This window comes from Martes martes (genome assembly GCF_963455335.1).
Source record: "Martes martes genome assembly, chromosome: 11".
NCBI lineage: Eukaryota > Metazoa > Chordata > Mammalia > Carnivora > Mustelidae > Martes > Martes martes.
Window position 1 is genome coordinate 85,596,653 of NC_137899.1, and position 288,358 is coordinate 85,885,010.

General features: G+C 41.7%; 4 protein-coding genes and 1 pseudogene across 6 annotated transcripts; 4 read left to right on the forward strand and 1 right to left on the reverse strand.

Annotated features, from left to right (window-relative positions):
* Positions 1–474: 474 nt before the first annotated feature.
* On the forward strand, positions 475–22,147 carry SMO (smoothened, frizzled class receptor). Its single transcript, XM_080818226.1, has 12 exons — positions 475–871; positions 13,574–13,779; positions 14,519–14,728; positions 15,018–15,190; positions 15,542–15,761; positions 15,864–15,987; positions 17,214–17,306; positions 17,735–17,843; positions 18,862–19,047; positions 19,493–19,641; positions 20,124–20,258; positions 20,504–22,147. Exons 1-12 carry the CDS (start codon positions 538–540, stop codon positions 20,935–20,937), a joined length of 2,373 nt encoding a protein of 790 aa, XP_080674352.1. The 5' UTR covers positions 475–537; the 3' UTR covers positions 20,938–22,147.
* A 7,814-nt stretch (positions 22,148–29,961) lies between these two features.
* On the forward strand, positions 29,962–191,157 carry AHCYL2 (adenosylhomocysteinase like 2). Of its 2 annotated transcripts, XM_080818003.1 has the most exons (18): positions 29,983–30,386; positions 149,854–149,962; positions 158,548–158,691; positions 159,132–159,232; positions 165,073–165,175; positions 166,602–166,696; positions 169,297–169,403; positions 170,498–170,614; positions 174,273–174,336; positions 174,807–174,895; positions 177,224–177,294; positions 179,388–179,482; positions 185,601–185,669; positions 186,182–186,280; positions 187,975–188,043; positions 188,150–188,228; positions 189,507–189,627; positions 190,031–191,157. In XM_080818003.1, exons 1-18 carry the CDS (start codon positions 30,024–30,026, stop codon positions 190,035–190,037), a joined length of 1,902 nt encoding a protein of 633 aa, XP_080674129.1. In that variant the 5' UTR covers positions 29,983–30,023; the 3' UTR covers positions 190,038–191,157. The 2 variants fall into 2 exon arrangements, with proteins under 2 accessions (XP_080674130.1, XP_080674129.1); XM_080818004.1 differs by lacking the exon at positions 185,601–185,669 and having other exon boundaries at positions 29,962–30,386.
* Positions 103,983–104,467, reverse strand: LOC308352685 (transcription factor BTF3-like; annotated as a pseudogene). The gene has a single exon. The product of its transcript is annotated as a transcription factor BTF3-like (transcript).
* A 6,503-nt stretch (positions 191,158–197,660) lies between the features above and the next one.
* Positions 197,661–245,503, forward strand: STRIP2 (striatin interacting protein 2). Its single transcript, XM_080818558.1, has 22 exons — positions 197,661–197,823; positions 205,588–205,657; positions 208,454–208,528; positions 209,544–209,678; positions 211,041–211,161; positions 211,916–211,984; positions 212,183–212,289; positions 212,992–213,119; positions 214,230–214,433; positions 215,667–215,902; positions 216,163–216,228; positions 216,995–217,058; positions 217,998–218,069; positions 220,786–220,860; positions 221,532–221,629; positions 222,049–222,175; positions 224,781–224,881; positions 229,071–229,137; positions 239,930–240,034; positions 240,900–241,104; positions 242,475–243,937; positions 244,661–245,503. The coding sequence occupies exons 1-21, from the start codon at positions 197,695–197,697 to the stop codon at positions 242,723–242,725; spliced, it is 2,505 nt and encodes an 834-aa protein (XP_080674684.1). The 5' UTR covers positions 197,661–197,694; the 3' UTR covers positions 242,726–243,937; positions 244,661–245,503.
* A 7,488-nt stretch (positions 245,504–252,991) lies between these two features.
* Positions 252,992–260,435, forward strand: SMKR1 (small lysine rich protein 1). The gene is made up of 2 exons (XM_080818681.1): positions 252,992–253,379; positions 259,947–260,435. The coding sequence occupies exons 1-2, from the start codon at positions 253,377–253,379 to the stop codon at positions 260,142–260,144; spliced, it is 201 nt and encodes a 66-aa protein (XP_080674807.1). The 5' UTR covers positions 252,992–253,376; the 3' UTR covers positions 260,145–260,435.
* The last annotated feature ends 27,923 nt before the right edge of the window (positions 260,436–288,358 follow it).

Consider the following 288,358-nt stretch of genomic DNA (forward strand, 5'->3'; position numbering starts at 1 on the left):
GCTTGGCTCAGCGAGGCCCGTGCATTCCAGAGAGCCGAGCGAGCTAGAGCAACAAAGGAGCCGGGAGTCGGTGGGAGAAGTCAGGGGGCTGCGGCGCGCTCGGGCGAAGGTGGCGGCTGGGCTGGCCCAGAGGGGAAGCCAGGGAGCTAGTCCCCCCCACCGCGGGCCCGCTCCTGGCCTCCATCGCAGGGCCGGGAGGTAGTTTTAATGGTGGAAGAGGGAATGGGGCTGGAGATTGGGGGCCCAGGGGGCTCCCGGGGCTGAAGACAGTTTGGATTGCCCGGAGAAAGAATAGAGAGTTGTGCATCCCGGCCGGAGCCTCAGCCGCCCAACATGGGCCCCGGGGTCCAAAGTTTGCGAAGTTGGGCGCCGAGGGCCCGCGGCGCGCGGAGCGTCCGAGGGGGCCCGGCACCGGACCTGCGGGGCGCACAGGTCGCCTGAGCCACATCCGCGGCCCCAGGGGTTGCGTGTGTGGCCGGGGGGCTCCGGGGAGCGGGCGGGGGCGCCGGGGCTTCTGCTGAGTTGGCGGGTTTGGCCATGGCCGCTGCCCGCCTCGCACGGGGGCCGGAGATCCTGCTCCCGGGGCTGCTGCTGCTGCTGCAGCTGCTGGGGGGCCCGGGCCGGGGGGCGGCCTTGAGCGGGAACGCGACTGGGCCTGGGCCGCGGAGCGCGGGCGGGAGCGCGAGAAGGAGCGCGGCCGTGACCGGCCCTCCGCCGCTGCTGAGCCACTGCGGCCGCGCAGCCCCCTGCGAGCCGCTGCGCTACAACGTGTGCCTGGGCTCGGCGCTGCCCTACGGGGCCACCTCCACGCTGCTGGCCGGAGACTCGGACTCCCAGGAAGAAGCGCACGGCAAGCTCGTGCTCTGGTCCGGTAAGCGCGCGGGAGCCGGAGCCGGGGCTGCCGTGGTGGGATGCGGGACTCTTGCTAAGAATAGGTTCGGGCCTGAGCCTCGGCGAGGGCGGGAGCTGCACCCGGGAGAGTTGGAGGAACACAGTCTGAAACTTTGGGTGTCGGCTGTAAGCAGGATGGGACCCTCGGTGAGGAGGAGGGAGGGCGAGGCAGTTTAGGCAGCCGGTCACAAAAGGCCGGAGCAGGGTGGGTGCGCCAAGGCTGGAGGGGGGGGGGGCATGAGGAGGGGGCTCAGAGCCACGGGAAAGGACGTTTTTAAAGAAATGGAGCTGCTCCCCACCTAAGTGCCGCCCTGGAAGCGGGGTCCTTGGGGATTCGAGGCGGTGTTTAGATCTTGGAAAAGAAACCGACCGGGAAATCGAGTTGGAGAGGAAAAAGGAAAGATGAAGTAGAAGATTTAGGCACTGAGGGACAGGGCGGGGGGGAAAGAACTGAGTGAAATTTGTGACGGAATCGAGACCCCCTGGTGTTGAGTAATTAAAAGTTAACCAGAAATTTCTAGAAATTTTGTTTTGGGAGACAGAAAGTCCAGAGAACTGTGATCTTGTCCTGTTTTTACAGGAGATTTCACCGTTTCCTCATCTGAAAAATGGGGACTCTGATCTTTTTCTGAGGTTGTGAAGGAATGAGACTATTCTAAGGATAATATTTGTGTATACTTTGGAAATTTGGATCCTCAGGCGGGTCAGGGCTGCGGAAGGACACTTAAGTCTGGGATATTGAGAGCCTGTGGAAACTTTCAAAGTGGTCTGAAGTCCCAGAGCGCTCACCTCAGGGTGGGATTATGGCCAACCCACAGAACTGCAGAGCGAACCCAAACAAATCCTTCCTTAGCAGTGCGGAGTGGATTCTCTCCCCACTTGTCACTCTTGTGGGCTGGGGGCCTGACGGGCCTGGGGAAGAGAACTGGTCTTGTCATCCCTTGCTTCTAGTCAGTGTGATTCCAAAACTGTCCTTGAAACAGAAAATCAAAAGTCAGGAGCCAGTTTGGCAACCTCCTTCTTTGGGCAGGCTTTGGGTGCCCTACATCTCAGTTCTGCCCTGGGGGCTGATGATGATCCTGAAGGAGGGAACATATGTAGGCTGCCTGTCATTGTCAGCTTGGCCATTAGAGTTCTCAGAGTCATTGCTGGATGTTGGACAAAGTCATGTCATTCCTGGCCTGGCATCATTCTCTGGCAGATGCCAGATGAGGAACTTGGAAGATGGTACTCACTGTGGAGCTACATCCTTATTGGGTATCAGGTTCTAAAGTCGGCATGTAGGCAGAAGCCATGTATAATCAATGGTAGCTTTGAAAAATTCGTAAGTTACCATAAGTTCCATAAGTTCTGCACTCCTTTTATGGTAATATGTTTGTAGAAATGTGTAACGTATAGGAATGTATAGTCTATGAGAAGGGGCATACCTAGAAAATATAATTTTAGTCTTTCAAGTTACATACATGCAAAAGAGCAGAAGACTGAAGGAATAAAAAAGGAACACAAAAGAAAGGTAGAAGCAGGGGCGCCTGGGTGGCTCAGTGGGTTAAGCCTCTGCCTTCAGCTCAGGTCATGATCTCAGGGTATTGGGATCGAGCCCCGCATCAGGCTCTCTGCTCAGCAGGGAAACTGCTTCCCCCCTCTCTCTCTGCCTGCTTGTGATGTCTCTCTCTCTGTCAAATAAATAAATAAAATTAAGGGAAAAAAAGTAGAAGCAGGCTTCTTTGAGCATTACCTGAAAGAAGGCCTGCATTTAGGAGCCAGTTGAATGGAAAGTCAGGTCTCTCAGTACAAGGAGCTCACCCAGTTCTGAGTTGGTCACACTGAGAGGATATTCACGCCCCATCCCCCCACCTCTCTGTCCTTATTTATTTTGCAGGGGCCCGTGCTTGAGTTCTCCTAAGTTAAATGCATGTGTGATGCCGCCCGTCTTTGTTACCATCAAATCAAGGAGATAGGTCTGGACCTCTTTCCAGTCCATACTCCTGAGAGCAGCTGCTGAACAGGTAGAAGTAGGTTTGGCAGGAAACATTCCGGAGTTAGAACCATCTGCTGGCTGTGCAATTTCGATCCTTACTAGCTGGGCCTCTGGTGGGGCAGGGTCTGCCTGTTAGGTGTTGCCGGCAGTGGGGTCAGAAGCAGATGGTGGTGCAAGCTGGGTCAGTGGTGGGTAGAAGAAATCAGAGCCAGGTGTAAGAATCACAGGCCTTTGGCCAGGAGCCTCTAGTGAGAGATTGGTCCTGTCCTGAGTCAGAGGTCTTCATTTGACTGTGTCTGAATGGTCAGTGTCGCCTGGCTCTTGGAGGTGTTTTTGTGGGTGAAGGATGAAGATGATCTAAGTTGTCTTTTCATCTGTAAACTTTTGAAGGTAGATCCTTGTCCTTCACCTTTTTTTTTTTTTTTTTTTTTTTTAAGCCTCAGAGTTCTGAGTACACAGCCATCCACTCATTCATTAAATGAGGCATTGGGTGCTTGCTGCATGTCAGCGTGGATCAGGTTCTGGGGTGTATAAAGACAAGGAGTACAGACATGATCCCCACCATCAAGGAGAAAACAGACAAACAGCTTTAGCAGTTCCTGTGAGAGGTATTGTGACAGGGTAGGTAGGGTGCTGAAGGAACACAAAGAATTTGGGGGAACAAGGAAAGACCTCCAGAGGAACTGACCTTAAGCCTATTCCAGGTGGGAATTACCTGAGCCAAGGCAAGATTGGATTGGGAAGGAATAGGAAGAGGAGACAGTGTGCAAAGGTGAGGAGGTGAGAATTTTAGCAGAGCTGGATCAAAGCATGTGAGGGATAGAATTATAAGAGATCAGACCTAGAGAGTTAGAAAGCAAAGGGATTCATACCCTGTATTGAGAAGTTTGGGTGTTATCCAGGAGATAACAAGGAGCCACTGAAAGCTCTTGATCGAGGGAGACATGTAATCATATTTGCATTTTAGAAAGATCTCTCTGAGTATCGTGTGAAGAAGCCACGGGAGGAGGGAGGGCCTGGAGTCTGGTTGCTTGTCTAGGAGATGGTTGAAGTAGTCCAGGTGAGAGTTGATGGTGGTCATGATGGAGGTGGGGGTCCATCATCCAGAGATGATGGGCACGGCTGAAGGAAGTAGACTGATCCCAGCCTTTCAGAGCTAGAACCAATGGGACTTGCCGAAGAGTTGGACGAAGGGATGAGTGAGCAAGAGGACCTAGGTTTCAGGCTTGCGAGGAAGGTGGTATCATTTCTTTTCACTAAGCTGGGGATCCTGGAGGAGAAGTAGGTTTAGGAAAAAAGTGTCATTTGGGCCATGTGAATTAGAGGTGCTCTATGGACATCTCTGTGGAGATTACTGGCAGATTTGGAATAGGTGTTGCCGAAGAGAGCAGACACTGTGTGCTTCCTCAGCCTGGAGCCTTTGGAAGTTCGCCATTGAGTGAGGCAGTTTATAGCTCAGGCTGGACTACTTTCTAGATCTGTAGAGAACTCAGGTCCCTCCTATATCTTTCGACTGTCTGGACTTGGGCTTCTTCAGGCACTCAGCATCTTTCCCCATTATAGCTTGAAATGTCTCTTCACAGGCATTCCAAGCTGACCAGACAAACATAATATACAGGCCACGGTCCACCTTGGGCCAAATCTGGTTTGTTAAATGAGGCAAGGAAGCAGAGACCTGCGGCTGGTGAGGGAAATAGGTCCCTGACAGCCAGCACGTAGCCTCTTCGACCACTGCTGTGCTGTGTGTGCACAGTAATGTGTGGCCTTGCTGCCCAGCCGGGGAAGCCAGGAGGAGAGAGCCAGAAGAGAGAAGAGAAGCTGGGAGGAATTTCTCTTTTCCTCTCAGACATCTGGTTGAGGTGATGTGAGGAGAGATGTTGGTGATGGTGGGTTGTTTGCAGGGGTGGAGCAGAAAGAATTTCCCTAGAGCTATTCCCAAACCTGGCTGACAAGGAGAATCAGTTAAGATATATATAAATATATTTATAGATCTATATATAGAAGGTATGAAAATACAGAAAAGCATCTACTGGCCCAAGTTTTCATTTTTGCTTTAGATTTTTCACTTTTTAATTGATTTATTTTTAAAGATTTTATTTTTAAGTAATCTCTACACCCAACATGGGGCTTGAACCTACAATCTCGAGATCAAGAGTTGCACGCTCCTCTCACTGAGCCAGCCAGGTGCTATAAGAATGTTAACTTTTTAATTGTGAGATGCTGTATGTATACAGAAAGTGTATAAAACGCAGAGGTACTAAATAACAAATAATTATAAAGGGACACCTGAGTCAAGAACTAGACCATCGTGGGCTGCCAGAAGCTCCCCTTTCTTTTTCAATCCCATCTTTTCTAGAAGCAACCACTACCCTAATGTTTTTGATTATCAATTCCTTTTTCCTCTATAGTTTTATCATCTAGTTTTGGAATCCCTAAACAGTTTATTTCAGTTTTGAACGTTTTAGAGTTTTAAGCAAATCATGATACGTGTTTTCTTTTGTCTTTTATGTCTGGCTAGTTTTTTTTTTTTTTTAAGATTTTATTTATTTATGTATTTGTCAGGGAGACAGAGAGAGAGAGGAACACAAGCAGGTAGAGCGGCAGGCAGAGGCAGAGAAAGAAGCAGGCTCCCCGCTGAGCAAGGAGCCCGATGTGGGACTCGATCCCAGGACCCTAGGATCATGACCTGAGCTTAAGGCAGCAGCTTAACCAACTGAGCCACCCAGGCGTCCCCTGGCTAGTTTTATTACACATTCTTTTGTAAGTTTCATCTGTGTTATTGCAACTTAATTTTTTTATTGTCAAACAGTATTCCACGGTAGAATATATCACAATCTATAAATCCATCTTGTTGTTAAACATTTAAGTTGCCTCTTAAACTTTTGGCCATTGTAAATACCATTGCCAAAAGTATTCTTCTATGTATATCCTGGTGCACGTGGGTCAAATTTCCCTGGGTACCTACTTAGAGGAATGGGATTACCAGACAATAAGGCATGCATAACCTTCACCGTTAGTGGGGAATACAAAAAAGTTCTCCAAAGTGGTTGTACCAACTTAGGTTTCCCACTAATCCCACAGAAGAGTCAGTCACCATTGCTCCACATGATTCCTGACCCTTGGTGTTGTCTAGTCAGACTTTTACATTCTTGACAATCTGGCGAGTATATTGTGGCATGTTTTTTGGTTTTAGTTTGCATTTCCCTGATAACCAGTAAGGTGAAGCACCATTTCAAATGTTTACTGGCCATTTGGATTTTTTCTGTTATGAAATTCTGTTCACATCTTTGGCCCATTTTTCTATAGGGCTGTCATTTTCATAAGATTTGTAAGGGTTTTTGTTGTTGTTGTTGTTGTTGTTTTAAGATTTTATTTATTTATTTGACAGAGATCACAAGTAGGCAGAGAGGCAAGCAGAGAGAAAGAGAGGGGAGGAAGCAGGCTCCCTGCCGAGCAGAGAGCCCGATGCGGGACTCGATCCCAGGACCCTGAGATCCTGACCTGAGCCGAAGGCAGAGGCTTAACCCAGTGAGCCACCCAGGCACCCCTGTAAGGGTTCTTTATTTATGCTGGGTATGAGTCCTTTATTGGTTGTATGCATTGAAAATATTTTCTGTGGCTTGCCTTTTCATTCTCTTTGTGTCTTCTGTTAAACAGAAGTTCTGAGCTTTTAGGTAGTCATTTATGAAACTTTTTATGATTACTGCTTATTGTCTTATTTTAAAAAGTCTTTTCATGGGGTGCCTGGGTGGCTCATTTGGTTAAGCATCCTACTCATGGTTTTGGCTCAGGTCATGGTCTCAGGATCCTGAAGTTGCCCCGCATGGGGTTCCCTGCTTAGCAGAGAGTCTGCTTCCCTTCTCTCTCTCCCTCTGCCCCTCCCCACCCCTGCTTATGTACACACACACTCTCTCAAATAATTAAATGAACCTTTAAAAAAGTCCTTTCATAACACAAAGTCATAAACTTATTATCTTATGTTTTCTTCTCAAAACTTTTTAGATTCTCCTTTCAATTTAGACACGTAATTCACTAGTTTCATACATGTCTCAACATAATTTGTTAAAAGAATATCCTTTCTCCACTGCTCTGCCATAAATTAGGTGTCCAAATATCTGTTTGTTTCTGGGATCTTTATTCTGTTCCATGGCTCTATTTTGTCTATCCGTTGCCAATATGTATCATCTTAATTGTCATATCTTTTTTTTTTAATTATCATATCTTTATAGCAACATCTTTTACCTTCTTTGGGCTATGAACCTCTTTGGCAGTCTGGTACAACCTATGGGCCCCTTCTCAGTATAATATTTTTACATTTATAAGGTAAAACACATAGGATTAAAAAGGAGCATATAAGATTACAAAGGAAATTAATTGGGCACCTGGGTGGCTCAGTTGGTTTAAGCAGCTGCCTTTGGCTCAGGTCACGATCCCAGGGTCCTGGGATCGAGCCCCACATCGGGCTCTCTGCTCAGCAGAGAGCCTGTTTCTCTCTCCCTCTGCCTGCCACTCTGCTTACTTGTGCTCTCTCTCTATCTCTCTGTCAAATAAATAAATAAAATCTTAAAAAAAAAAAAGATTACAAAGGAAATGAATTACATTGAAATATAAATATCAACTATATTAAAACAATTTTGTGATCTAACATACATGTGCTTCTTTTTTTTTTTTTTAAGTTTTATTTATTTATTTATTTGACAGAGAAAGAGAGATCACAAGTAGGCAGAGAGGCAGACAAAGAGAGAGGGGGAAGCAGGCTCCCTGCTGAGAAGAAAGCCTGATGGGGAGGCTTGATCCCAGGACCCTGGGACCATGACCTGAGCCGAAGGCAGAGGCTTAACCCACTGAGCCACCCAGGAGCCCCTATGTGCTTCTTTATTAATACACTAAGTAAGATGAACTGTGAGTTTAATATATTCATCATAATGTCAAAGTGGAGATGAACAGTTACAATATTTTGAGGTCTGTAACAAAAACACAAGTACTGATAACATCACTATAGTATGTGGCTTCTATCCATAATTGAAGGCAAGGCTAAATTTCTGTTATATCTAATTTTTTTCCCATCCAAGTTCATGAGCCCCTTAATTCTCTGTAAGAATTCTGAGTTCCAAACCAAGGACCTCCACTGTTCTTTATATATATATATATTTTTTAAGATTTATTTATTTGAGAGAGAGAGAAAGAGCACAAGTGGGAGGATAGAGGAAGACAGAAAGCGGGAGTCTCAAGGACTCTGTGGTGAGTGCAGAGGCCCCTTGCGGGGCTTAATCTCACCACCACAAAATCATGACCTAAGTCAAAACCAAGAGTTGGACGCTTAACTGACTGCGTCACCCCAGCACCCACCACTGTTCTTATAACACTTACAGTATTTATGGTACAGCAGTATCTAATAGAGTTTGGCCTATTCTTGATCCTTTGTGTTTTAATGTAAAAATAGTTGGTGGTGGTTTTGGTGGGGATTGTATTGAATATACAGACTAATTTGAAAAAAAAAAGACATCTTTAGAATATTGAGCTTTCCAATCATTTCATTATATATTTCTATCTAGATCTTTGATTTTTGCAATTTTTAAAATTTTTGTGCAGTGTTCCAATGTAATTTGTTAGATATAGTCCTAAATATTTCATTTAAAAAATACTATTATAGTCCCCTTCACATTTCATTTTCTGTTTGTTGCTGACATTTAGAAATACAATTGATTTTGAATCCAGTAAACTAACTAAATTTATTCTACACACAGAGCCATCTCATTTGTGAATGAGTTTTGTGTCTCCCTTTTCAAGGTGTATATCTTTTAATCTTTTTTGCCTTAATGTACTACTTAAGAAACCCACTACATAGTTAAATACAAGTGGTAAAAGTAGCAACGTCCCTTATCTCTGACTGTGTTTCTGTATTCTGAAGCTTTTCCATCCTTCACTATTACGTATGATGTTTACTGTAGGTGCCTGTAGTTACATTTTATCAGATTAAGGAAGTATTCTTTTATTCCTAATTTGCCTATTCTTCTTTTTATCTTGGTTGCCTGTTGGACTCTATCAACTACTACATCTACTGATACGATCATATGATTTTTTTTCTTCTTTAATCTGTTAATGTGGTAATTGCATTGATTGATTTTCCTAATGTTAAGCCAATCACAGAACAATGGTTTTCAACTTGGCTGATCATCAGAACCTCACAAAAAGTTATTTTTAAAGTTTCAACTGTGGGGGCGCCTGGGTGGCTCAGTGGGTTGGGCCGCTGCCTTCGGCTCGGGTCGTGATCTCAGGGTCCTGGGATCAAGCCTAGCATTGGGCTCCCTGCTTAGTGGGGAGTCTGCTTCTCCCTCTTTCTCTGCCCTCCCCCCATGCATGCTCTCTCTTTCTCAAATAAATAAAATCTTTTTTAAAAAGTTGAAATCAGGGTGCCTGAGTGGCTCAGTGGGTTAAGCCTCTGCCTTCGGCTCAGGTCATGATCTCAGGGTCTTGGGATCGAGTCCCGCATTGGGCTCTCTGCTTGGCAGGGAGCCTGCTTTCTCCTCTCTCTCTCTGTCTGCCTATCTGCCTACTTGTGATCTCTCTCTGTCAAACAAATAAATAAAATCTTAAAAAAAAAAAAGTTGAAATCGTGGGGCACCTGGGTGGCTCAGTTGGGTTAAGCCTCTGCCTTCAGCTAGGGTCCTGGTCTCAGGGTCCTGGGATCGAGCCCTGTGTCGGGCTCCCTGCTCAGTGGAGAGTCTGTTTCTCCCTCAGCCTCTTCCCCTGGCTTGTGTGCTAGCTTGCGCTCTCTCTCTCATTCACTCGCTCCCTCTCAAATAAATAAATAAATAAAATCTTTTAAAAAAAAGTTGAAATTGTGACAAATATTTAAGAAGTCTATGAATATAGAAAAATGCCAAGACTAATAGAACACTTGTCTTTATTTTTTTCTTTTTGTTTCATATTTTAATAAAATCAAAGAAATAAAACAATACAGATAAAGTTGATGTCCCCTTCATGTCTACAATTTTATTCCCTTCTCTAGGGAGATTCCCCCATCTCAGTCATTTGCATATTTTTAAAAAACTAATTACTTCTAAAAATTGGTAGTAAGCACACCTATAAAAATCAAAAGTAACACAAGTTAAATCCCTCCACTTCTGCTTCCAGCTACCGGTTTCCCCTTCCTAGAGGCAATCACCAGTACTGGTTTTTGTGTGTCCTTTTAGAGATATCCAACATATGTATAAATGTATTTGTGTCCTGAGTCTTTTTCCTCCTACAACCAGTAGTAGCCTGCTCTTCAGGCTGTTCTCACTCAACCATATCCATTTAACTAGATGCATTGGAGATAGTTAGATTTCAATGCATAGAGTTCAATGCATAGTGTCCTATTATATTAATTTATGATATTTTATGTAGTTGGTCTCCTATTGATGGCTATGCATTCATGCCGTTTCTACTCTGCTGTTACAAACAATGCTGCAATGAATAATCTTATGTATTATCTTTGTAAACATGTTAAGTGGGATCGCAAGTATAAAATTTTGATAGATAATGCCAAATAGTCTCGACAAGTATTTATTAATTTCTGTTCGTGAGTGCCAGTTCCACCCACATTCTTGTCAATACAACGTTTTCAAATGTTTTCATCTTTATCACTCTGTAAGTTAAAAAATTATATCTCATTGTAGCTTTATTTCACACTTAGTTTATTAAGAGTGAGATGGGGGCACTTGGGTGGCTCAGTTGGTTGGGCATCTGCCTTTGGCTCAGGTCATGATCTCAGGGTCCTGGGATCGAGTCTCGCATTGGGCTCCCTGCTCAATGGGCAGCCTGTTTCTCTCACTCCACTGCTTGTGCTCTTTCTCTCTCATGTTTTTTCTCTCAAATAACTAAAATCTTTAAAAAAAATGAGATTGAATGTCTCTTTATGTGTTTAAAGGCCATTTGTGTTTGATCTTTGTCTTTGCCCATTTTTCTATAGGATTATGAATTTCTTTCTGATGTGGAAGAGCTTCATGCACATAAGGAAATTAGCTCCTTACCTGTGATATGGATCCAAAATACATTTTCTCAGTGTGTTGCTTTTCTTATGATTTTATTTTTTACTTTACTGAATTTATCTATTCTTCTGAAGTCTTTTAAAACCTTCTATTTTATGGTTTCTGAGTTTTGTGTCAGACGTCAGAAAGCCTTCTCTACTTCAAGATTTTAAAAACCATTTCCCATCTTTTCCTCTGGTACTTTAATATTTAAAACTCATGTAGTCATTTTGATTCATCTGGAATTTATTTTTATGTAAGAAATGGGGTAAGGATCCAAATTATTTTTTCCCTAGATAGTTCTTTTAATATTTTTTTAATTATTTTTCCTTGGGGAGTTTATTTTTAAGGTACAAAACAATATTTAAAATAAGAAAAAAAAGAAAAACAACAAAATTCCACAGTTTTAGAAGTTGATTACTGCAGATATTACAAAATGCTGAAAAATAACACAATGCTTTTATTAATCTACTGCTTGCTGATCCTCAAGAATACATTTTGGGGCGCCTAGGTGGCTCAGTTGCTAAGCATCTGCCTTCGGCTCAGGTCATGATCCCGGTGTCCTGGGATCGAGTCCCGCATCAGGCTCCTGGCTCGGTGGAAGCCTGCTACTCCCTCTCTGTCTCTCATTCCCCCTGCTTGTGTTCCCTCTCTCACTGTCTCTCTCTGTGTCAAATGAATAAATAAAATCTTATTTAAAAAAAAAAAAATACATTTCACTCCAGTGAGCCCCCCCATTTTAAATATATTGTTCAGTAAACATGCAGTAACATTCACTTTTTCTTTGTTGTACAGTTCTATGAATTTAGACAAACACATAGTTACGTAACCAGCCACTACACTCAAAAAAGTGACAATCCCATCAGACCCAAATATTCCCTCGTGCTGCCCCTTTGTAGGCAAATTCTCCTCCTACCCAACTCCTGGCAACCATGGCTGTGTTCTCCATCCATACCCACTTGGTCAGAATTTCTGAGAGTGGGTTTCTCCATCTAGAACGATAAGGGTCCACAGTTGATTTTGATTTGAGTCAGGTCTGGGAACAATTAACTGAGGACATTGTTGCTGCTGCTGCTGCTGCTTTCTTTTTTAGAGGTCTTTTTTTTTTTTTTTTTTTTTTAAGATTTTGTCTATTTATTTGTCAGAGAGAGAGAGAGCACAAGCAGGGGGAGCAGCAGGCAGAGGGAGAAACAGGCTCTCCACTGAGCAGGGAGCTCTGGGATCATGACCTGAGCTGAAGGGAGACGCCTAACCTACTGACCCACCCAGGCATCCCAGGACATTGCTTTTTGCCAGGAACTTGCTGTGTGCCCTGGGAATAGTCTTTGGGGTAGTGCGAGCTGTGAATGGTCAGAGATTGCCAATGAGTAATAATAGCTGGTATTTCCTGAGTGCCTCCTGTCTGACGAGTACCATGCTAAACACATTCAGTACATTATCTAACTCTTCACATTACCATGAGGTAACTCTGTTATCCCCATTTCACAGATGAGGAAATTGAGGTTAGAGATAAAGTAATTTGCCCAAGATCACACAGCTGGGAAGTGGTAGAGCCAAAGCTTGGACCCAGGGAGGTTCATTGTAGTTTCCGTGCCCTGTATCCCTCTACTGTATTGCTTTCCTCTCAAAAAGGGCAGACACCTGCCGCATCACCTCCAGCCTGATAGTGTGGCAGTCACCCACTTTGGTCTAACATCCTTAGAAGCTTCTCCTAACACAACTTCCTGTGTGGGCAGCAGGTGTTCCTGAAGCAGGGAATGACTCGGGAGGGGCAGGGGGGGCAGAATGCTGAGTGGGCCTAGCCACTGGGGAGCAGGGGAGAGGCCTGGGTTGGGACAGGGGTGCCGGGAGACCTCCACCTGTTTCTGTCTTGCTGACAACACGTTTCCTCCCTCTGCACTGGACAGAGCCTCCTCTGTTTTTCTCCATCTGATTTCCTGTTTCCTCCTCTGGCTTTGGAGGACTCCCTGACTACCTCTTCTTAAGCTCCCACCTGTTCTCTGTTTCACCTCAGCTTGGTAAGAGGAACAAGGATCCTGGGATCTGGGCAAGGGGCCACGTCTGGTTCTGGTGCATGAGCCCCTCGTGGGGTGGGTCCCACCACCTCCCTTTCCCCTGGAAGAGACCTGTAGAACGTTTTAAGAATGCCCCTGAGAAGGTAAAAGGCAAGTCGACTTGGGGTTCTCAGCCAGAGGCACTAATACTCCCTGGCAGGGCATTTGGAAACGGAGGCTGCTTTTTAAAAACTTAAATTGAATTACCAGATACATATAGAGGAGTGCATGGATCACAGGCTTGCTTTTCACAAGGCGAGACACACACGTAGCCGATGCCAGATCGAGAAATGGAACGTTACCAGTATCCCAGAAGCTTCCCTTCAGGCCTTCTTCCAGTCACCGACCCTGGAGGAAGGGCAAGAAAGAGGGGCATTTTGGGGTTGTCATCATGACTTCGGGGTTCTGCTGGCATTTAGTGGCAGGAGCATAGGGAGGCTAAAGTTCCTGCACTCTGTCGGACAGTCCTGCAGCACCAAGAATCGTGCTGCCCAAATGCCCTGTTGGGAGACACCGTGCCTGGCAGCTGCTAGCCTTGTGGCCCAGAGACTTGCCTTCGGCCCGGGAGCAGCTGTGGCTGGGGGTCGCCATGCGGAGGGCTTTCACTGCAACGTATTCATACTGTTGCCTCCCTGCAGGCCTCCGGAATGCCCCCCGCTGCTGGGCAGTAATCCAGCCCCTGCTGTGTGCTGTGTACATGCCCAAATGCGAGAATGACCGGGTGGAGCTGCCCAGCCGTACCCTTTGCCAGGCCACCCGAGGGCCCTGTGCCATTGTGGAGCGGGAGCGCGGCTGGCCTGACTTCCTGCGCTGCACCCCTGACCGCTTCCCCGAGGGCTGCCCGGTGAGTGCTTTGAGGGGCAAGCCCCAGGCTTAGGGCAGGGCCCCCCCAGGAGGCAGGGACAGGGGAGCCCCCCAGCCTTCTCTGCTGCGAGACCCCAAATCTGCAGCCATGGGGTCCAGGAGCCATGTACCCAAACACTCTCACTGGCTGGGCCCGTCTGCTAGGGATTATCTGCTTATTTATAAAAGATAACTGTGTTCAACAAATATTTTTGGAGCACCCACTCTACGAGGTGTTGGGGGGTTTTGGGCATCATGGATGACAGGAACGCCTTCTCCAAGATGGTTATCATGTATTTAGGGAACGATGGTAAGTACACATACAACAACTAGAGACATGGAGACAGGAGGGTGACCTTCTGGCAATAAAGGAGAGCTCATAAGTAATGATAGCAGCAGTGATTCTGGTAATAATACTGGTTATTATACTCACTACCTGCCAAATACCCTATGAGCCGTTTACATCTATTTCTTCATTTAACCCTTACCTCACACCGTGAAGTAGCAACAACTCTCTTATAGCTGGGGAAACTGAGGTAACGGGTCAAATAATTTGCTCCAGACTATTGACATCATTTGTCACTGAGTGGCTGGACTGGGATTCAGAAGCTGGAAGGCTGTCTCCAGCTTGTGCTCTCTGGCAGTCCGCCGTGCTACCCCTAGGCCTCGTGTTCAACCAGAGGGCGCCTCTGGGCCCCCTGCTCCCTTTTGCACTGCCTTCTCCCCTTCCCTTGTGCCAGAATGAGATGCAGAACATCAAGTTCAACAGTTCGGGCCAGTGCGAGGCTCCGTTGGTTCGGACTGACAACCCCAAGAGCTGGTATGAGGACGTGGAGGGCTGTGGGATCCAGTGCCAGAACCCGCTGTTCACTGAGGCCGAGCACCACGACATGCACAGCTACATTGCCACCTTCGGGGCAGTCACAGGCCTCTGCACGCTCTTCACCCTGGTCAGTGGGGGTGGGGTGGGGGGGTGGGGGTGGGGTTGCAGGCCTGGAGGGGGATGGCGGGGAGAATGGTCAGGGGAAAGGGGGCCTAGAATGCGCAGCCCATAAAGTGGGAAGGAAGTGTATTGTCGATTGGCTGGGCTGCGGGGGCAGAGGGAAGTGGGGAGGCAGTGACCTGGTTGGGCCCCCAGGGAAGGGTCTGGAAAAGAGGGGCCCGGTGTTCAGACCAGGGCGTGTGTGGCAGCAGAATCACCCTGACCTCATAGAGCGGCCCCTCACTTCTCTCTTCCAGGCCACATTTGTGGCTGACTGGCGGAATTCGAATCGCTACCCCGCTGTCATTCTCTTCTATGTCAATGCGTGTTTCTTTGTGGGGAGCATTGGCTGGCTGGCCCAGTTCATGGACGGCGCCCGCCGAGAGATCGTCTGCCGGGCAGATGGCACCATGAGGCTTGGGGAGCCCACGTAGGTGTCTTGGGGACCCAGAAGGGAGGGAGAGGGGCAGAAGGCTGAAATGTGTGTTTCCCCCAAAAGGGACAGGTTGGGCTTAAAAGTGAGATTTTAGTGTCGGATTCAGCTCTGCCCAGGGTGCCCAGAGATTCCAGCAGGTTCTGGAGTGGGCTGTGATGGTTCGCATCTGCTCCAAGGGGCATCTTCCCCACCCTCTTCGAATCTACCCTGGGTCCTGTCTCCAAGCCCTGACTCGTAGGGAACCTCCAGACCTGAGAAGCCAAGGGTCGGGGGGATAGGGTGCAGAGAACTGATGAAGGGAGTACAGAATGACCTCCCCAAGAGACATGTCACATGTCTGCACAGCTCCAACGAGACCCTGTCCTGCGTCATCATCTTTGTCATCGTGTACTACGCCCTGATGGCTGGTGTTGTCTGGTTTGTGGTCCTCACCTATGCCTGGCACACCTCCTTCAAAGCCCTGGGCACCACCTACCAGCCTCTCTCCGGCAAGACCTCCTACTTCCATCTGCTCACGTGGTCACTCCCCTTTGTCCTCACTGTGGCAATCCTTGCCGTGGCCCAGGTACAGTGACTGGTAGGGGGCTGGGGACGTGAGTGGAGTGGGTTTGAGTAAGGGGGCCTGGTGAGCCACTCTGTCCCATCCCCCCACCCCTTCCTGCCTCAGGTGGATGGGGACTCTGTGAGCGGCATCTGTTTCGTTGGCTACAAGAACTACCGATACCGGGCCGGCTTCGTTCTGGCCCCGATTGGCCTGGTGCTCATTGTGGGAGGTTACTTCCTCATCCGAGGTGAGTGAGCGTCCGGGGCCAGTGCCAGCTGGGTGACAAAATCCTCTGGGCACCTGCTCTGTGGAAGTAGGAGCGAGGACCTGCCAGTTCTGCTGCCTTTGCAGTGGCACCTCTGTCAGCTCACCCAGGGCCTCGGTGCTACGTAGAAGGTGCCCACTCGAGCCACACACAGTGTCATGGCCCTTGGTGTCTGGCCAGGGAAATGCAGCCCCTTACTCCAGGCCCAGGGGCCAGGGCTCACAGCCTGTGGTGGAACAGATCCTGAGCTGGGTCCCTGGGGCAGCTACTCTCATGTGCTAAAGAGCCCGCCCTGTCCCCATTCACCAGCTCAGGGCCTTCAGTCATGTGTGTGCACCCCGAATTTCTATCTGCTCTCCACCTCTTGGAGCCTGGCTCTTCATCCATTCCCTACCCACGAAGTTTCCACAACACACACAGATTCACTGTTACCTCATTTCCCATCTGAATCCGCCACCTCCGCAGTGAGCCTCCCTCTCTCTTAGCTCACTCGCGTTGCATTTTCTTGGTAATCTTCAGCTTCCTCCCCCTGTGCCGTCAGTCTTCTTCTGTTCAGCCCACCTCTTGCTGGCCGTCTCTGGGCCTCTGATGCATGTTTTGTATCTGCTGTCCTCTGTGGTCGCCACCAGCCACATATGCTGAAACTCGTCCAGCCTGAGCTGTGTCCTGAGTATGAAATCCGCGCTGTATTGCAAATACCTCGCACAGAGAAAGCAAACCATCTCACTAATAGTTTGTTCTATGGGTTCCATGTTGAGATGTTAATTAAATAAACAATGACATACTGCTTATGAAACGTATGGAAATCAGCGCTACTTGCATCTGTTTACTTCTTTCCTGTGGCTGCTGGACGGATTGAGATTCTGTATGTGGCTGACGTTGTGTTTCTGTTGGCTAGCACTGTTCTCGCGTCTCTTTCTCTGCCTTTTCCATCAGCACAGCTTTGACCTGGCTGCCTTGCTTAGGGATGGCTAGAGCAGGACCCAGGCCCTTCCTCTCCCTTGTTGTCTGTCTATCCTGGACTCTGCCCCGGTCTTTCCAGTACACAGCACATCTCCCACCAACTGTGCTTCCTTTCTCCAGGGTCTCCAGTTCCCCAAGCTTTAAATCATAGCAGCAATCAGACTGGGGACTCCCTGCTGTACCCAAACCTCCCGGGAGAGAGTGGCCTTGCCCCCACTCATGCCTGGGGTCTCTCTTATGTTCAGGAGTCATGACTCTGTTTTCCATCAAGAGCAACCATCCCGGGTTGCTGAGTGAGAAGGCTGCCAGCAAGATCAACGAAACCATGCTGCGTCTGGGTGAGTGGACCCCCAGGGCCGTTGGCCTGAGATGCTGGCCAGTCCAACACTGTACCCTCCTGGGGCTGTGGGACCTGCAGGACAGGGTCTGGGGGGATGCAGTGTCAGTGGTGCAAGTTAGCAGCCAGGGGGACAAGACAAGGCTTTGGGGCACACACACGTGTGTGGGGGGGTGATGGTGGTAGCAACTCAAAGGGACCTTCTTGGACAGAAGAATTCAAGTTCACGCCAGGACTGCTTCCTCGTGTCCCCTGCTCCACACTTGGCTCAAGTGCCCTTTGGGCCTTATTTTGAAGAACACAGCAAACTGAGCCTGCCGTGGATTCACCCCAGACTCAGCTATCTTTCAGGCCCAAGTGGGGCTGGTCCCCACTGCGGCCCCTGCACCTGGGATTGGTAATGCTCTGTCCCACCCTGGCCCTCCCCAGGCATTTTTGGCTTCCTGGCCTTCGGCTTTGTGCTCATCACCTTCAGCTGCCATTTCTACGACTTCTTCAACCAGGCTGAGTGGGAGCGGAGCTTCCGGGACTACGTGCTGTGAGTGTGGGGCTGGGGGCTGGGGCGGGGGTGGTCAGCTGCCATAGGAGCTGCAGCCAGGACTGCGGACCCTGCCGTTCTTGCCCCTCAGCCCCGGGTTCCTGCCTCCCACGGCAGGTGAATCTGCCTGTCTCGCTCTGGGCGCCCAAGATGTCATTTGCTCTGTAATCTGCGAACACGGCAGATGGCATTCCTTCCCTGGCTCAGCTCTGCCCTCTTCTCTGCACGAGCCACGGTCTGGCTAGTGTGTGTAACGGCGACAACTCTGTGTTGGCCGTTCTAATTCTCACATACTTTCACGGAGCCTATTATAGAGCCCTGCACAGAAGTAGTTACCTCTCCACGATAGGTTAACCTGTTAATGCTTGGCGGCTTTGTCTGTGCTTTTTTTGTGTCCCCATGAGAGGAATCTGAGAGTAAGGCAGCTCACCCGTGGAAACACTTGCTGATGGCGGGAAGGACAGTTATGGGGCTCATTAAAATGGACACCAGTCCCTGTCCTGGCTGCCTCCGGCTCTTCCGTAAAGGCTCCAGCTTCCAGTCTTTTTTTTTTTTTTTTTTTTTTTAATTTTTTTAATTTATTTATTTGTTAGAGAGAGAGAGAGAGCGAGCACAGGCAGACAGAGTGGCAGGCAGAGGCAGAGGGAGAAGCAGGCTCCCTGCCGAGCAAGGAGCCCGATGTGGGACTCGATCCCAGGACGCTGGGATCATGACCCGAGCCGAAGGCAGCCGCTTAACCAACTGAGCCACCCAGGCGTCCCCAGCTTCCAGTCTTTAAACCACACTGATGCCTGGTCCTCCCCCAGAGATTTGACTTAATTGTCTGGGGTGTGACCCAGACACTAACAGTTATTAAAAGTAACTCGAATGTCCCAAGTGACTAACGGGCACCCAGGGTGGTGAATCATGGCTGTGGGGCTTAGCTCCTTCTGAAGTCTTTGGATCGATTGTGTGGGTACCACTCAGGAGACCCAGAAAGCCTCGCTGTCTGCTGCCCGCCCCCTCCTCCCCGCCATAGGTGCCAGGCCAACGTGACCATCGGACTGCCAACCAAGAAGCCCATCCCCGACTGTGAAATCAAGAATCGCCCTAGCCTCCTGGTGGAGAAGATCAACCTGTTTGCCATGTTTGGAACCGGCATTGCCATGAGCACCTGGGTCTGGACCAAGGCCACGCTGCTCATCTGGAGGCGCACCTGGTGCAGGTGGGGTCAGGAGGCAGCTGGTTCTGACCTTGCAGCTTTACTCTCTCAGGCTTGGTGTCCCCACCGATAGATGATGTGGGCTCCCTGGTGTCCTGGCAGTCTGGGGCCGGCTGGTTTTCTAAGGGTCTGCACCGGACTGCCTGAAGCTGCCTTCTCTTTGGCTCAGCACTGCCCCCTGGTGACACCTCCTGTCCTTGGGAGAACGGATTGTGTGCTGAGCCAGCGGTCAGCATCTTCTAAGAGTGGAATGATCGGAGTGGTTTGAGTCCTGGGCAGCTTACAGGAGCCCTGAATTCTGTCCCCACTTCCTGGCAGAGTCCTCGAGGCACTTGGGGCCCTCTGGAGGCTGCTTCCCTGGAGGGAATGGCTTCACTGGTCTTTCACAAGATTTGGTGGAAAGTGGCTGCTCCTCCATTTTCCCTCCCCCCACCCCTTCTGCTCTCAGGTTGACTGGGCAGAGTGATGATGAGCCCAAACGCATCAAGAAGAGCAAAATGATTGCCAAGGCCTTCTCCAAGCGGCGTGAGCTGCTCCAGAACCCAGGCCAGGAGCTCTCCTTCAGCATGCACACTGTCTCCCACGATGGGCCTGTGGGTGAGCTTCGGGCCACTTTCCTCCACTCGAGCCCCTCAACGCCCATAGTACCTGGGCCCCGTCCCCCTGTGCTGGTGTGGACACGTGGGCTGTCTGGAAAGCTGGGAGGAATAAAGCACCCCAGTCTCTTCTTACACACTCAACTCTCTCCAGTCCCCCTTCCCTCCCTGGCTATGCTGCCCTCTGCTTCAGCCCTTGGGTCTGCTTGCTGGTACTTTGGTTTCGAAAGGACTCATCTCCTCTCCCTTCTTCTGTCTTCTCCAGTTGCTCTCCCTGGGCTAGAGTAAGTGAGGGTTCCAGGAACTGGGCTCCTGGGCTCTAGTGAAGCCCTACTCTTCAGACTAGGACTGGGTAGATCACTATGATCACCTGTGTGGGCTTTCTGGGCTTGGTGGACGGGGAGGGAGCTGCTGGGAGAAGGTAGGGGAGGAACTGTCATCCAAGGCAGTCATGATGCTTAGCCTTTCCTTCCATCCCCACAGCGGGTTTGGCCTTTGACCTCAATGAGCCCTCCGCCGATGTGTCCTCTGCCTGGGCCCAGCATGTCACGAAGATGGTGGCTCGGAGAGGAGCCATACTGCCCCAGGATGTGTCTGTCACCCCTGTGGCAACTCCAGGTACAAGGAGTCAGGCTTCTGTAGGAAGGTGGGGGGCATGGAGGTTGGGGGTTCTTGGGACTAGAGCACCAGCAGCTGCCAGAGGGGAGGAGAAAGGAAGGCCCTGGTGGGTCTAGAGTGTGGGGCTGAGGCACTAGAGACCTAGAGTTGTGGGTCTCAGAGCTCAAAAATAGGGGTCTGAGGAGAGAGCGGGTGATGTGGACGGAGCCAGCATCCCAAGCTCCCGTACTCTCTCCTGCTGTCAGTGCCCCCAGAGGAGAAAGCCAACCTGTGGCTGGTTGAGGCGGAGATCTCCCCAGAGCTAGAGAAGCGCCTGGGCCGGAAGAAGAAGCGGAGGAAGAGGAAGAAGGAGGTGTGCCCACTGGCACCACCCCCTGAACTTCACCCCCCCGCCCCTGCCCCCTCCGCCAGCGCTGTTCCTCGCCTGCCTCAGCTGCCCCGGCAGAAGTGCTTGGTGGCTGCAGGGGCCTGGGGAGCTGGGGAATCCTGCCGACAGAGAGCCTGGACCCTGGTCTCCAACCCTTTCTGCCCAGAGCCCGGTCCCCTGCAGGATCCATTTCTGCCCAGTGCCCCAGTTACCACGGCCTGGGCTCAGGGCTGCCGGCAGGGGCTGGGGCCCATTCACTCCCGCACCAACCTGATGGAGGCTGAGCTCATGGATGCAGATTCAGACTTCTGAGCCCGGAGAGCGGGACCTGGGCTAGCGAAGAGGAGCAGAGGACATTCTGAGGTTCTTCATCCTCCCTGAGAGTGCTTCCCCAGGGTCTTGTCTTCTGGAGAACCTGAGGGTGCAGTGCCCTCCCAGGAGGTTTCTCTCTGTCTGGCTCATGGCAATGGGACTGTGGGAAAGGGCCCTGACATCTCCAGGGGAAGGCCTCATCCAGGGAAGGGCCCCGGAGCTTGGGGTCCTTGTTTCTACCCTGCCAGCTGGAGTCTGGGTGGCAATATCCATCTGCTGGAGGGGGGGTGGACAGTAACGGTAGACGGGTGACACCACCCAGAGTGGGCTGTGGTTACCAATGAGGCAGCCAAGCCCATGCCTGACAGACAAGTGCTGGCTGCCCTTTTCTGGCCCTCTCAGACCAGTTGTGTTTCTTGGGTCACGAGCCCTTGGTCTAAGTGGGGACAGGGCTCCCTTCTCCTTCCAGGTGATTGTGGAGCTGGAAGTGCCCATTCTCCGGCGGGCTATAATGTCTCTTCACAGGTGTCCAGTTGGCCCGACCCCAGGCCAGTAACCCATCCCGTGGGCTCCCGCAGCCTCCTTCCCCCTTTCCCTTTTCAGTTCAACCAGGCCAACCTCTTCTGTTTCCCGTTTGTTGATTAGGACCCAGAACTTCTGCATGCTCCACCCCTCCCCCAGACCCCTTCCCTTTGATGCTGGGCTCCATCTCCAGGTGAGAGATTGGTTCAGCTCTGGAGCCTGGGCGTGCTGTAGGAACAGTGAGTGACAGGGAGCCTCTGGGCCCCTGAGAGACACGTGTTATCTCTTCCTCCCATCCGTCCGGTGGGGGATCGGTCCTCTGACTTGAGGGGCTCCCCTGGGAGGCTGCTGGAGCTTCAGCCGGGCAGGAAAGCTTCCTTCAACTTCCACTACTGGTGGGTGAGGAGATTCCCTCCTCTCATAACCCCTAACTCTGTCCCCGAGGCCCCAGTGTCAAGAACCAGACAGCAGGAAGCTGTAGGAGCTGGCTGGGTTCCAGATCGGGGATAGGGATGAGGAGAAGGTATACAAACAGTAAATAAAAGGTTTTTGTATAAACTCTCGGCATGCTTTTTTTTCACAGGCCCTGGTCTTGGGCAGGGCACTTGACTGGCTCAGTCATTAGAACATGCGACTCTTCACGTCAGGGTTGAGAGTTTGAGCCCCACATTGGGCATAGAGATTCCTTAATAAAATAAAGTAAAATTAAAAAAAACAATCCATCAGCCCTGGTCTTGACTGTTTACCTTGTCCTGATGGCATACGTTCCCCACTTCCTCCTCAGGCTACTCTGACAGGCCGGCAGCTTGGCGCTCTTCAGGTCACAACTGACAGATGTCAGGCTGATGCTCACTTAGTGTGCTGGCTGTCCTTCCCGGCCAGTCAGCTCCCTATGGACAAAAGCTCTTCTGTGGCCACAGCTGCCTCACTAGGGACTGCCCAGAAGGTGATTGAGCAAGAACATGCCGCTTGCCTCAACAGTGACGTTCGGAAGCAAGGGGCCCCCTGCTTGTGTCAGTGAGCATGGCTCCAGTGGCAATCCTGGGCCCCCATGTCAGGGGCCCTCTTCCTTCCTAAAGGGGTGTCAGTAGGACCAATGCTTTCTGATCCACAACTAGGCAGTCAAAGGAATTCAGACTTCCCCGAGGAAAGCCTGTTAGCTCCACTTCCTCCAAAATATGTCAGTAGAAGATTGGGAAGTAGGTTGCAAGGACTCAAGATCATGTGGAAAGGATCTGTGGAGGAAAGAGCGTGATATCCACAGACTGGGAAGGTACTGTGGAGTACTGACCAGGTTTGTTTATGTGATGGGAATGTAAGCATTGTGCCCAGAGCCAGATTCCAGGGGAAGGGAGCCAACATACTGACCTGATCCTATTCTAGGTATGTTACACACGAATGTTTATAATCACAGCTAACTCTTAGTGCTTGGTAGGCTCCTTTCTATGCACTTCACATGCATTAATCCACTGACTCTCACACAGATTTGTGAGGCATAGAGAGGTTTGACAGTTCACCCGAGGCCACACAGGAAGAGGTCATGCTGGGATTCTCCCAGGGTATCGGGCTCCAGAGTGGGCTTTTGGCCACTGCGTTGACTGCCTCTTGTTTAATTCAGGGGATCAGAGGAGCTAATTATTAGAAGAAATAAGTTCACTGAAGCAAAATAACTTATGCACAACTTCACAGTTTGTACGTGACAGACACGGGGCCCAGGGTTTTCCTAACCACCAAGTCCAGACTCTCCAGGCTCAGCTCTGACTCTGGATTTTTCCTCCCCTCCAGGTTTCCCGGGCTGGGTTCCTTCTGGCCTCCCTGTACCCCTTGGTGCTTGCTTACCTCACTCATTTGTGCCTCTCAGCAAGGGATATAGCAATTTTTTTTTTTACCATTATCCACCAGAATATTCAAAACAGAAAAATGTATCAGTGTCGTCTAATGATCTTTTCTGAAATAAGGGAAAATGTTAATAATTTTCTTTCCTTTCACCTCCGTGGACATTCCCTCCATCCCTTCTTTCTTTAATGGGAATACTTAATGTAAAGGATGAGGAACGGGATATAGGGAAAGTTGACTGTGGGCTTTAAAATCTCAGAACTCTGGTCGCAGAGGCTGACATAGACCCTGTAACCACGAGAGGGCACTGTGAGCCCACTTTTTGCGAATGTTTCTGTTAGGCAGTAGACAGAGGTCCAGGACCATGACCTTCTGGCAACCAAGAAATCTTGTAGCATTTTTATACGAGCACCTGCTCTTGTGACTCAGTCGCAGTGATCACTTTTCTACCAGAGCTCCTGAACTAGATCCCTGAAAGAGATACCTTGGGGTCAAAAAGGAGCTTGGTTTGCGGGGGTGTGGGGGGCACTCCCTGTGGCCTGGCTGCTGCCTGGAGAACAGGTCTCCAGGCTTTCAGCGCTGGGCACTTCCTCCCCCATCTGCTCCACTGGATCCATTGCCACTGTCAGCTTAGTTGTCCATCTTCCTAGGTCAGAAGGTCTGCCTCTAGTGATCCCGACCTCTTTTAAGCAGTCTGGCCACTGCCCCACCCTTCTGCCTGCTGCAGTCTCTCTCTCTCTCTCTTAACCTGAGAAATTGAAAAGATACAGAAAAGCACAAAGAACAACCTAATAAACACCCATTATCCTTACTACTCAGAATTAACTCTTTTTTAAAAAAATCATTTTACCATATTTGCCTCCAGTGTTTTTTTGTTGTTGTTTGTATATTTTTGTTTTTTGTTTTAGAAATAAAGCGTGGGGTGCCTGGTGGCTCAGTGGGTTAAGCCTCTGCCTTTGGCTCAGGTCATGATCTCAGGGTCCTGGGATCAAGTCCCGCATCAGGCTCTCTGCTCAGCAGGGGACCTGCTTCGCTCTCTCTGCCTGCCTCTCCGCCTACTTGTGATCTCTCTCTCTCTCTCTCTGTGTCAAATAAATAAATAAATAAATCTTTTTTAAAAAAGAAATCTTTAAGAACTAAAGTGTAACAGATTTAGCTGAAGGCCCCTCTGACCAACATCCCTGGTCCATTTTTCCTCCCAATTTCCCTCTCTTTGACAGAAAAACATGTCTTTGAGTTTAGTGGGTTACCTTCCAGTCCATTATTACATTTTTATATATACATATGCAGCTATGTATCTGTAAACTCTTTGTGTATTGCTTTTGCCTGCTTTTAAACTTTTTCCTTTCATCTAAGTTGCACATGATATAGTGTGAAAAGTCAAATTGTTCTACATGTCTTGTTTCTTAACACAGCTGTCTTGGGACCTGACTCCTACCAGATATCCCATCATTTCCTGTGCTTGGGAGTCAGCCAATTTATTTCAGATGATTTTTATACTTACTACCATATGTCTTAACAAAATGATCATACTACCTCTTGAATGTTCATTTGAGGTGTTATCATATGTCTTTTCCTTACATATGATCAGGATTTAGCTGTTTTTCAATCTTTGCCTACAAGAAAAACAGAGAGGTAGGGGGAGGAGCCAATAGTAACAGCTTCCAAAGCTGGAAAGCAAATGATAAGTGGTAATTTAGCAGATTTGAAAAAGCAAAGCCTTAGCCAGCAATAGGGAAAACTTCTACTGCAGCACCCCCTGAGGACTCTGAATTGGAAGCAGCAGCTACTTCAGGAGGTAGAAAAGAGAACAGGAAGACTAACTCTGAGTAGTCAAATGACTGCCCTTCTCACACCTGGCTGACTGTCCATTCATTCTCTAGGGAAGGCAAACAGAGGGTATTCAAAGAAATTATCTGCTAGCATCCAGAACTAATTTTAACAAGTTCAATGCCTTTCTGACTCTTGAGCTTTTGTAAAATTTTTTTATTCCTTGACCCACTCCAGATATTTAATTTTTTTTAAGCAAAGCTCCTTTATTTATTTATTTTATTTTTTTGATTTTATTTATTTATTTGACAGAGAGATCACAAGTAGGCAGAGAGGCAGGCAGAGAGAGAGGGGGAAGCAGGCTCCCTGCCGAGCAGAGAGCCCGATGCGGGGCTCGATCCCAGGACCCTGAGACCATGACCCGAGCTGAAGGCAGAGGCTTTAACCCACTGAGCCACCCAGGTGCCCCCACTCCAGATATTTAAAGGATTGTCTCTTTGTCCTCAGGATTTTGAAATTTTACAATGATGTATATTAATGTGGGCCTATTTTCATCTGTCAGGCTGGGTACCTAATGACCCCTTTCATTGTGGAAATTCTCATCTTTCAGGTTCGGGAAATTAAAAAATTAGTCTTTGATTCACACCCCCCTCCACACACACACCCCATTTTCTTTATTACCTCATTTTAGCACTCTTATTATTCAGATGTTGGACTTCTTGGACTGGTTCTCTAATTCATTTTATTTGTTTATTTTTGAGTAATCTGTATACTCAACGTGAGGCTCGAACTCATGGCCCTGAGATCAAGAGTTACATGCTCTTCTGACTGAGCCAGCCAGAAGCCTCTTCTTCTTCCTTTTTTGCAATTTAAAGGAAAAAACTTACTGAAGATCTGAAAAACAATTCCTAAAAGACCGACTTTTCCAGAAAACTATAGCTACACAATGCATTCCATCTATCATGTTAAAACATGCAGTAGACAGAAATTTAAAAAGCATGAAACAAGCCACCATTCTCCAACAATCTGAGCAAAGAGAAAATGCATCTTCCCTGGTTTTGATTTTTTTCTCTTTTTATTTATTGAGTTTTTAAAAATGTCTGCTACATGCTTTCATTTTAAAAGTCTGATGTTTGTTTTCTGACTGTTCACTTCTTAAAATTACATATTCTTTCACAAACACAATATCTTAAGTCTCCGAGGATATTAATTTTTTTTGTCTTGATTTCTTCTTGATGCATAGTCTCTGTTTCCTCTAAGTTTTTAAATTTTTTTGTCCTTGCTTATGTTGGTCTCTGTCTTTTGTATTAAAGGTTTTCTTCGTATATCTGAGGACTGCCTATCTGCTCATACTTAAGAGTGTGACACTAATTGGTTCTCCAGAAACACTGTGAACATGGCTGTGGTCTTCACCAGGGTGATCTGGCTGGCCCAATTCCTTGGGAGAACTCTCAATGTTGATTACACTCAAGTTTTTGCTCTTGGGTTGGTCAGATACCTCAGAAGTTAGTCCAATTTCCCACGTGGAACATACATTCCTGCTTGCCAATGTGTGGCAGCTGAATAAGCCAAGTAGGGAAGTACTATAATCTAAATATTTCATCAAGTGCCGGCAGTGGCTACTCCAGCCACGAAGGCCAGATGAGAGCTCAGTTGGCAGTGAGTGGCCTATACCATTTGCTTGTAGTTGCAATGAGTTGGTCCCTTAATACCAAACCTTTCCTGAATGGATTACCAGGAAAGGCAGAGGTGCCTGGGAGGCTCAGTCAGTTAAGTGACTGCCGGTGGCTCAGGTCATGATCTTGGGGTCCTGGGAACGAGCCCCACATCAGACTCCTTGCTCACCAGGGAGCCTGCTTCTCCCTCTTCCATTTCCCCTGCTGGTACTCTCTTTCTCAAATAAATAAAACCTTTACAACAACAACAACGGGAAAGGCAGTATGATGAAACCTATATCAGGAATGGAGTACAAAGGCTACCTGGGATCTGTGGATGGCTATCTGAACAAGCAGCTTGCAAACACAGGAGAAATTTTGGTGGAGCATTGGCTGGACATCTGGGTGAAGCTTTAAGATCCAGAGGAAGGAGAGTAACATATAAAAACACAAGACCCTCCATACCCAGTGCGAAGTCATGGACCACATGTACTCAGTGACTGACCAATCCCATACTTCTTATCGGTCAGGTGATCTTGCAGTATAAAGAGCTTTGACTTCTGCTCCTGAATCTGCTTTTGAATTTGAAAGGACTCTAAGTAAATCATTTTAACTTCAGTTATTCAGCTCATTATTTTTACAATGTGAGGATTAGAGGACCCTTCCAATTATACATAATGCCCTGGGTTTGCGATCTCCATTGTTGAGTGAAAGCAGCAAGGCTCCTGGCTACTATTTGTGAGAAGGAGAATACATACATAAACATATAGAATATTTCCAGAAAGATGTAGATGAAACTTAACTGGTTGCCTGCAGGAGAGGAACTGAAGATGATTTACTTTTCATAAAATACTCTTGTATCTTTTGAACTTGGAAAAACAAACTAACAAATACATCTTTGATGAACTTGTGCTTAAGCATCCTGTATCTGGCATGGCATTTCCATCTTCAACTGTGCCTGGTGTCCCTCAGTAACAAAGACGGCAGGAGCAGCAGGTGTGTAGGGTAGAGTTGGGAATGGCTGAGGAGTGTGCCCTCATGTTTGGTCCTGACCATTGGAGGGTGCCTGGATAAATAAAGGATGAATATGAGTTTCTCTCCAGCGTTCCAACTCCTTAGGTTTTGTAACCACATCCCACTGAGGAATTAATTCCTCCCTTCAGTAATCAATTCTAGTCCAGGTAGGCAGCTGCTGTCTATGAGCTCCAACACATGCCAGGTGGTTGTACCACAGGTCCCTTGTGTATTAGGGGGAAGAAAGAAATCAGTTATAGAGCTGCTAATCTCTGCTCCGACAGCTGGAGGATGAAGCTCTGGGCTGTTTCTTTATAACAGGAAGGAAATTCTGAAAGCCACAGTGTGAAAAGAAACCTTAAGAAGCCCTTGGGTCTGGTGGACTTGTGGGCTTTGTGGAAATGGCAATGCTCACATGTCTTCCAACGCATAGTGTTAGGCATAAATTTGAAGGCCAGGATACAAAAGACTCCATTCAGGGTAAAACAACTCCACAAATGAACAGATTTCCCAAGACAGCTGAAGCAGAGGGAAGTAGGAGATCAAGGCAGATGATTTCTGCCTCTCTGCCAGGGAAAATTTAAGTTACTCTAAGGGCTAGATGCGCAGAGGTCTTTTGGGATTGTCAGAGCTACTGCCTACTCTCTGAACAACCATACACTGTAAGATTCCCCTTTGCCTCAGTTTCCCCGAGAATAGAGAATAACCTAACCCGTAATCTGTCAGTCAATTGCATTTTAGTATTTCTTTTTTCTTTTTATCAGGACTTATTTATTTGAAAGAGAGTGAGAGAGAGCAAGCACCAGAGAGGGTGTAGTGTCAGAGGGAGAAAGAGAAGCAGACTCCTTGCTGAGCAGGGAGTGAGACCCCAGGACCCTGGGATCATGACTTAAGTAGAAGACAGATACTTAACTGAGATGGAGCCATCCAGGCCCCAGTGTATTTTTTTTTCAGATATTATTTACAGAGTAAAATCTTATGGAATGTGAAATTTTGCATCGTGCTTTTTAGCATATTATCTAATCACAAGCATTTATTTCTCTCGATCACTAAAAAAAGTTCTTGGCAGACTTAATTTTAAAGGCTGTAACTATCCCTATTGCTGGACATTAAAGTAGTTTCAAAACCTTTTTGTTACTGAAAATAAAACCGCTACACGTCTTTGTGCTTATAGCTTTTAAAATAAAACAAAAGTTTTATCTGCCAAACCTACTTGGACATCAATAAATAATCTAAAACCTCGAAAAAAACCGTAAAACTACAAAGTAAAAAGTCATCTCAAATCTCATCACTTAAGGAACTCACTGTTCATTTCGTAGTTAATGCCTCTCTGCTTATGTATTTATCCGAATTTTATATTATTTCCCCAGCAGAATTAATAGATCAGATTTGGCCTTGCTTAAGGCTATGTATTATTCCTCAGTTTTGAAATTTGGACCTGGCAATACCTAACTTCTTTTTCAGGCTGATTTGAAACTTCCAAACTCAAAACGCGCCAGGATTTGCCACAGCATGTAAGGTCCTATTTTTATTCCTTATACAAACACAGCCATTAAAATTCGGAAAGGTGTGTTGGGGTCCCGACTTCAAAGAAATGGAAAAATCAAGCCTCTTTAAGCCTTGGGCCCCGCACTCTCTCCACGTGACGCCTCCGCTTTTCCTTTAAATGCCGGGTCACGTGATCACAGACGCTCACCGACGGAGGAAATTCTTGGCTGTCAGGGTAGGGAGTCATTCCTCCCCCCCCACCACCTTTCCAAGCCTAGGGTTCCTGGCTTTCCTTTCCCGGAAGCCGCAACTCCTGAGGAGACTTTCTTCCTCATCCTCTACGTCGTGTCATCTAATCTCACTCCTTTCCATCCCGTTAGTCGCGGGTGCTAGAGCTCCATCTCTCTTACAGAATCCCACTAGCGAGAAGCAGGGCCACTGGGACTACGGCTCCCAGGAGACATCGCGGGCCCCGCCCCCGGCGGCTCGCAGTGTAGGTCGGGGGCTGAGGTCCCACGGTCTTCTGGACGCGTGCTGCCCGGAGCAAGCGCACTACAGGTTCCGTGGCGCGTCGCGCGCGAGCCGGGCCTGGCCAGGCCGGGGCGGGGCGGGGCCGGGCGGGGTGGGGCGGGAGAGGCCGGGGCTGGCTGGCCGGCGGGCGGGCGGAGGAAGGGGGTGGGAGCGGAGGCGATGGAGGGGAGGAGTGGGGGAATGGGGGAGGGAAGGGGAAGGGAGGCGGGAGGCGGGGCCGAGCGGGAGCCGGAGCTGGAGTCTGAGCCGGCGGTTGCAGTGGAGGCGGTGATGTCGGTGCAGGTCGTGTCAGCAGCGGCTGCCGCGAAGGTGCCTGAGGTGGAGCTGAAGGACCTGAGCCCCTCCGAGGCGGAGCCGCAACTGGGACTGAGCACCGCGGCTGTGAGCGCCATGGCCCCCCCGGCAGGCGGCGGGGACCCTGAGGCTCCAGCTCCCGCCGCGGAGCGGCCCCCGGCCCCCGGCCCCGGCTCGGGGCCCGCCGCCGCTCTCAGCCCTGCCGCCGGGAAAGTGCCTCAGGCGTCGGCCATGAAGCGGAGCGACCCTCATCACCAGCACCAGCGGCACCGCGACGGCGGCGAGGCCCTGGTTAGCCCCGACGGCACCGTCACCGAGGCGCCGCGCACAGTCAAGAAGGTATTGGGGCCGGGCTGCCTCTCGCGGAGAGAGGGAGGAGGGAGGGGAACCGCAGATCCTCGCGGCATGGCAGCACCACCCTCCACGCCCTCTCTTCCGATCGTACTAGCCGGGAGAGCCCCTTTCCCCTCAGATCCGCGCTCTCACAGATCCCCTCACCTGCCGCCGGTGCTGGGGAACGAAGACTCCCGGTGGCACGGCCGTACTTCGCGATGAGTAACATGGAGGTAGCGCTCTCCGCTACTACTTGGAATAGGCAGGGGAGGAGAGGCACCTAATACTATCCTTCGCCCCCGCACCCAGCACACTCCCATGTGTTCTATTCCAGACTATTCAGGGAGAAGACCCTGATGGTATAGACAAACCTTACGGCTTCTGAGAGTTCACCCAGCAATAAGGGTGGACACATCTTTTCTATTTAGAGAACGAGTAAGCAGTAGTTAACCTCGCACTGAAATCCTGTCGCCTGGTTTCTGTACAGATGATGACTTTCTGCCTTTCTGTGGCCAACCGCTTCCATAGAGCAGTACTGATGCTGTGCCCTTCGTTCCAGATGCTGCAGTATCCTTGCATCTTCTCTGAATGGAGAGAGTCTCTTTCACTCTTTTCTCTTCCGAGATTCGTCCCCTCTGCTTAGTAGTTGGCCATCAGGATTATTAGACTGTGTGCAGAGAGAATGATTGTTTCATTCGTTCCTTTATTATGATCTGGAATTGTTAGGAAGAAACGCTTCTACTTTGGGGAAAGGCAGTCATTGTGAGGCTGTCTCATTCTTCAGCTTCTTCCAGACACAGCTCTGAAGAGGCAGTATAGTCTGAGAACACCAAGAAGTGCGTCTAGATGTGTGATACTCCAGTATTACCCTTACAGTTGCCATCCGTGGTGTGTCTCTCCTCTCGACAGCTAAATCAGCACAGGAAAAAGGGGGCAAATGTTGGAGAAGACAAAGATGGATTGTAAAAAGAGGGATTTATGGCTCTTAATTTCCAAGACATAATATGAACACAGTGATTTATGTTTTTTTTTAATTGTTGTGTATGGTTTTTAATTGCTTTGTCAGAACAGCAGTAAAGTGATGTGAAGTCTCTGATGGTTTCACTGTGTAAGACCCAGCTGAATTGGAACTCTGGATTCAGCCTAACTTTTATTGTAATAGTCTCATGATTAAGGTGTAAAGGACATAACCCTTTCATTCTAATTCTCTAGATGTAGGAGATAGATGATGTCAGACGCAAGACTAAAGGAATTTGTTTAATTATGCTTTAGGACAGTGTCCATGTCATTTGCAGTATGAAACTCTTCTGGGGTTGTGGGGGGAGTTGTAGGAGGCAGCACAGGTCCTAGAGGCTGGTAGTACCTAGATATGTGTCCTAAAATCTGAAACATTTTTGACTGGTTGAGTTGCTTTATAACTTTGGCCTAATCTTTTTCCTGTGATTAGGGATCTTTTCGTGTAAAATCTGTAATTTGATTAGATCTCTTGAGGATAATAGAGTTTAACAAATTACTTTCAGGGCATGGGATTTACAGTCAGGCATACCTGGGTTTCAATACTAGTATCCTCACTAACTAGCAATTTCTAAATTCTTTGAATCTTAATTTCCGCTTGTATAAAATGAGGATATTAATAATGATTGAGGATTAGAAATATTTGTAAAGGGCTTTAGCATTGAACTTGGCACATATGCTAGGGGCTTAAGGGATGGTAGCTATTATTATTAAGGATGATTTTCTTTTATTTGTCCTCCCATCATGATTTAAGTGCATGCCCTTGTGACCTCCCCTGAAAAAGGTATGCCCTATTCAATAGATTCTATACAAAGAAGCTAAAAAAATCACAGGCCAGCATATCAGTCTGTTTTTTCTTAAATCTAGATGTGCTTCTAGACCATTTTCCTTGTCAAGAACCACCTTCTTCCTGTTTATTCAACATCAGAATGTAGGTTCCATGATTCTAGATTTACTCAGCAGCCTCAAGGCTATGGAAGACAGGGCTGAGCTTGCCTTACAATGTTAATTGCAACCAGAAAACAACTTTTGCTGAAGTTAAACAGTTGAAGCTCTGGGCAAAGATACAGCCATATGACACAACTAAAGGCATTGCTGAGCTCCATTTTGGGGACAGAATCTTTAACTTTCTTGATATTGAATTGACTCAATTAAAATAAGTGCAAGAGACTGCCCTTCTTTCCCCCGGTTGAAAGTCACCTCACTAAGGGACTGCAGTGTGACATTTTGATTTGTTGAGTCTTTCTTGATTCTTAGATTGTTTATTTAAATAATCATTATGACCTCAGCACCCTTCTGCTTTTACTGTAGGGAGGGACTGGGAGAACTGGGGCTTGAAACAGCTGCCTTTGGCTGTGTAATTGGTAACTACTGCTTTTACTTTGTAACTGTCACATACAAGCTTATTTATCTTAAGTCACATTTTTTGTTGATGGTTTCCCTTGCACTATTCATGTATTTGTCATCAGTTTTCTTCTGTTACTCTGCTTAGCCACACAAGGGAAATAAACTTTTTATAAGAGCCAGAATTCCCAAGTGCAGTAGTTAATAAGAATGAACATATGGTATGCAGGTTACTTAGTCACATCTTATCTTTGGCTCCTGCCTCCATCTTGTAACTTGTGGTGCTATGGGGACCACATCTTGTCATGGTGGCTATCATAAATTTGTATTAATGTCTATCTTCATAAGCTCTTATCAAGTGAACCCAACCAAAAATCTCTGTAAGCAGTGATTTGTGAAATAGAAAGATAAATTCCAAGTGAATGTAGTAGTAATAGTTGAGAGGATTTCTTTCCTGTGTTCTTAAAAATGGGTTAGTAAGAGTGTCGTAGCACAGCAAGGAAAACAAGGCATGCGAGGATTTATTTCAGGAGAGTTCAAACTTTCTGATAGTAAGGCTGCAGGCCCAAGAACTGCAGGTTCGTGCTTACATCAGTATTGGTAATGATCATGTTCAAGCAGACTTTTTTTTTTTTTTTTTTTTTTTTGGCAACATATCCACTTTACACTGGATTTGTTTCTGTCAGCAAAGAATGAGTTGAGCCATGTTAGTTCTTTCTTGCCCTGAATTCTTTAAGCTCTTGATTTGGTTAATTATAGATTACTAAAATGGAACCTTTTGGTTATAGGCATGGGAATGTGGGAACAGTATGACTCCTTTTGCCAGTTAGGAAAGTACAGCCTTACAAAATGTTCAGTAAGACAGTTGGCAGATTGATCTGAATATGATTTACCATTCATTGGCCTTTTCTATTCCAGGAATTATTACATGCATTTTTCTAATTTTGACAACAACACATTGAGATATAGGTGGCATTATCTCCATGTTACAGATAAAGATACGAGGTCCTGAGAGATAAAGTGCCTTGCCCAAGGTTGTGTATCTAGTAAGTTGCAGAGGTAGGACTCAAATCTGTTTTAAACCTTTACCTATTTCCAAAGCCCATGTCCTTTTTATTATACCACACTGATTCTTTCTAAATTTTTAGATGCAGGATTCTGGTCTTTGCCCAGAAGTCTTTCAGAATACTTACTGAACTCCAAGGTATGCTTGTCTGGCCTAAGGTTTAGGTTGTTCCACAACCAAAGTGAAGAGAGTCTGAGTCAGAGTTCTAGGAATAGGACAGGGAAAAAAAAATTGTAAAATTATAAAGAAGAAGAGTATCTTATATATAAAAAAGTGTTCCAAGATCAATGATGCATTTCCACATCAATAATTTACTGACAATCTCATAAATTTATCCTTATTTTTTAAAAATGTATTCTTATTTTTAAAGTTATAAATAAATCTGAAGGACCTAAGAATATGCTCTTCTGCTCTGTCCAGCTAACAATTTTTTTCCTGTTAAGTCCTGCTTTCTTTATGAATGAGTCTCTGATTAAGCCTTTTGAAAATTAGGAGTAGTATATTATTATGTATTCTGGCTATATACCAGGCACTGTATTAGAGCCTTGCATGCACTATTTTACTTAATCCTTATAAGAGCTCTCAGAGATAGGTAGTGTTCTCTTTGTTTTATTGAGGAAACAAGAGTTTCAGAATTAAGGAATTTGTCTTAAGGTTACACATTCAGTAATGTGATGGAGCTAACAGAACTCTAATCTGTTTGACTCCAAAGCCCAGACTCTCTTGCTTTTCATTTGAAGTTTCATTTCCCTGTTCCAAAGCTCAGATTGAACTTTTAAAATCTTAGCTAATTTGTATACTTTTTGTGGATGTTTTTGTTATTTCACTAACCGGCAGTTTCTTTTTATTTATTGAGCTTGTTTAATGGTCTTACCATATATTTGAACATTTATGACTTTTCTGGGAAAGTAGCCCATATTTTGGATTAGTATAATTTGTGACTTCTATTCTCCTCAGACCTGGGAAAGATTGAACATTAGGAGGTGTTTTGGGACGTTGGTCAGAGCTGAAGTTGCAGTTGTGTATTTGATGTCTTGTCCAGTTAATTGAAGAAATGGATAATTTGTGAAGAAGGGAGAATGAGTTTTTTTTTTATTACAGAAAATGTTTCTCTATCCCGCAATGAAAGGGGAAAAAAAGATTTATTGAAAAATTTATTTAGACTCCTTGTCGAGTTGAGTTTATAAAGAATAAGCAGTTTCTCTCATGGTAGCCTTTGTTAAAATAATTGAGAGAGAAGTACAACTGAGACGGGTGGGAGAACAGTCCTGACAGTTGCTCTGATCCATCACTCTGCCATCATGTTCAGGTGGTATGCACAGTTAGAGGAGCTGAAATTCCATTTACCCAATAAAAGGTTAAGTAAGCTTGATCAGGTTTCTATGGAATTTGTAGGAGCTTTTTATAGTCTGAATGACCTGTGGCCTGAGAGTTCAAGCAAAGCAGAGGAAAAAGTGGTAGACTGAAATTTCTTCTGTTACACTTCTGAGCCTAAAAGTATTATGATTAAATTAAATAACTTAAGACATGATATCTATGATTTTTAGTCCCCTGTTCCCCAACTATATCCTGCAACAATTCAGTTAGCCATTTTCTTCTTGGACACTGGACACTCGTACAGCATTAATAAGCTAGTGATTTCCTATTCTTAAAGGTTCTATCAGTAGAAATATATTGGTTTGGGGCACCTGGTTTTTCTAAGCTCAGAACCTGTATGAAGGTAGAGTATAGAGGTTCTAGAGCTGGTTGACCATAAATTAGGCTTTTCCTTAGAGCCTTTCTGAATACTGCAGGGCTGTCATTGAGAGTTGAGTAACCTGAGGCTAAAACCGACTTCATCTTCCCTACAAGCTTATCTCCTGCAGAGCTCCATGTGTGCCCTGTGGATCACTCTTAACAGCTTTGGTACTGTTAACTACCTTTTCTTGGACACTCTTCTCTTGGCTTCAGTTATGACTCTTCACTTATGGCTGCCATTTACTGAATGCTTACTCTCTGCCAGACAGCTAGCTATCTTTTCTCATTTAATCCTCATAACAACTTTATCAGATAAATATTATTCTCTTTATTTTACAGATGAGAAAATATAGGCTCAAAGAGAATAATTAACTTGCTTGAGGCTTTGCCAGTCTGTGATGCCTTTGGGGTTAGTGAGATGAAACATTGCCCATAGCGACGATGGGAGGCTTTGCCACACTGCCAGCCCCTCCTTCTCTGACCACATTCCCATGTGAAATCTGCTTAAGCTCCTGTACCTAGGCTGCGGCAAAGACCACTCTGCAACTTTTTGGATTTCAGAATCCACAGTCCTCAAGGAGAAGGCCCAAACCACCATGCCTCACATCTCTGTTTACCTTATTTACTATCTGATGTCCAGTTATCCATTATCTTCTAATACTCAGTCCCTTACCTCTCTCCTCTTCCTCTCAGCTGATGGAGTTCCCCCAGATCTTTTCACCATGTCCTCTCCAACTTCCCCCTCCATTATCAGTAAACCCCCAAGTAGCATCAGCCTCTAGCAGCAAGATCAAGTTACGGGGGCAACAGTGGAGGAGTCGTTAGTGTGACACCTGGTATTCAGAACTATAATGGTGTAACCCAAGCCACAGCATCTCCTGTTTAACATTAGTGATCATGTCTTTGCTAACCCCATTCTTTTTTTTTTTTTTTTAAGATTTATTTATTTATTTATTTGACAGAGAGAGATCACAGTAGACAGAGGCAGGCAGAGAGAGAAAGAGGGAAGCAGGCTCCCCGCTGAGCAGAGAGCCCGACGCGGGACTCGATCCCAGGACCCCGAGACCATGACCCGAGCCGAAGGCAGCGGCTTAACCCACTGAGCCACCCAGGCACCCCTGCTAAACCCATTCTGTGTATGATTTTGGGTACTGTTTTTTAGCTCTGTGGCCCTGAAGCATGTTCTCCACCCTGAGAGCTGAACGATGGAGCTGAGAGTTGCTAGAGAAAATCAGAAAACGAGGCAGAATGATGTCACTGAATTAATAATTGTCAACCTCATGTGCATAGTCAGCATCTCCTAACAATATTATCCATTTCTCTAGTAAGTTCAGTTTCCTACCCGCTGCAAATGACTGTTTCATACTGTCTCGATTTCTCATCTCTCACGTGTTCTTTTTAAACCAGTGGTGTACCTTATACTTCAGTATAAAAACAGGAGCCACCAAAAGGGAATTCTTCATCTCTATACCTCCCAAATCGACAAACCTACCTGCATCTAGGGCTCGTATTTTTCTCCTTCACACCTGTCAGAGATCTCTCTCTCTACAGGTGCTCTAATCACATTCTTCTGTCTTAAAGAACTTCTTCCTTTGATTATTTCCTCTTTCTACTAAAGCTGTTCCTACAGTATTCCAACTTGATTTAATCTCTCCCATTTTGAAAACCCCATTCTCTAACCCTCATATCTCCCTTCTGCTTCTATCCTAACTTTCTACTCCCTTTCATAGCTAAGCTTATTAAAGGAGTTTTCAGCACACACTATGTACATTTTTTGCTTTCCACAAGCTCTTTAACTCACTCCCACCTTAATGCTCTGGCCAGAACAAAATCCTCTTACTAACATTGCTAATGTCCCATCAGTTTGGGAAACATGGCAGTCTGTTTTTTCAGACCTCATCAAGACCTTGGTAGCATTTGATACCAACTTCTCATCCAGACATTTTCCTCTCTTGCTTCCATGACACACCTCTTTATTAGTTTTCCTATTTTTCTGGCCACTCCTTCTCAGTCTCCTTTGTTGGCTCTTTCTTCTTGATCCTGAGCTGTCTGCTCTTCCATTGTGTTTTCTCCCTAAGTGATCTACACCATTCCTATGCCTTTAAGTGTCATCTACATCCCAACTACTCCCCAGATTATTTGTTTAGCTAAGGATCCCTCTTCTAAATGCCAATCTTATGTGTGCCCAACTGCCTGCTTGCAGTTGGACTTCAAAATTAATGTGTCCAAAATCATATTTTTGTCTTTTTTGTCTAATCCCTAAAATACGTTCTTGTTTTCTTTGTACCAGTTAAATGGTGTTTACATTATAATTTTCTTTCCTTTAAAAAATTGTTTTTAATTGCACAAGTCATGCCTGAATATTTTCTTGTAAAATAATATCGTTTAATGAAGCAGAAGTCCTTCCTTGGTCCTCAGCCAGTCTCATTGCCCTCTCCATAGGTGACTTCTGCTATCCATCAATTAATCTTTCTTGATTTTTTTTTTTTTACTTTACATTTGTATTTGCACATAGAGAAATTTGTAGTTTTATAATAACCTGCCTATAAATAAAAGCATACTATATATTTGCAGGGTTTTTTTTTTTTTTCTTCACTTGGAGCTCTTTCCATATCAATATATATAGATCTTAGTCTTTTTTTTTTTTTTTAAAGATTTTATTTATTTATTTGACAGAGAGAGATCACTAGTAGGCAGAGAAGCAGGCAGAGAGAGAGAGGGAAGCAGGCTCCCTGCTGATCAGAGAGCCAGATGTGGGGCTCAATCCTAGGACCCGGAGATCATGACCTGAGCTGAAGGCAGAGGCTTAACCCACTGAGCCACCCAAGCACCCCTATCTTAGTCTTTTTGACACTGAATTAATTTCCAAAGTCCATACCATTGTTGTTTATTAAATCACTCTTCTGTTGATGCATATTTAACTTGATTTTTTTTCCTTTATAGACAGTGCTGTCGTAACTACCTATATTCATGTGTCTGTGTGTGTGTGTGTGTGTGTGTGTGTGTGTACACCTGTATAGTAAGTGTTTTTCTAGGGTAGATACCTAAAAGCAGAATTCTGGAGTTGAAAGATAATCCATATTTTACTCTATTTTATTATTATTATTTTTATATTTTATTTTTTCAGTATTCCAAGATTCGTTGTTTATGCACCACACCCAGTGCTCCATGCAATACGTACCCTCCTTAATACTGCCACCAGGCTCACCCATCCCACCACCCCTTCTTCCCAATAATCCATATTTTAAACTTAATGCGTGTCATGTTGCCTTCAAAAATGTAGTACCATTTTACACATTAACTAACTATAAATAAGACAACCCTTTCACCACACCTTTACCAACCACAGGATATTTTTATATCTTTTATGAGGAAAATTGTTACTGTTTTTTTATTAGTGTTTTTCTTACTTAACAATATTTATTGAGTGACTTCTGTGTTCCAAATGCTAGGGATACAGCAGTGAACAAAATAGATGATCTCTGCCTTCCTACTGACTTCTGTTTTCAATGTCAGCTTGTAGGAATTCTTTACTCTTTTTTTTTTTTAAAGATTTTTATTTATTTATTTATAGACAGAGATCACAAGTAGGCAGAGAGGCAGGCAGAGAGAGAGAAGGGGAAGCAGGCTCCCCGCCGAGCAGAGAGCCCCATATGGGGCTTGATCCCAGGACCCTGGGATCATGACCTGAGCCGAAGGCAGAGGCTTTAACCCACTGAGCCACCCAGGCGCCCCGGAATTCTTTACTCTTCTGTAGATTTTTTTCTATTTTATTTCTTACTGACTTGTCACTTTGTTTATAATTTTAAAAGTTTTTATGTAGTCAGATTGGGAAATGTTTTTCTTCATGGCTTAAACATTTTGTGTCTTAGAATGGCCTTTTCTACCCCAGGTTTATAAACAAATTATTTTATATTTTCTTCAACTGTTTTTATGGCTGTGTTTATTACATCTTGGTCCTCAGTCCATCTGGAATAGACTGGAGTTCATTTTTGTTCATAATGTAAGATAGGGACTATTTTGTGATATAAGATAGCTCTATTTGTCCACAAATAAAATTTAATATTTTACTTTTTCAGGTTTGTTTTCTATTTCTTTTTCTTTAACTTCTCCACTGTTTTTATTTCGTTGCTTTTAGGTGGACATATAGATATAACTTTTGATTAAAGACTATTTAACTCAAGAATGACACTAAAAATTGTCATCCTGGCTGTACTAAGTGCTTATAATGAGTTATTCGTAGAAGTACTTGCTATTGTAGCAAATTTTATTTATTGTTTATAAGCAAACATAATTATAAATGTTTATTATTGTTCAGTGGATCTACATTTATGTTTTGATAGAAATTGGAGCCTCAGTGATATCTTAAATATACATTCTATTCTGCAGTGGTCTACAGAGGAACTTACCTTCTGCAATTATACTAAGTTGAAGAAGTGTGTGGTTCTTTTTCAAAATGACACCTTATTTTTTATAAGGCATTGCCAGGAATTGAGTACATATAATGAGACTGTAGGAAGAAAAAATTTTGCCCTGATTCCACAATTGTGTGCATCTACATTTCATTTTTTTTCTTTCTTTTTTTGCTTCTACCTTTCAAAGTTAATATTACCTCCTTTAGGTTGAAGAAAGACTTCTTTTCCTAGCAGGTAAATAAGGTGTCTTCTTCAGTAAAATTATTGGATAAAGCTTGACATGGAGTCTAGTCTTGGGTGACTCTGCTTTGGGAGACAGAAATGGAATAGGATTTTTTGCTACATTCATATCTATTGTTTCTGTAAGGGAGAAAAGATGATGGGTCTAATGCTATTTCCTTTTTAAGGCCTTTGCTGGACTATATTATAGAAATAGGGAACAAATGGGGTGCCTGGGTGGCTCGATCAGTTAAGCAGCTGCCTTCGGCTCAGGTCTTGATCCTAGGATCTGTCCTGGGATTGAGTCCCCCATTGGGCTCCCTGCTCAGTGGAGAGTCTACTTCTCCCTCTCCCTCTGCCTGCTGCTTTGCCGGCTTGTTCTCTCTCTCTCTGTGTCGAATAAATAAATAAATAAAATCTTAAAAAAAAAAAAAAGAAATAGGGAAGCAACTTTACTATTTCTGGATACTTCTCTAATAATCTCGCTAATGTGTTGTGAACTTTCGTGCAAAGACCTTTTATGTACTGTGTGCTAAACACTGCTGAGTGTTTTCACTGTTAAATCAGTGAAATATCATTCTTGTTCTCACGGAGAGGGTAGGGAATGCAGATATGAAAATAAAGATATGAAAAGATATAAAGATATGAAAATAAAGAAATACTATCTGGTTTGATACGAGCAATACTAGAAGCAATAATTGTTGCAGTTTGGAGAGGTCAGTACTGACATTGAGGTATATCACCTTAGGAGAAGTTGTTGGTTGCCTACTCAAGAGGTTTCACAGTGTAGCAGAACCTTTATGAAATTTCCATGTTCCAACTTTACATGTTCTAAAATTCACACTTTTAGTACACTTAGAGGTCGTTCACCTCTTAGGGCTGGGTCATTCAAACCAAACTCACAGATTTGTATACAAAACAAAATGGTAACTTCTAACTTGTGGTCATATGTAGAACACTCAAGCTGATCTGATACACATGTCAGTCAGAGGATACTGTGGAAGATGTACATGGAAAGTATAGTTAGGGACAGTTTATTAAGTTTGGAATCCTTTAGATCCTTGCTACTCAAACTGGTCCGTGACCAGAAAAATTGGCATCTCGTGGGAACTTGTTAGGAATGCACAATCTCGGGCAACTCTGGGTCTGTACTGATGTAAACCCACCAGAACCTTAGTTTTTTTAACCCATTGTTGAGTAATACTGGCTTAGCAGTTGATCTTATTCATGCTTCTCATATGAAACCTCACTGTAGAGAGGCAAGAAAATCCTTTCAGGGTTTTTTTGGAAGGATAGAAATGTATACTAAAGCTTATTAAAATACTTGTAATAGGGTACCTGGGTCTCAGTCGTTAAGTGTCTGTCTTCTGCTCAGGTCATGATCCCAGAGTCCTGGGATCCAGCACCACATCGGGTTCCCTGCTTGATGGAAAGCCTGCTTCTCCCTCTCCCACTCCCCCTGCTTGTATTCCCTGTCTTGCTGTGTGTGTCTCTCTCTCTTCAAATAAATAAATAAAATCTTTAAAAAATAAAATACTTGTAATAAAATACTTGCTAGAGGGGCACCTGGGTGGCTCAGTGGGTTAAAGCCTCTGCCTCTGGCTCAGGTCATGATCCCAGAGTCCTGGGATCGAGCCCCACATCGGGCTCTCTGCCCAGCAGGGAGCCTGCTTCTTCCTCTCTCCCTGCCTGCCTCTCTGCCTACTTGTGATCTCTGTCTGTCAAATAAATAAATAAAATCTTTAAAAAAAAAATTCTTGCTAGAGACATAGAACCACAGACAGGCACAGATACACAAAGATAGACATACACAGATCCTTCACATAAAACCGAAGCCTCCAAAACCCCTCTACCGAAACCCTTTGCACACATAGACCCATACCCACACCCACAGAGAGACCTCATACATAGAGTTCCCTACAGATACCCACAGAGATATCCCACACAGATCACATAAACCCTGGAGGCCACCCTCCAACAGACACACACACACACACACACACACACACACACACAGACACCCAACAAGTAATGCTGACAGCTCAGATTTTCATAACACTTGAGTAGTTTTTTCCATATTTTTGAGAAGGGACAAGTATACTCTTTAAGGTACTTTTAACTGAGCCAGAAAGTGAAGGAAAAACAGACTGACTGCCACTGGGTCTACAGAACAGTGAATTAAAAAAAAAAACAAAAACAGTGAATATCACAAAGCCAGTTTTATTTGAATTCCTGTTTCTGGAACTGCTTGTTCCTGGACATCATTTTCAGTTTGATATACTCATCATGCTTGGATGGAAAAGTCATTCTTCTCTTATTTTCTCTCAGGAGCTTGCATTCTAGATTGCTGGTTAAGCAGAGTTCCATGTTCAGTTCCCCTTGGTACTAATGAACACACTTCTCGTCGCTGAGTCACACAAATCTTCCCAGGATTGGAAGATCCAGAAATACTGCACCTATGTGGAGGGCTCATACTGAGTCCTCTGTGGGTGTGTGGGACTGAAGAATGTAGGGCAGAGAGGGAAAATTATGTTAAAACTAGAAAGAGGTGTAATTTTAGTCTTTTTACCTTTTGGGTCATTCATAGTATAGGTTTACATAAGACATGTGATGAAACTTAAGGATGACTCAGGGGAGTAATTTAGTTGTAAGCTAAAAGATTTTTAAGGTATTCTGATTTGGCTGAGGATGGCACATTGATTGTTGGTTGATAAAGAGATCACTGGTATCAACAAAGCCAGATTTTTTAGTTCCTTGAGCAGCATTTTGTGAGAAGTATCTTGTTAGGGAAAAGGAGACTCTGACACGTGTAGCATGTTTATGTCTAAAAAGTGGAAAGTTTTTATCACACTAAGGGTGTTAGGCACCAGAGAGACGTTGCTAGAAGAGTTTTACAAATGTAGGTTCCAAAAAGATAAATATTTTTCTCTTGCTGTCTGGTACATGTATATGTTTTCATTTGACCAAAAGCCTGTTAAAATTTTTTTCAAGCATATGGAAGAGTACTGAGAAAATTGTACACGCTGCCCAATTTAACAAATGCTGGCATTTTGCAAAATTTTCTGTAGATGCTTTTAAGGACCTAAAACATTGTAGATAAAATTGAGGAGCCTTTTGTATGCCTTCTCTATTTATTCCCTATCTTCTTTTCTCTCCCTCCATCACAGACGTAACTGCTGTCCAAACTTTTGTGGTTTGTTATTCCCCTTCATGTTTTAACACCTTTGCTATATATTACCAATATCAACTATATATTGATAAACAATATATAGCATTGTTTTGTGTGTTTATAAACTTAACATAAATGGTACTACAGAGCAGATACTATTATGCAACCTACTTTTCTCACTCAACTTTATTTTGAGTTTTAAGGTCTGATAAACGTAGATTTTCTAGTTGAGTCATGTTAACTACTATGTAGTGCTTCATTGTGTGACTCTACCACAGTTTACCCATTCCCTATTAATGTTTCCTCCTTTTTTTTTTGAGCTGGAGTGAACATCTTTAAATCATGTTTCCTTATCATGTATATGATAGTTTTTCTAGTGTATATCCCATGAGCAAAATTGCTTAAGGTATACCAACTTTACCAGATATTCCCAAATTGCTTTCTAGAGTGGTTTTATTAACACTTGTTTTCTGAATCCTTAAAATGTATGGTATTATTAGATATTTAATTTTTGTCAGTCTGGTGGTATGTGAAATGGTATCTCTGTTTTAATTTGCATTTCCTTGGATATTAGTGAGACCCAGCATCTTTTAATATGTTTGTAGTCCTTTTAGATTTCCTTATCTGTAAAATGTCTAAGGGGATTCCTGGGTGGCTCAGTCGGTTAAGCGTCTGCCTTTGGCTTATGTCATGATCCTGGGGTCCTGAGATAGAGCTCTGCGTCCCCTGGGTCAGGCTTCCTGCTCAGCAGGGAGCTTGCTTCTCCCTCACCCACCCCTTCCCAGCCTACTGGTGCTCTCTCTTGCTGTCTCTCAAATAAATAAATAAAATCTTAAATAAAATGTCTATATTAGTGTTTTTCCCATTTTTTTCTTTGTGATCTCACTGGTTTTCTTCTTGACTTTTAAGAGTTCTTTATTAATATATTTGTTCTGATCCTTTTTTTTTTTTTTTAAGATTTTATTTATTTATTTGACAGAGAGAGACAGAGATCACACGTAGGCAGAGAGGCAGGCAGAGAGGGGGAAGCAGGCTCCCCGCTGAGCAGAGAGCCCGATGCGGGGCTCGATCCCAGGACCCTGAGATCATGACCTGAGCTGAAGGCAGAGGCTTTAACCCACTAAGCCACCCAGGCACCCCTATTTGTTCTAATCCTTTATCAGATATTTGCGTTGCAGATATCCTTTGGTCTGTAGCTTGGCTTTTTTACTTACTATGACTTATACAGAAGTTAAAATATGTAATATAAAATTGATCTATTTTTTCCTCCATATAGTTTGTCCTTTTTGATTCTTATTTTAGAAACTTTTCCCTATCCTGATACATAATGCCCCTTCCTGTCACGTCTTCTCTATCATCCATTCTCTTTCTGGGTTCTGTATTATGTTTCATTGTACTCTTTGTTGATTTCTTTACCAATACCACACCTTTTTTTTTTTCTTTAATTCTAGACCTCTATAATAAATAATTGCTTGAGTAAGTTCTTCTGAATGTATTTTTAAATTTTTAACAGCTTTATTGGGTAAAATTTACATAGGATAAAATATACCCATTGTAAATTACAGTTCAATGACTGTTAATACATTTGCAGAGTGTTTTTCACTATAGTAAAAAAAACATATAAAACATAAAATTTACGGGGTGCCTGAGTGGCTCAGAGGGTTAAGCCTCTGCCTTGAGGTCAGGTCATGATTCCAGGGTCCTGGGAACAAGCCCCTCATCGGGTTCTCTGCTCAGCAGGGAGCCTGCTTCCCCACCTCTCTCTGCCTGCCTCTGCCTACTTGTGATCTCTTCCTCTATGTCAAATAAATAAATAAAATCTTTAAAAAAAATTTACCATTTGAAAGTATATAATTTAACAGCATTAAGTATATTCACATTGTTGTGGAACTATCACCAGTACCATTTCTAGAATTTTTTTATCTTCCTAAATTGAAACTTCATACCTTTTAAACAATAACTCTTTATTCCCCTCTACCCCCCAGCCCCTTGCAACTACCATTCTACTTTTTTTCTATGAATTTGACTACTCTAGGTACTTCATACAATTGGAATTAGTATTTGTCCTTTTGCATCTGGCTAATTTCATCTAGCCTGATATCTTCAAAGTCCATCCAGGTTGTAGCATGTGTCAGGATTTTTTTTTAAGTTGAATAATATTTCAGTGTATGTATTTACTGCATTTTTTTTCTCCACGCATCTGTTGATGAATACTTGGGTTGTTTACTGCTTTTGTCTGTCGTATATAATGCTGTTAAAAACATGAGTATACAAATATCTGTTTGAGTCTGCTGCTTTCAATTCTATTTCTCATTTTTTGAGGAACTGCTATACTGTTTTCCATAGCAGCTATATCATATATATAAAGTTTATTTATTTAAGTAATCTCTACACCCAACATAGGGCTTGAACTCAAAACCCCAAGATCAAGATCTGCATGTTCTTCTGACTGAGCCAGCCAGGCACCCCCATCATTTTGTATATATACATATTTTTAAAAAAAGATTTATTTATTCTAGAGAAAGCATGTGAATGGGGGATAGAGGCAGAGAGAGGGAGAGAGAGAGAGAGAATCCTCAAACAGACTCCCTGCTGAGCATAGAGCTTGATGCAGGGCTTGATTCCAGGACCCTGAGATCATGACCTGAGCCAAAATCAAGAGCTTGCCACTCAACTGACTGAGCCACCCAGGCAGGTGCCCCTCATTTTATATTATTACTAGCAATGTACAAGCATTCTAATTTTTCTATATTCTCAACAACACTTGCTTGTTTCTTTATCATAATAACCATCCTAATGAATATGAAATGGGTAGAGTTTTAAAATCACACTACAATCTACTTTGGGAACAGTTCTGTTTCTCCCAGAAACCCGTATTGCCCATTTGCAGTAAATCACTGCTCCCACTTTCTGCCCCACGTATTTACTGATTTGTTTTCTTTATACATTTGCCTTTTCTGGAAGTTTCATATAAGTGAGTCATACAATATACAGTCTCTTGTGTCTCTGGCTTTTTCACATAAGGTAATATTTTTGAAGTTCATTCACATACTGGTAGTTTTTCCTTTTTACTGCCAAATGGCATTCCATTGTATAGATATACAACATTTTATTTATCACTTTACTAGTTGATAGATTTTTTTAAGATTATTTCCAGCTTTTGGCTATTTTGAATGATGCTGCCCTGAACAGTCATGGATAAGTCTTTGTGTGGACATAAGTTTTAATTTCTCTTGGACAGATATCTAGAAGTGGAATTGATGGGTCATGTATTAAGTTTATGTTTAACTTTTTAAGAAAATGGTGAACTTTTCCGAAGTGATCATATAACGTTACATTATACATTGTTTAAGGTGAGTGCCCTCTAAAAATTCTTTTCTTTTTAAAATTTTTTTATGGGCTTGAACTCATGACTCTGAGCCATGTGTTCTACCAACTGAGCCAGACAGGTGCCCCTAAAAATCCCTTTAGATGTAAAAGTCCAACTCTTCAAAGGTGTACCTATTTCAACATGACTCCAAACCAGCAAGCCTTTTTTTTTTTTTTTTTTTTAAAGATTTTTATTTATTTATTTGACAGAGAGAGAGAGATCACAAGTAGGGAGAGAGGCAGGCAGAGAGAGAGGGGGAAGCATGCTCCCTGCTGAGCAGAGAGCCTGACATGGGACTTGATCTCAGGACCCTGAGATCATGACCTGAGCCGAAGGCAGAGGCTTAACCCTCTGAGCTACCCAGGTGCCCCCAGCAAGCCTTTTTTATGGCTTAACTATGGATGCAAGAAGTATCCCCAAAGAGGATGCAAAAGATGCAGACCCCTTTAAGAGCCAGAGTTACTCCCAAAGATAGCCTATGCAAGTTAAGACTTTTTGTTGTCCTCACAGGTGGTATAAAGAAACTCCTTATGACAAAGGACACTGAAGACAAAGAGACAGGAAAACAGTGACTTTTTCTGGGAGGCTTAAGGATCAATGACCCAGTGGGTATCCAAACCAAATTCATGAAAGTCGAAGTCCAAAGAACTAATTCTTACAAATGTTTTTCTCCTGCTAATCTGAATTTGGAAAAGAAGGCATAAGGAGAAGTTCCCCTTCCTTTCTTGACCAGACAAGAGACAAAAATCCAGGAGACTGACTTTGGTAAGAATTCTTACCTTTTGCTGGCCTTTGTCAGTTGCCCCAGGACTTTTAGCTATAGTCTGTAGGGATTGTGAGGTCTCTCAGCTGTTCCTTCATGGTCATTAAAACTATAGAGGAAGAAAAAAATCTTTTTTCTACTACCCTCTTTGGCTTTCTGTCTGGGGCCCTGTAAATTTGACTGACAAAGATTAACAAGAGAAAATCACACAGAGTTATTTAATAAAAGTTTTACATGAGATGAGAGCCTTCATAAGAAAATGAAAACCCAAAGAAATTGTTTAATGTGAATTTTTTTTTTTAAAGATTTATTTGAGAGAGAAAGAGAGAGCATGAGCAGGAGGGCCAGAGGGAGAGGGAGAGAGACTCTTAAGCAGACTCCATGCTGAGTGTGGAGCCCGACACAGGGCTTAATCTCATAACATGGATATCAGGACCTGAGCCAAAACCAAGAGTCAGGTGCTTAACCAACGGCATGCCCAGGTGCCCTAAACCTGAATGTTTTTATGCTAGTTTTGATGAAGAGTAGAAAGTTGTGGCAAAATGTGATAGAACAGAAGGGTCTGAGCTAAGGGTAGTAAACTGGGGAAACTTAGCAAGGTCTTAATATTCATTATGCCAGAGTGCCATATTTTGGGAGTATGTTCTGAACCCCATCAGTAATGATGATAAATCACATAGCTTGATAATGATGATATCTAAAAGTAATTATTTCCAATATGAATATACCCATTAATCTACATAGCTAATTCTAGATTCTTTTCCTTTTATACTGCCTTCTGAGTTATTATAGTGGCTTATCAATTTTATGGTCTTTTAAAAAAGATTTTATTTATTTATTTATTTGTCAGAGAGAGAGAGAGAGAGCATAAGCAGGCAGAGTGGCAGGCAGAGGCAGAGAGAGAAGCAGGCTCCCTGCTGAGCAAGGAGCCCAATGTGGGTCCCGATCCCAGGACCCGGGATCATGACCTGAGCCAAAGGCAGCGGCTTAACCAGCTGAGCCACCCAGGTGTCCCTAATTTTATGATCTTTATAAAGGATCTTTTGGGCATTCCAGAAATCTTTGATTTTATTTATTTATTTATTTACTCCTTCCCTTGGGTAATGTCTTTAAATCTCTTTTGTTGGTTAGTGGACCCACTTTTTGTTCATTAGGTATTTGGCTTGCTTTTGGTGGATTTTCACAATTTAATGCTAGCACATAATAGGTGCTGAATGTTTGTGATAATAGAGCTGAGCCCAATCATGAACCATTGATTTGTAACATACTACTCTCCCCATACCAGCTCAAATACCTCTGTCCCTTGAATGAATGTAACTCCTGATACAGTCACATAACATGAAAACTTTAGCATTTTCAGCTCTTGTGTATAACATTTTTGGTTAGATTCTCTGTCAGATGTCACTGGTAATTAAACCTTTGGAAAGATCCTGAGAGTTTTCAGACTCTGGCTAGATAGTAGCAATAAGAACAATATCTAGTATATACTAACATGATGATACTTGGTGATTCTAAAGCAATACTAGTTTTATTCAAGAGCATCAGGTTAAATCAGTTAAGACTCCTTTGGCTAGAAACCTACTTTGTAGATTTTATAGTTTTATTACACTTTCTTTTCTTTTTTCTTTTTTTTTTTTCTTTTTTCTTTCTTTTTAAGTATGTAGCAGAGATCATGGTAGATACTTATCGGTACTTGAAGACTGGGATACTCAGCAAGAGGGCTGTTGGCTTAAAGGGAGCAGGGATGGTGGGTATTTTGGGTTTGCAGTCACACTCTTGAAGCCTCTGTCCTGATCTTGGGAAAAATAAAGGAATGGCACCCTAGGAAGGTTGGGACCTTGCCAAGATGTAGCACAGTATCAAAGAATACTCTCTTTAGAGCATTTATAAATATGAATTAGTGCTTATAATAGCACTGTGGTACGCAATTATAGTTTACTAATGGAAAGGCCAAATAAAATGAAATTAAATTAATGTTTGTTAAATGCCATTAAGCACTCTACTTAGTGGTTGTCCAAGGCTCCAGAGCAGACAGCTGTAAATACAAAATCCAAATGCTGTATTTTTGCCACAAGAGCATCTTAGTCTCTATACCTGTAAGTATAAATAAATGCTGCATTTTTGCCACAAGAGCATCTTAGTCTCTATACCTGTAAGTATAAATAATTCCCAAATTATAAGATTGTAATACAATTATAAGATTATAATACAGAAATATATATATATATAAAATCTAATATATATATATATTATTTATTTTAGAGAGAGAGTACATGTGCGTGCAAGCGAGGGGAGAGGCAGAGGGCAAAGGAGAGACTCTCAGGCTACACACTGAGCACAGAGTCTGACCCTGAGATCACGACCTGAGCCAAAACCAAGAGTCTGACACTTAACCGACTGAGCCACCCTGGGCACCCAGAAATACATTCTTCAGCAGAGATAAGAATGCAGATGTTTCAAAATATACTTATTTAGGTCTTTATGTTTCATGAATTTTCAAAGGGTAAAAAGAATTAGAAAAATAAACAACAAACCTAGTTTGTAGTTGTATCTTTTTAGCTAAAGTATTATGATTTAGTCAAATCAAACACAGGGTAAAAAAACTGAACTTATTCTTGTTCTATAAATATTTCAAATGCTTATTTGACTGAATCATAATATAAACACTTAGTTAAAGTATTACAGAATAACTCAAGTTTAGCTTTTTTACCTTGTGCTTGAAATGTTAATATAACATCTAAATGAAGATGTTTTACAGATAGTCACTGGAGTCTAAGTAGAAATTGAAGGAAGGCATCAAGAAACAGCTTTGGGAAGTTGTTATGAAGGTCCTAATCATAATGATAGCTATACTTAGAATCATTGTAGGGAGTCTAACAAGATAAGCTTGGGCACAAAGCACCATAAATAGGAAGAAGAAAAAAATGTTGGCAAGACTACATGATTATCCTATAATATATTTTTACCTTTGTATAGCTCCTTATATCTTTTAATTCAGTTAAATCCATCATTTTATTTGATACAGAAATAGAGTTTGAAATATACTAAGTGACTTCTTAATGAAACAGTTTCAGGGAAGCTATTACTGTTTTTTTTAAACTATGATTTAAAAAACTACATACTTTACATTTAATTATTTTGTACACGATTGGTACATTGTTAATATTTTTCAAAGAAATAGCAGTTTTGTTGAAACTAGAGCCAGAGTCTTTTAATTTTCTGTCTGAGTCTCTTTGTTGTACCATACTACTGCAAAACCATCAGGGTTCATTAAGCCAAAACAGTGTTATCTACTGGCTTTATTTCAAAGATCTAATTTTGTAAAAAGTGTTGAAAGCAATATTATGGCTACCCTTTATTTTCTCTGATCTAGGTCATCAGCTAATGAGGGGAAGAAAAAGGCTTCAGAAGTTTGAGTAAAATGGTAAAAATTTGAAGTAGTTTTTTGTGGATTATAAGCAAGTGAATTAATCAAAAATATAGTAGGGTTTCAGAATTAATCAGAAAGTGTATAATTAATTTTTTTTAAGATTTTATTTATTTATCTGACAGAGCGAGAGATCACAAGTAGGCAGAGAGGCAGGCAGGGAGAGGGGGGAAGCAGTCTCCCCGCCGAGCAGAGAGACCGATGCGGGGTTCGATCCCAGGACCCTGAGATCATGACCTGAGCTGAAGGCAGAGGCTTAACCCACTGAGGCATCCAGGTTCCCCTAAATTTTTTAAAAAGATTTTATTTATTTATTTGACAGACAGAGATCACAAGTAGGCAGAGAGGCAGGCAGAGAGTGAGGAAGGGAAGCAGGCTCCCTGCTGAGCAGAGAGCCTGATGTGAGGCTCGATCCCAGGACCCTGAGATCATAACCTGAGCTGAAGGCAGCGGTCCAACCCACTGAGCCACCCAGGCGCCCCTAGAATTAAATTTTCTAAGTCACATTTTAACAATTTAAATATAATTTAAAATTAATTTTTAAGTAGCCTCCACACCCAGTATGGGGCTTGAACTCATGACCCTGAGATCAAGAGTCACATGCTCTACTGACTGAGCCAGCTGGGGAATCCTCTAGTAGTCAACATTTTAAAAAATTAATTAATTTGTGTGTTTTTAAGTAAGCTCTGAGCCTAATGTGGGACTTGAACTCATGACCCCGAGGTTAAGAGCCTAATGCTCTACCAACTGAGCCAGCCAGGTGCCCTGTAGTAGTTAGTATGTTTTAAAAAGTAAAAAGCAACAAGTAAAATTAATTTTAACGATTTATTGTATTTAACCAAACAAATCCAAAATGTTATTTCAATATGTAATCAGTATAAAAATTCCGATATTTTGTGCTTTTAAATTTTTTGATTTTTATTTTTAAAATTAAAAAATATGTATTTATTTTAGAGAGAGGGCAGAGGGTAAGAAGGAGAGAGAGAGAGAATCCCAAGCAGACTCTCTGCTGAGCACAGAGCCCTATGCAGGTTTCAGTCTTCAGACCCTGAGGCAAAATCAAGAGTCAAAAGCTTAACCAACTGAGCCACGCAGGGGCCCCTTGCCCTTTATTAGACTTCATCTTCAAAATCTAGTGTGTTATGTTTTGGCAGCATATTTGAATTTGTACTAGCCACATTTCAAGTGCCCATCAGCTGCATGTGGCTGTTGGCTATCTTTTGAACAGTGCTGTTCAAAAGTAAGTAAAAATTAATAAATTTTGAGCTGCATAGATACTGTCAGCTGTTATTTACATGAATATACTATTTTTTTCTAACAGTTCTTAGGGGTAAGGCAACTCATTTGATAGACCTGGCTTGATGAACTCAAGGAAAGTTAATCCATTTTAAAAGAAGATGAGGGATGCCTGGGTGACTCAGTCAGTTAAGTATCTGCTCAAGTCATGGTCCCAGGATCCTGGGATCGAGTTCTGCATGGGACTCCTTGCTCAGCCAGCAGCCTGCTTCTCCCTGTGCCCTTCCCCCTGCTTTTGCTCTCTCTGAGAAATAAATAAAGTCTTAAAAAAAAAAAAAAGGGTGAGATCCAGTTAGAAGGATGTTCATTCTACAGGAGGAGGCAATGCTAATACTAAATTTAATACCATCATCCAGTGTAGACAGGTCCACCTTGCCAGATTAAAGCTGGCTATGTCCAAGTGTATATATTCTTTAAAAATATAGAAAAGGTAGTATACAACAGAACAACATTCTACATCTTGCTTTTTTCCTACTTAATGTATCTTATTCCTACTTAATATATCTTATTCCTACTTAATATGTCTTGCAGCTGCTTTGTTGTTTTTAAAGTCTATATTTCACTGAATGGAGGTACCATAGTTTATATAACCAGTTTGCTATTTATGGTTTTCAATATTTTGCCCTTACAACAATGCCATAATGAATATCTTTGTATATATGTGTTGATGAATGTCTGTAGAATAAATTCTTACAAGTGGAATTTCTGATTCAGAAGGTAGGTACATTTTTTAATTTTATAAATATTGCCAAATGCAATAGAGCTTATACCAGTTAACACTCTCAACTAATAGTGTGAATAAACTTTTTCTTAAATAGAACTGATTCTCAGAATTTATAGATTTAAAAATTTTTATTGTCTGTTCTAACAGAAGAGGCATAGATAGGGGCACCTGGGTAGCTCAGTTGTTCAAGTGTCTGACTCTTGGTTTCAGCTCAGGTTGTGATCTCAGGGTCATGAGGTCTGAGCCCCATGTCAGGCTCAATGCGCAGCATGAAGTCTGCTTGAGATTCTCTCCCCCCACCCCCGTGACCCTCCCACTTGTGCTTGCTCTCTCTATAAAATAAATAAATAAATCTTAAAAACAGAAAAAGAAGCAGCAGCAGCATATAGGTAGCCCTGTTTTGTCCTGAGATGATCCTCTTGAGCCACCTCAGAGTTGGAATGCTTGGGTTCCAGAGTATAGAATGAAAACACTGGTTGTAATCCAGCTCCCCTTATTTTATGTATGAAGAAAAGGGTTCCAGAGAGATGGAGCTATTCCTCCAAGATCTCCCCAAAGCAGAAAAATAGGAATGGCTCTGAAATGTATGAAAGGAATTTCAGAAAAGAATTTCTTAGTGTTGTCTGTAACAGATCGATTTCAATTAATGACTTTTTGAGAATCAGACCTTTTGAAAATAGCATTAGCAGTTTGATTTTGTTTTCATAGCTTCGTGGTTAGCAGAGACATTGACAGTTCATGACATTGGAATGGAGTAGGGAACTTGATGGTCTGGGAAAAAGTAAGGGAGGAAGCATTTGCCTTCATACTTCTGATGTGATGATAGCTGATCTGAAAAGCAAAAGGGGCAAAGGCTAGCTGAGGAGGATGAAGTGGTGAAGGAGAAAAAAGATCTAGAGTGCCTAGTCTAGTGCTTGGTCCATAGTAGCTGCTAGTTATGCTAGTTCTGTGTTAATGGTGGTATAGATTGGTCTAACCATTTTGGAAGGAAGTACTCAGTCAGATTATACATTACGTATATCCCATGATCCATAAGTTCTTTTTCTGGGTGTATATCTGAAAGGAATACTCACACAGTACATAACTGTTGTTCATTGTGGTGTTATTTGTTTACAGAAAACAAACTTGTCTTTCTCTTTCCCTAATGATGGATAAATTATGACAGATTTATACTATTTTTTTTTTTAAGATTTTTACTTATTTATTTGACAGAGAGAGAGAGAGAGAGAGAGAGATATCACGAGCAGGCAGAGAGGCAGGCAGAGGAGACAGGGGAAAGCAGCCTCCCCGCTGAGCAGAGAGCCCGAGGTGGGGCTCGATCCCAGGACCCTGAGATCATGACCTGAGCCAAAGGCAGAGGCTCAACCCACCGAGCCACCCAGGCGCCCCTACAGATAATTTATACTATTAAGAACTGTCTATCAGTTTGAAGCAGTGGACTAGATGTGCACATGGCAACATAATGTATCTTAAAAACATGGTACTGAATAAAAACAGAAAGGAACAGACTGGGATATGTAATATAAAATAGCATTTATATAAATTTTAAAATGTATGTAAGTAAAACACATTGCACAGTTTATAAGAAAATATGTAAGCACATTAATTATATTACAACGATTGCCTAGATTGAGTGCTAATGGGAGTGGGATAAAAGAGAATAAATTGAATAAAAATATGTAAATGTAAAACTTCATTTCATCTGAGGTGATGTTTGGAACATCTGTTGGTTGACTAGGAGATATCTGCAAACCACTACCCTGTGTCTCTCTCTCATTGTTACTACCTTTGGGAGTAATATTTCTGATAACAAATTATTGGAACATATTTTGTTGTTAATCTAACTATACTTAAACTGAAATTTGGGGTTCATGTTTCTGAAATCTTCCTCTTTTTTTTTTTTTTTTTTGCCTTTATTTTCTCTTCACTTTTTCTGTTACTGTATGTTCTGTTTGGTTGGTACTTTCATATAGAATATACTAGCCTAATCATTTAGATCTCATTTAGATACTATTTGTATAGCCAGCACTGTATGTTGTCATTCTTAGAAGATGATACTGACACTTAGTGATGAGTCATGAGACATTCTTCAGTGTCCTCTTAGATAATGGCCTTTTTTGAATAAAGGAAGGGAAAAAATACTGGGAATAAGCTCTCACTAGTTTGATCCATTACCCTGTGTAATATTTGTTATTTATCTTGCTTTTCCTTAGAATTGCTGCCTAGGGTACATAAAAGTAGTGACCCCTAGAGAGTTCTGGGAGGTAGCAGTGAGATCTTGGGTAGAATACGGTATAGGAAACAAATGGGCCCTATCTTTCTGCAATTTCTGTTGCTAGAGCTACTCTTCCTTTTGTAGGTCATGAACTTTTGAGTAGCCTGAGTTTTGAGTTAGCCTTAATTGAGGTTTTGGTTGTGAGTGTGTACCACCCAGTCGGGTGCTCCAGATTAGCAACTGGAGAAAGGAGCGGTGATAGAATTAAAGTAACCTTGGCAACCATTATAATGTAAATTAGCCTCCTTGGGAAGGAAGTTGTGAGCGTGGGCACTTGTTAGGACATTCCTTTATAGCTTTTCAACTAAAGCTGGCTAGCATTTTGCTATTTTAAAATTCTGGTGTAGCTGCTCCTCAGACACCATCAAGTACTGTGTTGCTCTGGCCCTTTTTCAATTTTCTCATTTTCTAATGTACGTGTATTTTCTAACACACGTACAAAACAAAATGAATCCCTAAACTGTGCTTATTGTCTTCATATACATGGAGACCTTTTTTTCCTTTACTAACATCACCTTTTTCTCATTGCCTTCTGGCTAACATTGCTGCAGCTCTGCACCAAATCTCTGATGCACAGAGGAAGCCACTTAGGTTTCCGGAGAAACCGGGTGCTGTGTATCTAATAGACCCTGATGGCCAAGATTTGGCTGATGACAGAACTGATAGTGCCAAGGTTACAACTTAAGTAGCATGAGAGAGATAAATCCTCTGTTTCAAATCTTAATTTTCTGTTTTTGCCTTTAGGCTTTAAGAAATAAAATTTCTTAATGTGTTTTGGAGTTTTAATGTGGACTTCCTCTTTGTGGACTTAGAGATTGGATGAGGAAGGGAGTAACAAAAGTGAAACCAAAGTTATTATCAAACTGGGTTGAGTTGCTAAATTAAGTACTGTTTTCGTTTACTGCCTCCGTTATGAGTCCAGTGGTTTTAACAGAGAGTTTATGAGTGAAAAACTTGGGGTTCTTATTCAGGGTTAACCATTGTTACACTATTGGTGCTAAGCAAATACTTCCATCAGCCTCAGCTTTCACTTTGTAAAGTAAAAGTGAAAACAAGGACTCTTTTCATTGTGGGAAATATTACAAAAGGGGCTAAAATATAACTAGTAGTGTGGTCAAGAATGTCATCTGATGTAAGACAAATTCTAAATTATAGGATAATAAGCCTCACATATCCTCTGTAGTTTCCTTCAGTTAAGCCTTTTAAATAATGTTACTTTGATTTTGAAGCCTTCTTTCTCCAACCATACCCTTTTGTTGAGTTGTCATTCAGATAACCTCAGGTACTGCTTTATAACAACTGTCTTTGTTGGCTTAGCCATCAACAGGTAAGTTGATCTTGAACTTCAAATATTTGAACATTTATTATATGAAAAGCTTTAAAACTGTGTACATGGAGAATAAGTTCAAAATATGTAAAAGCATAATTCCTGCCCTTTAATCTAACAGTCATTCAAATACTTGGAAATACCTCTCATCCTTTTCCTGCCTCACATCTTTTTTTGGAAATTGTTCCTGATTCTTAGTTGTTCTTCATATGATTTAGTTTGCCAGCCCCATTACCACTTTCCTGGTTATCCTTCTCTGGATTTATTATATGTGGTCAGTGTCCACCTGTAAGAGTTCATATACCAAATTATGGTTTTAGGTTGGTGCTTGACCTGTAGTAGTTTTCTTTGTTCAGGTCACTGTGATATAGGAGAGAACATTAGGGTTCAAAGCCGAAGGCCAAGAAAGAATTCTTGCAAAAAGATGTTTTTTATTGAAGCACGGGGACAGGACTGGTGGGCAGAAATAGCTGCACCAGGGTCATGAGGAGTGGCCCATTATATACTTTCAAGTTGGGAAGGGGTACAGGTTAGCGTAAGTCTCTAAGGAATTTGGAAGCAAGGTTTCTAGGACCTTGAGGAGGATAGCTATTGTTGGGAAAAGGTCATATATTACCCTCTAATAAAACCTTAGTCATGAGACCCTTCAGATGTATATCGGTGGGCCGTAAAAGAAATTTCTAAAGGAATTTTTAAATGTTAAAGTAGACTTACAGGATCCTGGGGGTGGGGGTTGGGCTAGGGTTATCTTTTGCCTTTAGCAAAGTATTAACAGGTAGGCAGTTGAGTCCTTAGAGGAATGTCCCTCTGCCTGTTTCAAGGACTTGTCATTGGGCTGTAGGTAGTAAGGAAATTTAATAATTTTTCTTCTTTGTTTCCCACGTCAGCTGTACTGTTAAGCTGACTATGCTGACTCTTAAGCTGACTATAACACCTCATAATGAAGGCTCATTTTGAACATAATACTCAATTGTTAGGAACAACAGGTCAGAAATGGAGTCCCTTGTACTAACGCCCGTCACCAAACTGAGATTTAATACTTAACCTAGTTGTAGTTTTGACCTTCCTCAGGAATGTAATCTTAACTGGTCAGTCTGGAATTTCCTAGTAAGCAGCAGTGTGGTTATCCTGCCTGATAGACCCTGATTTTCTCCCAAAAGAAGGTGACTTTGTCAGAATTATTTTTTTCATTAATGACACTTTTCCCATCCTCTCTCTGACTTTAAAAACATTCCTTTTTCAAAAGATTTTATTTATTTATTTATTTATTTGAGAGAGTTTGTGTGTATGCAGGGAAGGTGGGACAGGAGCAGAGAAAGAGGGACAGGCATACTCTGCCTGTGCTGAGTGTGGAGCCCAACCCGGGGCTGGATCCATCACCCTGAGATCATGACCCAAGCTGAAACCAAGAGTCTGATGCTTTAACTGACTGAGCCACCCCGGTGCTCCAAAACCCAACCTAACCTTTCCTTCCCTCTTTCCTTCCTTCCTTCCTGCCTACCTACCTTCCTACCTCCCTTTCTTCCTTAGATTTTATTTATTTATTTGGCATATATATAGAGAGAGAGCACATAAGCAGGGGGAATGGGAGAGAGTGAAGCAGGCTCCCTGCTGAGTGGAAAGCCTAATGCAGGGGTGGGGAGGGGATGGGGGCCCATCCCAGAACTCTGGGATCTCAAGCTGAGCGGAAGGCAAATGCTTAACCAACTGCGCCACCCTAGCGACCCAACCTTTGCTTTTCTGTAGCTCTTTGGAGCTTCTTTCTGTTTGCTAGATGGGATCCTGTTCAATTCATGAATTTTTAAAGCCAATTTGATCTTTGAATTTACTTAGTTGAATTTTTGTTATTTAACACAACTAAATTCTCAACTAATCATCAGGTAATGTTAAAACTGATTTCTTACCAGTAGAATACTTCTTTAGATAACTACATTTACAGTCATCATTGATAAATTTCATTTTGTATTTTCAGTTTTTTGTGTTACCTGTTAAGATATTTTTTATTTTTTTGATTATATCTTTCATGGCCTTATCTAATCATCCCAGATTTATATCACTAGCAAAATTTATAAGGTACCTTTTACATCTCCAGAGTGTTGATAAACACCTACCAAAGTAAGGCCAAATACCGAGCCCTGTGATAACATTAGAGCCTTCCATCTGATTGATACTAAGTCATTGATTAATAATCTGAGGATGGTTGTCTAACCAATTTTATTTTATTTTTTAATTTTTAAAAAAGAGTTTATTTATTTATTTGTCAGAGGGGGTGAGAGTGCACTAGAAGGGGAGCAGCAGAGGGAGAGGGAGAAGCAGACTCCCCACTGAGCAAGGAGCCTGATGGGGCTCCATCCCAGGACCCTGGGATCATGACCTGAGCCAAAGGCAGACACCTAACCATCTGAGCCACACAGGTGCCCCTGTTTAGCCAATTTTAAATCTATTACCTGATTAATATAAGAAATCTTTTTTTTGGTAAGATTTTATTTATTTATTTGACAGAGAGAGATCACAAGTAGGCGGAGAGGCAGGCAGAGAGAGAGAGAGAGAGAGGGAAGCAGGCTCCCCGCTGAGCAGAGAGCCCGATGCGGGACTTGATCCCAGGACCCTGAGATCATGACCTGAGCCAAAGGCAGCATCCCAACCCACTGGGCCACCCAGGCGCGCCCCCGACCTTTTTTTTTTTTTTTTTTTAAATATAAGAAATCTTACCTTGATTTCAGTAGGATGTATTCGACCTGCTCTGTTATTTGTCTGATCTCTCAGTCTACTAATTTTGCCAAAGGAAACTTAGGTCAGCATGACTTTTTTCTTATTGAACCCATTCTGGCTTCTGGTGCTCTCTATATCCCTTCCCTACCCTACCATAGGCTGACATAGAATTTTGCTGGGAATCCTTGTTAAACTCTTAATCTGTAGTTTCAAGAATTTAGTCTGTCTCTCTTTTTTTCCTTTGAAATTGAGAGAATTGAAATAAAATTTTATTTTCTAGTCTTCTATCTTCTGTTTTCCATGAAATATCATAGAGACCTCAATGTCTTACGCTATAATTTATCTGATTCTAGAGATTTGAATGTACTAAAAAGCTACTGGAAGCTCTTTTGTGATCTTTTCTTCTGTCTCAGGCTTCAGTTTTTTCTTAACTGTATGTGTTCTGCTTTTTCTAATCTGGAAGATTTATTTTTTTTTTTTTTTTTTTTTTTAAATTTTTTATTTATTTGTTAGAGAGAGAGCGAGCGAGCACAGGCAGACAGAGTGGTAGGCAGAGGCAGAGGGAGAAGCAGGCTCCCCGCGGAGCAAGGAGCCTGATGTGGGACTCGATCCCAGGACGCTGGGATCATGACCCGAGCCGAAGGCAGCCGCTTAACCAACTGAGCCACCCAGGCGTCCCTGGAAGATTTATTTTTAACCAGGAAATAGATAAGCAAAATAAGAGTGGAATAGATTAGATTTTTTAATATTATCTTTTAACTTGATGCTAGGGCCTGTCTCATCTTTTTGTATCCAACTTTGCTGGAAGAAGACTTTTAGCACGGTATAAGCTTATATTGATTCTCTGTTATGTGCCAAGCACTGCATTAGATTCTTGGACTCCAAAGATGTGTAAGACATAGTCTTTTCTCCTAAGGAAGCCACAGCGTAGTTGAGGAGATACATATTTACATAAATAGCAAGATAATGGCTAATAGAGGATATTTAAAATCCTGTGGTGGAGCAACCAGTTGTGTTTAGGAGGCAGGTTTACATGAACCTTCATAGGAGAAGCTGTGTTTAAGTGGATCCTTAAAGAAAGTATAGACATTTTGGGTGGATTGGGATGGGGCTGGAGGAATAACATTCCTTTTATGAAAAACAGTATGTGTAAATAAATGGACAGAAGAGCCAACATGATTGAGAAATCTTAAAATAATCCAGTATGGTTGCAATATGGATTATAAAAGGGAGTCCCAGGAAATGAGGCCGGAGAGACAAGCAGGACTGTATCAGAAAGAGCCTTTATATTATGATAGTGACGCATGAGTATCACTGAAAGGTTTTAAGCAAGAGAAGTGATCAAAACCAGGGTAGTCAGAGTCCTTTTTTATGATATATAAGTCCATTTAGGCTAGGTTATGTTGTGGTAACAAACAATCCCTCAGCTTTAGTGCTTTATAATAAACAGGGTTTATTCTTTGCTAATGCTGCATATTTATCATGTGGCCCATTTCCAGGACCCATGCAAGAGATGCAGCTCTTGTCTGAGACATTAGCCTTGTGGTAGAGGGAAATGAGACATTACTCTGAAAGCTTCTGTTCAGAAGTAAAATGTGTAATTTCCTCTTATTTCTTTGGCAATAGCAAGTCATATGGCCAAGCCTGACATCAACTGAGTGGGAATGTCTAATCCTCTACCAGGGAAGGGAAATGAATATTTTGAATAATAATGGTATCCATTTATATACATCAAATTCTATGTCTTTATTTTTGGGGATTACCCTGGAGTTGCTAAAATCCCAGTGATTTTAAAGTAACCTGAGGGAATGAAGCTAGTAGTGTGCAAAGAAATGGATGACCTGAAAATGTCCTGGCAGCTTTAGTCTCTGGACTCCCTGGGGCTGCTCAGGTTGAAACTTTCTTGGTATTTGTGAGCTAATAGGAGAGTGCCATGATTGGAATTTTAGTTTAGATTACTTTGGATGCAGCATGGAGAATGGGGAGAATACATTAGAGTAGAAGCCATTAGTACCATATACAGAAAGAATGGTTAGTAATCTGTTTCAGGTAAGGAAGCACAAACTGAGCCCTAACGGTAGGATTGGAAAGATGAAGATGAATTTTTTTAGGGTCACCCCAGAGGTAGAATCAGTTTCTGATTATTGTAGGGAGGAGCGAAAGAGAGGGAAGACAGTTATGGCCAATTAGGACATTTGGGTGGATGGTGGTGCCATTCACCAACATAGGAGGTAAAATAGCAGTGGGAGAAGATACTTTAATTTTAGACACGATAAATTTAGGATGTCTGTGGAACATCTAAATGCGAATGACTAGGGGCGCCTGGGTGGCTCAGTGGGTTAAGCCTCTGCCTTCGGCTCAGGTCATTATCTCAGGGTCCTGGGATCGAGCCCCGCGTCATGCTCTCTGCTCAACAGGGAGCCTGCTTCCCCCCCTCTCTGCCTGCCTCTCTGCCTACTTGTGCACTCTCTCGCTCTCTCTCTCTGTCAAATAAATAAATAAAGTCTTTAAATGTGAATTGGATAGACTGTTATGGGGCTCAGAGGACATAAAGAGTTAACAATGGTGATTCATGGGATGTAAGGGTAAAAAATCATGTATAAAAAGGAAAAGGAATTGAAAGAGATGGCCAAGAAATTGAAAGTAAAAGGATCAGTGAGCTAAAGTCAATGTGAGATCATTGTAGGAATAACTGAACAAGCAAGCTAAAAGGAGAGGTCAGAAAGCAAATTACCCAAATAAGCTCTTCTGGAGATGGAATGGTTTCTGGTGATGATAAAATCTGGGGTGTGGCCTTGGTAGTGGTTAGCTGAGATAGAATGAAGGAGAACATCATTAGAGGTAAAATGAAGAATCTTGAAGGCCAGATCTTCATGGGCCACCCACTTGCATTGTTGAATTCACTCAGTGTGGCAGAACTTCTAGTTGTCTACTCAATATCCAGTTTTTTTTTTTTTTTTTTTAAAGATTTTATTTAATTTGACAGACAGAGATCACAGGTAGGCAGAGACGCAGGCAGAGAGAGAGGAAGGGAAGCAGGCTCGTTGCTGAGCAGAGAGCCCGATGTGGGACTCGATCCCAGGACCCTGGGATCATGACCTGAGCTGAAGGCAGAGGCTTTAACCCACTGAGCCACCCAGGCACCCTCAATATCCAGTTTTTATTACTTCCTTATTAATGGAACCCAGGGCAACGTGCTTGGAATTAGTTAAGCTGCATTTGATAGCAACCATCAATAACAATGGTTTATATGCACGTGGATTTGTTTTCTCATAAAATACACTATCTTTGTTCATGTAAAATCATTGTTTTATATCTTTTATAGTATTTATGATATGTATTACATTCTGAGTAAGTTACATGCATAATATATTATTTCTACTCACCTGTAATCCTCAGAATATATGTATTGTGTTTACAAAGAAATACAGAGACAGTAAATATTACAAGGTTGGTATGGTTACTCTACAAAGATTAGGGACCCAGATTCCTGTCATTTTGCTCCATCATTCTTAGTATGTTGCTTCCATCCTTTCATGGTTCAAGATGACTGCTGGAGATCAAAGCATTATTCCTGTATTATAACCATCAAGAAGGAGGAAGGGCAAATGGCAAAAAGGGGGGTAGGGGACTTCCCAGAAGCCCCACCCAACAATTTCCACTTACCTTTCCTTTGCTAAGCCCAGGTTAATGATGGAATTTAGGATGACTGGAATCTGAGAGAGACGAATTTAATAGATGGCAGTAGCTAGGAGAGGAAGAAATGACATAATTGAATGGCATGACCTTAATGGAGTTGCTTTATATAAGAGTGAGGAAATAGTGTTCTGGCTGAGAGTACAGCAAGTGCAGAGGTTCTGAGGGGCCGGTATACCAGGTGATGTTAAGGAATAGCAAGGAAGCCAGTGTAGCTGGAGTAGAATAGAGACAGAGACTTGTATGGATGAGGTCAGAAAGTAACAGGGAGACATACCATACATGGTCTTAATTGATCATATTAAGGATTTTAGGCTTTGGATTTTGTTCTAAATGAGATAGTAAGTGATTGGAAAGTTTCAAACAGTGACATGATCTAAGTTTTAACAAGATCATTCTGGCTGCAGTCTTGAGAAAATACTGCAGGGGCTCGAGGTGGTAGTAAGAAGACCAGTTAGGAAGTTACTATAATGACTAGATGAGAGATGATGATAGTTTGGGTCAGATAATATCAGTGAAGATGGGAGAAGTGGTTAGATTCTACATATATTTTGAAAGTAGAACAAATTGGATATGCTACTAAATTCAACCAGTATTTGAAAGAAAGGGTTAAGGATGACTTCAAAGCCTTTGGTGAAAGCAGCTTTTGGGATGAGAGTTAGTAGGGGAAAAGTTGTCCAAAATGAAGACAGTTGTTTTGATATAGCAACCAATTGTCAGTGTAGTTAGTATCTTCCAGTTTTAATATATTCCTGTTTCTTGTCTGTCTCCATTTCTTCCTTCTCAGTATACATTTAACTGACTTTCAGTACATTCATTCACTGTTTTGCTCAACATATGTCTGTTGAGCAATCACAAAGTGTTCCAACCTTTATCAGTTAGCTTTTCTTGGGCTGCAAGTTGGTTTAAGCAAAAAATTTAAAAAATAATAATAAATAGATAAGTAAGTGGGTAGGGGAAGGAGAATATTATAAGGATAATAAGAGTAACCTACAGAATCTAAGGAAATGCTGAAGAATCATACCTGGGAAGAGCCCTGAACTGAAGTGTCATTTCATGTTTAGGTAGCATAAAGGACGTATTTTTACCGGGGTAACATTATCTGGATAAATCACTCGTATCATTGAGTATCTAATTTAATAATGATACTGTGCTAGATGCTGAGGTAGGAGTGGTGGTGGAGGAGACATCCAAAGCTTGAATAAAATAGAATAAATAGAATTTTTAAATAGAGTTTAATAGAGTAGAATTTAAATAGAATAGAATTAATAAATCATATAGTAACTTATTCAAATTAGAATGTAATAAATACCTTAAAAGATGAAACAAAGTTGATTTTATATTAACAAAGATAACATAGTTTTAATTTAATTTTTTAAAGATTTATTTATTTGAGAGAGAGAGAGAACATGTGGGGGGGAGGACCAAGAAGTTGGGGGGAAGTCTTTTTTTTTCCCAGATACAATTACTGTTGTTGTTTTTTTTTTTAACATATAATGTATTATTTGCTTTGGGGGTACAGGTCTGTGATTCATCAGTCTTACGCAATTCACAGAGCTCACCATAGCACATACCCTCCCCAGTGTCCATGTCCATCACCCAGCCACCCATCCTTCCCATCCCCCTTACCTCCAGCAACCCTCAGTTTGTTTCATGAGATGAAGAGTCTCTTATGGTTTGTCTCCCTCTCTGGTTTCATCTTGTTTCATTTTTTCTCCCTTCCCCTATGATCTTCTGTCTTGTTTCTCAAATTCCTCATATCAGTGAGATCATATGATAGTTGTCTTTCTCTGATTGACTTATTTTGCTTATCATAATACCCTCTAGTTCCATCCACATCGTTGCAAATGGCAAGATACTGTTTTTTTGATGACTGCATAATATTCCATTGTATATAGATACCACATCTTCTTTATCCATTCACCTGTTATGGACATCTAGGCTCTTTCCATAGTTTGGCTATTGTAGACATCGCTGCTATGAACATTGGGGTGCACGTGCCCCTTCGGATCACTACATTTGTATCTTTTGGGTAAATACCCAGTAGTGCAATTGCTGGGTTGTAGGGCAGCTCTATTTTCAACTTTTTGAGGAAGCTCCATACTGTTTTCTAGAGTGGCTGCACCAGCTTGCATTCCCACCAACAGTGTAAGGGGGTTCCCCTTTGAGAGAGAGAGTCTTAAGCAGACTCCATGCTGAGTATGGAGCCCAACACAGAGCTTGATCCCACGACCCTGAGATCATGACCTTAGCTGAAACCAAGAGTCAGATGATTAACCAACTGCATCACCCAGGTGCCCCTGTAGTTATAATTTTAGATATAAATAGGTTTTCAAGGAAAGATAAAATATTGAAGAGAAACTTTATGTTTACTAATACAGCATGAGTATATCATATTATGAAGAAATAATAAAATATGGTATGTCCATAGAATGTAATAATATGCAGCCATCAGAAATTGTGTTGTGTAAGTATACTTAATGAGAAGGGTAATTGATCATTCTGGCTGTTTTAAATGATCATTATGTTTTAAGTGAAAGCAAAAAATGGATTATAAAATAACATGAGCAAAAAATATCAATTAAAAGTAAGAGGATCGTGTGTGTGTGCATGCTCTCTTTAGTTCACCTTAGCCTTATTAGATTTGGATATTAGTGTGGATAATATATTGGAGGTGGGGTGAGGGTAGTATTTTTTTTACTTAAGATTTTATTTATTTGACAGAGAGCACAAGCAGAGTGGGGGTCTTCACAGAGAGAGGGAGAAGTAGGCTCCCCACTGAGCAGGGAGCCTGACATGGGGCTCTATCCCAGAACCCTAGTATCATGACCTGAGCTGTAGGCAGATGCTTAACCAACTGAGCCACCCAGGTGCTCCAGGGGTGAGGCTAGTATTGAAGGCAAAGAAAACAGGCTGTTGTAGTTACCTAAGTAAGAGAGAATAAAGGCCTTTCTCATGACAGGAAATGGAGGAAATCTGATAAGAGAGATAGTAAAATGATAGAATTGATGGAATTCGGTGACATTTTTGTGTTGGGGTGGATGCTCTGTGTGGTAAGAAAGGAGAATGAGTTTCTAGTCTTGTATGGTTGGATGAATGGTAGTACTAATTCCTGTTTATTTCATAGTCCCTGCAACGTGAGAGTAAGAGCATTGAAAATGTCAAATTATCTACTTTAAGAAAAAAATCAGTGACAGGCGGTATCTAGAGAGAGATGAAAGTGAGAAATAATTTCTTTTGAAGAGTTTTAGACAAACTTGCCATTTTGATCTACTCCCCTTTTACTCTTGGTTCTTGTTTATTTATTTAAGATTTTATTTATCTGTTTATCAGAGAGAGAGCGCACAAGCAAGGAGAGGGGCAGAGGCAAAGAGAAAAGCAGGCTCCCTGCTGAGCAAGGAGCCCAATGCAGGACTCAGTCCCAGGACTCTAGGATTATGACCTGAGCTGAAGGCAGACACTTAACTAACTGAGCCGCCCAGGCGTCCCCTCTGAGTTCTAATTTAACTAGTAATTTCCAAGCCTGAATTTTAGCATTTATGGGGTAACATAAATCCCTGTGCTATCTTTAGGATCTTGTTTTTTGTCATTCACTTTTATCATAGACCCTAAACTCCTTTTTATTGTAGACCCTAAAGAAGTTCATTTCGACAATATTGTGATATAATCAGGTAGAAAGATACAAGTTTTAAAAAGTTATAACTTTTTAGGAGGAGGCATTAGGGAGTTTTAGCAGAGTTTATGCTTTTTTGGAGATAGCATCAGTGCTGGGCTGAATCTTTCCTTTGTTGAAACAAACAAACAATCAAAAATACCTTGAAGATTGCTTGGTGGGCTGAGTTTCTCTTTTGGTAGAATGTTTTGGCTTTTTGAAAATAAATCTCTAGACTTTAAAAAATAGCTTTATTGAGATATAATTTCATACTGTAAAATTCACTCATTTAAGGTATACAATTCAGTGTTTCTTTTATGTTTATGGACTGTGTGACCATCACCATAATCTAATTTTACTTTAGAACATTTTTAACATCCTGAAAAGAAGCCTGTAGTAATCATTCCCCTCCCTACTCCTCCCACTCCATGCCCCTCACCACCTCTAGGCAACCACTAATCTGTTTTCTGTCTCTATAGATTTGCCTGTACTGGACATTTCATATAAATGGGATCATATAATACTTATATACCTCTTGACTTTTAAAGTGTTTCCCTTCCTAAATTTATTATTTTTGTGTCTCATATTTTTAAAGGTCACTTGAAAGTGTATAGTATTTATAGCTCTATCTTGCTTGAGTCTTCATATTTGTGTCCTGTGGTTTAATACAATACTTTGTATACAATATAAATCAAATAAATAATTTGTAGTATTTCATGGTTTTTTATGGACATTAAAACATATGCTTTGTTGATATTGTCCCAGTGTCTGAATTTCATTTACTGTTTCTTATTTCCATTTTCTCGCCTATTTACTTTTTTTTTTTACTTTTTAGCTGAATAGTGTTTCTACTTACACTACTAATGGAAAGTTTTTTATACCCGCAGATTTATGTAGTTACATAGTACTTGGTAGGAGAGAGGACAGAAGTTTACTGAAAAGAAAATGAAGCCCTTTAGGAAATTGTTAGGTTTATCATTTTTTAAAAATCTTTTTTATATTTAAGTAATCCCTATATCCAACATGGGGCTCAAACTCAACCCTGAGATCAGGAGTTGCATGCTGTACCAACTGAACCAGTCAGGTGTCCCGAAACTGTTAGGTTTATCTTAATACTTCATTTCTCAGTTCCTTTATATCTTTCCACATTGTATAATCTGGGTCACCCTGATTGAAGGATTCTGCCTAATGTAACATCAGTTGTGTTTAGAACTGCCTTGGTATACTTGCTTGATTGGTGTCCTCTCCCTTGTGTTCTTCCTCCCCAGTGCACAAAGAAATTCAGAAAGGATGATAGAGTATGTACATTCCTGTAGTTAGCATTTATTTGTTTATTTATAAAGATTTTATTTATTTATTTGACAGAGAGAGACATGGCGAGAGAGGGAACACAAGCAGGGGAAGTGGGAGAGGGAGAAGCAGGCTTCCCGCTGAGCCGGGAGCCCAATGTGGGGCTCCATCTCAGGACTCTGGAATCATGACCTGAGCGAAGGCAGATGCTTCAGGACTGAGCCACCCAGATGCCCCTGTAGTTAGAATTTAATTAGTGCAAATAACCATGGATCTATGAGTGCTATCTCCTATGTGTGATAAAAGGCAGAAGATTTTTCTTTTCTTTTCTTTTCTTTTCTTTTCTTCCCCTTTTTGAGTTTTGCTGCCTATGGCTTTTTTGGAGTTTTTTTTCCCTGTCATATGTTTACATTTAACAAAAGGTGAAAAGCGCACTTGGGATTTCTATAAATTGCCAGATGAAATATAACAGACATTATTTTAAATTCCATAACTGAGCTTGTAAAAAAAAAAGTAAAGAAAATCCTCAAGGGCAAAAATGAGGGGGGAATTAAAAATTAAAGTGGTGGGGTGCCTGGGTGGCTCAGTGGGTTAGGCCTCTGCCTTCGGCTCAGGTCATGATCTCAGGGTACTGGGATGGAGCCCCGCATTGGGCTCTCTGCTCAGCGGGGAGCCTGCTTCCCCCCTCTCTCTCTGCCTGCCTCTCTGCCTACTTGTTATCTCTCTCTCTCTCTCTCTCTCTCTCTCTCTGTTAAATAAATAAATAAATAATCTAAAAAAAAAAATTAAGTGATGAGCACAAAGTTAAAACTATGGCTGGCCCTGGGTAATGAAGAGGCTTCAGTCTTAAGAGCCAACAGCCATACAGGAAAGGGAGACTTTCCTGGTTCCCTCCATAAAGCTAGGTTCCTCAAAAGGTAGTCACACCATTGAAGAGATGATCTAGAAAAACATTTGTCTAGTGATGTTATGTCACACACTGTATAAGTTCTAAGTGAAAGAGTTTTTTCTGAGAATTTGTTACCATAAGCTTATTCTCCTATAATTTTGGTTTAGAATGTTCCTCTTTCTCTGCAGTTTAGGAAATGCAAAGCTGAGAAATTAATTTATAAAGTAGTCCTGAATCAGTGATAGTTATGTGGCATCAGGCTGAAGAAAATGCAAAACTTCTCTATGGGAATATCTTCAATATAGGCCATACGGGATTTCCACAACCAAAAGTGCTCTGAAGTTTTTGTTTTTTTTTAAATATAGAACTTTAAAAAATATAATCACCAAAATTTAAAACTCAGAGGACAACATCAATGATAAGAATGGATAAATTGTGGCATATTCATACAGTGGAATACTATAAAGTAATGGAAATGAATAAACAGTTGTGTGTACAAGATCGTGGTCTAATAAAGATAATGCTGAACGAAGGAGGCCAGACACAAAAGCATATGTACTATATGATTTCATTTATATAAAGCTATAAACCCTAACATGCCATGTTAAAAATCATGATAGTGAGGGGAAAGACAGTGATTGGGAGGGAGGGTGAAGGAGGTTTCTAAAGTGCTGGATTTCTTGACCTGGGTGGTAGTTACATGACTTTCACTTGGTGATAATTCATTGAGTTTATGATTTGTGCATTTGCTTAATCTAGTAGAAAGCAGGAAAGGAAAATGTAATATAGAAAAGAAAGGATAAATAGAAGGCATAGTAAAAGATGGTAGAAATTAATTCAAATGCATCAGTAATCATACTAAAGTAAGTGAATTACACTTAGCACTTAAAAGACAGATGGCCTTTTATAGCGTGTTTCCAAGGTGGCTGATGTTAGTTCATTTCTTTTACATGTATGCTATTCTCCCTTCTGAAGGTCAGGTTTATTACCCCACTCATCTTGAATCTGGACTGGCTTTAGTGACTTGTTTGACCAATAGAAGATACCAGAAGTGACATTTGGGGACTTTTAAGGCTAGGTCATGACATGCTTTTGCAGCTTCCATCTATCTTTCAACATTGCTTTTTTGGAATGCTCTCCCATGGAACACAGTCTGGGAACCCAGCTGCTCTGCTGTGAGAAGCCCAAGCCAGATGGAGAGGCCAGTTGAGCTCTCAGCCAGCAACTAGCATCAACTGCCAGCCATGTGAGTGAGTGAAGAAGTCATCTTGGACATTCCAATCCCAGCAGACATCATATGGAGAAAAACTCAGGCCCCAGGCATGGAACCAGGCTAGCCATCTTCAGTCATTAGAGCCACTCTGCCTGAAGCCCTAGATGTCATGGAGCAGACACAAACTATCCCCTATCCCTTGTCTGAATTCTTGACCGTCAAAATTATGAGCATAATAAGATGATTGTAGTTTTATGACATTAAGTGTTGGAGTATTTTGTTGGTAGCAATAGATAATCGAAAAGAATTTGGTACCTGCAAGTGAGGTGCATCTATAACCTAAAATTTAGATTGGCTTTGGAACTTGGTCGTGAGTAGAAGCTGAAGGGACTTTGAGGAGACTGTTAATCAAGTCTTGAAACACAGTGAGAAAAGTATTATTGGAGGCTGGATAACAGGGAGTCATTGTTACATAATGGCACAAGTTTTGTTAGCATTGTCAAATGTGGGAACATGGAAGATAGAAAATGTATCCAATGAATTGGATTAATCCAAAGAGATTTCCAGGAAGAATGTTGACAGGCTACTTCTCTCTGCCTGTCTAGAGATGAATGAGGTAGAAAATGAACTATATTCAGTTTTTAAGCAGAACTTATAGGGGAAATGTTTCTAACCCAGGATCTGTTGTGTTTTAAAATAAAAGTTTTTCTTATTTCCAGTTGTTCTAGATGGCTAATGGCCTAAAAAAAATAGCTTCAGAGCAAAGGTAAAATTCAAGATTCTACCAATAAAACATGGCCTCAGAGTAAAGATCTCAAGGGTGCAAATATAAATCCCTTTGTTAAGACTTCAGAAAGATATAAGGCAGTGCCTCATAGAATGTTTTAGATAGATAAAAAGATGTCCAAAGATCTTAAAAGAATACCTCTCACACCCTCTCTTTTAAATAACAGGGCTTCTAAGGAACCTAAAGATGTTTTCATGCCATAGCCTCAGAACACAGAACATAAGATAGAGAAGGTTGGTATGGCTATGTCTCCTGGAATGAACTCTTGTAAGAGTCGTAGGAGATCTGCAAGGTTTTAAACAAATTGTACTAAAAGAAGCAGCTTCAGCTTGGATTAAAAAGGAACAGAGACAGTAAAAACTGAAAATAAACCTTTGGACTTCTAATCATCTACAAGCAGGAAGCAGGCTGAGAAGGCTACTCCATTGCAAACATTAACCATCTCTTATGTGAAAGGAAGGACGACTCAGGTGGAGCCGAGAGTTTTGAAGAATCATTCTCAGGGAATAGGATTGGGCTGTAATAAGGAACTGGTGATTTATGTCTGATTAAATTTCAGAATTGCTATGGACCAGTAACTGCTATGGGTTTCTTTTTCCTTCCCCTTCTTCCTCATATTTTGAATGAGAGTGTAATTGTGGTTATCCTGAGTCAGTCTCACTGTTGTACATTTGTGTGTTGGGTGTGTGGGAGCAGATAATTTGTTTCTTTATTCAGATCAAGAGGAGCTATACTCCAGTAGCTGTGCCTGAGGAACTGCATCCGAGGAGCCTCAATCTCACCTGGACCTGAATTAGATAATCAAGATTCTGGACATCAAGCTGATGCCATTAAGAGATGAGACTTTTGAAGGTCTTAGAAGAGGGTGAGTGTGTTTTGCATGTGGGAGGGACTTGTTGGGGCCAGAGGGTGGTTATGTGGTAGCTTTTCTCCAAAGTGGCCATTGTTAATTTCTTCTTTGCCATTCAAGGTGGAGTCTATTGTTCTCCTCCCTTTGAATCTAGGCTGGCTTTAGTGACTTGCTTGACCAGTTGAATGCCACTTTCTAAGACTTCTGAGGCTAGGTTATAAGAAGCCTTGAAGCTTCTGCCTATGCCTTTTGGAATACTCACACTTAGAACCCAGCTACGATGTTCTAAGAAGCCCAAGCCTGATGGAGAGGACACATGTAGGCACTGGTTGATAGCCCCAGTGAGCTACCAACAAATAGCATCAACTGTCAGCAATGTGAGTGAGTGAAGGAAGAGTGTTGGACGGTCCAGCCCTAGCAAACAGCAGCTGGAGAAGAACTGGGGTCTCAGACAAATAGCTCCTTTTGAGACATCCTAGCCATCTTCATCTATTCAAGTCATCCACTCTGAGGTCCCAGACATTGTGGATCAGAGACCTGCTATCTCTGCTATGCCCTAATAGAATTTGTGGCCCACAAACTCATAAGAAAAATAAAATGATTATTGTTCACCACTAAGTTTTGGGGTAGTTTTTTATGTAGTAATAGATGACTTGAACATCATCAGATTGAATATAAAAGAATTCAGCTCTATGCGGTTTATAAGAGGCATACCTAATAAAACATAAAGAAACAAATTGAAAGTAAGGTATGGAAAAACATGTTCTAAAAGAAAGCTGGTATAGCTGGGCATTAGTAAGCAAAATTAACTTGAAGGTAAAAATCATCATTAGAATTTTAAAAATCCATCATAAAAAATTATAAAAGGAATAATTAACCAGGAAGATGTAATAATTCCAAATCCTATGCATCCAATACTCTGGTCTCAAAATATGTAGATAGAATATAGGAGGAATGAATACATATACAATTTTAGGAAGATTGATGAATCTACAAAGCAGGACACTTTAACACACTTTTCTCAGTGATTACAGGCCAGACAAAAAATTTGAGAAGATTTGAACAAATGACCAACAAGCTTGATTTGGTGGGCCTCTACAGAGTCCCACACATAATAGATGAGAATATCCTTTCTTTTTAAGTAGTTTTTAGAAAATTGTACAAATACTGAATTCATGAAGCAAGTGTCAACAAAACCAATGAATGGGTATTTAAGTCTGAGTGTGTTCTTATACTTAATTTAATAAAGATTGAAATTAAATTAAAAGATGATAAAAATAACTATATATTTGGAAATTTAGAGGCTTGGCATACTTCTAAGTAACTCATAGATCAAAGAAAAAATAATACAAATCAGAAATAAAGCTAACTTACTAAAACTGACTCAAGAAGAAATAAAAACCTGACTAGGCCTATAATCATCACATATATTAAATTAATAAGTAAAAATATATTGAAGGTATACAATTTAAAAAGTTTTGGCATAGATATACAACTATGAAACTGTCATCACAGTTAAGATAAAAAATGTATCTATCACCTCTAAAGTCTTCTGCCTCTGCCAACCTACCCTCATCCCTAGGCAATTACTGAACTACATTATGTAACAATAGATGAGTTGGCATTTTTTTGCACTTTTATATAAATGGAATCATGCAATGCATAGTCTTTTGGGGGTGGGGGTTTATAGTTGTTTCACTTAGCATCATTATTTTGAGATTCATCCATGTTGCTGAGTGGTCAAAGGTTCATTCCTTTTGCTTCTTAGTAGTATTACATTGTATGGCTAGACACACTCTTTTTTCACCTACTGACAGATATTTGGGTTACTTCCAGATTGGGGCTTTTAGCCACTGTGAACATTTGTGTATAAGTATTTGTAGACATATGCTTTCATTCTTTTGTTAAATATCTAGGAGTATAATATTTAGATCATATAAATATGTGTAACTTATAAGAAACTGCCAAACTGTTTCCCAAAATGGTTTTGCTATTTTACATTCCCACCAGAAGTATAGGAGATTTTGAGTTCCTCCACATCCTTGTCAACACCTGGTATGGGCAGTCTTTATTTTTAGCCATTCTAATAAGTGTGTAGTACTATATAGCATATAATTGAGTTTTGCTTGAGTTTTGCTTTATTAATGCAAATGACAATCTCTGTCATTCAGTTGACTATATTTAAAGTGATATGGTTAGGTTTAAATCTACTGCCTTTGCTATTTGTTTTCTGTTTATTCCATTCTAGTTTTATGTTTCCTTTCTTTCTGTCTTATTTTGGGTTAATTAGATATCATTCACTCATATTTCTTTGTTGGCATATTTGTTTTATTTTGTTTTAATGGTTGCTTTAGTATTTGTAGTACCCATCTTCAGCTTATCATAGTTTGCCTTTATTTTTTTTAAAGATTTTATTTATTTATTTGACAGAGAGAAAGATCACAAGTAGGCAGAGAGGCAGGCAGAGGGAGAGGGGGAAGCAGGCTCCCTGCTGAGCAGAGAGCCGATGCAGGGCTTGATCCCAGGACCCTGACTGAGATCATGACCTGAGCCAAAGGCAGAGGCTTAACCCACTGAGCCACCCAGGCGCCCCTCAAAAGGTTTATTTCAACATTTCTTCTAGTACAGACCTGCTGGTAATGAGTTCTTTCGTATATCTCAAAGTGTCTTTATTTCACCTTTGTTTTTGAAACATTTTTTTCTTGAGTGTAGAGTTGTAGGTTGACCATTTTCGCTTTTGCATTCCCTTAAAGCTGTTGCTTCTCTGTTGACTTGCATTGTTCCTGATGAGAAATCTGCTGTCATCCTTATCTTTATTCCTCTATATATAGTGTGTCTTTTTTTCTGGCTGCTTTTAATATTATCTTTTTATCAATGGTTTGAACAATTTGATTGTGTTATTGATGTAGTTTTTCTTGTGTTATTCTTCTTGGGGGTTCATTAAATGTCTTAAACCTATGGGTTTCTTTTTTTTAATCAAATTTGGAAAAAAATATTTTTTCCAATTTTTAAAAAAATATTTTATTTATTTTATTTGACAGAGACACAGCAAGAATGAGAACACAAGCAGGGGGAGTGGGAGAGGGAGAAGCAGGCTTCCCGTGGAACAGGAAGCCTGATGCAAGTCTCAATCCCAGAACCCTGGGATCATGACCTGAGCCAAAGGCAGAGGCTTAGCCAACTGAACCACCCAGGCGCCCCTCCAATTGTTTTTTAAAATATTTTTCTGTCCCTATTCCCTCTCCTTTAAGAAACTCAAATTACAGGGACGCCTGGATGGCTCAGTTGGTTAAGCGGCTGCCTTCGGCTCAGGTCATGATTCCAGCGTCCTGGGATCGAGTCCCACATCCGGCTCCCTGCTTGGTGGGGAGCCTGCTTCTCCCTCTGTTTCTGCCTGCCACTCTGTCTGCCTGTGTGTGCTCGCTCTCTCTCTCTCTCTCTAACCAATAAATAAATAAAATCTTAAAAAAAAAAAAAAAAGAAACTCAAATTACAAATATATTAGGCAGCTTAAAGTGTTCCCACAGCTCACTGATGGTCTTTTTCCCTCCTTTTTCCTCTGGTTCATTTTAGATAGTATCTTTTGTTCTTATACTTAATATAATAAAGATTGAAAGATTCCAAGTTCACTCATCTCTTACTTGGTTTTGTCTTGTTTGCTGTTAATCCTTTGCAGTGTATTTTTCATCTAAAGACATTGTAATCTCTAGAAGTTCAATTTAGATTTTCTCTTATATCTCCCATGTTTCCATTTATTTTTTTAAAAGATTTTATTTATTTATTTGAGAGAGAAAGAGAGAGCACAAGAGGGGCAGGGTCAGAGGGAGAAGCAGACTCCCCACTGAGAAGGGAGCCCAAGGTGGGACTCGATCCCAGGACTCCAGGATCATGACCTGAACCAAAGGCAGTTCCTTAACTGACTGAGCCACCCAGGTGCCCTCTCATTTGTTTTTTTGTTTGTTTGTTTGTTTGTTTTTTTGAAAATGGAATACAGGTCAGGATGCCTGGGTGGCTCTGTTGGGCATCTGCTTTCGGCTCAGGTCATGATCCCGGGGTCCTGGGATCGAGACCCATGTCGGGCTCCTTGCTCAGCACGGAGCCTGCTTCTCCCTCTGCCTGCTCTGCCTGTTCTGCCTGTAGTTAGTTCTCCATGTGTCTGCTCTCTTGCTGACAAATAAATAAATAGAATCTTTAAAAGAAAAAAAAAGAAAGAAAATGAAATACAGGTATAGTAACTATTTTAATGTCCATGTCTACTAATTCTGACATCTGTGTCAATTTTGTATAAGTTGCAGCGGATTCTCCTCTTTATGAGTCATATTTTCCTGTTTCTTTGCATGTCTGTTAAATTTGTTTGGATTCTAAACATTGTGAATTTTACCTTGTGGGTACTGGATCTTTTTCTCTTTCTTCTATTACAGCTACGTTATCATTACACTTTTACCCTTCTTGGTCTCCCATTTAGGATTTGCTAGGTTGGACCAGAGCAGTTTTCCATCTAAGGTAGTTTTATCCCACACCCTTCTTTTTTTTATTATTATTATTTTTATTAACATGTAATGTATTATTTGCCCCAGGGGTGCAGGTCTGTGAATCATCAGACTTAAACATTTCACAGCATTCACCATAGCACATGCCCTCACCAATGTCCATAACCCAACCACCGTATCCCTACCCCCCTACCCCCTAGCAATCCTCAGTTTGTTTTGTGTGATTAAGAGTCTCTTATGATTTGTTTCCCTCCAGATCCCATCTTCTTTCATTTTTCCCTTCCCTACCCCTCACAACCCCCCGCCCTGCCTCTCAAATTCCTCATATCAGAGAGATCATATGATAATTTTCTTTCTCTGGTTGACTTATTTCGCTCAGCACAATACCATCTAGTTCTATCCACATCATTGCCAATGGCAAGATTTCATTTATTTTGATGGCTGCACAGTATTCCATTGTATATATATACCACATCTTCTTTATCCATTCATCTGTTGATGGACATCTAGGTTCTTTCCATAGTTTGGCTATTATCCCACACCCTTCTGAATACTCGATCCAGTGCTCTGTAAATTGGGGGCTTTTCCATTCTAATTGGTATTCCTGAATGCCATTCAAGAATAGGCATTATTCCTGTTTTATTTGAGTGACAGTGTTCACTCAATACTTTGAATGGTCCTCTAATAGTTTGAATGGTCCCTTACATGCAATCACTGATCAATACACTTAAGGGGTACCCAGTACATATTACCAGAATGCTCTCTGTGCAGCCTTCTCTTCTGCAACACTCTTTCCTGCAAACTGTATCTGCCTTGGTCTCTCCCAGACTCTCAGCTCCATCTCCTCAACTAAGAGAGACTGCTGAGCTCTACCTGAGTTCCTTCTCCCTGAGCTGTGCCTGGAAATGGTTTCAATGTAGCAAGCTAAAGCATTCATAGAACTCATTTCACTTGTTTCCTATCTCTCAGGGATCACTGTCCTTTTATTCACTGCCTGAGCAGTGTCTTCAAAACCATTGTTTCATATATTTTGTCAGTTTTTGTTTGTTTGATTTAAGCAGGTAGGTTAATATTGTACCTTTTACTCCTTATTGGCTGGAAATGGAAGTCCCCTATTTATTTTTTTAAACATTTTTTATTTAAAATCAGTTAATTAATATAAACGTATTATTGGTTTCAGAGGTATAGGCCTGTGCTTCGTCAGCCTTATGTAATACCCAGTGCTCATTACGTCACACGCCCTCCTTAATGTCCATCATCCAGTTACCCCATCCCTCCACCCTTCTCCCCTCCAGCAACTCTCCGTTTGTTTCCTATATTAAGAGTCTCATTCTCTCTCTCTCTCTTTTTAAAAGATTTTATTTATTTACTTGAGAGAGAAAGAGAATGAGAGAGCATGAGAGGGGAGAAGTCAGAGTGAGAAGCAGACTCCCTGCTAAGCAGAGACCCTGATGTGGGACTGGGTCCTGGGACTCCAGGATCATGACCTGAGCTGAAGGCAGTTGCTTAACCAGCTGAGCCACCCAGGCGCCCCTGATTAAGAGTCTCTAATGGTTTGTCTCCTTCTCTGGTTTTGTCTTGTTTTATTTTCTATGATCCTCTGTTTTATTTCTTAAATTCCACATATCAGTGAGATCATTTGATAATTGCCTTTTTCTGATTGGGAAGTCCCCTATTTTTTATACTTTTTATGTACTTAAAATGTCTTGTGATAAATACATAAACCAAACAAGTATATTTGTCAAAGATAAAGTAGTGATTAGGATTTTCCAGACTTCAGTTAAACTTGACCTTTTTCTCCTCAAGCATTTTGAGAGTCTAAAGTTTTATATTTTAGGTAGTTCCTTTTTCTTTCTCCTTTCTTTCTTAGATTTTATTTACTTGAGAGAGAGCATGAAAGAGAGAGAGCACACAAGCAGGGAGAGGGAGAAGCAGGCTCCCTGCTCACTGGGGAGCCTAGCGGGGAGCCTGAAGCACGGCTTGATTCCAGGACCCTTGAGATCATGACCTGAGCTGAAGGCGGACACTTAACCGACTGAGCCACCCAGGCATCCCATTCCTTTTGCTTTGATTCTAGTAGAGTTCAGTGAATTATCTTTTTATTTATTTTTTATTTTTATTTTTTTAAGTTTATTTTTTTTTTAGTAATCTCTACTCCCGACATGGGGCTCGAACTCATGACCAGGAGATCAAGAGTTTCATGTTCTTCCAAATGAGCAAATGAGCCGACCAGGCGCCTCCAGTGATTATCTTTAAAACAAAGAGATTTATTATGTTCTCTTATTGTATGAATAGACCAATATTCTTGTACTACAGGCCCTGAGGCCTGAATTTAGTATCGCTATCTTGTTTCATATTACCTTCCAAAAAGCATCAGGTGGTCATTTTTTACTTTAAAACCTGTCTACTAATCTGTTCTGATTTGATCTTGTGATCTCAGGGAAGAACCCTCCCAGGAATAGAATAAAGAAACACATTACATCTGAGGCTTAAAAAAAACAATTTGAAGATCCAAATATTAAAATCATTTTAATATCTTTAAACCCTTCTACAATGGAGTCCTTTAAAAGAGAAAAGGAAGCACTGTCCTCTAGCCTAGTTAATGAATTATTTAATTTGAATACTATTTTATTATAAATAATTGATTTCCAAGATTTCCTGAAGTAGGAAGACTTATGTTCTAGCTTAATAGTTTAAGGGAAGTGATAAGGATGTGAATTCTGCTGCGTGGCAGTAATAAAGGAATGAAAGATATGGCGTTGGGCTTGATTTTGAATAGAGAGTGATTCTGAAGTTGAGAGAGTTTGTCAATCTTCTCAGAGAAGAAGTAGGGATCTGATAAGAGTGGAATAGGAGGGGCAGAAAAAGCTTGGAGTAGCTGTTTGGGGGCCGTCTTGAGTCAATATGATTTTTCACCTTTCTGGGGATGGGGATGAGGAATTTTCTTGGAGGATTCTCACTTGTTACTTTCACTCTTGCTTTCTCTTTTCTACATTCAGTATGTAATTGTTGATTAATTGAAAAGAAATGGGAATGAAATTTTTTGAAAATACTTTTTTTCAAAGCAGGAAAGTATACTGAGAAATAAAAAATCTTCAAATCATTAGTTTCTGTAGCTTTATTTTTGGCCAGCTAGAATAGTACAGTTTTTATTGTATCAATTTATAGCTCTAGGAAGGTAGACAAATTTCAGATTTTTTCTTTTTCTTTTTTTTTTTTAAGATTTTATTTATTTATTTGACAGGCAGAGATCACAAGTAGGCAGAGAGGCAGGCGCAGAGAGAGAGGGAGAGAGAGGGAAGCGGGCTCCCCACTGAGCAGAGAACCTGATGCAGGACTCGATCCCAGGACCCCGAGATCATGACCCGAGCCGAAGGCAGCGGCTTAACCCACTGAGCCACCCAGGTGCCCCAGATTTTTTCTATAATATTTTTATAAAAGTGAAATCTAGTTAAAATTCGCCTTGAAGTATAAAAGATTAGAAGACATGATACAGAAGGGTTCAGGGCTGCTCAGGAGTTCGTGAGGACAGGATAGCCAACTCTAGGTGTTTACATGTATATGTATGTTTGTAAGTATGTATTTGTAGCTAGCATCAACTGTTTAGAGCTGCAGTCTTCTCTTTCTGTCCCATCTGTTGCTTCCCTGATGTGTGTTTTATATTTATTTACAGCATCCGCTATGTTCTTTTCTTTTTCTCCTATATGTAGCTTCCAAGAGCACCCAAATTTGTTGAACTGACTTAAACTTCCAAGTTTTTGTTGGAGTATTGGACGGAGATTAGTGTATAGAGGTTCCTAATGGAGAATCCGTAAAGCGAGGAAGTGATGAGCTCTGTGTGTTCTGAGATGACCAGCTTTCTTACCCTGACCAGGAAGGATTATTTTGCCAAAGTCTTTGCATGGTGTCAGTGAGCTGGAATTGAGGACTCTAACTTCCAGCCTTGGCAAATCTTAATGGAAAGGAAAAAAGATCACACGCACAAAAAAAGAACTTGGTCGTTAGACTTAGTGCCAACTTCCCTCTAAAGAGAAATGTTCTTAACCTTGTAGAGTCCATGTGATTAAAATTCTTCAAGTCCTTCTACAATTGTGAGCAGTGATTTCTCTCTTTAAACCAGGACATCCAGGCATCTGGATAGGCTCTGTCGGTTAGGCATCTGCCTTCCACTCAAGTCATGATCCCAGGGTCCTGGGATCAAGTCCTGAGTCAGGCTCCCTGATCATCAGGGAGTCTGCTTCTCCCTCTATGCCTTCCCCCTGCTCATGATCTCTCTCTCTCTCTCTCAGATAAATAAATAAAATCTTAAAAACAAAAACAGGACATGCCCCCAATAAATTTTAGACATATCGAACCAACTAGTTTTAGAGATTTTTTTTTAAAAAGATTTGTATTTATTTATTTGTCGTAGAGCACACAAGCAGGGAAATTAACAGGCAGAGGGAAAAGCAGGCTCCCTGCTGAGCCAGGAGCAGGATGCAGGACTTGATCCTTGGACCCTGGAATCATGACTTGAGCTAAAGGCAAATGCTTAACCAACTGAGCCACCCAGGTGTCCCTCAAACCAACTAGTTTTATTGTTTTTTTAAGATTTTATTTATTTATTTGACACAGAGAAAGATAACAACTAGGCAGAGAGGCAGGCAGAGAGAGAGGCAGAAGAGGCCTCCCTCCAAGCAGAGAGCCCCATGCGGGGCTCAATCCCAGGACCCTGAGACCGTAACCTGAGCTGAAGGCAGAGCCTTAACCCTCTGAGCCACCCAGGCGCCCCAACCAACTAGTTTTAGAGCAAATATCCAAAGGGTGAAATGAAAGAATTGAGTCTCCATAATATAAAACGCAGTAGTAATGTGAGGTGATTTAGTGATAGACATAATTAGATGGTTTTGTGTGTGTTCTAGAGCAGTAGTTCTTAAACTTTTTGGTCTCAGGACCCTTTTACATTCTTAACAACTTGAGGATCCCAGAATTTTGTATATGTGGGTTATAGCTATCAATATTTACTGTATTAGGAATTAAAATAGAGAACTTAAATTTATAATAACAATAATAAACACATATGTTACTATTTCTTTTAAAGTGAGAAATTTTTAAAATATTTATGTATTTTATTTGAAAATAATAAGCCCATTACATGTCAACATAAATAACCATATGAAAGATAACTATATATTTTTTGAAACAAAACATTGAGTGGAAAGAACAGCATTGTTTTGTATTTTTGTAAATCTCTTTGATATCTGGCTCTATTAAAAACAACTTGAATTTCATATCTGCTTTTGCATCCAATCTGGTGCATTGCCACACTTCATGTATCTTGTGGACACCTCTACTGTACACTTATGAGATAATGAGAGTAAAAAAGGCAAATATTGTCTTAGTATTATAACTAGAATAATTGGCCCTCAAGCACCCCTGAAAGTATCTCATTGTATTTAGGGGTTTTGGAAACACTGTTCACAAACTATTTATCTGTGGGGAAAAAGAAACACAAGAGTTTTCTCCATTGAGGGGCACCTGGGTGGCTTAATCAGTTAAACATCTGCTTTGGCTCAAGTCATGATTTCAGGGTCCTGGGATTTGAGCCAGGCTCCTTGCTCAGTGGGAAGCTTGCTCTTCCTTCCTCTACCCCCAGCTTGTGCTCTCTTCTCTCAAATAAATAAATAAATAAATAAATAAAATCTTTAAAAAGAAAACAAATTTTTCTCCATTGGGTAAAGCGAAATTTTCCATGTGTTTAATCAGTACTGACTGTTTAACCTACTAATTAAGCAGTATAACATTCAGACTCCAGAATTGAAGTGGGTGTTTTAGTGGAAACCTCCAGGCACTGAACTGGGAGTCAATCCCAGTTCATGTGCTTTTTAAAAGTAGTTGTTTAGTGTTTTTGCAGGCTATTGTTAACAGCTGGGAGAAGAAAATTGAGCTAAATCCCTGGGGAAGAACTAAAGAATTTTAGAGATTAAAAATGACCTTTAAAGATAATTTAGTCATAAAGTTTTAGACTTCAGAATTGAAAAACTGCCAGAGTTCATCTAGTCCAATCCTTAGGCTTTTGAATAATTACAACTAGTACTTGTGATATACAGGCTAAGTACTTTACAGTCTCTTTCTTTCTCATCATTTTGAACTTTACTGTTTCTTTTTAAAGTTTTTTGTAATAGAAAATATCAAAACATATGTCCCATTACCTACCTTCAGCGATTGTAAATAATGGCCAAATGTTTCATATATACCTCTACCCACTCCACCCACTCCCCTAAATTATTGGATGCAAGTTTTAGACATTTTACAGTTTTACCTGTATACATTTTTATTTCTATCTCTCAAAAGTAAGGGTTTTAAATAAATAACCACAGTTCTATTATCACACTAAAAAAATTAACAATAATTCTTTAAGAGCATCAAAATCCCATGGTTAGCATTTCTGACTGTGTCATTTATACATATATATTTTTTCAGTGTGTTTGGGATGCAAACAAATTTTGTTTAGTGCAGTTGGTTGATTTGTCACTTAAAACTCTTCTCTTGTCTTTCTCTTCTCGTTTTTTGTTACAGAAACTGGGCCATTTGTCTTGTCAGATTTTCTTGAGTCTGATTTTTGCTGATTATATCTCTATGATATCTTCTAATGTGTTATTCCTCAGCATTTCCTGTAAATTGGTATTTAGATTTAGAAGTTTGCGCAGACTTCTTCAGAGTGGTGATACTTTCATCAGGAAGTGCATAATGTCTTTCTTTTTGTGATGTCAGTAGCTATTGATGATTTTTTACTTAGATCCATTAAATCATTAAGAGCTCCAAATGATGATATTCCAACCTATCATTATTTATTTATTACATGTAGTACTTCTATAAAAAGAAATTTCCCCTTATCTACTCTTTGGTTACCCTGTAGTTCATTTGGGAAAGTCAGGATGAATGCTTGATTCTTTCCTTTTATTTATCAGTTTTCAAAATAATGAATTGGTTCACTAGCGTTATCCAGTGGTGACTGACTGTGGTCTTCTTTGGTTTGTTTTTGATATCATCATGAATGATTTTAAATATAAGTATAAATATAAATATATATAAACACACACACACACACACATATGTAAATTTTTTTTATTTTAAGTAAACTGTTCCACACATGGGGCTAGAATTCATGACCCCTGAGATCAAGAATCCACATGCTCTACTGACTGGGCCAGCCAGGCACCCCTAATATTCTTTAATATATTTCAGTCCATTGCTGCTATCACACATTATTCCTCTTCTGGTGATTTTACATACTTGTTTCTTGTAAAAGACTAAGATTGAAGATTAGGACATGTCTTAGTCATCTTTATGTCCCTAGTGCTTAGTGTATGGCTTTCAATAAATATTTGTCAAATGAATGAATGTTCTGAGCAGCATTTAAAAATATGAGTTTGGGGCACCTGGGTGGCTCAGTTGTTAAGTGTCTGCCTTCAGCTTGGGTCATGATCCGGGCTCCTGGGATTGAGCCGTGTATTGGGCTCCCTGCACAGTGGGAAGACTGCTTCTCCCTCTCCCACTTCCCCACTTGTGTTCCTCTCTTGCTGTCTCTCTCTGTCTGTCAAATCAATCAATCAATCAATCTTAAAAAAAAAAAGTGAGTTCATTTTAGCGGCATGACAGAGAAACAGTGTTCAAGTATGCCATCCCTGCTTGATCTGAAGTGAGTTGATAGAACAGTGAAAAATATTTTGGGTGACTGTGAAGGAAAAAGGTGTTTTTAAAAAGTGAATGCTATTTAATTGCTACTTGTTAGCAGATATGGAGTGGTTTAATCTGTTGTTTTCAGTGAATTTTTTCATTGTTTTTTTGTTGTTGTTGTTCAAAGGAATAAATAAGAGTTTTGTTTTTACTTCTTTAAGTAACAATTAACTGACTGAGCCACCCAGGCGTCCCTTCTATAAGTAACATTTAAAAGCATTCTCTTTCCTCCCCATTCTTTTTTCCCTTAGTATAAGTGGCAAAGAACATTCACATCATCACAAACATGTTCCCCATGAGTTTATCCATTTGTTTTACAACCTCCCCAAATTATGAGAAAGTAAAGCAGAACTAACTTTAAGTACTCACAATATTCTATTTATATCATTTATTCTTACCACAACCTTATTATGTAGGTAAGATTATTATCATCCTCCCCATATTATGGGTGAAGTAATTGAGGCACAGACATTAAGTAACTTGCCCAAGGTCACACAACTAGTGAATGTTAGAGCCAGGATTCAAATTATGCGTTCTTTGTCCAGAGCCTTTGCTGTTAAATTGGCTTTAGTGACTTTACCACAGACTCTTTATAGGACGGGATGGTGTTCATAAAAGGATATTATGGTCGTGTAATAAAATAGGGTCACAAAATCTTTCATTTTATAACAATAAGTAATTATGGCCAAACCAGGGTTTTTTTAGATGAAACTTTATTCCCAGAAACATGAATTCTATTTTTTTCCCTAGGTCATCATTTTGTAGGTTATATTAAGGCAAATAAATCTGAACTGTTAAAGAGTAAGTTCTTATTATCCTCTGTGAAAAAATTAGAATTCACAGAATTTGCAAATCTTAAACATTTTTAGGAACTTGTAAAACAGTTTGTTTGCCATCACTTTCCCTGTGATTAGGTGATTATAACTTGCTTTGTGTGGGTACTAAGCATTCATAGCATTCTCATACATGAGCCTGGAAGAGGCACTTGTTCTAGTTTCTTAACTCTCCTTGCTTCCTTCATTATCATGAATTTATGCATGATAAAGAGAAAATATCCCATAAGCACTATAATAATCTGTAATTGTCACAGCTGAGACTGTAGCATATATAATAGAGTTTACTAGTTGTGCAAAATTTCCTGCTGACTGCTGTATGTCACTTTCTCTCTCACTCAATAAGATTGAATGTAATATGAGAATGAAAGTGACATTAGTAGGGAAAACTTCACATCTAATTTAGTTTCTTCATAAGAAGGTGCTTAAGTATTTTTAGAAATAAGTGTATTTGGGACACTGTTACAGCTTGGCTTCTAGATTGAGAAACATTACTCTGAAAGCATATTACTTAGCCAATTTTCTTCAAATTAATAGAGCAAAGGCATCTAGTATCATTATTTTTTTTCTATCTTTGAAACTAGTTTTGGGAAGCTCAGTTTTAATGGTTGAGGAAAAGGAATTTTTAAAAAAGGAAACAAGAAATAACAATACTACACTTATTATAAGTAATATTCTGCTGATTTCCCAGGACCAAGTGATAAAAAATATTCTTACAATATATAAATATTACATGCAAATATATATATGTCCCTTCAACTAATATTACTGTCCGGATATGGCTTTGGAAGCGTTCTAGTAGAAGCCATGAATTGATTATAACTACAGAATAAAACTTACCTGAGGGAATCTAACACACAAAAATTTTTTCAAACAGATGGGGCGCCTGGGTGGCTCAGTGGGTTAAAGCCTCTGCCTTCAGCTCGGGTCATGATCCCGGGGTCCTGGGATCGAGTCCCGCATCGGGCTCTCTGCTCAGCAGGGAGCCTGCTTCCTCCTCTCTCTCTGCCTGCCTCTCTGCCTACTTGTGATCTCTGTCTATCGAATAAATAAATAAAAATCTTTAAAAAAAATTAAAAAAAATTTTTTTCAAACAGAAAAACAATAAAAGCTGCAACAACATATATTCTTATAGATCAGGGCTTAATATGTCAAAGTCATTCAAATATTTATAGGAATTGCCCCTTAACTATTGAAATGTAGTATAATCCCACACATAAATAGTATAATTCACTCATAAATGAATTTATGTGTGGTATTGAGAATAAGACTCATTTGTTCTTTTATTTTTTGTTATTAAGTAGTCTCCACACTCAATGTGGGGGGTCAAACTCACAGCCCCAAGATCAAGAGTCATGTTCACTGACTGAGCCAGCCAGGTGCCCCGGATATGATTTGTTCTAAACTAAGAAATTCATTTTAGAGACTGTAAATTCACTTTTAGGAACTTATTTCATAGTCAATGTGATTATTCATTTATTTGTTATGAAAAGCGCTTTATCCCATTTGGCTTATTCAGTAGTAGTGGAGAACGATTGTTTGGATTAATGTTCATATTATTTCTCTTTGTATGGATCTAACCAATTATTCTGCAGGACAAGTAACATTAATTCAGCTCTTCTTTATTCTGACTGGTATATTCTAGCTGGCATTCCAATATATGTTTAGTTGATAGGATAATTAATTACTTTGTGTGCCCATCATAAATGTTATTTATTTGGGTACATTTGCCTTTTCCTATTTTTTTTTCTTAATTGGTTTGACTGCATTTCTAAAATCTGCTCATTAGACTGACAGCCAAAAAAACCCCACATGTCTGAGGGAGGTGCCAGGAAAGTGTTAACACTCCAATTTCCCTAATCCTCATCCCTTAGTTTTTAGTAGTCACTGAAATCAGATGAGTTAGTCTCTCAAGAGACTGGTAATCTGTTTAGGACTACTCTAGGGGAGGGAATTAACATTTGAATATCTTTTATGTATCAGGTACTTAACAATATGTTAACTCATTTAATTCTTAGAATTCTGTGAAGTAGATGGTACACCAGTTTTATGGGTAAAAATGTTGAGACTAGTTATCAATTTAAGTCATACACCTTAAGTAAAAAAACTGTCATTTGAACCCATCTCAGTCTCCAAATATCTCTACTACACCGTACAAATCTCATGTCCACTACACCACTGTATCATCTGAGCATGCTGTCTTCTGTTAGTAAATATTTTAATAAATTGGGGCAGATAATGGGATTAGTAGACATACCAAGGAGATTGCAAAGATAAATCATGTGTAGGAAATCACAAGACTATAAGATAACATAGAGTTTTAGATCTACCACCTAACATGTGCATCTTGGGCAAGTGATATATTGCAGCTTCCCTGTGTGTAAAATAAGGATAATATCTGTTCTACCTTCCCAATGAGGTGTTGAGAGAAAGAGAGAGGGAGAGAGGAATGTGTGTGTGTGTGTGTGTGTGTGTGTAAGCTTCAAAAATATGAAACTTGACAAATGTAAAGTATTCTGTATTATGATTATAGAGAGTCCTGTGGCTTGGTGGATTGGTATCATTCTTCTAACTAAGGAACAATTAGTTGATCTTGGCCATTGGAACTCAAAGAAATAGCATCTGTCAATCACAGTCATTTCTTGGAAGGAAGAATTGAAAAATGCACAGCAGTTATTCTCCTTGACCTCTTTCTCTGAAAGGGAATTTGATTAGGCAAAAGCTGGTTTCATAATAGAGTAGAGCTTCTCTCTTCTCTCCAGGGAATTGAAGCTGAGCAGCCAGACTTGTTCTGTGAAGCTAGAGCAATCCGGTTTTAAAGGATTTAACTAAATTTATTGTGATTAAGGTTTTATGAGGGATGTACATTGCAGAGCAGCAGCTTTAAAAATATTACATATGAGGCAGTCTGTATCCCTAGATTGGGAACAGAAAACTACAACTCGTTGAAGCTTGGGGAATATTCCTCAGCAATTCTACAACATTTTGAGGAGAAACTTAGATTCTGAAAGCAGAAAAAGAGGCAGTATGGGACCAGTTGTACGGACTGTAGAATTGAGTCCTCATCCAGGCATTATTTGGTATTTCTTCAGACCTTTCTTAGTGGGCAGACTTGTGGACTTTTTCCATTATATAAAGAAAGAAAATTAAAACAACTCTCAACACATAATAAACACACTATAAATATATGAATGTTTAATAAAAATAACTATAGAATTATGCCAATTATGTCTTTAAGATGAAGGCAGTGAATAGCCAGGGAAATGAGTTTCTGTAACTACAGGCATTCCTGCAGGATTACCACATGCCCTGGTAGAACTCAAATTGTCTCTAACTAGGAATATCTTGCTCTCTCATTTTTCCCAACAGTTGCTGGCCTGGCTGAGGTTTTGTATGTATATATGCAGAGTTAGAGCCGCTGGTTGAAGTAATTAGGCCAAAGTCAGGATGAAAATAGATCAGTCAGTTTTTTCTAAGAAAAGACTTTCTACATTCCTACTGTTCCCTTTGTCTGTTAAATTGATTTTGAACAAATATATAGCTGTTTCAAGTCCCTGAAATCTTAGTACCTCAAGCCAGTCTCTTGGTTCTGCTGCTTTAGTCTTACCTCTTCCAGTACGTGTTATTTAAAGAATCTGATTAGAGACCTGGAAATGTGGTTACAAGAGTCTTCTTTTGGGGGAATCGTTTAGTATTACTCAAATCATATTTGCTGAAAGTAGAAAGTCAAGGAAGTAATAGGAAGAGGAGAAGAGAGGCTACATATAGGGAGCCAGTGAGGAACTATCGAGCCATAAACTGTAAACATCTTTTCCTTTTTTTTTTTTTTTTTTTTAAGACTTCCTATCCAAGTAAGTACTTTCTCAAAAGATCAGAAGCATCTAGGGAAGAAAGATAAAATTATTTTTGGTGCTATGTTGGCCTTCACTAGGTTTAAATATTTTGGCTTTCTAGAGAAGCATGCAATTGATAGAGTAAATTTCTGGGGTTTATTAATAAGGGAAGCTTGGGATGCTTATACCTACACTTTATATGATATGAAAGGTAGAATAAAAATTTTAGGACCTTCTGATACTAGGTGGTTTAGAACAATAATTAGAAGAAATGGTTTCTGGAAATAGTCTTGTAAAGACAAGAAATACATGAAAATGTATATTTTCATATTAAATTAAACTTGCTAAGTTAAGAGTCTTTACTCTTGCCTGGTGAGTTAGAGTTTTTAGAGGCTTTAGTTTATGTTTTTCTTTCTAAGATTTAGTGTAAGATATGTCAACTTTGCTGAAGTAGGTAGCCAGCTTGCCAAATTGTATATGTATTGTATATGCCTACCACAATGTGTGACTGTAAGTAAGGTAGCTGGGGACATGACAGGAAAGGATTGTAGAGCGGTGTTTGTTTCAAAGAAAGGGAGCTTTTAGAAGACATCCCTGTTTATTTCTTACATTTAGAAATTCTTTGTACTGAATATATCCTCTGGGTAGTGAAAGTGGCGGGAGTTGTCTGTGAGTCCTTTGCACTTAGTATGCTTTATTTTGAAAATGAGATTCATCTGGGACACCTGAGTAGCTCAGTCAGTTAAGTGTCTGACTCTTGATTTTGGCTTAAGTCATGATCTCAAGGTTATGGGATTGAGCCCTGCATTGGTCTCTGTGCTCAGTGCAGTCTGCTTCAGATTCTTTCTCCCTCTACCCCTCCCCGCTTACTCTCTCTCTCTCTCTCTCTGTCTAAAATGGGTAAGTAAAATCTTTTATTTATTTTTTTAAAAGATTTTATTTATTTAGTTGACAGACAGAGATCACAAGTAAGCAGAGAGGCAGGCAGAGAGAGGGGGAGGAGGAAGCAGGCTTCCCGCCGAGCAGAGAGCCCGACGCGGGGCTCCATCCCAGGACCCCGAGATCATGACCCGAGCTGAAGGCAGAGGCTTTAACCAACTGAACCACCCAGGCGCCCCAAGTAAAATCTTTTAAAAAAAAATAAGTTGCATCTTAAAACCTGGCAGAGTTGTGTATATTACTGATATTAGAGGTGCTGAAAAAGTGTAGGACAGAGCAACCCCAAAGAGAAACTCCTAGGGGGAGCTTTGGAAAGCTAGTGAGTACTGGGCACTGATTGGGTGGCAGAAGCATCAGGAGTTGAGATAGGAAGTGTAGAATGCCTTTGCCTAAGGCCTAATACAAATAGCCTTCTTTGTCCTGCATACTCCTAGAAATTGCCTTGTAGCTCTAGACTAGTAGCCCAGAAATTACAACCAGTGTTACATTTCTACAATTTGCAGTACATAAAAGAAATTCTTTCTTGTTTATAAAATGAGAAAAATCTTTGCGGAGGATATTTTTTGTGAATGAAGGTAAATAGTATTTGATAAGGTGATTTGGAGCTGTCTGCAAAACCATTACGTGCTGAATAAATTATTCCCAATTTATATAATCAAGTAGCTAGGAAGTAGTAGAGAAGGCCAGAGTTTTAATTTGAGAGGAAAGATGTTAACTTTGTTGAGATTAAATGATCAGAAAATATTCCTGTTCTGTTGGTAAGAGAAGAGAAATTTTTATTTATTCTAGTCGATAAAGTAGGTTCATATTCTATAGGGAATGGAGTATCCAACAACCAGCATTTCTATTTTCTGATCCCTTAGTGAAACCTGATTTAGGAAATAGGAGGTAGCCTGATTATTACTGTTGCACTAGGGGGAAAAAATCACTTTGTCCTATCGGAGTTAACTAAATATTTCAAAGTAAAGTCATGAATATAGTTTAAATTTCCATTGCAACTCAATCAAATTTTGCTACTCTAGTTTTGGTTAGAAACTGTCTCCACCTACTGGCCACAATTCGCTTGACATTTCATGAAGACGCTTTTTGTTTTTTCCTGAAACATGGAAATAAGATAGTTATGGAAGGTACCTAGGTAGGGTTGTAGTGCCTAAATGCTATATCTTTAGGTAGATTTTCCTACAACTCCTAGATGAGTTCTGGAGAATTTTTACTAAAGGTTGCTTTAGAGAACAAGCTAAAGACTTAGAAGAACCAAATTAAAGAGACGAACTCTTATAAGTGGCATATTTGCAATAGTGTGTTTGATATCTGCCACTTTGCCAATTTAAGACTAATTTACTTGTAAAACTGATTAAGCTTTGTTAATTCTAATTGACTAAGGTCATCATTTTCCAAATTGCTGTTGGTTCAAACTCTTGTGCCCATTTGGAAATAATTGTCAATGTCATCACTGAGTTACACAATAAAATAAGACTTTGGGGGGGGGGTCAGGGGTCAGCGAACTTTTTTGGTAAAGGCCACACAGTCTTTTTTTTTAAGATTTTATTTATTTATTTGACAGACAAGTAGGCAGAGAGGCAGGCAGAGAGAGGAGGAAGCAGGCTCCCCGCTGAGCAGAGAGCCCAATGCGGGACTCGATCCCAGGACCCCGGGATCATGACCTGAGCCAAAGGCAGAGGCTTTAACCCACTGAGCCACCCAGGCGCCCCAAGGCCATACAGTCTTCTTGTAACTACTTAGCTCTGCTGTTGTAGCAAAAAAAGTAACCACAGACAGTACATAAACAAATGAGTGTTTGGGCTTTTTTGTTTGTTCTACTAATAAAACTTCATTTATAGAAACTGAAATTTGATTTCAGTTTATGTAATTTCATTTTATATAGTTTCTCTCCCATTATAAATATATATATATAAAATATATGTGTGTGAGTGTGTGTGTTCATATATATATATATTTTTGAATTTTTTTAAAGTAGGTTCCCTGTCCAAAGTGGAGCCCAACACAGGGCTTAAACTCACGACCCTGACATCAAGACCTGAGCCAAATCAAGAGTCAGACACTTAACTGACTGAGCCACCCAGGTGTTCCCATGTGCCATGATATATTATTATTAAGTTTTTTTTTTTAACTTTTTTTTAAGGTTTTATTTATTTGTTTGACAGAGAGAATGAGAGAGAATGAGAGCACACAAGCAGGGGGAGTGGCAGAGGGAGAGGGAGAAGTAGACTCCCCTCTGAGCAGAGAACCCGATGCAGAGCTTCATCCCAGGACCCTAGGATCATGACTTGAGCCAAAGGCAGATGCTTAACCAACTGAGCCACCCAGGCATCCCTAAAAACTGCTTTAAATATTTTATTTATTTTAGAGAGAGAGGGAGCACTAGTAGGGGGGCAGAAGGAGAGGGAGAGAATCTTAGGCAGACTCCACCAAGTGTGGAGCTGGTCCTGGAGCTCAGTCTCATGACTGTGAGATCACAACCTGAGCTGAAACCGAGTTGTACATCCAACCAGCTGTGCTCACCAGGCACCCCTTAAAAAAACATTTTAAAATGTAGAAACTGGGGCGTCTGGGTGGCTCAGTTGGTTAAGTGTCTGCCTTCTGCTCAGGTCATAATCCCAGGGTCCTTGGGCCCTGGGCTGGAGGTGATGGGCGGTGGGGGAAAAAAAAAATCTATGCTCAGCAGGGGTCTGGTTCCCCCTCTCCTCCCCCTCCCCCTGCTCCTCTCTCCTGCCTCCCTCTCTCTGTTTCTCAAATAAATAAATAAAACCTTAAAAAAAAATGTAGAAGCCATTCTTACTTCGTAAGCTCTACCAAAACAGGCAATGTACCAAATTGGTCTGTGGGCCATAATTTGCTGACCCATGCTTTATATTCAGAAACATTTTAAAAATCCACTGATAAGTTCTCATATCCCATGGAGGTAATAGTCTAGAAGAGAATTTCCCAACTTTTAGGGGTAATTTTATGCTTTTATGACTTGTCAGGAGAGTGTTGGACGTGTTCACCATTGTCACCAACCACATAGTATAAAAGTACACAACTTCATGATTCTTTATCCACACATATGAATCTGATCTGTTCTGGTTTTGTTATATTTCTACAGTTTAGATCACTTAAATCCGGAACATTGGAATGCTTTTTTAAAGGATGTTTTAGGGCACCTGGGTGGCTCAGTGGGTTAAGCCTCTGCCTTCAGCTCAGGTCATGATCTCAGGGTCCTGGGATCGAGTCCCGCATCGGGCTCTCTGCTCCGTGGGGAGCCTGCTTCCTCCTCTCTCTCTCTCTCTCTCTCTCTCTCTCTCTCTGCGCCTGCCTCTCTGCCTACTTGTGATCTCTCTCTGTCAAATAAATAAAAATCTTAAAAAAAAAATAAAGGATGTTTTAACACATAACTGTATATATAGGAGAAGATTCTTTATGTGAGCTTAAATGCCAGAAACATTCAGATTAATGGAATTATTCTAAAGTTATTTCAAAAAAGAAACCAATATTATTATAATTTTACTGTAGTGAGAGGCATGTGGCATATGGGTTATGCAATATGGGCAGGCTGGTGTGGATCATTACAGACAGTTTCAATGATGTTCTGTTGTCATGTAATGGTTCTCATTTTGGGAAATAAGTATTTTAAAGCATTGAGTTACAAATACTAATTGTTCAAAGTGGCTGATCATTTCAGTTAGTTACCTGTAAATACCTGCAACCCTTTGGCTCTTATCCTCTACCAGTTCCCAGATTCCTGGATTACGCCTACAGTCTGCCATTTGTCTCTCTGCCTATGTGAGTGCTATGAAGTTATAGAATTGTTGCCTCTCTAAATTCAAGTCTCTAAACTCTAACCTCATTTTTTTGCTAACAGGCAAGAGATAACAGATTAGGATAGTACAGAGAGGTCAAGTTTCCAGAAGTGTATAGTTGAGGTCAAAGATAACACAAGGTAAAACGAAGTAAATATAATGGAAAAAAAAATACAATGAGAGACTTATAAAAGATTAGCAGTTGTCATCAGAGTTAAGATACTGTAGTTCATTAATTTTAGGAGTTGTTGGGTTTTTTCCATTTCGACATCTCTAAAGTTGAGATGTCAGTTTAATTGGTAACAGTTTTTCCTTAATGGTATGTGAAATAATGGTGCATCTTCTAATTGATGACATCTTAGATTTGATAAAATACAATATTTAAATTGTAGATTCTGGAAATATAGCAGTTACAGGTACTGACAAGGTTACTAGGATTTGACCATTGGAGAAAGTATAAAAGGAATTCAGGTCAAGCATCAGATTAGATATTTGCTCAAGAACTTTGAAGATGGAGTCACAAGCTAGTTGTGAGAGTTTTCAGCCAACGAGATGCCTGGAGATAACTAACAGGTGACAGCACAAAGAGGTAGATAAGAATAGCTTTACCTTTAGGTCATTCTTCTTATTCATCCTACCGTCAGGTTTCAAATGCCAGTTTCTCAAGAGATTGTCTATTATATCCCCTTCCCTCAATACTAAATTAAGTTCTCCTCTTATACTGTGTACTGTCTCATAATACCATGTACTTTTTCTCTTACGATTCTTTATTCTAATCATAGATTTTATTGTGGGATTATGTTGTGCCTCTTTTCCACTTGATTGTAAACTCATTGACTGTAATTTTTTAAAAAAGATTTTATTTATTTGTCAGAGAGAAAGCAAGAGAGAGAGAGAGAGTGAGCACAAGCAGGGGAAGCAGCAGCAGAGGGAGAAGCAGGCTCCCCACTGAGCAAGGAGCCTGATGCAGGACTGGATCCCAGGACCCTGGGATCATGATCTGAACCCAAGGCAGATGCTTAACTGACTGAAGCACCCAGGCGTCCATGTAATTATTTTTTTAAAGTTTATTTTTTTTTTTGTAATTGCAACACCCAATATGGGCCTCGAACTCACGACTCCGAGATCAAGAGTCACTTGCTCTTCTGACTGAGCCAGCCAGGTGCCCCTCATTAACTGTAGTTATTATGTATAGTGCTAGCACATTCTAGGTATTGATTTGTATTTGCTGAATAAATGACAGTGAAGCTGCTTGTGACTAAGAGTATACTCTGCATTAGTGTTCTAGAAGCCACAGTGACAGTATTGAGAACATTTTACTAAATTTGACTCTTTTTGGTAATTTATTTGTTGCATTTTTAAGCTTTATTTGTTTTCTCTGAAACTTAGGTTCCTCATTTGTTAGATTAAGATACTAGTATCTACCTGAAAAGGTTGTGGTAATCATTAAACGAGGTAAAATATGGAAAGCACAAAATACAGCATCTTCCACGTAGTCGATACTCAGGAAGTGACAGGCTGAAAATAGCCATCTTGATTTTTTTCCTTCTGAAAATTTTCAAACCTAAACCTCTTATATCTCACCTGGCCTATTGCAGCTGACACCTGACTGATTTCCTTCCTTTCCTCCCTCTTTCCCTCCCGTCTGTCTTTCCTAATGTCTTTCAGTCGTAGATTTTAAGTAATCTCTATCCCCCAAATGGGACTCAAACTTAAAACCCTGAGATCAGGAGTCACATACTCTACCCACTGCGCCAGCCAGGTACCCCACCTGACTGATTTTCTTGCTTCTGGCTTGGCCTCCTTCCATTTTCTTTTTTCTTGTCTCAACTAACCTTGATTTTTCTACACACACTGTACACACTGGTCATGTATCTTTTTTTTTTTTTTAAGAGATTTTATTTATTTGAGAGAGAGTGGGGCGGGGAGAAGCAGAGAAAAAGGGGGCAAGCAGACTCCACACTGAGCACAGAGCGCAACGCGGGGCTCCGTCCCACGACCCCAAGATCATGACCTGAGGTGAAATCAGGAGTCAGATGCTCAACTGACTGAGCTAGCCAGATGGCCTGTATCTTTCTTTTTTATATTTCTTTGACCTTGGGGCGCCTGGGTGGCTAAGTGGGTTAAAAAAATAAAATATTATATTTCTTTGACCTTTGCTCATTGGTTTTATGATTAGGTTTAAACTCCTTAGCCTCGGATTTAGGGTACTTCAGGGTATAGTTCTTTATTTTTATTTATTTTTTAAAAAGATTTTAATTATTTATTTGACAGAGATCACAAGTAGGCAGAGAGGCAGGCAGAGAGAGAGAGGAGGAAGCAGGCTCCCGCAGAGCAGAGAGCCCGATGTGGGGCTCGATCCCAGGACCCTGGAATCATGACCTGAGCTGAAGACAGAGGCTTTAACCCACTGAGTCACCCAGGCGCCCCCAGGATATAGTACTTCAGTTCTTTTCTAATTCCCTATTTTTATTTCCTGCCACTTCTCCCTTGCCAGCCCTTTATGCTCCAGCAACATTGTGCCACTTGTTTCCCAAGCATTCCATACTGTTCAACATTCTTTGCCCTTGTTCTGGAATTTCTCTCTGACTGGAATGTCTTCCTCCTCCTTCTGGATCTGATAGATTCTTATTCATTCTTAGAGTTATCACCTTTCTTGACCTTTGTAGATTGTATGATTTTTCATTATTGCATTGTTACACTATATTATAAGTATATATTTACATGTTTTTCTTTCAGCCAAGATTATGATCTGCCTGGAGGCAAAAGCAGTATATTCATTTTTATCATGACACTTTCATATAATAGGTGCTTAGTGAAAGTTTACTAAACTGAAGGAACTATGGAAAGTATACAACCTATTTTTTTTTTAAACTAAAATTTACTAGAAGGAGGATGTGAGTTTGAGTGAAATTTTAACAGGGGAAGATTACAGGGATCAGAGGGAAAAAAGCTTAGTTATGAGAATTATCAATGAGCAATTTCTAGTATTAATATCGGGCCAAAATATGAACAACATTCATTCATTTGGGAAATTAGCATTAGGGCACAATTCTACTCTTGTTTCTGAGGCTGGAGAGATACAAGAGATCTAACAGGGAAAAAGAAAAAAAACAGCAACTCAAGGGCAAGAGAGACTTGACAGTAATGGCAGATAACAAACTTGGTTTGGGCTTGAAATATGATCTGGCAGTCAAAGGAAAGCCAGTGCTATTCTAGGCAGTGAACAAAGAAGAATTGTGCCACAGCATAGGGAGTTGGCAAGAGCCCACTGGGAGTATTACATTTAGCACAGTGTCAGCATGATCAGAACAGAGGGTGGTGAGCTCTGAGTGCTGAAAAGAATAAATAGATAAATTTGTGAAGATTTTAAGCATAGAGGGTTAACTGAATTCTGGCAACTACAAGATTCAGGAGAGAGAGACACTCCTGAATATCTGAAGGGTGTTAACTTTAGAGCAAGAAAGGAATTATTTAGCCTGGACTAGAGAACTTTGTAAGAAGGTGAAACTAAGGGCAGACAAATTTATACCTAAGAAGAATGTCCTGAGGTAGTCATTGGATAATGTTGTACCTTTATCCCTCGGCACTTTTATAGTAGAAAGCTGTAAGGCCAAAATGTAAGATTTAAGAAGCTCTCCTTTGAAAAATTTCTGAGGAATATTTTGGTCTTATGAATAGAGGAAGTTTTTGCCCGAGAAGGTAGGTGATGGAGGATTGGTTTAATATTTATTCACCATCCACAGTATACAGGGCACCATACACAATAAGGCTTCATGATTCTTGAGGTTCTAATGTAAAACCATTGATTATTATAAGCTCTATGCATTCTCAGTTTGTTTCAATAATTTAAAAACTTTAGCAAATTTCTTAAGACTATCCCCTTGGAACAGAATGATGGCTAAAGTAAGCCAAATGTAAACTTCAAAAGAAAAACAAGTGAAATCTTATTTAAATGAATGTTGCCTATCACAAATGGCATTATCGTCTATCCTTAGGTTGAGATTTTCCTTTGTGATAGGGATGAAGACAACTTGGGCTGATAACATGTTTATCCTTCAGGATATTTTAAATGCCAGAGAGTGGTGCTTTTGCCTTCACTGTTGACCAGATCTCTCAGTTCAAGACAGGACAAGGAAAAATACGGTGATTCACTTAGAGACTGCTCTGTTTCCTGGGGCAAAGTAATTGAGTGTTCAAGTGAAACAGCTAAAAGAGCCCACAGTATACTGAACTAAAAGAAAACACAATCTGTATCTCTTCCCTCATGTCTTGCTCCATGGCTTCCAACTGCTTGTCTAGAGAAGCCAACCATTATATAGCTTAAACATACTGCTGGGCATGAAGAATGTGGAGTCGAGTCCCATTAAATCGGTAGCAATTCTTTTTCTTAAAAAGATTTTATTTATTTATTTATGTGACAAAGAGAGAGAGATCACAAGCAGGAAGAGAGGCAGGCAGAGAGAGAGGGGGAAGCAGGCTTCCCGCAGAGCAGAGAGCCTGATGTGGGGCTCCATCCCAGGACCTTGAGACCATGACCTAAGTCAAAGGCAGAGGCTTAACCCACTGAGCTACCCAGGTGCCCCAGTAGCTAATTCTTTCCACAATTAACTAAATTATCTTATGCTCCCTGTGTGAGTGTGGTTCCTCCCAAGAGGCAGATGTCAAGACAAGCTTAGAGTACAAGCTCTACTGGGGGAAAGCACCTGTGAGCTATAAACGGAAAGGAGACAGGAGTAGGCAAGGGAGAGCTTTCAGAATGTGACGCAGGTATAACACCTGTGAAGGAAGACAAGGAAGGCAAGTTTGGGTATGTAGCGTTTCAGACCATGATGCAGTTGCAAAAATCTCAGCCAGGAAAAGTTGGAGTCCCCAAGCAAAAGTTGCCTGTTAGGGTAATCCTATATGGGACAGATTTACCCTCCTAGAAATCTACTCGAGAAAAATGAAAAAAAAAAAAAAGATAGATATAGATATAGATATATATCTTTTTTTATCTTTATATATATATCTATATATATCTTTTTTATCTTTATATATCTATATCTATATATATATCTTTTTTATCTATATCTATATATATATATATAAAGCCTTGTATGAATATGCTTTTTTTGCAGCCATTGAGATGATCATATAATTTTTCTTTTTCAGTTTATTAATATGGTAAATTGCATTGATTTTCGTATGCTACACCAAGCTTCTATTATGGGATGAACCCCACTGGTTGTGATTCATTATTCTTTTTTTATTGATTGTTGGAATTGATTTTCTAAAAATGTGCTAAGAATTTTTGGATCTGTGTCAGTGAGAAACATTTGTAGTTTTCTTCTCTAGCTGTGCCTTTGTAGAGTTTGTGTAGAATTTATATTATTTCTTCTTAAATATTTGGTGGAATTTATCAGTTAAGCCATCTGGGCATGGTATCTTTTGTGTGGGAAGGTTTTTAACCACAAATCCAATTTCTGTAATTCAGATTTATTTGTTTCTTCTTGAGTGAACTTTGTGTCTTTCAAGGAATTTGTTGAGTTTATTAGAAAAAATTATTAATAATATTTTCTTATTTTCCTTTTAGTATCTATAAAATTGAAATGATGTCACCTCTCTCATTCCTGATGTTAATTTGGATCTATCTTTTTTATTCCTTATTAGTCTGACTAAAAGTTTATCTATTTTTTTTTTTTTAAGATTTTATTTGTTTATTTGACAGAGAGAGACACAGAGAGAGGGAACACAAGCAGGGGAAGCGGGAGAAGGAGAAGCAGGCTTCCCACCTAGCAGGTAGCCCGATGTGGGCCTGGATCCCAGGACCCTGGGATCATGACCTGAGCCGAAGGCAGCCACTTAACAATTGAGCCACCCAGGCGCCCGGTTTATCTATTTCATTTGTCTTCTCAAACTACCAGTTTTTGGTTTCACTGAAACCACTTTTCTCGTTTTTATTTTATTGATTTCTGCTCTGATTTTTATTATTCCTTTCTTCTGTTTACTTTGGGTTTTATTAGCTCCCCTTTTTCTAGTTTCTTAAGGAAGAATCTGAGGTGGGTTTTTTTTTTTCCTTTTTTTTAAAGATTTATTTATTTATTTTAGAGAGAGAGAGAGCATGAGCAGGAGGGGGAGAGGAAGAGAGACTCTCAAGCAGACACCACACTGAGGGCTGAGCTTAGGATCCTGAGATCACCATGAGAAACCAAGTCAGTTGCTCAACCAGCTGTGCCACCCAGGGGCCCCAAGAAGCTGAGATTTTTTACTTGAGAACTTTCTTTTTTGTAATAGAAGTATTTAGTGTTACAAATTTCTAAGTGCTGCTTTAGCTGCATCTTGCAAATTTTGATATGTTGTGTTTTCAGTCTGTTTAAAATGTGTTCTAACTTCCTTTTTTTTTTCCCTTCTACTAATGGATTATTTAGAAGTGTTGTATATAATTTTTATATGTTCAGGGAATTTTCCAGACATCTTTCTGTTACTATTTTCTAGTTTAATTTCACTGTGTTAGAAAATGTACTTTGTAGGACTTCAATTCTTTTAAGTTTATTTAGACTTGTTTTATGGCCCAAGATATGTTTTATCTTGTTAAATGTTCTGTGTGCACTTGAAAAGAGTATATTTTTTGCTTTTATTGGATTGAGTGTTCGATAAATATTAGTTAGGTCAAAATGGTTGAGAGTGTTATTCAAGTCTTCTATAATCCTCTCTGATCTTCTCTTTGTTCTATCAGTTAATAAGAGGGGTTTTGAAATCTTGGCTAGAATTGTGGATTTGTCTGTTTCTCTTGGCAGTTCTATCAGTGTTCATTTCATGTATTTTAAAGCTTTGTTATCAGATGCAGAACCATTCAAGATTATGTCCTCTTGATGAATTGACCCCTTTATGATTAAGAAATGATCCCTTTATTTCTGATAATGTACTTTGCTCTGAAATATACTTTCCTTTGTATTAATATAGCCATTTTAACTTTTCTTTCGAATTTATTTATTTATTTTAGAGATTGAGAGAAAGAGGGGGAGAGAGAAAGAATGTGGGGAGGGGCAGAGGGAGAGAAAGAATCTCAGGCAGACTCCCCACTGAGCACAGAGCCCAACATGGGGTGGGATCTCACAACTCTGAGATCATAACCTGAGCTGAAAACATGAGTCTGACACTTAACCAGCTAAGCCATCCAGGCACCCCTCAACTTTTTAAATTTTTAAAAAAAATTTTTAAGATTTTTATTTCTTTATTTGACACAGAGAGATAGTATAAGTAGGCAGAAGCAGCAGGCAGAGGGAGAAGCAGGCTCCCTACTGAGCAAGGAGCTCAGTGTGGGGTTTGATCCCACGACCCTGGAATCATGACCTGAGCCAAAGGCAGCCACTTAATGACCGAACCACCCAAGCGCCCCATCCCTCAACTTTTTTAAAAAAGAAATTAAATAGGCACACTTAAAAAAAAAAATAAAGCAAAATAGTATTTTGAAATAATCATTTGGTTAAATTTAGTAAGGGAGGGGTTTTCTGGTTTCTGTATTTCCTGAAAGTAGGTTAAAATACACAAGCTCACAAAAGGAGTTTACAACTCTGGGATTTTTTTCCCCCAAGAATAATTGCCTGAGGATGGGGTGGGTGGGATTGTGCAGGGATGCCTTTACCACTTAAGTTTGCTGGTTTGGGGAATTATGTACTAGTAGGGTGTGAAGCTGAGAGGCATTTAGTTATATGCTAGGTTTGAATGTTGATAAGTTATAAAAAATGATAACATATAGGGGGAAATCCATTTAACATTTTCCCCTAAGTATGGAGAAAACCTTCTTAAATGGGGCATATAATTCTTAATGACTTAGGTCTTTCATCTTCAGAAATGAACAAAGTATCATAAATAAGATAGAAGCTGGTAAATATTAAGTGTTTCATCATCACAGCATCAGATTTGAAATTTCCTGAGAATATGTAAGTTAGTCATTTCAGCTTTCTTTTGATTAGTATTAGCATAGGGTATTTTTTCCCTCCATTTTCTTTTTATCTCTATATTTATATAAGTGTATTTCTTGTAGGCAGCACATGGATGGATCTTGCCTTTATGCAATCTGACAATATCTGCCTTTTAATTGGGGTGTTTTGACCATCAACATTTGATGTGACTATTCATATGGATAGTTATAAATCTGCCATGTTGCAATTTGTTTTCTGTTTTTTTATTCTATCCTTTGTTCCCCCTTTCCTGTTTTGTATTAGTTTTATATATATGTGTGTGTGTGTGTGTGTGTGTGTGTGTGTGTGTGTGTATGTATACATATATATCTTAAAGATTTTTATTTGTTTATTTGAGAGAGAGAGAGAGAGAGCATGAGAAGGGGAAGGTCAGAGAGAGCAGCAGACCCCCGGCTGAGCAGAGATCCCAATGCGGGGCTCGATCCGATCCCAGCACTCCAGGATCATGACCTGAGCTAAAGGCAGTCGCTCAACCAGCTGAGCCACCCAGGCACCCTTGGTTAAATATATATATATTTTTTTACTTTTTTTTTAAGTTTTAGATTTATTTGATAGTGAGAGAGGGAATACAAGCAGGGGGAGTGGGAGAGGGAGAAACGGGCTTCCTGCCAAGCAGGGAGCCAGATGCAGGGCTCGATCCCAGGACCCTGGGATCATGCCATGACCTGAGCCAAAGGCAGACGCTTAACCACTAAGCCATCCAGGTGCCCCTAGTTAAAAATATTTTAAATCATTCAGTTTTATCTCCCAATTGGCTTATTAGCTATAACACTTCTTTTTTAAGTGATTGTTTTAAGGTTTATAACGTACATCTTTAATTTATCAGAGACTATGTTTATGTCATATGGTACTTTATATATATGGTACATATAGTATGTCAGTCTTGTGATAGTATACTTCTACTTCTCCTCTCCCATTTATATTATTATTTCTGAATATAACTCCACGATATCTTTTTACTTATATATTTCTTTTAAGAAGCAGACTCCCCGATGAGCTAGGAGCCCTATACAGGGCTCCATCACAGGACCTGGAGATCATGACCTGAGCCTAAGGCAGATGCTAACCATCTGAGTCACCCAGGCACCTCTAAACCTTTTCATTATAAACATCTTTATTTCATGGGCGCCTGGGTGGCTCAGTTGGTTGAGTGGCTGCCTTTGGCTCAGGTTATGATCCCAGAGTCCTGGGATCGAGCCCTGCTCGGTGGAGAGCCTGTTTCTCCCTCTCCCTCTGCCTGCCACTCTGCCTACTTGTGCTCTCTCTCTCTATATCTCTGTCCAATAAATAAATAAAATCTTAAAAAAAAACTTTATTACATGTGTTTGATTTTCTATTGAAATATATTTGACATACGGCATTAATAAGTTGAAGGTATATAATGTTGATTTAATACATTTAGGTATTGCAGTATGATTGCCATTGTAGCTTAGCTAGGACCTCTGCCCTGTCACAAAATTATTATTTCTTTTTTGTGTTGGGAATAATTAAGATCTAGTCTCTTAGCAAATATGATATTGATAATGCAATAATGTTGTCTATAATTACTGTACTATACATTAGATCACCAGGGCTTAGTTATCTACTGGTTGCAAGCTTGTATCTTTAAACAACCTTTCTCATGATATCCCACCATCCTACCCCCAGCCCCTGCTAATCACCATTTACTCTGTTTCTAAGAATTTTTAATAAACTTGGATACATTTTTCCAGTAGAATATAGCCACTTAATAAAATGTTGGAGAAGTACAAAATTTAAGCTATGTATGTTATGCTGTTGAATACTTACAATGTGCTAGATTTGTTCTATCATCATTATTTAATCCTTAGAATAAGCCTGTGAGTTTGGAACTTTCTGTTTCATTTATACACAAGGAAACTCAGGTACTAAGAGACATTAAATAACTTGCCTAAAACACTGAGACAGTTATGTCTGTCTGACTTCACAATCCATGCTCAGCTATAGTAGATTTTATAGGAATGAAATATGTAAATGTTACATGAAAAGAAGTTTACAACATCTCACTTTTTTACCAGGAGGATACATACTAAAATGTCCACAATGATAATAGTTGAGGGTTGGGGTTATGGTTGATTTTTGTCTCCTCTTTTGTCTGTTCACAGTGAACAGGAATGGCTTTTATAATTAAAGTTTTAAAAAAGATACTCATTTCATAGTAGAGGGTGGGGTGGATTAAAAAAATAATCATTTGCTCTTTTCCTCTTGCTAAAGAAAGATATTTCTGAGTTTGATTGTATCCACTGGTCATATTGCCTATAATTTCTTCTTGGTACTAGTTTATAAAAGCTGGAAGGCTGAAAGAACAGTGTTATTCTGAGATCCAAGATGTGAACAGATGAAAGATTCTTTTTTTAAAGATTGTATTTATTTATTTGACAGGGGAGCAGCAGGCAGAAGGAAGATTGAGAAGCGGGGCTCCATCCCAGGGTACCCAGATCATGACCTGAGCAGAAGGGAGATGCTTATCCAACTGAGTCACCCAGGCTCCCCGAAAGATCTTTTTTTTTTTCCCTAGGCAAAGAACTTTATTAATCTTGTTTCAAACTTTATTCCCAGGCTTCTTCAGCTTAATTAGCTGCAAAGAATGAATTGTGTATAAGCAAAAACTGAAAAGAGCTGCAGTGTCCAAGGGGCTTGGGCTTAAAAATATTAGAGATCTAGATTTTATCAGATCCATGAACAAAATTTTAAAAAGCAGTCATAATATAAAATAGCAGCTCCTAGTAACTTCTTCAAGTTTTATCTTCTTCAGAAGTTGACTCAGTTCAGTTTGCTTCATTCTTGGAAGCTTCATCAAAATTCTCCACAAGATCTGGAACTTCATCATCATCATCCTTTCCGGTAGCAAGTGGTGCTTTTCCATCCACAGATTGTTTGGGCAGAGCTTCAGCCAGTCTTCTTAAACTAGTCAGACTGTCTGCACCAAGTTGGTTTAAGATACTGGGTAGCATTTCTGTCGGCTGCTTTGTCTCAGCATGGCCTGTAATGGTAAAGTGTTCGCTGCCAGCGATGCCTGAACTTTGGGGTTGTTGAAGTGGATCACCGTTCCTTGGTTTGTGAACATATTCACTTCTTCAATACCAGAAATATTGTTTACCCCTAACTTCTTTAAGGAGAACTGAAGTTTTTTATCATCTGCTGTAGCTGTTCTATGAACCACCTTCTTTCGGCGAGCAGTTCCTTTCCCACCAATGCGCACTTGTGCTTGCAGTTTGGCGAGTTTCTCCTGGTTCATGATAGTTTCTTTCATCTTGTTGGAGCGGAAATGGGACGCGCGGGGGACTAGGGTTGGCGCTCAGGGGGTCTTGGGCGGACCAGCTGAGATTAGGTGCACACACGCGGGGAGGCAAGATGGCAGCCAGAGCCGAAAGATCTTTAAATAATAACATTATAACCATTATTCAGCTTCTTCCCTAGATCCTGGGGCCATGGCCACCAGTAACAGGATTCAGAAACCAGAAGCATGGTATCTAGAAATTTACAGTTAGCAATTCCCCCGGCTCATCTCTTTTCACTCTAAAGTCCTCGATCACCTCTCCTTTCTCCCAATTCTTTTGTTAGTTTAAGGGTCTTTTTACCTGGGGGAAAAGAATTTGAACCAATCATAAACTAATAGCTCTTTTTTGTGCCTGACTTTTTGTGCATTTCTGTTGCCATGTAAACCAAATAAAGCTAGCTGTGAGTAAACCAGCTGCTGCCTTGCAGCCTCCTTCCCTAGAGGAAGGGAAAGGGTGGTGAAAGTAATTGGAGAGGACTAGAAGAAAAAGTAGAAGTTGAGGAAAGAGTATTGGGTTTACATTCCTGGTCTTGAATCTCACTCTGTATCTTTAAGTGTGAGATTTGGGTATGTTACCTATAACGATTTGTCCTGGTCCTTAGTTATTTTTCCCAGCAGCCAAGAGATATAGCTAATACTTTTTCTCCATTTGTTTGCATGTTGAAAACTGCCAGTATTTGTGAGTGAAATTAATAGATTCTAAGCTGTCTTTCAGAACTAGAAAACCTAGGAAAATGAAAGGTTGTAGGGCAGGGTGTGGGATATGACTTTTGGTTGTAAAGAATTATACTTTGGGAACTGGCATAAAAAAAGTAGTTCCGGGGGCGTCTGGGTGGCTCAGTGGGTTAAGCCTCTGCCTTCCACTCAGGTCATGATCCCAGGCTCCTGGGATCGAGCCCCGCATTGGGCTCTCTGCTCGGCGGAAAGCCTGCTTCCCCCTCTCTCTTTCTGCCTGCCTCTCTGCCTACTTGTGATCTCTCTGTCAAATAAATAAATAAAATCTTAAAAAAAAACCTTAAAAAAAATGTAGTTCCAGGGTGTCTACTTAAATGCATTTGAGGCACTATGCAAAGATCACATAACTAGCTGGTCAGTAACTTAGAAGCATTTACAGTTATAACTGGATGGGTATTAAGGAGGACTTGTTGTGATGAGCACTGGGTGTTGTATGTAAGTGATGAATCACTGAATTCTACACCTGAAACTAGTTAGCTAACTGGAATTTAAATAAAAAATTAAAAAAAATACTGGAGGGACAATAACAGCTAAAGCCTAGAATGCATGGCACAGAAACTGGGTAAGTACTTGGAATCAGATAGTGAGGTATTTATTTAAATTGTAAATACTGATTAAGGGTTAGTGGAGGTAAGCATTGGGTGATATATTATTGTGGAAAGAGTAAGAGTGAGGGGGACTCCTTGGTGGCTCAGTTGGTTAAGCAGCTGCCTTCAGCTCAGGTCATGATCCCAGCGTCGTGGGATCGAGTCCCACATTGGGCTCCTTGCTGGGCAGGGAGCCTGCTTCTCCCTCTGCCTCTGCCTGCCACTCTGCCTGTGCTCGCTCGCTTGCTCTCCCTCTCTCTGACAAATAAATAAAATCTTTGAAAAAAAAAAAAAGTAAGAGTGAGAGTGGCACTTAACCTTGTGCAAGCATGGAGAAAAAATCATTTCTGATCTGGGGGAGACTGGAAATCAATCAACATCATACATTCAATGCTAGACCCTATTGTGCCTTCCAGTGCTAGATTAAACATTCTCATCCAGATGGTCCAATTCATCCTTAAGCTAGGAAAGAGCAAAAGTTAAATAAGAAGTACCATTGTAGTGGCGCCTGGGTGGCTCAATGGGTTAAAGCCTCTGCCTTCGGCTCGGGTCATGATCCCAGGGTCCTGAGATCGAGCCCCGCGTCGGGCTCTCTGCTCGGCAGGGAGCCTGCTTCCCTTCCTCTCTCTCTGCCTGCCTCTCTGCCTACTTGTGATCTGTCAAATGAATAAATAAAATCTTAAAAAAAAAAAAAAAGAAGAAGTACCATTGTAACAACCTTAAGTTGTTACTGGGTAGTAAAGTTGGTAATGAACTTATATATAAATAGCCCAAAGCTTTTTTTTCATAGCCTGTTCTTCTGATTGCTTCTTTATGCAAATTTAAATAATACATATATTTTATCTTATATTTCTTACACAAAAGGGTCACATAATATATGAACCTTCTGTATGAATAAAAAAACTTCTCTTTATAGATGTATGATATTCCATTGTCCTAATGTACTTCAGTTTATGTAATCAAATTCCTGTTGATGGACATTTGAGTAGTTTCAAATTGTTTTAAGCTGCAATTTTAGTGACTTTAAGTCTCTTTTATTAGCAGTCTCACTTTGAGGCCAGGCTACGGAAGTTAATACGCAGAAGCAAGCTGAATATAAATGAAAAACTATGACTCCAGCCATAGTTATTTGAGTTATGGGAAAGGTGACTACATGACATCATAGCTATGCTACACTCCTGTAACCTCCCTCTATTTTGTTTTTCTTTCTTTATTAACATCTTTATTAGTTTCCCTGATGCCCTTTGGTTTATTTGTTGTCTTTTCTTGTTTCCTCCTGGCCCCATCTAATATACCAGCAGCCTAACTACTAGTTAGAACTTTGTTAAAAGGAAGTTGTTAGACTTGCAAATGACCTTTGCATTTTATAGTTGTCAGAGGAGGGCATTTTTTAGTCCAGGTGAGGATGAGATTCCTGCTGCCTTCCTTGCTGGAAGCTTTGTAAGTCTTATTACTCAGATAAAGCCCTTCTACTGTCATTGTTCCCCTGTTACCAAGGTAAATTTCCATTTTATTGCTGATAATCCGAACACAATTTATCAACTGCCTCAGGAGGGTGGCACCTTACATTGCTAGAGGCTCAGCAGGAGTAGAGACAAACAAGACTGGGAAATGCTCTTTAAATCCTTAAATTATAAATAAGTATGGGCTTTTCAGGGGGAAAGAATAAAAGGGTAATTGACATATTATTTTGGCTGCCCTTCTGCCACAAGGAAAAAGAGTGGAATAAAGAAATGAGAGACGCTTGGCTGGCTCATTTGGTTAAGTGTCTGCCTTTGGTTCAGGACATAAGTCCTGCATTGGGCTCCTTGCTCAATGGGGAGCCTGCTTCTCCTTCCTCCTGCTGCTTCCCCTGCTTGTGTGCACTCTCTCTCTCTCCCTCTCTCTGTCTCTTTCTGACAAATAAATAAATACAATTTTAAAGAAAGAAAGAAAGAAAAGGAAGGGGAAAGGACACCTGGCTTGCTCAGTCAGAGCATGCAACTCCTGATCTCAGGGTTTTAAGTTCGAGCCAAATGTTGGGTGTAGAGATTAATTAAAAATAAAATCTTTTTTAGGGCACCTGGGCGGCTCAGTTGGTTAAGCGACTGCTTTCGGCTCAGGTTATGATCCTGGAGTCCTGGGATGGAGTCCCACATTGGGTTGCTACTTGACAGGGAGTCTGCTTCTCCCAATGACCTCTCTCCTCTCATGCTCTCTCTCTCTCAAATAATAGATAAATAAAATCTTAAAAAAAAAAAAAATCTTTTTTAAAAAGTCTGTGGCAGGTGAGAAGATATAGGGAAGTTTTGGTTTGGAATAAAAAAGCACTACATTGAGAATCAGGAAACATGGGTTCTGATCTATTTTCTATTACTAATTTGGTCTGTGATTTGCTCTCTGATTTCATTTCTCTGGGCCTAAGTTTCTACACCTATGAAATGAGTGGTTTGGGATTTAAAAAAAGTCTCTGAAATTCTAAGGCAAGAAGAAAAATATTGACTTCAAATAGTATAAAGTGGAGAGCTTGTCCACTACTGTGAAATAACTACAACAGTTGGTAAATTTAAGTAGGTGTTTATACTCCATATTGAGTTTGCAGTGGGAGGAGAATTTAGTGTATTTAGTACTTCTTACTCCTGAAGTACTAAAGTATGTGACAAATACAAGTCACATTCCCTTACAGGTGCTATCATCCTATCAGCTGGTAGCATATAGGGCAGAACCTGGGAGTCTTTTTAAACTCCTCCCTTTGTTGGGGCACCAGGGTGGCTCAACTGGTTAAGCTGCCGGCTCTTGATTTAGACTCCGGTCATGATCTCAGAGTCCTAGGATCAAGCCCCCATCTGGCTCCGGGCTCCGCACTCAGAGAGTCTACTTCAGGATTGTCTCTCTCCCTCTGCTCCTCTCCCCTGCTCATCCTCTCTCTAAAATAAATAAATAAATAAATAAATAAATCTTTAAAAGAATAAAAGATGAAGGAACTTTGAATAATTTCTTCTAGGTAGAGGGCTCATTGGCTTAGTGAGGTTAGGATTTCTCAGAGGCTGAGGTCTATGTAGAATTAGCAAAAGACTTTGAGACTCAGCAGGAAGGTCTTCAAGAATTACTAGAAAAGTATGATACACCATTTGGAAAAATGACTTTACAGCTAAGAGCAGCATAAGAACCTACTCAATAATGGTTTATGCAGAGAGACATTTTGAATTTTCTCCTTCAGACTGTGGAGGCTTTGTGGGGATATGGAAATGTTTAAAGGATTAAATTATTGAGCAAAATTGATATTGAAAAGTACTTTTATTTTTTCTCTCCTTCTGCAGTGTTTGAGAATGCTAGAGGTTAATGTAGCTATGTACCCTGTGGGACATAATAAGAGTTAATTATAATCAACTGTTGGAACAGACTGTTCTGAACAGAGTATTATTCATTTGCCACCTATTTGGGGGTTCATGTGTAAGCATATAAAATTCAATTTTGCTGTTTCAAAATAATCGACCTACATTTTAAAAGAGCATTTTTTATAGATGTTTTAAATATGTAGAGGTATAAATCCTCCCGTTCTCCCTACTCACCCTTGGTCCCCACTGGTAATTGTTGTTTATAGCTTCTTGTGCTCCATCCCAGAAAAATTTGTTCTGTATGTCTAAATATTATTTATTTATATTTCATAAATATTATGTATTGCATTATATAAAATAGATATTAATGTATATATCTTGACAGTGTATTTAAAATACCTACCTTGAAACCATTTCATTTACATCCTTTCTCTTTTCCTCTGACCTGTGGTCTCCATTTCCTTTGAATATGGAAATCTATTATGGGAATATGAATTCCAAATATATGTTTTGTTTTTCCTTTTTTTAAAGATTTACTTATTTATCTTATAGAGAGGGAGAGGCAGAGGGAGTGAGGGGAGAGAATCTTCAGCAGACTCCCTACTGAGTGTGGAGCCAGAAGCGGGGCTTGAACTCTCAACCCTGAGATCACGACCTGAGCCTGGACCAACAGTTGGATGGATGTTTAACTGACTGTGCCACTCAGGTGTCCCTCAAATACCTGTTTCATTTTTCTTTTTTTCTTTTTCTTTTTTTTTTTTAAAGATTTTATTTATTTATTTGACAGAGATCACAAGTGGGCAGAGAGGCAGGCAGAGAGGGAGAGGGGAAAGCAGACCCCCCACCGAGCAGAGAGCCCGATGCGGGGCTCGATCCCAGGACTCCGGGATCATGACCTGAGCTGAAGGCAGAGGCTTAACCCACTGAGCCACCCAGGTGCCCCTCCTGTTTCATTTTTCTAACCAATTTTCTATTTCACTGCATTCACATTGGATTAAAATAGCATAAAATAGCAAAATATTTTCCTTTTTATTAAAGCATTTTTGTTTTAAAAAGAGTGAGGAGAGGGACGCCTGGGTGGCTCAGTTGGTTAAGCAGCTGCCTTCGGCTCAGGTCATGATCCCAGCGTCCTGGGATGGAGTCCCACATCGGGCTCCTTGCTCGGCAGGGAGCCTGCTTCTCACTCTGTCTGCCTGTGCTCGCTCTCGCTCTCTCACTCTCTCTGACAAATAAATAAATAAATAAATCTTTAAAAGAAAAAAAAGAGTGAGGAGAATAGATGAAAATATTAATCACATTTTTAAAAAAGATTTTTATTTATTTATCAGAAAGAGAGCACAAGCAGGGGGAGAAGTTGGCAGAGAGAGAAGCAGGCTCCCTGCTGAGTAAGGAGTCCAATTCAGGACTTGATTCCAGGGCCCTGGGATCATGACCTGAGGCAAAGGCAGACACTTAACCTACCAAGCCACCCAGGCATCCCAATCACATTTGTTGGTATTCAGAATTCCTCTGAATAGTGTTTTGTTAGCCTCTCACTTGTTTGGCATATCCCTAAAGTTTGTCCCCACTAGAGGGCACTAAGATATTGTTTGTTTTTAGTGGACTGTATAGTGAATTTATTTCTTTTTAAACATAGGGGTTTCTCTTTTTTAAAGATTTTATTTATTAGAGAGAGAGGGAGAGAGTGTGTGTATGTATGAGAGAGAAAGGGGGAGAGAGAGAGAGAGAGATCACAAGCTGGGGGTGGTGGGGGGAGTAGTAGAGGGAGAAGCAGATTACTCACTGAGCAGGGAACCTTTTGTGGGGCTCGATCCTGGGATCATGACCAGAGCTAAAGGCAGACGTTTAACCGACTGAGCCACCCAGGTGCCTTTACAGTGAATTTAGGAATAAAACTTCCATAGTTTTCTTATTTGTTCTGCATTGTAGTATGAATAAAATCCATCCTGAGATCACACTATGGTTGGCATATATGGACAATTATAGTGCCTTCTGTGCTAGCAGTTTTGATTTTTAGGACTATTTTGTGCTAAATGCTTTGAAGAAGAAAAGGAGAAAGAGGGTTTAGAGAAAGAAAATTTTTGAAAAATTTTTGGACCCCAATTATCACCTGCTCACTCCACAGGAGATACTGACCCTAAAAGGAAAAGGGTAGGCATATATAGGTCACTGGAACAAAATAGAGTCCAGGAATAGACCTACATGTATACAATGAATTGAGTTTTGACAAAGGGGCCAAAGTAATTCAGCGGGAAAAGGATATTCTTATTAACAAATGGTGCTGGAACAATTAGTATTTATTTTGGGGCAAAGTGCTATTTTTACCTTTATCTTATCCCATACATAACAGCTCAAAATGGATCATGGACAATAGGAGAAAACAGGAGAAAATCTTCATGACCTTGGAGTAGGCAAAAGTTTCTTGGCACACAACAAAACAAAAATCCTAAAAGAAAAATATCTTGATAGAGTTCTCCAAAATCAAGCTCTTCTCAAAAGACATAGTTATAGATAAATAAAAAGGCAAGCCACAGAATGGGAAAAAAGTATTCACAATACATATATCAGACAAAGGCCTGATATCTAGAATATATGGAGAACCCTTACAACTTTATAAGATACATAATCCGATTTTTAATTTTTTAAATTTATTTTTAATTTTTTATTATTATGTTCAATTAGCCAGCATATAGTATATCATTAGTTTTTTTTTTTTATAGATTTTATTTATTTATTTGACAGACAGAGATCACAAGTAGGCAGAGAAGCAGGCAGAGAGAGAGGAGGAAGCAGGCTTCCCGCTGAGCAGAGAGCCCGTTGTGGGGCTCAATCCCAGGACCCTGGGATTTTGACCTGAGCCAAAGGCAGAGGCTTTAACCCACTGAGCCACCCAGGTGCCCTCATCATTAGTTTTTGATATAGTGTTCAATGACAGTTTTTTTTTTTTAAGATTTTATTTATTTATTTGACAGACAGAGATCACAAGTAGGCAGAGAAGCAGGCAGAGAGAGAGGAGGAAGCAGGCTCCCTGCTGAGCAGACCAGCCGCTGTGGGGCTCGATCCCAGGACCCTGAGATCATGACCTGAGCTGAAGGCAGAGGCTTTAACCCACTGAGCCACCCGGGCGCCCCTCAATGACAGTTTTTAAAATGGACAAATGATTTGAACAGACATGCCTCAATAAATGCTATATGAATGCCAGTAATCACATAAGTTACTCAACATCATGAGTCATTAGAGAAACGCAAATTAAAACCACAATGAGATAGTGCACACCTACTAGAACAGCTAAAATGTAAAAGATCAACAGTACATAGTATTTATGTGGATATGGATTAATTAGAATGCTGATACATTATTAGTGGGTAACAGTTTTCCAGTTTGTTATGAATTTAATAAATACTTACCAAATGACCCAGCAGTTTCCAGTCCTACCCTGTGCTTTTACCCAAGAAAATGATATCTTGTGTTCACACTTGTATACTGGTGTTCATGGCAGTTTAATTCATAATGGCCCCAAGCTGGAAAAGGTACCAAATGTGCATCAACAAGTAAATGGATAAGTAAATTATGGTACATTCATGTAAAGGAATACTACTTAGCAATAAAAAAGAATGCACTACATGTGGAACAATATAGATGAATCTCAGAAATATTATGCTTAAGTGAAAGAAGCGAGACAGAAAAAAATATGAAATTCTATAAAAGGCAAATTTATCTACATTGCCAGCAGATCAGTGGTTATCTAGGGCCAGTGTAATGGTGGGGAGTCAACTACATAGAGAAATAGACAAACAACTGAGTTAACCAAAAGTTGCAAATTATCAAAGAGAGAAGAAGGCATAGACAGTACATACAAAGACCCTAAACTGGAAAAGATTGGTTTTTAGTGGAGTATTGTGAGCAAAAGGATAAATGGTGGGATATAGGGTTAGAGAGATAAGTAAGGGCCAGATCATGTTGGAGTTGAGTCCTTAAGAACTTGAGAGAGAATGGGCTGTAGAGCACAATGTGAGACTCTTACTTTAGGAGAAGGAGAAGCTCAGGCAAATGAAGTTGGTCTGGTGGTTGGAATGAGAGAATTTGTATTAGAGATATTCCTGTTCTCTTAAAATTACACCACCCCCTTTTTAAAAATCTATAAGGTAAGTCTCTTACTCAAAAGTGAAGGTAGAAGTTTGAGGGGACAAAGATGAAATATTCTTCAAGGGAGGGGACGGGGGGGGAATATATACCACTAAAGAAACTTCATAAGGTAATTGAGGCACCTTTGATGCTCATTTGAGTTTTAGAGGCATGAATTTATAGTGAAACCATTTAGCTTGGTAATATGTTTTTTTGTTGTTTTGGGGGGGTTTCTGCAAAATTTAGCTGGAATAGATAGATGATGGGCATCATCAGGATTGAAGTTTTGCCTGGCAAAATGATGAAGGGAGAGAGGGAGTGAAGATATTTCTAAGTCATTTTCAAAGTGGACTAGGAAATCTAGGCTAGAAAAGGAGGGAAGTGAAACTAGGAAATTGTTGATGAATTATGAGAAAATGAAGAGGTCAGTGGACAGAGAACACAGAATTTTTTGAATTGGGGCTACTTTTGCTAATAAAATGGCAGGCGAGGGGGCACCTGGGTGGCTCAGTTGGCTAAGCATCTGACTCTTGATTTCAGCTCAGGTCATGTTGGGCTCCACACTCAGCAGGGAGTCTGCTTCTCTCCCTCTCTTTCCCTCTGCCCTTCCCCCAATTCTCTCTCTCTCTCAAATAAATAAATAAGTCTTCTAAAAAAATGGTAGGATAGGAAGAAGTGTGGTCTTAGGGTAATTTCAAGGTTTCCGAAATGGAGGTCCATTTATTGAGACAGAATTCAGGGAGCAGGTTCGAGGATAATATGAGGAGTTCAATTTTGGACAGGCTCTGTTTGAGGAACCCATGGGATGTAAAACTAGAGATATCCAACAGCATTTGAATATACAGATCTGAGAGGTCTAAACTATAAATAGAGATATAGGAGTTAATAGCAGAGAAATGAAAATTGAAACATGGCAGTCAGTAAGAGATTATCAGAGGGAATTTGTGGGATAAGAGAATGGAAGGCTGTGTGATATACTTTGTTGAGAATCAGAGTGGTTGTGGTGGTTGGTGGTTTTTTTTTTTTCCCTTCAGTATTCTATCTGCTTTTCCAAATAAATCCTAGTAAATATGGCATGGAATAGGGGTACGAAGAGAGGGTAAGTCCTGGCTTTGCCCTTCCTACTGTATGCCTTGAGCAGGTAAATTTCTGAACCTCAATTTTCTCATCCGTTAAAAATAACTATCAAGAGAATGAGAAGACAAGCCACAGGCTGGGAGAAAATATTTGCAAAGGACATACCTGATAGAGGACTCTTATTCAAAATATACAAAGAACTCTTAAAACTCAGCAATAAAAAAATGAACAGTGTGATTGAAAAATAGGCAAAGACCTTAACAGACATCTCACCAAAGAAGATATACAAATGGCAAATAAGCATATAAAAAGATGTTCCACTTTTTAATGTCATCATGGAAATGCAAATTGAAACAACCAGATACCACTACACACCTCCCAGGATGGCCAAAATCCAAAACACTGACAACACCAAATGCTGTTGAGAATGTGGAGCAGCAGGAACTCTCATTCATTGCTGGTGGGAATGCAAAATGGTATAGTCATTTTGAAAGACTGTTTTTCGGTTTATTACAAACCTAACCATACTTTTTCCATACAATCCAGCAATTGTACTTCTTGGTATTTACCCAAATCGGTTGAAACTTCCACACATGGATGTTTATAGCACCTTTACTCATAATTGTCAAAAGTTGGAATCAGCCAAAATGTCCTTCAGTAAATGAATGGATAAATAACTATGGTACATCTAGTCAATGGAATATTATGCCACCTCAAGAAGAAATGAGCTATCAAGGCATGGGAAAACCTTAAATGCATATTATTAAGTAAAAGGAGCCAACTGAAAAGGCTGCATACTATGTGATTCCAAATATATGACATTCTATAAAAGGTATAACTATGGAGACAGTAAAAAGATCAGTAGTTGCAGGGGTAGAAGAGTAGGAGAGGTGCATAGACATCACACAGAGGATTTTTAGGGCAGTGAAACTATTCTGTATACTAGTATAATAGTGGTGGATACATGTTATTAAATTATACACTTGTCAAATCCATAGACTGCATAACCGCATAACCCCTAATGCAGACTCTGGTTGTTGAGTGATAATGATGTAGGTCCAACCATTTTAAGACATGTATCACTCTGGTACAGGATGTTGATAGCGGGGGAGGCTGGAGTGGGTTCCATCTCAAGAAACCATTTTATCATGAGAGACTGCAGCAATTCAGTCACGACTTTAAGCTCCACTCCTAATTCTGGTTCTCTTGCTCTTTCCATCACATCTGCAGTTACTTCCTCCACTGAAGTTTTAAACCTCTCAGAGTCATCGGTGAGGGTTGGAATCAGCTTCTTCCAAATTCCTGTTCATGTTGGTGTTTTTACCTCTTCTCACAAATCTGAATGCTCTTCACGGAATCTAGAATGGTGAATCCTTTTCAGAAGGTTTTAAAATTTACTTTGTCCAGCACCATCAGAAAAATCATTATCTATGGCAGCTTTAGGATTATGAAATGTATTTCTTAAATAATAATAATTGGGAGCACCTGGGGGGCTCAGTCTGTTAAGTGTCCAGCTCTTGATTTCAGCTTAGGTCATGATCTCGGGGTTGTGGGATTGGGCCCCATGTCAGACCCAGCACAGAGTTTGCTTGTCCCTCTCCCTCTGCTCTCCCCCCACCCGCTGCCGCCGCCACCCTGCTCTCGCTCTCTCTCTCAAATAAATAAAATCTTAAAAAAAAAATACCAGCAGTCAAAATTACTCTTTAATCCATGGGCTACAGAATGGACATTGTGTTAGCAGACATGAAAATAACTTTAATCTTATTGAACATCTCCGTCAGAGCTCTTGGGTGACCAGGTACATTGTCAATGAGCAGTGATATTTTGAAATGAATCTTTTTCTCCTAAGCAGTAGATCTCAACAGTGGCCTTAAAATGTTCAGTAAGCCACGTTATAAACATATGTGTTGTCATCCAGGCTTTGTTGTTCCGTATACAGAGCTCAGGCAGAGTAGACTTAGCATCACTATTAAGGGCCCAAGGATTTTTCAGGATAGTAAATGAGCATTAGCTTCAACTCAAAGTCACCAGCTGCATTACTCCCTAATGAAAGAGTCAGCCTGCCTTTTGAACCTTTGAAGCCAGGCATTGACTTCTCCCTAGCTATGAAAGTCCTTGATGGCATCTTTTCCCAGTGTAAGGGTGGCTTCTACATTGAAAATCCATTGTTTAGTGCAGCCACCTTCATTATTTTAGCTAGATCTTTCGGATAACTTGCTGTAGCTTCTGTGTCAACACTTAGATGTTACCAAGACAGCTTCTTTCCCTAAACCTCAGGAACCGACCTCTGCTAGCTTCAGACTTTTCTTCTGCAGCTTCGTCACCTCTCCCAGTCTTCACAGAATTGAAGAGTCAGGGTCTTGCTCTGGATTAGGCTTTGGTTTAAGGAAATGTGTCTGATATGATCTTCTATCCAGAAAGATAGAAACCAGTTATCAGAGCAGTCTGAACACACACGTTTATCAATTCAGTTCACCATCTCATATGGGTGTAGTTCTTGGCACCCCAAAACAATTAACATTGGTAACGTCAAAGATCACTGGTCGCAGATCACCATAACAAATATAACAATAATAATCTTTTTTTTTTTTTTTTTTTTTTTATTTTTATTTTTTTTTTTTTTTTTAAAGATTTTATTTATTTATTTGTGAGAGAGAGAGAGAGAGCGCGAGCGAGCGAGCACAGGCAGAGTGGCAGAGGGAGAAGCAGGCTCCCTGCGGAGCAAGGAGCCCGATGTGGGACTCGATCCCAGGACGCTGGGATCATGACCTGAGCCGAAGGCAGCCGCTTAACCAACTGAGCCACCCAGGCGTCCCTAACAATAATAATCTTAAGTCAGTTATTTAGCCCATTCGTACTTCAGTTTTCTCAGTTGTAAAGTGGTGGTGGTAATAAAAGTGCCTACCTCATAAGTTATTGTATGGATTAAATGAGTTCATACATGCCAAAACTACATAGGATTGGGAATATAGAAAGCATTCAGTAGATGTAGTCCCTTTTTTCTCATTGTTGTTATTAAAGGCTTGGAGATGCGAAGCACCATGACAGTTTGGGAGGCTTAAAGAGTTCGGTATAATTTACTATTTCTTCAAGACCCAAATCTAGTATCCTTACCCCAGTGAAGCCTTATTCCACACGTGTTGAGCTGTGTTCTTGCAGCTCTTGGGTTGTTATTGTGATCTCTCTTGCTACTGAAGTTATTAAGCCTTCCATGGTAGGAGCTGTATAGTTTCAACAAATACATATTGAGTAGCTTGTATGTATCAGACATTTTGGTAGGTGAATAATACCATGAAGGTCCCTGCCTTCTTGAAGTTTAAATTCTAGAAGGTGGAAACAAAGAAAATAAGTAATTGCAGATAGTGTAACTGATTGGGGAAAATAAAATAAAATAAGTTAGTGGGGCAAGGCCAGATAGGACAATCTGGGAATGCCTTGAAGACGTGACATTGGAGCTGAGATGAAAAATGAACTCCTGGGCGCTTGGGTGGCTCAGTGGGTTAAGCTTCTGCCTTCGGCTTAGGTCATGATCTCAGGGTCCTGGGATCGAGTTCCGCATCGGGATCTCTGCTCAGCCGAGAGCCTGCTTCCCCCTCTCTCTCTGCCTGCCTCTCTGCCTACTTGTGATTTCTCTCTCTGTGTGTCAAATAAATAAATAAAATCTTTTAAAAAGAAAAATGAACTCCTTGCACTATAACACTTTTTATTTTTATTATTTTTTAAAGATTTTATTTATTCATTTGACAGACAGAGATCACAAGTAGGCAGAGAGGCAGGCAGAGAGAGAGCTAGGGAAGCAGGCTCTCTGCTGAGCAGAGAGCCCAGCACAGGGCTCCATCCCAGGACCCTGAGATCATGACCTGAGCCGAAGGCAGAGGCTTTAACCCACTGAGCCGCCCAGGCGCCCCACTATAACACTTTTTAGACCTCAACCCCATCCACTTACAATTTTGATTGTGTTCTTGGTCATTTCCTTCAGGTAGCCTTAGAATGGTAATCGCTAAATTTAGTTTGTATACACATTCCGTATTTATTTGTGTCCACCTGTGGCTCTTCTGTTTTTCCTCTCTCTCTCCACAAGAGTGAGCTCTTGGGCTGACTGTTTTTAATCTAGCTAGACAGTTACTCTTTCTTTAGTTTTTGAGACAGTTATTTATCTGCCCATGTTTTAATTCAATACATAAGGTTCTATAAAGAGTTCTACACCCCTAGACATTCCTCTTGGGTATATGAGCTGTTCAATTCTTTATTATATTGTCTCTGTGAGCAAAAATTTGAAGCAAGCTTCACTGTAAGCACTGGGGATTTACTGGGTTGCTGTAATAAATGATCTGTAAATTCTAGTTATTTCAGAGATTTCCTAAATATTAATGGCAATAAAAACTTTTTTGCTGGAGAGAATAGTGCTTCCAAAGTTAGGTTGACCTGGCGACTGACATGCTATCTTTTTGCCATATGCTTGGTAGCACAATGATGACTTTCAAATCATTGTTTTGAGAGTTAATCTCTTCTGCTATCCCACAACCAGAATATACTTGATAGTTCGGGGAATCGTTTTAAGGAAATGGTCCTCTGTTGCACTTAGAGAGGTAGAATTCAGTTTCTTAAATTGAGGGACCTCATTGGAGGGGTGTGTCAAATTGTACTTTTCTATAAAGAGACTAGGTTTCTTGGATTCCACATTGAGGTATGAAATAAGTAGATAAGGAATTGAATAGACTTGTTGATAATCAGAATTAAGAGCCAGTTTTCACTCAAGATTACTTTGTTGCATAAATCCCACAGCAATGAACTTTTTCTGAATACCCGTGCCCTCTATTGTTTTCTTGATAGTAAAGGAAGGGGGGGGGGAGAAAAGCAAAGCAGAAGATTTCAGAATCAGGTCTCAACCTCTGGATCTCTGGGCTATCAGATTACAGTGGCTGCATTGTTTCTCTGCAGATTTGGAATCCACACGAAGGGTTAACAAGGAGTTTTTCTTCTCTCCTTGTCAGTTACCTATCTGAATCAGAATCAAAGGAGATTCTTACTATTTTTACTTTACTGTCTACTAATTATTTCAACAACACATAACTCCTAAGAAGACTGTACCTTTAGTCCTAACGGTTTATCTATCTGTTCTATTCAGTTCTCACGAAAAGTTCAGGATAACTGTCATTTAAGTGGTGTTCTGGGGCCATTTCATGTTTGTGGTGAGTCAGTATTCATGTCATGTAGCATTTTAAAGCACTCATCTTGTGTCTGTTGAAAATATTTAATTCTTTTTTCTTTAAATTATAAATGATTAGTCTCAAAGTTATGTTGTAAGTTAACTGGCACCATATCTCTATTGAAAAACATTCTGTTGCATATACTTACCACAATGTGCACTGAGTAATGTATAGAATTGTTGAATCACTATAATGTACACACAAAACTAACATAACCCTGTATGTTAACTATACTGGAATTAAAATTTTAAAAAATTATATTTCCCAATATCCTCTAGGGCATAGTAAAAGAAAAAATTCTGTTGCATAAGATAAGATACATTATTTTATATTATACTATAGATGGTATAGTATAGATGGTGGGTTGAAAAAATGAGTCTTCTAATCTCCTTTTTAAAACCAAACAATTCATCCTTAAATATAAAAAATATAAATAAATTTTCATTTATTTTACAATATCATTAAGTTATAAAATGATAACAGCTTTAAATAAAGATTTTAAATTTAGAAAAGTTGAAAAGAGTTTTTTGAATATTATTTTGAAATAAGTCAGTAATGTTTTCTTATTATTTGTGTTTCCATATAGGCACAAGGAAATCTTTGGGACTTAAAAATAACAATTTATTGGATGATAATTCATATTTATATGAATTGAATGTCATATGAATGTCAAATTTATAACAAGTATAACTGAAGAAAGATAGGAGTATAGTAGAAGTAATGAGCTGCAAATTGTCTTTACATTGCTTAAACATGCCAAGGTCTTTCTTACATCGGAGTCTTTGCAATTACAGTTTACTTATTTGCAGATGGCAAGCCTTCTCTCATCCTTCTGGGCCTAGCTCAAGTGTTATCATCTTAAAAATATGTTCCTTGACTGTTCTATCAAAGGTAGTTTCTTCCTTTATACTTTACTTTGGCCTCTTGGTCATTTCCTTTATAGTATTTACCATAAATTTAACTACTTCATCTATTTGTTTACTTATTTTTTTGTGTAGCTCCCTAATTAGAAAAAGTCAGTAAAGTGTAGATATGTTGTGCCTATGGGAACATCATAGAGTAGAGCCATTTGGTAGGTCATTGTCCATTTTGAGCTAAAGGTCAGAGAGATGTTAGATACAGAGTTTTGGAAGTTGTCTGCATATGAATTGTAAATGAAGCCATGGATATGAGTAAGAGAATTTTTTTTGTGAAGAGGAAACAGGTAAGTTTAAGAATTTCTACATTTTAAGGACCCAAAGTGGCAGGGGAGGGGAGCTACAGAGGAAACTGAGGAGTAAGATATCTTGGAGATGAAAGAAAAGATGGGTATAATGTCATGAAAGCCAAGGGAAGAGTGTCTTTCAAGGAAGAGATATTAGCAGTGTCAAGAGAGAAAGTAAGCTGAGAAATCTCCATTAGATTTAGCAACAAGGACAGGGTGACCTCGGTACAAATAGTTTCAATGGGCTGGAAGGAGCCAGACTATAGTACCTAGAGGAGTGAATAGAAAGTAAAGCATTGGAGATATAGCAAGCTTAGAAAGCCAGGGAGTTTTGCAGTTTGAAGGTAAGTTAGAGGGCCATAGCTGAAAGGTGGAAGGTGAGATGATTTATTTATTTTGGGGATGGGAGAAATTTGAACATATTTTATGCTTATGGGAAGAAGTCATAGAGGGTGAGAAGCTGAAGAAGTATGAGTGAAAGGGGATAATTGATAGAGAACAGCTCCTGAGAAGGTGAGAGATAACTTGATCCAGAGCTCTCATTGGAAGAACTGAATTTAGATGGTTTCTCAGTCTACTCGGGCTGCCATAACAAAATACCACAGACTTGGTGGCTTAAACAACACAAATTTATTTTCTCATGGTTCTGGGGCCTAGAAGCCCCAGAGGTTAGTTTGCGGTCAGGCCTCTCTTTCTGGGTTACAGACAGCTGCCTTCTCTCTTTGTCCTCACACTGCCTTTCCTCTGTGTGCTGCTAAGAGAGAGTGCAGTCTGGTGTCTTTTCCTCTTACTATAAGGACAATAGTTCCATGAGATTCAGATCCCACACTTAATGACTTCATTTAACTTTAATTGCTTCCCTAAAGGACCTATTTCCATAGAGTCACATTGGGAATTAGGGCTTCAACATGTAAATTTGGAGGATACAATTCAGTCCCTAACAGATGGGAAGAGAGAATCCTTTTCCATTAAGATAGAAAGGAGGTAAGAAAAGATAGATGTGGGTGAGGTTGTAGGCTTTGGTGTCAAGAAGTTGAAAAAAAATTTTTTTCCATCTAATGGTTTTAGTTTTCCCTATGAAATAGGACTGTAAATAATACTCTGAGAGTAAGGGATAGATGTTATAGGTGGACATTTGAGAAGAGTAGAGAATATTTGATAGCTGATATAGAGATGGGAAGAAGAGGCTGAGTCGGGGAACATGGCAGAATACTAGGTTTTATTGACCTGTCTGCTGGAGTGGTTTTTAGCAGAAGATCAGCCTAAACATAGGCATATCTATTTGGTAGCAGGAGTCTTACATGTCTGAATATGGGCCCTTGTAAGTCTTCCTTGTGTAAGAGCTTCTCTTGCAATCAGATGTAGACTTAACCTGTTAACACTGCAGTGTCAACATTGCTTTAAAAAGATTGAATTCTGGGGTGTCTGGGTGTCTCAGTTGGTTAAACATCTGCCTTCAGCTCAGGTCATGATCCCAGGGTCCTGGGATTGAGTCCCACATTGGGCTCCCTGCCCATTGTGGAGCCTGCTTCTCCCTCTCCCACTCCTTCCGCTTGTGCATGCTCTCTCTCTCTCTCTGTCAAATAAATAAATAAAATCTTTTTAAAAAAGAAGAAGAAAAAGATTGATTTCTCTTCTACTTTCTTGGGCACTGCCAGACTTGGCAGATTTTGACTAGGACATCTTTATCTTATAGAGAATTTCAGTTAGAACAGTTAGAAGCAAAATTGAGGTTAAAAAAGTAAAAGAAGAAGTAGAATTGACGTGATTTATGGACGTCAGGAGGTACTTATAGCATCTGCAGGCAAAAACTGGCTCATAACTTGTAAAATCAGGGCAAATTTGCCTTGGACTTATTTGGAGCAAGTGAATACAACAGCACAGTTGATCCCCATTATTCTCAGATTCCATATTTGCAAATTTGCTTCCTTGCTAAAATTTATTTGTACCCCAAATCAATACTGCCTGCTCTTTCAGTGGCCATTCATGGACATGTGTAGAGTCACCTGACATGTATGTTCCTAGTTGAAGTCAAACAAAGCTGCGTTGTTCTGCCTTCTTGTTTAAGCTCTCATCTAAGCGTCCTTTTCATGGTCTATTTAGTGCTGTGTTTTTTGCATTTCTGCACTCTTTCTTGGAATTTCACTGTTTAAAATGTCCACCAAATGTAGTGCTGAAGTGCTATCTAGTGTTCTAAGCCCAAAAAAAGCTGTGATGTGCTTTATAGAGGAAAATAGTGTGTCAGATAAGTTTCATTCAGCCATGAGTTGTAGTACTGTTGGGTGTGAGTTCAGTGTTAGTGAATCAAGAATATATATTAAATAAGGTTTTTTATTATTTTTTTTAATTTATTTATTTGACAGACAGAGATCACAAGTAGGCAGAGAGGCAGGCAGAGAGAGAAAGAGAGGAGGAAGCAGGCTCCCCGCTGAGCAGAGAGCCCGATGCGGGGCTCGATCCAAGAACCCTGCGACCATGACCTGAGCGGAAGGCAGAGGCTTTAACCCACTGAGCCACGCAGGTGCCCCTAAATAAGGTTTTTTAAAATAAAAACCCACATAAAGCAGGGTTATCGATTAATCTTTTGATAAAAATGTTATGACCATAGGCTCACAGGAGTCTGACCCTGTATTTCCCTTAGGAGCAATGCTTCAGTATTGCTGGTTCAGTGTTTGCAATGACTTCTTAAAACAGAAGTACTGCAAATAGTGAGAATCTACCATACTTTACATATTCTGTTCTCTGAACTTTAAAGTACCTTATAGACATTAACTCATTCATCAATACAACTTCCAAAATTTGGCAGCTGGATAGTGGGTTGTTATATGTAGGATGGCAGTGGGCAATCCACTTAGTAGGTTTTCTTTAATGTTCAAAAGAGTCTAGGACAATTTTTGCTTCTTATTAGGAATCTCTTGAATATATAATACCCTGCCCTTGGATCTAAAAAGATCTGCTTCCTAATCATGGTTATGTTTGATTGATTTGCTTTGGAACTCATTCGAATATTCCTTATTTGACTTTCATGAGGAAAGGTTAAAAAAAAAAAGGCAAAAAATTTTGTAAAGCAAAAAATTAGAATTTCTTGAAAAAAAAATTAGAACTTTTTGGCAGAAAAGTGCCAGGTAGGAAGAATAATCATAGTGGTTATTTTCACAGACATAAAGCACTAATGATGTAAGTTGTTGATGCATGGAATTTGAATATACTATGTTGGTGATGACTGTGTGTGTGTGTGTGTGTGTGTGTGTAAAATAGGAACTTTCGCCCCTTCAGTTCTGTGTCCACATCTTTTACTAGATCTTGTTAGTTCTTCCTTTATATAATTTCTCAAATTTGTTCTTTTTTTTTTTCCATATAATTGTAATCTGGAAATCTAGACTTTAACATCTTCAGGGTTGACCCTAAAGTTGTCCTCATTTCTTTCAGCCACGTTCTCTCTTGAATGCATCTTCTCTAAGCATATTTTTATCATATTATTCTGCAGAAATATTACTGCCCTACTTAGAAACTTTCTGTGGCTGCTAGTTGTCTATTTTTAAGTTACTATAAACCAGTTATCTCTTAATGCTTCACAATTCTCCTATAGCTCTTCTTCCCCCCCTTAATTGATGTTATTATGTCATAATTCATTGTCAGAGGGGGCTCTTAGATGTGAATTCCCTCATCTTATTACTATGATCTATAAAGCTGCATCTATTTCTTCCTTTTTCTTTCAATAAAAAAGAAAGTATTCCTAATCCTAACTAAGAACAGTTTCTCCACTTATGCTCTGGATCCCATTCTCATCTTCTCAGAAACTTTTCTACTTGATTTATCCCTAAGGTTGTCAGACTTGGCAACAGCAAGAATACAAAACACATAATTAAAATTTAAATTCAGATAACAACAAGTAATTTTAGTATAGTATGTCCTATGCAATATTTGGGACATATTTATGTTAAGAAAATTATTTGTTGTTTATCTGAAATTCAAATATAACTGGCATACTGAATTTTATCTGGCAACCTTATTTAGCTCTCTTTCCTTTTTTATACTTCCAAACACACACATACGCACACATTCTCATACTCCCTCTCTGTTGGATCATTTCTTCAGAGTTCACTCAAGCTCTAGTAACCATCTTGTTAAACAAAAGCACACATATACACACACATACACACACAAATCAATCACTTCCTTTGACTTATAATCCTTTAGTTATTTCCACATCTCTCTGTTCTACTTCACAGCTCAGTTTTTCAAAAGACTTGTCTGTTCAAACTGCCTCTCCTACTTAACCTCCTGGTCATTCTTCAGTTTTCCCTAATCCTGCTTTCATCCCCCCACCCCCCTCAAGTCACCAGAAACCTCCATGCTGCCTAATCCTAAAAACTATTTTCAGCTATCATCTTAACAAAGTCCCAGCAGTATTTGAAATAGCTGATCACTCTTTCCTTTTTGAAATAATCTCTTTAACTTAATTTCAGTGACACCATTTTCTTTGGATTTTCCTCTTGCTTTTCTGGTGGCTGCTTTTCAAATTTCATCTGCTGGCTTTTCTTATTCTACTCTATATGGTGGATCCTGTTTGTTCATTTGCTTGTTCCCCTTCTCTAGGCAAATTTATCCACTCCCATGGTTTTACATATTTGTGCATACATGGATTTAAATTCTGGAAATGGAAGAAATCAGTAACTCCCAATTTTATGTTTCCAGCCCAGACCTTTCTCTGAGCTCCAGACTCTATTCAGTTGCTATTTCAATTCCACTTGCTTCTCATAGACATTTCAAACTCAACATGACCAAAATTAAGACCTGGTATTCTTCTCATACCTACTTTCTCCCTATTCTACCCCGTTTTAGTCAGTAGCATCCCTGTTTAATGAGTTGCTTAAGGCAGAGACCTGACTGTCATTCTTAATATCTTTCTCATTCTTTAGATGCAGTCTGTTATCAAGTCCTATTGAGTCAACCACCAACATGTATCTTAAATTCATTCACTACCGTCATTGCAATTCAAGCTACCATCATCTCTCATATATTCTAATGACCTTCTAACTAGTCTCATTTCCATTCCTATTCATTCAGTTTCTTCTCCTTATAGTAGCCATGGTGATCTTTTGAAAACAAAAATCCCTATTAGCTTCCTTTTCTCTCTTGTTTTTTTTTGTTTAAGATTTTATTTTTGAGGGTGTCTGGGTGGCTCAGTGGGTTAAGCCTCTGCCTTTGGCTCAGGTCATGGTCTCAGGGTCCTGGGATTGAGCCCCGCATCAGGCTCTCTGCTCAGCGGGGAGCCTGCTTCCCCCTCTCGCTCTGCCTGCCTCTCTGACTACTTGTGATCTCTCTCTCTCTGTCAAATAAATAAATAAAATCTTAAAAAAAAAAAAAGATTTTATTTTTGAGCAATCTCCATACCCAGCGTAGGACTCAGACTCACAACCCCGAGATCAAGGGCTGAATGCTCCACCAACTGAACCAGCCAGGCACCCCATTTCCTGTTATTCTTACAATGAAATTAAAACTTTTCTGGGGCCTGCAAAAACCCTGCATAATCAGCCCCTGCCTACCTCTTCAATCACGTCTCCCACCACTCTGACTGACAATGTTCTAATCATACAAAATAGGAATTTGTACACACAAAATGGAATCTTATTCCCAAGCAGTTTAAAGAATATTAGTTCCTGTAATATATAGAATTTGAAACTTTATGCAAATATTGCCAGCTAAGCCTGAGTATGCATGAGTAGTTGTTTTTTTTGTTTGTTTGTTTTAAAGATTTTATTTATTTGACAGACAGAGATCACAAGTAGGCAGAGAGGCAGGCAGAGAGAGGAGGAAGCAGGCTCCCCACTGAGCAGAGAACACGATGTGGGGCTCGATCCCAGGACCCCGGGATCATGACCTGAGCCGAAGGCAGAGGCTTTAACCCACTGAGCCACCCAGGCGCCCCCATGAGTAGTTGTTTGAAAATAATTGAGATATGTCAAATCAAATGCCTAATCTCCCCTGCTCCTTAAAATCTCAGAGGCTTCTTATTTAATTTTCTATGCCTTAAAACAATGTGATTGTATTAACTTACAGTTCTAGAGATCAGAAGTCCAGAATGGGACTCAGTGGACCAAAATCAATGTTAGGAATTTTACTCAGCTATAAAAATGAATGAAATCCTGCTATTTGTGACAACATGGATGAACCTAGGCTATTATGCTAAGTGAAATAGAGAAAGACAAATACTGTATGATTTCACTTATATGTGGAATCTAAAAAATAAAACAAATGAACAAAGAAAACAGAAACAAACTCTCAGGTCCAGGAAATGAAGTGTTGGTTACCAGAGGGGGAAAGGATTTGAACAGATGAAATAGGTGAAAGGATTAAGAGGTACAGACTTCCAGTTGTAAAATAAACAAGGCATGGAGATATAATTATTTACAGCATAGGGAATATAGTTAATAGTATTGTAATAACTTTGCGTGGTGACAGATGATAACTAAACTTATCGTGGGATCATTTAGTAATGTATAAAAATATTGAATCATTATGATACACATGTGAAACTAATAGGATATTGTATGTCAGTCATACTTCAGTAGTTTTTAAAAAGGTGTCAGTAGGGCTTTCTAGAGCAGGATCCATTTCCTTGCCTTTTCCAGCATCTGAAGCACCCAGCATTCCTTGGCCTGTGGCCCCTTCCCCCATCCTCACAGCCAGCAGTGTAGCATCTTCAAATCTGTCTCTGGGTCTCTTTCATTCTTCTGCTTCTCTCTTCTAGTTGTAAGGAACCTTTTGATTATATTGGGTCCACTTGGATAATTCAGGATAAGCTCTCCATCTCAAGGTCAGGCAACTAGCAACCTTAATTCCCTCTGCAGCCTTACCTATGCTGTTATTCACAGGATCTGGAAATTAGAACATGGACATCTTTGGAGGGACCATTATTCTGTCTGTGACTCATTAAAAAATGTTTTTTTTCTCTTTATAAGAGCAGTTCATTCTCATTCCCCCCAAATTAAGAAGACAGACCAGGAATTCAGGAACTGTTTAGGCCCTATTGATTTCTTTTTTTTTCTCTTTAATTGAAGTGTAGTTGACATATAATGCTATGTTAGTTTTGTGTGTACAACATAGTGATTGGACAATTTTATGCATTATGCAGTGTTTGCCATGGTAAGTGTAGCTAGCATCTGACACCATACAAAGTTATTACAGTATTATTGACTGTATTTCCTAGGCTGTACTTTTTATGCCTGTGATTTATTTTATAAATGAAAATTTAGGCTCTTTTGATCTCCTAGTGGAAATAGATACTTAGTTCATGTTGACTAAGAAGAGATAATCTCTGAACACATAGGGTATTTAAAGCACTAGAAAAGTTTATTAGAAGTCACATACAGGGGCACCTGGGTGGCTCAGCCAGTTAAGCATCTGCCTTCAGCTTGGGTAATAATCCGAGAGTCCTGGGATTGAGGCTCACATCAGGAGTCCCTGCTCAGTGGGGAGCCTACTTCTCCCTCTCCCTCTGCTCCTCCCTGCCCTACTTGTGCTTGCTCTCTCAAATAAATAAATAAGTCACAAACAATAACCAAACTATGGAAAGAGCCCAGATGTCCATCAACTGATGAATAAAGAAGATGTGGTATGTATCTACAATGGAATATTACTCAGATATCAAAAAAAAAAGAGAAATCTTGCTATTTCCAAGGATCTGGATAGAACTAGAGGGTATTGGGATGCCTGGGTGGCTCAGTCATTAAGTGTCTGCCTTCAGTTCAGGTCATGGTCCTGGGATTGAGCCCCACATCAGGCTCCTTGCTCAGTGGGAAGCCTGCTTCTCCCTCTCCAGCCTCTCCGTGGTTGTGTTCCCTCTCTCGATATCTCTCTTGGTCATAAATTAATAAATTAATAATTTAAAAAAAAAAGAACTAGAGGGTACTATGCTAAATGAAATAAGTCAGTCAGAGAAAGACAATTATACGATTTCATTCTTATGTGGAAACAAAACAGAGGAGCATAGGGGAAGGGAGGGAAAAATAAAACAAGATGAAATCAGAGAGGGAGACAAACCATAAGAGACTCTTAATCATAGGAAGTAAACTGAGGATTGCTAGAGGGGAGGAGGGTGGGAGGATGGGGTAACTGGGTGTTGGACTTGAGGAGAGCACGTGATGTAATTAGCACTGGGATGTTATATAAGCTGATGAATCACTGAACTCTACCTCTGAAACTAATAATATACTGTGTTAATTAATTGGATTTAAATTAATTTTTAAAAATTAAAAAAAGAAATGAAGGTCACAAATAAGAAAACTGTCTGCCAAATAAAATCAGTGTGTAAAAGGAGTACTATAGGACTTTGGTTAAGCAATTTCTCTAGCTCTTTGCTTCTTTATCTCTAAAATAAAGAAATCAAATTAGCTGATCTTTGACATTATTATCTTTACTAATATATAAGTTGGTATCTATATCCTACTAAAATTTTGTCAAAAAAGATGACTAGATGGGGTACCTGGGTGGCTCAGTGGGTTAAGCCTCTGCCTTTCAGCTCAGGTCATGGTCTCAGGGTTTTGGGATCAAGCCCCCAAGACAGGGCGCCTGCTTCTCCCTCTCTTTTTGCCTGCCTCTCTGCCTACTTGTGATCTCCTCTCTGTCAAATAAATTTTAAAAAGATGAATAGATAACATCACAAGAAAAAATATTTATAACTACATGAGGTGATAGATGTTAACTAAACTTACTGTGACAATCATTTTGCAATATATACATGTCAAATCATGTTGTACCCTTTATACTAATATGATATTATATAACAATTATATCTCAATAAAACTGGGGGGACTAAAAATATTAATCAAAAGAGATGGGCAGGTAATAGATAGGGATTTTGTGTTTTTTTAAAAATCTGGTCAATGCATAGCTGCTTTTTTTTTTTTTTTAAGTTTTATTTATTTGACGGAGAGACACAGTGAGAGAGGGAACACAAGTAGGCTGAGTGGGAGAGGGAGAAGCAAGCTCTCCACTAAGCAGAGAGCCCGATGTGGGACTCAATCCCAGGACCCTGGGATCATGACCTGAGCTGAAGGCAGACGCTTAACGACTGAGCCACCCAGGCACTCCAATGATAGCCTTATACAAGAATTCACTCAGCTACCTTTGTCAGGGTCATGAAAGACAAGGAAGAACTGAGGAATTTTCATAGATTGGAGGAGACCAAGGAGGCATGATAACTAAACACAGTGGGGGATCCTGGATTGGATCTTACAACTAAAAAAGGACATTCATGGAAGAACTTGTAAAATCCAAATAAAGTCTGTGGTTTGGTTAATAGTATTGTTCCAATGTTAATTTCTTAATTTTTGTAATTGCCCTGGTTTTACAAGATATTACATTAGAGGAACTTGGGCGAAGTGTATATGAGAACTCTGTACTGTTTTTGTGAATTGTTCTAAGTCTAAAATTATCTCAAAAAGTTAAAAAAAAATACAACAGTAAGAGAGGAAAAGCAAGCCACAGAGTGGGAAATGTTTGCCAAAGACTCATAACTAGAAAACATAAATAGCTCATACAAATCAATAAGGGAAAGACTTACAATCCAATAGAAATACAGGCAAAAGGGGTGCCTGGGTGGCTCTGTGGGTTAAGGCCTCTGCCTTCAGCTCAGGTCATGAACCCAGGGTCATGGGATCAAGACCCGCATTAGGCTCTCTGCCCAGTGGGGAGCCTGCTTCCCCCCCACCCCCGCCTCTCTGCCTACTTGTGATCTCTGTCTGTCAAATAAATAAATAAAACCTTAAAAAAAAAAAAAGAAATACAGGCAAAAGATTTGAAAAGTCACTCCACATAAAAGAATATCCACATGGCCAATAAGCAGATAAAAATGTGCTTGACAATACACAGTTCCCAGTTCCTTCAAGTTGGAACCCTTGCACCTTGCTGATGGGAATGTAAAATGATACAACTTCTATAGAAAGCACAGTATGGTTTTTGGTTCCTCAAAAAAATAAACAAATTACAATATGATCCAGAAATTCCACTTCTGGGTATATACTCCAAAGAATTGAAAGTAGGGCCTTGAACAAGTACTTGCACACCTGTGTTCATAACAGCACTATTTATAATAGGCAAAAGGTGGAAACAGCTCAAATGTCCACCAGTGGATGGAAAATGGATAAACAAACTGTGGTGTATACATACAATGGAATATTATTACTTGGCCCTAAAAAGGAGTGAAATTCTGGCACATGCTACAATATGGGTGAACCTTAAAAACATCATACCAAGTGAAATAAGCCAAACAGAAAAGGAAAAATATTGTATGATTCTATTTGTATGAGATAGCTAGAGTAGTGAAATTCAAAGATACAGAAAGGAGAAGAGTGGTTACCAGAGGCTGGGAGAAGGGGATGATGGGGAATTACTGTTTAACGGGTATAGAGTTTCAGTTTGGGATAATGAAAAAGTTCTGGAGATGGATATGGTGGCTATGGTTGCACAACAGTGTGAATATTTTCAATGTCACTGAAATATACACTTTAAAATGGTTGGGGCACCTGGCTGGCTCAGTTGGTAAAGCATGCAATTCTTGATCTCAGGGTTGTAAGTTCCAGCCCCACACTGGGCATGGAGCCTACTTAAAAAAATTGTAAAATGGTTAAATTGGCAAATTTTATTAATATTTTACCACACATACAAAAGAAAATGTTATAGGCCAATATTCATAATGAACATAGATTCAAAATTCCTCAAAAATATTAGCAAATCAAATTCAATAATATATTAAAATGATCATACTTCATCATCAAGGATGCAAGGATGGTACAACATCCACAACCCAATCACTGTGATACACCATATTAACAACAGGAAAGATAAAAACCATATGATCATCTCAATAGATACAGAAAAAGCATTTGACAAAATTAAACATCCATTCATGATAAAAGCTCTCAACAAAATGGATATAGAGGAATTGTACCTCAACATAATAAAGGCCATTAAAAAAATGTGCTCAGTGGTGATGACAATGGCGGCTATGAGATGCAGATAAAAATCACGATGTGACACCATTACCTAGAATGTGGACCAACAGAAGTAAGCACTGGCAAGGATATGAAGCAACTAGAACACTGATACTCTGCTGATAGAAGTAGAAATTAGTATAAGTACTTTGGAAAATTGCTTGACATGACCTACTTAGCTTGAACATATGCATACCCTATAACCGGCAATTATACACCTAGATAGATACCCAACCAGAAGTAACTTAATACAGGCACCATAAAACATACACAAGCATGTTCATAGCCATATCACCTTTTTTATGGCCCTCAAACTAAAAACAGTCTTCAACAGGAGAATGGATTAAAGAAATTATGAATATTCATGTGATGGGATACCTTCTGGTAATAAAAACAAATGAAGTACTGCTAAATGTGAGTGACTTGGGTAACTCTTAGAAATGTACTGAGCAGAAAATGATAATATTTGATGATATTTATATCAGGTTCAAAGATAGGCAAAACTGGGGCACCTGGGTGGCTCAGTTGTTGAGTGTCTGCCTTTGGCTCAGGTCATGATCCCGGGGTCTTGGGATTAAGCCCCACATCAGGGTTCCTACTCCATGGGAAGTCGGCTTTTCCCTCTCCTACTCCCCCTGCTTGTATTCCCTCTCTCTCTCTCTCTGTCTCTGTCAAATAAATAAATAAATTCTTAAAAAGAAAATAAGCAAAACTGATCAGTGGTGATAGGAATTACCTATTAGGAGGAGTGAGGGAAATGCCTGAGAGGGGACATGAGGGAAGATCTCGGGCGCTAGTCTCGTTCTCTTTCCTTATCTGAGTAGTGTTACATAGATGTGTTGACTTCGAAAATTTTATCAAACTATAACTTTTCTTTTTTTTTTAAGATTTTTATTTATTTATTTGACAGAGAGTGAGAGAGCACAAGCAGGCTGGGCAGCGGAGGGAGAGGGAGAACACTGAGTAGGGAGCCTGATGTGGCGCTCAATCCCAGGACCCTGGGATCATGACCTGAGCCGAAGGCAGAGGCCTTAACCCACTGAGCCACCCAGGCGCCCCTCAAATTCTAACTTTTCGGTTTGTGTATTTATTGTAGGTTAATACACTTCCAGAAAAGTTTCATTTAAAAATTGAAAGAATAGGGGTGCCTGGGTGGCTCAGTGGGTTAAGCCTCTGCCTTCGGCTCAGGTCATGATCCCAGGGTCCTGGAATCGAGCCCCACATCGGGCTCTCTGCTCAGTGGGGAACCTGTTTCCCTCTCCCCCTCTGCCTGCTTCTCTGCCTACTTGTGATCTCTCTCTCCGTCAAATAAATAAATAAAATCTTTTTAAAAAAATAATAAATAAAAATAAAAATTGAAAGAATATAGTAAGAAGTCTGCATTCTACATTTATTTAATGGCAATATATGTCAGTATTTTACCCTACACCCTTCCCATCCTCCTGTACCCCACCCCTCTCCAGTCTGATAAATTCCTTCCCACTCTTACCCTGGTTGTTTTCAAGTTTAAGACGTTTTCAAGTTTTAGCTTGACCTCTCTTTAAGGACACTTAGCTAGAGGTGCTAACTGCAGCAAACTGAACTTTGACCTGAGTGGAGCTCTATTCGCTGTGTCAGGGAAATTGAGGATTTACATTCCACACTCCACTCCCAGAATCTAGAGGACTTAACAGGGAGTGGAAAAGGTGGCGTGGTGCCTGCTTTAGTGTACTGTAGTCTGCATATTGCTTAATTATTTATTGGAGAAACAGTGACTGGATTAGTTAGTGGCAGGGAGGTACAGAATTTTGTTACAGTGATGTTTCTAATTATGGTTTTGTCAGTTCTTAGTCATACCAGTCCCTTTACTTTCTTTTTACCCTTAGGTGTCTATCCTGTATTTTATTCAATTGAAGCTTTATTCTGATCTAGCTATTCTTTAAGTCATTTTCCCATCCAGCACATATTCATTGCTTGTTTACTATATGCTAGGCGCTTGGAATATAGGAATAAAACGCATAATCTCTGCCCTCAAATTGCTTGCATTTCTAGTTGGAAACAGACAGATGATCGGTCTGGGGGATTAGTCAGTAACTCAACCTAGGCCAGGAGCTGGAAATGTGTCCTGAAAGAAGTTACAGATAAGTTAAATTTTGAAAGGGGTGTATATGTTCACAGTGGGGTTTGGGGGAATTCAGAGAGCTGAAGCTTGGGAGGTATGCACAAGCTAAGTCATGCAGGGTCTTGTGTGTCATGTTAAGGAGTTTGGATTTTATTTTGAGGACAAGTGGGGAGCTATTGAGGTGTTATGAACAAGGAAGTGATGTGATCAGATTTTTAAATGATTGGACTGATGATAATCACATATAAATAAGTTGATTTAACAAATTGAGGTGGGCTGTAAGGGACGGAATTATCTAGGCCCTTGTCAAAGCATAGTCCCAGCATTACTGGCATCATGTGAGAGCTGTTAAAAAATGTAGAGTCTTGGAGGGCACCTGGATGACTCAGTTGGTTAAGCGGCCGACTCTTGGTTTTGGCTCAGGTCATGATCTCAGGGTGCTGTGATCAAGCCCACGTTGGACTCTGCACTTGGCAAGGAGACTGCTTCAGGATTCTCTCCCTCCCTCTCCCCTCCCTCCTCTCTCTCTCAAATAAATAAATCTTAAAAAAAAATGTAGAATCTTGGGACCTAAATTGGCATTTTATTTTATTTTTTTTTAAGATGTTATTTATTTATTTGACAGACAGAGATCACAAGTAGGCAGAGAGGCAGGCGGGGGTGGGGGGGAGCAGGCTCCCTGCTGAGCAGAGAGCCCGACGCGGGGCTCGATCCCAAGACCCTGAGATCATGACCTGAGCTGAAGGCAGAGGCTTAACCCACTGAGCCACCCAGGCGCCCCTAAATCGGCATTTTAATAAGACCTGCAAGTAATTTGTAGGCACATGCAAGCTTTTGAAGCACTGATTTAGATGGATGTGATGATGGTCAGGCTTTAGACAGCTGGTATGAAGAAAGGACAGAGTGCAAGAGACATTATGGAGTACATATTCTTCTTTCTATTGAAATACTCTTCTCGATACTCCTCCTGGCCAAATACACACCAGGTATCCTCTAATCATCTTTTACCTTTCAGCTTAAATGGAGCTTCTCACTCCCAGTATGCATGATTGGCACCCTTGCCATATACTCACATAGCAACCTGTACTTACCTTCTCATTTTTCATATTTTTATTGTAATTGCTTATTTAATGGCCTGACAGGAAACACCATGAAAGCAGGGACTGTCTTTCTATGCTGGCTGATACATAATAGACACTCAATAAATATCTGTGGTTTGATTGAATGAATTCATCATGTGGAAGATGGATTTCAGTGTGTTTGGGAAGGAACATGTTGTATTGGTAATAATAGTGAATTTTTTTTTTTGTAATAATAGTGAATTTTAAAGTACTAGACATGGTTCTAAGTGATGTGTGTGTGTATAAATATGTGTATACATTTTTATGTATATATATGTAAATTTATTTGATCCTCTCAGCAGTCCCCTAAGGTAGATACTTTCAATATCCTCATTTTACAGATGAGAACGAGGCACGGGGAGAATACGTAATTTGCCTAAGGTTACACAGTTTGTAAGTGTGAGACAAGTAAACCAGACAGTCTGGTACTACTCTGCTATGTCTGGTTTTGGACAAAATAAATTTCTGGCACTTTTTATGTATTTCTATGTATTATTTAATTTTTATAAGAGCCATGTGAGGAAGGCATTATTATCCTGTTTTATAGATGAGGAAGCAAGGGCTCAAAAAGTTATACAGCTTATATAGTTGTATCTTTATATAAAGATACACACAGAGAGAACGAGACAGAGCTAGCTTTTAAACCCAAGCCTGTCTAGCTCCAAAGCCTGCAGTTTTACCAGCAATGATGATGCCTCCGTGTGGAGTCTAAAATTCCTCTGGGATATGAGTCTTTTTTTTTTTTTAAGATTTTTTTTTTTTTAATTTATTTGACAGAGATGACAAATAGGCAGAGAGGCAGGCAGAGAGAGGAGGAAGCAGGCTCCCTGCTGAGGAGAGAGCCCAATGCGGGGCTCGATCCAATGCGGGGCTCGATCCCAGGACCCTGGGATCATGACCTGAGCCGAAGGCAGAGGCTTTAACCCACTGAGCCACCCAGGTGCCCCTGGGATATGGGTCTTAAGGCACAGAGAGAATACCTAACATTTAGGTTGTCGGTAGGGGGAGAATTCAACAATCCCATTTGCTATGGTAACATTAGCACTTCCGGGTTGCAGGGGCAGCGGAGATCTGAGGCCTACCAATTCCAGCCAGCCTCATAACTGACCAGATGGAACTTTGAACTCAGGAGATTAAGAATCTTAGCCTGTACAATAAGCTGTAACTTAGGTTACCTTATAAGGAGTAGTTACCACTTTTTCTTAGAGCTTCAGAGAAAGCAGACAGCTTAGAGATACTGTGTGTCAGAACTGGAAGGAACCAGTTCTAACCTACCACAGTCACACTATTCCCCACTTCCCCCTTGTTTTATAATAAGGAAACTGAAGAAGAGAGTAATTAGGTGACTCGCCAACATCTAATAAAACCATTAGAGACAAGCCAGGAATAGAGGACAGGGTCACATTTGTGTATTCTTTGTCCTGTGCCTTATGACTTTCTAGGTTCCAGATTTATCACCTCTTATTTAAAACTGTTCTGCTGTTGTAGTTACTTCTTCACCACTGTGTGGTTCTTTTTTGACTTTGACCCCCTGGAAATACTGACTTGTTTTTTCCTCCTCTATCCAAGCATATACTCACTCTGGCAAGTCACCTGGCTTGCCTTCATTAGCCATACTGCCATCACATCACCACTGGTAGGAGCACAACGGGCACATACAACTTCAAGTTGTTCTTCTTAGAGCACAGATGAGATTCTTTTGAGCTATTCACACACTTGGTCAATTTTTGTTAAGCCTGAAGGCCATAGGTGCACATGTACTTTGTGTAACTTATTTTTTCTGAAGTTGCAAACTTAAATGTTGAGAGTGATTATAGATAACCATGTGCAGTCTTACTCATGCTCCTTCTATACGGTAAAATGAAATTTGATCATAAACAACTTTATAAATAATACCTTACACCCATGCCTCATGCCATATGCACCCCCACTCAGTTCCTAGACCTTCGGTCCCCAAATGTGATTAACAGCTCCTGTTGTGTTTTTATTTCACAGTCATTGCAGAACGAAGTAGTAAGGCCGCAGTTTACAAAGGAAGTCTACTTTAGTTAAAACCTACACTAAAGGGGCGCCTGGGTGGCTCAGTGGGTTAAAGCCTCTGCCTTCTGCTCAGGTTGTGGTCTCAGGATCCTGGGATAGAGCCCCACATCAGGCTCTCCGCTCTGCTTCCCCCTCCTCTCCCCCCGCCCCTGCCTGCCTCTCTGCCTACTCGTGATCTCTGTCTGTCAAATCTGCCAAATAAATAAATGAAATATTAAAAAAAAAAAACAACCCTACACTAAAAAAACGAAACAGGGTACCTCCATGGCCCAGTCAGTCGAGCTTCAGACTCTTGGTTTCAGCTCAGGTCCTGATCTCAGGGTGGTTGAGATGAGCCCAGCATTGCCTCCTGCTCAGCTTGGAATCCATTTGAGACTTCTTTCCCTCCCCTTCCTCCCCTGTCCACTCCCTCCACTCCAAGCTCTTGTGTTCTGGCTCTCTCTAAAATAAATAAATAAAATTTAAATAACAAACAAAAAGTTACAACTAAAATGACAGTTTAGGTTGCAAAAGTGATGTATTTTGTGCTTATTCTTTTATTCTCACCCCTATCTTCTTTAAAAGTCATTTTCTTGCATGTTTTAACATTACCATGAGGGCAGTCATCTTCCATTTATTTAATAACTGATTATGTAGGAAACATCTACAGGGGCACCGATAATCTAGTAATTTGCTGATCACTGAAATATTTTCAGGGTTGGACTCCACTCTTTTGGCCTTGATTTGTTCGCAAGAGTTTTATTATGATGCAGTTCATAATGGAATACAATTGATGCAGATCAAGCAATGGAAAATGGATTATATATTCCTGCAGAGATAATATAATTAAGGATTAAAACCCCATTAAGGACTCACCACAAATAAGTCCTAGCTGTGGGCAGTAGTATAACTAAGCCCCTGTATAATAAAATAATGTTCCAAATTCAGTAAAATGGACATAAATATACTGAACACACTGATTATACAAATTACCTCCAGAGTACTGTAAGGTGTACATACAGCATACAAAATTTGAAAATTTCTTAAGCCCTTACTGTGTGCCAGACACTGTGGACAATTCAAACTGACTAAGCCCTTGAAAAGCCTGGAATTTAATGAGGGACAACGTATGTACATGGTATCCTTAATTTGAGAAAGGGTGAAAATAGTGATGTGACCAAAGACTAATAGTAGAGGAAAGGGGGTTCTTTTTCTAGGTGAAATTCCACGGCAGTACTATCATTTGAGCCAGACCTTGAGGAATTTGCATATGTGAAGATGAGGGAAGTGAAGGCAGAATTAATGCATTTCAATTTGGGAAAATGGCATGAGCAAAGGCATGAGGTGGAAAAGGACACAGCATAATGACATAAGTAAGAGCCACTGTTTAGTAAGCCCTTAGTGTATACACTGTTTTTAAATCCCTGCATCAATCCTACAAGGGGGCTATTATTATTATTCCACTGTATGGATTGGAAAATGGGAGGGAGAGGGAGGTTAACTAAGCAGAGTCAGAGGACAATGACTGGAGGTGGCTGGCAACTAAGGCTTTATCAGAATTAACGCGCTGACCTCAGAGGGCATATCACTGCTGCATTTCTTTGGCCTTCTATATCTTGGCATCACTCATTGTTTCACTCCATAGCCTCTCTGTGACCATAGCTTCCTTTACTTCCACCTCTGCTATTTGCTCTTCTTTTTTTTTTTTTTAGATTTTATTTTAGCAGGAGGAGCAGCAGGAGACAGAGAGAGAGAATCTTAAACAGACTCCATGCCCATCACTGGGCTGAAACTCATGACCTGAGATCATGCCCTGAGCCACCAAGGCAGCCCTGTTGTTCTCTCTTCTTATTACATCTCATCTCTACCTACCCTGAGGTCTCTCATCCTTTGACCCTTCTGTATTCACCAGGTCAACAGTCCCCTTCTACTTTCATCTGCCTTTCTTTCTAGTCTAGACATCCAGGTCAGGCATTTGAATTTTGCCTTCTCTGGCATCTTATAATACCTCTTCCCCTAGACATTACTTTCCTGTCCATTCCACATCCAAAGGATTATTCTCTTAACCAGTGAAGGCCCTAAGGGGCAATGAACCAGTAATCTTGAGTTTAATATTATAACCATCAGCTCTAGAAAAATTATCCTCTGTGATGGGACTTAACACTGAAAGAGTCTCTAGTCCTTCAAAGGGTCTGAAGCAGGCATATCTCACTGGGCTTACTTTACGCCTAAAATCAATCTGTGGTACTCTTATGGATAATACACTCTAGGAATGAGCAGAGCAGGTAGGCCACCTTTAGTCTTGTCTTATTTCCAAACTTCTGAAGTATGTGGAGGGAGCTGGCCTACAAACCTAAGAGGGAACAGCTTCTGAGGTCCCTTAAGGTAGTAAGTGTATAGGGCTACTGTGTTGGTATTCTGCCTCTTTCCAAAACCAAACTGATGAGTAAAAACCTGCTCTGGATAGGAACTTGGAGGCAACCCTAATCTTTTTTTTTTTTTTTTTTTTTTTTTTTAAGATTTTATTTATTTATTTGACAGTCAGAAATCACAAGTAGGCAGAGAAGCAGGCAGAGAGAGAGAGAGGAGGAAGCAGGCTCCCTGCTGAGCAGAGAGCCCGACATGGGGCTCGATCCCAAGACCCTGGGATCATGACCTGAGCCGAAGGCAGAGGCTTTAACCCGCTGAGCCACCCAGGCGCCCCCAATCAGACCTTTTTAAGCTGTCTCATCATATCCGAGTCTACGCATGTGTCTCTGAAAGATGATATTCCAGGGACACCTGGCTGGCTCAGTCAGTAGAGGAGGCAACCCTAATCTTGATTGGAAACCTTGGCTCCCTCTAAACTTACAGTGTAGTAGCTCCTGACTGGCTTCAGGGATGCAGCGGGTTTACAATAGGCATCTATGTTTCTGCAGCTGAAGGCTCTTGGACCTTCATGGATATAGCACAGGGAGCCAGCAGAGGGAGTTGTGGTCCTAGAACTTTTCTTAAGAGATTCTAATTTCTGATTTTGCAAGAGATCTTCCCTGGCACCATCCAAATCAAATCGCCCTTACAATAAGAATTTAACTTGAGATATGCCCGAGTTTGGTGCCAGACCCCTGGTGTGAGCAGATGGGGAAGTTCTGCCTAGCTGTTTAAATTTGAAGCCATAAAGAACTCTCGATTTCAAGGAAACGCCTGTTTACTGTGCTGATCCAAGTCAAGCAACTCTTGAGAAATGGGAGTGCCTTCTTGACCTCGATCCTTATTGATCTTGGTATCAGCGCCTCCAGTGACGTGTCCTGAGGGGCGGGGGAAATTAACAAGTGTCTTACACACCAGGAAAGAGAGGAAGCCTGACTGTTGCTGCAGAGAGTCCCCACTGGGGAGGCAGGGGTTGCGTGCTTGGGTAGCATTAAACAGTGAGTGTCCTGTGGGAAGTTCAGTGCCTGGGTAAAGAACCTTGCATCAGGTCTGATTTTGAATCCAAAGCAGAAGGTTTGAAGCAGGCCAGTAAGGGACTTGTCAGGCAGTTGACTAATGATCTTAATTTGAATAGAAAGCCTCTGCGAAAGGGATGCAGCTTCTGCTAGATATTGTAAATTTCTGAATCACTAGGTTTGATTCTGCTTTGGGGCTCTCAAAAAGCCCTGGTATTTCCAAATCAGCCTTCCCTTTTGCTTCTGGACGTATATTACCCAAGCCTGCACTATGGAGAACTGGGACGGTAATGAGGGCACCTCAGCTTTTCACGTGCCTGAGTGGATGGTGAGTTCTTTGGTCTCTTTGCTTTTCCTTCTGTTTCTTGGTATTGAGGCAACCATTTCTGACAGGTGACAGGGGTCAACACAAGTCCTTACCAAGATCTGTGGTTGGGAGAACAGTTACTCCTCTAATTTCTGATGAGTTCCTGTGTCCTGGATCACCCCTGTTTCTTAATTGCGAGTGAAGCTGAGGAAGGTCTGAGAGGTGCCTGGCCAGAGTCACCTTATTATCTGGTTGTCTGTGCTGGCCTGGTCTTCCCCCAACTGCCGCCGGTATACTGCGTGGATTGTATTCTCCTGTGATTGCTTCGCACTCTCTTTGCAAGCTGATGCTTACTTTATTTCTCACGGGAGTAAAGAAAATGAATAGTGGGGGAGGGGGGAACAGAATTTGTGGAAATGGTGGTCTCTCAAGTCTATGAGAAGATGTAAGATATTTCTTGCCTACCTGCCCATTTTTTCTCTCCAGTCAAAACATTTCCCCAAATATTCTTTATGTGTTTTATTTCTAAAGGGCAGGAACTATAGCTTTCTTGGTACTGTTCTTCAAAATGTCACATTTGCCTGATAGATATTTCTGATATAATTTAAATGTAAGGACTTATTCGTTGATAAGAACTACATAAAACCTAGTACTTTAGATCTAGTTTCAACTTCTGATTTAAAAACAGCAACTATCCTCATGTTCCTGTCTGGTCTCTTCTAGGTTTAGCCCGAGTTCTTATAGTCTATATCAGCTCTGTGTGTGTGTGTGTGTGTGTATGTATTTCCCTATGGAAAACTGGCTAGACTATTTATATACAACATATTCCAAGTTCTTTTCAGTGTTTATGGAATTATGGACTTAAATAAACATCTATAACGAGATTGAGTATAGTAGGCCTGACAAAGGCCCAACTGAAGAGCCCACATTTCAACTCTCACTGTCATAACTATTGTTTATTATTTCTTTTGGGGTTATTGTTTTTTTTTTTTATCTTGTTTAGGAACCTTGTGCTCAGTTTTAAAATGTTTGATGGAAAGAAATCCTATCCATTCACAGGCTTATTTCAAATAATGTAGTGTTTTAAAATTGATAGAAAGGATTCACATAATAATTCTATTTGGATTGTAAGTTTGTTTTTGAATCTCTAGCCACTCACTAATAAACAAGAAGGGGGAGCAACAGTTTTTGTTCTCTTAAGGGAGGGACCACGTTAAGATAGTAAACTTTGGTGTTTTTTTTGTTTGTTTGTTTGTTTGTTTTTACTTTGGTACATTGATAAAGGAGTATTACAGAAGAATTCCACAGAACATTAGTGTGTCAACTCAGAATCAATAAAAGTTTTATGGTAACTCTTACTCTCTTGCTAGTCCTCCCTGTTTTATCTGCTCAGCAGTACTCTCCAGAGGAGCTCCTACTGAACCTTTACTACTTCTTTTTATTTACGGGAACAAGAAAATTGTCTTACAAGTTAGTGACCATTGCTTAAGGGATATCATCTAGGACTTCCCAACTTCTAGAAAACATTCTTTAATGAAGTGCAACTCTGCTTTGTTTTCAATATAGCATTCTTACTTAGAGATTTCTTTGCCCTTCTTGCTCAAAAACCAGGAAGATACTTTTGATCAGCAAAAATTTTTTAACAACAGCAAGAAAGAGTAGGGCGGAGCTTGTCTTCATTAACTCAGTTTTTTATCTATCTTTTCCTTGCCAAAGATTAACCTCTTGAGGCTTTCTTTCAGATACCACATAAGTCATTAATTTCTGATCTGATCTAGAAGTGCTTCATTAGGCTGCCACTGATACCCACTTACCCAGCAAACTGAGTCATCAAGGACCCTCTATGGTATATTGCCTACAGACTTTACCTATGAAGTATTAGAGTGCTTTTTAATATCCGAGAGAAAACCCTGGAGCCATCTCCCACAGTGGGGCCAAAATTTCAATTGAAGAAGATTTTAGCCAAATATCTGACTTATGTTCCAGTTTATACAGTAATGTAATTAAGTTTCCACCAAGACTATCCTTGCCTCCAAAGGAAACATTACAAGACTCTCAAACCTTCTTTCAAGAGGAAAATTTAGCAGGAGAGCTGCATTATAAGATGTCCTTCTTTGTTAATGATCAACAGCAATAAGGGACTTGCATACTCCTTAGAGAATAGGACTCAGACCACACACAGCAGCTGACAGTACTCACATCTCTGATTCCCAGCAGGGAAATAAGCCAGGACAAGGTTTGAAGACTCCCCATCTTGAGAATTGATGAGGTAGACCTTCAAGTTAATATTCCATCAGTCACTGGAAAACTTCTGGAGCTTCTGCTCCTTAGCTGTTTTCATGTGAAGGATTTTTTAGCCTTGTTCAGGGATTTTATAGCTAAAAGGTTGAGGAACATATCCTTTTAAAGACTGTCCTTATTAATGTTTTTACTTCCCTTGAGAAATCTTTAGTCTCTACTGGTAGGTGAATTACCTCCTCTTACGTGCATGGAGAGCAGCAGTAACTTTTTTTTTTTTTCTTAAGTTTTTACATTTTGATATTTCCTCCTCCCATCCAAGCTGTCTGTAGTACTCAGTACTTTTCCATAGGAAATCTGATTGACTTTCCTTAATACCCAGCCAGCTGGTTACCCAATTTTCTTTTGGCTAGAAATAATCTCTTTTATAGGTGAAGAATCTGTTCAGGCAACTCATTTAGCTTGGGAGAAAGAGATGTGTGTAAGAATGCTTGAACCATGTCTGCTTGGAAGTAAAAGTAAAATCTTTAACGGATCTGGTAAATGGTGGTAGAGGTAACCTGACTGTAACTCTGGGTCTGGATTGACACTTCAAAGCAGAGACCCATTTAGGAAACTGAGGAAAACTATGGGCCCTCTGCCCAGGAAAATATATACATATGCAGAATTTTGCATTCTATGTTGGGGGTAGGTCTAGACATCCATGGACTCTGGTGAAGAACTTTTGACCTAAAAGAACAGAAATGCTAATATTTTTTACTTATGTATCATCACATAGTCTCCAAAGCCTTCTTATACACATCATTTTAAAAATTTCCTCAGTGCACATTTGAGATAGGCAAAGGAGCTTTTACTATTCCCATTTTACAAATGAGAATTACCAGTGTTAAGTTCTGAAATGTTAAGAAATGGAGAGAGAGAAAACCACTTGTGATCATCCTTTGTAGTATGACTTTATGTACTTGAAAAGGAATTGTTTTCTCTTGGCCTGATCCTCTGTAGGATAAATAGATCTTCTGTCCTCCCCATGAGTCCTATTTTTCTTAATATATTAACCATCTGCTCTTAACAGCCTTCAATTGTGAAAATCAGATTTAGGCCCAGTTCTCTTTATATCCTATGTTGCATATAAAGGATCACTTCATTCTACTCTCAGACCTTCCAAATAAACTTTTCTGCCTATGAATATGCCTCCATGGTTGTAGTCACAGATAGGATAAAATGGTTGGCTAAGGAGAGAGAGTGGAGAGCATTAAGGCTGCTTTATTCATGCTTGGAGTAAGTGATAGACCAGAGGTTCTCTGAAGCGTAGTCTTCAGACTAGCAGCATCAAATCACCTGGGAGCTTGTTGGAAATGCAAAATCTTTAGCCACATCCAGATTTGCTAAACCAGAAACTCTGGGGATAGGGGTTAGCAATGCCTTTTAATAAGCTCTGTGGATGATTTCGATGCATCTGAAGTTTGAGAACTACTTTGTTAGATAAACTTGTTAAGTAGTAAGTCTTTTCTGTTTTAATAGTGTCCTTAAATGTCTTCTAGTTGGATTTGGTATAGATCTGTTGTTCCCTCTGGCCCAGGTCTGTCTTGTCAGTGAAGCCTTGGACCAACAAGTTCCTTTTCATCTGAGTGAGGAAAATCCAGAACCAGCTGAGAGTGTAGTAGGAAGGGCAGAAATTTAGTGATTCACTCTGCAAGCAGAAAAAGACTGATATGTCTTATTTTGTGAAATTATGAGTAGGAGATCAGGATTGTTATGGGTGATGGTGAATCATATTTGAGTTCAGTTAATTTCTGTTTTAATTTTTGGTAGTGGCATTGGGCAAAGTTGCCAGTTAGAGAGCTGTTAGAGGGGTGCCTGGGTGGCTCAGATGGTTGAGCATCTGCCTTCAGCTCGGGTCATGATCCCAGGGTCCAGGGATAGAGCTCTGCGTCAGGCTTCTTGCTCAACAGAGAGCCTACTTCTCTCTCTCTCTCTGCCTGCTGTTCTCCTGCTTGTGTCCTCTCTCTCTTTCTGTGTCAAATAAATAAATAAAAATCTAAAAAAAAAAAAAAGCTGTTAGATTTCAGTCTATGAGTAGTCATTTTAGAATTGTTTGATTAGAGCCCCAAGACCATCTGGGCTGATATCATTTCTGAGACCCAATGTGATAAAAAAAGTAAATTTAGGGACGCCTGGGTGGCTCAGTTGGTTAAGCTGCTGCCTTCTGCTCAGGTCATGATCCCAGGGTCCTGGGATCCAGCCCCACATCGGGCTCCTTGCTCAGCAGGGAGTCTGCTTCTCTCTCTGCCTCTGCCTGCCACTCTGCCTGCTTGGTCTCTCTCTCTCTCTCTCTCTCTCTCTGACAAATAAATAACTAAATAAAATCTTTAAAAAAAATAAATTTAAAGCATAATTTTATTTATTTATTTATTTAAGTGTAATTTAAAATCAAATAATTTTAAAGATAAATTAAGAGGAATAGGGTGGGGCTAGTGTACCTAGGATTAGGACCAGGGGACTTTTTTCATCTTCTGATTAATATCATAAGGTGTGGTGTGGTAGAAAGAACTTTGGCTCTGTCATAAACACAGGCTCCTGTTCCAGTCCCATCACTGATTTGCTGTGAGACATCCAGCAAATCATTTGTTTTCTAATCTAATTCTATGATTAAGATAAATTCTTCCCTAATTTGTCAGTTGGGAATAATGATGCCTACTTTGTAAGATTCTTATACTGATTAATAGAAGCAACATATATGCAGGGCTATGCGTACATAGTAGGAACTTAATAAATATCAGCTCTCTTCCCTTTATTCCATTCTTCCGAGATCTTTTCTCTCAAGGTAAAGATTATCCTAAAAAAAAAAAAAAAATCTACCATTTACGTTCTTTCTTGTGCTCAACAACCAGTCTTTTTTTTTTCTTAAAGGAAGAATTCAAATCACATTCCCACTCCTGTCTCTGTAACATACAGCCGAATGTAGCTTTCCTATTTACTGGGCCCCTTCCAGAAGTCAGCAAATAAATAATGTGATTCTTTGCCCTTTCATTTGACTCTTTATTTGATATGTAACAAGGCCATTGTGATTCTGGGGACTCTGAGGAAATAGGAAATTCTCCTTTGTAGTCAAACTTCCCACAAAACACACAGTTTTTGAAAAACTTTGGAAACAACAGAGTTACTCACCATCTAATCAGCAACAATCTTGAGATGGGACTGTGGAACCATATGTCAAAACCTGTGTAAAAGAGGCACAATTAAAAGTAAAGAAATGGGCTGAGAGAGTTGATTTCCTTGGTGACAGAGCTAAAACCAGTGTCCGCAGCCTGACAAACCCAAGGACACGGTGTAGCGTAGAGAGGCTGCCTCAGCATTTGACACCGTTTTTTTCTTACCTTCTTAATAAATTCCCTCATTGTTTTAGTGACTCTGTAGTTAATTTACTTCTAATGAGACTAGGTTAACTAAAATCATCTGACATGGAAAAGGAGGAGGTAAGGTTAAAAAGGAACCTAATTAGCAAGTTAATTATAGCAGGCAAAAAAGTGAACGGGTTATATAAATAAGCTATTGTTATGCGCCTGCAAGTTGGGCCTTGTCAAGGGACTTGTTAAGGTTTAGAGGTCAGAGGATCCGTGTAATTAGGTGTTTAGGAAAAAAAAAAAAAATAAAAGCAAAACAGCTACCAGAATTAGGAATGGTTGATGAGCCACTAACAGAAATGCCTTATTAAGTTGGGCTCTACTGCTGAAGGGGTTGTTGGAGCTGCTTCAGGGATTCCAGGGAAGGGCAGCACCCCCCCCCCAAAAAAACCTAGCTGGAACCATAGCCAACAGAATTGCTGATGAGGAAAGTTTAAAGGCCTAGCCACGAGGGTCCCTGGACCAGAGAAGTGGCAGTAGGGCTGGTAATGTCACTATGCTGGGCAACAGGAAGAAATACATTGTCAATGGCAACTCTGGGATTAAAGCCCAGGTGAGGCTAAGCTCTTATTTAACCAGGCTTGCTGCCGCGATAACCATTATTGTAATAGGCCAGCTGCTTTTCCCTCCTTTGCTGCTTTCATCCCTGCTTCTGGCATAAGGTGAGCTGCCCCTCTCCTAACACTCTTTCCCTCCCTTGCCTGTTGGAATTAGGCAGTTCTCTCTAAAATGGTAAAAGAGGGTTAACTTAAAGGACTCTGATTTCACACAAGGTGGAAAAGATAGGGGTGGAATGGACCAGAGTAGTTTGCCTGGGCGGGAGGGGTGGGGGGAATGATTGTATTATGAGTTGAAGAATGTAATGACATTTAGGAGAATTGAGAATTGGGCAACAGAGATGACCTACTTAAGCCATGTGTTCTGGTCGTCAGTAAAACATTAACATTTATTTCTTGGGAAAAGTATATATAAAAGTATATATAACTAATTCTAGTTATATAACTAGACTGAATTCTAATTCAGTCTCCTAATAGTCTTCTCTTTTAAATTTGAGGTCAGCATCTAATGCGTAAATAAGACTTAGAACCCTATGTTTTCAAGTGGAGAAAGCTAGCGTAGCATAGTCGTCTTTAGTGCCAAAAGACCTGGTGGGAGGAATTACTGTAATGGAGAAGACTGGAGAAAAGAGAGCTTAGTTTAGGGAAACTGGATTAAGATGAGCAGCCAGATAGCTCCACGGGTTAGCGTGATTGGGGTAAAATGGTGTGCACCCACCCACTCCTGATCCTACATATCTAGAGAGGCATTGTGGCTGGCCCCCTCTAGTGGTGTATGGGTTGGGGGGAAGCATATCTGAGGCAGGGTTGATCTGTTACTTTTTTTTTTCAAAGTAAGTACTACTGAAGTTAGTGACTCATCCTGGCCTTTGGAAGTCAATTACTACTCCTTTTCCTAGACGGGCCTCTTAAAAAAATAATAATAATTGTCTTGAACAGGGGTGGTGAAATGAAAGCCAGAGTTTTCAGCTTGACTGCTGTCCCTCCTCCCCGTCTTCTCACCCACCTTCCCCTGCCTACCTTTTTTTTTTTTTGCCCCCAGAATGCTTTTAACTTTAGATTTGGGTTCTGCTTACCATATTTCCTTAATATTCAACCAAGTACAGACAGTGAAGCTAGAATAGGCTACTTCAGATTCATTGTTTGAGTGTGTGATTGCCTACCGTGTGTCAGGCATTTGTGCCTGAGGATAGAAGGGTGAATAAGATGCATGGCTCCTGTCTTTATGGAGGATACAGGTAGATACTCATATTCAGTGTGAGAATGCTGTGCTAGGAGAAGTACCTGGAAGTTCATGTATATCCCGTGGGAATGCATAGAAAGAGCACTGTATCTTTTTTGAAATAAATTGCTACTTTAGCAAAATAGTCAATTTTGCCAATTTTTCACTTTGCAAAGAGCTTTTGGCCAATGAATTTTCCTATTACTGAAAACAATTTGCAAACTCTAAAGTACTAACACAGGCTTCATTTGTTGTTACAGCTATGAAAATGCTATGAATTCCCCTAAAAGGCGTGCTAAGCTAATGCAGTTTGGTATGAGTCTCCTCTTCTCAATATTCAAATGACTCACTAGTTTCCTCTAACTGCAGGAATCAGAGCCGTCAGTTGCTTTCATTCTGCTAGGCTGTGTCTGTGTTCTGCCCACCAAGGAACCATCTTTTTGACATGAAAGGTAGTTGTCAGATCTTTGATCCTTCCTGCCTCCATGCTCCCTTGGATCCAGAATAACTGAAGCAATTATACAGACATTCAATTAGGGAGAAAGAAAAACGTCATTTGTTGAATAAATTATATGAGCTTTGCTTCGTAAAGTGGTGGAAACTCCAACAGTAGGAGAGATAAAATTAATAAGAAAATTATCAGATATTGGTCCAAAATGCAACCTCCAGGGGCACCTGGGTGGCTCAGTGGGTTAAAGCCTCTGCCTTCGGCTCAGGTCATGATCCCAGGGTCCTGGGATCGAGCCTCGCATCGGCAGGGAGCCTGCTTCCTCCTCTCTCTCTGCCTGCCTCTCTGCCTACTTGTGATCTCTGTCTGTCAAATAAATAAATAAAATCTTAAAAAAAAAAAATGCAACCTCCAGAGTATTGCTGTCTATACATAGTCAGTCCAGTCCTCTATCTACTCATTCTACATCTGTTATGTTATAGTTAACAGATAATCAGTCTTGTGATTTTTTTGGTATTTTATGATACCAAACATTTAAAATAATAAGTAAATGTTTACTATAAGAACACTGAATTGTAGGAGTGGGAGTCAGGGATAGATTTACTCAATCTATTGCAATGTTTTACAGTTTACATGTTTCACTTAAACCTCTCTAAAACTTGTGAGGTAAATACTTTTGTCTTTGCTGTATTTATGAGAAAGAATCACAAAAGCCCCTTGACTAACATTACATAGCTAATGAGTGGCATTGTCAGGATTTGAATGCAGTTTCAGAAAGTTCTGAGTGGAAAGCCTATCTTTTTTTTCATTATACCATCCCATTTCCTGAGATTTTTAAAATCTGTAGACAAGTCACTTTACCTTTCTGTACCTTGCAGTTTTCTCGTCTAGATATGTGAATATTAGGATAAATAGGCTCAAAGATTCTTTCCAGCTTTAATTTTCAGCAAAAGTATAGAAAGGAATATGACTCAGCTTTCTAAAAATTGATTTTTACCGGAACAACCCATTCTCCTTTTTTGTTGCAATTCTATTGTAAAAGTTATATAGCCAGAGTTGATTAAAGATTTAAATTTGATAGAAATATAATGGGTAAAGAATTTTTAAAAATCATTCTCTCCAAAAAGTCTTAACATTCCCAATATGGGCTGGTACAATCAGATCAACTGCAAAGGAAGGTAAGATCCTATAATGTAAGCCTTCAACGGCTTTCTCAAAATGAAGGTTATTTTCCTTTATATAACTAGAGTTCTTTTTCTTAGCAGATCCAATTTGCTGACCAGAAGCAAGAATTCAACAAACGTCCCACCAAAATTGGACGTCGCTCTCTGTCTCGTTCCATTTCTCAGTCATCTACCGACAGCTACAGCTCAGGTGGGTACTGAGCTGCTGTGGACCCACCTGTGGAGGCTAATTAAGTGTGATCAGTGGACCCTCCTGTCCGTTTAAGCACCATCCAACCTGTGCTGTGAAATAGACACTTTGATTCTCAATCAAAATTTAGACCAAAATTCTAGATGGAATCTTTAGATTCCTTGAGGATTCAAAGTGGAACTGAATAGAGATCTCTTCTTCCAGTAAAGGCAGAAGAAGATGATCAACAAACCTGATTTCTAATTTATTCAGAGGGTGGGCATATGTAACTTATTGATGACCTTCATTGAACAGCATGTATAAAGACCTGTGTTGTTTTCCATTCTTTGAAAATAAAAGAGGAATTTCCCATCCCTCCATTCAGAACTTGCAAATTAATGGGGAAAGCTTAATTGCACCAAGAAACAATGGAAACATTCAAGTGGGTCCTAGTTCAAGGGATCCCTTTGCTTTCTCTTCCAAGCTGTGATGTTATAATGCTTGTCACTCCTTCCTTCCTTTGCAGTGGCATTAATTCAAATATATGGGCTCTGAAGCTATCATTTAATGCCAGATGAGCTGTCACCACACAGCACCCTTAAAGACATTGACCATTTGTGCAGCAATGCCTGCTATGTAGCTGATCTCATATGGGGCTATTTTATTTTGCTCTTACGTTGGAATATCATAGGAAGCTGAATGTTTGCCCTAGTTATCTCTTCACATTATAAATAGTAATCATCTTCAGAAATTTTTCATCGTGACAAAAAATTTTGTTTGTTCTTCACACAAATAGGAAAGTAGTATCTGTTATATAAAGTTGTAGAAAGCTTGTTTGGGAAGCTGTAACTTTTAGGTTGGGTGAATTATTATTTACACTTGTTATATTTCTCTTTTTACTCCTCCTTTCCCCCAAAACAGAATGATGTAAATCCCTATGGATTTCTGTGTAAAGATAAGTGTAAAAATTGTGTACCTATCTTACTCCGCTAAAATAACCAGAGTTGAGCATTCATGAAGCAGTTGATATAACTCTGGAAGCCATAATAATTGTGAAAATGGGCATTGTAAAATGATGTGTAACATTTTAGACTGTGAGTTTATACATATTATATAAAGATTGATACAAACAGTAACTGTACTAAGTTTTAAGGCCAGCTCAGTCTTCTCCCTGCACACTAGATTTGTATTTCTAGTTGCATTCCTGCACAGAAAACCAATGCCTGCCTTCCTAATGAACCCTTACATGTAGGGAGGGCACTTATAAAATATTTATTTAATAAGAAAGTATGACTTATGCCCTTGGTTTCTAACTGAACACATATTTGCCTGCTATAGTTCATTGGTAAGTGGTATTGACTGATGTCACTCACCCTGGAAAACTTGGACCTTTTAGGTTGAACTACATGAAGTTGCCATTTTTATAGTAAAAAATTGTCAACCTTCTATATCCATTTAAGAATATTAAGTTCAGGGGCGCCTGGGTGGCTCAGTGGGTTAAGCCGCTGCCTTCGGCTCAGGTCATGATCTCAGGGTCCTGGGATCGAGTCCCGCATCGGACTCTCTGCTCAGCAGAGAGCCTGCTCCCCTCTCCCTCTCTCTGCCTGCCTCTCTGCCTACTTGTGATCTCTCTCTGTCAAATAAATAAATAAAATCTTTAAAAAAAAAAAAAAAAAAGAATATTAAGTTCAGGGGCGCCTGGGTGGCTCAGTGGGTTAAAGCCTCTGCCTTTGGCTCAGGTCATGATCCCAGGGTCCTGGGATCGAGCCCCACATCGGGCTCTCTGCTCCATGGAGAGCCTGCTTCCTCCTCTCTCTCCCTGCCTGCCTCTCTTGCCTACTTGTAATCTGTCTGTCAAATAAATAAATAAAATCTTTAAAAAAAATAAAAATTAAAACAAAAAAAAAAGAATATTAAGTTCAGGGCACCTGGATGGCTCAGTGGGTTAAGCCTCTGCCTTCTGCTCAGGTCATGATCTCAGGGACCTGGGATCGAGTCCCGCATTGGGCTCTCTGCTTGGCAGGGAACCTGCTTCCTCCTCTCTCTCTGCCTGCCTTTCTGCCTACTTGTGTTCTCTCTCTGTCAAATAAATAAAATCCTTAAAAAAAAAAAAAGAATATTAAGTTCAAGAGCATGGAGTCAAACCATTCTGGAAATAGAAAATAACTTAAGATCAATTACTCAGCTTCCCACTGCATGCTGGAATTACCTTGTTGGTGTCCCTGACAAATGGCCATCTGGTTTCTTTGGGAGCATTCTAGATGATAGGGCGATTCTTGCTTTATCTAGTTATGAGAGCTCTATCAGCTCTCATATAATCCCTGGAATTTAATGATTTTACATAGAAATTTTAAAAATCACCATTTTCAGGGCATCCCACTGTCCTGGTTATCCTCATCTGGATAAATTAAAGGTTAAGTGTCCTTTAAAAAATATGTCTATGGCTCTAATATTCCATTTACAGTCTGAAATAATTTATAGGAAGTGTTAGTTCCATAAACTCAATGCTTTTAAAATGAAATGTAAGATGATGTTTGCTCCTTTTTTTTTTTTATTTTTTTTTTTATTTTAGAGAGAGAGAAAGAGAGTGGGGGTGAGTGAGGGGCAGAGGGAGAGGAAGAGGATTTCAGGCAGACTCCCCGCTGAGCACAGAACCCAATCCCTCAGACCCCAAGATCATAACCTGAGGCGAAATCAAGAGCCAGATGCTTAACCGACTGAGCCACCCAGGCGCCCGGATGTTTGCTTCTTTTGCAGCTATTTCATAAACTCCGTTACCTCACTTTGTTTTTGGTTTTTGTTTTTTTTTTCATATGAACAATGGGCAGGGCCTGGTGTGGGAGTTAGGAGAGACCTACTTTCTAGGCTTTGATCCGTGTGTGATGTGTTTATGTGGTCTTGAAAACCTCTTTCTGCCTGTGGTGTTCATAAGCAAGAGTTAAAATGAGAAGTTAACATGAGGTGAGACAGAAAATGCCCTATATCGATCAAATGAAAAGCCAGGAATATGGAATTGACTTACAGCTTTCTAAATACAGGAAGATATGCAAATGCATGTCAATAAAAACTTGGAACCCATTTTCAGCATACATTATCATTTAAGTGACTACAGAAAGTAGTAGCATTGGAGAGCCTCAAGACTGATTCTTGGATCTCCTCTCTGTTTATATTCCCCCTACATGAGTTCATGCAGCCTCGTAGTTTTAATTACTATGTATTGACGTCTGAGCCTCAGCTTTTGTCTCTGCCTCAGATCTCTCCCCTACACACTAGATCCATATATCCAATTACCTGCTCAGTCCTTTCACTTGGATGTTTTATAGGCATCTCCAATGTCTTAAAAACTGAGCTCCTGAGTTCCAAGCTTGCCCCGCTTTAGTTTATTCACAGCACTACAGCCAGATTCATTCTCTTGAAATAAGTCAGGTCACATCAGTTCTTCCCTCCAAACCTTCTCTGATGCTTCCCAGTTTCACTCAGAGTAAAGGCTAAAGTTCTTACAGTGGCCTACACAGCCCTATATCATCCCATTACGTTTCTAATCGCGTTTCTACCTTCCCAGACTTCCCTCCTCTTCCAGCTAGATGTTTCACTCCAGCCATACTAGGCTCCTTACTGCTGTTTTGTTATTTCAAAACATGCCAGGCACTCTCCTGCATTAAGGTCCTTGCATTTGCTATTTCCTTTGCCTGGGATGCTCTGAGATAGCCTAGCTGGGTATCCTACCTGCTTCAGTTCTTAACTAAAGATTACATTCTCATTGAGGCCTATCCTGGTTCTCAAAATTGTACAAATACCCCACCCAACATTCCCTATCAAAGTTTCCTCCTTTATTTTTCTCCATAGCACTTATTATCATACAACATACTATGTATTTTACTAATTTATTATTGTTTCTCCCCTTACTTGAATAAGAGATCCATGAGAACAGAGATTTGTCTGTTTTGTACTTTTCTATTACCAACCTTTAGAAATGCTTGACACATAAGAGGTGCTTGATAACTAAATATTGGCAAAAGGTGTCCAGGCCTTTACTTCATATTTTGTTGAGGTCTCTGATATACTCTGTATGTGAACAGCTAGAAGAAGGTTTATGACCTTTCAAAAAAAGGTACCTCCCTATCCAGAATGTTTGTTTTGCTGAAGTTACTTGGAGGTTTGGATAGTCTGTGGCCTGTTCTCTCTGCCTAAAGATCCTGGTGCTAAGTTTTGCTATGCTTTCATTTAGAAGCCTGTATCAATCTTTCTCATCAGAATCACAGAACACAGAAAAGAACTGGAGACGTTGTTTTCTCAGTTCTCTGAAGGATGATTCATCACTAGCACCCTTTCAGATGGATAGGAGAGAATTTAATTTAATTTAATTTTAATAATTTAATTAATAATTTAATTTAATAATTTAATAATCTGTATTCTATGGATGCTTCAAGGCATTAAGGCTTAATTCTAGTGGAACCCAGGTTGAAAAGAGCTACATTAATTCCTAAAATTTCTGCATTGTTCCTGAAATTGTTTATAAGAAACAAACTTCTGAAAACTCTTTCCTAAAGCACAGAACCTCATAAAAACAAATGAGCAGAAGAGACTTCTTCAAAGTCAAATCATTCTCAGTGTTATATTTCTAAAAAAGCTGCCTATGCAGTGAGTTAATTGGTTAAAGGTAAGAAAGGAAGACTGAAGTCCCTTCGTTCATAATTGGTTCTTATAAAACTTTAAAAATTACTTTCAGATTTTTCCAAATACCAAAGTTTTGTTTGTGTTTTGGTTGCTAGCTTTTCACATATTTCTAGAGCGTTATTCATCAGTGAAATCTGCTGTACATTGACACACACGTCCCTACTGTTATTTCCATTGCCAAATGAATAGATTGGGCCTAAGAGGAATTGTCTGACTTAAAGTAGTGTAATAGGACTAATTCATCTGGGAGTCTGACTACTTCTCCTAGCAGTAACCCATAATATCACAGCTGCTAGGAGGTAAGGCTTCATCAGGCTTGAGCCATAGAACATATGTTTGCATGTTCTATGGGATAGATTACGGATTAGTGATTCAAGAGTTATATTTTGATTCTGGGTTATCATGAAACAAGAGAACACCACATGTGAAGTTATATTTTACTTTATATTACTTTTCTGCCTAGAAATTGAACCCTTTTTGTACTCTCATTTATTCATGAGATTTTTGTGGTGGAGATAGTTAGGAGAAAGAAAGAGCATGGGAGAGAGATCCGTCACACTCCCAATTTTACAATTGGATAAACTGAAAATTGGTCACAACCAATTAGAGGTAAAGCTAGAGCTCATGCTGTACTTCAGTTGGTTATTGCCTTGATTATCAGTTGTTCATTTTTAATTGAATTATGGCTCTGGGCTTCAGAGTGTGACAGCTGTAAACATTTTGGAAACTATGCAAGCATGTGTATATATTATATATGTGTTGGGTTTCTCTAAATTTTCTTAGGAAAAAACCTTTGATGCTATCTCAGATAGTTTCATGAATGTGCTACTTTAAATATAGTGACAGAAATAAATATGGATTAAAAAAGCAAATGTCATGCTAGTTCAGGAATAATCTTTCCATTGTGTTTGCAGAAATACCCTCTCTTGGGTTGGGTCTATCAGCCATTTTGCATTCACATATTAGTACAATCTAGACAACTGATACTTTTATTTCCCACCTGATAACATGTCTGCACAAAGGACTCTTTGAAAACAAATCTCTTGTGGCTCAAATAAAAACATTGAGCTAACTATAATCAGTTGACTACTATGAAAAAAATAAAATACTGTATTTGGGGAGGTTTTTTTTAGAGTAGGGAGGTGGTATAATAATTTCTTCTTGAGAGAGAAAAAAAACAACTCAAGCCAAAAATTGGAGTGCTTTTTCAAAGAGGAAATTTGGGTGGTTATTTTTGTTGTTGTTGTTTGTGTGTGTGTGGTTGTTTTTTTTTTTTTTACCTTGACTCATCCTTAGAAGCTGGAGAGGCATAGGAGAGGAATGCTATTCTGGGTAGATTTAGGACTCCAGTCTCAACCTTTTTCCTCCCTGCCAGCCAGCCACCTGCTGCTTGGTTTGGTTAGTAGATGATGGAGGTAGAAAAAAAAGAAACTGCTAAATAATATTGTATGCATGTCATTCCTTTCCCATTCAAAATCCTGACGCTGAGTAAGAACCTTTAAAAATGTTGTATCTGGTATTAAATTAAAAATATTCGCAAAAGCCAACAATAATATCAGGTGTCATTTATTGAGTGCTTAATTACTTTATACCAAGCATTGCACTAAGCTCTATACTTACATTATCTTATTTAATCTTCTCAACAACTTGACTCTGAAAGTTACGTCTTCTTATTTTACAGTCAGCTTCGTAGCACATATTACAACCATAGGAAAAGAAAATCTCCAATTAATTTTGTAATTATTTCATGTCTGACTTACCTATTAGACTGAAAACTCCATGAAGATAAAAGCAATCCGTATTTGCTCTCTATACTCAGTACTTAGACTCTGCCTGGTATACAGTAGACACAAAATAAAAATTTGTTGAATGAACAACTGAATGTGTGAATGACTGGATTCATGAAGGAATTAATACTTCTATTAATCAGGTTCTGGAACACCTTTTCTATACCCAGAAACAGAGACTGAGACTTCAAAGTCTGTCTGACTCCAGGACACATATCCACTATATTTAAATGGCCTTTGGAGAACATAGAAATCATTATGCCTCTAGAAAAGGATTTGAAATTTCAGGATATTCTGAATGTAAACACTTTCTTCAAAAGCAATTATGCTATAAATTATGGTCAAGATTAGGGATGGCCATTATCTTTCTTCCCTCAGGTGGTAGAAGCATGGTTCCCCTAAGCCTCCAGCATATAAGCTATTTCTGAGTATTGATTAGTGAAACAGATGACTGCCCAGGAAGCTGTTTCTGGGCTCTGTTGCCAAAGGTACTTTGAACTCTTGCTCACCCTAGGAGGGAGAACCACAGACTCTTTATACAGATTAATTCCTTTCAAGAACAAAAGTCCTTTTGGGGATTTACTAATTCCTTCACCTCCCTTGGTGCCCGTGTTCATTCTTGCTGCCTCGTGTTAGGACTTTGCTCTAGGGCAGTTTTCCAGCTCCAGGAGAGACACTCAGCCCCTGCTGCCCAAACATTTTGTAGTGCCATGCCCGATTAACTGGGCAAGGTCAGACTTGCCTTTTACAGCTCTCCCAGATATAGATCCTTTGCTAAGAAATCCCAGAAATGCCTTAATTCTCCGGATGTAAGTAGATCAGAGCACCATAGACCTTAGGAGATCTGAGTGTTTACAGCTTTTCCCCCCTAAATGTGATGGAAGTACTTCTTATCCCATTGAGAGATATGTAGTGCCTTTATATCCCCCAACCTCCCCGGCCCCTCAAAAAATTAAAAAAAATTTTTTTTAAACAATTTAAAAAACAAAACAAAAAACCCTACAACAAACTTTGAGGACTACTTAGGAAGAAACTATCCTCCAAAATTTAAATATAAACCATGGAAGGAAATTAAAACATCCAGCAAATGATTAACATCTACAGAATTGTATGAAGACTGAAAAGATCTCAGCTAAACATGTGAGTAGCAGCAGTTGCCCGTTAGCCACCATCACAAGTCTGAGACCTTCCACCTTCTAGCGTATATTGCTAAATGGATTAATCATGAGGACATTTTAGTATACCAAAGGAGGATTTATGCACTTCTTTGGGAACCTAAAATGCCTATTGCTGGGCCTACTGAGGCCAGCAAGAAGGGAGAGCACACTGAATACCTCATTGTCAATATCTAATTGGGTCTGCAGGCATAGTTCAGCCTCATCAGAGCCAGTCTTCAAAAGAAGGCTCTGTTATGTCAGACAAACACTTTTTGTGCAGTTCTTAATTACTTTCCCATGGGTTCTCTAGGTCTTATCTGTTCAGTTATTGTGCTAAAACACAAATTACAAGAGGCACCTAAGCAGCAGACAGAGAAGGGTAGCTTGGATCCGAGAATCCCATAGGTTAATGACCATGATCTTGCACTAAGAACTTTAATCTATTGCTATTGTGGTGTAACCTCTTTCTTTTTGCATATTCAGGGAGCTCTCACGTTCTGAAGATTGCTAGCCCCAGATTCCAAGTTAATGCTAGGGGGAATGTCTTTGGCAACCTCTCTGGCTTCCTCTTTCTTTCTTTTTTTTTTTTTTAAAGATTTTATTTATTTATTTGAGAGAGAATGAGTGAGAGAGAGCATGAGAGAAGAGAAGGCCGGAGGGAGAAGCAGACTCCCCAAGGAGCTGGGAGCCCGATGCTGGACTCGATCCTGGAAGTCCGGGATCATGACTTGAGCAGAAGGCAGTCACTCAACCAGCTGAGCCACCCAGGCGCCCTCTGGCTGCCTCTTTCTGACCTGTGGCTAGCACTTTCCACAGGAGGTGTTTGAGGCAGCTCCAGACTGCCATGTTACGTGTTAGGTGTCTGCCATCAAGGTGTACACCTGTGTGGTGGTGGATGAGCCAAGAGGCCTCAGTTCACTCCATGGTTTGGTATTTTAGAGGAAGCTGTTCTTCTCCCTGAGGGTTTTTTATTCTGTCATTTCAGCGGCTTCCTATACAGATAGCTCTGATGATGAGACTTCTCCCAGGGATAAGCAGCAAAAGAACTCTAAGGGAAGCAGTGACTTCTGTGTCAAGAACATCAAACAGGCAGAGTTTGGACGAAGAGAAATTGAAATTGCCGAACAAGGTAAAGAAAGCCAGCACTTTTTCCTTCTCAAGTTGCCTAGGTCTTTTTGTCCATGTTAATCCCTTTTTATGTCCTGGGGTCTGGTCGCTTGTGAAATTTAAGTGTGGTTTTACTACAAAAGAAATCTGAACTTAGGAAACACTGTGGAGAGGGAGTGAACTCTGGTGGGTCTACAAGGAGATCCTCCTATACCAGGAAAAGGGAAAGAGTAGATGAGGAGGACTGGGATATAGGGCATCCGAACTCTGGAGCATTTGCCTCTGCAAGCCTCTTAGAATGAAAAATCAGGTTCAATGTCTTGATCCCTTGAGAAGCCCAATCTAACAAAGAACCTGATTAGGGGAAGAATCTTCTCTTAAGAGAGTAAGTTCTTCTGTTTATTCTTTCTGTCTCATTCCCTCCTCTCTAATAGTGCTGTGTTATGTTTTGTGCCTTTTCAGAAATGCCTGCACTGATGGCTTTGAGGAAGAGAGCTCAAGGAGAAAAACCTTTGGCTGGAGCCAAAATTGTGGGTTGCACACACATCACTGCTCAGACTGCTGTGAGTCCTTTTTCCTTCTCCACATAATAATAGTTAATAATAGCCACCAGCTGTTGAGTGCTTGCAGCATGCCAAGCAGCGGGTTAAGAACTTACTAAGTATTAGTTTATTAATCCTCAAAATGGCCAGGTAAAGCAGGTATTCCTGTTGCTACTTTACAAATGAGGAAGCTAGGGCTCAGAGTGTTTTAAGTAATTTGTCCAAGGTTATACAGCTAGTAAATCATAGAGTTAGGATTTGAACTTCAATATATGAGTCCCAAGTTTATGCTTTCTCTGTGCTGCACTGCTTTCCCCTTATCTTCCCTTCCAGTGTCATTTCTTTCTTTATTTCTTTTTTTTAAAGATTTTATTTATTTATTTAACAGAGAGATCATAAGTAGGCAGAGAGGCAGGTGGCGGGGGTGGGGGGGGAGCTGCTGAGCAGTGAGCCTGATGCAGCACTCGATCCCAGGACCCTGGGATCATGACCTGAGCCAAAGGCATAGGCTTAACCCACTGAGCCACCCAGGTGCCCCGCCGGTGTCATTTCTATGAGGCAGCTCTCTTTGGTTGCTTTCAGCTGTGAGAGAAAACCTGATTCAACCTGGCTCAGACATAAAGGAATTTATTATATTCCATAGCTAGAAGTCCAGAGGTAAGGTGGACTTTAGATGTGGGATCTCAGGGCTCCAGTTTCATCTGTCTGATTCTCTTAGAGCTGCCTTGTCACTGCTTATTTCATCCTCAGGTTCATAGCAAGATGATTACAGCTCTTTGAGCTATCACAAATTAACATGAAGAATAAGGATCATTTCTTCCTCTTCCCCAAGAGCAAGATATTCCATCATGTGTCATTGAACTGGGTCACATGCCTATGGCCCACCAGTCCTGCTGAGAGGACCAGGGTTATCATGATTCATTTAGACCAGTGATTCTCACCCCTATCAGATTCAGTGTCTCCTTTTTATAAAAATATTAAAAATATTTTTGCAATGCCCCGTATTATCTTAGAATAAAATTCAAATAAAACATACCTCGGTACATATTTTTTAAAATTAATATAAAATCTTAACTGGAATTTGAAGGAGGAATAAAAGAAAAGTAATTTATAATGAAAAAAAATGTGTTTTTTGATATGTAAATGCTTGGGCACAAGCATAGTGAAATACTTGGATATTTGTACTTCCTCATAACATTATTTAGATGAGAATGCCACAGATGTGGATGGGGATACTGGTTACTGCTTACTGCTTACTGGTTCTAGAGTGTCAGATTGGCATTGCCAAATTATATGATTTTCTGAATCATAATAAACTGTAAACAACTTTTTAAATTTCTAAACAACAACAAAAAGTGTGTGTTTTCTCTTAATTTACACACTTGTTGCATTCCTGGAAAAGTTATTATTATTTTGTATTAAAACTACAAAAACATTTTTCGTTAACATGTGAAGTGGAATAAGGTTCTAAACTTAGATAATTATAAATAGGTTTCTCACGCATGTGAGAACATTTGAAAACTACTTAATGTGTTGTGGTTTTTGTTGGTTTTGTTGTAAGAGACTGTCTCTGTACTTTCAAAATATCAAAACCTTTGGTCCTGATCACTAAATGCCAGGGGCATTCCCCTCCCCTTGTAACAATCAGAAATGCCCCCACAGTTTTCCAGCGCTCCTCTGTTGAGAACCACTGACTCAGAGCCCTCATCAAAGATGTAAGAGATATTGAATTGCCAACCATAATGAGACCAGTACAGGAAATTGATGTATCGAGAATTCATCTGAAATCTTTTGTATGATTTATAAGACTCAGGTCAACTGTATGGTTAGATCAACTTTCAAAAGATTATCTCCTGAAGCATAACACTTATTTATATAGCCACATTCCTGATTAAGTACAGCAGAGAGTCCTTAAGACCCAGACAGCTACTGTGAACATCTTTACCATGAGACTTTCTGGATTACGTGTTCTCTAAGGGAAAAAAATACCTTGACTGCCCAAAATTAATATAATAAATTGAAAAGCTGTCTCTTTTTGGAGCCACAGACTAATGAATCAAGGCAGAAACTCTCTTGGAATCTTTTTTGGGCTTCCCCAGTCAGGGACATGAGACTTAAGTGTGGCAGCTTAAAATAGTAAGTGCTCTGTACTGTCTCATGTTGCTAAATTATATCTAGTTTCTTTTTTACCCCCTGGCTCACCAAACATTACCACCTTTCAAGGTTCCCTTTTATTTTCTCTTGAATGGAGTAATGAAAATTAGTTTACCAATTTTCAATATTATTTTGTTCTTTCCTCCCCACATTTTTTCTTTTTCCTTTAAAAAATAATTACAGAGGAATTTTGCTTTGTTTTTAATCTCGACTTTCTTTTTCTGATTACAAAAGTAGTTCATATTCATTTTATAATACTCAGTCATTACCACAGTCATTAGCATAAAAGGCAATCTCCTATAATCCCATGTTCCAGAAGTAACTATCATAGTTAATGGTTTCCCATCCATGTTTCTAATGGACTTGGATCTATTTATATTTTTAGGCGTGTTTCCATAGTTCCTTCTAATAACCAGATTTCTTTGCTATTCCCTCTAAATAGTGATGATTGAAAGTTGGGTTAAACCAGCTTCTAAGCTCTTTCCTCCTTCCACTTCTACCTGCATTCACTTCTGCTTGAGCCCTAACAGCCAGCAGTCTTGACTTAGAATTCTTTGAACCGTTCTTATATTCTTGGCCCCAGTCATTTTTCTTTTCTAGTTAATTTATATTGCTAGTTAAATTATATTGCTGTAGGTGAGTCTCAGTATCCTTCTTTTGTTTGACAAATTTGAGAATCCTAGCTATATGAATTCAGAAATTCTTTAAGGTGAAAAATAAAATGAGAGGGGAAAAATATGGTATCAAGTGTTGAAAGGTAGTAAGGAGGGGTGCCTGCGTGGCTCAGTGGGTTAAAGCCTCTGCCTTCGGCTCAGGTCATGATCCCAGGGCATTGGACTGTCTGCTCAGCGGGGAGCCTGCTTCCCTGAGTCCCACACCCGCCCCCGCCGCCCCCCCCCCCCCGCCGCCTGCCTCTCTGCCTACTTGTGATCTCTCTCTGTCAAATAAATAAATAAAATCTTAAAGAAATTAAAAAAAAGAAAGGTAGTATGGACTAGAAATTAAGACATATGGGTATTTCTGCTATTAACTTACTATGTGGCCTTGGACAAATTACTTTAGGGGGTTAGCCTAAATTAGTGGAGTTGTTTGCAAGTTTTTTTTTAATTAGAACATAATTAGAATTTTTATTTAGCATAGAAATATTAGAAAATACAAGTTTGACAACATGAAAAGTACCAGTACTCAGAGTTAACTACTGTCAGGAAATTTTAAAACAAGTTTTTTAACCAAAGCTTTATTCTTGTTAAAATAGTTTATAATCAAAGCAGTAGGTGGAGGGGGGCACCTGGGTGGCTCAGTCAGTTAAGCTTCTGACTTGGGCTCAAGGTCATGATCTCAGAGTCCTGGGATCAAGCCCTGTGTTGGGCTCCCTGCTCAGTGGGGAGTCTTCTTGTCCCTCTGCCCCTTCCCCTGTTCATGTTCTGTCTCTCACTTGGTCTCTCTCACCCTTTCTCTCTCTCTCTCTTTTAAATAAATTAAATAAATAAATAAATAACTTCTTAAAAAAAGAAAAGCAGTAGATGGTATACTACCTTCTTTAAAAGAATCCTACCTCTATCTTATATAATGAAGTAAAAGTAAGTCAGGTTCTAGGGGTGCCTGGGGGTCTCAGTCAGTTAAGCATCTGCCTTTGGCTCAGGTCATTAGGACTGAGCCCTGTGTTGGGCTCCCTGCTCAGCAGGGAGTCTGCTTCTCCCTCTCCCTCTGCTGCTCCCCCTGCTTATGCTTTCTCTCACTCTCTTTCCTGCTCTCTGCCAAATAAATAAAAATGTTAAAAAAAAACAATCAACCAACCAACTAAGGATCAGATCAGTGGAGTATTTTTTTTTATAATTTTTTTCTTTTTTTTTAAATTTTATTTATTTATTTGACAGAGATTACAAGTAGGCAGAGAGACAGGCAGAGAGAGGTGGGAGGGAAGCAGGCTCCTGCTGAACAGGGAACCCGATGTGGGGCTCAATCCCAGGACCCTGAGATCATGACCTGAGCCGAAAGCAGAGGCTTGACCCACTGAGCCACCCAGGCGCCCCATTTTTTAAAATAATTTTTAAAAATAATTAAAAAAATATTTTTGGGGGGTGCCTGGGTGGCTTGGCAGGTCAAGCCTCTGCTTTCGGCTCAGGTCATGATCTCAGGGTCCTGGGATCGAGGCCCACATCAGGCTCTCTGCAGCGGGGAGCTTGCTTCCCCCTTTCTCTCTGCCTGCTGCTCTGCCTACTTGTGATTTCTCTCTCTCTCTCTCTCTGTCAAATAAATAAATAAGTACAATCTTTAAAAAAAATTTTTTTTCTTATGGGGAGCCTGGGTGGCTCAGCCGGTTAAGCATCTGTCTTTGGGTCAGGTCATGATCCCAAGTTGGGCTCCCTGCTCAGCGGGGAGCCTCCTTCTCTCTCCTTACCTCCCCACCCCCACCCCTGGACTCTCTGTCTCTTCAAGTAAATAAAATTTTTAAAAACAAAAAGTGGTTAAAATTAAAGTAATAAAATATTTTTAAATTTGAAATTAACATGGATTTATAGATAAGTTGCAAGTATAGTGTGGATCACTTTTTTCTCAGACATTTGGGAGTAAGTTGCCAATCTGATGCTCCGTCACCCACAAATACTTCAGTGCATACTTTCTACAAACAAGGACATTCTCTCATTCAACCAGTACAGCTATTCAAAATCAGGAAATTAACATTGACTTATATTACCATCTAATCCTCAGACCTCATGTATCTCATTAATTGTCATCCCTTTTAGTCTCCTTTAGTCTGGAATAGGTCATCAGTCTTTCTTTGACTTTCATGGCCTTGATACTTTTGAAAATTGCAAATGAATTATTCTGTAGAATGTGCTCAGTTCTGCTTTTCCTGATGCTCCCTTATTATTAAATTCAGGCCATGAGTTTTTGTTAGGAAGTGATACTGCATTTTTTTCATTGAATCTTATCAGGTGACACATTGATCTAGACTTGATATATCATTTGTCAAAATGATGTTCATTTGGATCCTTTGCTTGAGGTAGTGTCTGCTAGATTTTTCACTGTAGAAGTTATTTTCCCCCTTTGTGATTAAAAGGTATTTCGTGAGGTAGTAATATGAAACTATGTAAATATCCCGTTCTTCATCGAACTTTGAATTTTTTCATTTATTTACTTACTTTTATTTGTATGAATCATTGTTTCCTATTTTATTTAATGGATTATAACCCATTACTATCACTATTTATCGTGATGCTCAAATTGTTCCAAACTTGTCCCAGAGGAACCTTTTTCATCTTGCTTCTGTGACTTCTTTGTCTTTTGACACATCCTCTCATTCTTTAAGTACTTACTTGCTTCTGGTATATGATTATCTAAGCTTATCTTGTACATTCTTTGCCCTAACTCTGGAATCAGACATTTCTCCAAGGAGCCTGGTTCCTTTTTTTTTTTTTTTAAAGATTTTATTTATTTATTTATTTGTCAGAGAGAGAGAGAGAGAACACAAGCAGGGACAGCAGCAGGCAGAGAGAGGGGGAAGCAGGCTTCCCGCTGAGCAGGGAGCCTGATAGGGGGCTCGATCCCAGGACCCTGAGACCATGACCTGAGCCAAAGGCAGACACTTCACCAACTGAACCACCCAGCTGTCCCCCAATACACTTTCTTATTGTCAGAAACTTAATTTCCTTGACCAAATGTTTGGCTAGCTTTGTTTATCTCCTGCTTTCTGTTTAATACAGGTGCTTATGGAAACTCTGGGTGCGCTGGGGGCACAGTGCCGATGGGCAGCCTGCAACATCTATTCCACTCTCAATGAAGTGGCTGCTGCTCTAGCAGAAAGTGGTAAGATCTTTTGCTTGTCTTCTGTCTTCGGCTAAAGTAAGTCTCCGAAAAGTTCCATGGATTCAGTATAAATCTTTAAGAGAGTGACATTTAAGGATCTGTCTTGGGGGAATGGATCCCTATTCTTGTGAGTTTGCTCTCCTTTTGTGCTTCTCTTATTAAGTATGATGTAGGTAACTCTGTTTTACAGTTGGCAAACACCTTCTTATGTCTAATATTATTTTCTTAGTTAATGCTTTGCCCTGACTTGCTAATATTAGACCACCAGTGAACACTACATGTTGTCTAAGGTAATACAGATTAGAAAATAAAGTGCTTCAGGCGTAGTTTTGTGGTCCTGCTGGTTTTTCAGCAGTTTGCCCCGATTTAATGTTTGGTGTTTCTGCTTCAGCAGTAAAAAGGACTTGACTTGGCAGATTAATATTTGATCACAATGGCTACTGACACAGGAAGGACAAAATAAAGAGAGATTTGGACTTTGCCAGTTTCTTGTCTTTCCTCTGTGGCAACACAGCACAGATCCGGGTACCAAATGCTTATTGCTTCAGAGCTCTTACAAAATGCTGGGAAAGCTCTGTGGTATATGTATGTCTCTCCTTTTGCTAGCACTTTAGTATTTCATTTGTTTTTCGTTTATATTTATTATAAAATTTTTATTAATATATAAAATATGTATATAAAAGGGCACAAGTATTAAATATATAGCCCAATGAATTGTACATATACATTCTTTTTTTTTCCCAACAAATGTTTAATGGCCTAATCTTAAGAGATATAAGAACAAATGAGACCATGTCTTTGCCCTAAGAATCTTATATTGTGATTGAGGAGAAAAGACATAATATATAAATAATGATAATATAAGGACATATATGATAAATGCCACGACAGATCACAAATCTGCATTTAGTGCACAAGCAAGCAGCTTATAAAAGTTCAGATTCCATGAAAAATCACTTGCAGTTAATCAGGCTCCGTTAGGAACACAAAACTTAACTGGGCTATGACAACATTTTAACCGACGGAGAAGAGCATAGGGGTTCTCCTGATGAAGAAGGTGGGATGACCAAAGTGTAGACACAAGAAAGATCAGAGTGTAGTTGAGAAATGGTGAGACTTCCAGTTTGACTGGATCAAGATGTACTCATTTTTGATTTCTTCTTTTTTTCCCTTTAATCTTACTTGTAGCATCCATCATACTCTTGTCCCTTTTCTTTGTCTTTTTTGTTGTCTCAAGAGCAAAATGACCACCAAAGACAAAGAAGTGCACGAAGAGGCTGAAGACAGGGTTAATCAGTGAGGAAAGTCAGTTCAAGGAGTAGAGCAGAATGAGAGAATGGGAATTGGGGAAAGCCAGTATCTTGTCAAAATTTAGGGGCAGCCCTTCTTTCAGGCTTTAACAATTTCTCTTTGTTCCCCTTTTCAGGATTCCCTGTCTTTGCCTGGAAAGGAGAGTCAGAAGATGACTTTTGGTGGTGCATTGATAGATGTGTGAATGTGGAGGGCTGGCAGCCAAACATGGTGGGTTAGATTTCTGCTAGCACAATTCGAGAGGAATTTGGTGGGGACAGAGTGGGGGCCTGTGGCCTGGGAGAGGGTGTCCCAACAGGAAGGAAGGAAAATGCTTCCTTTTCTATTTTATCTGGGCTTCCAGCAGAACTGGATGCTTATGTTTAGGGTACCCTAAGAACTTTGAACTTAGCCTCAAAGTGCTAAAATTACTGGTGCTGATCTTAAGAAACATTTATATTCATCAGCAGCATTAAATACTGCTCAGGGTTCACACATGGCTGGTTCAAGGTTAATGAGTTACCATCCCCTACCCACCTCCCCCCTCTAACAACAATAATGAAAATGCACACACAAACACACATCCATATACAGCTCCTGTGGTACTTAGCTTTTCTCTAGAATCATGGGCTAAATTTATAGTAAATATGAGGAGATCCAGGTTCAAATTTCTTCTCTTTATTTTCCACTTTAAGAAAGATGCCTAAGCAAAAAGTTTTGGGTTTTTTATTTTGCTTCATTTAATTTTGGTTCATTTTTGAAAAGACCAAGTTCTCGAAGGCTGATAGCAGCTTAGAGTCACAGAGAAGCAAAAAGCTGCACAAAGTATGAAGCACTCCTTTTTCACAAACATTTTGCATATGAAGGAGACGAGAAACTAGGGAATCAACTGAAAAAAGGGTCCTTGAAGCTCCAGTCCAGCTATTGCTTGCGGCTAAAAATTGCAGAGTAGGCCTCACTTGGTACACAAAGAGGGAAGCAACCTCTTTCTGGATTCTGTGATGCAGGTTACATTGCACCACATGCTGGCTTCAGGAAGCTGGGTTAATACCCTGAAAGGGAGGGAGGAGTCAACTGTGAGATGAGTCAGCTCATTCCCACAGAGTTTAACAGTGACTGAAGAAGTATGACTGACAAGACCTAAAGGAGATGGGCCAGGGGGTTTCTGTGGGGAATAAAACATCAATTTTAGAGTCAAGAACATGGGAAGGACATGGGATTGCAACCGGAGAGCATTTACAGACTATAGGGCCAGCACAAACTGCTGGAACAGCTGATGAAGAAAATAAGACAAGGATAAAAACCATTGTCACCCCAGAAAATAGAGCCCATTCCACTTGGGATCCTGTCAAGATCTAATACTTTTACTTGCTTTCCAGCCTCAGGAAGATTCCCTGGTGGCAAGAATTTCTGTAATAGAATAACATGGTGGTGAGAATTATGGGTTACATTCATTAAATTAATATTAGGGATAGCAATTACCTGCCTGTGTTAGATACCTCTGTTAAAAGAGAAAAGCAAACAAGAATAGTGGGACTTAAGACCAGAGTTTCCAGTTGCTCAGTATTTTTTATCTCTGACTTTTTTATGTGACTAGGGATCAGAGGCTGCAAAGGAGAACTCTAGGAAGGATTCCATACATGCAGAAAGGGAGAGAGAAACTCTGAGAAGCCTTTTCATTTCTCAGGGCATCTGTTCTGAGGGTTCCTACTGGGAGAAAAGGGAGCATTAACTTATAGAATGGAGCCAATGTGTTTTAATGAGTCTTGGATCCCTGCTCTCAAATAAACTTCAGTTGAGTCAGAGAAAAGAGGTCATGAGCAAGAGTAGGAGCAAAAAAGAGATGAAGTGGCAGACACGAGGTAGGGGATTTTGTGTACGTAGGGGTCCAGGATGGCATTTTGGCAACTTGTAGTAGAGTTGGTATTTGATGAGAGGGTGCATGCCAGTAGGGAGCAACTCAGTTCTGTGGGGACTTCCCAGGGATCATCATTTGGAAAGTCCTGCTGAGCATTTCTGACAGCTAGGTGAAGGGCTGAAGTGCCACAGCCTAGTGCCCAAGAGCATTCCAAGCTGGTCTTTCTTTAGCTTATTTATAATTCAAAAACTTTCCTCTGCTGATGAAAGCTCCAGTGGGCACAGCATTGTGTTTATCTTTAATCCCAACCTGAAATAGTGATGAGCTGTTCAGAGGCAAGCTTGCACACCTACATGCTGCACAGTTCCCTAGTTATTTTTAATTTGGTTTATAGAGAGTGTGAGGTTTCGCTAGGCAAAACCCTTCAGTGCTGCCTGATATTTTGGGTGGGAGAGTGCCTATGCTTTAGGAGAAGTGAAGGATTAACGAATACAGTTTTATAACCCATTGTTCTGGGAGGGAGACTAATTATCTGGCTTCATTTAAACTAAGCCTTGACTGAATATATTTGAAGTCCTGAATATAACTGGTTAGAAATATGCTAATTTCAAGGTCAGGCTTTCTGATTATCCACAGTGCATTCAAGAACTAGTTGTCTAGATAGCCACTTAAGCTATTAGTTCAGAAGAAAAATCCTCATTTGTTGCTGTGTGTTTTGATATAGTAGATGGGCTATGTGGGAAGGTGATTTGGCTGTGAGAATTACAATTTGGCTTTTCACCTCTTGTTGTATTTTACTTCAGTGTAATGATTGGTCATTATATATTGGCTTTAAGTAACTTCCCATAACCATATGGGAAATTTGAAATATCTATAAATTGGCAGTTAGAAATTGGGATAAAAGACCCAGAGCAACCTGGAAACCCTGAGCCTTTGGTAAAATAAATGGTATTATTGATGCTTATTTTTGCAGATATTGGATGATGGAGGGGATCTTACTCACTGGATTTATAAGAAGTATCCTAATATGTTCAAGAAAATCAAGGGCATAGTAGAGGAGAGTGTTACTGGAGTCCATAGGTAAGATTGGACATAGACGTACCTGGTTTTATGCAGCCTAGATATATATTCTGATAATCACATACCTATAGAATACAATATGTTAAAAATCGGAACCTTCTCTGAGGTATTGAGATCTGAGTCTGCACACTTGTGGTTTTTGTTTTTTTTTAACAATGCAAATAACAAACCTAAAATTGGGAGTTGGGGACAGGTAAGGGAACAAGTGTGGTCCTCGTATTTTCTAGTCATTGTAATGAATTGACTGCTTGTCCTTTTTAGATGAATTTATTCATTCCATAGATACTTATTTAACTTCTACAATGAGCCAGGAACTTCTAGCAGCTGTGCTAGGGATCTAGCTGTGGGCAAAACGGACAAAAACTTGGGTCCTCATAGAGCTTACATTTTTACTTAGAGAACAAGGATTTGGGGTTCTGTTTCTCAAATGAGCAGTAATTCCCTCGGTAAAATTGAAATAATTTCTGTTTACTGTTATTCACTCATCAAGAACTGAAAGTATGAAATGGAAGTTTTAGAGAAGTAAATTCTGAATAAGCCACCATCACTGCTTCAAGATAGTGTGATCTTTTTGAATATACCATACCTTTAGACTCTTAGAAGGGGATGAATTTTGAATAAAATACCTGGTTCTAAGCTTTAGTTGATTCAACTTAAAATGAAACTCCTGTATGTAGATACATGTATTTATATGATGTATATGTATTGAGATTATAAAATTGAGACTATTTGAAAGTTAAAATTGTTGCATTAGAGTGGTAGGATTCAAATAGTACTTAAAGTTACTCTTTGTATAATGTAAAAGGGGAATAAAATTAATAAGCAATTTAAAATTTTACATTTTAATTCTTCAAATTTGGAAGTGGGTCAGAGATTTTTTCCCCACATGCCTTGTAATTAAGATCTTCATTTCTCAGCTGTATACAAACTTTAGAAAGGTAACCTTTATTTCTCTAGATACACCTAATGGGATGAAACTAGCATGTCTCATGCTCTCATGCCCATACAACATATTTCTGTAATTTGTTATGAAACTGACAGTAGGTTGTAGTATCTCACTGTTTTGCGTTCTTCGTGATTTCCCTCATCCTCAGGCTGTACCAGCTATCCAAGGCTGGGAAGCTGTGTGTTCCGGCCATGAACGTCAATGACTCGGTCACCAAACAGAAATTTGATAACCTCTACTGCTGCCGTGAATCAATTCTAGATGGGTAATATTTTGTTGTCTTTGGAATGAACTTAGTTGTTGAATTGAGGTTCTGAGTTTTTTGGTTTTGGTTATTTCTAGAAGTCATTCATGTAGCACCTCTGGATCTATCACTACATCATACTCAGTATTTTATAACCCAGATCTACCATTGCTATCCCTATGACAAAGCACATCTATTTCACTTAAAAAATCAGACTAGCCTCTATCTATTGATGGCAAAATTTTTACTTTGTGACCCTATCAGGCCTGCAAGTCAGTAATTAAAGTCATAAACAGCTAAGAATCTTTGATGATTTGGGAAGAGGTTCCTGGTGTTCCTGTTCTAAGTAATGTTACTAGTTTTTAAATTCCAACCAGCATATAATTCTCTGGCCATCTGGAAAGTTGTGGTGAGCAAAAAGTCAATCCCAGAGGCATTTCTAGTCTTTTAAATCTGTAAGGACTTAAGGCTGACAAAAGCTACTTAGGTGTATACCAAATACTATGTTCTTCTAATGCCCACTTTCTGTTTCTACACTTGTATCCAGATAATCCTTCATCCTTGTTCAGAAGTCAGTAATTCCCTCCATGAAACCATGAAGTCGATTTAGAATATTGCTAAGCCAAATGGTTTCCATCATGTTTAGGTTAATGGAAAAGCTAAGAGTGGGCCTGTGGGGCACATTACTAATGAGTCTGGACCGTAGGCAGTTTGCAACACCACAGGTATTAGAGCCAGAAGGCCTGGTTTGACTGTTGGCTCTATCATTTAGGTCTTGGAATAGTTATTTAGCCTCTCTGCACCTATTCCCTCATCTGTAAAATGGTGACAATAAGTCCTACATCATAGAATTATTGTGAGGATTAAGTAAGATAAGGTAAGAACCTGGTGTTCAACATTAGTTCCCTTGTCCTTCTTTCTAGAATGAAATAAGTTCTGGATTGAATTAGATTTTAAGGGAAGCTTTTTACTTTAAAATCTTTTTGGAGGGAGGCAGATATTCTTTTTTTTTTTTTTTAAAGATTTTATTTATTTATTTGACAGACAGAGATCACAAGTAGGCAGAGAGGCAGGCAGAGAGAGAGGGAGAGGGGGAGAAGCAGGCTCCCTGCTGAGCAGAGAGCCCGACGTGGGACTCGATCCCAGAACTCTGGGATCATGACCCGAGCCGAAGGCAGCGGCTTAACCCACTGAGCCACCCAGGCGCCCGGGAGGCAGATATTCAATGTAAATTCAGTTTATTGCTAATTATTATTTCTATAGAGTCAATAGTATTATCAGACAGATTGTACATATAAATGAATTCTCAATCCATCAGTCTGTTTATAGACTGTGCCTTGTTTTGGTTACATAAAAGTGTTATAGCTTACGTGAATAGCTTTGATGAATAGCTTTGCACCTGATATCCCTTGAGGAAGAGAGGCAGAAAAGCTCAAGAGTAAAGCAACGGAAGCTCATAAATAAAATCTGTTGATTTTCTTTGCTGTGATAACCATTCCAGGACCATTCTCTTACACCATGACTTTCGAGTATGATAGTAACCCAGCTAGACTTATTCTCTTCACTCAACAAGAAAAGCCTCTGCACTTAATTGATATATTTTTAAAATTTAATTAATTAATTTATTTATTTATTTATGTTAACATACACTGTTACATTACTTTCAGGTGTACAATATAGTGATTCAGCAATTCCATACATCACTTGGTGTTCATCCCAAGTGCTCTCCTTAATTCTTATGACTTGTTTCACCCATCTTTCCACCCTCCTTCCCTCTGGTAACTTATCAATTTGTTCTCTATAGTTATGAGTCTTTATCTTTTCTTTTCTTTTTTTTATTTTTACTTTTATTTTTTATTTTATTTTTTTTCAATCTTCTAAAATTCATTTTTTATGCAGCACACCCAGTGCTCCATGCAATACGTGCCCTCCATAATACCCACCACCAGGCTCACCCAACCCCTCACCTCCCACCCTCCAAAACCCTCAGTTTGTTTCTCAGAGTCTACAGTCTCTCATGGTTTGTCTCCCCCTCTAATCTCCCCCAACTCACTTCTCCTCTCCATCTCCCAATGTCCTCCGTGTTATTCCTTATGCTCCACAAGTAAGTGAAACCATATGGTAATTGACTCTCTCTGCTTGACTTCTTTCACTCAGCATAATCTCTTCCAGTTCCGTCCATGTTGATACCAAAGTTGGGTATTCATCCTTTCTGATGGAGACATAATACTCCATTGTATATATGGACCATATCTTCTTTATCCATTCGTCCGTTGGAGGGCATCTTGGTTCTTTCCACAGTTTGGTGACTGTGGCCATTGCTGCCAAGAACATTGGGGTACAGATGGCCCTTCTTTTCACTACATCTGTACCTTTGGGTAAATACCCAGTAGTGCAATTGCAGGGTCATAGGGAAGCTCTATTTGTAATTTCTTAAGGAATCTCCAAACTGTTTTCCAAAGTGACTGCACTAACTTGCATTCTGTTTCTTTAAAAAAAAAGAAGAAGAAGAAGAAGAAGGAGAAGTTCTGTTTCTAGACATCTCATTCACTTTCTCTCTCTCTCTCTCTTTTTTTCCTGTGCTCATTTGTTTTGTTTCTTAAATTCCACATATGAGTGAGACTGTATAGTATTTGTTTTTTCCCGACTGGCTTATGTCACTTAGCATTATGCTCTTTAGCTCCATCCATGTCGTTGAAAATGGCAAGATTTCATTCTTTTTGGTGGCTGAATAGTATTTGCTATTTACTGAGTTTCACTGAGGCTCATGGAGTTCTACTTGTTCCTACTGAGGAGTTGTCAAATCATTAAAAAGACAGGATTCCTACTCTTATAGACTGTTTTCAACAGGAGAGGTAAACAGATAAGTGAACAGAAAGAGTCACAAATATTTGTAGGAACTGTCTATCTCAGAATAGGCTGGTTTGAGTTGAGAACTTTCTTCTGCCTAATGAGGGATTCCTAGAGAAGGGACACTAGCTCAACCCAAAGAGAAGCCAGAACCTACTGCTACAGGTTCTTCCAAGAGACTCTAAAAACAATAAGGACATTTATTCTAGCTTCATAGAGAATCAGAGACAAAAAAGTAGAGCAGGTCTGAGAAAGAATCAGCCCCAGAAAGCGCACTCTCTCATGCAGTCAGTATTGTGCATGTCCAAGCTCTTCTCCCTCTTGCCACCCATTACCCTCTGTGTGGAATTAATGAGGGACCCGTTGTCCCTTCTGACGCTGCTAAATGTAGCACTCATTTATCAGGGTTATCTTCTACGTTTCTGTCTCATTAAATAAGACAGAATAATGTTTCCATTAAGCTAGAGCTTTGTCTCCTAAATAAAAAATGTTACTTTTATTCTATTTCCAAAAATTATATGATAAATATATACTGCTTTTTGTTTAAAAGTTACTTTGCAGTCTACAGCTTCTTGCCTTCTGCACCACTCCCAAGACAAGAGGAAAAAAGAAAAAAAACCCTCGCCTGTAGCTGGAATTGATCGGATAGCATGGAGTGAGAAAATACATATTTTATTCAACCTTTCTTTCTAGTCATTGGTTAGCACAGAAACCAGGCTTTCTTTCAGAATGGAACAAACAAACAAACATGAAATCAAAGGTACCCATTCTAGTCTTAAAGGAGAAATGAGAGAAGATTTTTCTGATTTAATGGTTTTTCTTCCCCTAGACTTAAAAGGACAACAGACATGATGTTTGGTGGAAAGCAGGTGGTGGTGTGTGGCTATGGAGAGGTAAAGCATAACTTTTCACTTACTAGGTGTATAAAATATGATTTTGGTGAAACATACCAGATTCTTTTATTTTAGGGATGTGAGAATACATTCACTCACCACTCTAGATAGGAAAAAAAGTAACTTCAGAGGCCCTCTGGTTTCTTTTTTCCTTTGCATTTTTGCCATTTTTTTCTCAAGTTGATTTTCTGACTTGTTCCAGCACCCTGTTTATGATGTTCTCGTAGCTTGTGTTTTGATTATAAATCGTGAGTGTGGGTGTTCTTATGTACATGCACGTGCTGAACGGGAGTTAGGAGTTTGTTTATGAACCGCATTCATTTATTTGTTTTTTCTTGTTTTTCCCCAAGCATGAGTCTATTCAGTGAAATTGCTTTTGGGGGCGGAAAATGGGATACAGTTCACCAGAAGCTTTGAGATGTTGTTTTCTCACTGACTTTCCTTATTATTGTACTCTCTCCCCTCTTCAGGTGGGGAAGGGGTGCTGTGCTGCCCTAAAAGCCATGGGCTCTATTGTGTATGTAACTGAGATTGACCCCATCTGTGCTCTTCAAGCCTGGTAAGCATGCAAAATGAAACTTGCTTTTTCCTTTGTGCCACCATCTATTGGGATCTTGTAACTGTCACCAAAGAATGGTGATAAAATGCCACATTTTATCTTAGAGGGGCCCAGATCCTGAGAGATGCTGCTGTTAACCATAAGCTTCCCTCTTCCAAAGATCAAGTAGCTCTCTCCAAGAAAGCAGAGATTATCAGAGAAACTAAAATTTTGAATTCCTGTGGAAATCATTAGAGGGAATGACTTGAGCCAAAGAACAAGTAACTCCTTACCTTCTCCATATATAATCCTCCCCCTTTTTTTTTTTTTAAGTAAGCTCTATGCCCAATGTGAGGCTTGAGCTCATGACCCCAAGATCAAGAGTTGCATGTTCCACCAGCTGAGCTATCCAGGCACCACAACCCTCTCCCTTTGAAAACAGTGATCAAAAAAGAAATAAGTTGGCATCAGATCCTTTCTGATGTGATGTACCGAGAACACTTCTGTGATACTCTTTTCCTAAATGTATGACCTGAATCTCCTCAGGAGGAAACATCAGGCAAATCCAAATAAAATCTGCTGTCTCTGAGTGAAGGGTATAGGGGGGTTTGTACTATTTTTATAATTCTTAAGTTTGAAACTATTTCTAAATTAAAGGTTAAAAAATAGTTCCTGTCTCATCCATAATTTCCCCAGTAGATTTGTTGGCTTTCTCTGAATCAGGGTTCATTAACATGTTTTAATACTGATTGAGACATTGATTCAGATTCTCTTATAGACATGAACTGATCACTTACTATATAATAGGTATTGTGCTCTGTGCTTAGGATGAATAAGATGAATATATGAATGAGGCAAGGTCCTGCTTTTAGAAGTACACAAAAAAACACTGTGAGTGGAATAAGTGCTCTGATGGGGGTAAACAGTACATAGTCCTATAGGAGCCAAAGGAGAAGCACCTAACTAAAGAACAAAGAGGCAGGGTAGGAAGAGATGTCAATAGAGCTGAGTCTTGAAACTTGTATAAGTCATGTCTTAGTTTGGACGTAAGTTCCAGGTATAAGGAACATGTCACAAGGAGCATAGCCACTGAGGAAGGAGAGAACGTGGCACATTTAAGAAGATCGAAATACTTTAATGTAGCAGGCAGAGAGGATAAATTTGGGAGAGTGGTAATATCTAAGGTAGGAATCCTATGTGAAAATGATCATGTATCTGATAAACATTAGGTCTTATCCTGAGAACAGGCAATCTCACTGAAATATTTCAAGCAAGGAAGTGTCTTGATCTAAATTGCATGTAGGGAAATTACTCTGCAAAGTAAATTAGAGAGACATAAACCTAGAGATGATGACATCGGGCCAGGGGCCACTGTAGGAATCCAGGCAAGAGGTAATAAGACCCGAGCATACACAAGACCAGCATGTATGGAGAGCAGGGTACCGATTCAGATTTTAAAGAGTTAAGGAAAAACAACCAGATTTGGTGACAACTTCAATTGGGGAGAAGAGGACATTCTAGTTTATCTGGCTCATACACTTGGGTGAACAGTAATGCTGTTGATCAAGAAGAAAATACAAAAGAGGAAATAGGGTTTAGGAGTACAGAAAAGATAATGAGGTTTTGTTCAAACCCAATAAATTTGATATTCTTATGGGACATCCAGGAGAAGCTATCCAATACATAATTTGATCCAAGGCTCTGAAGCTTCAGAGAGCACTAACCTAAAGATAGATTTGTGCAAATCAGCCATCAAGAAGAGTCATTTGCAGCCAAGGGAAGGGTATGGATAAATACTGAAAGAATAAAGAAGAGTCAGGGCAGAAATGTACAGAGTACCAGCTTTTAAAGACCAAGTAAGACTGAAAAGGAATAATCAGAAAAGTGGGAGGAAAACCAGGAGAGAACAGTATCATGGACTCTAAGGAGTATAGTTTTAAGAAGGTAAATAATGTTTAATGCAGGAAATTAAGTGATGTAAGAGTCTAAGATTTGTTTATTTATTTATTTGTTATCCAGAAGATTGTTGATGATCTTGGGGAGAGTAGTTTCAATGGGGTAGGATTCAGTGGCTAAATTGCACTTTCTACGAACTCAGTTTAGGAATCTCATGGTAACCCCTGGGTCTCTGTTTTCAGGAAGAATTAAGTTGCAGTGATGCAAAGAAACCTTTACTTCTGTCCTGTATGAACTTAAGGAGATGGTTTGAATTTTTCCCTGCTAAGAATAATCTAGCTATATCAAGAAATGACATTGTAGGTACTGAAGGAACTTAGTGATAGCTTTTGAGGTTCTGTGGCAAAAGCCTCCCAATTGCCTTTGTTAATTGATCGTGCTTTATTTTTACAGTATGGATGGATTTCGACTGGTGAAATTAAATGAGGTCATCCGGCAAGTGGATATTGTTATTACCTGTACAGGTATGATTTTGACACGTACAGTGGAATGGCACTTGGGAATGCTTTCATGGAACAAGTGAAAAATGACCAGAAATGTTCTGAATAAACCAAAACTCGAAAAGCCAGATACAGAGGTCTACAAAACCAGTCAGTCTTTCACATTCTTTCCACCTCTTTAGAACTCTGACCAAAAGTATATACCATCTAGGTCATCCCTAGAGGAAAGTTTCTCTTTAACTGTTCTGTAATTACCACGAAGATGGCTAGAGATAAGTTTTATTTGGGAAACCAGATCTTATATTTGTAAATTTGATTTTTTATTTTACTTCCAAAAGTAAAGTATATTTCTCTCTAGTCTCTGTAATTAAAGCAGGCCTACAGCAAAATTCATAGTTAGAGAAAGTGGGAAAGGTAGTTGTATTAATTCCCAAGGAGGTAAATTGGAGTTTTAGAGAGAAATATGCAGAAATGGCTAGTTTCCTTGGGCTGAGATACTTTGTCTTTATGGTGGGACCATAAATGCTAGAACACTGGTTTTTATTTGTAATTATATTTTAGAGGAGGAAAATGAGAATATTTAAGAATAAAAATATATTTGTAGCCTCAGGGTGAGATGGGGGCAGAGAAGAGGGACCATAAGAAACTGTTCTGGCTTCACATCAACCCACTTATGTCTTTTTTTATAGCTTTATTGAGATATGATTCAGAAACCATACATTTCACTTATTTTAAGTGTACCTTTCAGTATTTTCTAGCAAATTCACAGGGTAATACAACCATCACCACAATCTAATTTTTTTATTGAGATAATTCACATACCATAAAATTTACCCTTTAAAGTATATAGTTCAGTGGTTTTTTAGTGAAGTTGTAGAATGTCTGATTCCAGAAACTACACCACCCCCCAAAAGAAATCTCATACCATTAGTAGTCAGTCCGCATTCTTTCACTCTACCTTTCTTGAGCCCTATGCAACCATTAATTTCTCTGTTTTTATAGATTTGTCTATTTCATATCAATGGAATCATACAGTATGTGATCTCTTATGACTAGCTTTTTTTTAACTTAGCATAGTGTTTTCGAGTTTCATCCATATGATAGTATGTGTTGATATTTCGTTCCTTTTTATTGGTGAATTATATTCCATTTTAAGGATATACAACATTTTGTTTATCAGTTCATTGGTTGGTGGGCATTTGGGTTGTTTTCACTTTTTGGCTATTTTGAATAATGTTACTATGAACATTGTGTACTATGTTTTCCTGCAGACATTTTTTCCATCCTCGTGAATATTTACCTGCCTGTATATACCTAGGAATTGCTGGATCATATGATGATAACTCTACTTTTAATATTTTGAGGAATTGCCAAGCTTTTCCAAATAGGTGGCACCATTACACTCCCACTGAGAATGCATGGGGGTTACAATTTCTCCACATCCTTGCCAACACTTGTTATTATCTGTTGTTTTTACTATAGCCATCCTAGTAGGTGTGAAATGGTGTTTTATTGTGGTTTTGTTTTTTAAGTATTTTTATCCAAGTAATCTCTACACCCAGTATGGGGCTCAAACTCACAACCTCAAGATCCAGAGTCACACACTCCACAGACTGAGCCACAACACCCCTCATTGTGGTTTTTTACTTGCACTCCTATAATGAGTAATAATGTTGAACATCTTTTCATGTGCATATTGACACATTTTCTTTTGTACTTCTTTTGAGAAATGTCTGTTCAGATCCTTTGCTCATTTTTTATTTGGGTTGGTTGCCTTTTTATTATTGAGTTGTAAGAGTTCTTAATAAATTTTAGATACAAGTCCCTTACCAGTTATATGCTTTATAAATATTTTGTCCCATTTGTGTGTTGTCTTTTCAGTTTCTTAATGATATCATTTGCAGCACAAGTTTATTTTTTCTTTGGTGGCTTGTACTTTAGGTGTTATATCTAAGAAACTGTTGCCTAACCCAAGACCACAAAGATTTATTCCTTTGTTCTACTGAGAGTTTTATAGTTTTAGTTCTTACATATAGGTCAAGTAAAATTTCATATATGGTGTGAGGTAGGGGTCCAACTTCATTTCTTTTCGTGTGGATATCTCTTCTATTTTTAAGGTAACAAGAATGTGGTAACCAGAGAGCACTTGGACCGTATGAAGAATAGCTGTATCGTTTGTAACATGGGACATTCCAACACAGAGATTGATGTGGTAAGATTAAGAAACTCGTTACTGGGGGCTTTTTTTTCTCTCATTCCCAAGAAATATAAACTGGAAGAGGAAAGAGAAGAGTCACCAGCCATCCTAAACATGACTGTCCTAGCAGAGCTGTCCTCAGTCTGTTCACTTACTAGCCCTATGACCTGTGCTTGTGGATACCATAAAGCTTCTTCATCTCAGTCATTTCAAAAGATTATTTTCTTCCACCCAGCTTGATACCTGCTTAAACTCTAAGCCATTTTATCTCTCACTTTGGTTCTCTGATTTGATTATATTCACCCTAAAATTATCCAATCCAACATAACATTCGGTCCTACTACATCACCCAAGTAATAGTTAAGAGAAGCGTTATTTCTTTCTTTTCAGACTTACCAAAGTATCTTGCAGTGTGACTTTCACTCTGGTTTTAAATTTTCATGGCATTTTTCTGGCTCAGCTGTATTTCTCTCTGGGTAAATGGCTCAAGCAAAGCATGCTTTCATCTGCCCTGAGGGCTGCTCTGATTGAGCTTCAGCACTGCCAGGTAAGGATCAGTTGATATATTGAGAGTCTGTTGGATAATATCTATTTTAAATGGTTTCTCTTTTTAACTCTGCTCTATTCCTCTGTTATTAAAAATAGCTGGAAAAACAACCTAGCAAAGCCTGTTCCTACCCTTGAGGTTTCTGAGTGGCATGGCTCCATTACTCTTGTCTTATCAGGTTATTTTGCTTACAATGAATAATTTTGAGTAATTTCTTTTTTCAATATTGAAATTTAAATACTGAATGGTTCTTTTGTTGTTGTTAAGTTTCATTTATGTGACATACTGCCCTTTTACTAAATAGTCAAAGATATTAGTATTTCTAAAACTATCTAGCACATGATTATCCTTTTCTCAATTAATCTGCTTAGAGAGCCCCAAAACAGGAAAAACTTAAGGAAACTAGTCATGCTCTGATATCTAAAGAGAAATCTTCTGAGTAAGAGAAGGGGGAAGGAGTTTTCTTTCCTAAACCCTCCAGCTCTTAAATAAAAACAATTCCAAATATAATCATGTAATTTTTATATTTTTACCTTATCTCATTTCGTCCTCTTGACTGTCCCACAGGCATTATTCTTTTCCCTGATTTTCAATCAGAAAACTAGAACTTAAGTCCATTGTTCAGTCAGTGATTCAAAAATTAAATGGGAGCACAAAATTCAGGCTTTTTTTTACTTCTTGTCCAGTTTTTGTTTTGTTTTGGTTTCCTGTACATTGTACTATTGCCTCCTCATGATTTCTAGGTAAGCTTCGATTTGTGATGGCTCTCTCTCCTCTAAAGCCATCCAGACATAAGTAATCCCAGGATAAAGGCCAGGACATTATACCTTCAGTCATAAATATTTATTGTGTGATTGCTGTATGCCAAGTGCTGTTCTAGATTCGTGGAGTCAATGAACAGAACAGGCAAAAATTCCTGCCCTCAAAGAGCGTGCATTTTGGAGGAACTTGAGTAGCCATGTGGATTTTTAGGTGAAGAACATTTTGTGAACAGCCAAAGCAAATGCCCTGAGGCAAGAGTGTGCCTAGTCTGTTTGAGGATCAACAACGAGACCAGTGTGGTTGGAGCAGAATGAGTATGGGGCAGATTAAGAGTGGAAGGTGAGGTCAAAGAAGGAATGGACCAGATCTTATGGGGTCTCAGAGGCCATTATAAGAACTCCTGATTATATTCTGAGAGAAATAGGGTACCATTGTCAGATTTATAATAGTATGACTTCCATTTTAAAAGGATGACTTTTATTTTAAAAGCAAAAGGATCACCCTGGCTGCTATGTTGGTACTAGATAGACCTAGTTTTGCAGGTATTCTAGGTAGCTCCTGGTATCTAGCACCGACACTAGCCAAGGGACATGTCTTAATTCTCTTTGTGCTCTTTTTTTTTTTTTTAAGATTTTATTTATTTATTTGACAGACAGAGATCACAAGTAGGCAGAAAGGCAGGCAGAGAGGGAGGGGGGAAGCAGGCTCCCCGCTGAGCAGAGAGCCGGATGCGGGGCTCGATCCCAGGACCCTGAGATCGTGACCTGAGCCGAAGGCAGAGGCTTCAACCCACTGAGCCACCCAGGTGCCCCTCTTTGTGCTCTTCTTAGCAGAAGGTATATGACTAAACTAAATGGTCCAGAAAGGGAGAGGCTCAGAAGGCTTCAGAAAAGTTAAGTTACTCAACCTTTGATGGTAGTGTCACAGGACATAGAAAATGAAATTTAAGGAAATAGCAAACTCAACTAATAAGTGAAACCACAATGTTCATTCACTGTTTAATTTGTATTGAATAATTGCTCTGTTCTGTGCTGAGTATTTATTGGCTGAAGAAATAGTGAAGAACGTCCCTGCTCTTGTGGCACTTAGATTCTAGTGCAGGACACAGACAATAAACAGATAGTTTCATCAGTTAGTGCCTAGGATTGAAGAAAAACAGCAAGGTGGGGACATTGAGAATGATATTTTAGCTAAGGTGATCAAAGAAGGTCTCTTTGAGACCTTCTCAAAGGTCTCAAATGAGATAACATTTGAACAAAAACCTGAATGAATTGAAGGAATAAGCCATCCAAGCATTTTACTCAGGGAGAATGGTGTGTAAAAGATGCTGAGGTAGAAAATGCTTGATGTTTGAGGAATAGAAAAGAGGACATTGTGGCAGGAACAGAATGGGCACAGGGATGAGAACAGCGGCAGCTGAAGGAGGGTAGTGGGTTATGTAGTTCTTTGTAGGTCACAAAAGGACTTCAGATTTTTTTCTGGTTACCGGGGAAGCTGTTGGAAGCCATTCCACGGGTGCCCGGCTGGCTCAGTCAGTAGAGCATGCGACTCTTGATTTCAGTCATGAGTTTGAGCCCCACGTTGGGTATAGAGATTACTTAAAAAAAAAAAAAAAAAAAAAAAAAGGAAGCCATTCCAATGGGAAAGTTTTGACCAGGTGACTGACAAAATCTGGTTTGTTTTAACAGATTACTCTGGCTGTGATATAAAGAAAACACTTCTGGACTTGAGTAGTGATAGGGACAATAATAGGAGGCCCTTTCCATATTTCCAGTGATAGAGAGTGGTAGCTCAGATGACATGGATAAGCCGTGGAGATGATGTGTTGTGAAGGTAGGACAGTTGGGATTTGCTAAATGGCTTGGATGTAGAGAGTGAAAAGAGAAGAAAGTCTCTATAAGTTATCTCAGTGAAACAGTAAAGGAGAGTGATTCAGTATATTTTTCCATATATTTTTAGCAATCAAAAATGTAAGGGTTTTTATTTTGGGGGGTTGGGTGTGTGTGTGTGTGTGTGTGTGTGAATTTATAGTTTTATCTAACCTTGAGATGTTGACTGCTGCATTTCTAGGAAGGAACCGCTCATCAAAACAGTTGGTCATTTAGAAAACTGCATTTTTTCTGAGAGATATTAATGCTGTAACACTAGCAAACCTGTGATAGGGTTTGTGCTCTGAGCTGCCTTTTGGCGATGTCTTTCTTTCACATGTTTCCTTTTCTCTTGAAAACAGACTTGCTTACCCATATTGCATCACCTAGATGGCCGGTGTGATTGTAAGCTTCACAATTCAAGTGGCTAAACCATTATGTACACATACTTTAAAAGTTTTTACCAGAAAGAATTAGAACCTGAGACTTGCTATTGATTCTGCACTTTGCAGGACTAGAACCACGGTTGTTCTCCCTGAAAAAAAAACTGATATGCACTGTCCACAATCATATACTAAGAGTTTGTGCAAGCTAATAATTTACTGTGAGATGTATACCTTGTTTGGGAACATAGTCTCCATAAGGAACCTTTTTCCTGGTAGATTGCTTAGTGATTATAAATCAACAGAAAAGACATTGGGATGTTTTTAGAGAAATTTTTTTTTAAGATTCATTTATTTTGTTGAGAGAGAGAGAGGATATGTGTACCGTGGGGGGGGGGGGCAGAGGGAGAAAGAATCTCAAGCAGACTCCGTGTGGAGCTGGATTTGGGGCTCAATCTTATGACCCTGAGATCATGACCTGAGCCAAAATCAAGGATCAGGCGCTTAACTGACTGAGCCACCGAGGCACCCCCTTTAAGAGAAATTCTTTTTTTTTTTTTTAAAGATTTTATTTATTTATTTGACAGACAGAGATCACAGGTAGGCAGAGAGAGAAGAAGGGAAGCAGGCTCCCTGCTGAGCAGAGAGCCCGAAGCGGGGCTCGATCCTAGGACCCTGGGATCATGACCTGAGCGGAAGGCAGAGGTTTTAACCCACTGAGTCACCCAGTTTCCCTCTAGGTGGAAACTCTTATAACACTCTGCTGGTCATAGGAAGTCCTTCTTTCAAGGAGTGTAACTGTCCAATAAACTTACTAGGTTATAGAAGCTGCCTGGACAGTGCTAGAGATAATGTAACTTAGTTTCTCTTCAAACCCTGTTTTAATTGACCTCATGTCTTTTGCTAGCACCGCAGCCATTCCAGTGCTCCAACAAAGCATAGGTCATTTTATGATGCTCACAAAGTGTCCCTTCTTTGATTCCACAGTATCTTTTTCTCCCAGGGAAGACTTCCTAAAACAGGAGACTCCATGATAAAAGTATCATGATGTCACCTCTTTACTCCCAATCACCAAGATTGCATGTCCTCTGGAAGATTAAGAGTATGATACACTGGGACGCCTGGGTGGCTCAGTTGGTTAAGCGGCTGCCTTCGGCTCAGGTCATGATCCCAGCGTCCTGGGATCAAGTCCCGCATCGGGCTCCTTGCTCCTCGGGGAGCCTGCTTCTCCCTCTGCCACTCTGTCTGCCTGTGCTCTCTCTCTCTCTCTCTGACAAGTAAATAAATAAAATCTTTAAAAAAAAAAAAAAAGAGTATGATACACTAAGAACTTGAACTACTTTAAAGTCCATCATCTCCATAAAAAAAAATACCAGTGTCACCAAACACTATCTTTTGGCTCTACATGGTTATTGCCCTCCATGTTGTTATTTCTAAAGGCTAAGGGATTTACCTTGTATATCCTTAACTTCCCAAAGTGGTCTGTTCGCTCAAATTCTTTTTAACCTCTATTTACAGTGTTTATTTATAAAAAAAAAAAGTTGAATTCTAACTTTAATATTTACTTAGTATAAAAATTTGAGCAAGATAAATATGTTTAAGGAAAGAAGTAAAACATTTACAGAATTGGGGTACTAGTATACTGTTCTGCAACTTTATTTTTTCATGTAACAATGATGAATGGTTTTCATGTTAACACACATAGATCTACTTTTTTATATAAGAATTTCCTAATATTCCATTGTATGAGATTATCTGGATTTACTTAGCCATTCCCTTATTAAATTACATTTTTTGCTATTATAAATAACACTGGATTGAACATTCTTGGGCACTTATATTTCTGAACTTGAGCAAGTATTTCTATAGGATGGAGCTCTAAAGATGAAGCTAATTGTCAGAGATTAGGTACATACAAAATTTCATTAGCTACTACAAAATTGCTCTTTAGATAAAGATTGTACTAAATTATGAAACTTGACATCTCAAGACATTTTATATTTCTCATTGCCTAATAAAGAAATGGTCTAAAAAATGGTCTAGATCATTAATGTAGTCCTAAATATACTGAAATATAATTATATCTGTCTTTCCCACTGATTGGTAAGGAAAAGTTGATACAGTCCTTGTCCATAAAGAGCTCACAGTCTAGTCGAGGAGTCCACATTCTCATCTGTAATAGTGTCCTTTACTGCATTGCCTGGAATATAGGATGTACTCAGCAAATGATCATTATATAACTAAAGTGTTTCTCTGTTTGTCTGAAAACTACTGTTTGACAGAACCTCTCAATTTTAACCAACTGAGCCAATGGATGGTTTCAGAATATGGACTCCTTTTCTATTTTAGGCATGGCCTATTGGAAGAAGGAAGTTGTTATCTTAAGTCTAAACCCTGTGACTGTTACTTGATTGCTGCTGTTAATAAACTTAACATTTCTTCTCTTGTTCTCGGAATATATACAGAAATGGAAGGAGGGTGAGCTGTTGGAAGCTTTACTCTGCCCTTAAACATTTCTCTAAAGCCTACCTCCTCACATTTGCACTTAGGTCACAAAGCTTCTGTAACTTTAGGGTGAACCACGGTCATTGAGAAGGTGGAACCTGGGACACGAGGACATGAAGGCAGAACCTTGGGCCCCAGTATGCTATATTTAGGACAACCAGCCTTCTCTAACAAATCCCACTTAGCTCTGATCCTCCTTTTTTCTGTTTCTCTTCAGCACTTACGTATTCTGTTTGTTCTGTATTAATTTGCACTTGTTTGCATGTTGCTTTATAAGTATTTTTGAAGGCTTTTCCCCCTCACATATGCATTGTTTTGTGTCCCCAGCTAAAGTAGGAGCTTTTTGAAGGCAGAAACCATGTGTGTGGTTTCTTTTGTATTTCCCATAGCACCTTTTACTGTGCTCAGCAGAGAGTGGGCAAACACTTTATGTTTTGGAATGACATCCTGAGTGATCCCTCCCCGGCTGGGCCTTAAGATTAAATTCCCTGACATGGAACAGTCCTAACCAACCTGGGACAGGTATTCTCCATCTGGCATGTTGGTTGCTCCTTTCAACTTGCTATTTGAAATGGCTCCCTTCAACATCTTTCCGTCCATGAAGTGGGACAAGTCATGGCTGATGATATGTTTGCTGTATGTGTTCCAGGCGAGTCTGCGGACCCCAGAACTGACCTGGGAGCGAGTGAGATCCCAAGTTGACCATGTAATATGGCCTGATGGCAAGAGGATAGTATTGCTGGCAGAGGTAAGACCTGAGACTGGTAAGAGAAATTCACCCCTGACAGGAGAGACTGTAATATCCAGGTTCCCTCCTCCACATGTTCTCTTACATTTTCAACTCTTCTTTGGTACAAGCTCAACTACTTTACCATTGGATTTTATATCTAATTGTGAAATGTCTTTTCATTCAGCAATTAAGAAACTATTTTGGTTCCTTACTTTTTACCAATTATCCTGTCTCTCTCTGTCACTCTACAGATTGAGTCAGATAGTGACTATTACTGTGGAAGAATTAACAGATAGAACCAGTGCCACTTTGAGTGATGCTTACAAAGAGATAATGTCATTTGTGGGATGGGTTAATCAGTAAGCACAAAGCAGATGTTCCTGATGGTTACTAAACCACCTTCGGCAAGCTCTGGGAAGGTCATGTCTTTGGTGATAGATTCCAGGTTTTTGAGTGACCCTTCCTCTGAATTGAGCCAGATGTGTAGTAGGTACCCAGCTATATATTGGTTGTGTGATTAATACTTCCCTGTCTGGGCTTCTTCTGGCTCACACTTATTCTTCACTTTCATTCCGCTTAGCCTTCCATGTCAATGTTTGGCCACTTTTCCTCTCTTGAAAACTTCTCTTCCCTAGTCTTAGATTCCTGACAGCAATATTGATGTGCCCTCCTGTTCTGACCTTGACAGTTTCTCTTCTTCAGAGAAAGATACCAAAATAACAAGGAGGATAATAATACTTTTCTTGAGTTTTGATATTCTGTCAGTTTTCTTTCCTTTTTTTAAATTAAAGAAACTGAATATGAAAATATGAAAGATAATACTGTCTTCACCTAGGGACCCTTAAATTTATGTTTGAATATCCTCCCTGTTCTCTTTACCTTTTTCCACCTTATCCCACCTTCTCAAATACTTTAGGGCATCTGTAAAGGGACTGGATTATTTCTTCACAAGAAAGGAGTGTGTGCCAGGGAAGGGATGGACAGGTTGTTAAATATTCATTAATTGCTTTGATATCAGCCAGCTATCTGGTGACTTAGTTCCAGTTGCCCTGGGAGGTCCCATCTAGTAATTTTAGTGACAAAAGCAAGCACCACAGTTGGTTTTGGCTACTGTGTTTGAGCAAAAAATGTGGTCAGTCTTCCTGGGAAACAAAATAGGATAGGATAGCATTCTCCAGTAGTCTCTACCTCTTGTATTCTCTGAGTCACCCAGTAGAAATACGAGGCTACTCTTGAATTCAGGAGAACCAGACTAAGGAAGAAGCACAGAAATCATCACTGCTTCCTAAATCCAAAAGTATCTCCTCTGACAACATGGAGAGGTTGCCCTTGGATTTGACTACATCCTTGTTTACAACAATCTTTCAAAGGAATGCCAGTATCTCAGGAGGAGGATATTCTGTTGCAGAAAGTAGAAAATTCAAGAGAAATATGCCCTTCCTTGGCATAAGCCTCAGTATCATGTGACTATCTCTATCCTTTTTGACATAATCCCAGAGATCTTTTATCTATTACTTTCCATCATATTTTCCAGAATTTTTAAATTTCACTTAAATGTCAGTCAGTTCATTTCTATTTATTGAACACCTGCTTTTTAATCTAGCAATGGTAGTTGGGAGGTATTTGGAAAATGGCAGTTATGCTCGTCCCTCACTCCTGAAAGGCTAGAGACTTTGTCCTAACCCATCTGTGTCTTAACCCTTGCTCTCTAGGGCCGTCTGCTGAACCTAAGCTGCTCCACAGTGCCTACATTTGTGCTCTCAATCACCGCTACTACTCAGGTAGGGCCACCAGATGGGAAAGCAGTGGGCTGGAGAGGGTCATTCATTAGACCATCAGTGTTTCACTTGATATGGCACGTCAGCATCCATCTCTCTGCTTTTCTAGGCTCTTGCCTTGATAGAGCTTTACAATGCTCCTGAGGGTCGTTATAAGCAGGATGTCTACCTGTTGCCCAAGAAAATGGGTAAGCATGTGCTCTTCCATCCCCATCCTTACCAAGGTAGTTCAGAGTCAGAGCTAAATGAACTTCATGGCACTAAATTTCTTATGGATGGGGGGAAAAATGATGTCTGTATCTTGCAGAGTAGGAGCTAGGATTCCTAGGTTCCCTTCCTAATTGATTTATCACATTTTCCATGTGAGTTGCCCTATTGAAGTCATTACATTTTGCTATGATTTGGTGTACCTGTCTGTGAATTTTAAGGATTTTCTGTCTTAAAGTATCTTATATGCAAGTCTCAAAGGAGAAAAAAAATCTTCCCCTAACAAAGAGGACTCATCTTCTACCTTGTGACATCTGACTTACTCCATTTCTAGGCTACATAGCCCCTTTTAGATTCTCCTCAGACCAAGAAGACTTCTCATACTACATCTTCTCACATGGACCTCATTGTCCCAGGCCAAAGGAAGGACTGAATAGCTTCTGTTAAGACTAGTTATGTGGGTGTTTCATATAAGAGAAACATTAAACTGTCTTGAATTTTTAAAGAACCTGCCTCAAGCACCTGAACTGCTAGAGTGTGTTTATAAACTCCTGAGGCAAAGATCAGGGAATAAATCAGCTTCTAGTTTGCTTTGCTTTAGCCTGAGATGCATAGCGACTGTTAGAAGTTGACATATTTTCCCTTTAATATATCCTTTGGGAGGATATAAAAAAAATAGGACAGTCAATGTTTTGACTGAATGTATAATGAAGTTAGGAAGACCAAACAAGTACTTGGAAAATTACATAAAATTCTGAATAATATGTATTCAAGTAATAGAATGTAAATAGAAACCCATAAAAACTAAGGATCCTAAAAGCAAAGCAAACAGTGTAATATCATTATTAGATATTCCTTTCCAACATCCTCAGGTGTTCATTTTTCTGAGTAACCCAAAGTACAGAGTTTAAGGTAGAAGTAAAGTTTGAGTTTCCCATTTTTTAGTCCCCTTCTATCCTATCCTTTCTTTTAGACACTAAGGACTATTGCTTCTTTCACATTTCCCTTACCCTTCTGGGGAGAGGGAAGCTTCAAGGACGAGACAGCTAGCAAGAAAGAAATGTTTGGACTTTAAAAAATACTTGGCTGGAAACCGAAGCAGCTACTCCGTAGAATTCTGGGCCCATGAACCAGTTGAGCATTTTTCTTTCAGTTCTGGGAATTAGAAGGTGTCTTCCAACTTTTTAAGGCCTAGCCTGGAGAGAACAGCAAGACAAGAGGTATGAATGTTTATACCAGGGCTTCTGTGTCTCTTCCAGATGAGTATGTGGCGAGCCTACACCTGCCCACCTTTGATGCCCACCTGACAGAGCTGACGGATGAACAGGCCAAGTATCTGGGACTCAACAAGAATGGGCCCTTCAAGCCTAATTATTACAGGTGCCTTGCCTGCCCCCCCCCCGCCCCCGCCAGAAGACAGGGAAGCCCGGGTAGAAAAGAGCTTTCTACACTGGAATTGGTCTTTGCATCTTTCACATTTACGTGAACTCAGAAAAAGAAACCTACTCCCCTTCATTGCCACCCCCAAGGGATTCTTTGAGGCCTTCTTCAGACATTAAATAGTGTTCCCTTTTCTGAATTTGCCTTTCTCCATTTCATCTTCTTGATACAATTTTTACCTCTTTATGGAGAAATACTGGGCATCACCAAGTATCTGCCCTCATCATACACTCCAGAGAAGTCCCTGCCTCCTTGCTGCTCTATCCCTTTAGGTGGGCTCTTCATGTCCCAGCATTCTCCCAAACTGATAACATCACAGTCTCATCTTTCTTTCTCCCTCTAGGTATTAAGTTCCTGTAATTCAAGCCAGAAGAAATTTTAAGGAATAGAACTCCAAGTCTTTTCTCCACTCCTATACAGGAAAGAACCCAGCAAACTGCTTCTCCAATCAGCTGCCCGCCGTGCTCACCCTATATGTTAGGTTATTTATTTATTAAAATCTAGAATCCTGTGCCTGTTGCCTTGGCCCAGAGTGTGGTTACTGCCCCGAGGGCTGTGAAAGCCACAAAGGACAGGCTGAGGAAGGAAAGCTGTGGGGTAATCCTTCCCAGTGCATCTTCTGCATCTTTCCCCATTGACTTGGAATCCTCAGCAATGGCCATTTGTCTCTTGTCCAAGTTCAGGAGTTAGTCCAGGGATTCCAGACTCCTTGTTCCCTGGGGTTTTCTGGAATAAATTTCAGCAGCTGCCTTTCTCAGCTTTGGCCCTTCCCCAGGTGAGGCCTTTTGGAAGCCACTGAATTAACATGGCCTGGGTTCCCAGCCTTGACCATCACTATCACTGCCTTCTTTATAAAATGACTAGGAAGGAAGGAATGTTATGGCTTTGGCAAGCTACACCAAGAACTTAGCTATGCCTGTGCTTACTGGGAGTCTCCTTCCTTACTGAAGACCCCTTTCTTCCTTGAATATTCACGTGTGTTTTAACACTTTCTGGTTCCAAGAGGAATGTGCCTCCATTATTTCCTCAGCAGCTCTGGTGTTTGTCAGACATTGTTTTTGCCATCTTTGTAACCCAAGTAACCTTTGCCCAGGAAGTGAGGGCCAGCCCCACTGGGATCCATAGTTTTACTTGTTCTTTAACTGAACAGTTTCCTGGGAGGTTCCCTCTAGACTGGCACTGTCTCAGAAAAGGAGAGCTTGTTGTGAAACTCTGCTTCCTGAAATTTTCTCTTATTGTCTAAAACTGCTTTTGAAATGGAACAGGGAAAGATGTACTTTCCAATGGATTTGGGGGTGGGAGGTGTAGGGCTTTGGAAGTGGAACCAACCATTCAGGCCCGCAGCCTGACACTCTAAAGAAGTAGAATGTGTTTGTCTCCTGGGAAGGGCTTTGCAGCTTACCTGGCTAAGCTATACAGAGATGACGCTACAAACTGTGTCCAGATGATTAAAGCTAGTTTGACTAGTTTGAACCTCCTCAGACATTCATTTCTTTGGCTGTTGCCATTGATGAAACTGAGATCTGGTATCTCTATGACTTAGTTTGTGGTTTTTCTTCTCTACTGGGGTATATTTTTATGTTCCTGCCTCTTCCATCTTAGGATTCTATATTTCAGAGGTGGTTTCTTGAGTAACTCCAGCATTACAAAAAACTAGTAATGTGAGCAGCGTGAAAATTTATGTCTCACATGAGAGTTGGATACCTTTTGGAGACTGACCTGTTGGTCTTAAGGGTTTCATTGGCACCAGACTGAAACTGTTTCTAAGAGTCAGTTTGGGGTGCCCCTAGAAATCTTGAATGAAGTGAGTCCCTTTCCCACCTGACCACCTTCTTTAACACTCTCAGGTCTGTTTGCTTGCTTGTATGTTTTCCCATTTTTTTTTTCCTTCCCTGGTCTGCCTCATAGTCTCAAGACCAAGGTGACTCAAGGAAACACCACCAGGCCACCCAGCATCATCCCACCCTGATTCTCCTCTCCTGCCTCCACCTTCTTCAGCTTCTCCTGGTCTTCACATATACTTTCAGAGCTAGTGACCTTCCTTTTGTAGGTAGAGAGGTGGGCTTTGGGTAAATGGCTATTTGCCTCATTAAGTAGTATATAGCCTCAGCCCATAATGCCTGGTCCCTCAGAGGCTGTATGTTTTAGCACATAGTGGAAAGGTGCCACATACATGGCTTTATTCTTTCATGAGGAAGATTGTAAATGCTGAAAATTCCACGAGGCCACTCAATTCTTCTTTCGCCTACCCAGTTCTGAGTTTTGTATTAATTAATTGGATCTCTTTCATATTAATTAATTGGATACAGATCTTCATAACTCATCTTATATCAAGGGCAGATTCCATTAGGCAGATATCTGGACTCTAGCCTGTTATGTTCTTGAACCAAAAAATCATAACCTGCTGTTTCTCAGTAAAACCTGGCTCTCTGGAGCAGTATTACTACGTACTGATCATGACAGAGCCTACCTGCCTTGCTATAGTAAAGAGACCCATGGCAAATAAAAAAGGAGACACCTAAGTTGCCAGTATTGTTGCCCATGATGAGATATTGAGATATTTGCCTCTGAGTTTCGGATGACCTCTTTTCCTTTCTCTCTGGGGACCCTATGTTAGCAACCGTTAAGAAGTAGGAGGCCCAGGCCTCTTGAGTATTTGGGTTCTATCTTAATGTTGGAATTTGGTCATTCCCTCTACCCTTGGAACCAGAACAAATCTATCTTCTTCCCTCAAGCTCTCACCTGAGATGCATCTTAGGGAAAGAAGACTAATTTGTTTGTTTATGGCCCTGGCAGGTGGGGATACTTACCATTTTCTCTACGATGAACTTGTACTAGTTTTCAAGGTCTTTTTTGCCTTCTTAATGGAAAATCAGGGTTTGGGGTCTTTTTTTTTTTTTTCTCATTAAAAAAGAAAAAAGGTATCTGGTCTACCTTCTCTGTCTGCCCTCCTACCTCCTCATCCTACCCTCCTGTATGAGCACGGCTCCCCATGGCCACATACTCCTGCAGAGCTTTTTTGCTGCTTGGCTTTTCTCTGAACAGATCTGAAACTGCTGCTCCTGTGGTTTTCTCAAAATTAACTTTGTCATGGTTTTAAAAAAAAGAAATCAAAATGCATTGTTGCATTATGCTTTTTTAATAAAGGAAAATTATGGAAAGAAAATAGGCAACACCAGCAAATTATACGTAGACGATAAACTAAACTATATATATAATATATATATATTATATATATAATCATCTAGTTCTCATTGTCATCTTACTGAAAGGAAATAAAACCTCTAAGGATCGCCATTTCTGAGAGGCTCTTGGAAATCTATGTCTAAGTGATTGTATTAGATCAGCAATAATGACTATGTAATCTCAAAAGATAAATAAAATATTCTTAAAATGGATTCTTGTCTTGAGAGTGTTCCTTGCTTCTGCGAACTATGAATTCAGAGTGAGAGATGTTTCTAGGCAATGGGCTGGAGAGCCTGCTGCAGGACAAGGATGTAAAAAAGCATCTTACCAATAGGCTACCAATAATGTTTAAATGTTTAAACATTTAAATGTTTAAATGGCCTTAGCCTTGGGTCCTTATTCCATGAGGGGCCTTTGCACTAATATCTCCCCCTCAACCTGCCCCCTGGTTATGTGTGTAAAGAACCTGCTTTCTGGGGCACCTAGGTGGCTCAGTCATTAAGCGTCTGCCTTTGGCTTAGGTCATGATCCCAGGGTCCTGGGATCTAGCCCCAGATAGGGCTCCCTGCTCAGCGGGAAGCCTGCTTCTCTCTCTCCCTCTGCCCCTCTCTGACCCCCTGTTCATGCTCTCTTTCTCTCTGTCCACACCCCACCACATGCACACAACACTCTCTCAAATAAATAAATAAAATCTTTAAAAAAAGAAATAAAAGAACCATCACCCTGGGGAGTTGAGAAGTGTAGGCCTAAGGCAGAGAAATATCTGGTTCTAGGTTCCCCCAAATCCTCTGTGTGCTGCCCTTAACTGGAGAGCACAGGAAGCCAGCCAGCATCCATGGTTTGGGATTAAAAGGCCCTGACACCCAGAACCTGACTACATCCAACCTAAGGGAAGAAATAATCCGGCGGGGATTTGTCTCCAAGTCAGCTTTTGCCTGACTAAATCAGTAACTAGAAGATTAAATCCAACTGTCTCTTCTTTCTAAACTGCCAGTAGAGGGGCCATTTTTGAGTAGCTTTCTGATAGCCACCTTTCTTAGTTGACGACCTAACCTAGTTCTTCCTGTAGGCAAGATGTTTTCTTCCCTCTCAGAATCTTCTGTTACTTTTGACTTGTGTTTATCTAAACTAAGAGCTAAAATAGTCTGGGCAGTTGGTAATGGCTCAAAGCTGGTGCCATGCCAGTTGAGGAGAAAGAGAAAGCAGCGGCTAGCAATGAAGCCTGTGAGCCAGCTGGCAGGTTCACCCCCTTAGAGCAGGGCTTGAGTCCTCTTCTGTAAAAGATGGGACTTGGGTGCCTGGGTCTTAGTTTCAAACTCATAGGGTAAGCCCTGACCGCCCACTGCTGTGCAATTTCTCTAGCTTGTGGTCTGTATGGAAAGAGATTAGACTTTGAGTCAGGCCCACTTGACTAGCTTTTCCATTTATATGGAATTTATATGTATAATTTATGTCTATAATATAACCACTCGGAGCCTTAGTTTTCCTGCCTATGAAATGGTTAATCCTTGTCTCCTAGGGTAAGGATTTAAACACCTGATTTAATTGTTTAAATGCTGCTTAAAAACCTGGCACACACCATGTGCTACATAAACATCAATTCCCCATCTCAGTCTAGGGTCGGTCCCACAGCCTCTGTTGCCTGTGCCATTGATAGGAGAGGAAGATACTCTGTCCTTTTTCTACTACATCATACTGGCTGCCCAATGTCATCCAAAATTGAGTATTGTAAGACTTTCTGCATCTTATTTTTAAGCTCCCTCTGTAACAGGTGCTATCTATTTAATCTAGTATCTGACCTCCATGGATTAAAGTCGAGCACCTATATAGGGAAGAGGATATGTTCAGTCCTTGTAACTATACCTATTTATACCTCCAACCCTCTGCCAGCAGCCCCCAAATGCCCAAGTTTTGGGACAAGGAAAAGTGGTAGAGTTGATTTAAAAATAACAGCATTGGAGCCATCTCTGCAACGTGGAAAAACTTGTAGACTAGCCCCTCATTAGCTCCCAGCTATATATGTGAATGCCTCTGTGGTCGTTAGTTATTGATGACTACCACATCTTTGTTGACAAATAAGCTTAAAGAAGTTCGATGTGTGCTAAGTCCATGGCCTATAGTTTCAAAGTTCTTAGTTAATCCGTGGTTTCTTGTTACTTATTCCAGGAATTGTTTTCCAGATATCTTCTTCCTTATGACAAGCTCTGAAAGTCTGGGCCTATAAGGAACAGACAAATGTCTGATCTCTACTGTTTCCCATTCCACTGAGGTGTGGAAAAGATAACGGACCCAGGTCTCTTGTGTTGATTCTTTGCAATCTCCCTAACACCAGTTTTTCAAACCCCTTCTCTGAAAATGAAGCCAGATGGAGCTCCAGGCTCAGCAATTGGCTTTGCATCGAGGCCAGAGGGGACTTGAAAGCTGTCCTCAGTCCTACTCCTTATTGAAGCCAGTTTGAGGCTTTGCTCCTTTGCCCAAGGGATAGACTGGAAAAGGAACAAAGCCTCAAAACTGGCCACTCCTATCTGCCACCCCTATTTGAGAATCCTGCTGATTGACTGAGCGTACAAAAGAACTATGAAGTTCTGGGCCTGTCAATCCTAGAACTCTAACTGCTTAGGAGAACAGGAATTGGGAAGAGGAAGACAGAATAATTAATTCTTTTATTAAGAAACGCCAATGGGCTGTGCTGTGGCAGGTTTACCACATTGCAGCAGTGATGAGCTAGGCGTGGGCTGTGAATTTTAAAGCAGAGTGTGAATCTTAGAGTTTAACAAATTATACCCTGAAAAAAATTCCAAAATCAAATAGTTTAGGTCTTGAGCCATGGACTTCCTTGGAAATTCATATCAATTCAATTATGTTAAACCAGCAGGTCTCAACTGCAGAAGATTTTGTTCCTCAAAGAACATTTGCAGTATCTGGAGACACTTTTGGTTGTCACAACTTGAGGGAGGGTACTAATACTGACAACTAGTATGGAGAGGCCAGGGATTCTGCTAAACATCCTACAATGCATGGGACAGCTCCCTACAACAAATAATTTTTCAGTCAGTATTACAGAAACCCTGTGTTAAACATACCTATATGAGGTATACAAAATGAACAGAACTTGGCCTTACTTTGAAGGAACTTATATTCAGGTTGGGGAGGAATGGGAGAGGAAAGGGAAGATGATTGGGTGGACACAGTAAGGAGATGTTGGGGATAGGAAAGAAAGGAACTGAGAAAGCTCCAAGGAGTTCTCTCTTTTAACTCTGCCGTGATCTGTCACCTACCAACTTGCAGAAGAAAGTACGAGGGGGAGATATGGTTAAGAAAGAAAAAGAGTTGGGGTGCCTGGCTGGCTCAGTTGGTGGTGCATGCAACTCTTGGTCTCAGGATTGTAAATTTGAGCTCCACGTTAGGTGTAGAGATTACTTAAAAATAAAATTTTTAAAAAAGAATTATTAAGAAAAGAGATTTGCCCCTAAGATATAGGAAGGCAGAAATTCCTTTGAGCCTCTTACTTTGAGGATATAGTAGAAAATATAAGAATTTTGAATCCAAGCAGACTTAATGTGACACAATAGAGCCTGAGTGGGTTGAAAGGGTCAAAGGAAGGCTTTCTGGAAGCAGAGGTAATAACGAAATAGAATCTTCATGGAACAATAGAAGTTAGCCAAGAAGAGCAGAAAGTTTTTTCCAGAGAGAAAGAACTGCAAAGACACTGAGACAAGATAGAATATGATACCTTGGGAACTGCAAGGAATAATCTCTGAGTCCTGGTTTTCTCAACAGTAATACAGGATTAATGAAAACAGCCTGTCAGAGTGAAGTACCATATGATATCTGGAAAGTGTCTAGTGCCATGCCTGGAACAAAGTGGCAGCTCAACAATTCCCCCAATCCCACCCATATTGTTCCACCCATTCCCCTCAGGCTGCTTGTTTGGGACTTCTAATTACCAACACAGACAGACTAAATATTTACTATAAACCGTTTTTTATATAAATCGAGAGCGGCAGACGACACAGCCTCCTTTGTATGGAGCCCTTAGGAAGGATCTTAGAGAAATGAAGGAAAGGACTGGGGAGCAGGTGGGAGCTTGCTTTCCATTCAACATTTCTCCCCAGCTAACACCTGAGGAAGGTGTCCCACTTCAGAGGAGAAAGACAGATGACCAGGAGCAGCTCTGAAGGGCTCCAGCAATTTCAGTGAAGCCTCACCCCACCCCTCAACCCACCATCTCCCAGCCAAGCCCTCGCTCCGGGCGGGGTGAATTCTCGAGAAATCTGAGAGAGAGCGGGTCCCTGGTTTCCTGCGGTGTCCCTGGCCACCGAGCAGTGCCATGCCTCCCCTGCAGCTGACACCGGACTTGGGGCGTAATGCGGGAGCCGGGAGAGAGGTCCGTGGTAATAGGGAAAGGGAGACTGCAGTGGAGCAGGAGGCGGAGACTAGATCTCCCCAAAAAGGTCGCTATTTAGGAGGCGGTGAGTGCTGAGTGAGAAGCAAAAAGATAACCTGCCAGGACTCAAGGCCCAGAATTCGGGAGGTGGAGCGGGGAGCCAACCCCGGAGCCTACCTAAGGCTACCAACAACTCCGCAGGACTTAAAAAAAAAAAAAGGAGGGGGGTGAAATCCCGTGAATGAGCCCCCCCACCTCTTTCAAGTCCCGCTTGGAGCCGTCGAACAACCAATTGCGCTGCGGGGCGGGGCTGCGGGGCGCGATCGCGGCCAATAGCTGTGGAGGGGGCGGGGCCTGGCTCCCGGCGCGCGGCGGCGGGGTCGCCCCGGGCAGAGAGCGCGGAGCGGCTGAGGGGAGAAGCTGACAAGGGCCGCATGGAGGACCCCGTGGCGCCCGGGGCCGGGAGCTCGTCTGCCAATAGCAACGGCAACGGCGGCGGCAAAGGGAAGCAGGCGGCACCCAAGGGCCGGGAAGCGTTCAGAAGCCAGCGGCGGGAGTCGGAGGTGAGGAACCCGTAAAGCTTCAGTTGGGGCCGGGAGACGCCCGCGGGCGGGAAGCGGTGGCTGAGGTGATTCGGCCGGGTCCCCCTCCCCTTCCGGAGCCCCCGGTGCTCTAGGGGCGGCCTCTCGGGGCGGGCCCCTGCGGGGTCCTCCGCAGCCTGGTCTCCGGGCTCTGCAGCCCCTGATCTCTCTCTGCCCGTCTCCTGCCGGGTCGGGGGCTTCTGAGCCCCTCTGGACTCTCCTCTGGGGGCGCGAAGATGGAGCGCGATAGTGAGCATACTAATACTTCTCAAATACGTATCTCACTTAATCTCTGCAGCCCCTTGAAGTGGGGATTCGTGTTTTAGATTTACAGAGGAAACGGGAGCGGAGAGATGGGGGCCCCGAGGGATGGGGTGGGCAGAGCTGCGCCGCAGAGGAGAGGGCGGGCGTGTGGGCGAGCCGCCCCACACACCCCTCCAGCCCCGGGCTAGCGAGCCGATCCAGATGTGTCCAGTGACTTCTGCACTTTGCGGTCCCACGAGTGTTGGCAGGCTCTTTAGGGAGTGCCTTCCACGGACATCAGGACCCCTACAAGGAAGAGTTAATGAGACAGGATTCAGGCAGGGGCTGTACAAGAGGGAGTGGATGGAACTGTCCAGGATACAAACCCACAGATAGGAATATGAATGTTTGGGTCACTTCTTCTGGGGAAAAAAAAAATGTTAACTAGGAGGATTAAAGAAGTGAATTATTAGTCCCCTACCCCGTTCATCTAGCCAGTTTGGATGTGAGTGGGGACCAGGAGAATAGATCACACACACACACACACACACACACACACACACACACAGAATAGACCACAAAATGTCAGATGTGGAAGGATCCGTAGAGATCATCTGGTTTAGCCCCTTGTTTTACAGAAGTAAGAGATAAAAGTAACTTGCCCAGGAACATGCATCTGGCATAGTGGCCAGGAGCACCAGGCTTTGGGATCAATAAGACCCAGTTTTGAATCCTAGCCCTATCATTTATTCTGTGTGGCTTTTGGCAAATTGCTAAACCTCTCTGAGCTCCATTTTCTTCATCTGTAAAATGAGGTTAATACTATCTACCTCAGAAGGTTGTGATAAAGCCAAATGAGATAATTGAATGTCAGATGTTTAATTCAGTTCAGGGACAAGACATGTAATTGGTCAGTACATAGTAGCTCATAGGGCCAGAGCTGGCACTAGAAGCCAGGTCTTGCTTGTCTCAGCAGTGGTTTACCATTTGAATAGTATATTACAGTTTCCAAAGGGATTTCATATATGTTTTCCATTTTGATACAGTCAAGTAGGAATCCATTCCATTTTCTTAAAAAAGAGAAGTGGAGGAGATGAAAAGACTGATCCTAAGTCACACCACCTTTCAGAGGCAGAGCTTAGCCTTACTGTCTTGCTAGCTAGATCAGGGTTCTATCCACATCATCTCCCTCCCTGCATCACTGGGAATCTGGCCTTTTTAAAAATTGTATTTTATATATTTATTAAAGATTCATTTATTTATTTCAGAGAGAGAGAATCCTCAAGCAGACTCCCTGCTGAGCATGGAGCCCCATGCAGGGATCTATCTCATAACACATGAGATGACCCCTGGAGAGGAACCCAAGAATTGGATGCTCAACCCGAGCACCTCTGAATCTGGCCTTTTAAGGCACCCTGTACCTCATTCCCCCATAGAGATATTGTTCTTTCTTAAATGTATTTTGGGGGGAGAGGGTAGGTCGTTCATTGATTCAAAAGTCACTGGGGTGCCTGGGTGGCTCAGTGGGTTAATTAAGCCTCTGCCTTTGGCTCAGTTCATGGTCTCAGGGTCCTGGGATTGAGCCCTGCATCAGGGCTCTGCTCACCGGCGAGCCTGCTTCCTCCTCTCTCTCTGCCTGCCTTTCTGCCTCCTTGTGATCCCCTTCTCTCTGTCAAATAAATAAATAAAATCTTAAAAAAAAAAAAATTACTGAGCCCTTCCTACATGCCCAGCACTGTTTAGGTGTTAGGAATACAGTGGTGAACAAGACAAGGTCTTTGCTCTGTGGAGCAAACATTCTAGTCAGGGTGGAGAGACAAGACAATATGCAAGTAAGTAATTGGTTTCAGAATGATATGTTCTTTGGGGGAATTAGAACTGAAATAGGAGGAGTGCCTGGGTGGCTCAGATGGTTGAGAGGCTGCCTTCCGCTTGGATTGTGATCTCAGGTCCTGGGATCCAGCCCCATGCGGTCTCCCAGCTCAGCAGGGAACCCACTTCTCCCTCTCCCTTAGCCTCTCCTCTTGCTTGTGCTCTCTTTGTCTCTCTCTCTCTCTCTCTCTCAAACGAATAAATAAAATTGTAAAACCAAAACAAAACAAAACTGAACTAGGAGGCCTTTTCCCTGCCTATCAAGTCTTCCTTCAGGAAAAGGGCTCTGATAGTACTTTCCTTTTACCAGTGAGTTCAGTATCCAGAGACTCAGAGCTTTCCACCTGCCCCACAGTTTTACCTCCTGGTTGTCTGCAGCTGCACTTTTTATGCTTGGAAATGGACAACTGCAGTGATCCTCTCCATCTGGGCTTGTTGCCTGCCAAAAGGCTGGCTGAAAAGATTAGCTTTCCTCCACCTTCCACTGCAGCAGGAAAGCTGCTTTTTACCTATCAGTATATTCCCTATCACCACAGCACTCAGGTGCCAGACTTAGATGCCTATCTGCCTTTCCTTCCTTCCTTTTGCTTTCCTGTGGAAGACAGTCCTCAGAGGAGACGGTTTTGTTTTTGTCTTTTCTCCCTTCTTTTGTGCTTCTAAAGGATTACTGGAAGAGAATTACTGTTAGCACAATTCAAGAGAGCCCCCTCATCCATCACTGTGTTTGTAGGGGCCACTAGCTGACCTACCCTCTCCAAATGGCTTAGTGTATGAACATCCCTAGGAAAATAGGAAGCTAGAGAATAATTATTTGCTTAGTAAGAATTTTTTTTAAAGATTTATCTATTTATTTTTGAGAGAGGGAGACGCAGAGAGGGAGAGAATGAGCACACACGGGCGAGCACACACGAGTGGCAGAGGCAGAGGGAGACGGGCAGAGGGGGAAGGAGAGAGAAAATCCACAAGCCAACTTCCCACTGAGTACAGAGCCTGACGCAGGGCTCCACATGGGACTGGATCCCAGGACCCTGAGATCATGACCTGCGCCGAAACCGTGAGTTGGTTGTTTAACCACCTGAGCCACCCAAACACCCCTTAATATGAAGATTCTTTTTTTTTTTTTTTTAAGATTTTATTTATTTATTTGACAGATAGAGATCACAAGTAGGCAGAGAGGCAGGCAGAGAGAGAGGGGGAAGCAGACTCCCTGCTGAGCAGAGAGCCCGATGCGGGGCTTGATCCCAGGACCCTGAGATCACGACCTGAGCCGAAGGCAGAGGCCCAACCCACTAAGCCACCCAGGCGCCCCTTAATATGAAGATTCTTAACGAAATGATTCACCTCAGGCCTTGTTAGCCAGATCCCTCATTGACAAAGTTTTACTAGTTTGTGCCAAAATGAGGAAAATTCAGGGCATGGAAGTGAGTTTTTCATAAAATGTAGTTCAATATAATAAATTTAAAGGATGTATGCAATTTGGGGTGTCTGGTTGGCTTAGTTGGTAGAGCATGGAACTCTTGATCTCTGGGTCATTAGTTCAAGTCCCATGATGGGTGTAGGGCTTACTTAATAAATAAATAAAGGATTATGCAATTTTTTTTTTTTACTAAACTTTTTACTTAGGAGTGATTTTAGGTTTACAAAGACATTGCAGAAATGGTACAGAGGGCTCTTGTACCCCTTGCTCAGTTTCCCCTGTTGCCGGTCACTCAGGTTTCCACAGTACCTTTGTCCAAACCATGGAAGCAAAATTGGTCCTTTGACTGATGTAAGGTTGTGTCCCTTGGGCGTACTTCTCAGGCCTCAGTTATTTTGAGCCTGCTGTGGGCTGTGTGAATTTCTCAGTGAGCCTCATTCAAGGTCTGTTTGATGTAAGGTGAGATTCTGGGCTTCCAGGTACAAGATCACAAAGGTGACTATCCTTCTGGTCACATCATAGCAGGGGACATATGACATCTTGTCACTGGGATGCTGGCTCTTGGCCCTGCTGCAGGATGCATGCAATTTAAAATGGTGTTTTTCAAACTGTAGGGGTAATCTATGAGTTGATACCAACATTTTTTTAAAGAAATAGAATAATAGAAAATATCTCCATCACATATAGTGATAGTGATACTATTTTGTTAAACTTTTGTTCCAGTTTGTGTGTGTGTGTGTGTGTATGTGTGTTGGGACATTGATGTAAAGTTTATTTATTCTTTAATTTACAATCAAAAAACTTTCAAAAACATACTGTTAATGACTCTTTTATTCTAATATTGTGTCCTTATTTTGGGAGTATTAAACTATCCTTTTTTGAAATATATTTTTTAAAAAGGTTTTTAAGTCTCTACTTATCAAAACTACCTAATGTAATTCCCACTCTCCACCTTTTTTTTGGCGGGGGGGGGGGGTCTTTGTAACCCAGAAGTATTTGGAAATCTTTGCTATAGTAGATTTAAATATGATTTGCATTGATGGCAGTGTAAATTGATAAAGTGGTTTTGGAAAAAAACTTGTCATATACAAAGAACCATACAAGTATTCATAAGGTTTGATGCATTCATTTCCTTTGCAAGAATCTATCTTCAGTTGAAAAAAAAAGAATCTATCCTTGGGAAAGTTCCTAAATATGAAAAAATTATACGTGTATTACAGCTTCATGCATATAATACAAAAAATTAAAGACAACTTAAATGTTCAATAATAGAGAACTGGTTAAGCAAACCAGTTGTACAATTAGCTGCTTAAAATGATAGTCATGGGGCGCCTGGGTGGTTCAGTTGGTTGGGTGACTGCCTTCGGCTCAGGTCATGATCCCAGAGTCCTGGGATCGAGTCCCACATCGGGCTCCCTGCTCCACTGGGAGTCTGCTTCTCCCTCTGATCGTCTCCCTTCTCATGCTCTCTCTCACTGTCTCTCTCTCTCAAATAAATAAATAAAATTAAAAATAAAATCAAATGATAGTCATAATAATATGAGAAAAATGACTTTATAATACAATGTTAAAACTGTAAGCACAGGGATGCCTGGGTGGCTCCGTGGGTTAAGCCACTGCTTTCGGCTCAGGTCATGATCCCAGGGTCCTGGGATCGAGTCCCACATTGGGCTTCTTGCTGGGCAGGGAGCCTGCTTCTCCCTCTGCCTCTGCCTGCCACTCTGCCTGCTTGTGCGCTCGCTCTCTCTTTTTCTCTCTCTGACAAATAAATAAATAAAGTCTTAAAACAAAACAAAACAAAAAAAAACCTGTAAGCACAGTAAGTAAAATTTAAAGTAGTATAACCGGGCGCCTGGGTGGCTCAGTCAGTTAAATGTCTGCCTCCAGCTCAGGTCATAATCCCAGGACCCTGGGATCCGTCTCACATCGGCTTCCCTGTTCAGCAAGGACTCTACCTCTCCCTCTCCCTCTATCCTTCCCCTCTGCTCCAGCTCTCTCTCTCTCTCAAATAAGTAAATAAAATCTAAAAAAAAAACCAAACAAACAACAAAGTAGTATAACCATCTACATAGTGCTATCAAGTGCTGGGTAGTGTGCTAAATGCTTTTTCTCTATTAACTCATCTAGTCCTTATAATGACCCTATGAATTATCTTCATTTTACAGATAAGAAAACTGAGCACTTCATTTTCCAGTAATTCCCTGACACCAATTCAGTTCTGACACTGACTGTAGTTAGCATAGGCCCCATAAGTTAAGAGCTCAGTCTCACAAGACTGTCGCCACTTCAGATGCCAGCCATACCTGGGGCTCCCAGACTATATGCACTTCAACCTGGCCAACTGTAAATTCAGAGGTTCTGTGACCACTCCCACACCTAACCCCACCATCTCCAGATTCCATCATTTGCTACAATGACTCACAGAATTTAAAAAACTGTTCTGCTTATGATTACAATTTTATTATAAAGAATACAACTCAAGAATACCCAAATGATGGCATGCCTGGGTGGCTCAGTGAGTTAAGCCTCTGCCTTCAGCTCAGGTCATGATCTCAGAGTCCTGAGATCAGGCTCTCTGCTCAGCAGGGAGTCTGCTCCCCACCCCCCCTCTCTGCCTGCCTCTTTGCCTACTTGTAATCTCTGTCTGTCAAATAAACAAATAAAATCTTTAAAAAAAAGAAAAAGAAGAGCCAAATGATGAAAGACAAAGGAGAAGGATGGGGGTGGGATGGTACAGAGCTTCCACGCCCTCTAGGTTTCACCCTTCTATCACTTTGGTGTACCCAGACCTCATTGTTTTAGGGCTTTTGTGGAGTTTCATTACCTAGGCATGGTTGATTAAACCATTGGCCACTGGTTGAACTCAATCTTCAGCCTCCTTCTCTCTCTGTGATTGGGGCCAGCCCTGAAATTTTTAAAGGCTCACCAGGAGTCACCTCGTTAGCATAAATTCAAGTATCGTTGACTGGAGCTTATGAATTACACTTATCAGGAAATTTCAGAGGTCTTAGGAGCTCTGTGCTTGGAACAACGTTCAAAGACCAAATACATTTTTTAAACACAGAGAGCTTAAGTGACTTGCTTAAGATCTCAATATGAAATGACTGAGATTCAAAAATTTTTAAATTTATACATACTAATATATACTGGTAGGAAATAACTCCAAAATACTTAAAGAAGTTTGGGGGTGGGATCACATTAAAAAATCTTTTTTTTAAAGATTTTATTTATTTATTTGACAGACAGAGATCACAAGTAGGCAGAGAGGCAGGCAGAGTGTGTGGGGGAGAAGCAGGCTCCCTGCTGAGCAGAGAGCCCGAGGTGGGGCCCGATCCCAGGACCCTGGGATCATGACCTGAGCTGAAGGCAGAGGCTTTAACCCACTGAGCCACCCAGGCGCCCCCACATTAAAATATTTTTATATAAGATTATAAATTTAGGGATGCCTGGGTGGCTCAGTGGGTTAAGCGTTTGCCTTCAGTTCAGGTCATGATCCCAGGGTTCTGGGATGGAGTCCCACATCAGGCTCCTTGCTCAGTGGGGAGCCTGCTTCTCCCTCTGCCTGCTGTTCTCTCTGCTTGTGCTTTCTCTCTTTCTCTGACAAATAAATAAAATCTTTTAAAAAAATTATAAATGTATACATATGACATCATAGGAAATCTAGTTTTAAGATAACTTGGAGTAGAAATACTACCTATCCAACAATCCTAAAGTTGTGGAACGCTAGAGCTGGAGAGCTTTTTTTTTTTTATATAAATGAAGAACTATGATCCAAAAAGTGAGATTTGCCCAAAATCATACAGTGGGTTAATGACATAGCTGAAATTATCTCTTAAGCTTTAAGTTTAAGCTGAAAAAAACCTCTTTTGTTTTAGTTCATCTCATTGTTCCAAAAATCAGCTACATGCTCTTCTGGTCCGTGTTTATGTAGGTCAGACACAGGCACAGATTGCGTAGCTTTCATATCTATTCACAATCCTAACCCTTTACTCAGAGTTTCTGATTTTATATAAGAACCTTCAGCCCTGCCCGGCACTGAGTCTCAGATGTTGGCTAGGAGGAGGGTACCTCTTGTATTAAAGGCCCAGATGGGACTCTCCTAGCTGCCTCCTCGATCTAAACTTGGCCTCTGAGAGAAGCAGATGATTAAATGAGAGTATAATCTCCTTTTTCATCCCTTTTCCCAAGTTACTGCAAAGACTTCTTTATTACAGGGCTCTGTGGACTGTCCCACTCTGGAATTTGAGTATGGAGATGCAGATGGGCACGCCGCAGAGTTGTCAGGTATGAGGTAGAGATGGTCTGTGGAGAGTGGAAGGATAGCCAGGAGGAGAAGGCAGGGGTCTGTGATTTCCCCTGGCAGCTTGTCTGTTCTCCACATTCCTTCTTCTGTCCAACCTCCAGCAGTAAATATCTGTTTGCTTTTACATTTCTTTCTGTGAATTCTCCTTTGGCAACAGTATTCTCCACTTTTATTCTATCACCCTTTTCTGCGCATCCTCCTTTATTCTCTTTTGGTACACTCTCAAATCTGTTTTCTCTCCACCTTTTCCCCATTCCTCCTGTTTCTTTTCCCATATTCACTCATATCTCTGCACGAATGTCCCCTTCTTTCTGCCATCCTCTCCCTCTCTATCTTTGTCTGGATTTTAGCTTGAGTTAAGTGTGATCTCCTCACATCAAGAGCCTCCATGTTACACGTGCTATGAATGCCAGTTATTAATAAATGAGCTTTGGGGAGAGATGGTGTGAAAATTAAATATTCTGTCACATGGAAGTGACACTTTGAGACATGCTTTTTCAGAGAAAAGAGACAAGGACTTTTAAAGAAGTTCTTGTGAATAAGCACAGGGAATAAATTTGTGATGAGTGACAGAAAGACAGAGCTGAGTTTGATAACCAACAAAGGATTAGAATTCCTAATAATATAAATATATTTCATATATGTATACATGTAAGTGTAAATATGTGTGTGTGGAGAGAGAAGAGAAGAGAGATGAGCAACCCAATAAATTGTCAAAGAATATGAATAGGAATTCAGAGAATAGAAAACCATATTATCAATAAATATATGAAAAGATATTCAACTACATTAGTAAATGAGGAAAAGCAAATTAAAATAATGCTATATTATTTCACATTCATCAGATTGCAAAACTTAAAAGCCTGAAGTTGGTGAGGGTGCAGCGAAATTAGTACTTTTATACATTGTTTGGCATGAGGGAGCAGAGTACAAAATTGGAAAGCAATTTGGTCATATCTAACAAAGTTGAAGATGCATGCATATTATAACCCAGTGATTCTAGATGTACACTTTAAAGAACATTTGGGCCCAAGAAAACATGTATAAAGATGTTTATTATGGCCATTGTGAAAAATTTAAAACCACTTAGGGGAATGGATAAACTGTAGCATTCCAATATAGCAGGCTACCATATAACCATTAGAATAATTGATCTATATCAATATGTTCCAATATCAATAAATGTTAAAAACAGTATTGAGAGTGAAAGAAACAGTGACAAAATAATTTATGCATGGATCCAAAAAACTGCTTAAACACACAAACCTGAAAGATATTTCTGAGAAGTCTAGTTGCACACTTGATTGAGAACAGTGTCGGTTAAGTAAACGGATGTGTTCATTACAGTCATGTAAAAAAAACTATTGAAAGACATACTAAGAATTATTTCAAGAGAAATATATAATATCCTGTTTGGATAAAAACTTTCAAATGCAACTTCATGTTGTTTACAGATATATACATATGCCGCAGAAGTACAAAAACAGGCATGTGAAGGATACACATCAATTTCATTAAAATGGTTAACACTAGAGAAGGGACTAAGATACACTGGGGAGGGAAAGGGGACTTTAGATGTCTGAAGTAAATATAACAAGTGTAAATATTTGTTTAATCTGGGTAGAAGATACACAGGTATTTTATGTATTCTATATTTATCTGTCTCTGGAAGTTCATGATCTAAAATTTAAAAGTAAAAACAAGAAGTTTAGTACCTAACAGCCTTGTTCCCTTTTCTGACTGGGTTTATGCTGTGCTCTTAAAAAACATATATGCCCGCTATCCACTGAGCACGAAGAGTATCAGAATCAGAGATGGATTTGCTTCTGGTCAATCCAGGATTCTGGAACTCAGGACTCAAAAGCCCTGGCTCCCAGACAAGGTGTTTCTCAACCATTAGACAGCTGGCTGGAACATAAGTGAATTTCTCTTTGTGAATTATCTGTGACCTAGTTAAATTTCCAGCAAGGGTCTCAGGGAACAGAGTTTTGAGGAAATCTGTTCTGTCACCTATTGACTTCTCAACTTCAATTCTTCATCCTCTGTAAGATGAAGGTACTTCCTGGTATAATGTTCTGGAGTGTGTGTGTAGGAAAGGGCATTTTTATTTCTCATAAACTCTCTGCATTTTGTATTCAGAGGCTATTGTTAACAAAGTTAGATTTTCTTGGGCATAAGCAGCCCTTTGACATCAACAGCTGCTTCTGTGTGGTTTGATGCTGTCTCTACCTGGGTGGTCATGGCCAGGAACCTAAACTTCTATACCCTTTGAGGAAATTCAGCAGGGAGAGAATGAACTGGCTTCAACCCCAAAGGGCCATATAACACATACTCTCCAGCCTTTACTCTGGTTCCTTGAATAACACAAGCATCTTGCCTCTAAATTTCAGACACTGTGTTGCACCTCTCTTCCCTAGAGACAGGTTAGTCTCAGTCTGGGTTGACAAGCAGAAGGGGTTGCAACCCTAAGAAACAGGAGTGATGACAGTAAGCCCTCTCTGCTCCAACCCTCCCTGGCCCTCACCAAGTGTTGAAGACTGCCTTCTCTGCTGTAGCAGCCAGCTGGCAGGAGGAGGACAGGTTTGATGGTTTAATCACCCAGGGACACAAGTGGCTATTTTTAACTGCTCCGAAAGGGAGGAAGCTGGCACTGGATTGAATTGGACACAGGAATGTGTTGGAAGCTTTAGCTCTTTCATGCCACCCTCTCCACCCCAGGCCCCTTCTATAAGGGTCTGCTGAATGTTTATGACTCTGTCCTATCTTTCCTAACACAGAATTATATAGCTACACTGAAAACCTGGAATTCACCACTAACAGGAGGTGCTTTGAAGAAGATTTCAAGACTCAAGGTGATCCCAGATTCTTATTCATAGAGACCTGCTTTTCTTCCCCACCCCCCATGATATCCTAGCCTGATCTAGAAAAAGCCCAAAACAAAGTATGATTCTTCTTCATCCTCTCCATTACCACTTCTCTATCCCTTCTTGCATATGGGATATTTCCTTTATCTCAAGTGGAGAGGCCATGGAATGGGAGCAGGAGAAGCCTGAGCTTGGTCGGTTTCACTTATATAAGAGGCACAGAGAGCAGAGGGATGGGGACTGGGCTGGTGCCCTGCTGCCTGGTTGAACTCTGTGCCTAGAGTAGTCCTTGACTTTAACATTCAATCCCTCCCTCCAACTCTGCCTCACTCCTAATAGCATCTAATAATAATTTCATGTGTCCACACTGATCGTCTCAGACCTCCATTTCCTTACTTGGTCAGTGAATTCAGTTTGCAACTCAAGAAGACGTGTGGTGAGTACCGTTTTGTGCAAGATGCAGGGGGCAGGGGTGAGGGTGAATTTGCAGAATCTTCAAAGAGATTATAGTCCAGTGGCAGAGGGGAAGTGTGTACATCACAAAACTAACTGAGGACAAAAGGAAAGTGGTAAGTATCGGAAAAGAAATAAAAGGTATCTTGGGGGAATTGGAGGGGAGAAATATCTTGGGAGACAGATCTTCTGGCTGGAGCATTAGTGGGAAAGAGGTAATTTAGTATTGGACCTGTAATGATGAATAGGAATTGGATATATAGGGAGAAAGGGAACTCCTTGAAAAGGCAGAGAGATAGGACAGAATAGGTAGGCTTTGTGTGGAGAATAAAGGGGATATGGGGAAAGATGGACTGCGGAGTGGGTTTAGCCGGAACTTTGGGGTTTCTTTACTTTTCCAATCTCTTATTCTTTCTCAGCTAAATAAGGAAATCTTTTGAAGAGAAGAATTTGTTGGGGGCTGGGATCAGAGGTGGATATGTTATCAGGAGCCTTTCTAGGAAGGGGAGGCAAAAGGTGACACTGGATCTGTATGGCCTTCTTTCCCCAGTGCAGGGCAAGGAGTGGCTGGAATTGGAGGAAGATGCCCAGAAGGCCTATGTGATGGGACTCCTGGACCGACTGGAGGTGGTCAGTAGGGAACGGCGACTGAAGGTGGCCCGGGCTGTTCTGTACCTGGCCCAAGGCAAGTGGCCACCTTTGCCAGCTTGAGATAGGTGAAAACTAGGGAGAGAAATGTTATCAGGACTAAGATGAGACAAGCCATGCTAAGAAAGCAAGGTCGCTGCCTCCCAGGGACAGATCTTGTCAAGTGCTAGGAGTAACCTGATGCTTATAAGGAAGTTAAGGAGATGGTGGTGGGTACTATTCTGGATCCCTTGGAACTGGCCTTTATCTTACCAGGCATGGCAAGATTTCTTATAAAGTTCTTTTTTCCTGCATGTGGGCTATAATCATATGTGGAGACTTAGTAAGAGAGTCAGTGTGGCTAGAGTTAGTGTACCACCAGCTGAGCACGGAGGCTTACTTCCTTCAGCTATGGCTCTAACCTCCACTGAGGGGAGGTAGTGGAGTGCCACATACTCACACATGGACCCTCTGCATTATTTCTCATTGACATTTAGAGGGTTCAAATCAGCATAGCAGCAGGAATGGATGCAGTGGGTAATTGGGATCAGAACTCGGTGTGATTAATTGCAAAAACCTTCCCAGAAGAGACCTAACAGCCAGGTATTCGAAAGAGAAATGAGATAACCTAACTGGAATAGTAAAAGTACACCTTGAGATCATAAAAAGAGGACTATTGATAGAACCAACTAGCTGGGAGCTAAAAAAAAAAACCAACAAAACAAAATCAAAACTATTAAAGAAAATAATAAATGGTAGGAGAATGGTAAAGGGAAGACTGTAGCAAACAAGGCAGTACCTAACCATATCTCTTGGGTCTGGTGCTCTGGCCAACTTCCAACTGCTAGTACCTTTAACTTTTTACCTAAGGGCTTTCTCTGTAGTCCATATAGGGTAGGCAGGAAGTGCTAGGGAATTAATGTGCTCCTCTAGTCCAGTAGCACTGATCAGTGAATGGCAGGAATTAGTGGATGAATAGCCCAACTACCTCACCCTTCTTGGGTGGGATGATTCTGAGGGGTATAAAACATACACTGTTTCCCAGAGCTTCCCCCAACCTGGATTTCAGCTCTTTAGCTGCCTTTTCTTCCCTCTCTCACTTCCCCACTTTCCTATTAATGGTTCCTGAGATCATCTCCCAAATAAACTACTTGCATTTTGAATCCTTCTCTCTGGATCTGCTTCCCAGGGAACTCAAACTTAAGACAGGCCAGTGATAAGCACATTGGACCTGACTCTGGACACTGCTTCTCCTCTTTCCTGCCTTATTCAGGGAAGTTCTGGAGGGCCCTTGCCCTACCTTTGTCAGCCTAATTGTTGGGCAAGTTGTTGGAAGATAGTCTTAAGATCATGGGGAAGGGTGGAAAGAATTGGATATCCCTCTCACCTCAACCCCATATGACACTGTCTGGTTCTTTAGGCACTTTTGGGGAATGTGATTCAGAGGTCGATGTACTACACTGGTCCAGGTACAACTGCTTCCTGCTCTATCAGATGGGGACCTTCTCGGCCTTCTTGGAGCTACTCCACATGGAAATCGAGTGAGAAACCTTAGGGAAGAACTGGCCTAGACAACCCCCTTCCTTGGAGCGTGCCTCATGTCCTATGCTGATTCCCTCACTATAGAGACCTCTGTGGGAGCAGGGGTTCTTCACACCTCAGCCCAAAGCTTCCTGACAGTTCCCCTCTATCCAGCCATGCTCTCTGATATTCTGTCCTCCCTGAGGTTGGACTCATCAACAGCTTTTGCCCCACTTACAGCTTCAGTCCTGGGCTTTAGGGTCCTATCCTAGGTGGGTGCCCTTCTCAACTCAGCCTAACTCTGGAATCCACGAAGGAGACTGTTCGACCTGAGAACATGACCGAAGAGGGATAGGACCAGTTTCTGTTGCTATGCCCAATTCTTCCCTTGTGGGTCATAGCTCTAGAGATGGCCTTATCTGCCGCTATCACTATAGGGATCCCTCGTTTTATCTCGTGCCTATTACCCAGGAGTTTAAAGAGGGCAGATTGAAAGGGTTGCTTAACATCTATTTTGTGTTCAGCACAGTGCTAGGCACAGCGTGGATTATAAGAGGAGGGGTTGTCACAGACCCTGCCCTTGTCTGTCGTCACCACAGATGAAGGTTTACTGAAATGGCAGAGGAATTTGGTGGGTTCCTTTACCTTAGACCAATTTCTTTTAGCTACATAGCCAGGGAATAGCAGGTACTCACATTTGTGTATATAATAAGTAGGGACACAGGGTGTAAAGAGGCCTTATGAGTTCCTGTTCTCTCTTCCTTCCCACTGCAGCAACAGTCAGGCCTGTAGCAGTGCTCTTCGGAAACCAGCCATCTCCATTGCTGATAGCACAGAGCTCAGGTAAATGGAGCTGGCCCTAGGTTTGGAACTGGGGATAGTTAGCAATGGGTTACTCTTTGTCCGAGTCCCAGATGCACCCAGACTACTAGTAGCTGCTAATTCCACTGGGTTGGGCTCCTACAGAGATCATCCCTGAGGTCTCTGACTTCAGGCTGGGCGCTGCTTTGGGAACCTCTTGCAACCCTTCTATAACCCCAGGGTGCTGCTGAGTGTCATGTACCTATTGGTGGAAAATATTCGCCTGGAGCGAGAGACAGACTCCTGCCGTTGGAGGACAGCACGGGAGACCTTCCGCACCGAATTGAGTAAGAAGTGGTACTTGAGGAAGGGTAGGGATGAGATGCTGATTGTGGAGGGGAAGCATAGCATCTGCGCAGAGAAGAAACAGATAGCTTTCCTTCCTTCCTCCCTTCTTTCCTTCCCCCTTCCTATTTCCTAATTAGCATCCATTCTTTTAGGGCAGAGATACTATGTGGCAGGCATGAGGACCTGGCTTGACTTCCCTTGTGTCTATGAGTTAGTACCAATCGTGTCATTTCTATGCCTTGGTTTCCTTGGTTATAAAATAGAAATAGCCATCCATCTCGCATTTCATCATCAATCTCACATGGAAAAATGAGTTGAATCACCTTGAAAATATTGATGATGTCATCAGACAGGGATAAGATATGAAGGCCTATGGGATTTTTAAAATATATTAGACTGATGTGGGAAAGTGAGTTGTAATCAATGAAATGCTTTGAGTCCTTCAGCCAAAAAGCAACATCTTTATTACATTACTTCTAGTTTGGTATCCACCCTCAATCTTGGGAGCTAAGCCATTTTACCTCCATGGCCTCCCTTCCTGCCCTTCCCCCTGGGGCCTTTCTAAGCCTCCTTTTAAGGAACAAGTACTCAAATTTGGAGGAGGTGAGAGCCTTCCTCATTGTGTCCAGAAGCAGGTTAAAAGGACAGGGTTTCAGCATTCTTATCCTCACTTTCTCACTTCTCTCTCTCCTCTTCCCCAGGCTTCTCCATGCATAATGAGGAACCTTTTGCCCTTCTGCTTTTCTCCATGGTTACCAAGTTCTGCAGTGGCCTGGCTCCCCACTTCCCCATAAAGAAGGTCCTGCTTTTGCTCTGGAAGGTGGTTATGGTAAGTGGCTGATCCACCACCCCCCTCCACTCCCATCTCCTCAGATCAGCAGTGCCCTCTGCCACCTCACTTTCTTCTAGTCTGATTCCAGGAGGCTGGAGCTAGGCAGAAGAATAGGGCAGCTGTTAGCCTAAGGGGGGAAATCATATGTTCTGTGTCAGAGCAGGTTACCTGTTTCTATTGGACTGACAGGAGATGTCACTCTGTGAGTTGGGGTGTCATTGTACCTTCCCATGGTAGAACTGACATTTCATGGAAAGAATACTAGTTGAGAGCTGGGAGATCTAGACTCTGCTTGTACTGAGCGACATCAGGCAACTGTCTGTGCCTCAGTTTTTCTAGCTACAAAATATGGGGTTTATTGCCTGTCCTCCATCCAGATAAAAAGAGGATTTGCTTTAAAAAAAAAAAAATGAAGTCCTAGGGCATCTAGATGGCTCAGTTAAGTGTCCAACTCTTAATTTTGGCTCAGGTCATGAGCTCAGGTTCGTGGGATCGAGCCTAGCATTGGACTCCAGGCTCAGTGGAGTATCTGCTTCTCTCCCTCTTTTTCTCTCCTTCTGCCCCTCCCCCTGCTCACATTATCTCTCTAAAATAAATAGATAAATCTTAAGAAAATGAATTTTTACAAGTATATGGTTACAGCTTTGTTGCTAATTATTAAATCTGATCCTTCATCTCTGGCTCCCACTCCACAGGACTGCCTGAACAACATACCCTCCAGAGCAAGCTTCATAGGGTGGAATCACCTTTTGACTGCAGGAGAAATTGAGTGACTTGGGCTTTATAGCATCTGGTTGTGCTCCTTAAAAGGGGGACACAATTTCCTTTTTTTTTTTCCACTGGAAGCCCCCAGGAGTCCCTTTCCTAATTTCTGGTGATGTTTCCAGCCCTGAGTCAGTAAATAATGCTTTATCCTGACCCCTGAGATCCTAAGACTGGGAATAATAACTACATTTGCCCCTTCCTGTTTTATTACTTCTTAGTTAAGAAGGGGGCCCAACGGGACTGGAGATTGTGGCTCTTCCTCTCCATCCACATTTCCCTGATCTTGTTTCTTCTGACTTCCCTCTTTTCCTCTCCTCTGCCCCTTTCCTGTTTATGCTATAGTTTACCCTCGGTGGATTTGAGCATCTACAGGTGCTCAAAGTACAGAAGCGGGCAGAACTGGGACTGCCTCCACTGGCTGAAGATAGTATCCAGGTGGTGAAGAGCATGCGTGCCGCCTCCCCACCCTCTTACACCCTCGACCTGGGGGAGTCTCAGCTGGCACCACCACCATCTAAGCTGCGAGGCCGCCGTGGTTCTCGAAGGGTAAGAACTAAAAGCAGATAGTGGTGTTTTGATACTAGTTGGCCAAAAATTAAGATTCTGAGCTATTCTGGATGAGGTAGGAAAGGGCAGTAAATGACGAGGCTCATCCTGCCTCTAATTGCCCGGTAACCAACCTGAAACCTTGGAGTCTGTACTTTGGCCTCTGTCTCGCGGCTCCACAGGCTCCTGGGCTATCATGAGGTAACACTGTGATCTTACCTCATAGATCCATATCTTAATACAGGGTCATTGGCCCAGACCTGGTATGCCTGGAGTTATCCCCGACACCAGTTAGGGCATGATCCTGAAGATAGGGACCCAGATCACCTGAACAGGGCTCCCAGCAAATCCACATGCCCGGGGTGAAGCACGTGTCATTTTATTGACAGCAAGGTTTACTCTGAGCCAGCCATGCTCTTGTCTGGCCCTGGAGCCAGAGGCTTACATTTAGGAGGTGACTGATAAGTGTTCCAGGTATAGTCCACATGCCTGGGAAGATCAGAATGATTGGTTGCACTGAGACTTGGCCATGTACCCACAAACTAACCTCCCTGAAGTACCTGAGTTCACCAGTTACAGGTGACAGGTCAGTCATGTTCAGTAATCCAGTCTACACAATCAGCAATGTAATTTTTTTCAACCTTTATTTTTTGTTTTGTAAAGCAATACTCCTTGTACAAAATTTGGAAGAAATATAAAAATGTGAAGAATGGAGGAAAAAAGAAAATCACCCATAAGCTTAACAAACCAGAGGCAGTCACTGTTAACTTTTTGGCCTATTTCTGTCCAATCATTTTTTCTTCAACAAGGTTTAAAATTCCAAACTTGCTTCCCTCTGCCTAGCAGCAAGCCTCTGTCCTCCTCTTCCTCAGTCAGCCAGCTGGTATAAGCTCACAGAAGGCAAACTAATTGAATGTTCACCTAAGCAGAACATAGTTAGGAAGTAAAGTGCTGGGGGGAAAAAATCCATGCTTTCTGAAAGCTAAGTAACTGACTTTGGGATTATGTATGCTTTGTTCCCCAGTCAATGACTTGGTTGCCTGAGAGGTGCTTGTCCTGGGATTGGGCCTGGTGGATAGATTAAGTGGGGAAGGGGATATTCTTAAAAAGGCTGGGTTGTTACCCCACGTATCCTGAAGTCTAGTAGCTTATGGGTAGAGGGTGACGTCAAACAAAGATGCTCAGAGTAAGACCTCTGTACATGTTCTCTCTACCATCCCAACCCCCGCCCAGCAACTCCTCACTAAGCAGGACAGCCTGGACATCTACAATGAAAGAGATCTCTTTAAGACGGAGGAGCCAGCCACAGAGGAGGAAGAGGACTCTGCTGGTGATGGAGAGCGAACCTTGGATGGAGAATTAGACTTGCTAGAGCAAGACCCTCTGGTGCCACCTCCACCCTCACAGGCATCCCTTTCTGCTGAGCGGGTGGCCTTTCCCAAGGGCCTACCCTGGGCCCCAAAGGTCAGGTAGGTTTGATAACTCTGGGGACCCCAAGTTTTCGAACTAGAATCACTGAAGTCCTAGGGTGCAGTGGTCTATGTGTTCAAGCCTCCATAAGCTGGGCTAGAAGTCAGAACTCCTGGTTTGAAGTTTTCTCTGTTAGCTGCTATCTTCCCCCACTGCTCTAATCCTCCTCAAAGGGTTAGGAGCTCAGAAACATTCTGTCTCTCAAGGTTTGCCTTTTTTTTTTCCTTTTCTGGGAATTGTCTCTCCACTGTCCTCTCAGACAGAAGGACATTGAGCACTTCTTGGAGATGAGCAGGAACAAATTCATCGGATTCACTCTGGGGCAGTAAGTGACTAGATGGTCAAAACTGGCTATAAAGTGGTTCTTAAGGGGCCAGAGGAGTGGGTGGCTGGAAAAAGAGATGTTGCCTGCTAGTTGTGGTGTAACCTAGAGACACTATGGACATCTCCTAATGACTTTGGCCTGGTGCAATGGAATTTTTTTCCTTCCAGTTTCCTAGAAGAACTCTTATGTTCTTACCTAGGTGTAGGACCTTGAGTGACAAGTCATTTCCCTCTTGGGCTTCAATTTCCTCATGAGAGTGTTGTCCCTAGGGGTCCTTCCTGTTTTAATGGGCCAGAATTCTGTGAAGAAGCAATATGGTCAGAATAGATCCAGTCTTCCCTCATATCTCCTCCCCCATGAATTCCTCACACTGGCTGAGCTCTACAAAATGGAGAAGGCCTTGTTTCTGCCCTTTTAAGGAACCTACCACTCCCTGACAAAGTAAATGCCCAAAAGACTATACAAAAATCCTAATTTTCAGGAACATTTCTATGTGGCGTTTTTCTTTTTGTGTCCTGAAACAATAATGGGGGGCCTGGAAGCTTGAAGAGAAAAATCCAGAATACCACATGTTGAAAGTGGTATGGTCCATGTAACTCCGGGGGATATCAGTGGTTCTCTATGTTCTTTTTTTTTTTTTTTTCCAATTTAAATTCAATTAATTAACATATAATGTGTTATTAGTTTCAGAGGTAGAGGTCAGTGATGCATCAGTAGTTCTCTAAAGTTTTGATAGTTATGATCTGGTATATCTCACATTTCACAGGGACACAGATACCTTGGTTGGATTACCCAGGCCCATCCACGAGAGTGTGAAGACTCTAAAGCAGGTGACCAGGGTGGGCTCTCAGTCTTCAGGGATAGGGAGCCATCAAGGCAAGTTTGATTACCAACATCCTAGTTATTGGCTTTTCTACCAGACACATTCTGTATTTCTCCTTCAGGCATTCTGGCCAAAGAGGAGGAAATTAAGTCTCTTCCTACTTAACCATACATAACCTACTTAACCATTCAGATAGATAAAAAAAGTTATCCTTTCTTCCTCTCATGCCTTTTCCCTCCTCCCACCCTTCTTTCTCTCTTCCTCTTCCTCGCTTCCTTTCCTCTCACTTCTTTCTTCCTATAGGGCCACTAATTCCCAAAGGCTAGGATTAGTAGCAGTCTGTTCTGCATCCAAAGTATATATGAGTGCAAAGAGTAAAAAGAGTCATCTCTTGCACAGACCTTGAACTCTCCCTCACTCCATCATCACTCCATATACATGCACAAAAGCATATTCACACGCAGAAAAACTCTCAGGGTAGTGGTCCAGGGGCATGGGACTCTTCTTTACTTCCCTTTGCCCTTTGGTTGAAGATATTTCTGCTCTTCAACAAATATAGGAACATAGTATTTCTGCTCTTCAACAAATATAGGAACATAGAATAAACACAGACACTGTATATAAGCACTGGACTCAATGTTAAGACTCCTACCTTCAAAGTTTATGTTCTATTTGGGGTGACAACCCATAAACAAGACATTTCCTTATCATTGAGGAAGTTAAGCAAGAGGCTGGTACATACATGATTGGGGCCCTCAGTATCTTTTTTTTTTTTTTTTTTTAAGTAATCTCTGCACTCAACACAGGGTTCAAACTCACAACCTCAAGACCAAAAGTCATACATTCTTCAGACTGAGCCAGCTAGGCACCCTCCCTTTTTTTTAAATTAAAAAGAAAAATTTTTTTAGTAACCTCAGACTCTTAATTGATGTCTTTTCTTCCCCAGCACAAGTACATCTCCATTGCAGATGTTCAGATCAAGAATGAGGAGGATCTAGAGAAGTGCCCCATGTCTTTGGTAAGTCAAGGGGGTCCTGTGCAGGACAAAGGCAGGAGGAAATCTGTCTGCAGTTTTGTCACAGAGCATATGTGCATACTGTTGGGCTCTTACTATGTGCCAAGCAAGGCAAAGAAGCAAGGCAAAGGTCCCTACTTTCATGATACATTAAAGTTAGAGAAAAAAGAAAATAAGTAATTAAGGAAACAAGACAATTAAGAATGGGAGAGACAATGAAGAAAATTTAAATAGGATGACATGATAGAGGCATCTGTCATGTAGGAGACTACCTTCAATTAGGAAGTCAGGATAGGTAGACTTCTGAGAAGGTGACAGTTAAGCTAAAATATGACGTACAAGAAGGACCTGGCCATAGGACTATCAGGGGAAAGAGCATTCTAGGCAAAGAGAATAGCCTTAATAAGGATGAGAGCAACTTCAGAGTATTCGGGGTAGTGAATGGAGGCCTATGGCTGGAACACAGGGGTGAGGGATGGGGTTGTATGAGATGGAGTCAGGGAGGTGATCTGCGGCCACTTTATAAAGGACCTGTAAGCAAAGATAGGGATTGCGAAGTTGTTTCACAATATAGAAGTAAGCTCTTGGAGATTTCAAGCAGGGGAATGACATAATCTGATTTACATTGTCTAAAACCATTGGCTGTTGTGTAAAGACTTTACCAGAAAAGAGTAGAAGCAGGATGAAACATGGGGGGTTCTGTTTCATCAAGAAATAAATTTGGGAGCTCTTGACTTAATGGATAGTGTTAGAAGCCATAGTACTGACTGAGATAACCCAGGGAGGGAATAGAGATAGAGGATGGGATCCTGGACAAAGTCTTGGGGCACACCAGTTGTGTTGCGGGTGGGATGAGTCAGGAAAGGAGCCAAAAAAGAAGAGTAAGAAAAACACTCAGTGAGGTGGGAGAGAATGTGGGAGACTGTGATACTATAAAAGCTAAGAAAAAATTTTTCAAGAAGGGAGTGATCAGCTGTGTCAAGTGCTGCTGATAAATGGGTAAGATCTGAGGTGCTCATTGGATCAGGCAACATGAAAATAACTGGTGACCTTGATAAGAGCAACCTCAAATGAAGAGATGGGGCTTGTAGCCTAGTTGGAGTGTGTTGAAAAAGGAATGTAAAGAAAGGAGGTAGATGGTCAACACAGACAACATAGTTTTATTGTAGAGAGGATAGAAATGGAATGGTGGCTGAAGGAGGATGTGGGGTCAGAGGAAAGTGTTTTAAAGTTAGAAGACACTGGAATATGTTTATGTCCTAAAAGAGATGATCTGGAAGAGAAGAGACAGTTGCAGAACTGATCCATTTGACAAAGCAGAAGGGTTGAGAGATCCCCAGCCCAAGTGGTGGGTCGGCCTTTAACAGAACAAACGTGGTTCACACTTCATGTCAGGAAGGAAGGCAGAGGGGCGCCTGGGTGGCTCAGTGGGTTAAGCCTCTGCCTTCAGCTCAGGTCATGATCTCAGGGTCCTGGGATTGAGCCCCGCATCAGGCTCTCTGCTCAGCAGGGAGCCTGATTCCCCTTCTCTCTCTGCCTGCCTCTCTGCCTACTTGTGATCTCTCTCTCTCTGTCAAATAAATAAATAAAATCTTAAAAAAAAAAAAAGGAAGAAGAAGGAAGGTAGAGACCCTAGTATATTTGGTGTTGAGAAAATGAACCGTCTGATTGCCTCTGTTTTCTCTATGAAGTATGAGGCTGGGTTAGCAACTATTGAGGGGTTGGGGGGTGAGGGGATTGGTTCGAGGACAGGGCAGAAGAGAAGGTAGGAAATAGATTTTTGGAAGAGCAGGAAGGCAACCTGCTCTCCTAAAGATCTATTGCCTGAGTTTATTGAATGCCCATTTAACCAGCAGTTGAGTTATATGGGATGGCAGGGGCCAGGTCATTCCTCCCTACCTCAGGGTCTCAAGGCAGTGACCCTTGCTCTGGAAAAGAGGTACCTTGTGGGAGGAGGAACTGAACTGGCCAAAGATGACGATGACCTGAGTAGCCCCACAAATACCCGAGGCCCCGGTCCTCCTGCTCTGATAAAAAGGTTTAGATGGGGTCATCAAAGGACAAAGAGAGTTGTGGACAAGGGGGCTGGTCATACAGGAGGAAGAGATGTAGTAGGGGCTACTGGAGAAGGAAAGAAAATGGTTTCTACTTAAAAGCTTCCCTCCTAATATTCCTTCCTGGCTCTTCTGGCCATGGGCTACCCAATATTATCAGCCTTCTCTGCTGAGTTACCTACCTCTCACTTCCAAATATTCCAGAGCTCTTGGATGGCCTCAGAGTGACACCATAGGAAGTGCTTCTATGTGGGGTGTCCCAGGCATATGTGCACCCTGACTTAAGCCCACGTGTGGCCAGAAAAGCAGTGGTTTGAGCCAACTCCTAGGTAGGTGTTCTGACTCCTGATCCAACATGTGATGGGGAAAGAAGAATTCTGTATTGATTCCAGATAACGGGAAAACCAGAATTATAGATTGTCAGGACTGGAAGAGCCCTCAGAGGATATCAGACCATCCCAGTGATCCTAAAGTAGAGGAAACTAAGACCCCGAGAGGAAGTAAACTTACCTAAGGTGATACTATGAGTCGTTAACACAGCTAGATAGGAACCTAGATCTGACTCCCAGCTTAGCTGTCTTTTCATGTCACCCTTCACAACTAAGAAAACGTAGCCTATGGTCAACTGGAAAATGACCTGGACAAAACTGTATTTCCTGCCGTAGGGGGAAGAGGTGGTACCAGAAACGCCATGTGAAATCCTCTACCAGGGCATGCTCTACAGCCTCCCTCAGTACATGGTAAGGAGACAGCCGGGCCAGAGCTGCCCTTCTCTACCCCAGGAACAGACAGCTGAGAACCATTTCAAGCTGACCTGTCCATTATTTGAGCTTGTTCCCTGAGCCTTCACCCCTGAGGGAAAGCATTCTCTAGCACATTAGAATTCTGAGCTTTCCTCAAGGCTTCTCCAAGAGGAAGGAAGATCTGGCTATAATTCCAAGTCCTTCTTTGGAAAAGGTGGAGAGTAATTTGGGGTCCATGCAGGATGTACTGGGGGCCCTCCTTCTAAGTAAGTACCCTAGTCCCTCTAAGGCCATGGTCTGTCATGTCCTAGATAGCGTCAGACTGAGTGGTGAGGATGCTGATGGTCAGGGTCAGAGGAAGGAAAGTGTTAGAGAAGGTGAGATTGTGTTTATATCTCTCACCTTATTTCTAGGTATTGCCTCTCTATTCCTCAAGAGCAGTCTTGAAGCAGGACAGCGTATAGCTCCTTTCTGGTTCCTCAGTGTCACAGGCAGGTCTCTCAGGACTGGGCACCTGTTTGCCCTTCTGGAGGCTGGGGATATTTGGTTACTGAAGAATGAATAGAAGAAGGCGTTAAAACACTTCTCATAAGGCTTTTGAGGTGTGGAAAAATAGCCTTGTTGAATGGGATGGACAGAGATGGATCTCCTCATTTTCTACTTCCTAGATTGCTCTACTTAAGATTCTGCTGGCTGCAGCCCCCACCTCCAAAGCTAAGACAGACTCTATCAATATCCTGGCAGATGTCCTGCCTGAGGAGATGCCGTGAGTGCTTCAACTGGGTTGGCTGCTGAATGCTAGCTGTTTTGTCTACAGCATCTCTCTATTCCCCACCCCACCTTGTTAACACTCATAGGGATTATCTCCAAAGAGGTCTCTTCCCTTTCCACTGCAATGCTCTCTGTTGGGTTCCTTTTTAGCTCAAAACCAAGGGTCTGCAGGGCAACATCAGTGCCAGTGACTGGTTGCATAGGTACGTGGGTGGATGTTGCCACGTGATGAACCCTTGCCAAAAGAGCAAAGGAGCTCGTAAGTGGGAACTCTGGAGGTTTCCCTAGCACAGAAATTCAGATCGCCCAAGTTCTGGCTTTTTTGTATATGTTGTCTCTGACTCGAATACCTGGGTCCTTGTAGGCCTCTCTCTAAGCCTCTCTTTGCACTGACTCCTCCTCTCCCCATTGTAGCATCACTGTTCTCCAGAGCATGAAGTTGGGCATCGATGTGAACAGACACAAGGAGATCATTGTAAAGAGTATTTCTGCCCTGCTCCTGCTCCTCCTCAAACACTTCAAACTGAACCATATCTACCAGGTGAGCAGCTAACAGCACTTCTCCGCAGGTCTCAGGTGTTCTCCAGGCCCTGTGTCCCAAAGAGGGGATATAGGGGCCTTTATGGTCCAGTTGAACATCTTTCAGCCTCTGCTTTGTCCTCCTCGGGAATTGTTATACCTGTTGCACAAGCTTGTGTAGGGGTATGGAGTGGGATGTGAGGAACTGTCCTAGACAGGTGCAGATGTCTGTGTCCTTTGAACATTATCCAGGGGTTGTGGGTAGGAATCCTTGGCTTCTTAGGAATGTGCCCAGCCAGCTTTGAAGCAGTGCAAGACAGGATTCAAGTATTCCACCAAAAAAAAAAAAAAAAAAAAAAAAAAAGTGGGGAAAAACTATGTAGAAAAACTTTTCTATATGTGAAGCCCTTTTTTTTTTTTTTTTAAACATTTGAGATATAATCCTGAATAACGCACAGTTTCGGCTCTTAAGGGCTTTGAGGTCTTATAATATAAATAGCTAATTATGGAATGATAAGTGTATGATACAGGTAAGCTCTGGCTGGTAATCCAACCAATGATAGAGAAGTAGTGACTTCTAACCTGAGTCCTAAAGAAACAGATGTTAGTCAGGATATGGGAGGTATCAGGGAAAGAAGATAGGAAGCATTTCGAGCAGAAATGTTAATCTATGGAAGGCCAGAGGAGAGAGAGAAAATACCTTGGGAAACTGGTTAAATGTTGCTAGAGTTCTCCCTGGAGCAGGGGGAGATGGGGAGGCCTGGTGATACATGGAGCTGGAGAGGATAGCAGGGAGCAGATCATAATACGTATGATAGTATACAGTTACTGAGTACTTATAATGTGCCCAACACTCTGTTAAGTTTGTATGGCATTTCATTTTATTCTCTTAATCCTATGAGGTAGGTCTTATTTTATCCCTGTTTTATAAATGAAGCCAAGCGTAAGAAAGTTAAGAAGCTGCTTCCCCACGAAGGCATTGTTTACCATGCTGAGGAGTTTGGATTTGGTACTGTGGGCATTGCCAAGATATCAGAAAACCTGAGGGCAGGGAATGGATGGTCTCTGTGGTGAGAACATGGGGAGGAGAAGAGGTACCTCATGACTGCTCAGTGTCTTTGCCCCACTTTCCTCCTAAGAAGTCAGAACCAAGCTTGCTGTTAGAACAGCAGGTTCTCAGAGTGCACAGAGCCTCCTGCAGGGTCTGTATCCATGCAGGTTTGCCTATATAATAATCAGGGTATTTCTCTACTCTAGTACATTCAGAGACATCTTTGGGTGTGTTATAGGTGTCCTGGGTTCTCGCACTTCTTCTGCCAGTGTTTGCTGAGCAACAGCAGGGCTGGGAGGAGTAGGGGTGGGAGGGAGATAGTGTTCCTAGTAGAAAGAACAGAGAACCATAGACATGTTTTTTCTGTCTGCTTCTCTTGGTGGGCAGTATGTGGATCAACAGCCAGACAGGTGGGTGGCTTGATGGTCCTTGCCAGTGTGTGTCAGTGTTGGTGAATCCCAACAAGGCTACAGACACATCTCAAATTGAAAAACATTTTCCATAACTTCATAGCGGGTATGTATTGGCTGCTCCATCTGGAGCTTTGGAAAATACCCCAGGTCGGCTGCCAGGGAGAAAATATTTGAGCAGAAGAGAGAAATGGGCAGCACAAGCTTACTCCCCTCCTCTAACCACACACGCACAGGGGCAGAGGGCAGCTTGGCTTGATGCCAAGGCTACTTCTTGGTGATCAAGAAAAGCTACAGGATTTAAAGCACCACAATTTTTTGCTTTTCAACCCAGTTTCTGTACTGTCCCAGTGTTTGGGTTCTGGATCTGGAAGAAAACTGTGTCTGATGTTCCTCAGTGCATCACGGGTAACATCCAGGTGATACAACTCCAGGATACTGCCCACTAGGTCCTCCCAGACACAGACCCCATCCAAATTCAAGAGAGCAAAATGGAATCCCTATTTCTGGTGTTTATCCCATCAAAGAGATCTTGGGATTAGCCCATCAGAGAGATCTTGAACTTATTCTCAGTACAGTATCTGTTGACCGAAGAGCTCTTGTTAATCCATTCATTAAAATACTGACAAAAGTCCAGGGATAATATGGTGAACCAGACAGACTCATGCTGGAGCCCACATTCCAGTGGTTCACTTGGTTACTGTGTGCCATATCCATCCTGTCTGAATGATGCCAGCAGTTGCTGGGAGTAAACTGCACCTGTTCCTGCTCTATCAATCACTGTCGAAACACTATGAACCAGAGGTTTGGTATGGAAGACAGCTCCCAGAGGGAGTCTTCCTTTCTTGTTGAGCTTAGGAACAAATATTGCAGCAATTCCTTCTATTTATCTGGAGTGGGATTTTCTTTTTGGCTTGTTTATATTTTGTGCTTTTGGTCAGGTGCTGGCTACATACACACACTGCAGATTGTCCCCCTCCATGCAGGATGAGCTGGCTAGATGATGCTGCTCCCCACTTCTCAGACAGGAGGACTGATAACACAAGTGGACAGTAGATATTCTTAGGAATGGATATTAGAGTTGTGCTTGCCCATCCTATTTTTCGTATATACCTTCTATTATCCCACAAATAAGCAGCCCTTTCTGCTTTGATCTTTTAATCCAGTTTGAATATGTGTCACAACATTTGGTATTTGCCAACTGCATTCCATTGATCCTGAAGTTCTTCAATCAAAATATCTTGTCGTACATCACTGCCAAAAACAGGTATGGGCTCTGGACAGGTTTATTTCTAAGTTCTGTTTAGGTATGGGTTGAAAAATATACATCATCTCTGAGCCTTTCAGTTCTCTTTTTGCCCCTAGTCCCTTTTCTTTTAGAGCTTAAATTTAATTTCCTTGAAGTGTTAGTTGATGTGGTATATGATTTGGCCTCTTCACAGAGCTATTTGTATTTTAATAGTTTTGAAAACTAAAAAAAATGTCATAACTCAAATAAATAAAACTGCAACAATGAAATTTTAGCCCTATGGCAGAAGGATTGGAAGTTTTTGGGTTTTTTTGTTTTTGGTGAAACAACCTTCTTATCTGGCCAGCCCTGATCTTAGTTTAAATCATTAGTTGGAACAATTATACCACTTTGTAAACTGTAGTGTTATGCAGAATTTGTAACTGAAAATAAATAACACACCCTTACTTAGATCAGTTTGTAATAAAACATATATATGGTATTTTATTTAATCTCCTCAGTAATGGTTAAAGTATTACAACAAGTTTTATTCTCATTTCACCAATTAGTAAACAAATTCGGTAAGTTTAATCGACTTGCTCAAGATTAATATGCTAGTGAGACAACTTAAGTAAGCAGTAGAGGCCGGATCAAAACAAAAATTGTTTTCTGGTCACAATTGTTATGAATACAAATTGCTTTTCACTCCTCCAGTCAAGTGGGGACTTGGGGTTTACAGAGTAAATCCTTGTTCTTTAGTTTGCTACTTCCACAAGAACTAGAAGCATATTAGAGTTTACCAGAGGATGAGTTCCCAAAGTAGAAGTAAGAAGGCTGATCTGAGGGCGCCTGGGTGGCTCAGTTGGTTAGGGCGACTGCCTTCAGCTCAGGTCATGATCTTGGGGTCCTGGGATCGAATCCAGCATCGGGCTCCCTGCTCAGCTGGGATCCTGCTTCTCCTTCTTCCACTCTCCCTTCTTGTGCTCAATCTCTCTCTCTCTCTCTGTCAAATAAATAAATAAAATCTTAAAAAAAAAAAAAAAAGAAGGCTGATCTGATTACTTGGGGTGACTAGAGAGGGCCAGGAAACCGTGCCTCACCAATCTTGTACTGCCTGAAAGTCCACCATGGAGAGGCAGCCTACTTATATGTAGTTTAAAGTACACAGAGGCACCTGGGTGGATCAGTAGGTTGAGTGTCTGACTCTTAATTTCAGCTCAGGTCATGAGCTCAAGGTCCTGGGATTGAGACCCGCATGGGGCTCCTCACTCAGCAAGGAGACTGCTGGAGATTCTTTCTCTCCCTCTCCCTCCCCATCCCCTACACTTGTTCTCTCTCTCTCTCAAAGTTTTTTAAAGATTTTATTTTTTTTTTATGTGAGAGAGAGAGAGAATGAGCAGGGAAAGGAGCAGAGGAAGAGGGAGAAGCAGTTTCCCAGCTGAGCAGGGAGCCCCATGTGGGGCTTGATCCCAGGACCCTAGGATCATGACCTGAACAGAAGGCAGATGTATAACTGAATGAGCCACCCAGGTGCCCTTAAATAAATAAATATTTTAAAAAATAAAATAAAAATAAAATACACATATACACATAGAACTTTCTGAAGTCATGAGACTTGCCATTTGCTAGCTATGTAATCTCAAGTAAGGACCCTGGTTTTTTTGAGCCACAGTATTTTCATGTTAAAATTAAAATAATTCGCTGGGTGCCTGGGTGGCTCAGTGGGTTAAAGCCTCTGCCTTGGGCTCAGGTCATGATCCCAGAGTCCTGGGATCGAGCCCCACATCACATCAGGCTCTCTGCTTAGCAGGGAGCCTGCTTCCTCCTCTCACTCTGCCTGCTTCTCTGCCTACTTGTGATCTCTGTCTGTCAAATAAATAAATAAAATCTTTTAAAAATTTTTAAAACAATTCATTCCCTGACTATATCTTAGAGCTTTTGTATAAGTATCAGTTAAGATAAACATACGAGAGCCCTGCTCCACATTTCCAGTAAGAGGTCCACCCCTGGATCAATCGAGTGTGGCAGGGGCTCAGGAATTAAATACCAACCCCTACCATGGGCCTGGAAGGGGAGGGTAAATAATCTGATAGGTGTACATCAGGTTCTATTTGGAATTGGAAGAATGGTAGTGCCAGACTAATCAATAACTAAGTTTGGCCAGGATAAGGTGGTCCTCTTCTACACCACCTATAAACTTTACTGTGGCATGATCCCTGAGAACTTGGAGCGGCCATAACCCCTTCTTGGACAGTTTCCTCATGGCTTTTACAATCTAGACAGATATTCCAGAAACTTGTAACTTTATTTTTTGCCCCCTGAGGCTAGAATTCAGTTCGCAGAGGATGGCACAAATCTATCTTTGATTTCCTGCCCCCATTTCCTGGTTGCCAGCATCTACTTTGCCATGGGGCTTTGTGGGAAGTGGGTAGATAAGTGGATAAGCCAGCCAAGAATATTTATACTAATGGAGCAGTAAGTACAGAACTGGCAACCCTTGGAGAATCCAGAAGAGTGATTAAGATGATGAACAATGTTATAGGTAGACCCACTGCCCTCTCTTCTCCTACCTTGGTTCCCCTAGGTTATCATTATGGGTTTCTTGGACAAAGGTAAACATTTCTAGGTAAATAAATTGTTGCCTTTTGCTTGGATAGAGTTTTGACTTTCGAAATATGGAGACAAGTCCAAGAAACCCACACTCCTCGGGGCGCCTGGGTGGCTCAGTGGGTTAAAGCCTCTGCCTTCGGCTCAGGTCATGATCCCAGGGTCCTGGGATCGAGCCCCACGGCAGGCTCTCTGCTCGGCAGGGAGCCTGCTACCCCTCTCTATCTGCCTGCCTCTCTGCCTACTTGTGATCTCTGTCTGTCAAATAGATAAATAAAATCTTAAAAAAAAAAAAGGTAAAAAAAAAGAGAGAGAGAAACCCACACTCCTCTTTATGGCCCTTGCATTGCCCGCATCCTTTATCTACTTCCAATTGCGCTAGTTCAAATAGATTGGTTATAAACCTTAGGGAATGTCAGAATCAGAAGGAGCATTAGAGATGAGTTAAATCCTGCATTGTACCAATGAAGAAGAGAGAAAATGAAAGAAAAAACTATAATTTTGAGTAACCATGTCCCTGTCGTAATGCAGTGCATCATTTCCCATACCTACTCATTCGTGCTTCCCTGGGCTCACCGCAGAGCCTCTAGCTCCCTTATAGTCCCCCACTGTCAGTTCTGGGGGCAGATACTGTTATCATTCCCCCCCCCCTTTTTTTTAGAACATACATGGTGTAAGTGGGGCTGGGGAAGGGTGGGCAGAGGGAGAGAGAGAAAGAGAGAGAGAATCTTAAGCAGGTTCCATGCCCAGCACAGAGCCTGATATGGGGCTTGATCTCATAACTCTGAGATCATGACCTGAAGTGAGATCTAGTTGGACTGGAAACTTAATTGACCGAGCCACCCAGATGCCCCAATGCTATTACCATTCTTGAGCTACTAGATTGGCCCTGCTGAGGGAAGCTGCCTTTGGCTTAAGCTTCCTTCAAGAATGGCTTCCACGGGGGCGCCTGGGTGGCTCAGTGGGTTAAAGCCTCTGCCTTCAGCTCAGGTCATGATTCCAGGGTCCTGGGATCAAGCCCCCATCGGGCTCTCTGCTCGGCAGGGAGCCTGCTTCCCCCCCTCTCTCTGCCTGCCTCTCTGCCTACTTGTGATCTCTGTCTGTCAAATAAAGAAATAAAATCCTAAAAAAAAAAAAAAAAAAAGAATGGCTTCCACGATCATTTCCCAGAGCTCCTGGCTTTCAGAAACATCTGGTAAAGGACATAGGAAAGGTCTTCATTTCACCCTATGTCCACAGGTTGTTACTAAGTGGGTTAAGTTTGGGCAGCATCTCTGGGAACACAGTTGACACATACACATAAGCATACACTTAAATGCAAAAACGGAAGTGTCCTTACTCTTTAAAGAAGAGAGGAGAGAGGTGGCTATACCAGAGGCTCTCTTGCTGCCTTCTTTTCCATCTGCTAGATGGAGACTGGCTTGAAGGAACTCTGTGGGTTCTTCTCATGACTAGAGCTGGAGTTGCCTGTCACCACAACCCTCAGTTTCAGCTGAGGTCACTAAGTAATTTGGGAAATAGATTGGGCCTGCTGGAGAGAAATAATTCCTGCCATTTCAGAATTAGCCATTTCCTGCCATTGCTATTTCCCTAAAGCCTGCCCTTTCTCTGCATTTTGCAGCATTTCGGTCCTGGATTACCCTTGCTGTACCATTCAGGATTTGCCGGAGCTTACTACAGAGAGTCTGGTAAGCAGAGGGAGATTTGGTAGCTTTTGAAATTACCAAATGGCAGAAGCTGGTATTTGCTCTTCCATTTCTTCTCCAGTTCCATAATGTGCTGGTTTGGGTGTCTCAGATCAATAAATGTATATTGGCAAGAGCACAGTGTCAGTGGGGGTTTAGAGCTGCTGACTCAGCTGAGAAAATTTTGGAAAAACTGAGCATAGCAATTTGCAGAGAAGAGAAAAGATCAGTGACAAACACTAAGGAGGAGAGGGAATTTAGAAAGATAATGGGACCGAAATTGAATGTGAACATCTGTGCTAAATGGCAGGAGAAGCTCTACTGGTCTATTCCAAACAAAGATCTGTCTCCTTTCCACTATGCTATAGACTACTCACTTTTCATTTTCATATAGATTATAAAACCCAGGAGTGTGTACTTCAGAAAATACCTTGCCTAGATCTCTTTAAACCAAAAGTTGATAATACCCACAGAAGAATGACCCAGAAATTTCTTCACCATGGAAACAACTTTAAGCAAATCAGAAAAGTCCCTCAGGGGGCGCCTGGGTGGCTCAGTGGGTTAAAGCCTCTGCCTTTGGCTCAGGTCATGATCCCAGGGTCCTGGAATCGAGCCCCGCATCAGGCTCTCTGGTCCGTGGAAAGCCTGCTTTCTCCTCTCTCTCTGCCTGCCTCTCTGCCTACTTGTGATCTCTGTCTGTCAAATAAATTAAAAAAAAAAAAATCTAAAAAAAAAAAAAAAAGAAAAGTCCCTCAGAATTACTTTAATTTCATTAAACTGATCAACAGCATCCTGAAGATTAACTGTCTGCCTCATATAAATACACTTCCTTAGATACACTCAGTCCACACCCTCACTCTGTTGCATGGTACTTGGTTATCTATATCTGTTTCTCCACTTGACTGAAAACTCCCTGAAGGAAGAGATGGGATGATATCATCTTCATTTTATATCCCCAGAGTCTAGCACTGTGTTTGGTACCTGAAAGGAGCTCAAATGCTGAATGTTGGATCGTAGCACCCATTGTCCCACAACCCTTTGCCTCCCAACTTAAATACTTGCAAAATGTTGCATTAGAAAAGTGTACTATGCACAAATAGAATGATACCCTCTGTGGAACAGGTTTTATAGAAACAGGATTCTTGGCTGGAGGTGACCTGAGAGCCATTTAGCCCAATCCCCTATTTCAAAGATGAGGAACCAGAAGGCCCAGTGGATGAAGTGACTTGTCATAGTGATAGATCCTGAATTAGAAAAAGACCTGTGTTTTAAGATACTATGTCTAGCACCCATTTTAGCATCAGGGCAAAGATTTCCTGTCTCACTTAGATGCGACTTCAGTGGCCAAGGAAGCTGAGAACTTCTTATCCCTGCAGAGAGAAGCAATAAGTTGTCTAATAACCCTGTTTATGCACATGATATTATTCAGTCTTTAAAATAACTGTGTAAGCTTGGTATTACTATTTCATAGATGGAAGCTTACTGCCAAAACCTTACAGTTAGAAGTCGCAGAGCCAGGGTAGAGACTTACATCTCTGTTGTTTAGAGTTAGAATGAAGAATGCACGTTCTCACAGAAAACAGTGATAAACAGCATTAAAATGCTACTATAAGTGGGGTATTTCAAAACGTAAAGTCAGGTTTTATGGCTGAAATCTATTTCTTGATACAATATGTTCTCTTTTTTCAATCCCATATGTAGGAAATTGATGGGAACTATAACTTCAAATCTCTTCTGATTTACCTTTTGGGATATGAGCATAAAATTATTGAAATAATTGTTCTGCCTCTGAAAAGATTTTATTGTTATCCATGCGCAGGTTAAAAGCACGTACCTATTCTAAAGAAACCAATTGGTGCTAGGTATTCCTCTTCTTTCTGTAAAGCAACAGTGGCACCTGGTGGTTTCGATTGGTAACCACAGATTTTTTTGTTGTTGGCTTAAATTTACGGTGTATGTCCCCCTGAGCCTAATGATGGGCTTAAGTAACGAGCAAGTTTATGCCACATAGGTCCTCAGTATAATGGTTTGTTTATCTAAACTGATGGCTTCTGTACTCAGAAAAGACTAATGTTTATATGAGTAAAATGCATCTCTTTTCCAGGTGTAGTGAATTAATTATAAACAGAAAATGTATTGATTTTTTTATAAATGTAGAGGATTTTCTTTAAATAATATTTCAAGTTTTTTTTCCTGCTTATAATATCAGTATATACTATTGCAGAAAATTAGATAAATACAGAAAAATATGGGGAAGAAAACAAAAATACCTTATTATACTACCTACATATAACCAGCTAATATTTTCCTATACTCATTTATATGTATACTATAGTATCCTATAGTACACTATATGTACTTATTAATTCATATATATACACACATACCTTATTTAAGAAAATAAGGACTTTGCACATGTTTTAATCCACCTAATAAAATTTAAATATTCACAATATGACTTCGAACATATTTAAGAACATGATTTTTAATAGCTATACATAATATTCCACTCCTTAATTTTTTCATATGATTTTAAAATTTTTTATTAGCATGTAATGTATTGTTAGCCCCAGGGGTACAGGTCTGTGAATTTCCAGGTTTGCACACTTCACAGCACTCACCATAGCACATACCTTCCCCAATATCCATAACCCCACCACTCCACTCCTTAATTTTTTGAAAATGATTGCTTTCTACTACTGTTGGGCATTTATTTCAATATTCCCTGTATAACTCCAAATTCTAAATTCTTCCCATTTTGTCAAAATACTTAGCTCTACAACAGGCCATACTTACCAATGTACTACCCACCTGGTATAGGAAGGCTTACAGTTTCTGTATCTCCAAATGTCTGTATTCAAATTCAACCCACTAAAGTAGGAAAACATAAGACATAAGAGGCTAGTGACTATATGGTCATGTGGAAGAAAGGTATGGTCTTTGGAAGGAGACTGCTAGAAAAGGCAGTGGAAAAATAAACTGAGAGCTGCTGGAGGGTGAGGGGGGTAAGGATAGGGTGGCTGGGTTATGGACATTGGGGAGGGTATGGGCTATGGTAAGTGCTGTGAAATGTGTAAGCCTGATGATTCACAGACCTGTACCCCTGGGGCAAATAATACATTATATGTTAATAAAAATAATTTTTTTAAAAAAGGAAAGGCAGTGGATATGGCTTCAGCAAGTATTGTAGAATGCTCAGTATTTTGATGGTTGTTTAGGGCAGTGGAATTAAAAAGTAAAGTGTGCAAGATGATGCTTTGGAGGATGGAAAATTTTGATCTTTTGTGTGTATAAATATCATTTTGTCTTTCTATAAGTGTGTATTAGAACATACATAGTATCATTACAATAGTGCATTTCTATCTTAGAAGTAAACATGTATATTTATGAGTACAACAAAAGTTATTTACTGAGAGATATGTGCAGTAAAAAAAATCTTAAAACCACTGCTTTCAGAGTATATTGAAATGAGGGTAAGATTGTAGGCCTGCTTTCTTTGTGGGCCTGTTGGTCCTAAAGAGAAATCATACAGATTACATCCCATTCTCCTTTCCTCTCCTTACAGAGATGTGGACCAAAAAAAAAAAATATGGAGAGTTCTGTGTAAATCTATTGTCGCTGCTGCAAAGCCAACCCAGAGTTCAAAATACTTGTTTTTTCCTACAGAATATGATTTAGTAACAGCAGCTTCACGTACAAAGAAGGGCATATTTTGAACAATGTAAATGCTCAAATAGGCCTATAAATTAAGAATAGAGGAATGAGAAAAAGTAGTATTTATGGAATCACTGAGTATCAGAGCTATAAGTTTCTTTGTATCTTGCTAAATCCCATCCTTTACTGATGAGGAAATGGGTAGAGTGGTAAAGTGTTGTCCAAAACCTAATAGCTAGGTAGAGCCAAAACAGTGAGTCAGAATTTGCATGACCTAGCCATTTGCAAAGAAACATTTGGCATTTCCTTTTAGATATATGCAAGTGAAATTATTAAGTTAATTTTTGAATAAAGTCTTCTGACATTCAAAAGTCATCACTATTTATAGCCAATATTGCCTTTAGCATTATTGTTTCTCTGTTCTAGATATAATGTGAGCACATCATAAGGTATTTATCCATTTTCTATGAGGTATATTTATATAGAGGAAGGACCATGGATAAATGTTTTTTAACTGACTTAGCTGACTTACCTGTTAAGTCACCATTTCTGTAATGGGTAATAGAGGAGATTAGAATCTCTGGAATTCTTTTTCTTTTTTTCTTTTAAGATTTATTTATTTATTTGAAAGAGAGCGCGCATGTGCACACACCAGCACACACAAGTGAGAAGAAAAGCAGAGAGGAACAGAGAATCTCAAGCAGGCTCCATGCCGAGCACAGAGCCTTATTTGGGGCTCCATCTCACAACTGAGATCACTACCTGAGCAGAAACCAAGAGTCTGGAGGCTCAACTGACTGCCACACCCAGACACCCCTCTGGAATGATTTTTCAAACTCATTTGCCCAGATCCCTCTCCAGGGCACAAATAGTTTGCTAAAGCTCCCCAGATGATTTTGAGATTTTCTCTTCTTCCTTTTTCACTCACACCACTTAAGAATTGCAGCTCTCTTTTATGTATTTGGGTTCTTTTTTTTAAAGTTTTAATTTAATTTAATTTAACGTAATTTATTTGACAGAGAGAGACACAGTGAGAGAGGAAATACAAGCAGGGGGTGGGGGGGGGTTGGGTAGAAGAAAGCCTCCTGCTGGGCAGGGAGCCCAATGTGGGGCCTGATCCTAGGACCCTGGGATCATGGCCTGAGCTGAAGGCAGACCCTTAATGACTGAGCCACCCAGGTGCCCCAGATATCTGGGTTCTTAATCTAGCAGTAACTTAATTGTCAGAAATCCATATGACAAAGGAATTATTCTATAATGATTTGGGAAAAGAAAGTCTAAGCTAAAAATATGAATTCATTTTCAATTGTGTGAACCGTAATAATGGAATGAATCAAAAGAATCGTTTACTAAGAAATGGTTATTATTGGAGTTTTCAGTCAGTAAGTGTTAAAACCTAGCAAATGTTTTTTCAAATAGGTTCAGATAAATGCAGGGCTGACATGGCATGAAAAACCTGAAGCCTAAAGCGAAGAAATAGACTAGTTTGTAAGTATAGAAAAGGCAGACAGAACTACAGCTCTAAGTTATCTTGAGCAAGTTTCCTGTAGGGTATAGGAGTTCCACCTATAAAAGGAAGAGGTTGGGCCATCAGATGACCATAATCTTTTCCAAAACTCCCATGGATTCATTACATAACAACCAAGCTAATATTAATAATTCTGATTTTCGATGAAGAGCTGGTTTTCAGTATGAGAATAATAATCACTAGGAACTTTAATAAGCTGAGAAGGTTTGAGATGTGTTAGACTTAACACTTAGCAGCACTTCTTTTTTTTTTTTTTTTTTTTTTTTTTTAGTTTTTATTTATTTATTTAAGTACTATCTACCTCCAACATGGGGCTGGAATTCACCCTGAGATCAAGAATCACATGCTCTTCCAACTGAGCCAGCCATGCACCCCTAGAAGCACTTCGTTAAAGGCTCAGTCTGGTTATAGGCTGACCAAACTCAGTCACACTCTCCCCTTTAATACAGGAAACCTCACTATTTTCGTTGTTGTTTCTGGAAACTGTTATCTCCTACTTGCTTGAAATAAAGACAGAGTGTATTAAAATTCAGTGAATTACTGGAGATAGAGGTTCAGGCCCTGGTTGGGCACTTATGTGACCTTAAGCAAGCCCTTCCTTTCCCTGAGCCTCAGGTTTTGCTTCTGTGAATGACAGAATTGGACGAGACTTATTAGCCAAGTCTAAAAGCTAAGTCTCTTCTAGTGCTCAGATTCTAACCAATCTGATTTCCTCAGTACAAGAGGAAGAAACACTCTGTTCTTTCAGCAGTCGTGTGAGTTAATTATCCATCTAACTGGAGTAAGCCTCTGTTTTTATTTGGCTTGGCTCACACAGCTGGGCTAAGATGGATTTTTAGAACAGAACCCTCATAGTACTTTAGAAACTATGAAGGGTAGGTTGTGATCCCTGAACTGAATTTTTAGACACAAGGTGTGTGTAAACAATTTTTTTAAGTTTTTAATTTTAATTCCAGTATAGTTATCATGCCGTGTTATATTCATTTCAGGTATACAATGTAGTGATTCAGCAATTCTATAACATTACTCAGTACTAATCATACATGTACTCTTTAACCCCCTTCACCTATTTTCCCCCTACCCACCTACCCTCTGGTAACCATCAGTTTGTTCTCTATAGTTAAGAGTCTCTTGGTTTGTCTTTCTCTCTCTCTCTTTTTTTTCCTTTACCCATTTGTTTTGTTTCTTAAATTCCACATATGAGTGAAATCATATGGTATTTATCTTTTTCTGACTTATTTCACTTATTATTGTACTCTAACTTCATCCATGTTGTTGCAAATGGCAAGATTTCATTCCATTTGGGGCGCCTGGGTGGCTCAGTGGCTTAAGCCTCTGCCTTTGGCTCAGGTCATGATCTCAGGGTTCTGGGATCGAGCCCCACATTGGGCTCCCTGCTCAGTGGGGAGCCTGCCTTCCGCCCACCCCCACCTACTTGTGATCTCTGTCTGTCAAATAAATAAATAAATAAAATCTTTTTTTAAAAAAAGATTTCATTCCTTTTTATGACTGAAAAATATTTCATTATATTTATATACCACATTTTCTTTATCCATTCTTCTATCAATGCACACTTGGGCTGCTTCCATATCTTGGCTGTTGTAAATAATGTTGCAATAAACATAGGGGTGCATGTATTCCTTTGAATTAGGGTTTTTGTGTTTTTGTGGGAGTAAATGCCAAGTAGTGCAATCACTGGAAAATAGGGTAGTTCTATTTTTAACTTTTTGAGGAACCAGTTTGCATTTCCACCAACAGTGCAAGAGAGTTCCTTATTCTCCATGTCCTCACCAAAATTTGTTGTTTCCTGTGTTTTCTATTTTAGCCATTCTGATTGGTGTGAGGTAACACCTCATTGTAGTTTTGATTTTCATTTCCCTGGTGATGAGTGACATTGAACATCTTTTCATGTGTCTGTTGGGCATCTGGATGTCTTCTTTGGAGAAGTGTCTGTTCATGTCTTCTGCCCATTTTTAAATGGGATTATTTGTTTTTGGGGTGTTGTATCAGTTCTTTATATATTTTAGATACTAATCCTTTGTGGGATATGTCATTTGCAAATATCTTCTCCCATTCCATAGGTCTCCTTTTAGTTGTGATTGTTTCCTTTGCTGTGTAGAAGCTTTTTATTTTGATGTAGTCCCAATAGTTTACTTTTGCTTTAATTTCCCTTGCCTCAGGAGATATATCTAGAAAAATAGATGTTGCTATGGCCTGATGTCAGAGAAATTACTGCCTGTTCTCTCTTCTAGGATTTTTATGGTTTCAGGTCTCAGATGGAGGTCATTTTCCATTTTGAGTTTTTCTGTATCGGTGAAAGAAAATACATTCTTTTGCATGTAGCGCTCCAGTTTTCCCAATACCATTTGTTGAAGAGACTATCTTTTTCCCAATGTATATTCTTTCCTCCTTTGTCAAAGATTAATTGACCATATAATTGTGGATTTCTTTCTGGGTTTTCTATTCTGTTCTATTGATCTATATGTCTGTTTTGTACCAGAGCCATACTATTTTGCTTACTACAGCTTTGTAATATAACTTGAAGCCTGAAATTGTGATAACCTTCAGATTTGCCTTTCTTTGTCAAAATTTCCTCACTATTCAGGATCTTGTGATTTCATGCAAATTTTAGTATTGTTTGCTCTCGTTCTGTGAAAAATGTTGGGTTTTTTATAGGGATTGCATTAAATCTGTAGATTGCTTTGGGTAGCATAGACATTTTAATAATATTCTTTCAATCCACGAGCATGGAATGCCTTTCCATTTCTTTGTGTCCTCTTTAATTTCTTCCATCAGTGTTTTATACTCTTTAGGGTAGAGGTCTTTCATCTCTTTGGTTAAGTTTATTCATAGTTTTTTGTTTTGGGGGGGGTTTGGGGGGGTACAGTTGTAAATGGGATTGGTTTTTTTTGTTTGTTTGCTTGCTTTGTTTTGTTTTAATTTATTTATTTGACACACACAGAGAGAAATCACAAGTAGGCAGAGAGGCAGGCAGAGAGAGAGGAGGAAGCAGGCTCTCCGCTGAGCAGAGAGCCCGATGCGGGACTCGATCCCAGGACCTTGAGATCACGACCTGAGCCGAAGGCGGAGGCTCAACCTACTGAGCCACCCAGGCGCCCGTAAATGGGATTGTTTTTGTGAATAAATGTTTGTGTATGCAAGTGGAACATGTGCAAATGTTTCCTTCTCTCAGCTTTTGCTGGTAGAAAGTGAGTGGGTGAAGGTCTTGATTTGGCTAGTATAAAGTATCAGAAACAAGGGAATACGGCCAAATGCTGCTGCTCACAAAATATTAACCCCCCCCCCCGAAGTTTACATTTTACTCAATATGCTAAGTCCTGCCTCCCAAAAAAGAGAAAGCAGGCCATTTGCCCTAAATGAACATAAGCAAATAAACAAACCCTCAAGTCTGGCAAATCTAGAAAGGCACCCCATGGAGCTAAAGGTCTTCTGGAAAATGATTATCTGTTGTGTTTGAAGAAGGCAGAAGGCTTGAGCAGGGCTCCATGTCAAGCTTGTTGCTGCAAACAGACAAATCTGGGATCTGCTATCCTGAGGTAGCCATGAATTAGCGTGTGTTCTCTCAGTGCCAACTTCAGGCAACATCTGGTGATGCAGGAATTGGAGGTAGTTTTAGTCGGTGGGGAACCATTATCAGAAAAAAAAGAGAGCAAGACCCTGGGCAGATGAGACTATCTTCAGGAGGGAACTAGGGTATCTTTCCTGGGACTCTTGAGACTGAGCTTTGAGGAAAAAGCAGCCACGATCAGCTTACTTTCACTTAAAACTTCACTTTTTAAGTGAAGTTTTTATTCATTATTTATATTATTAAATGATCAGAGGTGAAAGAATCTTAAAGATGATCTAATTCAACCTCTTACAAGAAACAGGGAAATGGCTTATCTACTATCATACATCCAGGGTCAAAGCCATAATCCAGGTATCCTAGTGTCTACTCCAGGGCTGCTTCCACAAGCCATACCCCTACTCCCATTTGTTTGTTTGTTTGTTTTAAGGTGAGCTCATACAACTAACATGCAGCTTGAACTCAGACCCTGAGATCAAGAGTCACATGCTCTACCAGCTGAGCCAGTCAGGCATAACTCCCATATTTTTTGAGGTGCTAAGGAATGCAAGGCTGTTTATGCTGCTATCATATTAGAAGTCAGGATAAAGGAAGCTCACAGTGGAGATATACATGGCCTCCCCTATATGTTCTCTATTTCCCCTGCTTCTTAAACACACACACACACACACACACACACACACACATACATACACATACATTTAAGAGTCCATTCCTCTGTTAGCCACACAAGATGGAACATCTGTAGAACCTCTCTGTTTTGGACAAGCCAACTAGCTGATGCACTAGAGTGGAAACTCCCATGGAATTTTCTCTTAGAAGGAAACAAATGGTTCTCCAGGGACTAGTTCTAAAAACAATATTGAACATTTACTGCAGGAAGGAGAACATTTTTTCTAAATAATATGTCTAAAAAGTTTCCCTGAAACTTTTTGGCCCTTACTCTTATTTATTTCTTAGTAGAGCCTAATACTCTCAAAAATCCTGCATGTTCCTTCTACATTAGATGTATGTCTATCTTGCTTACTTTGGATTAATTTGGGAAAGGAGGGGGTATTTTCCATTCTTTAGACAACAGCTCATTTCTACACCTTGTCTCCTACTCTTACATCCTCCTATCAAATTGTAGGCGTTAAGAATTTCCAAGATGTTAGTTCGGCCACCATGCATGCTCATTGATTCATATAGCTTCTGACATCAGTATATTTACAGGCCCCTGAATCTAGAAGCGCTCTTATTTTGTCCCTGAAAAATGTTTCTGTAAGTAGATACCTGTTTCTAATCTGACATCCATCTGTTATCTCTGGTTGGGTGCTCACAAGCTATCAATAAACATATAAGAGAAACACCTGGTTAGAATTTACCATCTGCCATTTTTCTTCCATGCTGGAGAATTAAGCAATTTACTGCAATAGGGTTTGATAAAGGAGGGTGTAGGATGATTTTAAAAATTCAAACGTAATGAACATCAGATCCATCTAACATAGTTTGAAATCTACCAGAATAGGGCACCTGACTGGCTCAATCAGTAGAGCATGTGACTGGATCTCAGGATCATAAGTTCAAGCCCCACATTGGGTTTAGAGCCTACTTAAAAAAGGAAGAAAGGAAGAAAAGGAAAGAAGGGAAGGGAAGGGAAAGAAGGAAGGAATCTACCAGAATAACTCCCAGCAGTTACAAAAACAGTTTATGTAAGAGCAAAGTTTATAGGGGTAAAGTTCTTTCATTTCTTTTCTGATTCTAAAGGAGGAAGTTACACAAGAAACCTGAGTGGCGTTCTTATGTTCATGTATCCTCTTTCTATTCAGTACTTGCTCTAGGTATAGCCTTCCAGGATTGGCAGCTGTGTGTTTTCAGATAAAGAATATTGCATGCTTTGAGACCTTAGTGTATGAAGAACAGAATGGTGAGGAGGTAGCATTTCATAAGGAAGGCCTCACCTACACTTACCAGTGGTGACTTCCAGGCTTCTGTGGGAATGAAAGCCTTATAAGTGTTGAGGTAATGGTGGGCGTGCTTTATTACAGGAAGCTGGAGACAACAACCAATTCTGTTGGAGAAACCTCTTTTCCTGCATCAACCTTCTGAGGTTGCTCAACAAACTGACCAAATGGAAGCATTCCAGAACCATGGTGAGTGGGGCTTCAGATCATAGAGGTGTCCATCTGACTGAATTTTTTTAATCTTAAATATTTATGGACTTCCTGCTTTGTGAGCTCTATAGGGAGATACTGAATGCTACATAACGTGAACACCTAATTCTGGGCATTTATTCCACATGAGATAATTATTCACCAGTCCATTTCTTTACAAGGAGCTGAATACGGACCCTTCACCAGGGCAGCTCTGGTTGGAAAGTTAGCATTGTTATATGGATTTATATTGGATTATAAGCACATATCCCAAATGATGCAAGTCTAAGATTATTCATTACAGCATGAATCATGAAAGACCGGAAACAATCTAAAGCCTATTAATACAGGACCAACTGGTATATCCTTATAATAGAATATTATCCAACCATTAAAAAGAATGAGGCAGGAAAAAAAAGGAATGAGGCAGTTCAATATTGATATGGAGTAATTTTCAAGATATATTTTTAAATAAGAAGCAAGGTATGGAACAATGTGACAGGATATATAGTTGGCTGTGGTTTTTGTTAATAAAAATAATATGTGTACATAGAATTATGTATCCAGAAGATACAAAAGAAACTGGTAAGAGTAGAAATGGAATGTGTAGCTGATGAAATTATATTGTTCTTTATATCACATACTTTGAATATTAGAAACTTTGAATTGTGACATATAAATGGAGTGGTTCCTCTATGTTCTTGAAGACTAAATATAAATAGAACCTAGACCACAGATTCCCAAAAGCTCCCCCAGGGTTCTGAGACCAGTCAAGTTTGGCTTAATTGTTTGTGAGTTGGAAGTTCCAAGACACTTTAGATCCTTACCTGCCTTTCTTCACTCCTACCCCTCTTTAAATGGGTAGATGCTGGTGGTATTCAAATCAGCTCCAATCTTAAAGCGGGCCCTCAAGGTCAAACAGGCCATGCTGCAACTTTATGTTCTGAAGCTGCTAAAAATACAGACCAAGTACCTGGGGCGCCAGTGGAGGAAAAGTAACATGAAAACCATGTCAGCCATCTATCAGAAAGTACGCCACCGCATGAATGATGACTGGGCTTATGGGAATGGTGAGTATTCTCAGAGCTCTTGACCTCCAGGAGTTTCCCAGGGTTTAATCAAAATTAAATAAGTGGTTCCTGGGTGGCTCAGTCGGTTAAGTGTCTGCCTTCAGCTCCAGTCATGATCTCAGGATCCTAGGATCAAGCCCCCCCACCCCTGTCAGGCTCTATGCTCATTGGGGAGTCTGCTTCTCCCTCTCCCTTTGCCCTTCTCTCCCCACCTCTCATGCTGTCTATCTCTCAAGTAAAAAAATAAAATCCTTAAAAAAGAAACTAAGTAAACAGTTATCTTTACTCTTTGGTATGAATTGTTACATAGTTTGGATAAGAAAGTTGTAATTATAGTCAGGTGCTGATATAACAAACATTAGGGTTACTGCCCCCAAATTCTAGCATGTGCCCAGGTCCTATATTAACTATAAAAATCCATTTTAGGGGCACCTGGGTGGCTCAGTTGCTTAAGCAGCCAACTCTTGGTTTTGGGTCAGGTCATGATCTTACGGTCATGGGATCAAGCCCCATGTGGGGCTCCAGGCTCAGTAGAGAATCTGCTTGAGATTCTCGCCCTCTGCCCCTCCCCCCACTTGTGCATACATGCTTTCATAGAACCCTGGGATCATGACCTGAGCCAAAGGCAGATGCTTAGCTGACTGAGCCACTCAGGTGCCCCAAAAATAAAATCTTTTAAGAAAAAGAGATAAACCATTGCATGTGGGACATGAGAAATCTGGGAAAGATGTATCTCTAGCCCTGAAATAAGTGTCTGAGTGGGGTAAATAAGGAAGAAAGCAGATTATCTGTTTTCTGTTTTTACCTTCATGGAAGATTTTACCTCATAATTTTAACATATGCTGACACATACATTTATCATATGCTGGGAGAGGTCACAGGGAAGCAATCAGTAAATTCTTCAGTAATTGGTCCATTCTGATTATCCTTGTTGTACCTCTTCCTGCCTCTTTCCATTCCTTGAGAGCTGGTGATTCCATTCAAATGGGTAACTCCCATACCCTAGGAAAGCTCAATAAAGGGAATTGAGTTGCCTTTTTGGAAAATATAATATATACACCTAGTAAGAAAATAAAATAATGAAAAGAAAGTACAGGTTAAAAAAAAATGTCCACTCTCTCAGGGACCTTATTTCCTTCTCAGTGGTAATCACTGTTAGCTGTTTCTAGACTACCCTTCCAAAGATAGTCTCTGCATATACATGTGTATTTTTTAAACTGGAGTGACAGCATATTATACACTTAGTACATTGCCCTCCACAAAAAGGAAATTCTGAGTTTAATTGTTCTTATCCCATAGACCATAAACTCTATGGTACGAGGAGCAGAATCCTGAGTTGTATACATGTTCTTCTTCTTTCCCCAACACAGACATCGATGCCAGGCCATGGGACTTCCAAGCAGAAGAATGCACCTTGAGAGCCAACATTGAGGCTTTTAACAGCCGCCGGTATGACAAACCCCAGGACTCTGAATTTTCACCTGTGGATAACTGCTTGCAGAGTGTGCTGGGGCAGAGGTTGGATCTGCCTGAGGATTTCCACTATTCATATGAGCTCTGGCTGGAGAGAGAGGTGTTTTCACAGCCCATCTGTTGGGAGGAGCTGCTCCAGAGTCACTGAGCTCTTAGGAACAAAACATCTGATAGATGGGGTTTAGCTCCAATAAATGGTGCTCTGCCTACCCTGCCCATTCGGCCTTTGTTTCCAGCTCTGAGAGTGCTTGTCCAGGGGAAAGCTGGCCTAGCCCAAGGACATCCAGTGTAGTGCAGGGCCATTCTGGGGGCTTTGGGCCTGGAGATAGTACAAGGCTAGGATCCTGAGTCACAACAGATTGGTCAACTTGCATTGGGGTCAGTTGGGTGCCAAGTTGGCCTTGAAAATCTGCTGGATCAGTCCTGGATAGGCTCTTTTGTGGGACTGCTCCCTGCTTTAGTCTTGCCCAGAACCAGGACCAGGCCAGCCTTTGCTGGCCCCAAGAATGAGAATAAGTTTATCATGGTATTTGACCCATGACATTCATCATAGGTAATGGGAGAGGCAAGTCATAAAATAGGGAGAACATTTCCTTCTTGCTTATCCTGGATTCCTAGGACCTATAAGAAGTTTGGCAAAACCAACTTTGAAATTGTGTATTTTAAATTAAAAATTTTGACACCTCTCTCTAAAATGATTAGCTCAAAGATGATTTTAGAGAACCTGCACCTTCTTTTAAAGGATGATGATTTACTGTTACCTAAATACTGCATGTTATAGTACGGTATATCATGTAAAGTGTTTTTTTCTTTACTCCTGAAGAGATCTATGTTCAATCTGAAAATTATTTCTCTGTGTATTGTATATGGGGCATGGAGTGCTTTGCTACAGCTAGTCGGAAATAGACCTCCTCTAAGGATGTTTCATGTTTTTCTGAAGCTACGTCAGTCTTCAAATGACTGGTACACTGTAAAAAATTATCCCTTTAATCCAATTCATTTTTTTAGTGACAAGTAATTACAGGAGGTTTTATTTACTGAGATGGCTATGTCCATTTGTGCTCATGATCGATTTATTTTTTAATTGAATGGAATAGCAAGAGCATTACAGCTAACCATTTTTCTTCTATGTTGATTAGTGATTTTTTTTTTCCTTTTTACTGTGAGTGCTTTCAAAGTGTCATATGGAGATTTAGTAATACTGTTCCTACCTAAAAGTATTGCACACTTCTTTGAAAATACAGGGCTTGATGTACCAACCTCTTTAAACTTCTTTTGAGGGCAGTTAACATCTGTCAGTTAAACATCTGCCTTCGGCTCAGGTCATGATCCCAGAGTCTTGGATCAAGTCCTGCTTCGGGCTCCCTGCTGAGCAGGAGCCTGCTTCTCCCTCTGCCTGCTGCTCTCTCTGACAACTAAAATCTTGGAGGAAAAAAATTTCTACTGAAGTTTGAATCACATACTTGTCAGAGCGCCTGGATGGCTCAGTTAGTTAAATGTCTGACTCTTGATTTTGACCTGAGTCATGATCCTCAGGGTCATGGGATCAATCCCCACATCCTGTGAGGCTCCGCACTCAGTGAGGAGTCTGCTTGAGGAGTCTTTCTCTGCCCACCCCCCCTCCACACACACACACAAACACACTCTCTCAAATAAATAAATCTTTAAAAAAAAAATCACATACTTCTCAGCAGAAATGAGGTTTTTAGAAAAACTTCTGATTTGCTCAGGATCATTTTTTTTTCCCTCTTCTATTCCCACAACTATGTCATCTATATTTTCAAGTTTTGTTGTTTTTTTTTTTAATGCTCTCCCCTCTGACATGGACACTACTAAAACTTTTTTATGATAGCATCAGGCCACTTTAATTGTGCCAGGAGGTCTTGTAAGAAATGGCTTATTTATTCTGTCAACCACAGTCTCATTTGGAAGTCATGATACAGTTATTGACAATATCCAAAGGAACTAGACCAGAACTCCAACTAAAGCTTGGATTTTAGCTTTTTTTTTTTTTTTTAAGATTTTATTTATTTATTTGACAGAGATCACAAGTAGGCAGAGGCAGGCAGATAGGGGGAAGCAGGCTCCCTGCTGAGCAGAAAGCCTGATGTGGGGCTTGATCCCAGGACCCTGTGATCATGACCCAAGCCAAAGGCAGAGACTTTAACCCACTGAGCCACCCAGGCGCCCCAGATTTTAGCTTTTTGAGCTTTAGGATAGCAGGACTTCTCTTTTTATGGAAAGGTAATGAAGAATGTAAGTATGTAATAGATGACACTTCTTAAAATACTTGGTAAATTTTACCTGAGTAGGACAGCTGTCCTCATCACAATCAAAGTAATTCACTAAGCATATAGTTTATGAATCCTATTAATCTATTTTAATGTGGTTTAACTGAAAAGGCAATTTTCAAGGAAAGAGCAGTCATCAATCTATTTCTCTTAAAGCCATATAGTATTTAATTTGTGTCAAGAACAAATAAGTTGCCTTTTTAAAAATATGCGCATGAATGCTTTCTGAGGCATAGAAGTATGCTAAGCTTTAACATTTCATACTTTTTTACAAGTCTTCTCTTAAGGGAAGATTAATTCTCAGTGCAGATGGAGAAACTGAGATACCAAGAAAAGTGATTAGTTTCAAATCACAACATTTTTTTGCTGACTTGCTGGGATAGCATTCAGGTATTGACAGCCAGCCCCATATGTTAAAGTAACTGAATCTTCCAATTTGAGAACCCATGTGCGTGGTTAGGAATAAATTCAGATTAACCAACGTCCAATGGTGATTACTGTTACTGTTTAGAAGAACATTACCTGAGTGATTTATAGATGATTTTTATTTGTGAATATCTCAGTAAAGTTCGTGTTGATTGCTATTAACATGGTTTATCTACTGAAAGCACTTTAATAAAGAGAAATTGAACTAGAGTTAGAAATTTGGTCTTTAATTCAACATAAAAGAATCTTAAAGACAGGTATATGTAAAATCTTGCGTAGTATTCCCTGGGTGTAGACTAATACAAACACAACTGCAAAATCTCAATGGTTTAAGACACACCTTTATTTCTTGTTTCTGGGTCTGGGGATCAGCTGCAGCTCTGCTCCACTCAAGTTAACTTGCTAGATTTAGCTCTGCTCCACACATCATCTTATTCTGGCATGAGGCTGATGGACTAGTCCTGGCTGGGACATACTGTTCTCATGGTAAGGGGCAGAAGCAAGCACCTAACCATACCATGCAAGAACCTGGAGGGTGCTTAAAGCTCCTCCTTGGATGGGGCATAAGTCAAATTGCTCATATTCCACTGGCAAAAAGCAGTTCATCTGGGGCAAGCCTAACATTGGGCCAGAGAAGTACATTCTACCTATGGAAGGCAGTTGCAACCAGGCATATGGGTAGGGAGTGAGTCACACAGCAGCTTCTCAGTGAGCTTTTGAGATTGGTGGTAGGGCTTCCTGAGAGATTCTTGAGAATTTCCATAGCTTTCCGGTGAGCATTTGAAACCATGCATTTCAGTGCTTTATGCTGATATTTTCAGTTGTGACTTTCTTGACCTTTTGTGTCCATAGTTCCTCCAGCTCTTCACCTAACAATAATCTTGGTTATATAAAGGCAGTTCTATAAGTGAATGAATGTTTTAATGGTCTCTTTTTGTCCCACAAGTAGTTGTGATGAGTCTGGATTCTTTCTCTCTAGGCCTTCTAGCAATGACCTATATTTGCAATAAAACTAGCTGAGACTAAAAATGCCGCTGCAAGTCTGGAATAAAAATGACGCTGGCATATACAACCATCAGACTTGTGACCTTGATCTCACATATGCTATTATTGATGAGCTAAGTAACCACCTTAATATTCAGGCTAGGTCAAGTATGAACTTGGCAACTCTTTGGTACTCTGCCAAGGTGCTAAGTGTGTTTAAGGTCATTTGCAGAGGCAAAGAAAGTCCTGCCACTATCTCAGAAATACTGGGCATGACCAATTAACATCTGCTTTACCCATGCTATAATTTCAGGCCCGACTTTTCTGTAAGGCTATGACAAAATGTTTTCTGTAATGAAAATGTTTTACAAAATATTATGGAATTTATAAACAACTTTTGTGGTTTTAGAGCAGCTACTGCTATTCTTACATGTGTTTAATACTAATACATATTTTAATGGATATTTTATATGGCGCTTTTCAACATGAAAGACATCAAATACATACATAAATACATACATAAAATATATTTTAGAATAAAAATATCTACAGCATGATTTTATTATCTATACATTACACAAAACTTTTGTCTGCTCATTTTTTCTCAACCAAAAAAGAAAAGAAAAAAGAATATAGTGATAGTGAAGAAAATTACCTCCTATATAACCTCACTACTCAACAAGTGTGCTATATATAGGGTGGCAGCTTAACAATATAAGAAAAATGTGTAATCTCTAAAATAGGGTAGAACAAGGGGAGAGATCAAAGCTCTGTCTATATTGGCAGAGCATTTTGTACAGCAACATGGAAAATACTTTTGGGAAATGTCGGCATGGGTGAGTCCTATTGGTGATTTTTGAGAAAGCACGTGAGTTTTTTTCCCACTAATGAATTTTCAGTGACCTCTGGTATTCCTTCGGAAGTACTGGTATGGAAAGTTTATAGAAGGTAAGTCCTGAGTTCCTTATACTTTCAAACACATTTCCAGGTGAATGCATTTTCTAAATGTTTGGCTATTCTAATTTTAGCCTTAAAATGTTAAACCTCGGGAGAGTGTGGTGGGGAAATGGACATTGGGGAGGGTATGTGCTATGATGAGTGCTGTGAAATGTGTAAACCTGGCGATTCACAGACCTGTACCCCTGGGGATAAAAATATATTATATGTTTATTAAAATAAAAAAATAAATAAATTTTAAAAAAATGTTAAACCTCAATATTTGGAGGATTTTTACAGAAATGTATTCTTGAGTTGAAGCGATCAGAGATCATCTAGGACAATCTCCATCCAACACAAGAATTCCTTTAATTAGTATCGGCTATGTGTTTATCTAGCCTCTAATCTTTTCACTGACAGAAATCTCACTATGTCATAGAGTCAGTAGTAATAACTGAAATGTCTACGAAAGAATTAGCTACCTCAAAATACAATCGACTTATGGTATTATTTGAGCCAGAAGAAATATGAATACATTTATGGAATCCAAACAACTAATATTAGCTATTGTACTTTCTTCCCCACTATATCAGTTTCCCAGGAGTGCTGTAACAAGTTACCAGAAACTGGGTGGCTTAAAATAAGAAAAATTACTCTCTCACAGTTACAGGGGCCAGAAGTCTGAAATCAAGGTGTCAGCAGGACTCCCCCTTCAAAGGTACTAATCATTTCCTTGCCTCTTCTAACTTCTGGTAGCTTCTAGCTTCATGTCACTCCAATTTCTGCTTCTGTCGTCACATTGCTTCCTCTTCTCCCAAAAGTCCCTCTGCCTCTCTCTCTCTTCTAAGGATACCTCTGATTGAATTTAAGGCCCATCAGGATAATCTTCTTTTCTCAAGATCCTTCATTACACCTTTGCCATATAAGGTTAAGATTCATTCTTTTGCAATAAGGTAGTATTCACAGTTTTTGAGGATAAGGACCTGGACATACCTTTTGGGAGGCCACAATTCAACCCACTACACCCACTAACACCCATCAGACATGTAGTAGCAAAACTGATTAATTTACTCTTCCTTTCTATCATTATTAGAGGTGTAAGGCAAGACCTGAAGGAAGTTATTTTTATTTGAAAGATGCTTGCAGCTATTGATGGAGTCAAAGAAGGTTCAAGTAAGGAAAGTTTCAGGTTGGGGTGCCTGGGTGGCTCAGTTGGTTAAGCGACTGCCTTCAGCTCAGGTCATGATCCTGGAGTCCCAGGATCGAGTCCCGGGATCCAGTCCTACACTGGGCTCCCTGCTCTGCAGGGAGTCTGCTTCTCCCTCTGACACTCCCCCATCTCATGCTCTCTGCCTCTCTCAAATAAATAAATAAATAAAATCTTTTAAAAAAAAAAGAAAGAAAGTAAGTTTCAGGCTTAGGTAGAGGATTGGACATAAGGAAGCAAGTGTAAAAGTGAAGAATACATTTAGGTATTTATTGGTATTTTTGTTAAGAAGATACATGTAAAAGATTCAAGTAATTTTTCAGAGCACACAATGAAAAATGTAACTTCCCACCTTAGATTCCTATCTCTATCCCCAGAAGTAATCACTGTAAATATTTTTCTATTTTTTTATCCTTTCAGAAAATTCCCATGATAACACCCATCTCTTCCCCACCAATATATATTTTTTAAAAGATTTATTTGACACAAAGAGAGAGACAGCGAGAAGGAAAACACAAGCAGGGGGTGAGAGAAAGGAAGAAGCAGGCTTCCTGCCGAGCAGAGAGCCTGATGTAGGGCTCGAACCCAGGACCCTGGGATCATGACCTGAGCCAAAGGCAGATGCTTAACGACTAAGCCACCCAATCGCCCCCAATATTTTTTTTTTCATACATGGGAGCACAACATATTCTGTCCTATTCTTATTTTTATCATATTTATCCCAGAAATCTATTTTTCTATATTAATATTTTCTTGAATAACTATAACTTTAATATATTTAATAATTAAATCATTTTCCCTAATACTGCTTTAAAGTATGTTTCAGTTAAGAAGAAAAGGTATAGGTGGAAAGAATGGTGTGTACGCCCACACATGCATGCATATGTGTGTGTGCTGATGGGGATGAGGTCAAGGGAGATTTACTCAGTTCTCATAGCAATAGGCCAAAGCAATTTGAAATATAATTTCCTACCAGCAGCTCTGGACATTCAGACTCCCAGATCCTGTAAATGTAATGAGATTGTGCCTGAGTGGGCTATGGGGAGGTTTTTAGGCTGTTTGCTCCTTACTAATTAGCCAGATTTAAATTTCAAAAAGCAGGAACTTTAAATTTTTACTTTTGCATATTTTATGGAAAATAACCAAAGTCTTTCTAAGGAACTACAAGAATACAAAAGTCACCCCATCTCTGCTCAAACACCTTTGGTGACAGTGACTTCCTTACTAAATATGACAATACCATCTGTCCCTTTCCCTCCAAATGGAAACATTAGTTTGAACATTCTGTAACTTTTTGTTCAAATGCTTAATGGAGCTGGCAGGACAAAGATCCTCCATGTGGATGCCTGTGAAAATATGTCTTCATGGTAAAATGTGGATAGTTTACCCAGAAAGGCCATGCAGCATAATGGCTCAGATTGAGGGCTCTTAACCCAACTTGGTGAGCTACTCTATGCAGGCTCTGTATCTATTGGCTTTGTGAAGAAGGACATGTTCTTTCCCCTCTCTCTGCCTCAGATTCCCCATCTGTAAAGCAGGGATAATACTTTACCTACCTTCTAGGATTGTAAGGATTAAATGAATCGATGTGCATATAGTGTTTAGAATAATGCTTGCTAAATGTAAGCATTGAATCATTGTTGATTACTGTTATTCCCCACTCATTCTCTGCCCCCCACCTCCATCAAAGAATACCCCAGCAAGAATAATTAATAGCATTTTAATTCTCTAGACCAGTAACCAGCAAACTATAGCCCCGGGGCCGAATCTGGTCCACTGACAGGTTTTATACATACAGCCCATGAGCTAAGAAAGAATGGTTTTTACGTTCTTAAATAGTTGGGGGAAAAAATCCGTGGAAGAAAAATATTTTATGACACATGGAAATTCTATGAAATTCACATTTCAGTTTCTGTGATAGTTTTACTGGGACACAGCCATGCTCACTGGTTTACATGTTGTCTATAAATGCTTTCATTCTACATCAGCAGAGTAGTTGCAAAAGAACACATAAGGCCTGTAAAGCCTAAAATAGTTACTAAGTTTGCCGACCCCTGCTCTAGATAATTTTGTCTCCTGTCCATTCCAGCTGGTCTTTACTGTTCCCCAAAGTTCTCACTGCTGGGACCCTAGGGGCTGGCCAGAGGAAATTACCTACAAAGAACAATTTATTTTTTCTGTAACTTCCTCTACAATATTAGAGCTATAAAGGATGGAGTGCAGTGCTATATTATTGAACTTAATGAGATATAAAAAAAAAAAAAAGGAAGAGAGGGAGGGAGTAGAAAGGAGGAAATTGGAATTTTTAAATGCAACTTCTAAGAAAGATAATGATAGAATATTCTAAGTTTGGATGTTCTAAGAATGCATGCTTCAATTCTGGCAATGTTATTTTTTTTAAAGAACAGCACAGTTTGTATTACTATTTATAAAGGAGACATAAGGATGTATATTCATAAACAGATAAAATTAAGTAGTACTATTCTTTTCTTTTTCAAGTTTTTTTTTTTTTAAGTAATCTCTACACGCAACATGGGGCCCAAACTCAATGACCCCAAGATCAAGAATACATGCTCTTCTGACTGAGCCAGCCAGGCTCCCCACCAGTGTAAATTCTAATGTGAGTTTGAATAGTTATTTAAATTTAACTCAGCTTCCAGTTTACACAGGAAAATTTGTTCAGTTCTTACAGAATAAACAGATCTTAACTCCTAAATATTAAACGATTCTTAAGTGGACTGGTATTTAAGAAAAATGCATGCGTTGCCAATGACTTTTTTTTAATTCTGACAGCAACCTGCGCTGTGTTATATAACAAAGTCTGTCTTTCAGCCCCACCTCAGCAGCCCTCCTCCCCTTCCTGCAGGTCAGTGTGAAGCCTTTCTCTAGTGCAAAGGCTGAAGATCCCCTTGGGTCAATGGAAAATGGTGACGCCACTGAAGTTGTTCCAATTGTCACTAGACAACTTATGTTCTGCCTGTCTACTGACAAAGCAGCTATCTTGTGCTTTATAGCTTTTTTTTTCAGGTTTATTGGGGTATAACTGACAAAACTGTAATATATTTAAACTGTACATGTGATTATTTGGCACACGTACATACATTGTGAAAGGATTACCACAATTAACACATTCATCACCTCACTTTTATGTATGAGTGCCGCCTCCTGATGGCGTGGGAGAAGAATGAGACACAAACAAGTCAGCTGCAAGAGAATGGGAACGGGGGTGGGGGGTGGGGGGGGTGGTTTGGGCGACAGTAGAAAAGACTGCTACTTATTCCCTCTGACCTCGAGCAAACTGGAGAACATAATGGGAACTATATCACACTAGAATGTAGGGAAGTAATGACGCCATGATGTGTGCAAAGTGTTCAGTAAGGTGCTTGACATCAGCGCTCCTTCAGTGTGAACTCCTATCTGCAATAAGAAATGAACGTCTAGTTTAGAATGATGAAAATGTCAAGGGGGAGGATCCATAAGGGAATTTACAAGGAATACTCGGGCCTTGGACTCTTCATTGGAGAGAGGAGTTAGAGATGACGGAGGGCCAAGAGACTGGGAGAGCAGTGTTGCCATTGACAACCAACTGAGCCACTAACAGGGAGAGATGCCCTAAGTCCAGAGAATAGTGCCACCTGAAGACTGGAGCTCAGCTGGAGGCCATTCTTTCTGCTGGCGGCTGTGTCCTCCAGAGAGGTAGTCACTGACATTATCAGATGACCCATCAGTGAGGAGACACTGAGGCACAGCAGCAGAGAGCTAAGGACTGGACTTTGAGATCAGCCAACACTTGAAGTGCACCAGGAGGCAGACATGAGATGATGTGACATGAGTGATGCCGGGATAAGCAAGGGGCATAATGCACATACCAGAAGCAAGAGAGGAGACTTAGAGGAGGAGGGGAAGGGGTGAGCAACATTAACTTAGGCTCAAACATCAAGGAGAAGGAAGAAGGGGCCAGGCTAGCTAGAATGAAGGGGGAACTTCTACTGAATCATGGCCATTAATCCATTAGCGTCTCTTACACTGCTGCGACATAAAAAAATGAGTCTAAAAAAGGCTGCACACTGTGGATAACACAAGTAAACATCTATTGGGTTGAACTCACAAGGTCGGAAGCAGAACCGCCCCTATTGTGTAGACTTACTTAGGGCCAAAGAACATTTTTCAGGCCTTTACTCTCTTGGCGCCTGTACCAGGGTCTATATGAACACTTCCCCCTATTTTTCTCACTTCATCCCTCAAAGGCTGCATGTCATTTTCCAAAAAAGTTTCTGGAATCTTCGATGACTTCTCCAAGGTCAGCCAGTGAGTGGCGGGGCTCCTAGGGCGGAACCCGTCTACTCCAAAGCCAAGTACCACACCCGCCCGAGCTCCGCCCGGTCCAGGCTCCCAGCGCGAGGCTGAGCTTCTCGGCACTCGCTGCCGTCGCGCGAGGTGAAGTGACCCAGCTAGCGCGGTGAGGCCAGCAGGGGACTGCGGACGGACTGCCCCGCCGGGCCCAACCGCTGGGCTCCCGGCCCCGGTTTCCTAGCAACAGGTAAACACCGCGCGGCCGCGCGGCCCCGCCCCCCGCGGCGCGCGCAGCCCGGCGTTTGTGCGCGCGGCCCTGCCGGCGCCCGCTAGCCCGGCGCCCCTCAGACTCCGGGGCGTGCTGGCCGTGAGTCACGCGGTTCGCGGCCTCGGTTCGGTGGGTGCCCAGGCTCCGCGCGGCGGCGGCTGGGTGGCTGGCTGCCCCCTAACCCCGCCGGGCTCCCCTGAGCGTCTGGGGCTCCCGAGAAGCGTGGCGAAGTCCCGGGCCTGCGACGGTTCGCGGGCCAGTGCGGAGGCAGCCGGGTAGGCGGCAGGGATGGGCGCGGGGGCGCCGCCCCCAGGCGATGCGGAGAACTGGGCTCTCTCTCTATTTCAGGATTGGGAACCCATGCCACACTCACCTGCTCGACTGAGGAATTACCATGGTAATACATGGCTTATTTAAGTATAAGAAGTTCCGAGGTTTGCGCTAAATAAGTTTAATACCGTTCTGCCGCGTCGAGGCACGCTTTACCAAGATTTGTTACCCACACGCCACGAGATGGGCACCTCCGTCTCCTGTCGTTGTGGGGGGTGTCCACCCTAGTGATCTGACACGGGGTATAAAGATGGCGGGGGAGAGGGGTTGCCCAGGTGGTCTGCGCGCGCCAAAGGGGACAGAATCAGGCTGAGCGCTCTTTTTGTGAGTTGGTTTGTTTTCGTTCCTTAGTTCTGTTGAGCCACCTTCATAACCATGTGTGTGGGAAATAAGGAGAGGCGGGTACCGGGGTGTGAAACCCCACAGTGCCAGCACGGGTCAACAGCGACTGGCCCAGGCACTTACCTTCTGCTGCCGCTGTCCTGGGTCCTGTGCAGGATTCTCCTCTAGGGATTAGAGGCAGAAAGTGAGTGCTGTTGCGACCCAGATGGCAGGTTCTAACGAGTGATTCTCTCTTCCAACCCTTAAAGAAGGGCTTTGGAGGAAATCTTTTGTGCAGGGTATTCTTGAATTTTATGCCCAGGAAGGCTTGCAACTTCCTTAAACTTCCATCTCACCTCTGAGTCGTTGGCTCACAGAGCTCCATCTTAAGCCAAACCACTCCCAACTTCCCACTGAATCTTTCCACCAGAGAACATCTCCGAACTGTGTTCAAAATCCAGATCTTTAAAACTTTTTTTTAAAAATTATTTTTTTAATTTGACAGACAGAGATCACAAGTAGGCAGAGAGAGAGGAGGAAGCAGGCTCCCCGCTGAGCAGAGAGCCCGATGCGGGGCTGGATCCCAGGACTCTGGGATCATGACCCCAGCCGAAGGCAGAGCCTTTAACCCACTGAGCCACCCAGGTGCCCCAAAATCCAGATCTTTTAATCACTACCTTCTCTGCACTTTCCAATGGCATGTTTTTTCTCCTGGCCTGGAACTCATAAGCACTACTGTTCCTCAGCCTTCATTCAGTCCCTTGGAAGTGCTTCCTACCCTCACTGCCACCAACGGGTCAAGTCCTGCCCTCCTTACCATCTGCCTGGACTCTGGCCCTATTCTACTACCTCTGTCCAGGGGCTCTCCAACTCTTTTGTCCTCCTCCTCCACCAGTTTGATGGTCCCAGAATGGCTATGACCTTGTAGCCCCCACCCCAGGACCTTGGGAATTTCCAGTCTGCTCAACTAAGTATCGCTGGGAGCCCAGGGTCACGGGGCCTCAGCCTCTTGAGCTTTATTTACCATATTAACTTCTCTACTTTAAACAAAATGAAACAAAGACACATCCCACGCTAGACCCACATTCTTCTTGAAGCCTCCTGCACCCACCCCATCTCAAGCTATTAATCTACTTTTTTGCAAGATGGGCCCAGCTCAGAAGTACCCCCTGCTGCCGTATTGCTCCCCAAGCCCCCATGACCTTCTACACCTCACTTCCAGAGCTTCACCTATTTCACCTTGGAGAACCTCACTCCTCATCCCCGTTTGTCTCTAGTTGGAGGGGCGCCTGGGTGGCTCAGTGGGTTAAGCTTCTGCCTTTAGCTCAGGTCATGATCCCAGGGTTCTGGAATCGAGCCCTGCATCGGGCTCTCCGCTCAGCAGGGAGCCTGCTTCCCGTCCTCTCTTTCTGCCTGCCTCTCTGCCTATTTGTGATCTCTGTCTGTCAAATAAATAAAATCTTAAAAAAAAAAAAAAAGAAGAAGAAGAAATGTGTTTGGGATGGGATGCCTGGGTGGCTCAGTGGATTAAGCATCTGCCTTTGGCTCAGGTCATGGTCTCAGAGTCCTGGGATCAAGCCCCACATCGGTCTGTCTGCTTAGTGGAGAGCCTGCTTCCCCCTCTCTCTCTGCCTGCCTCTCTGCCTACTTGTAATCTCTCTGTCAAATAAATAAAATCTTAAAAGAAAAAAAAAAGAAATAAATGTGCTTGGTAAATCTGTGTTCCTCCTACTTCATATAAAAGCACTAGATAGATGTCTCTTGATTTAAATTGTGGCATTCCCTGGGTTACTGTGCATGGTTGGTATTGTCATTTTCGTTCAGAGCCCAGGGAACTGAAGTGAAATGGCTTAATAAAGACATTTAAGCTAATGGATTCCCACTGACCCTTGGGTAAAAGTTAAACATCTTAGCTTCCAAGGCCTGCAGGCCAGAGTTGCACACTGCCTACCTTCCCAGCCTAAACTCCTCTCACTCTGTGCCCCCGCCATGGTCTCTTGGTGTGGCCTCAGCCACACTGATCTTTTTTAAGAGGTCCCTTCAATTTGGCATGTTCCCTCCAGTCTCAGAGCCTTTGCACAAGCTGTTTGCCTGGGAATTCCCTGCCTTGCAGCACACAGGAACCCTTCTTCCTTCCTATCCTGAACTAGGTCACTCCCTGTCCAACCTGTGTCACTATAATGCCAGGTACCCTGGGCTCTCACTCACAGTAGAGTGAGTAAATCTGTGTGTAATTCCTCCCTCACTGGTCTGTAAGCCTCATGAAGACAGGAGTCCGGAACTGCAGGTCCTGGTGCTCAGTAGATAATCTGTTAAATATTTATCAAATGAATGAAGGAGGCATCTTAAAATTCAGAAAAGCAGATATCTACCTTTGGTTTCTAAATCCTGGGACTGAATTGCATCTGAGTTGCAATGTATTCTATCCAGCAAATATCTTTTCTTACCTACGAACGTGCTAGACACTGGTCTAGGCCCTGGGAATTCAGTGCTGACCTCACAGACAAACTTCTGGCTAGGAAACAAACAATAAACACAGGAACAAAATAGCACGATTAAATAGTGGAGTGTGCTTGGGGTCAGAAGCTGGAAGGTGACAGGGCTGAGAGGGGTGTTGGGAAACCATCCGTACCCCCCAACCTCCACTGCTTGCCTGGAACAGTCCCAATTTATGTCTGTTAAAGTGTCTTGATTTGGACAATAAGTTATATGGTCACCCCAGTAATAGAATATAGACGCAGTATCTGCGAAGGTTTTCCAACTTGAGCAGAGCCCCGCACAAAGAGAAGTAACCAGTGATTTCCCTGTGAAGGTCTGTGGGAAGAGGTGGGAGCAAGGAGCCACTGAGTGGGTTCGGGAACTAGAAGAGAGGACAGTGTGGCAGGAGCCAGTGGTCTTCATTAAGGAGTTTGGAGATTTTCAAGTCAGGAGCCATGGAGTTGTGTTGAACCGACCCAACCCGCTAAGAAACTGAAAGTTTTCACTCACAAAAATTTCTTAACAGATTTATTGAAGTATAAGTGATGTACAATAAATTGGACATATTTTAATGTACTATTTGATAAGCGTGGCATCTGGATGCTCCCATTAAGCCATCACGGCAATCAGGGTGACAAACACGTTGATCACCCCCCAGAAGTCCTTGTGCTCCTCTGGACTCAGTCCTTTTCTCTTGCTTCTCTGTGTATCACTCCCCTCTAAACCTCCCATCTGGGGCAGCCGCTGATCTGCCCTGCTTGTGTGGATTAGTTTGTAAAGTGTAGGAATTTTTATATATGGAATTATACAGTGTGTATGGGGATTTTTTGGTCTGGCTTCTTTCACTTGTACTAATATTATTTAAGATTTTATTTTTTTAAGTAACCTCAACACCCAGCGTGGGGCTTGGACCCAAAACCCAAGAATCCCACACTCCACTGACTGAGCCAGACAGGCATGTTGTAGCTGTAGCATGCATCAGCAGTCATTTTTATTGCTGAATGGTATTCCAGTGTATGGTTATACCACAGTCTGTTTATTTGTTCACTCACTGATGGACTTTTGGGCTGTTTCCAGTTTCTAGCTAGCACAAACTTACTATGAACATCGCCTATACAAGTCTTAGAACAGATACACACTTTAATTGGCTGGATCACATGGTAGGTATGTTTTTAACCTTTTAAAGAAACTGCCAAACCGTTTTCCAGAGTGGCTCTTTTGTTTTAGATTCCCACCAGCAGTGTAAGTATAAGAGTACCAACACTTGGTAGGTCAGTCTCCGTAGCCTGAGCCATTCTAGTGAGTGGGTGCTGGTATCTCATTGTGGTTTTAATTTTAAGGACTTGATGTTGAGTATCTTTTGTATCTTTTCATGTGCCTGTTGGCAGTTTGTGTATCTTCTTTGGGAAAGTATCCATTCAAATCTTCGACCATGTTTTATTGTTTTTTTGTTTTCTGTTTTATTACCGTGTGTTGAGAGTCCTTTATCCATTCTGGATATAAGGGCTTTATCAGATATATGATTTGAAAATATTTTCTCCCAGTCTGCTTTTCATTTTCTTAACAATACCTTTGGAAGAGCACAAGTTTTTCATTTTGTTGATGAATATATCAATTTGTCCTTTTATGGAGTGTGCTTTGGTGTCAGATCCAAGAACTCTTTGTCTAACCTAAGGTCATAAAGGTTTTCTCCTATATTTTCTTCTAGGACTTTTATACTTTTTGATTTTGGATTGAGTTTCATCTTTTTGGAAATGGATATGCATTGTTCCAGCCCCGTTTCCTGAAAAAAAATTATTATTGCTGGATTGTTGAGCATGATGGTCAAGAAAGACGTTTTAGGTGCAATTTAATAAGTTTAAGTAGCACAGGGACAGGACCCATGGGCAGAAATTGCTGCAGATTTGTTGTACAAAGCTGGTGGTTCTATGCTTAGTGCTCAGGAGGGAGGCACGATGTGTGGGGAGTATTAGATCATAAATGTTTTCTTTGAATTCCTACTCATAAGACCACTTTCACAAGATTTCTCTGGCACTTATCATTCAGCTCAATATGAACTATCAGTGAGAGTTATGGGCAGTCATGAGACCCTTCAAGGATGTAGCAACCAGTGTGTATTTGATCCTCATTGGAACCATGCAGGCTACAGGTCAGCATTCTGGGCTGAAGAACAATTTTCTGCTTCTATCCCTCATCAATCATCCTTGCTCTATGGAATTCTTTTGCACTTTTGTTGAAAAGCAGTTGTTCGCTATGTGTGGACCTATTTTTGGACTCTTTATTCTGTTCCATTGATCTATTTGTCTGTCTTGACACCAATACCATACTGTCCGGATACTGTAGCTGTATGATAATTTTTTTTAAAGATTTTATTTATTTATTTGAGAGAGAATGAGAGAGAGAGAGAGAGCGAGCGCATGAGCGGGGTGGAGGGAGGGCCAGAGGGAGAAGCAGACTCCCGGCTGAGCAGGGAAGCCAATGCAGTACTCCATCCTGGGACCCCAGGATCATGACCTGGGTCGAAGGCAGTCGCTTAACCAACTGAGCCACCCAGGTGCCCCCCCCCAATAATTCTTGAAATAAGGTAGCATTCGTCCTTTAACTTTGCTCTTTCATAAGATTTTATTTATTTGACAGAGAGAGAGACAGTGAGAGAGGGAACACAAGCAGGGGGAGTGGGAGCGGGAGAAGCAGGCTCTCTGCCGAGCAGGGAGCCCGACGTAGGGCTCGATCCCAGGACCCTGGCATGACCCGAGCCAAAGGCAGCGGCTTAACCCACTGAGCCACCCAGGCATCCCTAGAAGAAACCTTTCTTAATAATACACGTCCATCTGTTACTTTATGGGTGGGTCATAGGATATAGAGAAGTCAACTCAGCTTTGTGCAGCTCTAGCAAAACTTCAGATAGTTCATTCCCATGTTAGGATGGTACCCATTCCTTTTCCCAAAAGGCACTGGCCTGGCAGCATGGTCATGGCCAGAGACAGGGTGATAACGGACGCTGGCGGACGCTGGCTTGCATGGTGACCTTGTGGAGCCTCCACTCTTCCATTTTTAAACAGGCATAATGCCTCTCTCCCTCAAAACACAGCTTGGAGGATTAGTGGTGATAAAGTGATGGGGACAATCACTTATTGTTTCCTTCAGGTCTGACACTATACTAAGTGCCTTGTATTTGTCTCAACCCTCATGACTGCTTAATGAGATAGTGACTGCAACATAACAAAGGCCAAAATGTGTGTCGGCATCCGATTATCTAATGTTTTTATTTAAATTTTTATTATAAAAGTTTCTATACACACACAGAAATAGAGTAGTATAATGAATCCTCATTTTTCCATTTCTCAGACTCTGAAACTGTCAGGATTTGGCCACATTTGCATCATCTGTCTTTTGGGGGGAAGTTGGGGAGCTGCAGTATTTTAAAACAAATCTGAGACCTTCTTGCAGATTTTAGTGTGCATCTCTGAAATGTGTAAACATTTTCTTCCATGACCCAATGCCATTATCACATCTAACAGAATTAATAATTCCTTCATAATGCCAAATGTCCCCGATCGCCTAAAAATGTCTTTTTGCAGTTTGTTCAAATCAATGCAAACAACGTCCACACGACCATTAGATTAGGTTGGGTCTCTTTTGATCTGGGTGCTTAATACACATTCGTTGAATTAGATCGCATGTGACTTCTCTCACGCCATGCAAAAATTTTTTGCTATTGTTACAGTTTTTTCTCCTCAGGAGTCACTTTTCTTATGTTCAATAGGAAATGCTTGAGATTATTTCAGGGTTATTAAAAACTAACTTATGCCGTGTATCTACTTATCTTTGAAAGCCAGGTAAAGGGAAACGAGGAAAAGGCCGAGGCAAGTCTCGCGGGAAGAAACAGAAGAAACCGGAAGTGGACATCCTCAGCCCAGCCGCCATGCTGAACCTCTACTACATCGCCCACAACGTTGCCGACTGCCTGCAGCTGCGAGGCTTCCGCTGGCCAGGTGCTCCCAAATCAAAGAAAGGGAAAAACAAGACTTAATAGCATTTCACAGAGAGCAGAACATGGGGACAAGAAATCAGGATAACACAACTACTGCAAGCAAAATAGACTTTACTGAAGACAATTTGAGATGCAAGCTAAGTGTGCTTTTCTGTGTAGTTAGTGATAAAGAAATGCATTTTACTTCCCAGCTAAATTCAGCTAGAGTTAGCCAGTTTGCTTTTTCAGAAGTCAAGGGGGAAAAAAGTCTGAGTAATTCCTACCGAGCGTGGTGGAATTGAAAGGACTTTAAAAATTATTATAATTCTGGGTCAGAATAAACTTTGTTCTCAAAGGCAGTTCTAGCCTGCATGTATTTTATTTTGCCTAAACGGGTTTGTTATGTAGAAAAGGCATGCCTGGGGCACCTGGGTAGCTCAGTTGGTTGAGTGCTGGACTCTCCATTTGGACTCAAGCCTTGATCTCAGGGTGGTGAGTTCAAGCCCCTGTCCTGGGCTCCATGGGCTCCATGCTGGGCGTGGAGCCTACTTTGGGGGGGAAAAAAAAAAGGCATGGCAAAAAGCACAGGATTTGCTTCTGAACCTTCTCTTGGGCACTATTTGCTTTCCCCATCTCTTTCAGGAAAAATAATGCCTACTTTGTTTCTAGAATTTTCTTCTCAGCAGTCTGACTCTTGGCTGATTTTAATGAGCCAGGGATGCCAGTGGACACGATCATCAGTCCTGCTCTGACCTGGGTAGGGCGAATAAACAGATGACTCAAAGGAGCTGACAGGGGACCATGTCCCGTTGCCGGGGAAGGGAGCAAATCGGCATACATCTCTCCCCTCTTTCCATTTCACTGGACTCTCCTCCACACTTTTCCTCCACGCTTACATCTTCCTTCCACCTTCGGCAGGCTTCCTTTTAAATGTGGCTGAGCCTGAGTTACGGACCTGGTGCTAGAAACTTGCTGTGGGCATTCTGCTGCTCTTCCATGATCTCCCCAGTCTCTGGGAGACACGTCAGAGATGAAACAGCAGTTCTTTCTCTTCAGTCCAAAAGGCCTAAAAGCCCCAAATGTGAAACTTGGAAGCAAAGACATTTTGAAGTATAAACACCATCTCTGAATCACTTAGCATACAGAACACCGTTTCTGTTCTGTGTTCCTGGCATGCGGCACCACGTTCCCAGCACGGACACCTGCACCGTGGTCTCCAGTCGCAGCTGGGAGCCCGAAGCCGGTTTCTCTTAACGCAGCACCTGTCCGGGGAGGATCAGCTTGCCTGAATTACTTCTAATGACACTGCGGCTTGCTTCGTGAGGACCTCACAGGCTCGTGGAGCGCGCTAAGAAAGGTTGCAACCGAAGACTCAGGATCTCATAAGCCTCAGAGGAGAAAAGGCAATCACTCGAATCCTTGTACTGGAGAAGTGGGGCGCTCGCACCGCACGTGGATTTGTTGGAAATGACATTCCTGTAGCTGTCCCATCTGTGCGGACTCTGAGACCCTGACTAGTTGCCAAAGGGGCCCTGGCTCGCTCAGGTAAAGGTTGGTGCTGCTCTTAACCTGGAGGGGGGCCCGCTCCGTTCTCTGTGGACAAGCTTTGGGAAGGGAACACCCTGCCACTCTTCTAGACACTGCTGGGACCAATGCAAGTGGTTTCTGTTTGGGAACACACTAACTCCAGTTCAGCCCTTCTCAAACTTGAGCATGCTGCACGGTGGCTGGGGCCGAGGGTGGGGCGGTCAAAGGGCGGAAGGGTGGAGGTGGAAAGTGGCCTTCCTGCTCACAGCACCCCCCCCCCGCCCCAGGTGCAGCTGCTGGACCACGCCTGGGGAGGAGCTCCGCTCTAGTTACTGTGGCCTAACTAGGTGCCAAAATGCTTGTTGAGTCTTTCAGCTTGTAAGAGGTCTCATGCCCTTCTCCCCCGTGCTTGGTTCCAGAGCTGGTATCTGAACCCTGATGCTTACTGGAACGCTGGGGAGGTGGGATTTGCAGAGCTGTTTCTGATCTTGTCCCCAGCATGGATGACGTTATCCAGGGAGACGTACCAGGCAGCAGACATTCAAATAAAGGCTAAGGAGATCATCTGGAAGTGGATTTCTTCTCTTGAGTTTGTTAAATGATGAGCTGAAGGGCTAGTGAGCACTGGAATAGAGGAAGTACTAATCTGATCAGCTGGGGCACGGTTTATACCTAGCGAAGGAGGCTGATGCATGGGTCCCATCATGACGGAGGGCAGTCTGTGTCTGTTTCCCCTTCGATGGAGTGTCTGCTGTGTTCTCATGACAGAGACACTGCGGACCAAAAATCCACAAAGAACATTACTGGGAACTTGAGGAAAAAATGAATATAGGCTTTAAAGTAATACCGTATTGATGTGGATTTCTTGGTCATAATAATCTTATTGTGGTTATATGCCAGAATGATCTTATCCTCAGAAACTAAAGTGTTTAGGGGGAAGGATACTGATGTATGCAACTTACTTTGAAATGTTTCAGGAAAAAAGTGTGTGTGCGTGTGTGTGTGTGTGTATAAAATATATATTTTAATATGTTGCCACATTTGTACTCTATGTAAAATACACATATATGCATATATAATATCTATACTTGTATAATATGCTAGAGAGCCACATATTAACATTTGCTCACTATGATTACATGTATATAGGAAATATTTATGTGTGTTTACATATGGTACATGTATATATACACTGTGTTTGCACATGCAAATATGACAAAAGTTTCCTGAATCTAGGTCAGTGGTTCTCCCCGGGGGGCTATTTTACCTCCTAAAGGACATTTGGTGATGTTGGAGATATTTTCGGTTGCCCCAGTTGAGGGGATGCCCCCAGCATCTGTTGGTGGAGGTCAGGGAAAGCTGCTGAAGACCTCACAGTGCTCTGGACAGGCTTCCGCAACAGCAGATTCTCCAGCCCCAAACGTTATGGCATCAAGGTTGAGAACCCCGGTCTACATAAAGGGTCTGTGTGTTCACTGTACTTTCTTTCAACCTTTCTATAGGCTTGAGATTTAAAAAAAATGCAAAAGTGGTATTTGAGAAAAAAAAAGGTGAGAGAGAAAAGATGTGTGACAGAAAGGTGAGGAAGTGAAGAAAAAACATAAGCAAATTCTTTCCAGGATCTCGTCTATAAGGGGATGAATCACAGCAAGGGGAGAAGAAAGCACTCCCGTCAACCATGCTAACCCTAACCACCACCCCCCCAATCCCATGAAGAATTATCCTGGGTGTTCACGTTTAGTAATACCTGACCAGTAACACCAGTGCCGTCCCTAAGGCACAGCTGGTTGGACCAGCAGGAGGCTCCTGACCCCTGAAAACTCATCCACTGGCTGCTACGAGGGAGCCTGGTCTATTCCAGGACCAGTGGGTCCATCCGAGTCTCTGTCCTGTAAAGACCCAGAGGACCAGGCACGTAGGAAGCTGACACTTGAAGGAAGCATAGAAAGAGACCACGAAAGAGCTGGAGCCGCAGGGGTCCCCAACAAGCTGAAGTTGCAGAAAAGCAGAAACCTATGGTCAGCAGAACTCGGGCAGCAGAGGAGACATGTGCAGAGCCCAGAGGGAGGACACGGCTGTGGCCTGGACCACTTCTCCCCTTCCCACTCCCCCCTCCTCAGCCTCAGCGGCTGCACCAGACACAAACAACTGGCTGTAAACCACAAGCGAGGTGAAGGGGACCTCTTCCCTGGGAGACCAGGGAATTTGGGACTAGGGCTCAGATGGATCGGCTGGCCAGGAGTGTAGGTTTAGACGTATTCCAGGCAAGCTCATGGTTGGAACCAGGGACTGGTCAGTTGTAGAAATAAGAAAGCTGCGCTGAGTCAGGAGCCATGGGGACAGTCTCCTTTCATGGGACAGAAGGAAGAGGAGGGACTGTCCGAGATAGAGGAAGAGGGCGAGAAGGGTGAGGAGATCTGGAGAAAAGGGGGGTCTGCGGGGCCACATGCTGCACAGATGTCCGTGAGGGTGAGAGAATGGGAACAGGGATCATGGTCTGTTGGATGAGGCTCCTGCGTCGGTCTTCTCTATAAAATAGGGGAGGAACATGAACACGGAAGCTTTGGCTGCTGGTGCACAAACCCAAACCTCCTGTCAGAATGCAGGTCTGCCCCTGGCCCCGCAGTGCGTTCCTTATCTCCACCCTGGTGGTGGAAGGATGTAGCGTGCATCCCTGCGTCTCTGTGAGAACCCAGAGATGCCCCAGCTTGAAGCGCGTTCACCCAGGTGGCCAGATGCTCCCAGGGGCTGGCAGTCATGCACGCAGCGCCACCTGCTGTTGGCTTTGGGGGCTGCATCATGTTTTGTCCTGCGGGTCAAAGGCAACTTGGGACTGATTTTCTCCTCACTAGACCTTCCTTACCTTAATAATCCCATATTGGCAGCTGCCCTCTAAAAATATGGTATGATCATGTGACCCTTCTGCCTCAAACATTCCCGTGGTGACCCACTGCTCTTGGGATGCGACGAGATTTCCCACCAAGGTCCCCAAGCACTGACTGGACAGGTGGCTGCGTCCTCCCCACCTCCCAGCACGTTTTCACCCTCTTCTTGGCATTCCCGCCGCTCCAGCTCCTTTCTGCCTCAGACATTTTGCTCATATTGTTCCCTCTGTGTTAAACACAACTCTCCCTTTCCCCTGGCTAACTCCCGGCCCCCTTTTAGATCCCAGCTTTGCATCTTCCAAGAGAAGTCTCCCTGACCCAGGGCCAAAGCAGGTCGCGTGCCCTATGCACTCTGCAGGGCTCCATATGTCTCCATACTCTTATAGTTAAGTGGCTGATTGATTAGTGGTTCTCTTCCCTCCTAAAATGTAGTGCTCTGATAGCAGGCCTTGCCGGCTTGCCCGTTGTGCTTAAGGGCACAAGCAGGGGAGCAGCAGCAGGAGAGGGAGAAGCAGACTCCCCGCCGAGCAGGGAGCCGGATGTGGGGCTCGATTCCAGGACCCTGAGATCACGACCTGAGCTGAAGGCAGATGCTTAACTGACCAAGCCATCCAGGTGCCCCTTTTGAAGCTATTTATGCTACAGTAACAATCCCAAAATCTCAATGGCTTAAAACAACAAAGGTTTATTTCTTTTTTTTTTTTTTAAGATTTTTATTTCTTTATTTGACAGAGATCACAAGTAGGCAGAGAGGCAGGCAGAGAGACAGAGGAGGAAGCAGGCTCCCTGCTGAGCAAATAGCCCGATGCTGGGCTTGATCCCAGGACCCTGAGATCATGACCTGAGCCGAAGGCAGAGGCCCAACCCACTGAGCTACCCAGGCGCCCAAAGGTTTATTTCTTATTAAAACTCCAGTTCCTGGAGGGCTGACCCAAAGGTTTATTTCTCCCTCAGGCTCCATGTCCACTGAGGGTGGGCTGGGGGCTTGCCCCGTATCACCCTCACTCGGGGGCCTGGGCTTACAGAGCAGCCTGTGTGTGGGGTGTTGTAGGTTGCGGCAGAGAGAAGGAAAGAAAGAAATATACATTGCACACGAATTCTTGAAGTTCCCACCCAGAAGTGACAGATCACTTCCCATTTTACTGGCTAAAACAAGCCACATGGCCACAGCTAACTTTAAGGGAGTGGGGAAATGAGATGCCACACATGCCCCACAGGGGAACCAGAAATATTTGCTGGACAGCGTTAATAACTATCTGAAGCATGCATTGCTTCTGTAATAAAAAAGACTCAGAGGGGCACCTGGGTGGCTCAGTGGGTTAAAGTCTCTGCCTTCCGCTCGGGTCATGATCTCAGGGTCTTGGGATCAAGCCCTGCATCGGGCTCTCTGCTCAGCAGGGAGCCTGCTTCCCTCTCTCTCTCTGCCTACTTGTGATCTCTGTCTGTCAAATGAATAAATAAAATCTTTAAAAAAAAAAAAACAATTCAGAAAACGAGAAAGGAAACACAATAAAAAAGGCTGAGAAACAAGTGGTAGAGAGAGGCAGCTTCAGAAAGAAATGCACCCGCAGGAAGCTGCATCTGTGCTCTTGTGTTCTGTTTATTGAGTCACCTGTAGAGGTGACCCAGGGGTCAGGATACCTGAGCAAAGCAGAGGCTTGGTTTGGTTTTGTCTTAATATTTATTTATTTGAGAGAGCATGAGCACAAGCAGGAGAGGGGCAGAGGGGGAGAGAGACTCTCAGCAGACTGCAGTGAGTGTGAAGTCTGATGTGGGGCCCGATCCCAGAATCCTGAGTTCATGACTTGAGCTGAAACCAAGAGTCTGACACTCAACCAACTGAGCCACCCAGGCGCCCCTAAAGCAGAGTTTTGTTTTGTTTTGTTTTTTTAAAGAATTTATTTATTTGACAGAGAGAGATCATAAGTAGGCAGAGAGGCAGGCAGAGAGAGAGAGGAAGGGAAGCAGGCTCCCTGCCGAGCAGAGAGCCTGATGAGGAACTCGATCCCAGGACCCTGAGATCATGACCTGAGCCCAAGGCAGAGGCTTTAACCCATTGAGCCACCCAGGCAGCCCCTAAAGCAGAGTTTTAAGTCTCAAACCTCTTCTTACCTCTGACCACATTTTCTTCTCCCAGTTTCTAGAGAAACCATTCAAATAAGATCATGGTTCTTAAATATTTTATTTTGATTGATTTTTAAATTTATCACAATGAAACTCATAATCTGGCAATTACACTACTATTTGTATTGAGACTGTATGCTTCCTGATTTCCTGTGTAAAAAAGAAAGCCCAAGATTTTATCAGTTGCCAAAAAAAACCCCAAAAACCAGACACCCCAAAACTGAGCTGAACCTTTCCATTTGTTTAAGAGAGAAGCAAATGAGAGTCCCATAAAGCATGAGTTCCTGCTCTGTGCTGTCTTCTCAGTGACCTCCCCTAGTCATGCAGCCTTAGCGATTACCCACCCCAGGAGCCCTCTCTACAACCTGCTCTCAGAGCAGCATTTAGCCAGAGCTGGTCTCCTGGTGGATCTCACCCGCTCTCCCCTTCTACCTCCATGGCTACGAAAAGGTCCATTCGCTCTGCCGCGTGGCAGCCTTACACACTGAGAGACAGTTCTCGGGGAGGACACCTGTTCTGCTCCAGGCCAAACACTCCAGTTCCTTCAACTACTTTTTACTTAACATGACTCCTCCTGGTCACCCTGTTCTGGAGTCTCCAGTGTGTCCTGTCTCCTCCAGCTAGGATGGGGCACCCACATTTCACATCCCAGGGAGGCCCTGGCCTCCTGAACTCTAGAACTCTAGAACATCTCTCCAGTCCAGGCTGACCTGAGGCTTTTGGAATAGATTCTCCATATAAATAGCTTAAGGCTTGGTGCGGCCATTGTAGAAAAGTTTGGTGATTCCTCCAAAAGTTAAACGTAGAGTTACCCTACGACCCAGCAATCCCACTACTAGGTATATACTCCAAAGAACAGAAAGCAGGGTCCAAACAGATACGTGTATACCAGCATTCACAGCAGCCAAAAGGTGGAAGCAACCTAGGTGTCCATCAACAAGTGAGCGGATAAACAAAAACAAAACGCGGATAAACAAAACGTGGTCTGTATAGACGATGGAATATATTCAGCCTGAAAACAAGAAGGGAGTTTTTACACAGGCTGCAACATGGATGAACCTTGAAAATGTTATGCTACGTGAACTAAGCCACATTCAAAAGGATAAATACCATATGACACGTGAGTTCTCTCGAATAGGTACATTCATAGAGCTGGAATGTGGACTAGTGGTTGCCATGGGCCGAGGCGAGGGCATAAAGGGATGCTGTTGTTTAATGAGTTTCTGTCTGAGATGATGAAAAAATTTAAATGGACAGTGATGGGGGCACCTGCGTGGCTCAGTCGGTTGGGTATCTTGACTCTTGATTTTGGCTCAGGTCACGATCTCAGGGTTGTGAGATAGAGGCCCCATCAGGCCCTGCGCTGGGCATGAAGCCTGCTTGGGATTCTCCCTCTCCCTCTGCCCCCTGCCCCCTCCTCTAAAAAACTTTTAAAAATGGACAATGATGATGGTTGTACAACATTGTGAATGTACCTAATGCCACTAAACCAGTTACTTAGAAATGGTTAAAGTGACCCATTTTTTTATTGCGTATATTTTACCACAATAAGAAAACACAGAATCAACCAAGTCTCTTTGTTCTCTACCTGGGAGGGAAGGGACAGCTTATACAGCAGAGACTTCCCACAAGAAGCTTTCTCTCTGCAGCTGAGCGGTGGGCGGCGGGGTGGGGGGGGGGGAAGCAGATGTGATCCTCCTTCCCCCAGGGCTCCCTCCCCACCCGGCTCCCTCCCTCTGCACACAGCCTTATGTCTCCTCCTTTTCTTGTGACTCAGAGAAACCAAGGCATTCTTTCTGGCCTCCTGCACAACTCCACTCGAGGCCCCTGAAGCACGCCGCATGCCACTGCCCACTTGACCCTCTAACTGCTTGGCCTATTTCCCCACAGAAAACACTTCATCCCTGGCCTCACTTGACATTCCCTGGTTCAGAGTCTGTACTTCCTACCCGCTAATTCACACCTTGGATCTGTGACTCTGTGAACAGCCTCCCCTAGTTACACCAGCCCTCTGTTTTCACTCTTGGATGAGGAGGTAAAATGCATTCACAATCAATGAGGCAGAGAAGCTGTCACCGAGAGGTCAGGCTCCTGGCAGGCTTGGCACGAGCAGGTGTGTAGGAATCTGAAGGCTGGGCAGACTCAGGCGGGCCAGCTCATCAGCCTCATGCCCTTGGCCAGCGGGTGACCCTCAGACAGTGGCTTCTTGGATCTCCTGGTCCCTGGCTTCTGGGGCACTAGTCACCATTATATGGACCATGGTCATATTTGCCACACATGGTCACCGGGAGAGCTGTGAACAGCAGTGTCCTCCCGTATGGCCCCCCCGTGGGCTATGGGTGTTGAATCACCCAGTGCCATTTGGTCCCTTCTCTGTCTCCAAGCGTCCATCAGCCTTGACTTCTTTGGCAGTCTGCCCCCAGATGTGTGCAGCCCATGGTCTTCTGTAAGACCCGCTGAGCTCCATCCACATCGCTGAAATCACCCTCCGAGGCTCTATCAAAGAGGGCAGCCCGTTGCTCTGTGTGTGTGTGTGTGTGTGTGTGTGTACATTTTCCTTATCCATTTGTCTACTGATAGACACTGAGGTTGCTTCCATACTTTGGCTATTGTAAATAATGCTGCCATAATCATAGGAGTGTGTATCTCTTTTTGAATTTGTGTTTTCATTTTCTTTGGGTAAATACCCACTAATGAAATTGTTAGATCATAGGGGATTTCTATTTTTAATTTTTTGAAGAACTTCCATATTGTTTTCCACGGTGGCTGTACCAATTTACATCCCTACCAACACTGTCTGAGGGTTCCTTTTTCTCCACATCCTCATCAACACTTGTTTTTTCTTATCATTCTGATGTTAGCCATTCTTACTGGTGTGAGGTGATATTTCATTGTGGTTTTGGTTTGAATTTCCTGATGATGAGTGATGTTGAGCATCTTTTCATGTGTCTGTTGGCCATCTTATTATAAACTAATTTCTTTAAAAAGCATTGTCATAGTCTTAGTGAAGGGTAATTTTCAGATGCTGAACTGAATGTTTATGGAATTATAATCTTTTTAACGTCTGGTTTCATTGTCTTCACAGCTGTGTGTTAATAGCTGTGTGGTGTTCCATTCAATGGATGTATCATAGTCTACCTGAGGATCCATGACACTGGGAGGTTTATATGGCTGCCAATTTTTGCAGTTATGTGTAATGCTGAATGAATGCCTTTTTGTGTATAGATTTGTTTTCTATTATTTTCTTAGAATAAATTCCCATGACTGGGATTATGGGGTCAAAAAGTAAAATTTTTTGTGGGCCACGCTGTTTTCCGGAGGACCAGGAACTGATGGACGGGGCCACTGGCAATGACTTGATTCTCATCTCTGCACTTGAGCCGAGCTCCCTTTTGCTGGTGAAGGCACAGCAGCGCACTAATGCTCAGGGACAGAACTCAGGCTGTGTGACCTGTTAAAACACGGTCCCCGTGCTGCCGTCTCCCTCTCCAGTTTGCACAGATGTACAAAGCCCATCCCACTGACCCTGGATGGAGAATGTCTTTGTGAAAGGTAGGTTTACTTAGCTTGGAGGTCAAGTGCTTGGGTTGTGGAGCAAGATGCTGGTGATCAAATCTTAGTGTCTTAGGTGTGTGACTTTGGGTCAAGTTGCCCTAATACTCGTGGCTCTTTTCTCCTTTGTAAAATGAAAGCTGAGAAGAGAACGTATATTGTGAGGATGAAGTGAGGTAGCACATGATGCTCGTGCAGCCCGGTGCCCAGCCCGGTGCCCAGCCCTCAGCGGACGCACGAACTGGCTCCGCAGTTCTAGCGATCGGACTTCGAAAAGAATGTGGCCTTGACCCAGCCCGCTCTTCACACCGTGGGGCTGGCTTCTTCCTAGCTTCAGGTCGGTTCCCACACACAAGTCCTCTGAAACGAACTACTTTAAATTCTCAGCCCAGACTTCATTCTGTACATCTGAATGGAAAGCTTCAAGTCAAATCAATTAATCAAAAGGACTCTGCGGAGAGTTCTGAAGAAGCAGGTGTTATGTCCTTGAACTCAGAGAGCTTACATATTTCAAACACTCACCTTTGAAAGAGAGAATCAATGCACAGACCTTGGCTCTGGATGGCAGGGAATGCCTGCTCGGTCGGCACTACCCCGTCACTAGAGGGTCGGGCTGGGAAAGTGGAGATGATTACAGTTGTGTGGCAGGCATGAACAAACATCTCTTCAATTCTGAAGGAAGGAATATGCATTTAACCTGGGTGGCACAGTCGGTTAAGCAGCTGACTCTTGGTTTGGGCTGAGGTCATGATCTCAGGGTCGTGAGATCGAGCCCCACTTGGGGCTCTCATGGTGCACGGAGACTGCTTAGGATTCTCTCTCTCCCTCCCCTTTTGACCCTCCTCTCTCTCTCTCTCTCTCAAATAAATTAATCTCTAAAACTAATATAGCCACTGAAGAGTGACAAGAGAACAACTAAGTCTTTAAAAAAAATACACCATTTTTCCCAAAATAAAATCCAGAGAACCAAGTGAAACTCTAGTGGCTTCTAGGTCCCATTCCATTGTTAACTATCCGAGCTCCGTTGAGGCTGTCCCTGTGGACGAGGGTTTTGTTTTGCACACGACACAAAACTGAGCTCCACAAGGTTTGCTGTGTGAAGACATTCCCGTTCTCATGGTAACGGATGGCCCATCAGCACCAAAATATATAAAAGGCAGCGGGCAGCATGAAGATGTTACTACGACAACTGGAATTTAGAGTATACATTTTTAAAGGCGTGTGGGAGGGCTTAATTTCACTTCACTTTCTTCAAGAAAGCCTGGGTAGGATGGGTCAGGCATTTCAGAAAACCGGGGTGCCCTGGGGACCGGGGTGTGGGTTCACGCAGTAACAGCACTGGCCAGAAGATGGGTGATGACAGTGTTGCCCACAGAATCCTGTGAAATCACCTCAGCAAGATGTTGCTCCATCAGGAGTAGTTGTGGGAGTAGGCAGGATTAAGGAGTGAGTATTACAAGAGAACTTTTGATTTTTAGCCTTCGTGGAATTTGCAGATAGAGGATGACCAGGAAGGCGAGCCTGGGTGGCTCAGTCAGCTAAACCCTGCCTTTGGCTCAGGTCACGATCTCAAGGTCTTAGGATCAAGCCCTGTGTAGGGCTCCCTGCTCCACGGAGAACCTGCTTCTTTCTCCTTCCTCCCCTGCTGCTCCCCCCGCTTGTACCCCTTCCCCCTGTCAAATAAATAAATGAAATCTTGAGAAAAAAAAGATACGCCCATGAACAAATCAAATTGTTTTTAAAATGTCTGTATTGGGGGCGCCTGGGTGGCTCAGTTGGTTAAGCCTCTGTCTTCAGCTCGGGTCATGATCCCAGGGTCCTGGGATGGACCCCCTCATTGGGTGTCCTGCTCAGCAGGGAGTCTGCTTCCCCCTCTCTCTCTGTCCGCTTGTGCTTTCTTTCTCTCTTGTCCTCTCTCTCTCAAATAATAAAAAAAAATCTTTTTAAAAATGTCTATATTAAAATAAATAAGCAAATAGTTCATTCTCCACAGTTCGGAATGTACAGGTACTACTAGGAACGTGAGACGACATTTCCATCTTCCTCCGAGGATGTGAATTTATTTCCCATTCTGGGCCTCACGGAGCTGAAAAGAGTCTGTGGCGTGTGAAGGTGAACAGCTCCCGCTTCAGGACTGGGGCTACAGCAGGTCTGTGGACCCCGCTGAGGGGGGCCAGCCCTCCGTGTGTGGCACCAGAAAGGGTATTTGTGTCCCGGGGCCCTGGTCGCCGCTTCCAGCTCTTAGTGGCGGCCGCCCACCGAGCCTAGCCAGCCCTCCCGGGGTCAGGCTGAGTGATTCAGCTCCGCCGCACTGCGTCCCCGCTGTTACCTGTACACACTCACTCCTCTCGGTTTTGCTATGTCTCCACAGTTCACTGGGGGTGGCCCAGGTCACATGAAGGTCTAGGTGGAGTCAGAAATCAGCCTTCTTTTGGTCAGTTCCAGAGAGCTCTCTGAGGCGTAGTGCAACTCGCAGAGCAAGGAGACCGAGTAGAGAAGCTTCTGTCCTCAAATTCCTTTAATTCTCCCAACCATCCGCTTGGGCTCAGAAGGGTGAAGTAACGTTCCCCTGGTCACACAGCGGCACCCAGCCAGGTCTGACTCCAAAGCCGAAGCCTGAGTGCACCCCATGCCGCAAGGTCTGGGCGAGAGTGAGAGCGTGTTTGCACCACACCAGCCCAGCGTCCAAGGGAGCTTAGCCTCCTGCTCTCTTGTGACTCTTTTGTCTCTCATGTTCTACCTCACTGGGTGGGGTTCATGGGGAGGTTACAGCCTCTCCAAGACTCCCTGATGTTCTGGCACATTCTGACACTCTGCTTTCTAGTCTCTGTATTTTGTGATGTTTTGAAGTCTGGGGTAGGGGTGGGGGGGCCTTGCAGGCCCAGAGAGGGACTGCCCCTCCCATGGTTAGCTGCTTTCTAGAAAGAGCAGACAACTCGCTGATGAGCCTACATTTGATACGCAAACCAACCAATCCGCCCCTCACCCCTCTGGCCCACATTCACCTCCTTTTATCAGGTCCCTACTACAGCCAGGAACTCTTCTCCTACCCTAAATCCCTCCAGGGCCAGACACCAGACCACTAGGGATGCCCCTGGGGCCAGAGCCCACTGAAACTGCCCCCACTATCCCCTCCTAAGCCTGCCCAGCGCGCCTACCCTGCCCCGTCTATTCCTTCCAGCAAAACCCCAATAAAGGCTCTGGCCCGTGCTTTCCCCTAACTCCTGACGCCAAGGCCTGAGTGGCAGTGTGCCCCCTGCTCTTGGGAACCGTGACAAAGTTGTGTTGTTGTTGTTGTTGTTGACTGGACTGAGTGGTTTCGTCGGGAAGAGCCGGGATTACAGTGGATTTAAGAGTTGGCACTGGGGCCCGTCTTCTTGCCAAAGGTGGGCACGACCGTGACCGAGCGCTGGTTGCCCTGCATCCACTGCTTGGCTCAGCCTGTCGTCCTCTTTTTCTCCTGTTTGGCCACCTTGGGAGTCCACCCTCTGACTCGGCCAGACTGTGCCAGGGATCCACGGACATTCCTCCAAGCGTGTGGCCGGCTCCTTCCAGGCCGGCCGGAGCCTCCGCTCCACGCTGACCCAAGGTAGCCTCAGTCCCTCCAGGCGCGCCTGCCAAGACCACGACTGGATCTTCGGGAGTGATGCCCTCTGGTGAGGCCGTCTCCTCGCCAGTCGCCTCCAGGGTGAGTACAAAGACCCGAACCGCAGCCACGGAAGCCGCTACCTTGAAGACAGAGTCAAGAAAGAGAGCAAAGTATTTTGGCCATGCCAATCATCTCCCGATCTGTTAGCCTGAATAAAAGCAAAAATCCTGGGTTCGTTTGCAGGAAGATGTCCGGAGCTTGGTCTCCTCCCTGGGGCTCTCCTCCTCCTACGGCAGAGCTCCTCTTCCGCAGCTCCTGCCTCTTCCACCCCTCCCCTACAGCATGCGGCCAGGCCTGGAGGCCAGCCTTGGACCAGATCAAGGACAGGACCTTGACCTCACTTCCTCCATTTTCCTCAGGGCAGAAGGGCTGGAATCTACCACAGCTCTGGAGAGAACCCATCTGCCTCCAACCAACTTTTTCCAACCACAGGGTGTGACACTCCTTCCTGTGAAGTTGAATCCCCTGAGGCTGTGTATTTGGCAGGCAGGCTGGGCCCAGGAACTCTAGGCTCCTGGCCTGTCCTAGCTCTCCAGGCCCTAGAGGGACCAGTGGGTGGCTTTCCAGCCCAGGGCCCCTGGGGCACCAGTCCTCCTCGTCCCCGCTGTACAGTTAATGTCCCCCAGGAACTGTCAGCGTCTTCTGGTCTTGTCTGTCTTAGCTGACCACCTGTGGCTTGGAATGTAAGTATGAGTAAGGACGTGACCACACACAGGATGCTGGCGACACTGACCCAGTCGACAGAGCATGTGATGTGGGCCAGGTTTTCAATCGTGGAGTCACCGCACGGATGACTGTGGCTGGAGCAGGAGGGGCTGCTCCGGGAGGAAAGAGTTGGGTGGAAGCACCAGCCAGAGAAAGGGCTGCAGGTGGTGTGGGGCGGGGGGAGGGACTGGCGGGTCCAGCAGAGGGGCTCACAGGGTGCGTGGGGGGGGGGGCAAGGGTTTGTCCTGGATCCTGGATTGGCATGGGGGCGGCCTGGTGCTCCCGGGGCGGGGGGGGAGGAAGCCCAAGGAGGTGCTGCAGGACGAAGGTGGAGATGGGCCCCTGAACAGGGGGAGTGGGGAGAGGGACCCCGCGGATGTTTTGGGGGCAGGGGGAATGAATCCTTGTCATAGAAGGGGTGGTTTGGCAGTTTCTGGATTCCCTGGTTTTAAAAGAATCACTCACTAGGCTATCTGCTGTCACGTGCTAAATGCTGCCTTTTTGACTCCTGCTGGGGCTTTGCAGAACCTTCTAGGAAACTCCTGACACCACCACCTACTTAGGTGAGGGAGGATCCCCATTCCAAATGGCTGGAGGTCCATGGACTTTGGAGTTGCTCCCAAATCACCCTTGACTACTTAATTTGTGAATTCCCAAAGGCCTCCTACAGTATCTTCAAGATTTCATGATCACCTGGGATGTAAACAGGATGGTGGTGTCGATCTACTGCTGACTTTCAGCCCAGGGAACTAGGAGGGTGGAGGCTTGACCTTGAGTGCTCTGAGGACAGCAAGGGAGATATTTACATGGACAGTGCCGACGAGAAGCCTCTGGGTACAAAAGGCTGACAGGCTATCCACTCCTGTACCTCACGCTCATCCTGAGGGAACGTGGGGGGAGCGGGCCAAGCTTAGAGTTCCTTTCTGGGGGTGAAAATTAAGAATCAAAATGTGACAGAAGACACTGGCCAACTAGAAAAAGCAAACAACACAAGGCATTTGTAGCAAGGGTGGCTGAAGACTGGGAGCACCCCGAAAGCAGAACCCCGGGGAGACACAGGAGGAGCCTTGTCCCCAGAAGAGGAGTATCTAGCTGAGTATCTGTGCTCCTGCTGACACCGGCCGGCTCTCCAGCTGTGGAAGCTGCCTGGCGACCGCTGTCTGCTCACCCCACCCCGTCCCCACCTCCCCAGCCCCTACGCTTGAGGAAGAGCTGGTCTTTGACCAGACAAATTCCTCCTCAGACGTGACTTTCTTCTGACCTCTCTCAGCCTGGACTTGCGCTCTCACTATTTTGTGTGTCCCACCCCCTACACACATTATTTGTAGTAATTATTTTATGTTCAGGCTTTTCCATGTAAAGCAGTTTACATTCATCTTCCCGTGAGCCGACAAAAACTATGTGAGGAGGGCACACCGGTAGCGGTAGGACTACCTTTTTTCCAAGTAAGGGAAGTGAGCCCAGAGGGCTGGGGACTGGCCCAAGGTCACACCAGCCAGGATCCACATTTGCGCCTCGGTCTTCTGACTCCTTATCAATGCCCTTGACTCCAACATCCATGAGTAAAGTTAATGGCATTTTACCTGTTTTAAAATATCTCCACACTTACGCCTCTGCCATACCCGGACCGCCTGCGCACTGACCCAACCCTCTGATCCGCCTGCTGCTCATTCCTCCAACCTCCCAACCTGCTGAAGTTCTACTTATCCCTCAAGACGTAGCTTAAACATCACCTCGGTAATGGCTTTTCTCCTTACTCAGGGAGAAGCAATCGTGTCTTCATTCCAAGTCCGGGACAGGTGCACCTGTTCCACGTGTCCCTAGGACACGGATCCACACCCAGGCGCAGGGGAGCCCCCGAGACGGAGTGTCTGTTTGGCTTCTGTAGTGGGAGGCAGGCTCTACCTGCTCTTGAGGGCGCCTAAGACAAGGAATGACCCCCACCCGGAGAAAGGGTATTCAGGAGCCGGGCAGCGGAGAGGAACGACAGAGCCCACTGGAGCTCCCGCGTCTGGCTGCTCGGCAACATCATCAGTAATTCTCCCCATTCTTACACCGTGAAAATGAAAATGCTGTCACGGACACAATGACACTATCCCATGTATAATCAAGAGTGTGTGCATCCTCCCCCCCTCGCCCCAGCCTCACCCCCCAGAAAGGGAAACAACCCAGAGTCTTACCAGTGCCTACTTCCAACTCCGGTCCAGGACTTCCAGGAGGTGCCCATCGTCCTCTTGCCCCTCCAAGCCAGCGCTGCACGACCTTCTTCCACCCCAAGGTCTCTTTGTAAAACAGATATTCTGTAACATCCCCTTTACTACCCTGGAAAATGAAATTCAGAGGTGAAATGTCCTGTGTACTGTGTAGTAAAGGGGACATAAATAAGTAACTTACAAAAAATAAAATTCATTCAAGTAAGTAAATAGCCAGGCACGACCCATCTAGGTGTCCTAATAAAAGAGTCAGATGGCTGCAGCTACAAGAATGCAGTCAGTCCGCTACCACCGGGTGGCTGGCTGGCTTCCACCTCCCACTCAATACTAAGGACAGTGTATTCAAACCCGGGTTACGTGGCTTCTGAGAGACTCAGTTTCAGCCGGTGTTATGCCCCCTAGTGGCGGTGCTGTAGAGAACGACTGCACTGAGCTATTACAGGGCACACAGTTCTAGAAGCCTCTGTGCCTGGCTACTCAGTATTGGCACCAGGTGGGAGTGTGTTGGAATACCCATTCTCCCGCCCTGCCTCCCATCTATTTAACAAGATCCTCAGTTTATCTGCATATAAAGTAAAGGCCAAGAAGCCTGGGGGACAGGGTAAGGGAGGAGGCCAGCTGCTTTCACATAATAAGTCGATTTTTCAATATGGCCATCTGGAGGTTCTCTTTACGGGAACTGCCCTAGACCAAGAAGGTATTAGCTTAGGATTTAGCCAGGAAAACAGAAACCACTGAAAGCACCTTGAATAGAGGGAATTTAAGGCAAGGATTGATTACATGTGTGACGGAAGACTTGACTGGGAAGCCAAGCAGGCAGGGGTCCGCGGCGGCGGGAAGCACACTGCCCCCGTCCTCAAGGGGACAAAGAGAGGAGGGGGGTACCTGGAACCCAACGTTCCTCAGTGGAAGCTGGTGTGACAGAGGAAACTCTTTTGCTGCCAGAGACATCAGCGGAGGCAGAGAGTGGGGAGGAGAAGCCCCCCCAGCTTCCCCCTGCCTCCCGTCTTCCAGCTTCTGCATGGTGTCTCCCGCCGGCCACACGGAGTCCGAAGTCAGCGGACCTGGGAGGCGTGGAAACAGCCTTCTGGAAGCAGCCCTTGTCTATCACAGGGCAGAGCAGGAGGAGAGCAAAGAACAGCGTGCCAGACAGGCCCGGAACTGGCACAAAGGCCAAGAGCTCTTTACCGAAAGAATCACTTTCCAAAGAAGTACTCTTTCAAGATACTTTTCTCCAGAGTCCTCGACCTTGCCATGATGACTGCTCCGGAAAGTGCCCCCGCAGTCTCAGACACTTCAAGAAGTGGCCCATCTGGGTCAAGTGACAGAGCTGCGCTCCCTGCCGCCACCACCATGAGACCCCAAGCTCTACACTGTGTCATGGCAGTGCCCCCACTGTCTCTGGGGGACAACACAAGAACTTTCGGTGTGGTGCCCGCCTGCCCTCCACTCCCTGCCCCCACTCCGACAGCCACGGTGATCCCCCCGTTCCCCATAAAGCCCAGCCCTGACCTTGAGGATCGGAAACCTCGCCGTCAGGGGTCTCGCCCTCTCTGTCTGGAGACTCTCCATTTTCCTCCTTCAAGGTAAGTGGATAATCAGAAAATGAGAAGAAAACCTGTTTTCACTCCTCATCTGCTCCCTCTGCAATGGGGACATTCTCCTTGGCGGGTCAGGAATCTGGGGGCGTCCCCCGCCCAGCCTGGCCAGAGGCTGCTTCAGTTTTACAACCTGCTACACACCTTTGGCAGACCTGCTTCGTTTTTTGTTTTTGTTTTTTTTCTTTTTCTAACACTAATAAGGCACATTGAGAAAGTATAGAAAAGTAAAGCAGAAAAAAAATCCACCTATAATCCTGCCACCCAGAGGCAGTGCCTATTAACATTTTGATACATTTCCTTTCCAGATTTTAAATGCATTTTTCTGCAGCTGAGATCATACTCGTATACATAATTTCAGGCTCTGATTTTTTTTTCACTTGTTACAATTTTTTCCCATATCATTAAAACTTGGTTGAAAACAGGAACATTTTTCCATATTATTTTTTTTTAAATTATAGAAGTAACCCACACTCACCGTAAAGAATTAGAACAATTCAGAAATATATAGAGGACAAGGCAAAATTTTCCCTTCCCTCCTTCTTTCTCCCCGCTGCTCCCCCCTCCCCAACCCCTGCCAATGCCTCAGAGGTAAACCACTTTCAACAGTTTAGCTTCTATCCTTACAGACATTTCTCTAGGATTCATACAAGACAGCCTTTTAACTAATGGCCCCACCACTAGCTTTTTCGTGTCACAGTGTAGGTTGGAGACGTTTCCTTACTGGTGCATAGGGATCTGCATTTTAAGAAAGCTGCCCAAATCGTTCATCTACGGAAGTACCATAATTGGCTTTGCCGTTCCCCTGTTAGCAGATACTTACGATGGTTCGATCACCTGTACAATAGGCTTTATGTACAGGCAAGAGCATTTCTCCTGGAGGGTGTCCTAGGAGTACAATTGTGTGACAAACCGGGTGTACATCCCAACGCTGTGGGAGATGCTGGAAATCGCCTCCCCTTTAGAAGGTTCTAACTATGACAGCCCCACCCATGGTTGCTTGGCTGTGAAAACTTGCCGTGGTTGTGGGACAGTGTGTTGTCTGGTAACCCAGTGGTTGCCAGTTGGTTGAGGACCCAACAGTCTTGGGTTCAAATCCTCGCTCTGCCACTAACTAGCTCTGTGGTCTTTGCTGAGTGGCTTACTGGGTCTTTGTGCTATAGTTTTCTCATTGATAAAATGAAAATGATGATGACAACAGTCCTTTCTACTGGGACTTACTTAAGTCTTCCCCTACTGTTGCGCATTTAAATGGCTGAAATTCTTTCAACAGGCTTTCTTCAAAGGGCTTTATCAGTTTTTCCCTTTAACTGGACACCTTTTAAAAGTTTAAATGTTTGGGCGCCTGGGTGGCTCAGTGGGTTAAGCCTCTGCCTTCCGCTCGGGTCATGATCTCAGGGTCCTGGGATTGAGTCCCGCATCGGGCTCTCTGTTAGGCAGGGAGCCTGCTTCCGCCTCTCTCTCTCTGCCTGCCTCTCTGCCTACTTGTGTTCTCTCTCTGTCAAATAAATAAAATCTTTTTAAAAAAAAGTTTAAATGTTTATTTAATAGTCAAAACACCTGGGGTGCTAAGCTGGTGGAACATGTGGCTCTTGATGTTGGGTTGTGTGTTCGAGCCCCACATTGGGTGTAGAGATTACTTTTAAAAAAATAAAATCTTTAAAAAAAATGTTTAAACAATTTAACAGTAAGAAATACCTATGACCCCGGTCATGTCAATACAACACATTTTTCTTTTTTTCAGATCTGAATAAGTCTTTATTTTTTAGAAATTGATTTCCAGGAAGGCTAAAAAGCAATACCAGGGGGTACGGGTGCAGAATTGGATGTAGTCATTCAAAGCCTTCAATTAAGAATATGATGGAGAGCCTGGGTGGCTCAGTCAGTTAAGCGTCCAACTCTTGATTTCAGCACAGGTCATGACCTCACGGTTGAGATTGAGCTCCACGTCAGGCTCTGTACTCAGCAGAGGGGGAAGGGTATCTAGTTACGATTCTCTCTCCTTCTCCTTCTGCCCCTCCCTGCTTGTTTTCTCTTTTTCTCTCTCTCTCTCTCAGAAAAGAAAAAAAAAAGAATATGGCAATATAGGGGGGCCTGGCCGGCTCAGCTGGTGGAGCATGTGACTCTTGATCTCACGCTTGTGAGTTCGAGCCCCATCCTGGGTGTAGAGATTACTTAAAAATAAAGTCTTGAAAAATTAAAAGAACATGGCAATACAAATATCTGAAAAGCATGTCTTAGGTGTTTGAAACAAAAAACATATGTCATTCCTAACTAACTTGAACTTTATAGCATTTCCTAGACAGGAGAAACAGTTAATATTTGAAAGTCCTGAAAACTTCTTCCTTGGCTAGTTACATTAGATGGTTTGCCTTTCAGCAAATTCCTTCCTTTTTAAACATGGATAAAATACAACACTTCTTATGATTAAGCACATCACTTCTGCTGTACATCCATACATATACATAATATTCATGATAATGTATATACCAATACCTTCACTTGTACATCAATTGCTCGAGGCATAATTACATAGGTATTTCGGGGCAAAGACGGAGAAAGTTATGATGAAATGACGTCACAGAGCAGGCCCAAGACCACACAGAATTTGAGAAAGTAATACTCGTCCGGAACAGATGCCCTACTATTTCTTTGCATTTCCAGGAAGTGACTCCATAGTCTGGGATCTAATGTTGATTTCCGTCACCTTCAGAGCTCTCTGACGATTTTCCAGATGGATAGTCTCCTGGGCTCTGCTTCGGAAGAGCTGAGAAAATGCTAGCATCTCAAATTATGCAAGTGAGGGCATGGGGCGGCCCCCTGCATTGCAGAGGCCATATACAGAGAATGCAGGGTTCCCCCCGGGGGGCCAAGTTGGAAACGGAAAGTCAGCTCTGGCATCAGGCTAGCCGGTAACGAGAACTGAATGTTTTGCCAAAGTCACACATGTAAAAAATAACCGAGTTTATAAGCACCCGGGTAGCCTGGCCTCTGATTTCGTGACATGCCTTGTCTCAGGCATATGATTATAGGAAACCCGCGCACAGACGCTGGGCAGCTGAGGCAGGCCTTCTGGAGTTTATGGGAGGACAGAGAGGAAGCCTCATGCCGTGGAAACATGCCGTAAGGAGCCAGGCCAGCGGCCCTCCTTCAACATAAAGCTCAAAAAAGCAAAAGGCCCCCGCCCTTCCTTGTCACTCCATTCAGAGAGGCCTCCGGGCCCACTGCCCTGTGGCTGGTTTCATTAAGATGGCCATGAATGCTGCAGCCAACAGAGAAGGCTGCTGGGAGCTCCTTTCCTTAGTGGGACGACAAAGATTTCCCTCCCACCATTGTCACTATATATATTAATACACGATGACATATGCACAGCTGTGCATCCCCAGAATCCAGCATGGTGCCTGGCATGGAGAGAGGCACAAAAATGCCTTTTATAAGCCTTCAAGGTATTCAAAAGGATCTTTCTGAACAATATAGATGCTCAAAAATACCTTCTTTGAAATAATTTCATGCCATCACACTCGTAGGAAACATCCACATTATTATGGCACGCTCAAGTAAACCGGAGGGGATTTGGGGACATCTGTGTGGGACTTGATGGAAAAAGTAATTATGTTTTCTTTATATTAAAGAAGTATAAAAATAAAATATAAAGTCATTAGAGAACATATTAAATACTGAATTTGTATAAAATTTTCCAAATAAAATATTTTCAAATTTTTAATGAGAAACTTGAGCTTGTTTCCATGAACATACTTAAAAAAATTTTTATAGTCTATTTATTTAACTTAATATATCCATAATATTATGATTTCAATATGCAATATAAAATTAAATAATGAGATATTTTATTAAATAATAATTACATTAATAATGAGATATTTTGCATTCTTGTTTTCTTACTAAGTATAGCATGTATTTTTACTTGTAAGTGGAATATAACCCATCTCCATCTGGACCCGGCACAGTTCAAGTGCTCAGTGGCCACACGTGGCCAGTGGCTGCCTGATGGCCCAGTACTGGTCTGTAGTGAGGATAGTAAAAATAGCACGGGCATAATTCTTTTAAGTCTTTTTTATATGCCTCATAATGGCAATAAATAATTGCCAATGGAGATTTTTAAATAATGATCTATTCAAGTTTTTGGTTATCACCATCAATGAGAAATTTTGCCCAAGAAGGAGATAAAAAATTTTAAAGTGTTTTTATCACCCTTCAGATTTTTACAGCAGTTGAAATTATCTTTAAAGAGTTTAACAGCTCTTATGGAAATTTCTTGTGATAAGGCAAAGGATTTCAAACCCATCAAACTTTTTCACACCAACTATTTCAAGATAATGCTGATGGTCTAGTTAGCAGAACAGGCACGTGTAGTTCCAGCCATCCCCACGCCCCTGGCTTAGATTCTGCTCCAAAGGCATGCGTGTTGCGAAGAAGGATAGATTCCAGCATGGGGGAAGACAGAGATCTAGGACCCAGCCCCATGCAGCCCCTCCGTCAGCGGCTTCCTCCCCACATCCCAGTCTCCGTGACCTTAGCTCAATGCTCCCAGGACACTTGAGACATAAACCCCAGCAGCTCCCTGGGCCCCTGCTCCACCTCGTGCACACCTCAAGAGTTTTGGGCATAGGGCATCCAGTGACCGATGTCACTAGTTTTTCTTACTCCCTCTCATACCAGCCCCTCCCCACCCCACACTGTGAAAGCCACTCTCGGAGAAGACCAGATGCTGCCGCTCACTACTGCAAGTCACTGCCTAGATGGCTTGCCTACTCCAGACGCGATGTCTCCACGGACTGGGGTAGTCAGTGACACTGAGAACCACAGTCCACCTCAGGCAGTCAGGAGGCTCTGGGGGTGACAGACACTGCCCAGATTCCATTGTCTGCTTCCTTCTTGCTCACGCCGTCCTGCCACTTTGTAACTCTGTGATCTCAGGCAAGTTATCTAATCCATATAGATTTCAGTTTTCTTTTCTTTTATTATTATTATTATTATTATCATTTGAGATGGACACGGGGGACAGGCAGAGGAAGAGAGAGAGAGAGAGAGAGAGAGACTCAAGCAGATTCCATGCCCAGCAAGGAGCCTGATGGGGAGCTTGATCCCACGACCCTGAGATCATGACCTGACCAAAACCAAGAGTCGGATGCTCAACTGACGGAGCCACCCAGGCCCCCCAGTTTTCTCTTTTCTGAAAGCAGCTTTATTGACGTAGTAGTCACACACCACAAAAGTCACCGCATATGGTGCACAGTTCATTGGTTTGTAGTATTTTCACAAAGTTGGGCAAAGACTTCAGGTTCTTGCCTGGCAACTAAGATAATCATCTGGAAAACTGTCATATGGAAGAAAGGAGGTACCGATTATAAAGAATATTGCCTGGCACATGGCAAAGTCTCAATAAGTGGTCCTTGTTACTGTGACGACGATGACAAGGTTGACGGGTGAAGAGGGAGCAGCCCAGGATTCCTGGGAATTTGTCACGTGGCTTTGGGGAATCTGGGCAACCCCAGCTCCTCCTGGACCTCCACACTGGACACGAAGCCAACAGGCTCCCCATTAGATGCCCGCAGCCACCTCTGCATCACATGGGATGTGACAGTGGCTCAGGAGCCGCAGGGGCTGCCACACAATTTAAGGCAGGAAGTGGGGAGAAACACCATTTCTTACAGAAAACTGATGGGGGGAGAAATTCAAGTCAGCAGCAAGAAAAGTCACTTCCTTGACTTACATTTCATCAACAGCTACCTGCTTTCAGTTGGCTAGGATTTTTTTTTTCTAGAAAAGTTTCATTCTTGGGGCGCCTGGCTGGCTCAGTCCTGGAGGATATGCCTCTATGCTGGGTGTGGAGATTATTTAAAAATAAAATCTTCCAGGGGTGCCTGGGTGGTACAGTCTGTTAAGCAGTTGGCTCTTGATTTTGGCTCAGGTCATGATCTCCGGGTCGTGGGATCGAGCCCCCAGGTCGGACTCTGCGCTGGAGTGGGGAGTCTGCTTGGGGCTCTTCCCCCACTCTCCTTTCACTCCTCCCTGCCTCAAATAAATAAATAAATCCTTAAAAAGTAATAATCAAATATATTTTTTAAAAGTTTTACTCTCAAGATTATTATAATAAATGTTTATTGTTAATTTTTTGGTATAATCACTTCTCCAGAGGTAGTATTAAAAGTTTGGGCTCCTTTTAGACTATTTACTTATTAAACATAAAAACAGAGTTATGAGGTAGTTCTGTTTTGCAACTCACTTTTTTCACTTAAGAATATATCCTGACTACCACTCTATGTTGGTAAACAAACTAAGTTTTAGCAATTGCATAGTATTCTTGGGTGTGGATGTACCATTACGTATTTATCAAAACCCCAACAGACAGGCATTGAAATTGTTTCACACTTTTAAAAAATTATTATTACTGCAGCGGCTGCTGTGGTGTGCCACCCACGTCCCACCTTTAGGGGAGAGAGGCGCTCTCATCCCCAGCTGCTGAGTTGGCCTGCTGTGTCCCTACCTGGACTGGTCCTCAGCCGAGCGGGCCATCTGACGCACAGTGAATGACCAGTCAGCCCATGTGCGGAAAGCAGAGTGCGAAGGCCTGACCCCGTTGGCTCAATGGCATAATTCCAAGGGGCCATTCCAGCTGGGTAAATGGGTGAAGACTCATTGCGAGTGCATGGAAGCTTAACTTCTCCCTTTGTCTAGTTCTGCTTCCCCTGTTCCTTACAGGGGTTGTTCCAGGAGCGCGTCCCTTTAAGCCTCCTACACACAAATCTCTGTTTCGGAGTCTGTTTTCTGGAGAACCTGACCTCCAATGATCGAAATGGCTTAAACAATTTTTTTTTTCTTCCCTGAACAGTTGTCACTAGAATTCCTCTTAAGAAAGGCGGTATCTGGGGTGCCTGGGTGGCTCAGTGGGTTAAAGCCTCTGCTTTCGGCTCAGGTCATGATCCCAGGGTCCTGGGATCGAGCCCCACATCGTGTTCTCTGCTCAGCGGAGAGCCTGCTTCCTCCTCTCTCTCTGCCTGCCTCTCTGCCTACTTGTGATCTCTGTCTGTCAAATAAATAAATTAAAAAAAAAAAAAAAAGAAAGGAGGTATCTTTTGAGGAATAAACCTTTGCCGAATCTCCTGGGGGCTGGTGTGACCTGTGGGAGTGGAGTCGGCGGGGAGAGGAGGGCGGGAGTTCTGCGTGAAGCAGAGGGAGGAATTCCTGCCTGGGCTTGTGTAGAGAGAAGAGTCAAGGGGACCCGAGAAAGACAGGAAGAAGAGCCAGAGATGTGGCGGGAAGCCAGGCCTGGCGAGAAAGCTGAGGACCTGGTGTGGCCTTGATGTGGACCTGTCTTGTCTGCCCTCTGCCGTCATGCGTAAATTTGCTATGCTGACAAGCTCTGGGTGAGAGGTCTGCTTTGGGTCAAAGGAGCCCAGTGTCACCTAAGGCACCCTGGACCACTGATGGTGCACAGAAGGACACAGGGTCCACACAGGGAGGTGGCCGCATGAGTGGGGTCCCGGGCTCCCAGAGGTGTGGGACACAACCGAAAGGCCAGCCTCAGAGACACCCTGGCCACGGTCTCCTGCTCCAAGCAGGTGTGACTTCAGTAAAGCGAGTATCAGGGCAGGTCTGAAGGTCCCAGGGGAACCCGGGAAAGGAAAAGTTCTATTTTCTGTCACCTCTCTCCCTTTGGAACCCAGGACACCAAGGAGGCCCCAGTGCTCAAAGTGGCACACAGTATGAGGACAGCTAAACGGGGCTGTTGCCGGTGAGAGTGGGGGTTAAGAGGGCCTTGTCCTGGGTCTCCTCTGAGGATCTTACTCAGAGAGAACAACTTTACCTACTTCGCTCGAATTACCCCCTTCCCTAGTTCATCTAGTGTAGTCATGTGGGCATCTGCCCACAGCCGCAGGTGTTATATGACTATAATCCTGGTGAATGGCAGTTTTGTGCAGTACTTTTGATCTTCCAGGCCTCAAGGAAGGATAACATCATAGGTAAGAGGTTGGGTCCCAAAGTTAGATGGGGCTGGGTTTCAAATCTACTTTATTCATTCATTCATTCATTCATTCAAATCTACTTTTAAATCTAACCTTATAAGGCTTTGGAGCCTCAGTCTCCATACCTGTAAAATGGGCTCCTACTAGGCCCTCTCTTCTGGCACTGTTGTAAAGATTAAGGGAGGTAATGAGATGACATTATGGCTACATAAATTCCATGGTTTTAATATTCCCTGTTGCTGGGCACTCAAGTGGCTTCTAGTTGTTGTCTATTATAAATAATACTTTGCTTATGTAGAAATTGGCATATAGGATCATCCAATACTTTGTAAACTGTGTACTATCTAGCTAACTAATAATAGCTGATAATAACCTCATAGCATGGTTATGAGAGTTAAATGAATTAATACACAGAAAGTACTTAGAACGGTGCCTGCCAACACAGCATGCTTTGCAGAAGTGTTTGATGGTGTTATTATCCTAATTATTCTTCACCCCTTCACCTGCCCTCCCAAGCGCCCCCCCCCCCCACCAACTCTGCTCTCCAAACTGCATTTTAATGATATGCTGATGCTCTCTTTGTCCTCTACCAAGCACTTGTCATTTCCTCCAACTCCTGCAGGGAAAGAATCGGATTTGCATCATCTAAAAATTCAGCTACTTCAGAACCTGAAATCAAGTGAAAGGAGCCTCCCGTGGAGTATCTGAGAAGTCTCAGGGCTGCAAGTTCATTTGCTGCAGACATTTGCAGACCCTCCCCCGCACGGCCTTCAGGGCTGGAAGCAGACTGATGAAGGCCTTCTCCCAGAGTGCCAAGGTGGGGGGGGGGGGTGATGTTCACTGGTATACCTCACCCCAGCACTGGCCCACTCCTCCGGGGAGGAGCACCAGGCTGGTAGCAGACAAAATTGTGAGACTAAAGAAAGGCTACCCTTTCCTCCTAGACCTCACTCCTTCCATTTCATTTAGCATTTGCCTTATCGTGGAGACCTCCCAACAGCGCAGAAAGCCATCCAAGCCCGATGCACCTGTCTCTGCCACCTCCTGGCTGGGCTGCCGGAACAAGGTATTTCATTTCTTGAGCCTCTCTGTTTCCTATTCTAGAAAATAGAAATAATACCTTCCACACAAAGTTGTCACTGTTCTTTTTAAATTATGGTAAAAATACACATAACATTTACCATCTTAACTCTTTTCCAGTATCTGGTTTAGCAGCATTAAACTCACAGGACTGCTTGTGAGGATTAAATGAAAAAAAAATGTATGTAAGGCCTCCAGCACATAAACAGCACAGTGAACGCTCAGGGAACCTAAGTTCTCTTTTCTCGTAACTTCTCCCACTGAACAGGGCCCACAGCGTTGTGAAGTAGAGCAAGAAGGCCTTGGTCGGTTTGAAGTTCTAACCTTGTCCCACCCCTTATCACTGCCCCCAGCCTGCTCCATCTGTGGCCGCTGCTTATCACTGAACTGAGTTGGTTCTAGGAGCCAAGCTTGTCTGGTGAGGAAGAGTCGAAACATCAGGGCAGGCCCAGGGCGTGCTTCCAGAGCGATCTGCCTCACACCCCTGCGGATGGCGCTGGGGTGGCAGGAGCAGCCTTCTCAGGGCTTTTCCAAGCAGGTGAACCAAACTCCGGGGGCAATCACCGCAAACCTTCCACGTTATAGACGGTCATCCTGGCCGTTGCCTGTCACTCTAGGACACGGGAGGTCACTGCTTGGGTTTTGGAGGGTTTTGTTTCCTGTTTTGTTTTTTTGGTTTTGTCAGAGCAACATGGGCATATGGTCTTTAAAAATCACATGATACTAAAATGCTCGCAACAGTCAGCAATGGTCTCCTTTGCCACGCCGTGATCTTGCCTTTCCAGACGCACCGTGGTCAACTCTTTTAGCTATTTCTTCTGGTATCTATCTCCACATTTCCAAATACGCTTACTCATATTTCTTGTACCAACCTCAGATGGTTTCTGTTGACTTTCTGTTACAGTAGGTGAGGGTTTGACATTTCTGCACGACCTCCGTCCTCTGACCGCAAG

What these genes read in the sequence shown, in the direction of transcription:
- SMO (XM_080818226.1), top strand. Translation starts at nt 538, where the DNA reads ATGGCCGCTGCCCGCCTCGCACGGGGGCCGGAGATCCTGCTCCCGGGG. An exon ending in CAAGCTCGTGCTCTGGTCCG is followed by an intron (nt 872 to 13,573) that starts GTAAGCGCGCGG and finishes GCCTCCCTGCAG; the next exon opens with GCCTCCGGAATGCCCCCCGC. An exon ending in TCTGCACGCTCTTCACCCTG is followed by an intron (nt 14,729 to 15,017) that starts GTCAGTGGGGGT and finishes TCTCTCTTCCAG; the next exon opens with GCCACATTTGTGGCTGACTG.
- AHCYL2 (XM_080818003.1), top strand. Translation starts at nt 30,024, where the DNA reads ATGTCGGTGCAGGTCGTGTCAGCAGCGGCTGCCGCGAAGGTGCCTGAG. An exon ending in TGGTGTGTGGCTATGGAGAG is followed by an intron (nt 174,337 to 174,806) that starts GTAAAGCATAAC and finishes TCCCCTCTTCAG; the next exon opens with GTGGGGAAGGGGTGCTGTGC. An exon ending in ATCTGTGCTCTTCAAGCCTG is followed by an intron (nt 174,896 to 177,223) that starts GTAAGCATGCAA and finishes TTATTTTTACAG; the next exon opens with TATGGATGGATTTCGACTGG.
- STRIP2 (XM_080818558.1), top strand. Translation starts at nt 197,695, where the DNA reads ATGGAGGACCCCGTGGCGCCCGGGGCCGGGAGCTCGTCTGCCAATAGC. An exon ending in GCTGATAGCACAGAGCTCAG is followed by an intron (nt 211,985 to 212,182) that starts GTAAATGGAGCT and finishes CTATAACCCCAG; the next exon opens with GGTGCTGCTGAGTGTCATGT. An exon ending in CCCTGGGCCCCAAAGGTCAG is followed by an intron (nt 215,903 to 216,162) that starts GTAGGTTTGATA and finishes CTGTCCTCTCAG; the next exon opens with ACAGAAGGACATTGAGCACT.